The sequence below is a fragment of the Anser cygnoides genome, chromosome 7 (assembly GCF_040182565.1).
Source record: "Anser cygnoides isolate HZ-2024a breed goose chromosome 7, Taihu_goose_T2T_genome, whole genome shotgun sequence".
Lineage (NCBI taxonomy): Eukaryota > Metazoa > Chordata > Aves > Anseriformes > Anatidae > Anser > Anser cygnoides.
This window is the reverse complement of record NC_089879.1, coordinates 37,373,292-37,586,689: the sequence shown is the minus strand read 5'-3', so window position 1 is coordinate 37,586,689 and position 213,398 is coordinate 37,373,292. Positions and strand designations below refer to the sequence as shown.

Sequence of the window (213,398 nt, the reverse complement as noted above, 5' to 3'; positions counted from 1 at the left end):
GAGGAGTTCTCAGGCACTCAGTGTCTCAAGGGGAAGATTCATAACCCTCCACTCAAGCCTCTTTAAGTGCCCCCAATGACCACCTTTCCCAGCTCTAAAATAAATCCATTTCAACCCCAAATAAACAAGCATTCCAGGTGCATTGCTCTGCAGCCCTAAACCTTTCCAATTCTCAGGGAAAAAAAGAAAAAAAAGTCTGTGATGTGTAGCAGCAATACCACCCAGCTGCTGTGCATCACTCTTCATCAGTCTGTTTCATTAGTTTCTAAAGAGGTCAGCCTTGTTATCAGCATGTACAAAGGGAGAGAGTGAAGCACATAGCACACAAGTGGGTTGTCTGCAGTCACCCTGCAGAACTGTAACATAAACCAGAAACAGATCATGCCTTCTGATCGCTAGTGAAACACTCCATCCATTTGTCTACATTATCAGTTGTACATAAGGAAAAAGGTAATAGTTTTCATAATAAAATGGAAAGGATATGAACACTTGAGATCTAATGCTGTTCATGATTCTCCCCAGCTCTTGTACATACTACAGCATTAAAACATCCTGCCAAAATTTGTTCTGCTAACCCATCAAGTGACAGCAGACCAGTCCTGGTTTAAAGGGAAATCAGATTTGGGCACAAATAAAAGCTACCATTAATCCAGTCTCCCAGAGTATAATCAGCCCATGTGTACCAGCATGCACGTGCATATACTAGGAGAGAGAGGCGAACTTGGGAGACCACATTCAGCCACTTCTCTTATGTAGGAAGATGGCAAATGCCATCCAACAGAATGAACAAATTGTAACTAGACAGGCATACTGGAAAGTAAGTCTGTGAAAAAGTTGCAGCTTCAGATCTAATATTAGAGGTATTGAGCTGCAGATCAATGCCATTCCCAATCCCTGCTGCCAGCGAAGACAAAAGAAAACAAGACAAGAGACCTTTCTAGAGAAAATTTATCAAATTTACACATTTCTCAGAGCTCCTGTCCAAGACAGACTAACAGAGCAATTGTGAGTGGTGAAGGCACATAAAGAGCAACTTAAACCAACATCATCTTTTTTCAATTAATGTACTTAAATCTCACAAACACACACATGAACCCTCTGAAAGGCCCCATATATATAGTTCATAAATATTCTTGACATAAGAATTAGCCTGCCTATTGTACTTTCTGTAGCAGCATTTAAATAATTCTGGTTAAATGCGCTGGTTAAAAGAGCTACAACGAACACAGATGACTAGCACTAACTTTATGGGCATCTTTTCCTCATGAATATTGGATCGTACTGCCACATTTCTTCCAAGACCATTAAGGTACGGTTAGCTGCTTCAGCAGAGAGCTTACCAGCTGAATGACGCTGCCTTGAATGCCAGAAGTGGTAGCAGCAGCTCTCTTTGCTGCTGCAATAGCAGGAGCTATCTGCTGGCCATGAACAGATCAACTGAATCAGGCTGTAAAACCCTTACTTTCTCCCTTTAAACTACGGACAATTTTCCTGCTGTTTCATCAGGCGGGAAAAGCAATCGCCTCCTCAAGCAGCACCGACACCTACTTACTAGGGAGCCGCAGGGACAAAGCACACCGAGCTCTCCTCCTGTGACAGGCCAAGCCACCCCTACCCACTGGGCACAGCCAGCGGGGCCAGGCCCAAGCGCAGGCCAGGGAGTGGCACAACCGCACCACAGGCTGGGGAGCAGGAAGGGGTGGCTGTGGCATGGGCCTGCATGCCACTGACAGCCACAGGGCAGTTCTTCGCAGATAGCAGCCGCCCTTTTGTGAGCGGCCTGAGAGGTGTGAGACTGGAAGTGAAAGGAAAATGCACGAGAGGAAAGAAATGAAAGCCTGCCAACAGGTGAAACACAGCCAAACCACAGCCTTCTGGTTTGCAAAGCCATCACGCTGCTAGAGCAGGCAGCTCTGCACGCACTGCTGGACAGATCTGTGCCTCTGCAGGAGCGTCCCCGGCCCATCTAGAACATGAAATAAACACACCAGCTAGCAGACCTAGTGGCTGCCCAACAGCTTGAGTTCAGCACATTTACATCAGGCAAACCTAAAAGCAAGACAGTTTCTTCCACAAAAAAGCTGAAATACTGGTAAAGAAAAAAGACACCAAGCAAGGAGGTAACAGCATAACTAGGCTAGACCACCAGGAACAGAACCAACTATTTTCACAGGTTCTGCTATCCCTTTGTTTTTTATTAATGCCAGTATTTTTTTCCTTTCCATTAATGATACCACTTACCTTTTTCTTTTTAAGAATGTGGCTCTTTTTAATCACATGATATACTGAAATATAAAATAGTTTTGTGGAATGATTTATGTCCCAGAAGTGCCAATTACACATCGTCCCATGGTTTAAATGAAAAGTGTGACACTCAAAACCGTGCACTGTTTAAATGTTATTTTATTAAATATCTTCAGTTCAAGGTTTCATTGTAACAAAGCTATGAAGGTTCTACCAACATTCAGACCAAACAAACAAACACTAGCTAACTTTATTTCTATATCATGCAAAAATTCTGCATCAAATGCCTTCCATTTCCTGTTTAAAATGTGATATTTATAATATATATTATATAGATGCTTATATTAGCCCCATAAGAGAACATTAAGAATGCTAAAGGTGTACAGCTGTGTTTGATAATGGCCATACCAAGCTAAGGTTCTCATTAACTTAAAAAGGAAACAAAACAAACAAACAAAAAAGAGTTTGTCTCCAAGACTGTGCAAAACCAAAGAAACTAACAGTTCTTTTCCTTTTAAATTTTCTCTGAAAGATGCAGGTACTTAATACAGAGGGTTTTCTTTTTACATATTAATCATCATCAGGTAAAGAGACAAGGAAGATCAGACCTAAAGAAGGCATGCATAATATTTTGTATTTATCTTTTTAAAATGGCATAATTGTAATCTCCTGTTTGCTCTCTCTTTGTGGCTTAAAAAAAAAAAACAACTGAATAAAATATCAAGACTTTAGTTTTTCCACTTCACTCACTGGCTTAGTGCTGTCCTTAAAATGTTTTGAAGTAATAACATTTAGTGTTTGCCCCCTACGGGTTCAAGCCCCACAAGTCCTCCCTAGGATGGTGGAGGGAGGAATAAAAGAGTATTTACGCTGACAAACCTGGGGTGTATAGATGTCTTTTCCTTCCTCAGGATTAGATCAGCTAACCTGTGGTGTGGGACAGCACCTCTCTGACAAAGGGAGCAGACAGCTATCCGGGGCAGACAGCCACACTTTGTGCAACAACTTTTACTTTCTGCATTCTGTTAAATAAGGATTAAAATTTCAAATTAGCTTTCTTCTGTTCCGTAGTCTGTAAAAAGGTTGCCTCATATTTTGTATGCTGTCAACACAATCACATTGATTGCCTTGAAAGATCCAAAAAAATAATTAGGGGGTAGACAGAAAATCAGGTAAAAGACCATCCCAGATGCTATAAAGAACGAGTAACTCTGTCCTTCCCCTTGGTCAAGACAAACCCTGTTACTGAAAGGGTCCAGCGGACAGGCAATTTTCTGCTTGGGGCTAGGATCAGTTCTTGGTAAGGTTAACAAAACAATTCCATATTCCCCAACCAATGAATAAAGGAAATGGACTCCCTTTCCAGCAAAGAAAAGAAAGGAAGATGAATTGGCCCAAAGGACAAACATCAGATCACATGTGCTAATTCCCTTTCCCCTCTGCTTCATGAGGTATCCTCTAACACCCAGAGGCAACACCAGGAGGTGGCCTGGAGTCCTACAGCTACGGTTTGAGATTCTGATCTGATAGTTTTCTGTGTTACAACATCACTGTAAAAAATAGAAAAATTACCCAAATAAACACTAGGAAACATGACACTTACAAACATCAGATGGGTTAGTGGTGGGGACAAGCACCTGGCTGGGGCTGCTGGCTCCCACTGCTTTTTTCATTGGAGATCAAACAAATCAAACAGGAGGCCAGGTAACCCCTTTAATTCTATGGTGCATATATTTCAGTATAAAAAACACACACTATTTATGCCTCATATAGGAGTGTATGTGCAAGTCTTCATGAAGAACGTAACACTAAGTTTCTTGTCTGCTTCCTAAGGAACACGTGTTCTGCAGCACTGTGGATCCCAACTATGCTACTAGAAAGAAAAAAAATAGAAAATCCCATACATGTACCCTCTTCCTCTAAAATCTTTGCTCTTAATGCTGTTTTTAGCACTTTTTCTTTTCTTTTCTTTTCTTTTTTTTTTTAATTAAATCAACTGGCTTCAAACATCCATGTTTGGCCAGGTAGTGGCTGTTTGTAAAACCTGTATCTTTGAAGAGCAAGCTTCTATTTAAGTTATATTCACTTAAACCCAGTTTTTGAAATCCTTACTTACACCATTAGTTTTAAATCAACATCCCATTTTGTTTTTTCTTTAAAAAAATAAGTCCGTTTTGGGATCCAGCAGCTGAGCAACCAGCTTTCCATAACGTTCTTGCTGTGCAGAAGTCTAAGAAGAAACTCAGGCTGAAGTCAGTCTGCTGGGCAATAGGAAGAGAAACGCCTCCTCACTCTTGCGCCCCAGTCTTCACACTGGCTCCTCTGGGGTCTCCTCACCACCGCTCACTGATTGAAGTCACAGCACAGCCTGTACGCGATGTTAACTTCCACCATGGCTTTGCAGAGCACAGTTCAGCCATCCGCTGCTCAAGCCGCCTCCTTCTTTTGCTCTCCCTCTCTCTCTCTCTCCTTCACTTTTGCTTTCCCCCTCACTTCATTTCTGAAAGATGTTCCAGCTGCTGCCATTTTCTTAGCCCTGGGGGAGGGGGCATGTTGGATAATCTGTCATTTATTTAGCATTACTCCTGTTTGTTTGGTTTTTTTTATTATTTTGTACAAACAACGTTTTTTTTTTTTTTTCTTTTTTAGATTTAAAAACACCTTCGTACAGCAGAAACAGACACGATGGATCCATGGAAAACAACAGAAAGGCAGCGCCCGGAGCATCAGATGCATGCAGGGTTTCGTGCATTTGGCTGCTGCCTGTTTGTAATTTGTATTTTTTTTTTTTTTTTAATGTCAAAACAGACATGACCGTTGCTGTCACTCAGGCACTCCAGAGCTGCGTGCTAAGAAGATATTGCCCTCCAGCTGAGTATCTCCACAAGTTGCTGCAGTCATGAAGAGGTAGCGTCCACCCAGATAGAAGAGGGGAGAAGAGGACAGAAGATGAAAGGAAATAAAGCCAAATGTTAGCTCCATTAATAAAACAAGTTTTTCTATGGAGTAATTATTTGGTGCAGGGAAAAAGCTTTCCTAAATCAGACTGGAACTCATTAGCAGAGCCCTGAAGACATGAGGAACACACTTTCCCTTCCAGGTGGCTGAGTGTGCCAACAAAAACGAGCTACTTGCTATAACAAATTACTTGCTTGATTGGAGCATATCTGGGTCCACTATCTAATAGCGACATGTGCCAGAAGTTGAAGAAGTTTTCCCAAAGGGGTGATCAAAGAGTCTGGCCTTAAGGAACAATTTCCACCTCACTGCCAATTGGCTTTTGCCTTGAATAGAAAGATCTATAACTATTATTTTAAAGTCTTCAGCATTTTTATACAATTTCTTAGTTTGCCTTTTTTTTTTTCCCAACTCTCTTATTAGTTCTCTCCCTTCTTGGTTACTATTCTCTCCTTACACAGAAGTCCTCTTATTATCCTCAAATTTATTTTATAGCTGTTGCATCTTTTCACGGTGACTTACCCAAAACTGAACTCTGCCTTCCAGGTGAGAGCAAACCACCGACTTCTATTTAAGTATTATTATTCACCTCATTCCTTCTTCATCCTCAACCTTCAATGCACATGGGCCAACACAGCTCACAAACGATTCCATGTGGTTCAATAGGGGCTGACCCCACTCATAACTGCATGTGGTTACACTTCCTTCAGAACCCAGAAATGCATGCAAATACTTAAACTTGATTTTATTTTTTAAAATATTGTTTTAACCAACATTTTGTGGTTTGGAAATGGATCCTATTCTGTATTTTTCAAAAGCTCTCCAGTACATGCTTTTGGAAGAGGTGCAGCGTTTCAGCAGCTGAGTCAAGGAAACATAACTCTTCTGTAGCAGCCAAGACACTTCACTCCTAAGCTTCCTGAGAACTTCTAGGCATAGCCACTGAGCCATACCAGTCATAATTTGTTCTGTATCTTTTTTGAGACTTCACAGTAGATTATATCTAGGACATAAGTCTCCCTCAACACTTCCGTGATGAAGAACAATGAAAAGTTATTTTCTGTTTCCCTCCAAAGGCATCCTTCTCATTGCCTTACTCCCTGCTGAAAAAAATCAGCTGATTGTCCAGCTGTCTTGAAAGCTCCCCTGCTTTTAGGGCATCCTGACTGACTGCTGCATTCCAAATTCCATTTGTGACCTCTGCAATTTGCTTGTGGTAGTTCACATTCCTTTCCATTGCCTTCACTAGGGCTCAATCCCTCACAATCCAAATGAATGCTAACTGCTCTTGGCTTAGTTCTTAGTAGTACACACGGTGCAGTAACTATACTCAAGTGGCTCATTCTCAAATGAATACATTTTAAAAAGCTTGCCTCCCAGGTGTAGAGTGTGTGTTTTTTCTTTTCTTTTGGTTTTAAATAGAAAATTGTGAGTAAGAAGGTTTTAAGATTAGGAAACTTAGATCTTTAAAATGAACTTCGGCATACAATGAAAGGAAGCAGAAAGATTTTGTACATCTAAATAAGAGTAGAGTAATAAAGACACCAAAATGCCTAAAAAGCATACTTCAAAAAGTAAGTGGAACCATACTGCTCTCCTTTAAGAGCAAGAAACAATTGTTGCTTCAAGTCAAATTTTATAAATGAAGTTTCCTCCCATGCTGAATTGTGTCAAGCTAATTGGCAATGTTTTAAAACCTCTGATATTATTATTTGTTTAGATTTCTTTTCCTCTGAGTTTTTCAACATTGTAAGCTAAATAGCTTCTGCTCATCTGCAAATTGGTAGTAAATTTTATAAAAATACATCTTTATTCTTATGGCATAGAAATTGCTCTGTACAGATTTTATAACATACTCTTTAGAGTATGACATTCTCATTAAAAAGTTCTCTGAAATCACCAACGTGTCATTCAAATTCTCCAAACTACCTACCTGCTCTGTCCATTCCCTGATTCATAGACAAGGTATTAAAATAGCCTAAAAAATCAAGTAATTTCACCACGGTTTAGTAGTACATTATATGAAAAGAACCTTTCACTCCAAGTTTTTCCTCCCATGCTTGCCTTTTTCTCTTTGTATACCAACATTTATAGCTTGTGCTCAAGGCTGGATTCACTCCTCAGTCTGACAGTATCTGCCCTTGCTGGTAGTTTTAATCACCTGTGCTGTTGGCATTGCCAGAAGAGGTCTGTTAGATCTAGGCATTATTCAGCACCTGCTAACTGACCTCTTCGCTTTTGTCAAAACTCAAGATTTTACCAGCTTTGTTTGGCAACACTACATCAACCAAACAAGAATCCTTTCTGTAGCGAAGTACAAGAAAGGTAGATCCCTGACAGCTGGGAAACAGCAAGCCTGTGCACGTACACACCATGAGATACTCTCTGCTCTGTATGCTCTGTCTGAGCACAAAGCTGAATATACAGGAGCAAGTACTACAGGTACAAGGGTATCTATGATTGGCAGCAACCATCTGGCACATAGCTTTGGTTTGTCAGGAGTGGCAGATAATCCTCCAGAGACCAGAGGACAAGGCTTCCACAGACCAGTGGAAATTTTTAGCCTGCAGACAACTAAAAATGGTTCTCTCACAGCTAAACGCCCTTAAATAGTCTGGGAGTATGGCACTGAATTCCCACATACAGCAGCCTTTGATGTGTATGATATATTCTTTCCCAGGTAGTCCATACCCATGTATGATCCTCACTGGAGAGGTGCTGCAGGGGCTCCAGAGCAGTGGTAGTGGACGTTCAGCCACTTGCCATCTCGGCGGTGCCAGACGCGAGTCTCTTCAGACTGCGTGGTGCGGGGCCGGCCTTGGCCGTCGATGTACTGTGTCAGGCGGATGTATGCGATGCAGGCAGCATCTTCACCGATGACATGGACGTGGGGGTTCAGGATGGTGGTGTGTATCGGCTTGCTGTTTTTCGACAGTACTGGCAGAACACATAAAACTGTCAGCTTCATTTTACCACTAAGAGAAGAACAGCTCCCCCCACATCCTCCAATTTTTGTAGTCTACTCACCTCCAGCTTGATTCTGGGATACAACAAAAATTGCTCCTGTAATTTTCCAGGCAAAATCCAAGCCTATCCAATTCTTTTCCCTATCACCTGTCTTTCAAAACTTAGCCCATATTATTGCCTAGAACAGCCTGGTTCCTTTGCTCTCAGTTCTGCAAAAGACACTTGCTACTCTATCAACATCAGTACTGCCATTTCCTCAGTTAAAGGAAAAAATGCTTTAATTATCAGAAACGTTGCAAGAGTCAACAGTCAGGAGATCTGTATGCCAGGCCTGCATTAAATACAAACAGGTCTCAGAGAAGTGTAAAACTTACTCCAGAACATGCTTTTTAGAGAGACAAAGTCTCTGCAGAGTTAGAGCACTAGTAATGGCCTATACTAAGGACTCCAAGTTCACGCATGTCAGCAGTTTGTGCATAATAAACTTCACATCTGACAATTCAGTACATCTATCACAAACATACAGGTTGTTTCCACACAAATGTGTTCATTTTTTCCATTTCCATATCAGTAGGAAATCCGGTGCCTCAAACTTTTAAAGCTCCTGTTATCAACACTTACAAAATGCTTGCATCAGGCAAATCATATGTGTACAGTGAAGGGATCTGAGAGTTAGAATTGAACTTGTTGCTGAAAAAGGCTTTTGAGAGAAAGAACGCTGTCTCTTATAAATGCATCACAATCCATGTACAACCAAGTCCTTGCTGGCTATGATAGCCAGTAAAAACAAGAGCAATTTTTCCACAAAATGTGAAATAAATGAAGATTAGAGAAAAGGCTGATGGTGTTACCAAATCTACCCACTCACAGTTCTCAAAGTAAAACTTATGGAAATCCATTCCTTCAACCAGGTTCCCCAGTGCTTCAGGTTCAAAAGAGGTCAAACCAGGATCACAGATTTTTCTGCAAAGAAAAGCAATGCAGCCTTACAGCCTGCATCTAAGTCCAAAGGCTACTTACACAATGAAGTATTGGTATGGCACGTGACTTGCACTGTGTCCACCTAGCCATTTCACTAGTCTGAGGAGTAAGTTCTTGGAGCATGGGGTACTACTGCAACACCACAGGGTTGGTGACAGTTGGCATTTCATGTAAAACAAGCCTCTGTGTTTCTGGTATACAACCTTTTATTCTTTATGCTCATCTTGCTCTCTCTCCCCCTCCCCACAAACACGTACACACAGCTTACAAAGCCAGGGCATTTTCCTTTTGCCACTCCTGTTGCTGTTTGATGCCTTACTTCTACTTGAAGTTCATTTAAACAGCTCTACTATATCCCTGATAACAAATGAGAGAGGCTAAAAAGCACACCAGTATTTACCATACCCAATTGTACAACTCCTACTCATACCCAGGAACCACAACATAACTTGCACATAAACTGGTGACCTATCAGAAGGCATCTATGCACTAACCAACAGTACTTACGTATAAGCCTCAAAGTCTCCATTGTTGATGGCTTCTATCAGCTGCTCTGTTATCTTAATGATCTCTTGCTTACGCACTGCAAACAATAAGAAAGAGCAATTTAACTGCACATAAGACTTCGATAGAAATACGGGGCTAGTGGGTGCCTCCTACAAGCAACTTGCAGAGCACCATTACTGTAGATCTCATAGGATGCTGCTCCCTGCATTTTGGAGATATGCAGTAATGACAGCCATCCATATGAGAGTAGGGGGGCAGTGGTATGGTAGTGGAATGGTGATCCCATAATGCAGGGAGAAATGAAATAAAGATATCATATTCTTTTTTTTTTTTCCTTCTAGAAAGGCCTCTCTCATGCACCAGAGGTGTCTCCTGAATGACAGCTCTAGGTGCTTCCAGGGATTCTGACCAATGAATGTCAGTGAACCTGCCAATGTGAAGCATTTGTCTAGCAGCTTAACTTGCAGAAACCCTTCACCACAGTAGCCATGGGCAAATGGCCACCACACAAACCAAACAAATTGGAAAAAATCTCCCAACAACTTGCCTATCACGATCACCGATACCTCAGCTATTATGAATGCTGCAAACAAGCATCTGGGACATGTAGGGATGACTTCCACAAGCTAGAAAGACAACCGCAGCAGGATGGATGGGTTGGACGAACAGGCCCTAGGTATACACTAGTATGCACTGTCCCTCAGGCAGAGCCCTATGGCAGAGCCCTTATCAGCACTGCCATTAACCCAGCCCCAGCACACTGGACTTCAGGATGAGCAAAGACAGCTGGCTAGCTGTCTGCTGCTGGTTTGACCTTGCTCTGGCCAGCACCCCTGCACTTTCTTCTCTTGGTTTGCCACAGCTGATTGCCCAGGCCCCATCCCCTTTGAGGCCTTCCATCACCCCTACTGATATCTAGTCTCCTTAACACTGACAGAGTTTGGCTCAGCTCTGTTAAGTAACACAACTTGAGTTCTATGACTGCATGCACACCCAACAGCTCTTCAGCCTTCCCCAGTTTCCCTTGAGGTAGTATATTGTACACATCATACAAGGATTTAGGAGGTGCTCTATCATTATCTTCACCACCACTGTTACCAAATAATTTCCAATCCCTACCACCAGAACTGTAATTCATCTGCCCTTAGGCATCTGAAGTGTAGGTGTCTGAAATGGAACTAGTCACTGGTCTTCTCCTTTAGGCCCTGAAAGAAGTAAGCACCTCTGCAAGCCTCACCTGAGGTATCTCAGATGCCTATCATTAGGAGCACAGTCCCGAAACGCAACCTACCATCTTTAGACGTCCAAGTCAGAAAAGCTGAATTCCACTCTAGATGCCAGAAGATGTTAGTCTGAACTCCCCTTCACCTTAAACTTTCATCCACATGTGCATATCACCCCAACACTGGGAAGTACAGCTGAAGAGCAACAAGATGATAATCGCAGTGGCTCAGAAAGATGCCTGAACCCCCTCTGGAAAGCTATTAAGAGGATTATACTACCCAGTTAGCCACAGGAACATCTTGGTTAGGGAACAACTGGATCATGATGGTAAGGGAGTCAGTTCTACCACTCAGCCTGTATAAATTTCCACATACTAAGTGACATATAGAAGGAATGGATCAAAAGGACATAGTGGGCTACGCCTATTATGAAAAACGTCTTTACAAACAAGTCACCTGGAACAGCTTCCCCATGAAGCATGGCTGCACACTGGATGCCCCTCCCAAACGTGTGCCACGCCTGTAAAATGTGATCCATGGGAAAGGCTCCACTTGGGACAAGTGACAAATCTGCAGACCACAGCCACCATGCACTGGCTTATCTCAAGGAGATCTGCACCCATTTCCCAAACGTCACCACATAGCAGTGCTGACCCTATCCCTTCAACGCAAGTCCCTTCCATCAGACTGCGCTTGCCTTCTTGCTTTTCCTACATGCCCTGAGCCAGAAGTAACACACAGAAGGCGACCCACTTTTTCTAGCGGGCAGTGTCCCCCGATTTCAGGCGGGAAGGCATTCACACCAGCTGTGATGAATCCCCAGGGCCTCCTAGCACACTGCAGCGAGGCAGGCACACACACACAAGCACAGACACGAACGCCGGACTCCGGCCGTTCTCCTGCCTTTGCGGAGCACCCTCGCAGGCAGAGGACAGCTCCCCAGCGGCTGGCTATGGCCGCCGCAGCAGGACCTGCAAGGGGGCTGCCTGCGCGCACTGAGGGGACAGCAGCGCCCCGAGGGGAGCCGAGGCCGGGCCAGGCCGTACAACCCGGCCCGGCCCCGGCCACCCCCCACTTCCCCCGGCCCCGGGGCTCCCCCCGGCGGCCTCCGCCGCTCCCCGCAGCCGGCTCCGCCCGGGCGCGGAGGCCGGGAGCGCCGCCTGGGGGCGGCCTGAGGCCCGCCGGGTGCCGGCCACGGTGCGCTCCCAGGGATCGCCATCCCCTCCCGGCCCAGCAAGAGGGTGAGGGCACAGAGGTGGAGAAGGGGAGCCCGGCGTCTAGGGGAGCTAGCGTTAGTTGCACTACTCGGCTACTGCTACCCAGCTGCTAACTTACACGGTGCACTGTTAAGTACAAAGGGAACTACTGGAGTTAGCAAAGGCTCCGACCGAGCACGCTCTAACTCCAATGTCTGCCCTGGGCTGTCCCAGGCAAGAAGCTTCTCTTCACAAGACTGTGTAGCTGCAAAACAAACGTAAGCATTAAAATAATAAACAAACATAAACCAGAAAGCAAAATAAAAACCAACACAGAAATACAAACACACACAAGCCCCAACCGCTGTTGGCACACAGAGACACCCACGTCCCAACAAGCTGTGCCCGCCCTGCTGCCTGTCATGTCAGCTGGGCTGGGTGCTGCTCCAGGAGATCCCTCGGAGCACAGTGCTGCTGGAGGTGGTCTGAGGGCGAGCTAACACTGGCCAGGGTGGTGACAGAGCAGCACGAGGGCAAGTACAAGATGGGAAAGAAGGGGAAAGGAAACAGGGCATCCAAACCACTGCACACCTCAACACGGAGAGGAGCGGGGAAGGAGAACGCTGCCCCCGCACTGCTCACTGAGCAGCGAGCTGGCACTCCTCCGGGCACCAAACAGGGCCTCGCTACGAGAACAAGAGGAACAAGGTAATAAGAAAGCAGTGATGGACACTTCATAGCAAAAAGGACTTGAGAAGAGACCATTTCCCTTCCATTCTGGCTAGGCTAAACACCTTTCCCATTATGCCTCACAAACCAGCAGTTTAACATTCTTAGAACTACTTCAAAATTATTAACAAAGAGGCTCTGACTGCTGCATCATGAGACACTGGTGCTGTGTGCAGGAAACCAGGACAAGACTACAGGAAGAGACAGAAGAGGGCATGCCTGCTCCTCTCTTCCCACTAGACTGACCTGAGTAGAATCAAATACTTCAGATGTTCCCAACTCATATTAAGGATCATTCTGTTGCAGCGTTAAACAGAACAACTAGTACAGACAACTAGTAAGGTATGTGTGTAGGGGGAAGACTGAGACCCCACCTAAATCTTCTCCGACCTGCTAGCCTTTTCACACCCCTTTTCAGTGTTGTTCAGCCACAGACTCCTCTATGGAGACAGCTGGTTCAGGAGGGATCAAGGCACCACAGTTGACAGACTAACCACGGTACCAGCAAATGAGCATGACAGACATGCAAAGTCAAGCACAACAGAGAGAAAGATGCTTCTCAGAGCCAACATTATTCAAGGATTTTCACTAGGCACACCTGATGGGGGATTCAGAAATGCTGGAGGGTCCTCCAGCAGTGACAGCCTCCCTCCAAAGCATCCTCACTAACAACTGCTTTTTATTTGTTCTGTACTTCCCAAGCACCATCCACGTCCAGGGAACCCCTAAGTTCTTGCCAAGTGAGACTGAATTCAGCCTCACACAGGCCCCTCCATTGCAGAACTGCACCACTGACCCCCATTTACAGGAAGGAAACCTAAAGAGATGCAGCAACTTCCCCAGGGAAACCCTAAGAGGCAACATCTCTGCTAAGTCGTCCACACCTCACCCAGATAAAAGCAAAGGAATGAAACTAATCTGGATGAGATTGTCTTTTCAAAAGGGGAAGGAAAAGTTTGGAAGTTTTCAGTGTGCAAAGGAGGGTATTTTGCAGGAAGGGAGATGATTTCTTTTTATTCTGGAGTACTAGAAATGGAAAAAAAATAATCAATATTTTGGAAGGAAGTTGAGGAAAGGAAAAATCTTGGAGAAGGAGAAATGGGAAAGGTAGAGGGAGGAGCTGGAAAAAGATGCCGTGAAGCACTCCACCCCTGGACTTACTGGCTGAGAAACAGAGAGAAAGCTGGGACTGCATGGACTCAGTCTGTGTTTTGCTCTCACTGTGCCTCCGTCCTTCAAGCACTGAGCTGCCGTCCCCGGTGGAGAGAGGGGGAGCTAGCATGGCAGGGAATTAAAACACAAACAAAACACGCAAGATCAGTAAATAAAAAAAGAGAACAGAAATAGGAGAATGTTAAAGAAACCACAATGCTGGGCACAAAACATGCAGAAGTATCCTCCAGGGCAAAGCCAAGTAGACAGCTCAACAACATGGATCTGCTGTGCAATTTATAATGACACGGGGGGCTGCTACCTTCAGCCCCACCACTCTGGAAACAACATAGCCCTGAGGCAACTGTCACTGATGTATCAAGATATCTCCTACAACGCAAAATAAATCTGCATAACCCGTGCCTATTTGAAAAGAAGAGGTCAGAAGCAGAGCTGCACAAGCTCTTCCTTTTTCCCCAGTCATGGCTAACCAGAACACTGAGAACTCCAATACCCCCAAACCCTTGGTCTATTTAACCTTGGCTAAGTGCTTGCTTTACTTAAAACCAGGAGAGCCAGGAGTGGAAAAGAAATAGTTATAAAGCAAAGCACTAAAATTACCAGATAGAGCTGGCCATAGCACAAACCAGTACTGTGCAAGCTCAACAAGTTTTCAAATGATCCCTTCTATTAAAATCATAACAAAATATTTTAACCTCTGAGGAAATCTCAGTTCTGATCTGCAACAGTGCAGCCCTATATAATTCTGCACAGATTTAGTCCTGGCCAGCTGCCCTCCTTCCCCTACCATCTATCCCCGTCCTAGCCTTCCTCTCTTCACAGCATTCGTATTCTTGACTTGCAGGACACCCATTGGCTCTATTGGTTCAAGGCTGGGGCCTCTCCTGAACAAAAGCTGCCAAAGAAGACAAAGTTCTCGACAAATATCTATTCTGGACAGACAGCCAGCAGAGATGAGATAAATCAGTTTCACTACCACTCTACAAAAGTCATCCAGTTCCTTTCCCTCAAAGCTGGGTTCTTAAATCACAGATTACTCTTTGGCAAAAAGGTGAGAGCTGGAATACTATGCTGTAATAAGGTCAGGTCTAATCTAAAACAACCAGTACTGTAGAGAATTTCTGCTCCTTGCAGCTCCATATAAGAGGAGCCAGCAGCTTCTGATAAGCCGCAGGAAAAGCACTAGGAACTAGCCCAGCTGACTGAGGTGACATTGCTGCTACACCATAGAGCCAGCATTGATTCTTCCCTGGCTATGTAACTCTGATTGACTGCAGGGAGAATGAGAATACCTCTGCCTCAAAATGTAAACTATTATCACATTTGCCTCTGAATGCCAACTGCATTCACCCATCCTGGACCTGTTCAGGAAAAAATTCCTGCTTCAAGAAAATTTCTTTCTTCTCTTCCTTCTTTAGGGGGTCAGGAAGAGGACAGCTGCTTGAACAACATGAGCAGACATGGGACTCAGAACTCCTTCACCTAGAGAGTTTTACAAGCACAGAATATTTATGATGTGGTCACTGACAGGCACAAAATCTCTTCTCTTCCTAGTCTCTCCCTCTACCAACTTCTCTGTCAGGGACATGAGAAATCATTTCCAGTGACGGACAACAGGCTGAGAATCATCTGTCTTTGAAACAAAAATAGACCCAAAGGGGAGGGGCAGGGGAGAGAAAGGTGTGTGCACATCACTGAAGAGATTCCCAGAAAGAGTCAAGAAGGGAGACTGCTTCTTTTTCAAGTGAGCAACAACAGAGAGGTTTCAGCTCCCTGTAACCTGCAGAGAACCACAAAAAACACAGCCAGCTTCCAAACCTTGAGGGACTAGTAAAGCTTTTTCCATGTCTAGAAATGGACTGGAGATGAACAGATACTTGCAAGGAAAGAGTTCCAACTCTGAGACAAAAATTAGCTCAGGACAAACAGGGCTTATATACTGCAAAGGCCAAGTCAGCTGGTTCCCCAGCATATCATCCCACTGTGACAGGAATGACAGTGTCATGGCAAATTTATGAACTGAGTCACACACAGAAATCTGGGAGGCTAGATCAGGGCAGTTATCAAATCTTCAGGAACCCCTGCCTGCACTCTAAATGTATTAGAAGTTACAGGCAAAACACCTACCTTTCAGATCCTCATCTTCAGTAGTGGTGTTACAGCTCTCTGTGGAACCCTGCATGGCAGAACAGAGCATTACCAGGCATCAGCAGTCAGGAGTGTTAGTAAGCAGTTTGATTTCTTATTTTATTTTTTTTTGTGAAGGAAGGTAGGGAAAGCACAAACACATGGGCAAGGGTGGCTGAGACAGGAGGACACAAATGAAGATTTGGATGAAAGCAGGCCAAATATTGGCAGAACTTAATTGCGTCGCTGCTAAACTTCTGCATGTACAAGCAGTTCAAACCATCCACACAGCGCTCTTACAAGACCAGAAGTAACCAAACTGTCAAATCAAATCGGAGATCAAATGGGAGTTGCTTCTTTTTGGAAGAAGAATAGCTACAAGAAGCTAAGGAAAGGCTTCTAACCTTTCTCAAAGGAACAAGTTCTCCATTTCCAGAAGAAATAAGTGCACGAGCACCTGTCCTTGTCATCCACCCCACATAAAAGTGGTGATTACACACCACTGTAGAAAAGAGATACTCGAACTGCTGTCCATACTCAGCCTCTTCTAGGGATCAAGATCCATACAACACAGCCCTCCCACTATGCTGCCCACAGTGTTCAGGAACATGCTACAAACCAAACACCAGAAAGGCAGAAACTAAACTCAGACACACAGATGAGAATGATGAGAGAAGCGGAGGTTTCTCTGGCAACACTCCCATCCCTTACCTTTATGCCATCTGTAGCATTATGGACAACAGTTGTTTGAGGCTCCTAGGAAAGGATGGAAGAATCATTAAACTACAGTACCAAAGCATTCCCTCATTTGCTTTCACTCCCCAGCAAGTGGAGAAAAGGTGACTGACATAAAAATCAAACCACAAACTCCAAACAGCACACATGTGCTTGCGTGCGCACCCACACACTTCCCGCACAGGTTTCCTGAAGAGAGAGACTACTAAAAGCTACAGTTACAAGGAGACAAAGCCCCCAGGATCCCTGCAACTGCCCCTATCCCCAGTTTGCCTCCAGAGAAGCAGGCCAGCACAAATGCCAGAAAGCACCACAATAGTCAGCCCCCGCTCTCTACAGCTGTCGATGAAGTAATGACCCCTCAGCAACGTCTTCACTGGAGAATGCTTCGGAAGGGGGAAAAGGATAATCCTGGGCTGAGGCCTTTGTCTCCCAGGTTTTTGGAAAGCTTGCCAGGTGTTTTACCCTTATAACAGGACATTCATAATTTCCTTATTACAAGGGAGATAAGCCAGACCACCTCAATACCTCTCCTGAGGAGTTGCTAAGGGAACTGGGCTGTAAAAAAAAGGCTCATTTTTCTACAGGTCTCTGAAGTGGGATCCAATTTGAATAATAACAATAATAAATAATTTAGAAAGGCTCCTTCAGTATCAAATCCATAATGAATAAAGCTAGCGAAGGGAGAGCAGAAAATTATGAAGCGCCCCAAGAACCCTTCACTCTGCAACAAACACAAGAACAAACTCTCTCCCTTCCACCCCCAAAAAAATGCCAAATCCAACTCTCCAGTGACACAAAGAGCAGCCACCTGGCCTAGGGGTGCTAACTAGTTCCTGCACTCATCCCTTCGTTACCGGGACAAGACTTCAGGATCCTGCACCGTCTCCTCCTGCTGCCATCTCTCTGGCAGGGTGGCTCAGCAAGGCTACCAGGGACCATGACGGTGCTGTGATGTACGCTCACCCACCCACCTCTGTCACCCATTTCACTGCTGCCTGATCTTCCAAGCATCCTGAAGCAGCCTACACCGAGCTGTGCCACTACACGTACTTGGCACAGGGCACCCTATGGAGCCAGCTACACACAGTCTTCAAACAGAAAACGCTAGCCCAGCAAGCCAGCGAGCTGCAGAGGGGCAAGCACACAAGTGAGCAGGCCAAATGGGCCACCTAAGGACTCCTCTGAAAACCCTCTGTCCACCCTTTCTTCTGTGGTGTCCTGAAGTCCATCCTCAGCTTCCCAGGTGTCAGAGAGTGGATGGAGCTGGCCACTCTCTTCTTCCAAACCATCCTCCCCAAAGCCAGCAGGACCAGTTGAATGGGACACACAGAACTATACAGGGATGGCACAAGGGGAAGTTCAGGCAAGCTGCGATCCCCACATCCAACCACAGCTGTGCTCAGCACCCCCACCCCAAAGCCTGTGAGGCTGTGACCAGGCGCACAGCAGCACAGGGACACGGACAGAACGAAGCCAAAACACAAGCTGAAACAGAGCAGCACAAGCAGCACTCAGGGGTGGGGGTAAGGAGAGAAGGGGTGAGGACAGAATCAAAATTAAACCAAACAGGAAAAAAAAACAGCGGTTGGGGAAGATACCATGGACGTCTGCACTGGGGGTGTTTCTTTTGCAGTGCTTACTATACTGGTTTTGTTGTTGCTCTGTGGCTGAGACAGAAAAACATGGTTTTAGTTCCCCTGCTGGGCAGAGGCAGCAAGAAAAAGACAGTATTGCTCCAACCCCAACCATTTCCTCAGACCCACCCCTCCCCACCAGCTCGATCAAGAAGAGGGAGAAAGGAGTGCTGTCCGGGTCGCTGGACATCATCCTTCCCTCAGAGGTAACAGATGTTGTAAGGGATGTAACAAAACCCAAATGTGCATGGACTGCTAGAGCTACAAGGAAGGAAAACAGAGGGGAAAAGGCAGCAGCCCGAAGGGATGGGGGAAAATCCTGGAATGAACACCAGCAAAACTATTTGGTGAAGAAGATTGAGGGATAGCAACAGTCCCAAGAGAAGGAGACTACAGAAGTGAGAGAGAGACAATAGCCGTGGTGCAATCTCAAACAAGGGACAAACGGGACTTGTGACTGAAAAGTCCTGAAGTGCACAGGAACAGTCATAGATACGTGATGATGCTGAGGCTCCTAGAGAATTTACTGATGCAGGAGAACACATGGTCAACCCTAGAGGAGGCAGAGAAAAAGTGAGGCACAGTGTGTCATGTCCCTGCTGTGACCTGAACAGAGCTGGCAGGACCAAAATATGGGAAGAAGAGGGGAGGGTGCCCGCAAGGAAAAGTCTGTGTAGTTCCCAAAGCAGCAAGTCCTCTGGATGGTGCCCAGTAGTTTTTCCATCTTTTCTCTCTTCAGTTTCTTGTAGCTGTGGTTAAGAATAAAATTCCCATTTCCTGCATTCTCAGAGCACAAGTATGAGGCAGTCACCAGCTTGCTGCAAAGAAACGTCCCACTGAGTCACAAGTGTCAGTTTAGTCAGGCATGAGCAAACTCTGTTTGCAGGAAGACAAACCTGAGCACACTAGTACATACGTCCTAACCCACAAATCCAGTCATTCGCTGGGGAAGAAGGCCCATGGTTTACTCTGCTGTATAACACCCCCCCCCCACCAGGTGTACAGCTCCCCTGCTGTGCACCAGCAACAGTGTCAGAATTAGCACTACAGGAGCCTCACTCAGACTCCCTGGTTGATAGATCGGGATGACTGGAGCTGAGCTCACAGCAAGGTGACCTCATTGCAGCTGCTCTTGATTCCACCATTCTTGGTGAGAGCAAACTCACACTGCAAAACATCAGGCCCTCATCACCCAGTAACCAGCACAAAGAATGCAGGAGTCAAATGCTGAGCTGGAAAACATCTGCCAAGTTTTAGTTATGTCAACCAGAGACAGATCCTGTGAGGCTGAAACTTCACACACGCCCACGAATACTTCAGTTCTTCACAAGCAGCATGCCTTGGATTAGCTAACCCTTCTGAAGAGGGAGAGAGGGCAAAGAGAAGAGAAAAATGGGACAGGTGGAGAGGAGAGAAAGTAGGAGAGACAGACAGGAATGAATACTTTAAAAGTCCATTGAAAAGAAAAAAATATATAACACACTCATCCCCAAAGCTACGAAAGAAGAAACTTCTCAAGTTATTGTTTATTGCCTCTTCCTACACATCCTCACTTTGTCCTATGACTTTGGCCTTCCAAGAGCTTTGCTTCCTGCATGTTATTTCCAACCTGATCGCAGAAGAGATAACAGGCTGCTGTGGGTATAATAGGAAGGAGTAAGTTGACATGAAAACATGAATCCCAATCTATTTTGTGGCATACACAACCAGGCTTCTGGCAACGTTTGGATCTACCCATCCACACAGTACAAGGTTCCCATACATCTTCAGAAACAGTGATCCTAATGCAGAGATCTTCCAAATCTCTTCCAGTGAGAAGAGCACAACTCATTTTTTCTTAGTCCACTGGGATAAGATGATGAAGTTACCATGAAAGAAGGCATGCAAAAATGCTTTTGATTTTTTTGAAAGGCATTATAACTTAGGCCAAATGGATAAAACACCCAGGAAACCACTGTTCTGGAAAAAAGTTGACAGAAGCTTTTTAGGTGTGGGATGTTGCCTTACTACGCACAAATGCACGCACACCCAAAACACACAGCCTACCCTCTGAGCTGCACTAAACACCCAGTTCACTCATCATACTCCTGCCCATCCATTAGACAGAAAACTGAGTATCAAGTTTCCCAGTCTAGATTCACGCAGTATTTTACTCCACGACAGAGTCCTAAGGAAACATGAGGTAGACGACTTAGGCTAAACATTTTTCATAGTTCTTTCTCTGATAAAGGTATTTGATGTCCTGAGTTTCCCACACATAGATGTTTGTGTCTTCTGGCCGTCTAACCCATTGCCCTTCGCTGGAAAGGACTGGCGTGCCCATCCCTGAGCCCAGGGGCCACAGCCAGCTCTTACCCCTCCTTCCCCTCCTGCTCCCAGCCAACATCGCAGTCACTGGGCAGGCTGTGATTCACAGCAGTACAGCTCAAGTTAAAAGAGGCCGATTCACCTAAAAATGTGCCAGGCCGTTCTTAAGATCTATGTAGTACGATTAGTTTTGGCACAGCACTTGGCAGTGCTTCCTGAGCTAGACAAGAGACAGACAGACATGCACAAGCAACACAGAGGGTGCAAGAGAAGGAAAACAGACCAGTGATCATATCGCTAGGGATATCCAATTCTAGCCAACTAAAAGAAAGTAAGTACCAACACATGGGCTGTCTCGGGTTATTTAGCCACCTTTGCTGCTCCTCTGTTTTCTGAGCCTGACACTTACATGGTTTACATATCCCAACTGCTTTAAAACAACATGCAGAGGTAATTGGCAGTGGGTAGAAAAGCAAGGCTAGAAAGGCACAAAGAACTCCTGCCCTCGAGTTTCATAAAGGCAAGGCTGGTGAAAAGCGAGTCCCTTGCATCAGATTTTCCAAGCAGTACCTTGGGATTACTTTTTGTGTTTACATAGCTTTATGATGCCACTGAAGGAGGAAGACAAGAACTATCTTCGAGACAGTAACATAGAAACAAATTCTTCTGCTTTCTCAGTACTTATAACGCTCCTGTTCCTACCCGCAGTAGGGAGAAAAATATCCTGTTCTTTTTCTGTCTAAAGGAGAAAATGCAATCACTAATTTTCGTACTTGAGTTACTGTTCATACCTCGGGTCAGAGGGACAGGCATTATCTAATGGGCTGTATATGACTCCTTACAATATGGCACTGGCCAATTTTCTCTTTGCTCCCTTGAGAGTGGATTTGACTCCTTTTCTGACAAATTCTCTAGAAGTCAAACATCTGGATGGATGAAAAAAGGCAATGAATAGGGCGGGGAGGCAGTTACTGGGTATTTGGTCATGCTGGGACACATGAGATCAGGACAAAGGGAAGTTTTGGATTATAAAGGCTCTGACAAACCTTTTCAGTAAGAATGCTAAAAAAAGAGGTGACCGGCAGCTCTGAGCCGCCCGGTGGTGCTATGCCCACACATTTCGTCTGAACAGTGGAGCCCCATCAGCCTCTGCCACATTTGGAGCTACTCCCAGTTTGTTCTACACTGCAGGGCTCCCACCAAGGATGACTGTACCAACACCAGGCAAAGCACCTGCTCCTCTTTTTGGCACCTCTGCAACAGAACGACAAAGCCCCATGTCCAGGCAAGGCACACACCTCCCCTGCTGAGCCCCAGGAGAACAACTGCCTCGTTTGTTTCACACTCAGACCAGGCAACCTGGTAGCAGGCAAGGTCAAACTGCGTTTCCAGCAGCTGATTTTCTGCACAAAATGGGAACTGCTTGGCTGGCCGGGGGCCAGACGATCACAGGGCCCTTTTAGTAAGGACATGGACCTTTCAGTGCACAGTGAGCCCCCCGCACCGCCCCCCTGCAGAGACATGCTATGTAGGGTGATGAGCACAAGCCGAGCGTGCATGGCATGAGAATGGCGGACGCACGAATCGCAGGCAGCTTACGGGAGGTGCTCACCATCAAATGCACACTGGAGCTCGACTTCCTTTTCTGGACACACCATTGAGAGAGGGAAAGAGAAGGGAAGAGGAGATGAGAAGAAAAGCACAGCAACTATTCACACATTAGTGTGCCAGCAAGGGCCCCCCTGCCAATAATGCTCCCCTAGGGCAGGTATACGCAGCAGCAACAGAAATGCACAGACACACGAGAAGGTGCAGACAGGTCACTGTTAAACAGCTCTGCTACCAGGGGACAGGGCAGGGCTGCAGGCTCCCATCCAGTCAAACATGGAGGTCAGAGCATAGGTGCCCCACACACTGATAAAAGAAAGGAGAGGAGAAGAGGGAGGAATGTATATATATATATATGCACAAGACAGAGGATGCAAGGGGGCATCTGTATGTGCTTTTCCCCTTCAGACAACGTTGCAGCTTCCCCAGGCCCACTGAAGAGGTAAGCAGCACACCCCCATGCATGCACACTTGGAGGAAGCACGGGTGTTTTTGCAACTAGACTCAGAGGGTGGGGACGAAGGCACAGCAGGAGGGGCATCTCCAAGGGCTGAAGATAAAAAGAGGGAACTTTTGTGCATAGCATAGGAAGCAGAAAGCCTCCCTTGCACAGAAATTAGAGCTGACTGAAGAGGCAAGATTCACCCATGCTCAGAAACGGAGGGAAGGCAAGGAAGGCAAAAAGGCACTCCACAGCCAGAACACCTTGCGCTCTCAGACACTGGGAGAAGAACAAAAAGGGAGCGATGCTCAAGCACTACCCATCTTTCCAGGAGTTTGTTCTTCCTCAAAGACATCTTCAGTCATCTTCAAGGACACCTTTGCACCAAATTTTACTCTCCAGCAAACCAGGCTCGGCACGCATGCCTCTGTTCTTTCACTGCACTCTCAGTGTCTCACCCTGTCCATGCTGCACCCAGAAGGTTTTCAGCATGACAACAGTACTTCTACACACACACACAACCCTCTGCCCATCATCTCTGCATACTTTTACCACCTGCTCTTCTCCTTTGGTGCTATCTGGGCTCTGAAGCCCACTGATCTTTCTTTTCATAGAGGCAAAATAGGGCTTGCCATTATCTGCTTTACAATCTTCTGATTCCTTTCATCTTCTTTTAAGACAATTTAGCTTTTCCACATGCTTTTCGTTAGGTTAGGGCTAAAATGAGATGAACCACCAGTGCATGAATACAAAGCTCAGACCACCAACAACTCAGAGGAATCCTTGACTGGGAATAGAGGAAATCCACATCAGCTGAGAAACTGCTCCAAAACTTGAGTTATTTTTAATGTATCCTTTAAGTTGTAGCAGAAGGAGACCACACAGATACTGTAGGGAAACTCCTCTCTAAGGAAGACAGAATCATTTGAAGTTTTGATGAGTTATAAAAAAACAAGAGTAGAAAATGTTGAGAGAACCGGAAGTTTGAGAGAAAAGGGAGAGTCAACCAATCCATACAGAAAAAAATACACCCTCCTATTTTTCTCCTTAGAAACTAAAGGCCCAATTAACACTGACAATAATGTTACAAGTGGAAAGAGAACCTTCTGCAGACCAGAATTCAATTAGAGTACAACTTAAATTTTTAATCTTTCAGCTTCATTCTCCTTTCAGCTGTGCTAGCCAGCTTTTACTGGACAAGAAAACTGTGTACATGCAGCAGAGAGACAAGGTAAGAAGTTAATAAAATTTGCAGAGCATTGCAAATGAATTATGTTAAACCTTTTTACATCCCATAGCATTCTACACAAGTTCCTATTTATATCGAGTATTACGCTGGGCCTGAAAAACATGATTAGTATTTTGTATCCTCCAACCAAAGTGCTCAGGGAAAAAAAAAAAAACACGAAAACAAGACGAAACTGACAAAGAGCTTAGAGAAGATCTAATTTTAAAATACTTACATTTATATACTTAACTAAAAATAGCACTTTGTGCATTAATATATTCTGATTACAAAGATGGAACTGACAGACCCTCCTAGAACTAGAAACAAATGCATCCTCTCACACTAGCAGGAAGGGAAATTCCCCTTTAGAAGAAAAAGGAAAACAACTGTTTGAAGTGCTGCCCAGAGACAAAATCAACAGCAGGACTGTGACACCAACTACAGGGAGCCCAGACCTTGACAAGGTCAGAGAAAGGACATTCATCATGAAGCGTCCTTAATCTTCATCCAGTTGTCTGCCACAGCCCATCCCTTAACCCCTCCCTCACCTCACAAGGAATGGCAAATACAGATTACAGACAGAAAGGGAACAAGGAAGCAAGTAGATTTTATATGAAACTAAGTAAAGTAACTTTTAAAATGGAAGCTGCACAATGTTGCTCATAAATTTAGAATCTTGAAAAAATATAATTATATATACCTGGGACCTACAGTGCTGGCCACAAGATAGGTGGTATGTTAGGTGGCTCTGCAATTCGTCACCAAGTATCTTCTAGCCTCACTTTCTGGATTTGAAAGCAGAAAAGCATGTTCCTTGGGTATAAAACCTGGGCCTTCCTCTTGTTTTTACTCCATCAGCTTGGATCCAAATTCTGCCTGAAGAAAGTGAGTGCAGCACTACCAACAAAGGTTTGATGAGCAGGGACAATTTAAGATTCAAGGCAGTTTAAATCATTCATTATTTAAGATAACGGAAAAGTTCTCAAGTGCCAAGCTGATGAAATATCTACCAATTAGCAGAATTAGTACTTTAAATAGAAGCGGCAGAGCAAAATGAAACCCAGGAATGTTTCAAATAGACACACAAGGAATTAAGTAGAAGAGAAGGTCATGCATACAGAGATTCATCAAAATAATCCCACTGTGGGCACACTTATATCGGAATAAAATGTTTCCTTCCTGTCCTCACCTTCTGATTTTAGCCTCCCCCCCACCCCTTCCCAAAACAGTATGAGGCAAGTAAAATGTATGCATCCCCATTGCTTCAGCATCTCAGACTTGCTTAAGCAAAGGATTAAAGTCAGTTCCTACAGAAACAAGTAAAACCTGTGTTTGTTTCTTACAGCTAACATCATATCAACACGCTGCTCTTATCAGCACATGTGGCTGATGTATCACTTCTCATTTATGCTAAACCAGCAACAACCTCCTGCACCTTGCATCATATATTCACTAACACACATTTGCATGAAGTTCTTGGGAATAATACCCAAGAAAGATATCTAGCTCTCACTCAAACTTGGCTAATACTATGCAGCATGAATTCCTACTGTATTTGTGAAATAGGACTCTAGCATAGATACTTCTGAATACCAGCTAAAGACGGGAAAAATTACCTTGAATAAAAAGTAAATTAAGACAAACCAATTGTGCTTTCTTCTCAATAGGCTGAAAGCCATTAATTTTTGCATTAGTATAATCATCACTTCATGGCATAAACACTCTGTCCATTCCATCTGCTGTGTGGATATCTCCAACAACACTCGTGGAGCACAGTCATCCTTGACCAGATAAAATCAATGGAGAAACTGAAACATTTTCTTACAGATCTCCACGATGAATTAATTTCTAAGAAGACTTTTAAAAAAAGAAAAGCAAAAGTCTCCATGTCTAGTGGGAACATGAGAAACAGCCTAGCCACATGGCACATGGTCAGTAGTAGAATACAGTTGGAAATAGAGCAGGCAATGCTTGTTCTAAGTCTGCATCCTATGTAAAATAATTTATATAGGAAGTGGGAAGGAAAAGGATACCACAAAGCTGAAAGTGTATTTGGTGTTCAAGTCATGCTAGGTTCTGCATTATTGCAACAGGCAAAAAAAAAAAGATACTTCACTACAAGCAATGCAAGATCAGATGATCTTAACTGAACCCATCACTAGCACAAGTTTTTTCTCATCCTAGCTAGTTCTGACAAAATCAATGTGGTTAAGATAACATGTTTCCTGCAAGATAAACAATGCTTGAAAAGCAGGCTGGTCACAACAGTGAGGCCACCAACCAGAGACTGGCACAGGGACTGCTTCACAGCAGACAAGTGTGGCAGTGCCGCTCAGATTAGCAAACAGAGTGGTAGAAGGCCGTATTTCCATGGTATGGCTACTGGGAAACACCACCTTACAAGGAGACAGCAAGGCAGAGGAAGGAGACACACTTGTAGTCACAGAAGTCCTTCAATAGAAGTGCACAAGGTACTTACACACAGAGGCCCCTACGTGCTCTGTCCTATCCAGCCTGAGCACTGCAGCAAAGGGACCTGTACTTCTAAAAGGTCTCCATTTTTAAGCAACAGGGTTACTCAAAACACGAGCTTTAGAAGAAAATATATAGTTTCTTTCTGAGTTATAAGGCTCACTGAAATGAGGACTCAAAAGCCCCACCTGAAGATAGATGTCATTTTGGGAAAAGGGGAAGCCCAAGCTGACCATGCGTGGTGCCAGGCGATGCCCTTCCCAGACACCACTCAGGTTCATAAAGCAGGACTGCTCTAACACATAGGAGGAAATTTCTTGCAAACACTTGACTGCAGGTCTCTACTGCCATGCAGAAGTAGAGTGGAGGTTCTCAGAGGACAACCCATTTCACTGTGTACAGAAAATGCTGTGCTCTCTAATCCAGTGTCCAATTCATCACAACTGTTCATTTATGTATAAGGAACAACGCATACCGTGAAGAGTTGAAGAATACTTCAAGTCAGCTGGAAAAGCAAATCCAGTTTTACTCCCTTCACAGAGGAAGATGCTGTGTTCTAGCCAAATCTCACAACACACTCTCTTCTTATGAACTGGAAGCCTCTTCCAATCATACAGGTCTCCTTGTGACTACATGACCAGGAAGCTGTGCCTCAACACCAGCGTGAATATTATCTGTTTCTGGAAGATCTTTACCCAAGTAACACCCCCTGAGAGAATGCTAGAAATCAAGAATTCTGAGAAGACTTTTTTCTAGTTAGGTGACAAAAATTATGTAGATGTGTTATCTGCTGCTTTTCCAGTTGCATCTCGCCTGTTATGTTGGGATTTTGAAGCACTTAGCTGTTGGTTCTTGGTTTACATCATTTGGGATCACCCATTTTTATTCCACTAGGATTTTACTGTAATGTTTTCTGTATTGACATATGTGACAACTGAAACATACTTACTACATTATCGTGCATGTGTTCAATGAGCACCTGTAGAGAAGATGCAGGCATGTGCAAAAAGGCACAAAAACTCACCCTTGGAGACATGTTTCCAAAGATGAGTATGCTAGGGTAAAATTCACATAGCTTTTTGGACAAAAAATCCCCATGACTTGGGCAATATTGGAGTAGAACTTAGCAGAACTGCAGGAATGCAAGCTTTACCAGAATAGTCCCAAAACAACCATCTCATTTTTTCCAGTAGCCTCCCTATAATTGTGAGTCCTTTGGAAATAGAGTCTCATTACAATGGAAACAGGCTCAGAGAGGAGAGAACAAGTGTGCTGGTCAGCCCCCACAGCAGGGGCAGAAGGAAGACAGTGCAAAACCAGGAGATGACCTGTTCCATTTAATAGCTGTGGAGAAAGGTTTTGGCTTCAAATGGAAATGCAAGCAGGGAAAACAAACTAACTCTTACTATGTGGAGGACAGTTATTCTTTCAGGTAAGGGAAGATGGTACTCAAGTCCATGTCTAGTCCACTAACAGATGGTAAAAAGCCACAGCCTACAATAACACACAGCCTTGGGAATAGCCTGTCTGATCTCCAGGAACAAGAGAATGACCACGCACACGAAGTGAAATTTAAGTTGGGAAAAATTAATTCCCCTCAGAAGGGAATGTGAGAGTGCCTGGACCTCAGGGATGCTGGCTGAACTCTAACGCAAGGTTCACGTTCCATTCTGTCCAAACAGGAACGTCTGAAAGCTCTTCCTTCCCCACCCCAACCTTTGGTATCTGTTAAAGGGGAGAGACAAAGATTTCCATAGGGTCAGCTGGGTATCATCAGCCACTGACAACTGCCCTTGGCAATTTTGATACCCAGAAGCATTCTGCACTGAAAAGAACAAGACTAGTCAGAGGCACGTGTCACACTTGAGCAGTCCTTGATCTTTCTAATCCATAGCATCAACCAGCACTCCATACTTCAGAGAAAGGGGGCAAAGAAAATTTTTACCTAGCTGGTTGTGTTATATATATGGTGCATGTAAGGAACATTAAGATCCCACCTGGGGCTCCATAACCATACACTGATCATAGCGATCCAAGCCACAAGACAGGGCTGTGCTTTTACCCTGTAAAGGGATGGGCACCAGAGAAGTGGCTGCCTTCTCTTCAGGTGGTGGGAGGGAGAGTGAAATGGGAAAGCAAGAACTTACCTTCACTCCATCTGATTTCTTGTTCAGAAGGCTTTTGGCAGCTGTGGAGAGAAGCAGAAGGAGGTCAGATTTTGTTTTCAAGACTCTCTCTCTCTCTCTCTCTCTCTCTCTCTCTCTCCCCCTCTTTCCCCACTTTTCGTCAAAACTGCACGAGACTTCAGGAGCTAATCTAATTAGCATTCTGCTAATCCTTCTAACAGATAGAGTGCTGGAAGACCACACAAGTCAACCATGAAATCTATTCTGGTAGCAGAGGGACACCCATCCCATCTATTGCACATCTAATTAGGCAAAAAAGCTCCCACTATCAGAATCTCAGAAAGACCAACTCTGAAATGAGTCTTCAGAGCTCATCTGTTTCAATGCTCTACTCGCAAACTGTGACCCCATCCAGGAGCATCAGCAGTTACAGGAGGAAAATCAAAAAAAAATCTGCCAGATCTCTGCAACAGGATAAACTTTATCCTCAAGTACAGCCATTTACATAACAGACTTAAAGGGTCAAGATGCTCTGAACATCCATTTTAGACCCTGGAGACTTAATGCTCCAGTCCATCCCAAATTCAAGAGCTGATAAAAACCACAAGAGCACCACCCTCACAGCATTACAAAATCTTTTCCTCACAAGCCAAGAAATGAAAAGGTAAAGGGCAAACACAACAAGAGAAGATATTCACAGAATTCTTGTGAACCTCAGGTAGAGGAGAATGGAAGTAAAGGGAATCATTTAAATCCATTTCTGATGATGTAGTACACTCTCAGGCCATAGTGATAAACACTTAAATGCAACATAAAATCCATGTGATTCTGGGAAGTTGCAAAACCTAAGTTTACTTACTGAAGTACATTACTTCAACAGGCCCACGCTGCAGTAGCTGTGCATCACTCTCTGAAATCCCTGACTATTTCTTAAGCAATTTAACAGACAAAGAAGTGACTGAAGACAACTTAATTTTTCATTAAATGTGACCTCATCTTCTGCTTGGGAAATGTAGGTCCCACTGCTCTCGTACTCATTTATTCAAATGTCTCTGGAAATTTCTTGATAAACTGCTCCTCCATCTTTTCATCCTCGGAATTCACACCAAGAGGTTAGTGTTTACACCAGTCAGGTAATATAAATTTCTGGTCCTGAATGCATATTTACACAACTAACACAACACAGCAGAAACTGCAAATATACTACCTGCACAATTTTAAATATACTTTGATTAAAGGAAAGAGACCAAACTTCAATCTGAATATAAATATGTATGTACACACACCAGCAAAAACTTGGCCTTACAAACACTTCTGGTATAACAAGATAGTGAAATATTTCAGTGCCACTTCATTAATTGTATTATTTCCTTCTTCTTGCTCTTTAGTCAGCTCAGAAACATCTCTGCACAGGTTACGCCAATCAGGCACAAGCATTTTCAGCCCTTCTTTCCTTAGGTAGAAAGCACTCTGCTCCCTGCATCTGCCTCCAGCCTCTCTCAACCTCATTCAACTAGTAAAAAACCTAAAACTTCGTATTGAAAAGTCAATAAGGATCTACAGATACATGTAATGAATTTCAGTTATTGTCACAAGCTGCCTCACAAAATTGTCTTCAGCGAGCATTGACAACTCCCAAAAGAAAAAAAAAAAAGAAAGACAAACCTCAGCATCAGTCAGAGGTTTCAGGCATAAGGCTTAATTGCCTTAGGTTTTATTTTGAACATGGGGTAGCACACATGACTTGCACTGGAACACTTGAGACAAGTGAATTTCATGCAGCTTGAAAGTTTGTGGAACAACTCCTCTCTAAATTAACAGTTGCAATCCAGAGTCTGGAAAATAGTGTTAAGAATTTCATGCAGTCCGCCTTAAGTCTTACAGAGAAAAGCCATTTCTCAGTACTTCGTGAAGATGTGTGTTTCTAAGACAAAAACCAAAATTTTCCAACCTTGAACTAAGTTTGGAGTAGGCTCTTACAGAATTTCATCTACATAGATAAATCCAGGCTCCCCCAGAGACTACAGCTATCTGGGATCTCTGAAAACCGTGCCAGTTTTCTCCTAGCAATAAATTTGTTTACTTCTCAGAAGATGATTTAGGAGTTACTTGCCTATGATCTAATCAATTGATTTATCGAGTATACTTTTGTATTCTCTAAGCAAATGCAGATCAGGTCACATCAATACTTGCTTGGATCATCTGAACATCAAAAGTCACAAGTGATCACCCAAATCAGCATGTGCATACCCTGATGTGACTCCAAAGATCCCGTAATTGAAGTTTATCCTGCAACGCTCTCTCAGCAGAGTGAATACCTACCACAGAGCGGACAGGAGTTACAAACCTTATTAGAACCTCAGCTTCCTGACTTACATTGAAAGTAATGCAACTGTATCTGCTTTTAATAAATAGCCTACAGCTGATATGAGACAATGTTTTAAGAACCACAAATAGCCAATATTAATTGTTGAAAATACTGTAACTGGGGAAAGGAGCCAGATCACATTCCTTTACCCTTTAGGAGCTGACCCAACAAAAGGAATCTAGCAAGCAACAGATTACTCACAAAACAAACTTTGTTGTTTTTCAAAAGATATTTTGATGGAAAAAAAGCAGTGCTACAGACCCTTTAAGCACAAGTTAAAACCACACTGTCAAATGAATGAACTCCTTGGCACAAGATGTTTGACAGAGGAGATAGCAATGATAACAGGACTTAAGAGGATTTCTCCTATTTCCTGCAGTTAGTACTACCTCACCTAATTAATCAATACCAGAGTCACATGAGCCTTCATTTTCCTCTTGGCTCAAAACATCTGTGAAGTTTTAGAAGATCTCATCCGCAGACAGGAAAAAGCTTCTCTTCATAGATCCAGGTCCCTGCCTGCTGGGAATGTAGCTTTTAGGAGGCCCACAAAACAATGTCACTCAATTAGAGAAATCAAAACCCCTCAAGATCTTTAGGGAAAGAATTAAGTACTGCTTCAGGGCTTCTCAAGTGCAGTTAGATGACCTGTCATGATTGTAAAAGTCTGAGCTCTACCCCAAGCTCCCACATGGATGTTCTACTTTTGACTTTGAGTTAGTGCCATTACTCTTCAGTTCCATCAGATTTATGTATTTCAACTGCAGCAATTAAGAAATCCAAGCAAATAAAGAAAAAAACAATAATAATCAAGGTTATGTTACACACAGTCATGCAAAGAAAACAAGATGAAGCTGCTCTCTCCATTTCCAAAAGACATCAAGATATTAAGAATAGCTACTACCCACAGATGCTGTGAATGCTTTGCATCGGAATTCATATTTCTTTCTGGACAGTTTTTCAGAGCATCTCATTACCTGGGATCAGAGCTTATACTCAAAGCAGAACTCTGTCATACAGAGAACTCAGCAGAACTCACTACAGAACACCTAGGATTTCCTTTTCTTCAGCTGTTAACTGAAGGGGATCCAACAGCTTCAGCCCTTGAGACAAAAAAATGAGCAAGGCAGAGCAAGCCTTTTCTTCCTTAATACTAGCTCAGGGAATAAGTGGCTGCATAGGTCACACACCATTAAGGAGAACCCTTCTCTCAGGCATTTCACATACTCAAAATCTGGGCCGCAGGAGATTGTCTTACCCAAGCACTTCTGCAGTTACGTTAGAAGTGACATTCGTAGACTAAAAATGAACCTAAAACTGCTGTTTAAAAAATAAACTACTTCAGAATCATTAAGTGAAGTAAAAACTAGCTGTGTGAACAGATCAGATTGGTCATACCAGCAGAAAACCCAAAAGAATGATTTATAAGTTTCTGCTGAAGCCCTGCAATTCTGCATTTCCAGCTGTTCTTTCAAAATCCTTCTCAGAAAACAATGTATAATTTTCATGTCCTGTCATAACGTAGTCCTGGGACAAGTGAATGGAGAAAGTGTTTCGATTGCAAGGACAGAATCAATCAGAAATACAGTGAAGGGGAAATGAATGACTGTAGTCACATGTACTTTTTGCACAGTGTGTCCTAACATATTGGTCAGGTAGGTTCAATTTCACACAGGTTCAATTTCAAGCAAGAAGCAAGGAAAAACAACTCTGAAGTTATTAAAGGCTCTTCCTTAACTGTAGCTTGATTTCACATTCTGTAATTTTATTTGAAAACCACCACTGAAATCACCTGAATCCATATAGGAGGTTAAAAACATAGCCTTGATTTCACAAAAGACTACATGCATAAATGTGCCCTTTGAATGCTGGAATGATGATTTCACAGAGGTTTGCATTCCACTCAGATATTTATTGTAACATCACACAATGTAAGGATTGGTTTCCACCATTAGTAAACAGGCAGATGAAATTAATATGCTTCCTTTTCATTCATCATCACTTAAAATGCATAGAGCAGACTTGCACTTGAAAGTAACTGGATTCAGGTGCAATAAAAATCTGACTCATGGATTCAATAATCATCCTTTTTAAAAGAGAAAGTAATGGCAGTGAGGGCAAAGAAGGCAGACAATCCCATAAACCAAAAGCACTTGCAAATAAAGGTTTTCCACCCAAATGGAAATGAACACAGATAAGAGTGCACCACAAATGTGCTGAGCCAAGACAACCATCTTCCAAAAAGCACTGATTTGCATGTTGAGATTTGCGTCTTCAGTAAGTGCACTACGTAATGCAGTTGGGTGGGAGCCAGACTGCCAGTTATTAAGCTTGAAAGGATGAAAACCACTTCTGAAACTCCAAGAAGGAAAATTCTAATAGTTGGATGCTTCAGACCCATTTTTGTCGAGTCAAAGTAATACAATACTCAAATAGCTCCTGCCCCCTCCAGCAACATTTCTATTTGCGCTGTCTCCACACGTCAGGTCTAAAGAAACCATTGCTACCGAGTCAGAGTTCCTGACTCCTGGTTTCAGACAGGAAAACTAACAAATGCCAGCTAGAATTTTCCCCAAATTACAAAATATCATAACAGCTGACTTTGCTTCTCTCTTGTGCCAGACTACAGCTCCATGTGATGCTCCTCAAAAATAAAACTCTCTTTTTCACACTGATCACCAGCCAAGACAATGTGACCACCATTACTCCATAATGAGTTTTGAGCATGCTTACTCCTCTCCTAGTTGATCCCAGACAGGTTAAAACATCCTACAGCTCACACAAAACAAAACCAGGGAGAGGATGGGAACAGTAAAATCTTACCTGAAAAATTCCGAGACACAAGCATCGTTGTGAGGATTGCGCCCTGTGAGGAAGAGAAAGCAGGGATAACAAACCGTGCCACTCACTGCAGAAAAGGCTAGGCTATCTGTGAAGAACAGAGGGAATTAGGTAACAAAGCAGAGGCATCCCAATGCTGCCCTGGAAAGACCTAGCATATCCAGCTTGTGGCTGTTAGACCTGTCATAGGACCACTCAGAGTCCGGCCTTTCAAGGGGCCCAGAGGCTGGGCAGGATATAGTATAAGATATACTTATACATATAAAATGTCACCAAGAATGGTGTTTAGAAATACCATTGCTTCCTAGTTTTCAAATAACAAATAGCTGCTCCATACACAATCCAGAGGCTTTCCTGTAGCTACATGCATCTGATATACTAAGAGGAAGAGAGTAAGTGATCAGAATTCAAAGTCCCCCAAATTCAAAAGTTGTTCTCCTTCAATTCTCTTGCAGGAAAGCAAGAAAGGTGATTATACAGCAGAAGAGGCAGGGTAAACTTACCACCTCAGAGAAAGAAACTACACAGCTCCTCAATACAGTTCTTTTATACCCTGTACTGGAGTACCACAAATGGTTACCAATAGTACCACTATTGAGTTAATCATAGAAAATATTGTTGCTAGGAATGCATTTAGCTCAAATTCAAATAATTAAGAACAAAAGACACCTATAAACTAACATTCTTACCTTCAGCTTCCTTCTAGCATTGAACTTCCTCAAGCATTCCACAGTCTCCTGCCTGTGCATCATTGAAGCGACAGTGGATCGTTGCTGAAAAACAAGAACAGAAGAAAATCAGCAGCTTACCCTAACCAAATCAGCCAGGGGAGTTCTCTCCACCTGCACATAGCCAAAACACACAAACTGACACGGCTGATCCTCCCACCACTGCATGGCTGCAAAACACTGCAGCTAGTTCTTAACTTACGAATACCACAAAAGAGCAAGAAGTGTTAAAGTCAGGATGGTTATTACAAGTACAGATGAGTATCAGCACTCCCTGTCTCTCTGACACATGAACGGGTCAAAATATTGATATGACAAGTCAAACCAACAGCATACCTAGGAGGGACTGAGGTGGAGGCTCTACAGAAAAAGATGTAGATTGTATTAGTAACAACCTTTAAGGGAAAATTCCAAGCAGTAAGTAAATACTAGTGAGCGGCAGCCATCCTGACAGTTCCCTGAATTTAAGTGCTTGACTAGCAGAGGCCTTAGCATCTTTGCATCAGATTAGCATACACAGATTTTCAGTGTTTAAGAGGAATAACAACATGGATCTATTGCACCAATGCAAAAACCTGAGCACAACCCCTGGCCAGTGATGCACACCTGTCACCCACAGTAGACTGGGATACCATCAGCTGCAAAAAGAGAACTTCCCAGAAGTGTTGACAGTCATTTAGAGCACATGAGAAAACCAGAGACTAATGCCAAAGGAGCTGTTGCTCTTGCACAGAGCTGTAAGCCTGTATTCCCTTTGCAAGGACAGTGGAAGAATGACTAACTTGGCAGATCTGACTGTACAAACCAACCGTTACCTTTCTCCTGCTTGGAAGAAAATCTGCAGTACCCAAAAGAACTGTAAACAACACTCAGATTAGCTAGTTCCATGGGAAATCTCTTCCATCCTGACTTGGAAGCTAGTCAGCTGCTGCAGCATACACCTTAGTGTGGAGGGAGAAGGTAGCTAAACTGTCCTCTTTAACAACTTCAATGGTCACTGTTCATCCAGCCTCCTTTGGAGTGACATAGGTGCCCAGTTGTTCAACTCTGCCTTAAGAGAGTCAGGACACACACTTCAGAAGTTCAGAGATACCAAGAAGCTCGGTGATTCAGATAAAATGTTAAGACTTGCCACCTCCTTTACTTCAGAGGAGCAATACATCTCCAGTAAGAACATCTACGTTGTGTATATGGAAGCTGCAGGGCACACAGAAACAGCAGACTTAACAACAGGCAGTTTGGGTGAGAGACTGGAATGGCTATGAAGTGAATTCAAACTCCCCATAACTCAACAGAAAGAAAGCCTCTCTTAAACCATTATGTATTACGTTACAATCAGGAGTGAGTTATAATACACACAGATTTGGTTACAGGCATTGGGACAAAAGTTAAATATAAAGGAACCACTATTAATTAAAAGCATGCATAGCAGGGAAAAAACCTCAGAGATGCACAAAGTCTCAGCATAAAGTTTTGACTTCCAAGTAACTTGCCACTTGACAGCTCACACTACACTACTGTTACACAGATGTTCATGTAAATAAGGTTAAATTGCTAATGTGTTTTGTGGTGAAAGGAAAAAAAATGCCACAATTTCTCAAGAACAAATGAGTTAAGCAACATAGACACATCCTAGAAAGCAGAAGTATGCTATGGTATTACAAGAGCATCTGGTTAGACTTAGGTGGAACTATTTCCTCCTGCAGAGATAAAAGAGTGCTGCTGCTGCCCTTCCCTACACCTGCTCTCTGCTGCATTCTGGGATTTCCTTGCCAACTTCACAAAAAAAGAAAAATACCCCTGCGTAGGGTCTGGCAATGCAAAGTCTATATGGGAAGAACAGCAAAAGAGGTTTTGCTGCTTTCAGGTTTACAGCCAGTTAAGCTGCATCATGGTGGAAACATTCCAACACTGCAAAGATGCAATGCAATAAGCTGAAGTAGAGATGAAGAAAAGACTCCTAAAATATTCTATCTGCTGCCAAACTCCATCTGATGTTTTAGGATGATATGTATTGGAACAGGAGACGTGGAAAAAAAAAACAAACTGTGGACATTCACCAAACTTTTCAAAGGAGATGGCATTTTTTCTCCCCTACAGTGGCAATAAAAGCACCACAGCATGACAAAGTTGGCTTGCTGAAGGTCAGCCTCTGAAAATCACAATCTGAAAGATTTAAAATATTCTGGGCTCCTCTGCAGCTAAGTCTTCTTGGCATGTCAGTTCAGAGTAAACCACAAATCAATCTGTAATAGAGAAAAACACTTACGCAGACCCATGGATGTTTGAGAGCCTGGTCAGCTGTGATGCGCTTTGCTGGGTTTATCGTCAGCATCTGGTTGATCAAATTCTTTGCTTCAGGAGTCACAGTGTCCCACTCAGGTGATGGGAACTGAAAGAGTAAGAAGGAAGAGATGATGAACTAGAAGTATCTTCTCCTACAGGCAAAAGAAATTCTCCCTCCTACAAAGCTGAACTCCAGCTTTTGCCCTTTTAATATCAGAGCTAACATCTTTGCAGAAAACTATACATTTTTGGGAAAACCCATGTTGAATAAAATTATACAGAATCCAGCAAATGAATGGTACTAGACAGCAGGACACACCCGTACCATTCACCAGAGACAGGCAGGAAAATTAACAGCTTAAAAAGCCTTTTAGGAATCACTCACACCTTTGAACTTCTTTCATACTCAGCAGTCAAGGTAAATTCATAAACCTTTTAAACAGAGTTCTGACATAAACACAAGTACTACCTTTTATACCCCACCTTGCTTTTCCTCCATCGTGCTCAGAAGCTATAACAGCATATGCAAAATCATAAACACAACAGCAAAACCTTGTGAAAAGCAATAACCACTGACACAGGACTCCCATCAGGTATGCCTCCCCTGCCACAAAACACAACATACTGGAACAATACCAGTCACCTAGGTGCAGCAATGCACCAGCAATTTGTTTGCAAGCATCTACTATACCAGAAAACATTACTTGGGGAGCAAGAGAGATGCAATGGGGGAGGAGAGCACAGAAGCATGGAAACAAAGAAAAGAATCTCAAGTATTTCAGCTGCTCATCATCCACAAGGGGTTAACTGCTCTCTCCTGTAATTCCAGTAATGATGAGATACTTATGCCATCCTCCAGATGCTTGCATGTGGTACAGATAGCAGCATGCCAATACTAAATGTAGCGTGTCTTGCTGCTATGAACCAACTGCACAATCACAGGTGAACTTAAGACCACAAAGAAAAATCTGCTGTTGGGTTAATAGTCCCCTGTCTTTACGAGGGGAGAAGACTGATCTACCTTGAGAGTGCTTCCTTATAGTATTACAACATTTAGAAAGAGTTTATCCCATCTTTCTCCTGTATTTTATACTTCATTCCATTGGGTCATGAAAATACAGCCATCATGTTCAGTCATCTCACTCCTGCGTTCTCAGACAGCAGCAAAGCATTATACAATTTGTTCTGCAAACACTGAAGGGGGCTACTGAGAAATGACAATACTGAGCTTTCAGCCACAATACTTTCCCGCACACACACTAACTTGGAAATATTCATAGCAATGCCTTGAAAAATCCCTATCCTACAGCACAAGGTCCAATATACAATTGTCACTTCCTCTATGGGCAAGAGACAACAACAGAAGAGTCCAGTGCTGGGGTAAGGACACCAGGGGCACGGGCACCAGTAAAACTTGAGCTGTTTTCTGACACGCAAACAGGGGAAGAACCTACTGTAGTTTATTCATTATAGGCAAGAATCCAAAAGGTAGATGAAGTATTGGAAGCACAGGGATCCAGCACTTCACTCCTCATGGCTTACAGAAAAAAAAATGGCTATTTAACCCCTGAAGTGCTTTGAAAATCCCCATCAATATCATTAGTGCAAAAACACTTCAAACAAGAACAAGCAACACAGAAAGAACACAGGAACGAGAGGGGCAGGAAGGCAAGAGAAGAACACAAGTTTATTTAAGGCTATCAAATACAAAGACATCACTTTCCTTTCACTCAGGAAGACACTGAGCCAGGACACGGGGTCAGGCAGACCTTTGTTCTCACCAGTACAGCCATTCTCATGGTCTCAGGCAAAGAAGCTGGGAGGTAGTCAAGGTCCAGCAGAACCTCAGCCCCTTCTCCCCACAAACCCCAAGGCAGCCCACAAAATGAACTCCCCAACTTCCGCTTAACACTCACATCTACAGGCTGTAAGCTAAGATTTCCAGGAATTCCTTTTTCCCTCCCAAGCCTCTCTTCACTCAGAAGAACTCACGGCAGACTTTCAAACTGTTGTACCTAGACCATATTGCGCATAACCTTTGCTCCCTAGTACCCATCTCCTTGCTACTCCCCTCATTCAGTCACCTCAGTCTTGCCATTCTCTGAGAATGGTTTCAGGAAGTTGTTTCAGGAAATACTTGGCTTTTGACCAGAGCCTCCAACCCACCACACTGACCCCACCACAGCCATCCCTCCCAAAGGCTCCCACCATGCAAAGCCACCTCACTGGGTTCCACACTTCCCACTGCTGGAATAAGTTCTTCAGAACAGTTCCTTACAATTTTAATCAGGCCTTGATAAAGAGCATTTTTTGTTCCACCTTCCCTCTGTTTCCCTTAAAGTGTTAGCATATGGCTATGTTACTGTGGCTAAACACAGTAGAAGACACCATTGCCCACCATCTGCATTTCAAGCTCTGCATTTCCCTAACGAACAACGTCTCAGTGCCCACTGCGACGCTGTCCACGGACCCTTTCAGTAGTCCCAAACGGGACCATATTCCAGGCAGTGAAGACGAGGTGTGTGAACACGCCAAACATCATTTTGCACAGCAGCTTGGGGCCTGCTGCTGGACGCCAAGACAAGGCCATGTTTTGGATGGCTTCTACACCCATGCAGGTACTCAGCAAGAAAGTGCCCTTACGTCATAGGCTCCGGCTTTGATCTGCTGATAGAGTTTGTGCTGATCTTCATCCCAAAAGGGAGGGTACCCCACTAGTAATATGTACAGAATCACTCCTGCGAGGGAGAGACACAGATACACTATGGTTAGGCTAATATGCCAATTACACCTTCAGCCCATCTACCTTCCCTCTTGACAGTCCCCAAGGCAATCACTGCTCTGTAGCATTTTTTGCCATCATATTTAGTTTTCCGAGGTACTAAAAGACAGTACAAAGCTCTCCTCTGCTGAACCTCATCCCGGCACTACGTGTTTAGTTCTTAACCCCAGCTGCCAGGAGCTAGAACAAGGTACATCGTGTACTTCTACCCTCCTCCCCTGCTACCACGGCTGGTGAGCCACAGCTCCCAGCTGCTCTCAGGATAAATGAAGGCACATCCCCTGGGGTTGCTGTGCAGCAAGGGACTTTTTAGGAAGGAATCAGTTTTTAGACACTTGCTGTGCATGGTCTTGGGACAAATGTCATTGACAAAACTAACACTCCCAGCCTGCAGAGAACCGTTTATTCCATGTCAGGCAACACTGATATCACATCTCTCTAAACTTATCAGTCTCAGATACGTTTACAGCTCTTTTCACTATTTCATTTTCTACACAGTTAGTGTAATAGGAAATTGCTGCAGTGGCCTAAACAACTGACTCTGCAAAGCACAGAACAGTGCTATCTCTTGAGTCTCACACAGCTGATGGATGGCCTGAAGAAAGAATTAGGAGCCAGAATCAAATGAGTGCAGGCTCCAGTATTAACTCCATCTACACAGGGTGCTTATTCTCAAGCATCTTCATCTCTCCACCCAACAAGAAGCAGCACTGCACACCCTCCCAGCAATAGGCTGTAAGGAGTTGCTCCTCTACATGAAAAGGTGTCAATTAAGCGTAAAATGTTTTGACAGAATCTTACCACATGCCCATATATCCACTGGTTTTCCATATGGATCTTTTCTTAAGACTTCAGGGGAGAGGTAGCCTGGAGTGCCAGCAAACCCTGCCAGGAAAGGAATGACATGAAGTACAGCCCTCAAGCAGAAGAGGTATCTTGACATATGACAAAATCCACTAATGGTAACCAACAAATTTTAAAACCCACCATCCCTAACCCACATTTCCTAAAGCTACATCTAGGTAGACCAACAGAAAGGGACAAAAAAGGGGAAAAAATGTAAAGAAAAATAGATGAGGGTGAGTGTCTATGTATTGCAGGAAGAATGGAAAACAAGGAGGAACCATGTCAGCCAGCTGGACACAAACCTGTATGCTATACCTCTCTCATGCTTCGTATCACTGTTACATTTAATGGCTTGGAGTGTGAAAGCGCTACAACACTGATGGAACGCATCCCGTTCCCAAATGGTGCGGGCAGACCAAGAGTAGCCACCATCTCTCCAGAATCTCTATAGCAGTGCAGAGTCTCAGAGCTAACGTTAAGCCTGAGGTGGTCTTGTTTCTAATTGTGTTTTACCTAGACATGGATACAGCCGGATCCAAACGTGCCTGAGAAAGCCAGTTCAAGTGCATTTCTGTAAAATGACCAAACAAAATTCCAGATCTCTACACTCCTAAGTAGCAGGAAAGTTTGGATCAGTGTCTAAACTTAGCAACTGCATTCATCTCTGACACTAATATCTACTGAACACTGACAAGAAAAATGGAGGAATACACAGACCATTTTTTTCTGTCTTTATCATATTCTTTCCTGTATTGCACCGAAGTTCATGCCCAAGGACCTAGAGGCTGGAATGCTGGGAAAAGTAGCAATGCCAAATATCTGCAAGCGTGTTGGAGGAGCTAAGAGAAAACACTTAGGGAGGGTGCGATTCAACCAGCCTCCAGGAAGGGGGAGAGTAGAAGTGGGAAACCTCAAACGTTCTTACCAAACCAGGCCTGCTGCTCTCCCTGCACTTCTATAGCCAGTCCGAAGTCAGCCAGTTTGACAGCAGCACCTTTACATTTACTTGCCAGTAGCAAATTCTCAGGCTGGGGAGAAGAAAGGAAAAAAAAGGGGTAAGAACAAAAGACTGATATCCTCATTAAAGCCTCCTACCTCTGTATTCACATCATTAAAATCAATCTGCTGATAGAAGGCACATACTAAAGCTGTTCAGATGAAGGCAGAACAACAGTAACAAATGGCCTTGACCTAGAGTTGCAGAAAATACTCAAGTCTAACAAAAATCCTCTATAGGAGCCAGAGCCTCTCCCAGCCCAGCCCATGCATTACATGCTGACACCAGAGGGCACTGACAGTACAGTCCCTGCAACACAGGACCCAAAATTTGTTGTTATCATCCTTGCAGAAAGTAATTTGAGGGGAGGAGGGAGAGGAGAGAATGGGATGCAGCAGATACAATCTACAGTGATGTTTCTCCCCATGAATATTACAAAATCCCCAAGGCACTGGAAAAGTAAATATGATGCTAATAAGGCCTGCCAAATACAGAGCTGTAATGTAGAAAGGCATCATCTAGCTAGGCGGTAGCTTTCATCACTTACAGAAAAACACTCAGCTTCAAATTGGCAAAAGGAAAACAGCAGAGTATTCTTGTAAGCTGTTTTTTTCATGCTACAAGTCGTTATTTACAGCAGTGTTAAATATGCTATCTTGCCACTGTCACCTATACTATAGGTGGCCTGACACTTCTCTCATATGCCAGGAATGGGAAACAGACATGGATCCCCCTGCCATGGACCCAACTTGAATCATAATTGTGGAGTTTCAGTGGAAGACTTCAGCAGAAGGCTCACCACATATCCAAAAATTGTACTGCAACAGTAAGCAGCTTGCCCTGAAGCACCAGAGCAGCTAGTTAAAACAGATCTTTTGAAACCCCAAAGCTTTTAAGGTGTTGGCTCTCACAGCTCAACAGGAAACCCAGCTTGTAGACAAAGAAGGACAAATGGGATTTCTGATGCTGTTCCCTTCCGATCATTTGTGCAATTCCTATCAACTTGAGTTTTTAACCTAGCCAGATGGAAGCCCAGAAATCCAGAAACAGGACTCCATGTCAGTTTTACAAATTTGGTGAAGGTCTTTCTTTGCACAGCCTGCTCACTATTGTCATCTCTCTGCAACCCTCCCACCCTGTTCTGCCTGACAGGAACAAGAGGCTATACTCATTTACCTGCCCTAAAGTCCTGGGCATGTGCACTGCTTCTGCTCTGAAGGAAAGGACAGCCTTACCCACCACAGTCCTTGCCATAAGCAGCATGGAAGGAAGGGGAACTGGGTCTCAGTAGATTTTGATGCCACTTGCTTTTCACCATATGGAAAGTGGAAGAGATTGGGTTAAGCAAACTATGTTGATGAAAACCTGCCAGCGAAAACAAGTCCCTAAAGCACAAGGCCAATGAAGTATTCTGAAAATCCCTTCCAACTTAAGATCACACCTGGGCTTGGCCTGAAACACTGCAGTTTAGGTCAGGCTTATGCTAGCTAAGCACTATTTGCTTCTAAAATACAGCTACAAACACCTTAGGCTAAGGGTGCTTATCCATGCACATTTGCCAACATATGGATCGTCTCATGTTTCACACACTTTTTGGTAAGGATGTGAATGCATTCCCCAATTTTTTATGGTCCCCATGGGCAGCTCAATATTTGAAGTTCTTTAAGAGCATGACAGCCAAAAGACTAGCTTATGAGAGGGAGGTGCAAGAGACAACTTCACATGAAGCAAGCTCTGCAGTTATTACATGCTGATCCCAGAGGCCAAGCTTTTGGCAAAGAACTAGAATATTAAATAAAGAGCATGGGATCATTTATTGCTAAAAGGAATGGCTACTCCTCGGGCCTGGATAGCTTCTGTGAATTGGAGCAAGCAACAGAAAGAACATGTTAAGTACGGTGAGGAGTGTCTATCAACTGTTAAGTTTAAACAGGTTCACAACTTTCACACAAACAAAACCTGGGAAGCAAAACAGATAGTGTATCAAAGCAGGATGCAAAGGAAATCTTTTACCAGTCCATAATGAAAACATTACCTATTTTCACAGAGGCCCTAACTTGGGGCAGTAATGCCTCTTGGAGGTTGCCTTTCTCAAAAGCAGGTGTCAGCTATAATTCACAGCAGCCATTTTGCAGTAGATCACTTTCACCTTTTCACAGTGCTCCAAATCAAAAAGCCAACAGTGTTGCATGGGAGTTTGCCAGAACCGCTACAGGTTTACCGCTGTCTACTAGATCAAAATGCTGGGAGTTCTATGGAATGGTTTGGGTTGGAAGGGACCTTAAAGATCACCTCATTCCAACCCTTCTGCCACGGACAGCGACACCTTTCACCAGACCAGGCCATGGGAGAACACTGTCACTGAGCTCACCTTGTTCTGGGCCAAATATTTTTATACTTTTCTGTTATACACTGTGTAACAATCCCAAACCAACACAACTAGCAGGTGTCATCCTGCATTAATTTCACTGGGCCGCCGGTGGTCATCACCATTCCCACTTTGGACAGAGAGGGCTGCAGGGCAGGCAGACCTCCCCACACAAAGCTCTCGTTCTGGAGCCTGCCCAGCTCCCAGTACAGCTGGCACCGTGTGGGAAGGGAGTTTAAGCTACTCCACTGTGGGGACTGTGGGTCTATAAATGTGTCAGAATGTGGCAAGTGGCCGATTCACACAGCCTTTAACTGGCCAGCAGCTTGGGTTTTAGATTAAAAGCTTTTACTGGTGAGAGAAGAAAGATATGACATGAAAAATTCTTGTTGTGCATCTCTGTCCTAGCCCAATGGCATGTGTTTGGCAACAGTGCAGAATAAAAATATACATGCTCTGTGCAGACAAACTCATCCTGGCAGATTGAACTGAGAGTGCCCCAGGTCTCCAGAGATCTCTTCAACAGCCGACTAGGAAGTGTCCTTCATTATAATGAATCCTACCCAAATTTTTCTGAAAGCCTATTGCTTCCCAGAGATGACAACTACCCCGTCCTGCAGATGCCTCAGAAAGGCTGAGAGCTGACAAAGTTCATGAAGACAGAAAACTTCTTTGGGAATTCAGTACACCCTCTAGAAAGATCTGAAGGAATGAAAATTGTACTTGAGGAACTTCTGAGCCCAGTTCTAGTGGAGGGGGGATTAAAAAAAAAAAAAGAAGAGACAAGGCCCTGCCAGTTGGCAACACACTATTCTTGTCTTGCCTCTTCCAATGATCCCCTGGCTGATCTCCTCAGCCTCTGTGGCACGGAGAAAATATTACCTTCAAGTCCCTGTGCACGATATCATGCTGGTGAATGTGATTCACACTCTCCAGTATCTGATGAATACAGTGGCTGCAAAATAAAGGGAGAGACACAGAGTTACACATGCACAGACAAACTTGGCATCTCATCCCAGACCGTTTCCTTAACTTTTATATTCGTACCAGGGAGAGTTCAAGACCCCAGGCTGAACCCCTTCATCATGCCCACTGGCTGCTACAGCTCAGTACTGTCACTGCTGGACACCCCTTGCTCCACTCAGCAACAGGATGCTAAATATCCTAGCTGCAGCAGGACCACTGAGCCTCTCCAAGCCTCTCTCCTACCTCCCGTCATCTCTTTTCTTTCCTCCCCACCACAGTAAGCATCTCGCTTCTTTCTTCAGCCACTAATGCCCACCCCACAGAGGAGCAGTGAGGCACCCGCATATCTGCAAACAGCAGCTGAGACCAGGCAAGCATGGCCCAAGCACTGCAGGGAGCATCCAGCGGGGCCAGGCCAAGCAGAGTAAACTTTGGAAAGCACCAGCCTTCTCCAGCAAGTTCAGGATGAAGACTCCTGGGTGCCTGCCAGCTTGCAAAGCTTTCAGAGCAGCATCTCAAGCACTTTACATACACAATGTGTGCACGCACCTGCTTGCTGGGTGCCTTTTAAGTACAGATCCCACTTAAGGGCTTAGTGATCTGAAAAGCAGACTCGGCCCCCGTTGAGTGCAGTGCGCAGTGCTCCCCTGGCTCACAGCAAACTCATGTCTCCGCTGCTCTTTGCTGTAACCGCAGGGACAAAAGCAACCCGCTAATTTACACCTGTTGCGTTGGAACAGCACAACGCGCCCCTGGGAGAGTTTCTGGGTGAAACCATCCATTCTGCTAAAAATTTACCCAGCTCCTAGGTGAACGTGGAAAGGAGCAAGGGTTGGGGCACCTTGCACGACTAGGCAGTAAGCACCCAGACGTGGGCAACTCAGATGGGTCTGTCCTGGGTTCGTGTCCGCGCTGCAGGACCAGTCCCTCACCGAATTCTGCTCCACTCAGGGGAACCAATTGGAAATATTTCAGGGAAGGGAAACTGGCTACTGGAGAAGATGGGAGGAGGGTGAGGGGAGAAAGAGGAGAGGAGGTGCAGCACTGTGTATTTGCTACCCCCGCCCCTCCAGAGCTGGCAGTCCAACCCTCAGGGTCGGAGTCCATGCATATCTCCCTGCTCCCAAAACAAAAATGTATAATTAGAACAGCTGAGTATGAGCGAGAGAGATTTTCTGGCCAAAAATGGCAGAAGTGTGAGGTGTCCCAGGCGAGCCAAGCACGGCGGATTGGCACAGAGCTCGCTCCCTCGCTCTCCCAGCCTGCTCTGGAATTCAGCTCAGCATGGGGAGAGAAACAGAGGAGTTTCACTCTGTCATCTCGTGGTCACTGCGAGACCTGGCCAGCTGGAAGTCAGAGGGCTGAGCACCCCCAGGAAGGCTCTTAGAGCTACAGACAGTCTTCCTTTTCCCTTAGCCTGGCCAAAATTTTCCTGAGAAGTGTCAGTCTCTGCCAGCTCTTCACCATTTTAGGGAACAGGCACTGGCAAGAGGGGCAAGGGGGAAGGCTGATGATGATAACCTCAGAACTTCCCATCTTCAAGGTGGTACAGGTTGAATGGTTGTCTATCTATTCCAGATGCTGTGCCTACAACACCCCTACACCCCAATGAAGATGTCTACAGGGCTTCCAGACCTCTCTCCCAGAAGCTCCACTGGAGCCGAGCACAGGGGCCTTCACCGTCAGCAGACGGCTCACACAGCAGTGTGCGCGGCACAACCCCTCATTTGAAAGCATTGTGCAATGCCCAGAAGAAAGAGGCCATAAGCAGCCATAGGGAAAGCAAATAAGAACCCCCACACTGCACAGGAGCACCCACACGAACACATCAGGCCATATTCTCTCCTGCCCTGCAGTCAGGAAAGGCGTGCTGTGTTCCCTGCAGCACGGCTCCTACCTGACCTGCCGGGCTAACCACTTCAGGGCGAGCTTCTTCACGGTACTGTCTGCCAAACTCACCCTGCAGCAACACCCACTACCCCCATCCTCTCATGGCTCCCTTAACTCCCACTACAGCAAGGGTTAGCAGGGGATGAGATCATGTCTACAGAATAAGCAGAAGTGAAACAGCAGCAGCAGGCCACTCCCAGGCCCCGCTAGAGCAGAACAGGAGCTGCCTAACCCCCGATCTGTTTCCAGGTGCTCCAACAGACAGATGGGTCAGGGGCACCCTCAGCTGTGCTGCACAAGTCTCTCACTGAATTAATAGCACATGGACAAGCACAGTCCATTTCAGGAAGCTCACACATAGAAGAGAGGGGGAACACTCAGAAAAAGAAGGGCACAGCTTAAAATCTTTTTAATATTGAAAAAGAAAGGCATGTATTATGCCTTTTTTTACTGCAACAATCAGCTTATCGTGAGAGGGCTCTCACAGAGCCATAGCCTTCAAACCTTCTTTCCCCTCCCACCCCATAAACCATTACATCACAGACAAATTAAACGGCTGTGCCCAAAAGCAGTGGCACATCACTGGAAGCTCTGCCATGGGAAGGCAGAGGCCAAGCAGCCACTGCTCTCACACAGCCAGAGGACAGCTCTGCCCTGCATTTGCTCACTAAGGACACACTGTCACCAGCCACCAGAAAGGTCAGAGGCAGACAAAGCCGCTAGCAACAGGTCTCCCAGCAAAGAGCACACCGAGACAGCAGCATCTGCAGGCAGCAAGGGCGAAGGCTGCAGTGAGTCAGGCTGACCGGTGACAATAGTTTATGCTAAGAGCAGAAAGAGGAATTGCTTTTTCCAGACAGGGAGCAAGAGTTTCAGAACAAAGCAATCCACAACAGCAGTCAGGAAATTCATCCCGCTTGCCAACACACATGGCACACACACAGAAGGGTCTGGAAACAGTCTTACCTGGCATCTGCTTCACTGTAGTATTCTCTGGCAACGATATCTTCAAAGAGCTCCCCACCAGTAACCCTGCAGTGTAAAAGAAGGGACGTTACAGAGCCTGGCTGTGGCTGGCTAGGAGGCTGCATGGTTTGTACGCTGCCTCCCTGCCCGTGCCCTTTCCCCAGGAGCCCTGCTGCAGCCAGCCCCGAGCAGCCTCTGCAGCAACCCGTGGCACTGGGGAACCAGAGCAGAGCCCCACAGCCAGCAGTGGCACATCCATGCGACCCCCAGGCCATCATTGCACCAGCAGCGTACCGGGCACTGAGGATGCACTGCACCCAAATTGCCCATGCCCTTCTACAGGGCTCTTAACACCAAGCTGGGGCAGAGGAGTCCTCCTCTGATCCCTGCAGACTGCCTCAGGGTCACAAGTAGCCACCCTGCACAGGATAGCTGCCCTTTGCCATCCCACACTTGCACCTGCTGCCAGGAGCTTTTTTTTTCCCCTGCCACACAGGAAATGGATTTTTGTCAAGTGGACTAGTTATGTGAAGGTTGTGGAAGAGAAAAGGAGAATTATATTAATTCAGGTGCTTTTTATTCCACTCTTAGTCAACCATCTGCATGTCTGTGTCGTTGATGAAGCATCAAAGCCAAAGAAAGACACTTACAGATCAAAGACGAGGTAATGGAAACCTTCTTCTGAAATACTGTCATGGAGCCGAACTGCAAAAACACAACCAAGAAATGGAGATGTACTGAGCAGGTAGCGAATATGACACTTTACAAATCAAACCTAGCCACAGAACTAAGTTCTCCCTCAAGCCAATCAGCCTATTAATCCTCCCTGTCCTTCACTTTGTGTGCTCACTTAGTGACCTATTTCCTTCTGTTATCTCAAAGGAACAGATGGGTGTCCTTCACATACACCCACCCCTTCCCAGCGTCAAAACAAACTCAGAAGAGCGAATGGTCAAAGGCATTTGAACGCTTCAGAGCCCTCCTTTCACATCTACCCACTCTTTCCTCCATGCACGTATTTTGCAGTCTCTCCCCACCCATTCTTATTTCCCCAGCTCCTTTTCAGAATCTCCAAACAGAAAAAATACAAAGAGATACCAGCAGAATCAAAATACATTTCCAACCCTAGCTGCATGTCAGTGCTGTCCATCTCCCTTCTGCCTTTCATCCGCAAAGCTCAATGAATCCAGCACCTTCCCTTTACTTCCTTTTCCTGACTTCATTCTGACTTACACTCCAAACCCTTACCCAAAATTCAGACTGTCTTCCTTCTGTTTTTTTTCGATGCATTTGTTACCACGGACATATCTGATCACAATCCCCTTCTTAAAATGTCAACCCCCCTCAGGTTCCTTACCTGTCCCTTCCTAGTTCTGGCTCCCATTCCCTAAATTAACCTCTATCTTTTCCCCTTGCCTGCCCCTTTCACCACCAGGAAGGAGCTGCCCCTGTGATGCACTGCTGTCCCTGGGTACTGTGACGGAAGGAGGACAGAGCCCAGGAGCCCTCATGTTACAAGCAGGCGATAACAATAATAATTGCACCTATGCAGCCAGCAGAGATGCATTTCTCCTCCAGTGTCATTTCCTCCTGTCTGAATCAAAACCTCACTTTCTTTGATGTTTTTAGACTTATTCTAGCCTAATTCCAGGTACTAATTCCAACCCAAGAGGAAAAACTGAGCTCTTAATCTCATATTGCTAACCCCCCCTCCTTTTTTTTTTCTCCCCTGCTGGAAAACATCACTGTTTGCCCTGCCCATCAGACTCCCGAGCAAGCAATCCTATTTGACTCTATCCCTAAAGCACAACTCCCCACCTAGGACAGGAGTTACTTACATGACTCCATTTACAGGATTTCCCTATCGATTTACACAATTAGCTGAGCCTAGGCTGGGTCTCAGCCCCTGCAACACCCTGTAAGTGACTATTGACAGAAGTATATCACTGTTCTCATCTGTACAAGAAAAAGACAGGTATTGTGCTCTGTCGCTTTGATGGTACCTTGCATCCCTTCCTTGTCTTCCCTTCTTTCCCACATATAACACAGGTGACCTGTCCTGGCTTTCCCTAACACGATGATTATCTCTCTGCCAGCATCAAGAGGTCAGCCTGCACCTCTTACGGCCTGTGACGTTTGCTACCAGCACCATCTTGGGACCATTTCAAACCAGCACTTGGCACAGGCTCCTATCTCATAAGGAAAAGCTTTTGCAACTGTTCTCAGCACTCTCCTTTAATCCTCTTTGCAACTCTCCTTTGCAAAGGCATTCTTCCACATGCACACAAACACACATGAACTGAGCATATCACAGGAGTGCAGAGACCACTTCCAGTACCTTCCCTAAAAGAAGGTCCTGCTTTCCTTATTCTACTTTTCTGTATGCTCCTGTTTTTCCCATCCTTAATCTGCAAAATCTCTACTGGTCCCTTGACCAAGTTCCTCTTCTCAGCATTTCTTTTTCATCTAACCGTAGGGGTTTGAGAGGAGTATTCCACGGGGCATAATGCTGCGAACAAGCACGTACAGTTAGAGAACAGTACAGCAGGTGTTTCAGGTACAACTGCTCCCACAGCATGAAAACAGAGACACAGTACCTTTAAGAATTAAGTTCCTTAAATAATTCTCAGCAAAACAGATAACTAAAATAAACATCTCTACCATATAAGCAGTTTTAGTCTACTTTGTAATAACTTCTTCGCAACTGAGCTTTGTGTTTGCACACAAACTCGCCTCCTGAGCACTTGGCAGAATCTGGCAAAGGCGGCATTACAAAGCTACAGAGTAGTAGGATCCTTCCTAGGAGAAAAGATGGCCATTCAGGACAGGGAACAAGACGGAATGTGGCTGAAACAAGCACTTGGATTTCCAGCGCAGGGTAGGTTTTCACCCCAATGCCATGAGGTTTTCACTGCAATGCACAAGACTATTTGATATGTATGCATGAGACAGCCACATAAGCAAGAGCTAAGGCCCAGGACACAGTCAAAAGTCTGTGAAGGAACACTATGAAAAGGGAGTACGGAACAGATGGTGAAACTTCAAGGAAAGCTGAATGTGCTAATAAGGTCACATCAGGTGATACTTGGCATGCAAGAAAGTGTTTTCCTCCCTCTGGCACCTGAAAGGTCAGCAAAGTGCTGCCAGAAACGGCGAGTCCTGCGGGAGGCAGCACAGACAAAACCCTGACAGAGGAGGAGGGCAGCTGCCAGCGGGTTGAGAGCAGGGGCCAGGAACGAGGAGCAGCAAGCACGTCTGCAGGTAGGAAGGAGAAATAGTGAGCTATCAACTTTGACACAGATGCAGACAGCAAGTTACATCAGAAAATAAAACACAAACGAGCTGATTGGCGCTACTTCTTTGTCCTGAGGAAACTGATTTTGTCAGACACATTCTGAAAAAGGAAGGAAGTAGCAACTCAGCTGGCAAAGACTGGCAGAGGCAGCAGAAAGAACCTTCAAGGTCAGTCAGACGCTGTTTGTGTAGTTAGGCGTGGAACCATGATAGGAGGACAGAGAATTGTATTTATTGGCTCCTCAGTACCAAGGCTGTACATCACCCTAAGGCCGCACCGCAGAAGAAGAGCGCGGGCCTTGGGGCAGGAGACGGCCATTAACTTAACTAGGGAGCTGCTTCCTCACCACTGCCCTGAGCACTGCTGAACAAAATCTGCCAGGATTTAATGTGCTGAGGTAACAAAGCTCGGCGAGTAATGGAAACAAGAAGAGCAATAGGAAAGATGGCAGCGGGCACCACCAACCTGCAGAGGAATAATTAACAGCAGCTCAAAACACCAGGTTTTAAGTGTGGAAGGGGGTGGCAATGAGGGGAGTAGAGAAAGATTAAGACAAGCCTGAACATACTAAAACTCTTGTGACTTTCACTCACAGCCCACACCTACTACACACCAATGCTGATGGGAAGAGACAAAAGCAATACCTGGTGGGGGCACATCAAGAGCACATGGTGCCTTTCCACACTAGCCATGAAAACCAACTATCCATAAGAAAAAATGATTAATCAAAAATAAATAAAACCTAACCCAGCTATCCTTTTCCTCAGAAATATCCTAGACCCCTTCTCTCGCTCTCGTCAGGGAGCAGGGATGTCTATTCCTAGCACAGCAGGCTTGACAAATGCACACTCCACATAAAGCCTTGAGTCCCAGCAACAGGGAAGTTGCACAACAGAAACACGGGGGCTCCCAAAAGGCAACCAAACTACAAAGGAGCCCGGTACTTGCCAAAGGAACCTGACCTCACCCTATTCACCAGAGGATGAAGCAGATTATTTCTATTAGCTGATTCTATTGCCCAGAAACAGCAATTCAAACCTTGCTTCCTTCCCAGCCTAACACTGTTACCACAGGAATTCTTACAGATGTAGAAAATCAGCCCCTGCCAACACCACACACACTCGGGGTCACCTTATGACTGTTCCCATGTCAAAGGTCTCTGGTGGAAGAAAGAGCACTTACTATGCAGGTTAGCAGGCACAAACAAGCAGAAGGTAAGAAAGAAAACAGAAGCAAGTCAGACAACGAGGCTCTAAATCAGTTACAGGATATGGTGAAAGACTTTGCCCAAGGTTTTAGTTAGAGCACAGAAATAAGCCCTATCTGCACCAAGCACAGAGGGCTTGTACAGTCCCCAAGCACATTATTAACTCTGTAAGACTCAAGTCTTACGCATAACTTCAGAAATTATAAATAAAAACCACAGTACTAGAAAGCAATGCCAGGACAGCTGCTAAGCAAAGGAGCAGAATCAGTTACAGACTTAGGTAGAAACATCTTCTGCAACCATCCCAGCAGGGACTAAGGGCCTGTCAGTCAGTAGAAAGCAGCAATCACCACTTGGATAGTATCTCCAAGAAGCACATACATTCTGAGTAAGCAGAGATTTCAGTACGGTATCTTGACAACTCAAGGTTTTTTAGCAGGACACTAAACTTTCTTCAGATACAGTCCTGAGGCTGGTACCAGAGTGGTACTCCACCTGTGTAATGAGAATGCTGCCTAAAACTGCCCCTCCTTTAAACGCACACCTGTAGCTGCACTGTTGAAGAGCTGCCACACATCACTACACGCCTAGCTGACTGGTTTGAGCTTCATTTTGTCTCCTCTCCAGACTCAACACCAGCAAACTACAGCTCTCATCCTACGTGAACTGGTACTACCAGTACAGAAAGTATCACCCACAAAGCTGGCTTCTTGGAAAAAGTAACTAACAACAGAAAAACTGGGAAACCAAGCCATCCCCTTTCTCAGAAACCCACATTTTCAACCCTGCCCAATATAAGCTATGCAAATCATTTTCTCTGCCTTGTGTGTGGGTCTGACGCCCTAATGCAACCCAGAGCATTTCAAAGAGCCTGATACCACAGTGAGTGGCTCAGGGAAACAAGCTACGCTCACTGAACCTCCCTCCCAGCAGCTGGGCACCAGGAGTTCAAGCACTTCCTAAGTGCTTGAATGCTGTGAATATTACTTTTTCTCTGCCCCGTCTTCAGGGTCTCCCTGGAAATCTTGCCTTGAGAACAAAACTTCAAGCTGATACTATAAGGTACTTCAATAGCCTCATGCACGTACACTTAAAAAAAACAACAACACATCAATAAGCAATACTATTAGCTACAGAAAACAAAGCATTTTAGTGAGAAACAGTCATACCATGTTTTGCAGTCCCTTCCTGAATTAAGTGACCCTGTCCAGGCAGCTGCAGCTCCCTGAAGCCCCAGCATGATGCAAAGCACCTGATGATAGGAGGAAAGGCTCCCTGAAAACAAACTGTGCCAGCCTAACAGCCAGCGCAATTCGCTGCTGAGTCACGCAAAGCAAGACAGCGAATGCAAAAGTTGAAGCAAATCATGAAGAAATCAGAAGACAGCTTTCAGTTTTTACAGAGGTTCACCTAAACAACAGGAATATAAGAATACATTGAAAGGCAACTGGCATCTTATTTTTAAAGGGTCACTTTTCAAAGGCCAATTAACATCAGGGTCACAATCAGATTATGGCTAGCCTTCACGTGACCCAGATCTTCCCTTTGCTCTGCCTGGTGTGCTGAATATGATCACCATTTACTTTCCTCTCCAGAACAGCAGGCCAGCTCGGGCCTGCCTCCCCAGCCCCCAGGACGAGCGCTCTCCCATAAGCCACGTTCAGACTCCAGTAAGGGATGCAGTGGGGGGCAGGCTGGCTTTCCTTGGGCACCGTGGTTTCTGGCAACCTGCTGCAAGTAAACTCTGCAAGCAAAGCAGTTACCCAAGTTGCAGCACAAGGCAAAAATACAAAGAGAAAAAGTTTCACAGGGTGATTCCTGTTTTCTTCACAATTGTTCATCTCTGCTTAGGAAAAGGTAATGTGGGCTGAAACACGCTTGCTCCTATACACCAACGGTCTTTGCCTGTTCTTAAGGACAACACTCCTGGATAGGACACCTTGACTTTTGAAGCTAAATCTAGGTTCACTAGTGATCCTAGAGCGTAAAGCATTTCGATGTTATCAGAAAATACAGCACACTATTGACCAACCACCTCTGCACCACCAAAGACTGTGCTGTTATTATTTAACAGCTTGCAAACTAAGGGGCTCTCAAACTAAGTTGCCTTTGTTGCAGTACCTGCAGCAGAGCCAATACAAGGCAACAGAGATATCTGGTTGTCTCCTGGGCCATGGTAATTGCAATGCTCTAACTCTTTCACATGGCCTTAGTGGTGCAAACTTGAAAGTGCTCTGGGATCTTCTGGACTGAAGGATGCTATTAGAAGGTCAGCCACTCATTAGAAACAGCCCCAGCTTCACTTCGCAGCAGTTTCCAGCCAGACATTTGCCCGTATCACAGAGAAAGGGAGGAAGAAAGATACCACAAGGGGCATATTTCAAAAAGACAGAGCATGGCAGTAGCAAAAATCGGAGGCTAAAAGCTGCCTGATGCCCTCTTTCAAACACCTTCTTCCTTGTGCCAGGAGATGCTGCAACTACAGATACAAATCCACACGACCTGGCAGGCTGCAAACCGAGTGCGACCATCTGTGGCAACACAAGTGATGAGCGAGCAGCCGCAGATGGCTGCCACCCACACCCCAGTGCCCCAGCTGCTCACCAGCCGGTGAGCCGGGCTGGGAACTGCCCCACCGCCCCCGAGCCTGGCCGCGCGCTGGTTCACTTCCCGCACAGCTCGCATCACTCCAGACAGCCATCCCGCGAGGAGTCACCGCCAACCTGTGGCTGCCTGGGAGCTGGGTGCTCAGCTCCCACCCCAGCTGTTGCTCTAATTACATTAAACACATGGAATTCAGCTGCAGCTGCTCAGGCTGCTTCCAAAAGGACTCTCCTTTTAATTAAAAATTTGCTATTAAAGAGCATTAAATTGTGTAATGCAAATAATCCTCTAGAAATCATCTGTTCCAGCAGCTAATGACCAGCTTTGTTGCAGCAGTATCTAACAGCAGCAGGACAGTTAGCTAACAGGACGGAGCGTGCTGCTGTTAACCACTCCCTCAGGATCACGGATTCCTTCTTCCTCCCTCCGAATCTACCACAGAGCAGTTAGAGGATGCTGGATATATACCAGCTTGCTGCTAACTCCCCAGGCCCACAGCATTTCACCCCAATTGCAGTTTTAAAGCTTTGGGAAATGGAAGAGAAGAAAGGCTTGTTAACACTGCTCCGTTCAGGCAGAACCAGGCTGCTGAAGACTCTGCGAGGAAAGACAAGGAACAGTCCTGTGGGAGCATGAAATGCCACACGCACTATTTTTTTTTTTCTTTCACACTGAAAGAAAGGTTTCTCGCTGAAACCTTTTTAACACTCTGACCCTAAATAATAAGGTAGAGACAGTGCCCTTCCTGGGGGTGCACAGCAATCCACAGCACGGACAGAAGCTGTAAGGAGAAAAGTATCTTTCCTGCTGAGAAACCCATCCTTCTGCAGAGATAAAAAGTAAAAGTAGAAAAACAGAACACATTCAAAGCGCCTTTAAACATTTCACTGCCAACTAAATGTTTTGTTTTTTTTTTCATTTTGCAATGCCTGTACTGAGAGGCTGAAGTTCAGTACATGATCCGTAACATTCACTATGCCCTACTCAAACATTACATGAGCCAAAGGAGTGTGTTAGCAGGACTATTTCCTACTCTCCCGATAACAGGGCAATCATGGCCATCCAGAGCTGTTGTTATTAATTTCCGATTATCTGCCTACCAGATAAGCAAAGCATTTTGATAACCACAAATACTATATCGGCGCATTTTCTAAAATAAAATCGAGTAACAACAACAAGCCAACTTCAGTGGTATCTCAAAGAAATACACAGAGAACATCCACTTCATTAGAATAAATAAAATGTTTTAAAAAACAAACCACGACAAATTTTAGGTCCATCACAAGGCTCTGCAGCTCTGCTACTCACATTTCCATCATCAGGGACAAACCAGCCTGTGGGGAGCACCTGTTTGGTGCTCGAGCAGGGGCAGCCCCAAGGGAGAGTCCTTCCCTTGCCTTGGTGCTGTTTCAGCCAGGGGAAAAAATGGTAGGAGAATCCTCCTCCTCTGCCTTCTGCAGTATTGTTGAGTTTAAGCCCAATGAGTCTGGCTGTCATCCGACTTGATTTTTTTTTTTTTTTTTTATTAAGGAATTGCTCGAGTACAGCTAAATCTCCCAGTTAGAGAGATGAATAATGCAACCCAAACATCTCACTAGCACAGACCACACAGACATACAGAATAAACACTTCCCCGGCAAGGAAGAAAACGCAAGTGTCACTCCAGCCCCAAACTGAGCAGGATTATGGAGAAACGGTTCTTACAAACTACAGGAAAAACTACAAGCAGATGATACAGAAAGGAGAAAAAGGGTAAATAAGCAATAGCTAGTGAAAATAATAGAAGGAAGGAGGAGAAATAAGAAGCTGGACTGCCTGGAGTTTTGCAGAGCCTCCTCGCAGCCAGGTGGGTAGTAAATGGCAACCTGCAGCTCACAGAAGGAGAGCAACATAAAGGTGCCAAGCCAAGAACACCTTGACTTGACCTATGCTCCTTAGCTCAACAGCTAAGAAAGCCACAAACTGTAACTCCTGCCACAAGGCCTCTTCCCCTCCACCATTCCCACTCTCCACACGGATTTCACCTGAGAAAAGCAGCCCCCAGCAACAGAGATCGCAGGCAGCAGTTTGACACAGCTGGCCAGGTCTGGGAGCATCCCACCTGGAAACCACCGAGCTGCCACAAGGGAGCAAGTGCAGCCAAACCACTGGGGAATGCCCGGCATTTCAGCTACTCTTTGGGCATGGCATCCTTTCTGTACCACTTGCAAAAGCAGCCTGGATGTCTGCAGCCAAATGAAAACAAGGAAATCTGCTGTTTACAGCAAACCACAGCCTACAGTTTTTTTCTTGCTCACTTAGGAAGCAATTCAACTCTCTTGTTAAAAAAAAGGTGATAGGAAAACACCAAGAGGTGGGGAAAAGTGAGGGCCTGCTCAGCAAGAGGAGTTTCTCATGATGAGCAACTGAGGAATGAGGGAACCTTGGTGGTGGCTGACACCACCAGGCCAGCAAAACCGAGGCTGGCGCTTGCTCGGCATGCCATGCACCCCATTTCCTACCCGGGTTAGTTCTGAGTGTTGGGGGATTCTCCAAGGGGCTGCAGACAGAAGTACCAAATCTTTCCTGGTCCTTACAGCAACTTACACCTTGATCATAGCCATCACTTAAGCACACAGGGACTGTAAAACTGGAAGCTTTTTTTTTTTTTTTAAAATAAATATCCGTTAAAATCACTCCCACAAGACACAGGTACTAGGAGGACAGACCACTTGTTAAAGGAAATAAAACTGAACTGGGTCAAAATAGATTCTGCTAATCCACACAAGATTTCTGTGCCATTTTCTCCCTATGTTAAATAAGGAATTATCCAAAATCACAGTTCATTATTTAAGAAGCCAGAAGATAGAAGTTAAAATTACAAGAATTCAACTGCAAGTGTATTTTAGAGAAAAGCTCCGAAGTAGGAAAAACCTGAAAAAGCAATAATTCTGATAGATGCTGAGACAGCGTTTCACTACTGCTATAAATTCCCTCAAAGAAATTAACTCTGAAGCAATTCAGAAAAGGATATGGAGGCAAAAATCAGAAACAGAATTTGGCTCTGCCATTTGGCTACTATCAGCCCCTCTTAGAATATGTTTTTGTTATTCTAGACTTAAGTGCATGCAGTTTCTCACAGCAAAGGCTGCAATAAGCTGGGACACAATAACTGACTTGAAGAAGGTAAAAATAATGAAGTGCTCAGTTTGAGCTATGAACAAAAGATGTTCAAGAGCTACTTCTGTGCAACTGGGTTAAAAATATCCAAGAAAGAGGACAGATCATCTGGTGACAGGTCCAAAGAGGAGGAACATATTTAGACTAGCACAATGAAGAGATTTTAAAAGGAGAAGGGGAACACCTAAAAACACAGTGGACAAACACAGGAATGCTAGAGAAGAGTTTTCAGAACTATGAATAAGATTTATCATAAAATTTTGCATTGTCATTGCTTTGAGAGTCCTAGAACAGGAGAGCACTGCACGCTTCACATCTGGGCAGGAAGATACTGGGGTTCCCAGCTCTGCCGCTGCTCTGGTATTTGATGGGTAACAAGGGAAAAAACTCAATTCTCCACCAGAGAACCCCTAGGTAGTGGCTGCATTACACGACTTAAATCTAACACACAGGCTGATTGAAATAAAGTTTACAACTAAGCAGAAGACCAAAAGTAAGCAAGAGATGATATTCAAAATACTGCAAGCTTAGCTCTACAACAAGAAGAAAGCAATGGCGAAGTTTATTTTATCTTGGCTTTTGCACAAGCTGCAGTGGCACAACTGGGAAAACACCTGCAAATGAAGGGCTATGAGCTATGAGCCTGCTTACAGAAACCTGCTTCTTTCCTGCAAAGTGGGGACCAAGGGCAGAAAGTGCCATATCATTCCCTTCAATTCCGTATGTTCCCAGTTACATCCTTGTCAAATGCCTGCAAGATGTACAGGTACATGAACCACTAAAACACCAAGTTGCTCATGGTGAAGCAGAATTCCCCATGGAGTCACGACTCTTGCTGCTGACTTCCACAAGCATTTTGTCTGCTTATGGACACAGAGGTTTCAGTGCTGCTTTCTGCCTCGTTCTGAGGCTCCCGTATCCTTGGTAACTGGTGCATTCATCTTCCCTTTAAAACAGACTGCTGATCTGTCCAATTTTGCTGTATTTGGTGAGCGTGTCTGGCAAATGGTTTCTCTGAACCTGAACACTAAATACTCTAGGAAGCTGTCAGGCGTATTGAAAACACAAGTTGAAAGTTAGGGAAGTCCTTCCTCTACTGAAACCAAGTCTGATGTGACCACTTGTAATGGCACTTTCAGATAGATGGCTCCCAGTGAGAACACAGTATGGATCCCAAACATCTTTGGAAGTCAGAGAATGGTCTCAGGTCAACTTTCTTCTGTCCAGAGACAGAAACGCTCGCTGGATCAAGGACTAACCATGCTGCAACACTAAGCTCTTTGAAGGATTACTCCACTGTGATTACCTTCACCATAATGTGCATCTAAAGACAAGCAAAACACCCGATTACAGAGCAAGAGCCTATAATTAGGGCTGAGGTTTGATGAAGGCATGCGAGGATAACTCGGAGAGCAGTCATTTCACAAAGAGCAACAACAAATAGAAATACCACTATTACTTTTGCCCAAATAAACCTTTAATTTATCAGAGTAGGGGTGCTACAGCCAGTGTGCTGCAGCCTAGAATCACCACACCAGAATCAACTGTCTTGCAGCAAATGGGTGAGAAACAAATTCAACAGGTTTGCTTTATATCCCATGTGCGGGCAGAATGAGGAGGAAAGGCATCTCACCTTGCAGGGCTGTAACTTGCAATCCTCTGCCCTGGACCCACTACAGGCTCAGGTCACTGCAGAACAGTAGGACGTGCTGCAATGCAGTTTCCAACAAAAACGGTAACAACAAAACTTTATTTCCCCATTAAAGTGAGTGCAAAATCTGCGTAATTCTTCAGCATTGGTGCAGTGTTGCTAGCACAGCTCACACCAAGGCAACACAGCAAGTATTCATCCAGAAGATGTTACAACAGGGAACTGCAGTAACTAGGTGATTACTAACTGCCAATACGAGTCACAGAAAAAACCTACCTCTATATCAGAACAACACAATTTCCTTCTACGACAGCATAACAAGTCCAAGAAACATGGAAGCAACAATGCATGTACTATCTGAACTTCAACAAGGCTTCTGACAGCATCTTACATGCTATTTCCACAAGTGATTTTGAAAAAAATGTGTATATGTGAATCTAAGCTAGCTCTGGATACAAGTCACTGAGAAGACATATTCAAAATTGTTACTGTCAAACTGGAACAACATATCAAGTGAGATCTTGAAAAATTTGTCCAGAGTCCAACAGTATTCAACAGCTTCATTAACCATCTACATGACACAATAGGCAGCATCGTTATTAAAAGTTATTTTACTGTGGGAGTTGCAAGCATATTTTAGTATCAGAAAGTAAGTCAAAATGGTCTTGACAAATGTGGGGAGAACCCACTCAGTGTTTTGTTTGTTTTTTTTTAAACACTTCTTTTATTTTCATATTATAATAAGGACAAATGTAATACCCACTTTGATAGGAATCCTCATCTATAAAAGTGCAAAATGGAAAAATGATTTGCTTGCCAGAAGTTCTGCAGAAAGCAGTCAGAGACAACAATGTGTCAGAAAACAAATGTGCATCAACAATATGCTTAAACATCCATCACCTGTGAAACTTGCCAAAACAAGAATAACTTTGGTCTGACAGGTGAAGCAATTTTTCCCCTATAGCTATTGCTAACATGGCCTTAGACTCCCACGTACAGTTTTGGGCATCCCATTTCAAGATAGATATTAAGTCTCTGGACAGAGTCCAAAGGAGAGAGGGAAAAAAAGACCAGAACTGGAGGTCTAAAAACATGACGTATGAGAGCAGAGTGGAAGAACTGGGTTTGTTTAGTCTGAAGAAAAAAGGCTAAAAGAGAGACATGATAACAGTCTTCAAATATGTAAAAGATAGTTACGCTAAAGAAAAACTACTTTCTACATACACACTGGATAGAAATAGAAACAAGCTAAGACAGCAGCAAAGTATGTTTTTTCTAACATCTGATAGAAGAATTATACATTTGAGAGATTGCCGCTAGAGGCTGTGTTATTATTATATAATTTTAAGAGCAAACATGCCTGTATGAGCTAGGTATAAATTTTTTTCACACAACTGCTGAATGGACCATACAACTTCCTGAGGTCTTTTTCAACACGCTTCAACTCTGTGTTGTAGGCATAAAACACAATTCCGTTACTGTTATTTGCAACCACCCATTGAGTTTAAAATGACTCGTCTCTTTTCTCTTAAAATAAAAACTGTTCTTTCTAGGAAGACAAAAAATGCTCTGCAGAAAACGCAAGAACCACTGACATTCCCCCAAACTCTCTTCCAAACCACAATACAGCAGGAGACAAGCATCACTACTCATTGTAGATGAAGAAACAGCTGTAGAATTAACTAGGAACGTGACATGTTTCTGTTTCCAGTTGGGTTTACTCATAAAAATGGTTATTCTCTTGGGTACAACATTTAATCTGTGAGAGGCCTGACAAGAAAAGATGTAAGAACTGATAGAAGGAAAGATGATGAAAGTTAAGTCCAGGCCAAAATAAAAAGTGACATCACCTACTAAACTAAGGGCAATGAGCCTTATGGGGCAAATGAAGCTCAGTAGCTAGCTAGTAGCATGAGTTTTAGTAATTCTAAACACTGTCAAGAAATAAGTTTACTGGCTGGTATATTCATCACTGCAAATTACTGTAGAAGGTGCTCACTGCTCCTCTCCTCATGCCAGACCTCCACAACTGCACACAGATCCAACAAGCTTTCTGCTGAAAAGCTGCCGCTAAGGTGATTTGCATGTTGGGAAGTCCTACCCTAGTTGAAATTGCTTCTTCATCACATATGGAACAGCCTAAAGATACTTGTCTGTGTGGTATGCTGTAAGCACCTTTCCTCACCCATGTCGTTAGAGGACAGGAGCATACGATTAGGAAGCTGGAAGTGAGGAGACACACAGATGCCCTGAAGAAGTTATCTATGGTGACAGAGATAAGCAAAAGGAAGACCATCCAACTGCACTACAGGTTTCCCACACAGGAACATTTAACAGTGGTTTGGTTGAAGGTGACAACTTGGTATATCTGAATGTTTTCCCCCCAAAATTAAGTTAAATTAGACCTTTGCTACAATCCTACAGGTTTTAATTACAGAGCCTAAAAAAGGGATGATAAATGGTGCAAATATCTTGATCAAGGTAACTTCCAGCAACGTAAAATGTCACTAAAAGAAAACTTTAGGCAAAATATTCTGTAGTGCTTTGGAACAAGATTAAATCCATGCCCTCTCTCTATAGTTCAGTAAAAACTGTATCTTTGGCTTGAAGATGTGTCTTATTTTTTCCTTCTTGTATTTCAAGATAAAACTATTCCCTTGTTTTTTTGTGGTTTTTTTTTTTAACCACATCATGCATCACCTATGGAGAAGGAGCAGCTCTGCATGGGAAGTAGACACACACAGAGCACACTTGGGTGTGCTGCTGGGACTGAATGCTAAGGGAACAGGACAGGGTCATATGTAGAATTTGTCAAAGAGAAACTGAGGTGATGCCAACAGGTACATTTGACAAGCTCTGGTGAACATTTGGAATCCATCTGCTCTCTTACTGCATGCTCCATGAGACGCTCTACTCCTGTCTCAACCCTGACCCTCTGAACCCAGAGAAGTTTACCAATATTTGGATGCTTCAGAAGTCGGCAGATTCGAGCTTCACGTTCAAGTTTCTGGTGATCTGAAAGAGTAAAAAACAAGGTATTCAGCTCCATAACTCTGAACTCGATTCTTATTCATATTCAACAAAGAAAGGAACACCGTGACCCAGCAGACATCTGGAGGCCTGGGTGAGACTGGGAATTCCTGGAACCGTCTCCCAAAACCTCACACCTCTTGCAGACAATGGCGGTGCAGGCACCTGCATTCGAGGCTGCAGAGGCCCTCTGCTCCTGGTACAGAGTTAGTGCTACACTGATAATCCCTGCATGGATTCAAAGTGAGCAGCAGCACAAAGATGCCACTCTTTCATCAGGCACACCAACACGCAAAGCCGCTCCCAGTGAAATCTCTTCAGAGATTTACCCCCTTCTCCAAAGCTGGAGGAGAACAGTCTCTGAAGAACTAACCAACATGAAATGGAAAAGGACCTGCTGCCACCTCAGAGAAACGGTGGGGAAGAAAGGCAGAGCAAGAGGGAGAAATACACAGCTACTGCTTGGGCACGGCTGTCACATGAAGCAGGGACTGCTGCCAGCTCCAACGAGCCGTAAAGGTAACCATGCTGCAGCACCCATGGCCCGCATCACTGGGGAAATGCTGACCCAGCACTTCCAGATCTCCAGGCGAGAAGTCCTGCCTAAATGCTAAACATGCCTGTTCCAGCCCAAAGGCAGTATCAGTTTAAGCAGGACAGTCATCTGGATTAAAGACAAACACATCAAGGAGAGCAGAAAATAGTTTCTCCTCCTAAGAAATGTAATATGCATGATGGCAAGAAAAAGAGAGGGAGCTAAGGCCACTCTGCCCATCCCAGCCAAAGAACAGAGGCTGCTTAGCTGCTGAGGCTCAGACAGGAGATTTTTACTCCATTAAAGCACAGTTTTGCTGAAAGGAGCTGAGGGAGGGAAATATTTGGGGCAGCCCCAGAAGCTGCTGAACTCTTAACCTTTGGGGATGCAGATGTGTAGAAAGAGGCAAGAAAAGAGGACTGCCCTCCCTCCTAGCCCAACCAGATAAAGAGAACAACAAAGTAAGCTGCCTGACCTTGACATTTCTCCTCCAGCAGATCTTCAGCACATAGGGTTGAAAACAGACCTTCTCTGCATCCCCTGGGCCACCCAAGTTTTTCCTCAGGAGGAAGCAGGGCCTTGGCTGCTTGGGCTGCTCAGCAGATCCCTGGTAGAAGCGCAGCATCCTCTGACTTACAGGAACCCCACTGGAGACCCACATCAGCAAGGCCCCACTGCACTGCCCTGCCTGAGAACAGCCTGCACAGCTCCATGGTCTCTGTGTGGTCTTCCCTTCCCTCTGCACAGAAAAGCTTTGAATAACTGTTCTCTTCCCCCTGAGCAGAAGAGAGAGACCAAGGCAGATCGCAGCTCAGAATACCTCTCCCAAGCTGGGAATAGCAGCCCAGGGCACTGCAGGATTTCTGTCTTCTTTCCCACTGCTGAATTGTAGAAAGTGTCCCAATTAATATTTTATATGGGCTGAGATGTGCTTACATCCTCATCTGCTGCTGTTCAGGGAGGGGGGGGAAGGTAAATTACTCCTTTCATCTCTCCTTCCTTCTCAGTTCTGGAAATTATTTTTGTTGTTGCATATATTTTACAGCTCCATGCCAGAATCACTCCAGCAAAGTAGCAGGCGGCAGGAGAGCCTGGAGAGGATCCATGCAGTGCACCAGGGCCTGGGGAGCCAGCGCTTCCTTGCCTGCATTGCTAGGAGGGCCTTGGCTCCCCTTTTAGCAGCATCTTACAACCCAAGTTTCGCAAAACAGTTGCAAGGTAGCAGGCTGCGCTGCGCACTCTGCACCCAGGCCACGCTCTCGGAGCAGGACCCCGGTTGCAGAAGAGCTATTCGTAACCCGCGCGCACGCCTGGCTCTTGCAAATTCCCCGCTTACCCTCCCAGCTCTACTTGGAACCCCTACAGGAGGGGATCCTTCGCCCACCTAGATCACGTTGCCTTCGTGCACAGTTACACTCGCTGGCAATCTGTTCCCAAGCACAAGGACGTGGGGAAGCAGACAGCAAAAACAGCTGAGCAAAAGGGGAAGGAGAGGTAAGACGTTATCACGTGCTCCTCAGCCACCAAGTCCTGACAGCCAGGACGGACAGCTGATGGGAGCGAGGCTCAAACAAAATGACAAAACCATCAAAATGCCACGGGAGATGTAAATCAAGAGCAATTGCTCCCCTGCAATCCTACACCCTCTTGCAGAGGGAGAGGAACGGGCAGGGCAGCTAGCGATCACAGGCAGCAGGCGCAGCACAACTTGTGACAGGAGGTCAGCACCCCGCTCCCTGGCCCTCCAGCACCGCACGGCCTGGCCGCAGACCAGAAGAGGAGTACAGCACTCTGGTCACAAGGTACAGGAAACTATTTCTGGTCAGGGGAAAGCATACCACACTGTTCTGTCTCCAGGGCAACAAAACAGGCCAATTCAAGCACAGCTCGCAGAGAGAAAGCATGCTCCTCGGCGCACGGCCGCGCCAGCCCAGCAGCACCAGCGTGGCAGCGCCAGCCCTGCAGCGAAAGGTCAGCCTGGGCTGGGCTCCTTGCCTGCTTTGCAGGATCACCCCTCCCAGGCAACACCGCATCACACCCCAGCTCGTGACCTGCGAAACAGCCCCCATGCCCCAGGAGAGTCCCTGCATCACCTGGTGAGCCTTTGGCACAGCATGGGCATTGCGCTCCCGTTCCGGGCATCAGTGGCAGAGTCAAGTCAGTGCTTGGGGCAAACAACCCGGTATCTAAATACTTGAGCAATAAGCAGGGAATTGAAGTTTTTTCTTCTCTCTCTCTGCTCTGACAGCAGTTATTCACAATAGGAAACAGAAAAAAAAAAAAAGAAAAAAGAGATTGCCAGTCCAGTAGAGCCGAAGGTTGGGCTTGAGGACATGCTCTGCAGTGGCTCACAGGACCACAGCTCTCCTTGACTGCATCAGGAGAAGGATGAGGAGAAGATCCAGGTTCAGATCCCTGCCTGATCAAAGCTAATAGTTTCTCCTCCCTCTCCCCAAAACACCAAGATGATTTCTGCAATGCACCTGTGGAGTGAAGGCAGAAGCCCGGTGTGTGGCTGGTGAGTGCAGTGGCACACCCCGAGCCACCGCAGGATCCCGTCTGGGGCAATAAGCTCAGCTCCTGCTTCTCACCAACCTCTCACCAACCAAACAACTTCCACCAGTAATCTCCATACCTTGCCTAAAACATCCTTTAGAGAACAGAACAGTTCATGTTCAAGACTTCGAGTGATAAATAAAGCCATATATCCACAGGAGTTACTCCAAGCGTTAGTTACCCTTCCCGTCAAAACTCTGTGCTGCCGTTCCAAGTCTGAATTCACCCATCTCCTGTTTCCAAATATTGGATTTCATTAGGCTCTTTTCCTGCTAAGTTACAGAGCTGTCTAGCCCTGAACAATAGCTGATGCTTAAAACTTAAGTACAGGATATTACAAGCACTCATCTAATATTCATTTCATGTTTTCCAGCCAAAAAAAGAGGCTCCTGCTGTTTAGACAGCCCTTCTATCTGCGATCTGAAGCGGTGACTATCTACCTGGACAGAAGAGCGCAGTTTATGCAGACTACTTGTAGCAAAACTAAAAACATAAATGCTTAAAGAGATGGTGCTAAAAGCAGCAGGACAATACCTTCCCACGTTGGACATGCAAACTAAAGTGTGAATATTTATGCCTAGTTATCAGGCCTTTGTTTGGAAAAGATTTCTGCATTTGTGTTCAACGGCTGGAACTATATTTAGTCAAATGTCTCTCACTTGATTGCTCTGCAAATACTGCTCTAGTATTTGTACCATTACTTTAGCCCCGTTCTAGTAATGCTAATACCACAGTTCTTCAGAACACACCTGATAGGAAACTAACTGCTCACAGAACTGGGATTTCTTTGGTTTGGGTTCCGACCTGTCTGGGAGTTTGCTTGAACAGAAAACAGGAATATTGTTTGCAGCCTTTGTCAAAGTGAAGGACCTGCAAAAGTAAAACTGCATCTTGTGATGTGAACACGCAGCCCCTGGAACTGCACGGCTCACGCGTACCAGATGGACAGAAGTGGCGACGCACAGTTCACGTCCCAGATGTAACCATCACTGAGCTGGATAAATCCAAAACCCAGCCCAAGAGCAGAAGACAACAAACCAAACCCATGATAATTTAGTCTGTATGGTATAAATGCATCAGACTTCAGCAGGAAAATAGGAAGCAATGTAAAACATAGGTGCCCCAAACAGAAATATAAAGCAAAACACGGGTGGCTTTCCCTCACAACAAACTGACAATCTCCAACAGGGCGGGGAGTATGACTAGTTGTGAAACAAAAGAGCGTTTCTGACTCTTCTGTAAGAAAATCCTTTCAGTGTCTGACCACCTCAGTCTGTTACCGCACAGACGCTGTGGCAGAGATGGAAGGAGAACAAAAAAACCAGCTTCTGGGCTCCGTTCTACTCGAGGGAATCAGTTCTCAATTTTCTGCTCTAGCATCTGTCTACAAGCACTGCTGCTTGGCAGGCTTACTCCTCACCAGTTCTTTCTCCTCCAAGGGTAGCAGAAGCCTGGAGAAGAACATTTTCAGCCACACAGACAGGGCACAGGACACCTACAAATTGCCGCAGCCTAGAGCTGTCAAGTGAGAACATTTATATAACACCACCAAAAAAAAGATGAAGAAAAAGGTCACTGCGCTTCATCAGTCTGTTAGGAAGCAGAAGGGCGGAGGGGGGGCTGCAGGGGAAGCAGAGGGAAACGTGCCTGCATGGAGCTGTGAGGTGCTTGCAAAAGGCTAGATCCAGTAAAAGACACCTGCAACCAAGCCAGGAGCAAGACAAGTTCCAGGCAAGTGGGGTTTGGGCTGAATGTGAGCTGGGGAAGGCAGCGAGGTGGCCGGTACTGACGCTGCCACCCTGCACATGCCGCTAGCACAAGCCCTGGCATCACTGGATGAAGCTCTCCAGAGATGCAGAGGGTGATGTGTTTTGGCTGTGATACAAACACAGCACCCAGCCAGCATCCTGCTGTAGGCACCCCAAAGGAGCCGTGACCAGGAGGTTTAAAGAGCCCTGCCTTTTGCACCGCATTCACCCCTCCTGTCCTGGAGCAGGCCAGGGTGTTTGCTCCAGGAGCAAACATCAGCAAAACTCTGCCTGTTTCTGATCGCTCCTTCTCCTGGCAAGCAAAAGACAGCACTGAAAAGTAATTGAAAGAACGGACAAAACAGTTACTGAAATAAAGCCAAACATCATTTTATCAGAGAAAACGACTTCACACCTACCTGAAAACAAGGTGGAAAAAGTGAGCTCTACCATACTTGCTTCAACCAGTGCTACAACCAGCACTGCTCAGCAATGGCCCCACACGCAGAGGAGCACACCCACTGCTGTATTTATTTGCTCACTTTATCCAACTGCAACTATACCGAGGTCATGTGGCTAAAGCTCACCCTTTATTTAGCACACCTGCCTCAAAAAAGCAAGAAAGAAAAAGCATGTTTCTCGAGCTATCTAAAAGTTTAGGCACCCCAATGGGAGGGCAGATTCTTCCCTAAGCACAGGAAAAAGAAGAAACAAAATTCACACTTAGATCTCCCATGTTTAATGAAAAACTTTGCTAGGAAGAAAAAACCCTGCTTCTCTCTTTGCCAGTAGGTAATCTTGCTGCTCCCAACTGGCCCGTATTGCGTGGACTGCTCAGGAACACAGCTCACCTGTCCTCATCCCGCACTAGGACCACGCTTTCCCCCTGCAGCTGAAGGAGGCCTGAAGACAGCATTCCTGGGGGAATACGCTCCAGATTACATTTCTCAGAATGGGAAGAGGCCGGAAGAGGAATCAAACCCAAGACAATAAATTCAGTTTGATTGCTGTCATCATGCCAATTCTGGGAGATAGTCAATTGGTGCCAGCTGCTATGATATCTTCTGAGTTGCTTCAAGACAGAAATCGAATTTGCATCAAATACATTTTGTAGCATGAGACTAGTCTGAGCCTTCAGGTTGCTTCTTTCTTTTGTGTGCTTGTTTAAGTTTATACTTCCCAAGTCATTCCCAGCAGAACGTGCAAGCTCCCTCTTCCTGGAGCTCAGGCCACAGACTTAGCCCATACTCCGTCTTTCCCCAACATCGCTGCGTTACAGAACAGCGGAAAGCACTCAACACTGGGGTCAGGCTGGCACAAGGCAGCGTGCCATGCAGCACCACCTGCTTAAACCCAAATACCAGCAAGTCTCCAGGCACCTCCATCTGCCCTTCTGCAGAAGCTATGAGAAGGAAGAAGATGATACTAGCCCCTAGAAATGACCAGAGGCCTGTGTACATTCAGTGTATTCTTTCTGATAATTGCTAACAGCAGCTGCCTAAAGAAAAATATAAGAAAAGCAAGCATGGAACAACCCTTCCCAAATGCTCGCCCTCCCTCCAGCTCTTTGTGGCTCAGGACTTGTACGTTTCCACTGTGGTACTGCTGTGCTCCCAGCTCAAAGACCAGCTATCCCAAATAGATCCGTACCAGCGTACCGCCCTCCTTCCAGACAACGCTACTGAAAGCCAAATGCTGTTTTTAAGCCCCCCAGTGCAGGAGGACCCCAGCAGCACCATGTCCCAAGGGCAAGGACATCCATCACCTCGCCGCTCCCACCAGAAACCCCTCTGCTGCGGCAGCCGTGCAAGAGCCACGAAATAAGCAGGGCGCAAACACTGCTGGAGCGAGCAAGTGAAAACGAAAGGGCAAAGCCGCCCTTCCTCACCCCGGGAAAGCTGGACAAACAAGACAGTGGTGAAATCCTCATCACTTGCCTTCAGCTACTGGCAAAGCAGGAGGTTCAAGAGCTGACAGGACACAAATACAGGACTTCTTTCACAAAATGCTGGCAAATGCGCTTCCTTGACAAAGTTTCCTCTAGCCAAAGCCTGAAGGTGATTACCTTGTACCAGCATTTTCCCACGCCCTCCTGACCTGCCTGAAACAAACAACTCCCCCCCCACACAAGCAGAATACTAGTCCTAAAAGTACAGACACACGGGCCTTAGGAAGAGCCAGAAAGCTCACACAGCTTGTAATAGGTTGCTTTTCCACACATCAGCAACTGGAACCCCCCAGGAACTGCTGTTCTGGGAAAGCAAAGCAAAAAATGGAAGGAACAAACTGCACGAACTTAGAAGTACTACCACTTCTTTTTGTTCAAATAACACAGAAATCAGATTACCAACAACACATAGCGGAAGACATGATGGTTTAAGTCATCATGTGCATCCCTGACTAGTGCCCTGAAAAGTGGCCAGGTAAATTTATCCTCTTTTCCTGCATTTCTTTACATTGTACTTAGCAAAGAATTTGACTGAAGGCAGATAGGAACATACATACAACAGTGGCAAAAGGAAAAAAAATTAAAAATACTTAAAATAGATGGATCTTTAATAAAAAAGAGTCTCCATCTTTGTCATTGCAATTTCTCTGCTTGTCCTTCAAAGCCTCCTTTCCTTTTCACATGCATGTTTTGCCGTTTATCAGCACAACCCATCCGACACATGCCTTGGGATTAACCAGCAGGCGGACCTGCGGGCAGAGAGGAATTCCTGTCCTCTGCTTTTCAGAGGAATGCTCTCCCTGGGCACAACCTCCTGTCCGCCTCACAGAGCAAAGGCAAAGCAGCCTGATGTGTGCAGCAGGAGGAAGCGGGGAGCTCGGCTCGCATACACACCAGCAACTTTCCAGGAACTTCACGAGCCGCAGGCGGTCCCATCACTGACTCAGCGCTGCGCCTAGAGGCAAGTTGCCCCAGTCACCGCTACTGAGGTGGCACGCTGAGGTTCGGGGTGTTCAGGCCTGCCGTGCCACCCCTGCCTACCAAGGCGCAGATAAAGCCAGAGTGGGTATTTGCTCTCCCTCACTACCGTCTGATCTATATGATTTGTCTCCTCCAGTGATTTTACCGGTTGATCCTTCACACATGCTCTAGCCAAGGGTTTCTGAGCACTTCTGGGGCACTCCACCCCAGATACCTGCAGATGAATGACCCCAGGTGTCCCCTGACTCCTCACCCGCACTGCTCCGAGCCTGCCAAGCAAACCATGAATGCTCCCAGGAGGCAGGCGGCTGCCCACATACACAGGGGGCCTGGACTTGCTGATTCAGCAGCACCCACTGCATACCACGGCACCACAAACAGCTGCCAATGGCCCTCCATCTCCAGGGTGGCAGAGAGGACCTTTGTCTGACACCACCTACGGGCATCTCTAAATGGGGTACACTGGAGACCATGAAAAGGACATCAACAGAGCGAGAACCCCTTGGTGTGCTCTAACTCTCATCATTCAGCTTAAGATCTTGCCTGCAGCAAACTCCATGGCATCACCAAAGCCAGCACTGCAAAGCAATGTGAAGGCTGAACCTATTCGCATGCACCAGCATATAGAAAGGGAAGGGGCAAGCACCCAAGTGATCCAATGTAGGCATAGCTCTGAGATCGACTTAGAACAAAGCAATCTGGGCAAAGGAGCTCATCCTGAGCTTGCTACAGCACTCCGAGCAGCATTTTGGTTCCCAGCATTTCACTGCTGAGGTTACCTTCCTGTGCCAAGTTAACAGCTCTGGCTGCAGAAGTCAGTACCTACAGCCTGTTGCTGTTACCCAGAGTCCTACCACAAATCTACCATCATAGCTCCCCACCAGTTCACCTCCACCTGCTCTGCTGACTACTGCAAGGAGCCGTTTTGTGCTCCTTGCAGAGAGACGTCTCCTTGCTTCCTCCTGCCTCGTCCTCCAGGATGAGACAGGAGAAAGGCCTGCCCTGTAGCAGGGGGCTCCGGGAGCCATCCTACAGCAGGACATCCCAGCACCTCTCCACACCTTCCTCCTGCCTCGCTAGGCCAGAGGTCAGCACCCGCAGACATAGGCAGATAAAAGCTCAACCAAGGGCAGGAATTCTCTTATCTCGTTCTATCTGCTGTGGCCATAAGGCAGTAACTGCACCAGCCTCCGTCCTGACCCAGGAAGCAGGGGCGTGTAGCTGTGCTCCTACCACAAATCCTGAAACTGCCCCTCTGGCCAGCCTGGCTGGGTGCTGCTTGAAGGCCTCCGCAAGTTTGCGATGCACATGACGGGGTTTTAGCTCTGTTCAGACACATTTGGTCAGTGGAGATTCAAAAGCCGAAGAGATCCTGCCTCTCAGAAAAACAAAGACCTGTGGGATATGAACACAACTAGCAAAATAAATGAACTCTTCAAACCAGAAGATGCTGCGCTCTACGGCCAGTTAAACAATTTCCCCTTCTTGCACCAACAGAGCAAAAATTAGTGCGTGGTCACCTCCGACCTCGTATCCCCCAAGACCATCCCACATCCTTCAGCTCAGAGCATGTGTCTAGCCCAGCTTTTGAAACATGCCCCCCTCCATGGCCTGCACCCCAGTGCTGCCCCAGAGCCCTCCCCTTCCCCCCACCCCACACAGCGTGCCGTGGGGCTGCGGTTGAGCCTGTTCCCCTGCGTTTTGCCTCCTGCAGCTCGCGCTTTCCTCTGCGGCCCCACATCCTGCAGCACTCATTCCCCCAAGCCCACATCTCCAAGCACCCCCAGCTTCCCCAAATCCAAGGGGCAGACGTCCACTCCCGGCCCCCAGACCCAGCTGCACACAGGGCAGCCCCAGTCGAGCCCTCCCATCCCTGGGTCCCCATCCGCAATGGCACCAGTTTTTTAAGCTGCATTTTGCAAGTAAATCACGTGCTCGGCTGCTAGTTTGGGTGCAGAGCCAAGAAACACTCCAGTGCATAGGGGAGGGGAGCTGGTGTATTTTTTGTTTCATGTGCCCAGCTCACCAGCAGCTTTGCTGAGAGCGAGAGCAGAACTTGGCCCCCACACTCCCTCCCCCAGATGCTCTTGCTTGGTAGTAGGAAAAAAAATAATACAGTATTAAAGGTAAGACAGAGGGGAGGAACGTGCTCTGCTTCTCCACTGGTGCTGTGGTGGTTCCTCCTACCCAGCTGGAAGCTGGAGAGCCCCATGAAATACTGCAGCACAAACCACGTCTGATGTCCCACCACAGCACCTCTGGGCAAAGGGTCTGGGGCTGTTTGTCACCATGCCACGGCCCTGTGCCCAGCAGAAGGCAGAGATGGGGGCTTGAGGCACGAGGAGGCAGGAGGCTGCAGCTGCAATGCTAACTTGCACAGGCCAAACTATGTTTTTTGGTCAGAAAGCTAGGGAGGCACTGTCTGAGAGCAGACAGGCTGGCTGTACAACACGTGGTTAAGTCGACAGCAACCCAACAGAGTTTTCTGCAGGGTTTAAGAAAAGAAAACTGATTTCTGAAATAAACACACAGACTAGGTTTTCGAGGAGTTCCACACACTTGCCGCACAAGGAGCTGGAGAGACAAACACACACAGCAGCATCTCAGCTCACACAGCGCCAGGTAATGTTTTTCTTAGCTGCCCTTTGCAGCTCTAATTGTCCCTAGTCCTACAGACCACAAGCAGAGATTTGGGGAAACTGAAATTTCAGTGAAGTTCTGGAAGACAGATATTTACATGGGGGAAAAGTGATCTTGGGAAAGAAACGGACAAAAAGATCCCACAGAAGACTAGCTACTTTTGGTCAGAGAACCTCCAGGCATGTACCATTTACTACACAGCCCGACAAGCCCTGCAGCACACGGGTTTTTCCCCTGTCTTTAAAGAGATGGAGGAAACCAAAGCAGAGGTACTGAAGCCAGAGCCCATGTCAGTGACAAATCCGTGAACAAGCTCAGATCTTTGGAATTTCAGGCCCCCACTACCAGATTTTTCACCCTTCTACAGAAAGAGAAATGAGGACAGAAACAACACAGCTTACATCTAATGGATTTTGAATCATTTCTCAAAGCGCTGAGTGACAGGAGCAGCATTACCACTGCTGCAATACCTCATTCTATCTCCCACCAGGAAGCACAAAACCCTACCTCACTGACATACTAGGACCTAGCCAAGTGTTATTACAAGGCCCGGTGCTCAGCAGAAGCGCAAATAATTAAATAAAGCCCAACATTTACCCTGTTCGGGTGGAACTGCCGCCCAACCAAGGCTGCGTCATGCTGGGCAAGAGGACCTTGGTGTGGCGCAGAGCGGGCTAAAAGCCATCACACCGCGCGTCACCATGCCTGCTTGCCCATTTCCAAGGAAAGAGGCTCTTGACGCACCTCTTCTCCAAAAAAGCAGCTGCTGTGCTCCAGTTTTGATTTATTGCCTGGCTAAGTTAATTTCTTGTTTTGCTGAATGTTTAATGCTTCTGGCTAGAAGATTCAGATCTTGTTTGTCTGGGGGCATTTAATGCTGTGACTTTACTGTAATACTAGTTGTAAGGCCACCTACAGCTTTTTCCCCAAAAAGTCTTTTGCTGTTGTTTGGATCTAAATTATGTGGTACGTTTTGGCACCGAATTCCACCGCACCAGACCAAGACAACTGACACTTGCCAAACCTCAAGAGACGGATAAATTCTGCGACTGACAGACAACAGCCCTGGAAGAGCTGTCCCCGCTGATGAAGTCCACCCCGCACACTACCCCAAAAGCAGAGGCTGACTGAGGTCTTGGGGATGGAGCCACAGCTCGTGTGATCCCAAAGCACACGGGTCTTAAGTTGCTGTCTATCCCAACCAAAAAAAAGAGAGGGGAGAAGGAAGGTGTGTCAGGAGGAAAAAAGACAATGCCGTGAAACAATTATTGAAGTGCTAACATCAGTACTACAAAGCAACTTCCTCTCTTGACGGTGAGTTTTCATTTTGGGGGTGGCGGTAGGGAAGAAGTTGAGCCAACATGTCTAAAGACTAAATCCTCCTTTTTCTACAGAACACTCAAATGAGGAATAGCGGAGAGAAAGCTGCTCCCACACTACCCACCAGACAGCCTCAGCTCCGATCCGAAAGGAGTACTTCCGCCGCTCTCAGCATGTTACTTTGACCTGCACAAGCTGAATTTCGAACCAAAAAAAAGCAAACAGGGCATGGTCTCCTACAAGCAGAGCCCAAGCAGCCTTCCACAGCCCCACAGGTGCTGCACGAAGCCAGGATCCAGCCTGCAGAACCCCCTACTAAAAGAGGTGCCCCAGCAGCCACAGCTTCCAGCGAGCAGTAAGGTGAAAGTGGCTCCTCATGCTCCCTTTTTGCCATCTGCACCTGAGCAGACGAGGCCTGGGACCATGCCCATCTTGTCAACAAAACTACCATCTCCCTCCTTCAGCCTCTCCCCTCTTGGTTCTCCTGCCAGGCAGCGTACTTGGCTTCTGCAGTCCGTCAGCACACCCGGCAGCAGACAGCCGCAGCAGCCTGAGTGCTGCGTGTTGTGCCGAGGGAACGCTGCAACCCCAGCACAGAAACACGGAGCGTCTCCTGAGCTGCTTACATCTAACGAGCACGATCCGACAAGACAGCAGCCGAAGGGCAGGGAGGCCTAGAAAGCGTGTCCTTGGGGCACTAGTAAATACCAGCATGAAATGTGCCTCTAAAAGACAAACATAAAGGGCACACCGAGCAAGGAACACAGGCAGGAGACAACGATGAGGACTCAGGAGGTGTCTAAAGGGAAGCCAAAGCTGTGATAGAAAGAACAGAGCATGGGAAGGAGAGAGCAGTGCAAGGAAAACAGAATTACATCGGAAGAGAAAGCCCAGCTCAGATGAGATTTGCCGGCCTCGGCAAAGGGGAGCAGAGGGCAGCACAGTGGCTGCCTGGGGGATGCCTTTCTCCTCCACAGGCCACAGACCCCAGCACCAGCCCCACGCACTGCTGACTGTGTCACCCACCGGCTCCACTGAAAGTGCGCCTGGTAGCCTCTGCTGAGTTTACCAACTGTTGTCACGAAGGGCGATCAGTTTTCCTTTTTAACCACTATTTAAAGGAGTTCCTGTACTGCACGCTGCCCCCACGCTCATCTTCCACCACACCAAGAAACATGTTTCTCTCAGTTCAGCTGGGGCAAAGCCATCAGAGCCGCCAGTCACCATGGCCGAGGTGGTGCCCACAGAGGGAAATTCAGCCTTCGACCATCAGCCAACATCCAGAACAGTGACCGCGGTGTTGGCTGATCAGCTTAGGAAGTTTCTGCCTCCAGCCCATCTGCTTGTTCTCACCTCCTCAGCCGAGTCCAGTGCCAGATCAGCTGCTTGGGTGGCAGCCCTAGGATTAGGGAGGGAAAAAAAGAGGCAGAAAAGACGATTTTAAGTCTACCCTTAAGTCAGCTGAGCTTCGAAGGCAGTTGATAAAATTAACAGCCTTAACAGGAACTGCCCACTGCAAACAGCAACCAAATAAAGCTGCTAGCTCCCAAATGGCTGATGACCAAGCCACAGCTGTGATGGGGGGAGGCGAGGGGGAGAGCACGCATGAATCCTTGAATGAGTCACTCACTCCCTGCATCCCTGCTGACCTAGATAAACACCGCTGCCAGCCGGCAATGGGTGCTGCAAACCAACCCTTAAGCCCACAGCATTCCTGCTGCTCATCCCCTGGCGGGCACAGAGCCTGCCCTGAGCACCGCAATCGCTGTGCAGGTGGGCAAGCAGGAGAGGTGCTCACAGCCAGGAGGGCTCCTGCCTCCCTTCGCGGTGCCAAGATCTCTGTGCCTCTCCTCATCCTTTTGCCTGCTGTCAGATGTCCCCCTCAAGGGCTTGGGGGATCTCTGGCAGGTGAGAATGCACTATAAAGCTCCCTTTTAGAAGGGGAAAAGACTGCAAAAATGTGAAAGCAAAATAAAATAAAATATAGTGATGAAGGCTCTGTGTATGAAGCTGCTGCTCAGCCCCATACCAACACTGGTTTGTTTCCAGCACTGGCTGCCCATTTGCACCACCCGAGGAATGAGTTCTGTCCTGGTTTCAGTTAGGACATAGTTAATTTTCCTCCTAGTAGCTGGTAGGGTGCTATGTTTTGGATTAGGATGAGAAGAGCGCTGATAACATGCTGATCTTTTAATTGTTGCAGAGCAGTGCTTACACCAGGCCAAGGACTTTTCAGCTTCTTGCTCTGTCCTGCCAGCGAGCAGGCTAGGGGTGCAGCAGGAGCTGGGAGGGGACAGACCCAGGACAGCTGACCCAAACTGGCCAAAGGGGGATTCCATACCATCTGACGTCATGCTAAACAATATATAGGGGTGGCTGGCCGGGGTGGGGCGGCCGGCTGCTCGGGAATAGGCTGGGCATCGGTCAGCGGGTGGTGAGCAATTGCATTGTGCATCACTTGTTTTCTTACACATTATTATTATTAATATTATTATCATTATTATTATTATTGTTGTTGTTATTATTTCCCTGTCTTAATAAACTGTCTTTATCTCAACTCACAGGCTTCACTTTCCCATTTCTCTCCCCCATCCCAGAGAGGGAGGGGGGAGGGTGAGCAAACGGCTGTGTGGTGTTTAGCTGCCAGCTGGGTTAAACCACAACAAGCTCTGATGGACCACATCAGGACTGCCTTGCCTCAATGATGTGCTTCAGAAAGAGGGCAGCAGCAAGCCTGCTAACTACCCCAGAGCAGAAAACGCATCAGAATTAAGAGCAAATTACACTGAGTCTAAACTAACGCCTCCCCTACAGATGCACCAAGGACAGGGAACCAGTTTGAAACTGATGCTCCAGCTAGTTACATCTCTACAACACAAAAGAAAGCCTTAAGTGGTGAAATACTGAGGCACCACAGCTGCGAATCCTGCAGTAAAGTCATTCAGTGTTTTAAGAACAGAGGGTTTTAAATAAGTGCATACTGCATTCACCATGGGAAGGCTATTAGAAGTTCACTATCCTCACCTACTGAATATGCGACAGATTTCTTTCCCCCAGTTTCACTGGTGTACAAACGCTATGAGGAACAGGGGAGGGGAAAAGGAAAGGAACCTTGAAAGACCAGGAAGATAGTGTTTGCTGCATCTGCAACACAGGCACACAACTGGATGCTGAGGATTGCAGCAGCAGCAGTTGGCTGTGCCAACGGCACACGGCAAAAAGAAAGGGTCAGGCTACAGCTCAAAGTTCCAAGCTAATGATGTTACACACTAATTTGTAAAGTCTGTCTCCTACACCACACAGGTTTGAAAACTTCCCTCACCCCTTAGTTCCCTTGGCCACAAAGTGACAAAACACAGAGGACCTGTGTAAAACATGGCTGTGCTCACATTCAGTTATAACCACCTGAGACACCTCTAACTTCTCCTCCAAACTGTACGGGAAGTATTTGGGGGAATGCAAAGAACTAAAACAGCAGCTTCTCCTTCGCCTAACCCACCAATCCCTCTAGGACTTTTCTGGGTTGAAGATGTACCTTATGCCCTACCACAAAAAACAAAACTAACAAAAACATCTCCACTTTGTGAATGCAAAGCTTCCTTGGTTACACTTTTTAAGACGTGAGATACACAGACAGATTGCAACATGCTGTCATACACATCTAAAGGCACAGAGCACATACAGAGAAGAGCTGCCCAAGGCAGAAGACGAGGTGCTGCTCAGGGCACCTGTCTCAGCCACCAGAGCGGCGACAGCAAATGCTGCCGAACACCCAGACACGCCATGCAGGGTTCCTGATACGTTCAGTATCAAGGAATATCAACAGTACAAGGGAAGCAGCAGCACTATTAGGAAAGGTCAACAGTTCAATACCACTCGTACACTCTTTCCGCAGCACCTTGGACAGCCAGGTCTGCTTGAATGCTTTGAGACCAGGTTTCCCTAAGGAAACAGCAGCCAAATCAAACACATCTGAACCCATATATCATAATACTAAAATGCAAAGAGAGGAGTGTTTCTGCAGTGTTCAGATCAACATAGCTCCCACCAAGAAACAGACGCCTCTCAAGTCTCCTGGAAAGCCAACGCGAAGGTGTCCTGCCTTACAAAGGCCTGTCTCCTACCCAGCTCCACCAAATGTACAAAGCCCAAAAAAATCACAAGCAAGACACAGCAAATCCCTGCTGTGAAACATGGTCCAGGGACTCAGCGAACTATGGAGAGCCAGAGGGAAAAAGCTGCCGGTTCTGTTGTGCTCCAAAACACCACATGGAAACGCAGCAAGGGACAGCTCAACCACTGGCCTCAGAGACCTGGGAAAATGTCTTTATTTCCCTCGATGTGTCGACTTGGTCAATCCACTACCGCTGCAGTGTAATCTCTGCTTAACTGCTCTGAGCATCTGGCTCCTGAGCACTGAGCGTACATCACACACACCCTGCGTTCATACTTCTGGGTTGGAGGCAGATTTCCATCAACTGGCTCTGGTCCTGCTCAGGCAATCGATCACCAGTTGTCATACCTGAAGCTGGCATTTCTTTAGCCAAATTCTGGGACCTGGGGCAAGACAGTCCTTATCTAACTGCCTGGGAGCACAAGAACTCAAAACCTCAGGGGCTCTGGGAGAAAGAAGTCGCTGCGTTGCAGAGCCTGCAGCACGAGTCTGTTCTCTTCGGAAATCGATGCTGTTCTGCTACCAACAGCTTATGCTAACTTGTAGGTGGTGAATGTTTCCCTTTTGTGACCAGAGCTTGATTTCATGTCTAATTCCAGTGCAGATCTCTTGCCTTTGAGGTCCATTTCCCTCTCACGCTCCTCCCATCTCTACCTACTTGTGGACTTTCTTGCTTCGCATTGTGACTGATAGACATTGTTTCTAAATCAGGATCATTTTGAAGCAGATATAACTAACCAAAAAGGCATATAGAAGAAAATGCGTACTTCAGCTATTTGTAATAAAGTCAGCCAGTAACTTCACACAACTCTATATTCAGAAGGTACCCAGCAGACAGCTGAGAGCCACTGGTGACCACAGAAGCCAGGCGGACACATGACACGGGGCTACCCGCTGTGGCAAGCACCCAGCAGACTTGTGAGGGCAAGCAGAGCAGAAGCCTGCAGCCACCCTGCCAGGGGAGCAGCAGCCAAGGCCAGCTCTGAGCTGGACATCAGGGGGGAGAGGGTGGGGAAGAGCTGGTATCACACGAGGACAGGAGGGAATGTGACTGCAGCGACCAGGTCATGACATGGCTGGGGAGAAGGGCAGGACACGGGCTGCAGAGCTGGAGAGACAATGAGGCACACTCCTGCCAGACAAAGGACTCAAAAAAAAAAATAAGAATTTCTTGAAAACTCCCTTTTGCAGCATCACGATGACATGTAAACTACTGCTCCAGCAGCCACAGAGATGTCAGGTGAATGAGGCAGGTCGGTTTGCACAGAGAGGGAAGGAGGACGATGCACTTGGTGGCATCCCCCAAAGAGGACACAGGGCCCAAGCACTGTCTCTGGAGGTTCCACAAGGCAGAGCTGAAGGACAGCACCCAAGGGCAGGAATGCACCCTTCTCCTGCCCTTGTTACCCTGAAAACAGCAATATTTGAGGGGCAAAACAAGCAGACCAAGCTTGCAAGCAGTGTTCTAGATTTCTTTTCAGTAAAGGTCAATGTAACAAGCTCAGACAGACTTTTAGGGAATCCGCTTGCCAGAGCCAAGACAGCACTCAAGAGCAGTCTTGCTCAAGTCTGCTACAGATCTGTCTCATACGATGATTAACCTTTGGGACCATGGAAACAGTTCATGGAGCAGGGTCCAGAGAACTTCCGGTACAAAGACTCAGTTTGATACACCATTTCCATCCAAAATTTGGCTTCCTATTGAATTACAAGTCCTACTTTGTAATCACACCCTTACCAAATCCACTAGTACCTCCATACACGTCTCAGTGAATACTGTTTCAGGTTCTTTTGGGTGGCTTGTTAACATACTGCCTGCTTTGGTAGGGACAGCCAGCACAGCACCAGAAGCAGTAAGCTTTCTCCAAGAGCTTTTAGCAAGCCCACATGCTTCCTCACCTGCGGTCTGGGAGCTGGCTGTTGGTAGCACCAGGACAAAAATGGGATGCTCCCTCTGCAAGGACCAGACATACAGCCAGTAGAAAGCATCCTAAGCACGGCCCAACATGCAGGACTGTCAGCACGCTGTCAGAAGTTTTACCTATCTCAGTATTCAACAAAAAAAGGTAAAGGAAGGTTTGGTTCTCCTACAGCACCTAGATTTGCAGAAATGACTCAGGTTCCAGTCTTAGAAGGAAATACCAACATATGGAACAGAAGACCTCTTTAAGCGTGCTGTGACCCTAACAAAACAAACACACAAATTACCATCTGGAATTACATTTCACATAAGGAAAAGGGGCACCGCTACGAGTGAAATGAAACGAGGAAAGAGATTCCATCAGCAGCCTTGCTCTGAGCAACAGCTTTTATTTCAGTGAGACAGGAGGGGGTGAGGGAAGGAAAAAAAGCCTTCATTAGTCACTGATAGGATAAGTTGTGTTTACAATGAGTGCATTAGTCATCCCCTGGTTTTGTTCCAGAGGGAGCAGAGGAGGGCTCTGTCTTCCTGGCTTGCACTGGAGATGAGGCCTCCGTGCCCAAAAGCGCAGCCGCTGCTCTCGCACGCGTCGCTACAGAAAATGCAGGGCTGGAGCACAGGCTGGGCGCCCCACAGCCAGGCCCTCCCTGCCTCCTGCTCCCTGACAGCGCTGCTGGAAGCAGGGCCTCCTGCCTCCCGCTACCCCACGCTGCCAAACGCACACTGAGGTGGCACAGCGAGCTGCAGTAGGAGGAAGATGCAGGAAAACACTGAGGCTGCAGCTTTGCTAGTAGCTGTCACTGCCCACATGAAAACTCATCCACAGAGGGAGGTAAGACTGCAAGGCAAGCACTTAGAGGCACTGCAAGGACTGCTGCTCCTCTTGTCCTCCCTGAAGTCGCAGCATGCTGCAGGAAGCCTAAAAATGCACGGAGACCCTACCCTGACCAGGTGGTTTGGTGTGTCTGGACCACACCCTACTTGACCACAGTGGGGCTTCCTTGCATGCCCCAGCCCTCTGAACACACCTTATCCCCAGCACACCTCCTCCCCCATGTGCCAGCTACAGGCATCCTGAAATGGAGAGCTTCTGAGCTGCAGGGCATCTCAGTTCAGCTCACCCGGGAAACTCAAGAAGTTCTCGAAGCCCTGAGGGCTGACAGCTTAATGCAGGTTTTACTGCTACTGTCCTATAAATCTATTCATTCCTGTTCAAAAGAAAATAAGATCAAATCTGTAGCCACACTCACGTCTGCCCTCTTACCAGCGATCCTGCTGCTTGTCCCCGCTCCCAGAGCTGCTCATTCATCTTCACGCAAAACAGCCGAGGGATTACGCAGATGTTGCCTTGCCATCCTGACCTTCTTAACCTCTGCCAGCGCGGCCATCCGGGATGCTGTGCGCTCACCATCCCACCATCCATACGTCAGAGGCTAACTCCCTTCTGGCTGCAGCCTCGTTCAGAAGCCAGGAGGTAATTCTCTTCTCCTGCTGTGCAGCTTCACAGGCACAGAGACAGAACTAAGAGCAGCTTCCCTGCAGGAGTGGGGAGCCAGGTCCCAAGCATGACACCCTGGTTTCACATCCCATCTGAAAAGCAGGATGACAACCCAGGCAGGGACACAATGGGTAACCAAATGCTCAGACAGGAGGTCCCCAGAGGGGACAGGATAGAGCATTTGTAGATGTGCAGCTGTGTAGGAGTAAGGGGGAGAGGGACCTGCACCACGAGGGACAGGACCCAGCGGGAGAAGCAGCTCAAATGTAGCTGATGCTGTAGCAAAGGAACTGCATCAGTGTGCACACAGGCTGATCTCAGCTGCTGCAGAAGGTTCCCTTTAAGCCACAGAGAAAGGCTGCACAAGTCCTGCAAAACAGGTCAGCGAGGACTGTCACTGTCATCACTAGGCCACACTGTGGTGACAGGGCAGTCACATCCACAGAGAGGATAGGCTGCTTTCCCTGCCCAAGCCCTACCTTCAGGGACCCCGAGAACAGAGATGCCAGGGGCAGCCTGGAGAGACCCATGGGGGTATCCAGAGATAGGGAACAAACCCTCGTGGGGTTCAGAACAACTGGGGAAACTGGGCAGCCATCCAGAAGGTAGGTGGTGAGGATTTACTGGGTCACTGAGGACAACTGCTGGAATACCTCCACAGATCTACTCTTGAACTTGCTCCCAAAACCAGAGGATGCAAACTGCAGGCACAGAAGGAGACAGGGGAAGGTTTCTGGCAGGGACAGGAGGTAACCTCTGCATGGACATCACAGCAGCCAGCATTGCTGGGGAGCCCCATGTCAGGATCCGAGCACCAGCAAGGTACAGCTGTCAGCACCTGTCCACCATCACCAGGACACGCCAGGAAGCAGCAGGTATCTGTTACTTGGATTCCAGGAATCAGACCAAAGGCAGTCCCAGGCTTGGCCCTGCTGTCCCCAGTCCTCCCCTAACCTCTGCAGGCTCCAGGGAGATGCAGGGCTGGCCCATGCACAGGGCAGAGCAGTTGCCTTCCCAACAACCACCATTCCAGAGTGTTGGAAAACCAGGACCTCCTCTAACCAACCCCCCAGACAAACCACAAGCCAGCTGCTGGGACTTGGACACTAGCTTTGCTACAGTTCCCCGAGTTTCCTGCAGCGTGTGAAGGCTGTTAGGAACGCACCTGCCCCAGCTGCATTTCTGCTGCTCTGGCAACGAACACACATGGAGGAGCACGGCAAAGCATGCTGCAGCACATATGGGTTACTGGGTTTCTTGGTCTCTTCCCTGCATTTCAGATCCTTTTTCCCCACATTCCAGAAGCCATGAAAGTCCTGGCAACTCCCCATGCACACCACCACCACAGCACTGACTTCCTTGACCCCTGGGGCACTGGGAACACAGGGTTCCTAACACACTGCAGGCCATCAAGACCCCAGGCTTTCCACTGCCCCCTCTCTGCTGCCCTGAAGGGATGCGTGGCTCTCCACAGCATCTTCAGTCCAGCTATTTCCTCACCCATACTAAAAGAGGGGACAGAATTCACCCGTCCCCATGGACCAGTGATGACACATGCAGCACTATGGGCAAGCTGTTGCCTGTAACTACTCAAGAGGTCACAGGTTTTTTTTTTTTTTCCTCCATGGGGTTATGTGCTGGAAAAGTTCCAGGAGGCTCGGCTTCAGTGGACAAGACCCTGTGCAAGGGGATACCACAAGCAGCTGTTCTCTGGGAAGCCAAGACCTCCACTTGAAAAGTGCAGCAGCAGAGACAGAGCTGGAGTAAAAGTGAAGTGATAAGCAAGCTGCCTAACAACTTCCTCTGGAGCTGGCACTCGCAAGCAGGAGACAGACACCCAGCTTCAGGTACTGTTCCTACTGGGCACCTTCTGTCCTTGCAAGAGAGCTTTATGGAGATGTCTACTCGGCAATCAAAGGCCGAATCACAGCATGAACAGACAAATTCATGTTCGCACTGTACTCACTAGCAGGAGCAGTAATAGTGGGATTCAGGGACTCAAATGCAAATGGTACAGACCTGCTGGGGACCTGTATATGTGCCTGAGCTGCTAGCCCACACCAAAACCCACATCGCTGTGACTTCAGTGCTATTATCTCCACACTACTGAGAATAAAGTTAGCGAGGTACAGCCTTCATGCTGCCAGCACACCTGCTGCTGCACTGTCAGCAGAGACACTGAGCTCTCTGTGCATCAGCTTCAGGTGCTCAATGCTTCCACACAGACTGGGAGAAGAGTGGAAAACCAGACACATACATGGAGACATTTCTAATTAAGCTTAGTTTGCCCAGTCCTGTACATTTTCCACTCAAACTCATAACACATCCAGAAACAAGTTCTACAGATGAAAAGTAACCAAACTAAGAGACGTATGAAGAGGGAAAGCCGTATGAAGAGCAGCTCCCGGTACCCACAGCACGTGTGGGTGAGGTGCTAACGCTTCAGATCTCAACTACGCTGCCCGCGGCCAACTCCATTTTCAGTGCACGAGTGAGCAGCATTAAGTACCAATCCCCAGCTCAGCCAGTGCACAGATTTATGAACCTGCATGCAGTGTTTTGCATCACAGCTGTCCCTGCGCATGACTACAGGCATCCACAGGCACCCTGCTCCAGCTCTGTGTTTCAAAACTGGCACTACAGGGGAGGAAGCAAACAACAGCTTTAAAGCCAGTACTCTGGAGAAGAGCCAGGAAAGCTCAGTCACACGCAGGACTAGCTTGTCTGGACCAGACTGATCCCCTATCAGCACGCTGACAGCCACACCAAAAACTGCGGCCACCCCTTCCAGCTGCATGTGTACAACACACCACCAGGCAGACGGGATGATACCGGCAGCCACTGGGATCAGCTTATGGCTCAGCTCTCCACTTCAGCAGAGAGCTAGACAGAGCTAACATTCTCTCAGATCTACCTTTCCGAAGGCTTTAAAATTGTATGAGAAAAGAGATCGTGAAGAAAAACAGGGGGCCTCAAGCACCCAGGACTTCATCAGTTCCCCTCCAAACGCAAGGTATCAGAAAGAGGTTTGCAGAAATCAGTCTCTGAATTTTGTAGAGATTGGGCCACCCTAAAAGATGTGGGAACAAGAATGAGGGCACAGAACTGAAGGATTTCAACCAGGAATGTCAGAAGAATGACCCCAACTCAGCCATAAGCAATGGGACTGAGCTCCATTTGAGTGAAGCATGAGCTTGCTGCACAGCCAGCATACTGCCAAGAGCTCAGGAGCCTGAGCCTCACTCCAACCACAAGCTGTGGCTGGCTGCCTGAGGCCACGGAGCCAAAGCAATGGAGAAGCAGATCAGTCACAATCACGTTGCTACCAGCTTTGAACGTGTGGTTTGAGACTTTGGGAACAATGAGGGCAAACAAGGTTCACGAGGGCTCCAGTGTAATGCTGCCGGAAAAGCAAATCCCCATCATCCCCCAGATTATTAGTCTTTCCTCCACTCCTCTTCCACAAACAAAACCTTCAAAATAAATAACCTCAAAAATAACATCTCTTGTAACAAAAGTAGAGAACAGCTGATCACAATCCCTTGCTCCTTTAAAATTCAGATGGTGTAAATCTGTGCAAAAAATCTCCATGAAATTGCAGATGCACGTGCTAACAGAAACAGCACAGAGCAAAGAGCTGCAATCCTGGGACCTGCAAATAGTTCACTCTCGGGACATGAGGTAGCTGGGAAAAAGGGAATGAGAAGGAAGGGGCAGAAGAAAACATCCTGTTCAGCCTGCACTGCCACCAGCGGGCAAAGAAAAGCACACAGCAGTGCTCCCGTATTCACACCTTTGCCACGCCAGGAAAGCAAAGTAATGAAACCAAGTGTAGGAATGAATGCACAAACTGCTAGTAGAGCCCTGCAGAATCCTTGAGAGAGGCCAGGGATCTTGCCCATGAATTCAACAGGATGCTTTAAAAGCTCAAAGGGGACACACTTTCTCAATTGGTACAGAAAGCTTACAAGAAAAAAAAAAAAAGTTTTTTTTCAGGACTCTTCCTGAGGGAAGAGAGGGAAAGGCAGCATGGTGCTAAGACCTGTGGGAAGATTGGATGCTTCCTGAAAGGTCCCGATGGCAGAGATGCCAGGGTGGGAAGTAGCGGTGTGCCCAGCTTGCCTTCACCACAGGGAAATCACACTGCCCATCTGTGCATGCAAACCCACGTGCACGGAGAGGCATTCCTCCCAGCTCCAGCACTTGGTAGTGGCAAGGTCTGAGTGACATCCTGCCAGGGCACGCAGGGGACACGGCTCTGCCTGATGGCCCACGAAAAGCTGCACCTTGAGATGCACAAAAGCACAGAGGCGGCAGCTGAGGGGGAAGGCCTAGGGAGATTAACGTGTTTATCTTCTTGCTTAAGTCTCTTACTGGCCAATGGCTTCAGCCTGATGGCAGCAACAGGACTAAAAATAAGAACTCAGGCATTACCAGTGACTCACCGTGTGGGCAATGACACCGCCAGGGATCACAGACAAACCCACTCCCACCCCGGGAGCTTAGCTCTTCCTCCAATGGTAGGAAATGACTCCCCAGAAAGACAAGACAAGGGAGACACGCTGCTGAGATCTCTTCATTTAAGCAATAATAGGACCGTAAGACATCCTCTTCAACCATGCCATGGCTTTAAATAGATAATCCGACCAGATTCAGCCCCAAATTTCAGGTTCAGTACCTGTGCCTCACAGGAAAACTGAGGCTTGCATGAGAGGGGCGAGACAATGCCATCACACTGAGTCCACATTTCTAAAACATGAAAATTCCCTGCTAGAGGTGATGCTAACTGCTGCTGGTCCTCATTTCTGCCTGGATCATGCCTGCCAGAAGATACGTTTCACAGGCATAGCAATTCCTGCATGCCTCATTAGAAGAGCTCTTTCAGCAAAGACAAGCACACACCAGCAAAGCCAGCACCATAACAAGACACCACTTAGACTGAAGAACCACCAAAGAGCCATCCTAGCCTTCAGATGACGTTTTAGTAACTTAACCATGCAGAAATGCAGTGGCATCTCCAGTTCTCAAGCCAGGCTACTGGAACTGAGAATTTTAGCAGTGCAGCTGCATGAGCTAAACATCCCCCTGCAATGCCGCTTCCCCTCACCCTCTTCCCCAAAAGGCCAGAGCCAAGACAAAGCCTGTTGTTTGTTTGTTTTTAAATATCTCTAGAGAGAAAGGTCACTCCTCTGGCACTGCCAGTGGTGCAGATCTGTGCTACAGCAGGTAGGTGCAGGAGGTTCCTGTGCTCTAACACTGCCAGGCGCTGCAGTCCCATCCTTCCCCTGCCCTTTTTCCTAATGGCCCTGCATCCTCTTTGCTTCTGATGCTGTCGCAAGCATTTGTGCAGCAGAGCACTGAAGTGGAGAGCTGAACTGATCCATCATTAACCTGGTTCACCATGTAACTATATAAAGAATTTGTGCTAGTGCAAGGAGGGAACAAATAGTCAGAAGAAAGGCGGCTGTTTTCAGCAGCAGCACGCAGCTCACACTGGCTGCAACTGCTCACGCAGCTATGGAGTGTGATTTCACTATCCTCGCTACAATATTCCAGTAATTAGTGCCCACAAGAGGCTTAAGTCAGCCCATATGATGTTCTCGTCTTCTGACTGAATTAACCTACCTCTAATTTCCAATTCATCACAAGAGACAACTGTTCAGAGCTCCCTCAGCTTTCTCCCTTTGTAACTCCTGGCATTCATATAAGAGGTCATCATTTTTATAGGAATAGAATGAAGATGAATCTTCACCTTCCCCTCATCACATACTGAAGAAAAATATTCAAGTTTGCAGCTTTAAAAAAAAGTGAAAATAAAGCCAATTTATTTGAAAATCCCAAGCAGTGAGCATTACAGCCAGGACTGCAACTCGAGCAACCCTAGAGATCCCACACCTAAAAGAAAGAAGAAAAACTCAATAATGTAATACCAGGAGACCTGGATTATAACACAAATATGACATTACTATTGAGACAGCATTGTTTTAGAGACAGGCTGTTCAGTAGCTAGTGAAACATGCCAATTTCTCAAAAAGCGATTATGCAGTTGGCTACGGACAGGCAAAACCAAGAACCTCCCCAATGAGAAAAACAGCCAGTGCCTCATACCTGTCAGGCTGTTTACTGCTCTTTAACAGGCATAGCCAAAACCGGAGTACACTGACTCCCAGACACAGCGAGCAGCACCCCATCCTGTGTCTATGATCACACAGAGCAATTCCCTCTCCTGTTCTAGCTGGCAAGGAAGCCGACAGGCAAGAACACTGAAAAATCTGTGTGATCCGAAGTTAAAAGTGGAGACTGTTAAGGCTCCCAGTTTGCCCTACAAGGACAGAGTGGAGACCACACATTGAGAACTATTTGAGTACTAAAACGATGGTACACTTGACTCCATGACAAAATTAATGGAAGCTTTAAGGGTACCAAAATGTAGTGAGTAGCAGATGTAGAAAAACATATTTCTGTTTGCTTAAGGAAGAAACTTTTTTTCTACAAAGTATATATAATTCCACAAAGAAAAAAAAAATTTGCAGAGATGGCGCCCGAGGAACACAGAAAGCAAATACAGGTCTGGGGAAGGTAATGCTCACACTGCCACAGTAGATATGGGAGGCAAGAGTTTCAGAAAAGAGATCCAGGAGACAAGAGCAAGAACCCAGGCTGGCAGGAAGCACTGTCAGCATTATGCTGGAGGCAACCTGCAGTACCATAGACTAACACAAACCAGGTTTGGCCTCTCTGATCAGTGGCACAGTGAAGACATTGCAAGCACTCGATCCAGAGAGGAAGAGCATCCAGATTATCAGGGAAAGACTTAGCCAGAGTTTTGAGGGGGTGGTTTTATTTTCCAAACAAGCAAGTTCTCCATGTAGAAGGAGCTGGGACAGATCATTCTAGCATGTCATAGGAAGAAGAGGACAGTGCATCTCAGAAAACTCAAGAGCTGCAGCTCTAAGGTATTTTTGCAGTGCTGTCTGCTTCCTGCCAAACTTCAATCTGTTTCACCCTGTCCAAGGCAGCTGTTCTGAGAGAAGCTGTCTTCAGGGACGTGCCTTCGTGATACTAAGATGCATTCTTCAGTCTTAACCACTGGGCAAAATCAGTTAGTAGCTCTGTGGTGATCAAATGCTCTCAGGAACATAATTTGGAAAACAAATAATGAGTCATATTTGGGCAGAAATATAGTCTAGTAGAGACCCCAGATATTTATTTTGCATCTTCCTGTGTTCATCAGTATAAATTAAACCTAGCCGATTCCCTTAGTTTCTCACACTATTAAAAGAAAAACAATAAAACTTTCTTTTTTTCTTATTTCTCCTGATTTTTTGCTGAAGCATCATATTCCCAACACGCTAACTGCCTCTTCATGTCTGAGTTAGTCAATAGAAACACTCAGGCTCAACTCAAACTTGAGAAACACCCTTGGCCCATGATTCCCTACCTCCAGACTGCAATTCAGGGGTCCTTTTAGCGCAGTCACCTCGGGATGTCAGCTTCGAGAACCCTCAGCGTACGAGATCTTATTACACAAATTAAAATATTTGCTCCTGTTTTAGTTCATAAGATTCTGGTTAGTAAAACTCTGAGGGAATCCTTAAACTATTGCTAATCATCTACCTCAGTACAGATTGATAGCTTATTAGCAAATATTTTGTACATGTGTTATAGTAAAGAGCCTTCCACTTAGCCCATAAATTGTTGAAATTACCATTTATCATACAGTATACATACAATAGCACATGGACAAGTCATGACTAAGCATCAAAAAATGATTTGAAATGCTCTTCAAATAACACAGGTCCAGATCACTAGCACAGGCTGCAAAAAGAACACCTAGCATTTCCCACACCTTACAGCACTGCATTTTCAAGTGCTTTTAATGGCAATTAATTTAGCTTAATAGAACCAGTAACACAAAAGGGAGAATACACTGTTTTTCAGAAACACAGTCAGAAGTTCCAAACGGTCCACTTTTTAAGAGATAGAGGCCCAACATTGCTCTGCTTTCCATAGCTGCTACCTGCCCAACAATCTGACACGCTTTGGTTAGATTTCAGCTACCTCTGAAGAGGGAATGGAGAGATGAAAAGGGAAAAAAAAAAAGAAGAGGGTTTTTCTGTTCATATGTAACGCCAAGGCTGAACCAACAGCTGAATGCTATTACTTACTTATTGCCACACAAGCTGTGAACAAGTCAGGATCAAACAACAAGTATCTCACCATCCAACACCCTCTTCTAAGGGAGAGGATAATACTGCCTTAGAGATGCCCATTTGATACAGGCACTTCCAATAAAGGACACTTTTTTCCTATAAATGGTACCTCCTCTTCAACACAAGCTACTCACAAACTAAGGTCTGACATCCACACTTGAAAGGCATCTTGAAGCAGCACCCAGCCATCTATACTCTTATTGACCCATTCTGGTCAAAAGATGTTCCAGGCATCTCCTAAGACAAGACACTGTTTGTCATACCCTGCCATGTCTTCCCCAGGCTTTTCTGCACACTTTTCAAGAGCCACAGTAAGAGAGAAAAAGGAGATTAAGTGGCATCTACTGCAAAAGACATCATCTCTTAGTGAAGGATTCACAGATGTAAAAGCCTTCCTTCTCCACTGGCCAACACAGTCAAGTCAGTAGTGTGAGTAATAAGACTCTGGGCTGCATCACTGAATGAACAGGTAGAGGAAAAAAAACAACATTTACCTAGGCGCTGTAGGCATAACACACATAAAATAAAATCTGAGAAGTAATACTTAAATTCTACGCCCAAAAAATCACTTTACAAAACACTTTGAGAAATAGCAGAATTCGTATTGCCTATGCAAACTGGCAGTGACACCACACCACAGATGTGATTACCAAACGCATGATGCAATATCTGATTCCAAGGGGGTACCCACAGACTTGATGTTCAGCAATACTGTATATGCCAAGATAAATTACACCCGGCAGAAGCATGGATGCTCAGTGCATCCACCTCTATAACAGGAGCTGAGGAGACCAAAGACAGCAAGTGACATTTGCAAGGCCTGAGCTTTAGCACACGCTCACATCACCAGATTCAGTTTTGCGACTGCTTTTTCCCCTCCCTGTGTTAACACTGTATTAGAGTACACTGCAGCCTGGGGAGCCTTCACAAACTTGATTTTGCAATAAAGAACCTTTTCCAACGCAGCAGGCTGAACAAACAGAACACGGCACCTCCTGCAGTTCTGGGTCAAACTTACCAACCTTGGCCTTGCGGCAACCTACAGCAGGAGCAAGACCTGGAAGATAAAACCCAGCCGAACAGCACGCAAGCAAACCTGGCATTGCCAAGTGTTTCTGGCTGCCAGGCCACCAAGGGTTTTGCACCAAGAGCTAACTTCTCTCACCTTGGCAGCAGTGCTCGGACTGCCCCGCCAGTGGCCCGCTCCCCACCGCTGCCAGCCACTTCCTCCGCCAGGCACCAGCCTGCTTCCCGCTGCATGAGCTCACAGCCTCACTGCTCCTCGGGGATGCAGCAGCTTGGCACGCACTGTCCTCAGCTCCGTTCTAGCCCAGGCTGCTCGCCAGCGCTCCTGCACGCCTCCGGTTTCCCATTTCCCTGTGTGAACGGCTTCAGGCAGCAGCTTCCTTTCAAGCAGGTGAGGGTCTCCCGCAGAGGGCTCGGTAGTGCCCAGTAGGGCTGGAGCGCTCCACAGCAAACATGCCAACCCCATCTTCTGCCAAGGGCAAGTGTGCAAGCACTTAACACACCTCAAAAAGTTACATGAGCCCCCCCAGCCCCTCTACCTCCACGTGGAAGATGCAGCTGCTACAGACAAGGGCAAGGTGGTGTGAGATGCTTTCATGACAGCTCAGAAATGGCTGCTTGGGGAGCAGACCCTGCAAAGAGGAGACAGAGGAACCTCCACTGAGCTGCCCAGCGAGGACCACCCACCTCCAGGCACACGGTCCTGCCACAGAGGGCAGTTAAGAGGTGCCTTACGAGAAGAAGAAGTCCAATTAAAACACTGAAGGGCCTGATACCTTTAGAGCAAAGTGGCAGCCAGGGTATAGAGGCAAGAAATCACATTTCCCTCCAACCTTCTCCAGCAAACAATGCTGCCTTCGAAATGGGAGAAGAAACATCCCCTTCATGTGAAACAATCTCTCCTCCGCCATAAAACTCTCCCACTGCATGAAAATGCTCCCAAGATACAGAATCCCTATAAATCCCAAACCTCCTATTTCTTAAGGAGAACACAGCACAAACAGAAGCGTAAGAGAACAAGCGGAGAAATCCTTTTCAATGAGGATGGACAAGCTGGTCCCATATTAGGGGAAGCTATTCCAAGCCTGCAGCGTGGCATGACAGGCTGTCCTATCTCAAAAGGAAATTATTAGCGTGGACGTGTGGCTATAGAACAGAGTGGGAGGATGCTAAGGCAAAGAGATAAAGGGAGCTTCCACTTCTCCAGACTTTCCCTGTAATGTCTATTCATATGAATAAGCAGTAAGGCATCATCCATGCAGTCTTCTCATATCAGTTCCTATGCAGGAATGTGGTGGGGACTTGTTTTGTTTTTTTAATCCAATATAGTCGCTGCCAATCCTCCCATTTCCTTAAGCAGAATTATTCATGCGCTGCAAAGCAATGCACGTCCTTCCCAACTAAAACAGCACATGATGTGGAGGTGGCAACACACTAAAACACAAACACAGCCCGATGAATAATTATGTGAAAACATCACTTTCCTACTCCACACAACGGCTCTGTGGTGCTGAGTCAGATCTGCTCCTTCCTACAGGCAAGAAGCCGGGGTTTGCTGCTACCAGCCCTGCTGGGGCTCGGGAAGGCGAAGGCCAGCCCGCACCAGGCTCAGCCTGGGCAGCTCTCTAGCACAAGGAGCCCCAGCCCCTCAAGTCCCTGGTGGGAGCTGCAGATCGCGGGCACATTTGTAGGAGAATAATTAGTTTCAGAGTCAAGACAGCACACCTCCCCCACCCTCTAAATTAAATAAGCGAAGAAAGAATACGCAGCCATCTCGTCATTCTTGGGCAATCGTTTTTCTGACTAGCTCTGCACTTTAAGGCTGCCATTTTTCATTATTGTTAATAGGCCTCATTAACAAGAAGCTCTTAAGCACAAGACCATTACTAAATGCAGTTTACATCGCACAACAGCAATACCTTTATTGTGGCAAGGGCAGGAGGGAAGGAAACAGTTTGCCTTTCCATCAACACTGATAATTCAAAACCAAGCACTATCTGCCCTTCATTTGGGTTCACAGTTACTCCAAATGAACTGATAGTTTAAGAGAGGGATGGCTTTAAGATCTCCAGTTTGCATTTAAGGTACACTTCAGGACTTAAAAATGAACAACACTTCATTTTAAAACACAACAATTGGAAATATAAAAACAACTCTTTTTTGCTTGAGACAAACTCTAACAGCTACTGGGGGTCAGCAAACACATCGTGGATTTATAAAGATCTTTACCTCTGATATGCAACCACATCCTTAAATTACAGGCACATAGGCAACTAGAAAGAACAAGCAAACCAATAAATATCCCTCTCTCCAAACAGCCAGACTCGGGATAGTGAACTTCAGCGGAAAGCCTGATGTGTGTGCTCCTGGAAGGGAAGGCTGGACGAGCTGCCTTCTACTCCTCCGGAGCTGCAGAGTGGCTAAGCACAGGAGCTGGCACGCTCCTTGCTGGCACTCAGCCTAGACAGAAGTTCAAACCCACCCGCAAAGCCAGAGAAGGCCCTGCCCAATTTGTTCCCATGCTTCAGCTTGCTCCACAAAACCTGCAGAATCACCGAGGCTTTCAGTTCCTTGCACAGTGTGTATTCCTAAGCCTTGTGCACTGAATTGGCTAATAACCTGTAGCATCATTTGCCACAGAGAGGGTATGAAGTTATACTCTCCAAGCACTCGCCACATGCAGCAGCCCACAGGACTGAGCCTGGGAGGACTGTGCTTCACACCCTCCTTCCAAGGGCTAATACTCCTTTTCATATGAGGTACACAACTGAAAAAGCCTGCTTCCTAAGTGCCGTTTGTGTGGATCTGCACCACACAACTTCTAAAACCAGCATCACAGGATGCTGCACAATTGGGTCTTGACTATCTTGTCCTTGTCTTCTTCACCAGAGAAAAAATAAATTAAAAAAAAAAATTAACTACTATCCCACAGAAAAGTTCCTTGTAACCTGGAGGCTAAGAAATTATGTGCAATAGTGCTAGCGTGGGTGCACACCAGCATCAGTCCTCGGTAGCATTCTGTTACACTAGCACACTAAAGATGCAGAAAACTGAGCTAAGATGCAAGCAAAGACAAAAACCATTTCCAAAAGCAGACAAAGTCAAACCACAATGGTCAGCACTGTGAGCTGTTGTATTTAATATGTACTCAGTGCCAGATCACCAACTCATTTTGTCTCACACTCCCTGACTGACAGTGGCTGGAACCTGCTATCTCACATAGAACAGAAACAATTCAACTTAAAACAGGCTGGAGCGTTAGGACAGCCAGATGGCAGAAAAGATCGACTGAAAAAGGCTGCTGCTGACTGGATGTCCTTTTTTATTTTCTTGTTTTCCTATCAAGCTGTGGGAGAGATCCCTGTCAGTGCTGGAGTCAAATCTCCACCCATTCCCTCACCTTACACTCTCCTGCTGCAGTGCCAGAAAAGGGTATGTCTCCAGAGGGAAGCTGGAGACAGGGGAAATCTTGTATTCGTCCCTGAAGCTGGGGACAGAGCAACTGCAAATAACAGAGGCAGGGATCTGTGTTTCAGGACTGTCCCAGTCACCTCATATAAAGGCGAAAAGGGATTAATCTCCCAGTGCCAAACACAAATAACCTGAAGAAATAAGTCCTTAAACCCTTTCCTTCCTAAAAAGGATTCCTCTCCACATATGCTGACTTTAATTACACACAAGATCCTCATCCTTTTTTTCAATCTGTGATGTGTCTCAAGGCAGCAAGTTCGAAATGAATTATTGAAAAGATAAATTTTCAATTTGTTGCATAACCAAATTTGTCTCTTATTACAGAAAGGGCACACACGAATATCTAACTAGTTTTTGCAGCACACTTTAATTAACCTTTATCACATTCCACCCCTCCCTAGGATTTTCCTTTTCTCTCGGCTCCCCCCACATGGATACTCCTCCCCACACCTCTGCAGCACGCTTGCTAACTGCCTTCTGAAGAAAACTCGAATCCTGCTGTTGGAAAAGAGAGCATTATCCCTGACATATACACATTATGAAGTATAGAATGGCTTTCCGGTCACTCCATCCCATTTTTTATTCTCTACCTTGAACCAGTTTTCAATTAATGACAGCTCATCAACTCTGTCCCATAACTTCCAATTATTCCTTCTGACAAGCTAACAGTAATCTTCTTAAACCCATCCAAGATTTTATTCCTCCCTGGGTGGCAAAGGATGTTCCACTCTTGAAGACTTCATACCAGCTTGACATTATCATATGATCAAGAGGGCTTGCAGCAGTATACCTTGTACATCTACAGCTGTTTCTTTTGGAAAGACTTCAAATGCCTTAACCATACATTAGCTCACATGTTTACAAGTTCTCCGGGAGGTAGGAAACCATTGCACAGACTGATTCCTTAGCTAGGGACACGGTGAGTAGGGAAAGGGAACAGCATCCCTTGATCTATGTTTTCGCAACTGACTCAATGACTTAGATCCTGAATCGAAGCCAATTTGAGCATTTATCTGAATTATCATCCTAAGACTGATTTTATTTTCTCTCTCAGGTACAGCTGCTGATTTCAGGTACAAGTTGTACATTCATGGGTAATACAACTCCTTTAGATCCCTGGGCTCTATGTTCTCACTTTTGCCATCTTACTTTTACCCTTTCAGAGAGCAACCCAGTGCAGAAGTTACCGCCCCAGCTCCCACAGCTGGCACCGACAGTCAAAAGGAAACAGCTTTCTACCTAGGTGATTTCCTTGACTTTTCTGATTGGTCTTCGCAAACACGTCTAGTCTACTGTCACCTGTAAAAGAGTCTCCTGTACGAATTGCAATTACCTCTAGTTTTCAAACTGACTCTTCTCACCTGGAAAAATAACAGAGTGGCGGCAAGTCCAAGCCCACCAACATGGCCTGCCTGACACAACGTACATCAGCATGTATTCCATAAACAATAAGCAGATCAGAAGGAAAAGTAGTGCGGGGAACATACCCAAACCTTATTCCAATACCCAGCAAACTGGATGACAATTCCTCTTCACACTGTATGTTTTAGTTCACATTATTTCCTCCCAAATGCCCACAGTCCATTTTCTACCTATGCTCTTTGTATCAATGCTACAGCAAAGTATACGACTTGCACTCTGTTCCTAACTCATCACGGCTCATTGTCAAGTGTTCTGGAAAGCACCTTAAATTCTGTGTCTCCCTCAGTTTTTCCAAGTGTAACCCAGTGCTAATACTTGCCTGCTCAACAGCGGTACGGGGAGGACAGAGGATGTCAGATGCCAAATTGCTCAATGAAAGCTATTGATTCATGAGGTAGATGGCGAGGGGAACAGCAAAGCAAGACAGAGGGCACATGGTTAAAGAAACAAAAAAGCTTCAAGAACACTTTCCTAGTGGTGCAGAGGAGCACGTCTGCATGCTCCTACCATAAGTATTAAGCAGAAAGCCTTTCCCCACTGCACGAGACACAGTGGGGCCCATGTCTGCAGGACTGCAAGCCGGTACCCGTTGCTTCCCTTTTAGCCGTTCCAATCAGTGGAGAGAGGGAGGAACGCTGGAAATGTTGCCTGGTTCTGGTACTTGAGGGACAGGAACTAGAGGAGCCAACTAAACACAAAACCTTCTTGAAGGCATAGGTGAATGGCTCCGCACCCACGTGCTGAATGACTCCTCTCCAGAAGAGAGAATACCTGTCCAACAGGCTCTTCTGACAACAAGAAGTAAAACCACATCTCAGCAGATTAGAATAATTAAAGAAAAACGCCAAACCATCTATTTTAATACTAAGTTCCCTTCCCAAAACTAGGATAATTTTAAATTAAGCAGAGAAAGCTGTAAATACAGAACAGGCTACCAAGAAACCTGAGCGAGAGAGGACTTAAAACGCACCTATGTGCCACATCAATATCACGCATAGCTGAACCTCCAAACACTTGTACAAAAGGGCAAAATGCCCGCTCAGCAGTCAAGAACGTAGAGGGGGGATAAAAAGAAAGCTGCCTGTGGCTCCTGAGGAGTCCAAAAACCTGTCCCTGCACACAAAACATGCACAGGTACTTTTAGCTATTGCCCAGAAATGGGATAGCAGGGAGACTTTTTAACAGAAAAAGTTGCCACTGGGTAAAACAAGTTTAAACGTAAGGATCACCTAAAAAAACCCACACAATCCTGTTTCTAAGCTCTATTAACTTGACAGGCGCTACCTTGTCGGGGAGCAGCATCCCCCAGCCCTTGTGCAGCCATGGCACAGTTGTCAGCTCAGGGCTGGGCACTGTGACATGCCTGTACCATGTTCATGCTTCGCCAGATGGTGATAGCTGCCATAAAGACCGACTGACTTCAAGTGTTCAAGCAGCAGACCTGGGACAGGAGGTGGGAGAGGTGTTTGAGAAGAAAAAGCACACACCTTCTCCTCTGGTCTGGGCCAGGCATTTGGCAGTGACCCAGTGCAACCTAATACAGCTAGTACAGGGAGCACATTGCCTGTTAGGGTCAGCCCTGTGCAGCCACACACAGCTCTGCAGCACTGACATCCCTATGTCAAAAAAAAAAAAAAAAGGCAGAAAAACTCCAGTGCATCCAAGGCAAGCCTTTTTGTGCTCTTTTTATCTCCCCCCCTTTTTTTTTTCCCCTGGGCCAATTCAGTTGCAACACAACCCTCTTACCGTGGGAGCTCAGTGTGCTTTTCACAGGGAGTCGTGCTGCACAGCCATCAGGGCTGTCCCCTAATCACAGGTGATGCGGTGCTGAGGGACTCCTCTCCCCCACGAGCACCGTTACAACAGAAAGATCAGGCATGCCAGCAATAAGTTGGGAGTCCTTCATGCGTCTCAGTGACATTTTCATCACCATAACTGGCCATGGGTAGAATATCCCAGGAAGCAAACCCTAAAAATAACTTCTTACAACAACTCAGCCAGTACCCCGGCAAAAGGGGAGGGAACATTGCTTATGCATGGTTAGCACAATTCAGTTATTACAACAGGGACAGTGAATGTCCAAACAGGAGAGAGAGGAAACAAAGAGGAGAAAAAGCAGGTGGCGAGTTATACAGCTATTTCTCCTGCATCACCAACGGCTGGAGCTGCTTTCCCAGGTGGAAATAAAGAAACCCAAGCAGAAAGCCATAGCAAAATCCACCCAGATTTTAAGTGCAGCAAAGGACGGAGTCCTTGGCTGTGAAGCACTGGCAGTAGAAGCAGCAGGGATCTCCTGCAGCTGCTGCTGCCTTCGAGAATGGGGCCAGTGGCACCCCCCAGCTCTGGCCCATGGGTCTCCAGGGATGTTGCTGTGAAGATACCCTGCTTCCTCGCCACGTCGCTGCAGAAACCACAGAGGACTTAATTCACAAGAACATACTCAGAAATTCATGGCCAGGGAGCCACAGGCAACTCCACAACCATTCCCCAGGCTCTCTGTAATGCGCCTTTGCACGCTGGGGAAGCCCAGGGGCAGGGGAGGAGCAGAAGAGCAAGCCCCGCCCCCTCGCCCCCCCCCCGCTCCTTGCCATGTGCTCAAAGCCCTGCGGAGAGCCTGAGGGGCTGCAACCCCCAACACACAGCTGACCCTCTTGCAGCAGGGCTACTGCAGCACTTGGCCCTGCTCTTCCTCCTCCTCATGCCAGGTCACTCAGCCTGCCAGGGGCAGCAGCTCAGCTTCGCCAGGCACCGCAGCATTCCCACAGGTCGGCGGCAAGTGGAGGAGAGCACAGCAGCGCAGCCGTGGCTGCCAGGCCTCTGTGCCTTTTGGAGTCACATGCAGAACTCACCAGCTCTGAACTGTAACAGGACATCCTGTGTGAGAAGGGAGTGTGCAATAAAGCCCTCCCGACAGGATTGGCCCTAAGCAAACACCTGGTTAGACTCTGTGGCAAGGGAGCAAGGAGGCAAAAGTCACGACAGGATTTTCCAGTTCCCAGGGCTGCTGCCCATTGTGCTTTTTCATGTTTTCCAGCCCCTCAACAAGCAGAGACATGAAGAGGAGGGACCCCTACATCTGCACTGTGCTGCTGCCGCCCCTTCCTCCTCCTGCAAGCCTTTCTCAGCAAGTTTCCCTGGGCTGCGACGAGGACCCAGCCACAACTGCAGGCAGCGGGCTCACTTGCACTCACTACCTCTTGATTTACAAAACTTCCCCGCTAACAGCTGCATTGCAGGTGAACCCTCTTGAAGTGGACATGCAGTGAGAGAGACGGGGCACAGAGCCGCTCCGGCCACACAGGTGCCCTCTCCGATGCACAGAGGGTGACTACAACCCGCGTAGGAGCTCCAGCTCCTCTGCTTCAACCCTGCCACGCACAGAGGGTCTGAAAGCACACAGCTTAGCAAAGGGAAACCCCACTGAGGAAGTTCAGTTCTAGCCAGGAGCTCTTTTCTTCTCCCACCAACTGACCACATCGGGTCCCAGTGCCTTCGGATGGACCAGCTCAGTAAGTATCAGTCAGACTGCAGCTGGTTAGCAGGTCTCAGCAGCGCCAAGTTACTGCAATGCAGGATCCAGGAATTCAGGGATGCAGGAGGAAGAATATAAATTCCTCGGGCTTAATGGAGCTGCATACTTCCTTGTTCCCATTTCATCCCCCGCTGCCCCTTCAGATAAGCTAACTTCATGGGTGAGACCCGAGTTTTGTTTCCAATACTGGGAAGGAGTTTCAGGTGTTTTTAATGAGAAAAACTTTCACTGTTAACACTTCATATTTCACCAGGGAGTTGAGCAGGCTGAAAAGCCTGTGAAAGCCAAGGAACTTCTTGATCATTTGTAGGGTGGAGAGAGAGAAAGCTTTTATAGCTCAGTTTCAGGATTCCTGAAGAAGCTACGCATACACAGCGGCAGAGTTAACGAGGCACAATGCGCATGCTTAAAGCTGGGTAACCAGCTCTGCAGGAACACAAACTGCTAGCAGCAGCCGGAGTCACCTGCACTTGTCAGCAGTATTTGATAATGGTTATCAAAAAAGCAAAATACCTCGTTCCCCTTTTTTCACATCTCTGATGCTGAACTCGACTGTCTGGAGAAGACAAGTGTGCCAAGAGAGAGCTCAGCGCTCAGGCTGCTGCTGCGGGAGTGCTTCCACACACAGATGAGCTGACCAATGCTTCACTGCTCTTCCTCATCCGTGTTAAGTGCAAGACTAATTCAGACACAGGGAGGGGGTGGATCATTGCTCAGCACTGATCAGGCAACACTGAAAATTGTAAGCTGGGCAACTTCCTACCAAGCAGTAGGCACAACGCAATATCCTAATCTGCAGAGTTGTCAAAATCCATCCCAGATGACAGTCAAATCAGACAAAGATTGGCAAAGCTGGAAGCCACTTTTCAATACTGCAGTCCAAAAATCAGGAATATTTAAAGTAACACAAGATCTATGAATCACTACTTGGACTTGCACTGAAGAAGCACATCCATCACGCACCAGCTCTCTCTGCACTGGCACTAGTTCTAAACCAAAGCTGTGCAGCTTTAACACTTGTAATCTCTCCGACACAATAGCAACAGAGGACATTTGATACCCAAAGCTTACATGGAGAGGCCCCGAGGCAGGAAAAATAAAACTTAACAGCATACCACCTCTTTGGGCAAAGAGCAGGAAGAAGCCCTGCTTGGCATCACCAGGCTGTACTCGGCATCAGCCTCCAAGAGCCTTCCAGCAAGTCCCTCTGAGTTATGGGACACTAAAGACAACTTCCTTCTTCCACATCTGTTTTTTCTCCAGCCATCCTGGGTGATTTCTTGGCCCATCACCCATGACATGTTATACACTTTGATACAAGGGGAGCGGAAAAAAAAAAAGAGACACATACACATTTTCAGAATGGCAGCTGCACCACTACAGTAGAAATGCTAAGTATATTTGGCAAGCACTGGAGACCAATACAAGAAGAGGTTTAACAGGCTGTTTTCCCTGCAAAAGCTTCCAGGGCACCCATGCTATTTCAAATGTACATCTAATGAGGGCGGCCCAGAGAAAGGGACTGTCCCCTGTGAAGTCACATTTCAAGGCAGGTGTATGACATCAGGCCTCTAGCAACAAGCACACCAGCTGGTCCAACACACCTCCCAGAGCAGCAGGAGCTTCACATGCTGGCTGTATTCTGCTGCCCAGATAAGGAGACCCCTCACCCAGAAGCAAGACCAACTGCACACTCCTCTGGGACACCCAGCACATTTGGAGTGAAGCAACAGTTTCAAGCAATTATCTCTTTTTTTTGAGAGAAGTCACAGTAAAACTCACCCTCTGAGCTACCTTATGCGCCGTCCCACCTGGAGAAAGAGGAGGGCGCAGAGGAAGGAAAACAGGGTGCACTTGAATGTAAAGACTTCTAGCTCTTCTCCCTCCCTTTTTCACCTCAGACTTCAGGCTGTAGCACCAGACCGTTTCTCCTTCTCTCACTGCTCCCCTGGCACTGAGAAATGCCCATCCTCCAAAGGAGCACTGTCTTCATCACCAAGAAATGACAGCTCTCTCTTCACGGCTGTCACTTACCAACTGGCCTGCTGGAGGTGGCACGGGAATGGCAGAAGATAAAGCGCCTCCAGATGCTGAGTTACAGCACCAGGCAAGCTGCAGCCTACCCCAGCTAACTCGCACGCCTGCAAGAGAAGTGCAAGTGAGGGAAGGGAAAAACATCCCTTCCACAGGCTTTTGACAACTGCCTTCAGAGCCTTAACATCCTTGCTCTCACTCACAGCCCTAATTGACAAGGGCTTAAAAAAACCCATTCCCACTTGGGCTACTGGGAAAGACCTGTACAATTAATTTTGATATATATTAATTGCTCATTTCATAAATAAATATTTTAGGTAAGCTGAAAAAGCCTTTCTGGAGAGAAACTACCTTTAATTACTGCAATTCTGCAGGCAAACATTTTAGGCTCATAAGTGTATTGTTGACCAGAGGTTCATGGGGCAAGGCCACGTCAGTCTCTCCCAAGGCAGACTGCAGCAAGGCACCCTGCTAATTTGCAGTACTGCCAACTACCACGTGGCACCACCTTGAGCTACAGGGCAATGAGATTTTGAGAGCCGTGGGCAGACAGCCCCATCACCAGCTCCTTGCTCCCCAGCCAACCCCAGGTCACTGACATGGCCAGGACCAGTCCATACAGCAGTCACACAGTGCGGACAAAGCAGCATGTAGGGCCTTTTGCATCAGACACTTTCAGTGACAGCAGCCTTGCATTTCCAATACCACTCGTGCAGGCTTCACGTTCAATAGCCTGAAACCTGCAGGCAACAACAAAACTTGATGACTTGCACCAACCCTGATGTGGAAAAGCTCTGGGCACAAGGTAGGCAAACAGAGCTATTTGTTAGTATAAGGGAACACTAAAAGGGGCTGATTAAAAAAAAAAAAAAGACTTCTCACACTTCTAACCTTTCATCTGCCAAAATGATGCAAATACTGCCAACTCATCCAGTAAAGCAGGATGCGTTCACGCCCGCTTCAACAAGGGAATCTGTCTGAGTAGTGTTACCCAGAGTTTAATTTGACGCTTATGGGCACGGACTGCAGGAGGAATGTCAGTGCTCGTCTCCTCCCTGCCATCCCAGCGACTCAAGGGTAGCGAGCCTGTTATTTCTCACTAGGATGCTGTCCTTTGTTAATACTTCATCACCCACCCTCCTCCCCTCTCTCCACTCCTATGAGAAAGTTTAATCCTTTGGCTCACATGCATCTGGTAAATTTTTCAGTCCCTGTTTGCCACTGTCATCATGGCAACAGCCCCCAGAGATAAGGCAGCAGCTCTGCCACAGCAGGCGCGCTGCCGCTCCCAGGCCTGCCTGCCATTGAGCGCCCAGCTCCGCGGGCCTGCCAAGGGCTCTGCCCGCTCCCAGGCTCATCTTTGTGGGCACCTTCCTTCCCCAGAGATGCATTTGCATTGTTTTTGTTTTTCTTTCAAATTAACTTCGTCTTCGTTCCCACAATGCCTGCTCCCTCTCAGCTCAATTTCTGGGACTCTGACAGATTCCTGTTAACAATAGCATTTCTAAAGGAGAAGCTACCTCGGCAAAAAGGATCGTGTGTTTAGCAGCCAAAGCACCTCTGGCTTCTAGCAAAGAGAAGAGGTTGGCTAGCCCCTTTCTCAGGAGCACAACACAAACCCGGCCTCGTCCCAGCGTCTCCAGCCACAGGACACATAAGACAGCCCAGAGCAGTGGTACCTGGAAGACAGCGAACTCAAGATGGGAACTTGGGACTGAAGCAGCAGAGCAGCGGGTCACCACTTCCGAGAGCTATGTAACTCATGCGCTCAAGAACATAACGCAAAAGTGCTGAGAGTACAGTATCACATCTACACACACATGCGCGTTCTCTGAAAGGTCATTGTATTTACTCAACTCATCTCACAGATGGGGAATTCGCCTCCTGCCTCTGCCAGAACAGAGCGAGACAGACTCTGACACACGGAGCAAAGGCACACTTATCTCCTCCTTTCTTGACCCCATCGTAAATAGGCAAGGTGTAGCAACCAGCCCTCCTGACACCCCTAAGCTATCCTCAGACGTGTCAGGAACTCGCCACTTGCACCAACAACCAGCTTCCCCAGTCCACTCTTCTAAAAGGTGAGAGCAACAGGGATTCTGCAATATTCGCCGGGAGGGAAGGACGAGGATAAAGCAGCAACACTGAAGGTAGGTCTTCAATCAAAGCCTCATGGATTACTAGAACTACTATTAATTGATCCATGTCAGAAAACTGAACAGTCAAAATAAGCACAAAACTGAAACAGAAATGAAAAGAGAACTGGAGAAAACCGGTGGAAAAAGTTACAGGGAGTCAAAATCTTAAAACTCATTTTCCCCAGAAGGCTAAACCTATGTCCCACTGATCTTCAGCTACCCTCAGTGGTGAGAATGCTGATTTCTAAGACGCTGCCAGCCCATTTCTTCAGTAGCATTCTGCCACTCTTCTCCAGAAATCCTGTAGGCAGCCACACCACAACACTTGGGCAGCCGTAGCAGCAGCATGTAGTGACATTTAAATAGACAGTAAATGTAAGAAGGTAAATAAAAGGAACCTGCAGTCAGCCTCGCTCGCAGGACCTCATGTTTTGGAGCATTAAGCTTATTGTCCTAAGGGTCAGCAGCAACAACAGCTTTTGAAGTTACGGTTTGACATTTCCTCCATACATTAAAAAGTCCTGTGAGCACCTCAAAATTAAGTACATATTAGCTCACCAGAAAGCAATCACCATGCCTGCACCCACCTCTGCTTTCCCCAAAATTGCTGCTCTAAGGAGTATTGCAGGTAAACATGGCAAGGTGAAATACTCCCAATTTCTTTTTACAACATGCACGGCTTATTTCCTCCACTAAGGATCCTGGCTGCCAGCTGACATCACCCTCTCCCCCCAGCCAAGCCAACAGCAAGAGTTCACTCTGCAGTCAAACACTGGCAAATTAACATGGGATTTGGTAAAGCCTGTCGTCTTGGTGAAAACTTGGAGGTTTCAAGAACAGAAGAAAGTCAGGAAAAAGAATCTACCACATCTGGAACTCCAAAACAGGTGACATGAAGGTATTAATGAAAGGGGGGGCGATGCCTTGGTTTTAAGGGTAGCAAGGCAAATAGATGGTGCTCAAAGGTGGCAGAGTGAAGAGAGATTTCATGTTCTATTAGCATGCCTCCCTTTTAAAAGTGGTCCTCACCCAATTTACAGGGTCAAAAATAATTATTCAAGGGACTGGAATGGGACACGGTTGCCATAGTCTTCTCTTGAAAACAGTTGTGTAAATAACCTGCCATTTTTTGGAGACTTAGGGGGTAAAAAAGCAGCAATTTCTTTATGATCCATGGACAGGTCCTCGCTGGCAGCGATGGTTTTAGCACTGCCCAGAGAAGGATTCAGGGAGGCTGTGACATTTCCATGCTACACTCCAAAGGCAGTAACAACAACCACCACCACCATCTCTTGCACTGGACCCTGCTTACAAGGGATTCAGGCAGCTCTCCCTGCCCCAAATATCTCCAGTGTTTCACCATCCTGCTCTTCGCTTGCAGGACACCTGGAAATATGTCCATCACGGCTCGCTGATCAGGGTAAATGCTCTAGAGCCGAGGGCTTCGGGACACGTGCAGGAATTAGTCTAATCACTTCTCTGCCTCACGTAAATCCAGGTTATACTGGGAAAACAAGAAACCTGACTCTCTCGCCAAGCCCCTTTCCCCAACCTCACTGCTGCTCTAGGAGCTCCTGCCCAATCTGGGTGCCCACTGCCCCCCCTCCTCATTGTTAATGCTGGAAATTTAATACTCAATGTGACCACACAGAAGACAGACACGAGCTGAAATCCTGTCTGTTCTGTTCCAGCTCCTTTATAAAATATACAGCGTAAACTGAGAGGCAACCTGGGTTAACCCCACCTATCACTGAAATCCACAGAGGGAGGAAGCCAGCTTCTGGCCACAGCGAGCCCCAACAAAAGCCCAGGTGCTCTGCCACACCATTTGCCACACTGGGGCAAGCGAGGAGCCAAGCAGACCCTCAGCATCCCCCCGCTTCCACCCCACTTCCAGCCCAAGGTCAGGGTCCCTCCTGTTCTCCAAGCACGCCTCAAGGGAAACGTCCTCCAGTGCCTGCTGCCTGAGCCCCTCTCCCAGGCAGTGCTGCTTGCTGCAGGGGGAGGTGCAGGGCTGCAGCTTACAACAGCACGGCAGCCCCCTCCTCCCTGCTCCCACCCTGCCGCCCCACACATATGTACTGCGGCTCAGAGCAGAGCAGTTTGACCACTTGCTCTCCATGCATCCACCCGACGCAGCGATTACCCCTCGGCACCCCTCTCAGCAGTGCTCTGCCCCTTGCCCCCAGCCTCGCACAGCCCCCACCACCAAGGGGGACCTCCACAAAAATCCCCATCCATCACGGCAGCTCCTCAGCTCCCCTGCTACGTGCTCCCCAAGCACAGCATCTCCCAGCCTGCTCGCAGGCAGGAGAGGGCAGGAGGAAGAGGAGGAGGAGCGGGGGCACAGCAAAGCACTCTGTGCTGGGTCTAAGGCCCCCCAGTAGGAAGGGCAGCTCCCTTCCCCCACCAAATGACCAGACCTGATTTGGCTGCTCAGCAAGTACGGCCAAGAGGACACAGCTTGATTTGCTGCCCTCTGCAAGAAAGGACGTTTGTCCCCAGCCTACAAATACGCACAGCCAGAGGACACCTCTCACAGGACACTTCCACCCGAGTTGGGATTTGTGCTCAGGCTGCCTGCAAGCAGCGTGCAGGGCTCCCCGCGCTGCTGCACGGAGCCGGCATGCCAGGCTGCAGTGCAGCACTGCTGTGTGCCGCTCCTTCAGCCGGGTAGGCTGTGACTCACAGTGGACTTGAAAGCTGCCAGTCACAGGAGCAGCCCGAGAGTCCTAACCTGAACACAGGCAAGAGCATAGACAGAGCATATCAAAGCAGAGGTTGGCGACTGATGCTGCTCAACTTTCTTTGCAGCACACAACCTCAGTGTTTCAGCGGCCAGGGAAGCTACCACTGACATCTCCAACAAAACACACTAGAAAACCCAGGTCAACAACCACTCTGGATCTGAAAGCCCAGGACAAGAGAGCTGTGTGGAAAAAAAAAAAAGGCTGAATTAAAACTGTAAAGAGCGCTTTTTCCTGGTGAGATTTGATACACAAAAGTAATTCCCTGCTCTTCCCACAGTCCACATAATCTCCTAGAGGAACAACAAAAAATAACTGAGTAGACTGCAAATTTTGATCTCACTTACAAATTTGTAAAGATTTTAAGCAGGGAGAGATTCCACCCCTTTATTCCACAGGCAAGAGCAAAGACACAGCAGGGAGAAAGAAGGGAAGAGGTCTAACTTCCAGAACAGCTGCTTTTAAGTTTTTCTTCAAAAGATATCACTTACAAGAGTTGAAAGACACAGATTTTTAGCAGTAAAGAAAATTTAACAATTGAGGTAACACACAAAGAATTCTCCCCCCACTCCCCACAAAAAGGGGCCACAAATGCTGTCGCCCTACACCTGCTGGTAGGCTCACTACGTGCAGTTTGGTATAAACAACGTCCTATGAATTATCACAGGAGAGAACTCTGCCTACTTATTTCCAGTGCAGGACAATCGCATAAAATACATTCAGGATGCTTGCTCTCAAAACAAGTGATAACTGGGGTTTCCGTCACCAACCCAAGGAAACTTACTCCATACCAAAGGCGCTAATACTGGAGAGTCAGATCCCAGACATTTCCCAGCTGCTACTGAAGCTACTGCTCCTCTCTTGATCCTTTTGACCACTGCAAGTTATTTTAGTTGATCTGAAATTCATTGCTGCCCACAATCTGAAGCTTCATTTGCTACAGATTTTCATTCTCAAAACTTCCAAAAAATTACCGATATTACTTCTGTCTGCCCATAGCTCTGGTAAAAGCCTGGGCGTTCAGTCCCATAGGAATTCCAGATGACTGAGGAAATACGCATTGTATTTCCCCCATGTGTAATAACCACTGCTCTTATACATCAATTGAATGCTGACTAAGGTAAAGTCTGCTTCCTCTCCCTTTTCTGCAAGCATTTGGCCCCTATTTACTGTTAAAGTTCTTGGCATATTCTTCACCAGACAGTCTTAAGCATCAACACAGTATCAACACAATAATACCAAATACTTCATTAAAGCCCAAGTATGAATTTTAATCTAGACCAGCTCTGATTAACATGATTTAATAAAAGAGAGAACAGACTTCAGAAAATCATTGACGAAAAAGAAACAAGATATTCTCCTCTCAACATCTGACTTCGTCTTTTCCTATCTTACAAAACATTTTACTAGACTGAAGTTGTTACGACCACTCTTCACAGAGAGTGGCACCGCATTCATCCTCCTTGCTTTCAGGCACAAGCCCTGTAACAACACCAAACCTCTTCAACTCCTCACTGCTTTGAGAGAACAGTTTGACAAACATGCCAGGTAATACAGAACCCTCTAAATGCACACAATTCGTCCTCAAGTGTTCCTCTTCCTCCTTTTCAGCTACATGCACCAAGCTATTCAGCATTTCCCAGTCCGCTATTATTTCTTCACCAAGAGCCTTGAAAAATAAAGGTAACAAGTACTGTGAAAGGAGATTGAGGCTTTGTTACCATTGCCCTGGACAATCAAAGGAAGCACTGCAGTAGCAAAACCTCCACAAGGCCGCAACGGGCCATAATCCTCACCAGCAGCAAGGCTCTGGCTCTTGGAGCAGCAGTTACTACGTCAGGTAGGTTCAGATTCTGCTAGAGAAGGCACAAAATCTTAGATCTAGCAATGCTTAAGTTGGAGAGGGGCAGCGCCCCCCCACATGAGGAAATACTCTGGCGCTGTGACCAAGCCCAGAAGAAAACCCTTCTGCGGCAGGCTGGTCGGGAGGGTGGGTTAAGGCCCGCAGCAGACCAGCTGGGCACGCAGGGAGCCCCGTGCGTGTGTCCTGCCAGGCAGAGACGTGGCCTCCCCAGGGAGAGGTGCCAGCTCTGGGAAAGAAAGCATCAGGCAACGTATAGCCAGGGTACTGCAGATTTAACGCCGTAATTCTCCCCATGGCAGACAGCTTTCTAAAATGCCATTCCCCGAGACTTTCATTTTCAGGCTGCTGAATCAAATCTCTAATCACTGATTTACAGCTGCAACGTCCAAACAGCATGCATTTTTCCTTCAATCCTTTAAAGCCCTGCTCCAAGGTGAATTCACTAAGTTGCTATCAAGGCATTTGGTTTCTTCTTGTACTAACCTCTCGTGGCATCGGTGAACACAGCTGGAGTAACTGAGGAAACCATATATTCACCCGAAGTCACCGGCCACTTTTAACTGTAAACAGATTCTTTACTCCTCACTTAGACTTGAAGAAAACCTGATCAATTACTACTTCTTTCTGACACTCTTCTGTATTACCAGAAACATACAGTTCATTTCTTGGCTCACCCCACACCTTCACTCCAACTAACCAATACTTTCATAAGGAAATCATTGCCAACTGCCCCAAGTTAAGAAGCTGAGGACCAGATTAGCATCCTCAATGTATTTCATTTACAGGAAGGTATGAGATATAGAAAGCAAGTAGTAGATCAGAACATGGTCTGTATTCATCCACATTTACTTTTCCTACTTCCTGGATCATAAAACTGTCATCACCTTACCACAAAAAAAAATTAGGATCTATATATTGCTCCCTCTGTAACTCATTAGGTGCTCAAACACAAACTGTCTCAATCAGTTCTGCTACTTTGGGGTTTGTGCTAGTATGTTTCTGAATTGTTTCAATTCTATTAATCCCACAGTTTTCCACAGTTCTCTTATCTCCAGAGTTAATTTCAACATCACCTCCTTTGTACGAAAACAGCTTCTCCTTTGCAATCAGTTTATCAAGCCACCCTCTCCTCTCTCAGCAGGCTTGTGCCCACTAACACTGAGAAGATGGCTCTCCTGAACTTTAGCCCTCACTACAGGATGGTCAGAGAACACGGCAAGGAGAACACGGCATTAGCAGATGTCAACAAAGCAAAACCACCCTCCAAACCTCCCCCAGACCAAGTTGAATTAATTCTAGGTTCAAAAGATTGGATATCCCACCTGCATCGGTAGTGACTTCACCTGACCAGGAAGGGAACACCAATTCACAAGGGATCTGCTGCTACTTCCTAAATGATCCACGGCTACACTGGTTGGTTCCCAACATGACTTCACTCAGGCGACACACTGATGATTGTCACGTATTTGTACCTCCGCAAGTCACAGGGATGAGGGGTGGGGAAAAATCAGCCTTCTCATCACAGCACCCTCTACTTCTGATACTGTTTCTCCACGTAAATAGAGTAAACAAAAGTTCTTTACTGTTCTTTAAGCAATCTTATACTCTTATAATCACATTTCATATTCTGGCACGAGGGAGAAGGCATATCCTATTTTTCCTCTTTTGTAGGGATCGAGCAAAATATTCTCCACTTCTAAATCATTTATAAAGATCACTTGCCTCCTCCTCCTGCCTTATTTTCATTTCTCAGCCAACCCCCCTGATAATCCATCTATTCAGCTAGCAAGGCACACAAGGCCTAACACATCTATTTTGTCAAATCTGAAAGGCCTCTAAGGACCAAAACCTTCTAGAAACAGTCTCTTCTGGCATCTCAACTTGTTGCACTCTGTTTTCAGCATCTTTTACTGCAATTCGATTTCTCTCATTCTCTCCAATAGGCTCCCTATCCCCAAAGCAACTTTAACCCCTGCAAAGGATTCCCTCCACACTCGAAGATACACACTCCCTACATACTAGAATATACAGTACCCTTTGCACATACGCACATCCCCAGAAATCAGAAGTCCAACAGCTTGGGGAAAAACTTAAGTTTTTTTCTCTCTTCTTAAAAATACAGTCAGCTTTTTCAGCTTTAGGAAACCCTGGCATTGAGGAAAGCAAACATTACTTGTTTTACTTCACTGAGAAGTCAAATTTGCAAGGGTTACCTAGCCAGCCAAATTCTGCCTTTGAAGGCAAACTCGTTAATTCCCAAACCCACCACATTTAACTACAACATGACAGGAGCAAGGTACATAGCATTCATACTTAAAGAAAAAAACAACAAAAACAACAACAACACATATCTGTTCAGGTAAGACAGATCTCCTAGGCAGAAAAAGCATTCAGCAAAATCACTCCAGAACACTTTTCTCTATCTTGAGTGATCTGAACACACACACCAAGATAAGCTTTCTATAAACCTACCTCTAGCTCAGCTTGCAGGAGAAAGATCCCCAAAAGAAAAGACAACGTAACTTCACAAAGTACCCACTTCCAGACACAGGAATTTTTCTATCCTCCCATGCTAACCTCCTTTTAATCTGGTATTTGCCACATAACTCAATTACTTTGTAAGAAACAAATAGTGACCCAGACAAACAACTCCAGATCCCTTAAACTTATTACAGCTCCAACTGCAGTGAAGTATTTTCTATTAATAAAAGGAACAAGAGTAGATTTAGACACTAACCTCTGGCTGACAGTTTTTTGGTGTTGATGATTTTTGCAGCATATTCCTGTGACGAATTTTTCTTTACACATCTGCGGACCACAGAGAAGGCTCCCCTAAAAGAAAAATAAAGAGGATAGGCGCTATGAAACTGAAAATAAGAATGCAACACCAGCAGTTTCTATCCCCAGAGTGGACTAGATTACGGATAGCACAGAAGACATACAGAGGAGGGAATCCGATGGACAGTGCATGCTGTCTGTTCAGCAAATAAACCCTAGTATATACAGTACTCCAACACCCACCTGAAGCCCCCTCAAGCCCCCTCACAGACAGACCAGCGAGAACAGGGAGGGGGATCATACGGGCACAGAGACAGAACACGAGGGGACTGATGAACGGAAGACAAGCAGCCCAGAACGACGCCGCAAACACCAGCCGTGAGTCCATCTCCCAAAGACAGCATCCCTCATGGGTACATCAGACAACTTGGACTCATTTCGCCCATGTTCAAGCGCTAGCTCTGCCACAAAATCCCTGCAACACTTGGCAGAAGTTACTGCTCTTACAGCTGTCTACCCACTTGCAAAATGGGGATAAGCATGTACCTAGTAATGAAGTGAGTAGGAAGCTACGAGGCTTCGTACATTTTCTCAAGCTGGAACTATTGATATTATTACAACTACTCCAAAGAGCCACTCGGAGAAGAGGTCTGAGAGAGAGGGAAGAAGGATTTCTGTGAGGAAAAAAAGAGATAATACAACAGAGACCAAGGTGAAAAGATAGGGACTCAAAATCTACAGGATTAAACAGATAAGCGCTTAAAAGAGGTCCCTTCTGTAAAAAGAACAACAACAAAAAAAAAGAAAACAGGGTGGGAAAAAGAGAAACAACTGGCTTTACAGGATAGGTTCGGAATGGGGAAAAGGACAAATAAGAGAAAGCTGGCAGAAAACTCCAAGTTCTTTTAGAACAGGAACGTGAGCCCACGTCCATGGACAAATGTACGTATTGACACTATAAGGAACGGGCACTGAAGCTGCACAAGGGCCCCAGAAGACAGCTAGCCCTACAGACCGCCTGCAATAGCTCGAGTCCTCCCGACACTGCAGAGTCCTGCCTTTCTCTCCCCTTCCTCAACCTCTGCCTACAAACCAACAAGCAGCGCCGAGAGCACGGGGCCCGGGGTTGGCGACACACAGCTGCGGCAGCGTGGGGACGGATGGGGACACCGGGGAGCGGAGATGCAGCAGAGCCCGGCAGTTGGTGCAGGAAGGGGGGGGAGCAGCAGCAGCACCCAGGGAGGCACCGTCCCCATAATCCCACCCTGCCGGCCGCTGCGCTGCTCTGCTGCCCCTCGGGGTCCCCCTGCAGAGCCCCGTCCTAGGGCGCAGCGGCTCTGCCAATGCAGAGACAAGTGCGGAGGGAGGAAGGAAGGGAGGAGAGGGAGGGAAAAGCGCTGTGCAGCAGCACCTGGTCCTTTCACAGGGACGAGGAAGTGGGGACTAAAGCATCGCGGAGCGGCAGCCGAGGCGCCGCGTCCCAGCTGAAGGGAAAGGCACCGTGCGGCAGCAGGGGAGAGGCGGTGCGGGGAGGAGAAGGGGCAGCCGCTCCTGGGGAGGACGAGGGGGAAGAGAGGAAGTCCCGGGCTGCAACAGGAGCGCGCAGCCCGGGGCAGACTGCGGGGACACCTTCTCCTGCAGCCGGGGGGCTCGGGGAGCAGGATCAGAGCTCGGCGGCTCATCCTCCTCCTCGTCGTCCTCCTCCAGCCGGGACGCGGCCCCGGGGCTGGGCGGGTGGCGGGGCGCGCAGCGGGCTCCGTACTTGCCGAGCTCCTCGTAGAGCTGGTACTCGTCGGTGAAGCGGGTGCACGTTGCCGTGGTGGCCATGTTCAGGCTGCGGGAGGCTCAGCGCCGCTGGGGCATGGGGCAGGGCGGCCGAGACGAGCCGTGCCGAGCCGTGCCGTGCCCGCTGCTCGGCGGCCCCCTCTCCCTGCCGGCTGTGCGGGGCGCCGCGGGCTCCCCCCGCCGCCGGCTGGGCGCTCCCCGCTCCGCCGTGCACAGTCACCGCTCGCCGGGGAGGGGAAGGAGGCTGAGCCTGGCCAGCACCGCGAGAACTCGCTCGGAGACACCCCGCGCCGGCCCCCTCCTTCCCTCCCTTCCCTTCTCTCCGCCGGCCGCGGCCCCGGGGTGTGGCCGCCGGGGGCGCTCCGGGGCGGCACCGCCCGGCCGGGGGAAGCGGGGCTGCAGGGGGGCGCCCCGGGAGGAGCCCCTCCTCGCCCGGCCCCGGGGATTCGCGGCCGGGAAACTTCCTGCATGCGGCGGGAGGGAAGGGGGTGCTGTCCCCGCTGCAGGGAGGAGGAGAAGGAGAGGAAGGAAGGCAGCGGCGGGCAGCCCCAGGCCGCCCTTGCCCCTGGAGGGAGGGAGAAGCCAGAGGCCGAGTCCCGAGGGGCCGCCGGGGGGCGGCCGGAGCGGGGTGGGGATGGCAGCGGGACACGTGGGGCAACTCCAGCCCAGAGCTGCGGGAGGGAACCGAGCCGCCCCCGGTGCGCCCCGCAGAGCGCACTGCCTGGCAGTGCTGCCCGCAGCGCCTTTCTGAGCAAGTTTGTTTTCGCCTCTTGTTCGAGTGAGCCTGGCTCGGTCTGAACGCTCGCCAAATCTGCTTAATGTGCAGGTTTATATAGGGCAGCCGCTGATCCAGGCGCGAGGGAAGGACGGCTCCGGCCTCTGCTGCGCCCCGGAGCGCAGGCTCTTTTCCGAGCAGAGACAGATGATCGTGCTGTAAGCCAGGAGCAGCATTAAACTGATCTGCAGATGAAAAGTACTGTGTAAGTACCATGCATTACCGCTCTATAACTGGACTGGGAAAGCGTCGTGTTATTCAATCACAAAAAGCAGCGACGGCATCCATCAGCATCCCCCCCTTGCCCTCCACCTCCAGGTTAAAGGCAGCCGGCCCGGTGCTGCAAAGCCTGCACCTAAGTGATGCGGCGGGTAAAAACTCAAGCAGCCTATGCAGAAAGTAGATAGCAAAAGTAGGGCAATACAACAGTAATGCTACAACAAAGCACTTCCAGAAAGTGATTATGAAACAACAGCGTTCTGTGTCTTACACCATACCGGCACTTAAACCTGGAAACCTGCTGACCCAGTAGGATAAGTCAGGGAACCAACAAATGACCTAACCAACAGGTGCCAACCTCTGGGTGTAATTAGCGCTGAGCTAAAGCTGCTCTGACAGCCTCATTCAGTGGCCCATCAGTTTCTCAGAGAAGAGCTGCAGATGAGGAAGAAGGCAGTCTGACTAAGCCATGGGAGCAATCAGCTAGAAGCACAAACCCCAAGTGGGAGATCCTAGAGGAGGTGGTGGTGGCCAGCATCACTGATGCACAACCTGCAGTGCGCCTCCACTGTCCACAATTAAATTCTCTTTGTTGGGCAGGAAAGGCGAGCTGTTAAGTTTGTGATGTGGTTGCACCAAGCGATGCAGTCAGATAGGCAACCAAGTCCCCGATGTAAAATTGCATGGATGCACCTGACACAGGACTGTACTCCACTCTTTGGCTATTCCTACCCACAAAAATTGAGGGGCGGACATTTAAGACCAGATTTTAGCACAGTGAGCAGCCAGAGGGAGAGAATGTAAGCTTTTGTGTATTTGGCCTGTGTTCCTACAAAGTAAGGAAAGATGACGAAGATGGGAGGTTGTGCAAGGCACCACAAAGAAGTACAGCAACAGGAGAAGTTTACCTAAAGATACGCGTGAACACAAGTGAGACTCTGCCAGTCCGAGCATATGCTCCCAACAGTGCGGGCAGTAGGCAGGGAAGAAGACATTCACCACCAGAAAAGGCCGCACGTTTCTTGTTGACTCATGAAGAAAGAAATGCATAGAAGTGGGAAGATTTGTAATTCTTAGGATTTAACTGGGACCTGGTAAAACAAATAGCAGATGAGACAGTTACAGTACGAGACAAGAAAGGATGCATAACAGAAAAAATAAAAACCCAGGGTGGGACATGTAGAAACAGAAATAAAAAAGTGTTAGATGCTTAAGTTCCTTCAAAATGTGTTTCAATGCCACCCACTGAAAGACTCTAAAGAAGTCTGACGACGTTATTATCTATGCACTTTACCAGACGCTCAACTAAAGGCAGCTCCTGCCCTAGAGGACTCCTTGGATATGTTTTTGTTTTTAAACTTGAAAACTGTTTAACTGGACCCAAAGACTGTTCTGGGGAAAAGGCACCCCATGGTATTTAAGAAGCCCCGAATGCAGAGGTCTCATAAAAACATGTAAAACATAAAAAGAGGGAGACAGAAGAGGAAGTTTCTAATCTTGAAGTGTTACAAGGAAAAGTAAAGTCTGGAGATAAGAAAGACAGAGAAGCAAGAGTGGAAAGAAAAGCTAACCATGTGTTATGCATAGCAAGCGCTATAGGAACAGATTGCTAACCGAGAAACTTGTGTGAAGTGAGAAGTGGGATATAAATTGAGTGACAGACTTGATTAAACCAAGTATTGAGTGGGAGACTAAATTACAGGAGTAGAGTTTTCAAAAGGAATGTAGACAAAATGAAGCAGGAGGAGGGGTGGCAATATGGATGAGAGAGTATTGTGTCAACAGGAAGAAATATTGATGTTCTGGCTGACATAGCAGTCTACTCATAGTGAGAATAAAACTGCAAACGGGTGAATCTTAAATGGTGCCAGGGCAGAGCAATGTTGTAGAGACCAGAAAATATATATTTGAACAGCAAGAAACATTTTTAAGAGAGCCTCTGCGCTAGTAATAGGAGATTCAGCTAATGAATAGTAAGAGAGATTCTGACCTCAGTTATGCAGGAATGAAATCTGGAAGTAATGCCTTACTTTTAGTGGGCCAGCTTCAGATTTCACATTAGTGGAATAGCGGTTTTGGTCTCTATCTTTTGAAGTAGCACTGCCTTGCTTATACAGTACACTGAACTGTCAGCGATGTCAGATGTCAGATATGTCAGAGATTAATCTGATTTTAATAACTGGAGCTGAGTAAGAGGCACTAAAGAAAGTAAGTAAAATACAAAGGATTTAATGCAAAGCTGATGGGCATAAATGGACATTTCCTCTGATGTTAATGGATTTTGGATCAGGCCCCATCTGTCCACGGAGCCGAAGGTCAGCTTTGGCATGTTAAAGACTGTCCGTGGGAAGGCAACAACACAAAAGCCTTGGTCTTCAGGGAAGCAGAGTGAAGGGCTACAAAATGAGTTCACAGAAGCTAACTGGAATTCAGCCTGCTGTGGAAAATGGGAAGTACAACGTCAACCTGCTGGAGAAGCTGCATGATAGTGCCTTTCCAGCAACGCTAAATGAGCCAAAGGGCAGCTTGTATCAGTGAGCCAAGCAGAGCAGTGCTGACTGGTGCCAGATATGAAGAGAGGGCGTTAGCAAAAATAAAGGACCTGGAAAGGGTAAGAATGGGTGGAGTTAGAAGGCAGTTTGGGAGGCTGAAAGCAAGAAAACAACAACAACAACAAATGGAATGAGCAGGCATATTTTTAAACATGCGTCCTCTGGTTTTCTGTCATTAACTGAGGGTCCCTCAAGGAATCAAGTCATTTTTATTCCCTCTGCCTCTGCTGTCCGTTGAGAGCAAGTAATTCCAGGGTAGGTTTTATCGCTCACAAGGCACCTACAGGACATGCAACTCAACCTGCCCTGCTCTTACATGGGCTTCCTGGCACTACTACAATGTGGTAACAACTGAAAATACAAAACACTGACACCCCAAGAATTTTATAAAATATTGTATCATCTTAAAATAAGCCTTTTTTGGCAGGTGGAAGGGAAGACAGTGCTAAAATTCCTAACAACTATTTTGCTTCTGACTCTACAGAATGCAGAGTGTTACCTAAATGAAACATAATTTTACCGTGACTGACAATGGACTCACTGTCGTGTATACAGAAAAAAATAACTTATTTTTGTAGGTGATTATTAATGTTGGCTATACAAGATCTCTCTCAAAATAAGCCCCGTCTTAAGCATTTGCTGAATATCTACCATAAAAATCAGGTTCCTTTAATGTGTCTGGTTGTTCTGTTCCTTCCTTTAAAATCAGTTTCATTTGCTACCTCTGAAAAATCATGAATCAAATGAGTCCAAGTGGATTTGTAGGTGTAGTTGACAAAAAGTAGCACACATAGAAGGAAGGATGAAAAGAGATGAACTTTTTTGCCAATGAATATAAAATTTATATTTGAAATAAACAGATTCTAGAGTTCTGGAAAGATACAAACATTAAATTAGCCTATTAGTACAGACTATTCAGCCATTCATCTAGTTTAATGTCTTGTCTTCAGCAGTGACCTATTCCAGATGATAAATGTGAGGGCGAGAGAACAGGAGGGGATGAGAGGAAGACAGAGAAGGAGAAGGGAAAGGAATCAAAACAAGCCAATAAAGAGATCCGTGTAACCCACCTGCATACTGCGCACTACTCAGAGCACGGCTCTCCTCCTGACCCCAACCTGATGATCAAAATATGCCCTGAAGCTCAAGGATTGGTAGCCCTTGTAATTTTGATCCTAGCTTGTGTCAGTACATATGCTATTCTGTTTCATGTCAATGCCTAATCCTTTTTGATTCTTACTAAGCTATTTAAGTCAATAATATCCCATGGCACTGAGTGTCACACGTTAATTACATGGCTCATAAAACATATAACCTGATAGCACTGCAAATTTGTTCTATTTTAATGCCACAGAGTGCTCTCTCCTGTTACGAGGCAGGGTCAGTAGGTATGTCCAAATGGCCACTGTGTTCTGCACATCTCCGCTCCTCAGTGCCACAGGCCTCTGCCTCCAGGGGGTTCAGGCAAAGGAGGGGGCAGCAGTGGGCTGGCAGGCTCTGTGGGCAGTGGGCAACAGCAGCCTCATTTTACGTTTCTCATGAAAGTCCAAGTCCATCCAATACTATCCTGAGCTCTAGGTTAGAAAGTGTGAGCTACACAAGAGATGCCTTTCCAGCCTCCTCTTTAAAACTCTCTTTGCTAGAGAAACACCATAAAACAATGTCTGAATTCTGAGCTGCCGTGTCCACTGGCTGCTCTCATAACTGATCACTTTTACAAAATATGCTTTTATCATTTTTAACTATCCTTTGAAATGTATGAATAGAACTTTGTAAAAAACTCTAGCGAGGATTACAGGTATTACACAAATGTTCTGAGCAACAAGAATGATTTCCTCTACCTCTATCTACAGCAACATTAATAATACCACATTGAAAGAATTTCACGTTTTCGTCCCTATCTTCTTTAAACTGGCCAATGCCAATTGTTAATCAGGTGAAGAGCAGGATTCCTCACCATTTATATGGCAACATGGTCATGTTCTGTGAATTCCCCTAATAATTATCAGTAACTGTAATGGTTAAAATCACCCTCAGATGGCCTTAGCCTCAAAATGTTCCATGTCTGCTATCTCCCTTGGTGAGTGGACGACAGAGAAGCAGATTTTGCTGCTTTATCAGAGCAAATGAACAGATCTGTGTTTCCAGTGCTCAGTGTAGCTTAATACTGTCTAGAAGGCTCTGCTGTCACTGAAGGGTTACAGTGTTGGTATACGATAGTGGGGAAACATCTTGAACATTCATTTGAATATGGCCATCGCCATGGAATGTCCAGGGGCTATTTTAAGATTCACACTGTTTGTTTAAACAGGATTGCGTGACTCTTACGTAAAGGATGAACACAGATTCTCCCTATATCCCAGATATCTCCCCCAACTTAAAATACTGTATGGCATTATACATACGACATACTGAATGGCACTGATTACTGAATGAATACTGGATACTAATGCCCTGTCCTGGGGTGGGGTCTCCCTCTTTTTTTAAATAGTTATCTATTTAAAAATAGATATAGATAGATAGGGGGAAGCGTAATCCTGCAAAAAAGATGATGGATGGACAGTCCTGATGAGCTGAATGCTGTCTTTCAGAGTGTTGAGGAGAATATGCACAAGCAACTCCCTCATTGCTGTGGGTCACCCATAACCAAAAGGAATGAGAAATGAGCAGTGTGGTTTCTGTGGATCAGTCCATCATTGCCTTCTATTGCTACTGCTAAAAAGGGTTCCATTCAGTGCCAGCTACAACAAATTTTGTTTCTTTGCTTTTTAAAATGGAGAGCAGATCACTGTGAAAACTTTCCATTTAACTCTCACCAGGAAAGTCATCATCCCACTTGGCCATTACTAGCTGTTTGAATTCAACTCAAAGATAAACTGCATATATCTCATACTATCAATCTTGTAATTCCTTCCTCTTGTCATCTCAGTTGTATTTATGGCACAGTCCTTGGGGAGATTCTAAATTTTTTCCATGATATTCTCCATTAGGTCTGGATTTAAATGGCTCTAGTTTATTGTCCTGGAATAAGAGTACTAGGAGAGACCTCACAAGCAACTTTTAATCATCCGAGCCTCCTCAACCACTGTGAAGAACAAAGTAGTATACATCCACATCACAAACGTCACTGCCAAAATCAGCATGAACTGGCCCCTCCTGGCTGTCTCAGGAAGTCAACATTTAGAGAGTCTGCACTTTCCTCTCATCACCAGGCAGAAGTCCTTTCAACTCAGGACTAAGGCAGGAAGGGTGTATGTTCATTAGCAATGTCTATGGTGTAAGCACAAATGAAGAGATGCAGAAGCAGTCAGCCTCCAAAGTATTTCACCATCACTTTCACGAGCACTAAACTCTCAAGTAACACCTGTTAACATAAAATACTGGTTTTCGTTTTTTTATTTCTGAATCCTCTTGGTCCAGTGCTTCATCTCCTCAGTTTAAACAGTAACTGTTTAAACATGACCTTGACATTTTTAAAGGAGCCTGTAAAGCCTCTCTGCTGTAAAACAGCCAGATTAGCATTTATGCATAGTTAAAAAAAATAAACGCTTTAACCAAAATTGCCTGAATGTTTATGTGAGGGGAGAGATGGCTCACAGGACTCTTCAAAGAACATTGGCAGAAATTTCCTACCCTGAGTAAAGTAAATTAATTAACACACACATCCTGTTTAACATTAAAAGAAAATCTGGCTCCAAAGAACAATCCAAACGAGAGGGCCTGTGCGTGTTTACAAACACAGCCGGAGCCAACAAATGCAGCAAAAGGGTATCTGGGAACTGCAGCAAAGCCTCCACCTAGTAGCTGGCCTCTCCATTTTCTCCGAGGTTCAGATCTCCCTGTATGTGAGAAAGCATGTAGTGAGAAAGATGGGCCTGAGGTCCCAGCCAGAGCAACAGTAAAGCGGTGATTTACACTCCCCACTAACAGCCACAAAACCTGTGGGAATAAGTGAAGTAAATCACGTTTCACAAAGGGTGAAATGAGGCAGAGAGGGACAGTGCCTCTCGCATGACCCCACAGGCATGCAGTGGCCGAGGGCAGGGCAGAACCCAGGGTGCTCCTCCAGCACGGACAGACACAGGCACTTCCCCACTGATATCGATTTTGGGCACCACTCTGAATTAAATGTGCAGCTCTTGCCAGATTTCTCCCCCAAACTATGCCTTCAGCATGGAGTGCCACTTACAATTAAAAACTCACTAAGCCTTTGTTATGCTCCTGCGACACTTTTATATGGAGTGGCTGCAAATTTTATTGCTGCTCCTTCTGAGTGTATTTTGCTCTTTGTATCTTGTTAATAAAAGCAAAGTGAAAAAGAAAAAAAAGATGGTTCTTGACAGGTTAAAAAAATACATCCACTATCCGTCAGTTTGGGTTGGGATCCCCATTAAGAATCCACCACTGCGAGGCTGCAGTGACACAGACTTCCTGCCTTTGAATGGCAGAAGGCAAATACACCTGACTTTGTGGAAACACAAATATTTGCACATTCACAAGTCCTCAAAAACTTTAAGGAATGTCTATACTGCAGAGGAGGGGTTTATTCCTGTGTTTAATGTCCTCATGTTACACTGCAAACGTACAAGCAAAAATCCATCAAGGCAGCAGAATAAGATTCTGGTTTGTGGCTGTTTGTTTCCTGAATACTTGCAAATCACAGCAGTGTGTGTGAATGCAGGAGGCAGAGCTGCGTTTCCAGCCATGATGATGTGGACAAGGTGACTCATGCTCAAGGTGTGCATGTGTACATGCAGCTGGATGGTGCACAGCCCATGTGTACACATGCACTACAGCCCCTTAGCTGTTACCCCAAGCAAAGAGTGACTGTAAACTGTGCAAGGACAGATGAAAGGCATTTTTACGTACATATTCCAACATGAAAAAAATGTCAGAATGTGTGAAGGGCAGGGATCCAGAGACAACAGGAGTGAGCAGAGTGAGCTCCCTACAGCAAAGATAGACTGGTGAGTGGGTCAGAGAAAGAGTAACAAAGCATTATTTTATGTTCATGTGAAAAGGTGACCAACTAGAGCACCGGTCAGTGGGGCACACGTGACTGTCCAATACCTCTGACAACAGACCTGCTGGTAACATCTGTTCTGTAGAGGAAACACTGTGATAGACACAGTTTTGAGCTATGACTCCCATACAGCTGATTTAGAGATGTAGACTTCTTATAGAAACCATGAAGTAAACTCATCTGTGCCCGTTTGTCTCAGTCCCTTTGCTAACAGGCAAACCTTGCAGGAAGTTACCTGACTGCCTGAGATGAGGGTCTGGCCTTCTGCACCTCGGACACCTTTCTCCCAGCCAAAACTTTGTTAGCTACAAGGCTTATAGACACAATAGTAGCAAGTGAGGTAAGAAGTGAAAAGAACACTTATTCCCCATGGCTTCTGGTTGCCAGGCGTCTACCACCCCACCATCTCAGCATAAGAGGAAGACATATGAGGAGCGGCTGAGGTCACTGGGCCTGTTCAGCCTGGAGAAGAGGAGGCTGAGGGGGGACCTCATCGCAGTCTACAACTTCCTCGCGAGGGGGAGTGGAGAGGCAGGTGACCTATTCTCTGTTATCACCAGTGACAGGACCCGCGAGAACGGTGTTAAGCTGAGGCAGGGGAAGTTTAGGCTGGACATCAGGAAGAGGTTCTTCATCGAGAGGGTGGTTGCACACTGGAACAGGCTCCCCAGTGAAGTAGTCACTGCACCAAGCCTGTCTGAATTTAAGAAGCGATTGGACTGTGCACTTAGTCACATGGTCTAAACTTTTGGGCAGACCTGTGCAGTGCCAGGAGTTGGACTTGATGATCCTTATGGGTCCCTTCCAACTCGGGATATTCTATGATTCTATGATAATGTTTATACCCAGTGCACAGCACAGGGTACTCAGGCCTTAGACTAATGGCTACACCAGTACAAGTGCAAGGCCCAGCAACAGCAACATGCAGAATTCACGTTTCCAGTGTAACTTCTCCAAGTTGCCAGCACAGGCTGACTGTCAACAACGTCCCCCCCCCCCCCCACTGGACTTGTGTACCACCCTGCCCACACAACCTGATTCTGGAACTGAGGAGCCGAGGACAGCCAACCTTCAGGACTTGCCTGCACCTTTCAGCAGTGCTTGGAAGCTGGGGTTGTTTGGGAAGGATTTAAGAAGTAACACTAAAAAATATACAAGCTATCTACAGTTAAAACAGACTGGTAACATCTGAGTGGAAGGTGGGGGAAGTGAAATAGTCAGTGAGTACAGGAACTGTCCTGCTACCACTGACTCAAACAAAGAGGCCAGTAGGAGAAGCTGCAATTCACTGTCAATGAAATTTAGCATTTACAAAACAAGCATCAGCATGGCATGCTCTCAAGTCCTACAGACAGCAGTAAAAACGGATCATCATTGGAAGATCATAGTATGCAAAACTACGAAAGATGGTCCATCTGTTCCTTATGTCAAGGAAGAAAAAAATCAGACAAAAAATTAGTGCAAACGAGGATTGCTGTGGCTAAATTGCATACTGCCCTGGCAGAGTTTGGGTCACCAGCTGAGCATCTGAGATGCTCAGCAGAGCTCAAGAAAGCGTCACCGAGAGTCATCTAGCGGCAGCAGCAAACCTTGCTGCAGAACCACTGCAGAGCTTGAAAGCGAACGCCTATGGCAAATACTCACTGCAATATTTAGCTGATGTGCAACTCCGGCTAAAGTTGAATAACTGCACACATAAATCATTCTCAGGTGTAAAGACCCTGGCTGCCAAGATCTCTAGACTGCTAGAGGATTCAAACCACATCCACAATGATTATTTTACAGTATTTAACTCTGGGGTTTAATTAGCTAAGTAAACGCTTCCACTTCAAGGGTTTATGAATTACCCACATTGCAGAACTATATTCCTTTCAGTCAGCTTCAACGATGTGTGTGTCCTGCTCTTGACATTACAACTTCTATGTTTATTGTCCTCTCCACTTGTAAAAAACTTCTTTGTGCTCATTTGCTTGCATGCCCTTGTTTAAATCTAACCTTACAATAGGAATTTGAAGCAGATGACCCTGCCTTCTTATCATAAATCATTTCCTCTACTGACCTGCTATCATGTCTTCTTTTAGGTCAACAGAGCTCTTTAGAGATGGGCTACTTATTTACACAAACCAGCAAGAATTTACAGTGATGTATAACAATAAAAGGAGAGGAAAAAGAGTTGCAATAATAAGTCATGTCCAGACATCACTACATAAGCAGAACTAATCAAATTAAAAAATACATTTTTGGAGAAAAAAATGAGAAGAAATTGATCTTGCTCTCTTCTGTGTCATTTACTCCAATGAAGAAATCACAAATCATCATTTACATTCAATTTTCTAAGCTTAAAGAGATTTTTGGCAGTTAAGAAATGATCTCAGCAGCTCAGTATTTTTCAATTATTTGAAGGGAAATTGTCAGCTGGCAATGAAATGTTTGAGGAAAACACCAAATTTATACAAGACAGCTAAATGCATATATTAAAATTAATTTCTAATAACCTATTTAAAGCATTCTTTTAATACTGCATATAAAAAGGATGGGGAAAAGTACAAAAGAAAAATGTTGAAATATATCCCATGATCCTATCGGAATTCATTTAAGGCATTTTTTTAAAAATTAATGCAGGTCTAACATCAGGATGGGCCAGCTATGAGGTAATCATTCTTTTTCTGTGCATTTCAGAAACCTCCTGCTGCAAAAAAAATCTAAGCATTAGTATGTACTACAACAACTAAGCAGCTTATCTCAATTATTAATTGCTTGTGTTTTACAGAAAATAATGATGCTGTTCTCTGTTTGTATGTACGCTGTAACAGGGCAGAAATCAAAGATCAGAAAGCATATCTTTTAGCTCCCAGGAGAACTCTACTGTGAATTAAGGTTTTCCAGGCTAAAGGTGCCACTTGCTTCTGCCGTGTGTCACACTACAGGCAAGAGAACCTCTAACCACTGTTTTTAATAGTTTGCCTAGACAACTTTTGCTGAAAGCCTAACCTTCACTAAGAACATCTCTACAGGGTCTCTTTGAATAGTTCTCTACTAGCAGGGGTAACAAGGGAGAAGTAAGCACGCTTATATATTGAGACAAAAGAAAAATAGAAGACTCACGAGAAATCTACAGTAAAGAGAGACAACTCTAGGAACTGGAGACGGTGAGAGAAGCATTTACTTAATTGCCTGAAGTAATGGCCCCACTGTTAATGAGTACAGGATGTGTAAGGAACCAGATCACATCTGACCGGGAGGTAGTTCCTGTGTAAGAATTCTTGAAGCAACAAACACACAGTCTGTGCTTGAGAAATAGTTTGATATTTTAATTACACAAGTGCATGCTGCCCCCAAAAGGCAGCATCTCACTCTTTTCTGCTCTCATGGTTGCTTTTTTCTGCTGGTCTATTTGCCTGCACTAACTTTTATTGCGGATGTCAAGTGATGCTCATCAGGAAAAAAATCCCATCTTCGTGTACAAAAGGATGGAATCTGAGCAGACCGTTACTATTCACAAGTAAGAAGAGCAACAAGGATGACCAAAGTTAAGTAATGCTGCTGTACAAGAGAAGGCTCTTCAGACTTGAAAGAAGACAACTGAAAAGTGGTGTGATGCTTTCACAGAAAATAACAAGAGGCCTCAAAAGAAGAAAGAACAGAAAGAAATTGTGATAAATGCCATAAACATATACTTTCCATTAAGAAGCTACTCCTGATATCTTCCCCTGGAATTCAGCAAGGCAGGTAGCTTTATACTCACTAGATGAATATCGGGCTAAAAGGTCCCAGAACAGGGTGTCATGGTCCTTCAGAGTTCCTTAGATCCCATCAGCCTGGGGTATGCAGGCAGTGTGGACTGTCCAGAACTGGGCTGGGGCTTCTGGAGGGGCTGGGTAAGATCTCATGTCCCTAGCAGGGCTCTGAATGCTCCCTCCAGACACCAGCCGGGCCTGCACAAATTGATCACAACCCCCCAGCAGCGGGATGCAGCCCCTGGAAACAAAGGGATAAGGTATCAAGCTGGCTGCTGCCTTCAGAGCAATTTTTGCATGATCTTCTCCCTTGGTTTATATTTATGGATATATTCTTTTCTTCAGAAGCCTGAAAGAGTCTTAAAGTCTTTTCCAACCTTCCCCTCTGCAGAACACACACATATCTACAGTAATGCAACTCCCTTTGCCATTTCCTAACAGGCTTAACATTTTAAATCCTTGTCCCAAAAGACACTTTGCTGTAAGCAGACCTCACCTCTTTCCAAAATGTGCAGTTCAGTAGCAGCACACACATTGCAATCAGAGGAGCGAAGAGGAGTGACCCAGGAGGAGGCCAGGTGCATAAATGGGGTGCAATCCACACAGGAGAAGAGCCCAAGAACTGACAGCAGTGAAATGCCATGCCTCTGTGCCTCTGCTCTGCGGGAACACTGACTAGTACCAGAGAGCAGGCACGTGCCTGTGAGGGAGGCAAACACGGGGCTGCGGGCTCGAGGTGCTCTCCACCATTACCTGAGAGGAAGGTGTTGGGAGCTGGGGGTCGGCCTCTTCTCACAGATAACTAGCAATAGGACTAGAGGCAATGCCCTCAAGTTACACCAGGGGAGGTTCAGGTTGGAAATTAGGAGACATTTCTTCTCAGAAGGAGTGGTCAGACACTGGGTTGCTCAGGGAGGTGGTGGCATCACCGTCCGTGGAGGTGTTTAAGGAAAGGTGCTTAGGGACGTGGTTTAGTGGGTGACATTGGTGGTAGGGGGACAGTCGTACTAGGCGATCCTGGCAGTCTTTTCCAGCCTTAGCGATCCTGTGGTTCCAGGCTCTACCCGCCCCGGGCCGGGGAAGCGGCAGCCGGCGGCCGCCAGGAGGAGCCCTCGGGCCGGGCCGGGCCGCAGGCCGCAGGCCCCGCCGCGGGAAGGGGCGGCTCCGCGGGGGGAGCCCGGCTGCTGCTCGGGGCGCGGAGCCCCCGCCCGAGCTTCTCCTGCGGCGGAGGTGCTCCGAGTTTTTCAAGGGCAGAGCATTTTTTCTAGTTCTACGGCATGTGCTTGTCGGTTTATAAAATGTTGCTCAAAGCACTGTGAATTTCAAGACACAAGTCGTTTCAACTTGTTCGAAAGCTTACACCGACTTCCATTTTACAGATGACTACTGGATTTACGCACGTTACACTGGTTTTGCGTTTTCTGCCACTCGGAGCAGCCCTAAGAGCAGCTCAAGCTTCCCATATTTCCGAAATCCAAGCGGTACCCAGTTCGGCCCCAAGCACCCGCCCCGGTGCAGAGGTGAGGGACCCCTGCCGTAGGGCCTGGGGATGCCCCGAGTGCGTGAGGTGACACCCGGGCGAGCTGCGTGCCTTCCCCTGACACATCGCACTCTGCACAGGCTAATTCCTGCAGTGCCTCTGCAAATAATAAATCCAGTCAGAGCTGGGAATCTTCTGCAAGGCACTTAATTGCAGATTCGAGTGAGAAGGAAGAATTGTTTAACAAGTATAATGCAACAATGTGGCATGGCACATTTCTGTGACAATGTCCAGTTCAAACATAACAGCCTGTGAGAGCTTACCATTCTTGAAAGGTCCTTTTCAAATAAAGCATCTATTTGTGAGCTAACGCACTTTGCAAGAGTTATTTCAATACAACAAGACTGACACCATCAAGCAATTTACATTTGTAAATAAAGTTCTGCAACTGTCAGATGTTTAGTTGCTGGTTTTATAGTGGCCTCAGACAAGCCCTACACCTCTTGCTTCTATCTCTTAATTTGCAAGATGATGATAGCACGTCTATGCCCTATAAATCACGGACAGAGCTATGACTGGCAACTGGTCCATAAAGAATGAAGACTTGTTAACAGTCAGTGAAGGTATGCCAACTAACATCCCCCGCAAAATTGTTCTGTTCTTGCTGTGGGTGTATTCATTTAGGCAATGAATATCAGTGTGTGGGATTAACCAGACAAACCTGTAGCCAGTGAGAAATGAATACTATGTAGGGTGTGCATCACTCTCAGCAATCCATGATTAATACTTGTTTCTATCAAACTTTATGCTTTTCATAAATTCCAGAATACCAAGCCCTGGTTTGCTCAGGTGTCTTTCTTTTTCTAACTTCAACACTCTGGAGGTTGTGGCTCCCCAGGTGACTTGCAAAGAACAAACAACAAAAACAAGGGGGAGAGGGAATTACTTTTTGTGTTGAACTTTAACGTGCATCCCCATTGCAAACAGAAGGAAGGGCTGCTGTTTGTGGTTCAAAGTCCCTAGGGCAGTTTGCCACGGCCAAGGAAAATGTTTACTACAGCTGTGAGATGTTACGTGCTGTTGATTTTAATTGCTTTTCAAAATGTGAAGACAACTGTGATATTTGGAAGAGATGGGTGCGCTGCACTAATAAGCTCTGTTTTGAAGCAGATCTAGTTCACACTGTGCCATTCAGGCTTCTCCACAAAACCTTGCCAGTACCCTGGGGAGTTGGGAAGGAAAGGAAGGATCTTAGGCGTGCCCGACCCGGCAAAGAAGTGAACCTGATTAACAGTTTATTTGGAGCTGTTTCAACAAAGGCCTGTGTCCTTTCTTGCAAGATTCTACAGTAAAAGCAGCAAGTGTTAACCACAGAGCTATGGAGATACTGCATTAACCCCCCTATTTTGAGTAAAAGCAATGCTGAACATCAGATTTAGCAAAAGTTATTTGGTTCAAGTGAGAGCTGTCTTGGGAATTAGCAATTTGCTACTTATAGGAGAAATAGGGAGCCAGAAATGCACCTTGGTTGAAGGCTTTGAAGGGCTCCTCAGATCTTTGGGAACACTCCAGTTCCAGACTAATGTCCATCTGGAGGCTGTTCCCAAAAGATTTTAGACCCCGTTTCCGGCTGGTGATGAATGAAGCAAATTAATTACTTTCTTCTGCTGGACAATCGGTATTCTGGGATTTTGACTCACCTAGAAGTGGGTCGGATGTGCAGGGGGGGTGCTGATGACAGCTGGGTGGTCTCGAGTGATGGGAAGTGGTGCAACTGTCTTCATCCAGCCCCTGGTAATCCAAGTGCGTAGGCTTCTTCCAGGGACTTGTGTAGAGTTTCATCCCCAAATATAGAGTGCTTTTCTCACTAGCATGAGATAAGCCAAACAAGAGTGACTTGTCAGATGGTCAGGAAGATTTGCTTCAGCAAAGCTGTACTCTGCAGACCCCACAGCCAGTTTTTTGTTTTGTTCTGTTTTTGTTTTTTTCAGCTGTGAGCAAACCTAGCAATAAAGTCAGACAAGACGTAATCAAAGGAAACGAGTGGAAACTGGCAGATTCAAAAAGAATAGCTGGAGCAAAGCTACTGCTATCATCCTGTCGTTCCCAGATAACCAGCTGCTTTACAATAAAACAGGATGTAAATAGGATTTTTGATTGTGGCTCCCAGTTTCTATTCCTCCATGACAGCTAGGTGTGACTTTTTGTATGCAAGTTGCTTAGCTCAAACTGGAGCACCTGGAGTTAAATACCTACTTAGAAATACAAGATATTCAGAAATGCCTAAGTAATTTCGAAGTAAGCTCTGGGTGTTCAGCATCTCTGGGGAAAAATATTAAAATAAAAATAGTCTGCTTTTATGTGCCAAATATTTCTTCTTGGATGGCTGAACTCACACGTTCTGGCTCACCTCTCATTTGACCTCTCTGAGACCTATTTTCCTTCTCTAGATTATGAAAATAGTTATATCTTTCTCTGTAATTTGGCTTAACAATACTATGCAAATACTAGATACGATTAATTGTCATCGTTCTCACACAACAGGAGTAGGCAAATCATTAATTTCACCATTTCTAAAGATTTTGGCTTTCAAGCTGTTTTAATGACAGGCTATAAGAAAAAAAACAACCACTTGCACATACCTACCTTGCAGAAATTACAGCCAAAGCCATAGTCTTACTAACACGGGCATTATCTGTTAATCAACAGGCATTTAGGATTTCTTTGCATAAACAATTACACGCAGGTCTGAGCAAACAGAGACAAGTCCATTCCAGCCGACTTCACTGCCCAGCCCCAGGTGCCCATGAACAAGGGACTGTTGGCAAATTCTACCTGCCCTGAGCGTACCTCCCCTGCCCCGGGGTTTGGCTGCCTGTGTACGAGGTCCAGGCTCGGCAGTAACCTGGCTCAGACTGCTGTGAGAAGGAGCTGAGAAACCAGGGCCTGCCCTGCTTTTGCTTGGGAAGCACTGCAGCTGAAGCCCTCAGCCTCGGTCTTTGCCCAGCCTACACTGAGGTGTGCCTGGTCTCGCATCAGCCTCACCATCCTCCTGGTCTGACCTCAGCCGTACCTGGCCACAACAGGGCACCAGGCCAGCAGGACATGAGGATGATGCTGGTGACGGTCACCGTGCCTGCTGGGCAGGCTGTGGCCCTGCCGGTGTGGGCACAGCCCCACCTGCCTCGCAGTGACTGGATCTGAGATGCAAGAAAAAGGATCCCTAATTGTTTATCTTGGACAAACACATTTAGCTGACTACTTCGGGTGAGCAGAGGTAACATCATACTTATATGCCTGTGATGGCTTACCTTAAAGCTTTATTGTGAATCTGTGCACACATTTGTGCTTAGATGGATGGGTCTCCCAGAAACTCTACGCCTACAAGACAGCTGCCTAGCTGATCCTCACAGGTGAACTGTCCAGGTCTGGAAAATACACACAGCCACTTCCTGTAATCTAAAATGGGGAATGCAGAGTGCTTTCAGCACATATATGCGACTCCAGCTCCTTGCCATAGCGCTAAGCTGGGAGGCTGCAAGGTCCACGGAGGTGAAGTGACTTCAACTCCCAACCCACTGAGTCCAAAACAAATTGGCCTTACCCATTACACAGTGACAGCTCAGCATAATAAACATACACCTTGGCATTTTGGCCATATTCTCACCTTTGAATATTGGCCTATCTTTACTTTATAGATGGAGCGATGCTAACTAATACCAACCAGCTTTCACCTTCTGTCATCCAACCACAGTTAAAGACACTCAGGAGAGAAAGCAAAGTATTAACTCCCTGTTGTGGGCAATACATTATATACTAAAGAAGCAAAAGACAGGTAGAAAAATCCTCTGTACCATCTCAATAACAAGACACTTGCCGTTATACTGCATGGAGGTAAGACCCAAAATAATCTAACAACATCTAATAATTCAGATGTAGACACTTGGAAATGTTACTTCACTTACCTTGTACTTTCTGAGGGAGGGCAGGCCCTCCTTTTGTCTTATATTTGTACAGTAAATAACACAGTGGGGCTTTGATCTATTAGCAATGCTTCTACTCCCTACAGCTATTCAATAGTTAAGAGGTACCAGAAAATTGTTAAATGCAACTGGCAGACAACCTCACTGGTTGTCACAGGGCATGCTAAGGACTGTATAGGAAAATATGAAAAGAGTGAAAGAAAGAAAGGTAGAGGTACAATGGTAGGACAGTTTTGTGCTCTGCCTACACCCTATGTAAGCTGAATAAAAAAGAAAGCTTGTGAATAGTTGCTCTGTTTTAAAAGCCAGACATGAATTACCACGTTAACTTCTGTTTTACCACGTAGTTGAACTTAAAAAACAAGAAACAAACAAACAAAAAACAACAACACACACAACAACATAAAACTAGTCTTCCTTTTGGGTAAATACAGTAATCCAGAATCACAACTTTACTATATTAATGGTATAACCCGAAGCAAAATATAAGTTATTTCAGGTCCATGAAATATACTGAGATCATCTCAGCTAGTGCACGGTGATTCATTGCTGAGATTTTCAATATCATTAGTTTTACTCCGATTTACTCATTTTCTCTATGCATACTTTTATAACACATTTTGGTGTTTCTGAGGCCAAACATTTTATTTCCAGTTTCTTCTCTAACTAGTCATAGTTGAACGATGTGACCATTAAAAATGGATTATGCTGCGTGGGGTTATTTCCGTTATGTCTTCAGCCTGTGCCTAATAGTACTGTTTTTCTTACTACAAAATATTTTGGTTTCCTTGAAGAAGTCCAGTGACAGAGATGAAAACAAAGATTAAATTATCCAAACACAGATGCTCAAAAGCAAACATACGAGAAGTTCAATGTAAGGATCCTTGGAAAAGTAATGCCTTAATCTGACGGTGAACAAATATTAAGAATATCAGATTAAAGGGACAGTCTGCACCTCAGATTTTGTCCCTGGTAACTGAAGGAAGCCGCTTCATAAAATCCTGTTTCTAAAATGATTAATTTTCACTCTGAAACAGTGACATGCTTTTTGTTTCATTTCGTCATTTGGAAAGGTGCTCCAGACCATTAGCTATGACCGTCAGAGAATGCCCTTCATTTCCAGCCCAAACACACAACCAGGATACAGGCTGTACAAACTGTTCCAGGGGTTCTCCTAAGTGACATTTCTTGCATAAATAGCACCTACCACGCAATGCAAATGGACCACGTACATCTTTTCCATCCAGTCATCTTTGTGAACTAAATGGTTCTTCAAATCTCTTAAAACTGCAATTTACCCTCCACTCCCTCAGCGCCCAGATCCCTAGAAACTCACCTGTACATACTCTCGTTTACTATCTTTTATTTCCAGGGATCCTCTAGTTCTGTCTCTGCTTGTATTTTTAGCTTTTTGCCTGAGAAAGCAGTCATCCCCCATACAGTGTTAGCAGACTGACCAACTGTTTTCAAAGGAAGAAAGCCTCCTTCTAGCCTTTAGACGTGCACTGGGCCTCCATCCTCCTCTCTCACAGAGGAGTCTGCAGACAGCACAGCATGTGAACAGAGTTCAGCTGGGGGAGAGATCTTCAGCTCCAGACTGACACTTATTGAGCCTGACAAAAAGGGGAATTCATCACTTACACTTCTGATTAACAGAATTTGCATTTACCTGCATTAAAAGATCCTGTTAAAAATATGATTCAGGAAGTTAATTTGAATAAATTTGGTTGTCACTGAAAGTAATGAATGTCTCTACAAAACATTGCAAGTATCTTAGGGACAGGCAAACCTTAAATTAGTGAGCCAGGAGTTTTAAATAATCTGACTGTAATAATGGTGCGAACAGCCAACGTGTGAGTCAGTGGCAGAGACGACAGTAAAATTGAGCTTTGCAACTCATGAATCAAGGGTCTCTCCAAGGCATAAAACAGGCTTCTACAGTAAAGTAGTTTGTGTGTGTTAGCATGGTTGGAGAAGATATGGGAAACCGTGATGATGACCTTTTGGTTACCTGTCAGGTCAAAAAGCAGGATGCCAAACTGGACAGATCAAATACTTTCATCTACAATAATGTTCCTATAAGCACATGAAATATATAGCTGCCTTAACAGATTCTGTAACAGACTAGACCTCTCATTACCTGGGCAACTCACGTAGATGTGATGCTCATAACTAGGTATCTGTGAATTTGCCAGCTGATCAAAAGCAATCTTTTTTTTTATTATTAGTTCCTTAGTGTTCCCTTATTCTTGTCTTAACCTGAATTAAAGGAAAACCCCACTGACACATGAGAGAGCAGGAAAACAGGCATAACAGAAATCACAACATTGCTTAATGAATTGGGAAAGGAATGAGAATACCCTGTCTTGTAGTTTGCTGTTTACAAGGTCCTTCCTTCAACACTACTTAGGGATGTGTACTTGCCCTGCTTTTCCAATTATCAGGCAAAAAGTAACCAGGGGGTAGATTCAAGCAGGAAGCTGATGACAGTAATGTTAATGCCCACTGTGTGTATCTGAATAGAATCTGTGTCCCCCTGGTTTGTCTAACTATATCTTACATCGTCACTTATAGGTTATGTAAACCAGATTTAAAGTGACTGAATGTGTTTGCACTTGAAATTGCAGCAGCTTCACTAAACAGGTTCAGCATTCAGCTAAGGCAACGCTTGCTTATTTTCTCCAGTGCAGATGTCCCACAATAAAGTAAAGCACCATAAATGTAAAATGATTGAACACACTGAATATGTTCTTCGCATACCCACCTCCTAAGGCACTTTCTGCCTTAGGAAGAGAACTGAAAAATACCCTCACATTCCATTACATAGTAAAGAATTTCAGTGACTCACTAGTTTTAAGAGCATGAGCCACAGGTGGTTGGACAAATGGCATGGTTGTTGGCATTCCTTCTCAAAGGCTGATATGGCATGAAAAATTACTTACACTGTAGTGGCTTCTGAATGCAAAGCATGTTTCAGCAGCCTGTAACGTGTCATTGGCTGTAAAGGAAGATCCTAACCCGCACCACAAATACAAGGTCTGAGGACAGGTGTAAGGATAAATTAGTTAAGTAAATAACATTTTAAGTTAGCTGATCAGTTGAGCACAGTGATTGTGGTTTCTCTAGTCACTTACGCAAGCCACTGTCAGTAACAAAACCGGAATGCAAAATCACGTGGCATGTGAATCAGCACAGTCAAACACATTCACCTTCACACTGACAGTTGTGTGGAAAGGTGTAAGCCTGCAGCCACAGTTTCTAGTTCTCTGCAGAAGAAAAGGAATCATCCATTACATTTCTTATGAGATATCCTTCCCCTGTAACATTCAGGCCCAAATCTCAATTTCAGACACAAAGCACAAAGAGCATTGATGTAGTTGAGTCCCATTCCCTTACAATTCCATTAACAGTTTTCACAAACAGATTTGGATCAGATTATCTGCAGCACCAACTTCCTTTCCTGCAGAGCAGGAGTGGGAGCAGACCTGGTCTCCTGGTTGGCTTCCATCCACACAACAGATCAGAAGCTCCTAATATAGCCGGCATGTTACCAAATGTTCAGCATATTATGATACAGTGCTATCTCTGTGTTCATGAAGCCCCAAACAAAATGCACTTGCAATATGCCTGCCTGTCCACCTGCAGCAAACTAGCTCCTTGAAGGTTAAATACTAGCTAGGGGAGGAAGGAGATAAGTCATCCTATAAAGGCTTCCTTTATAGGATGAGCAATAATTATAATGAAAGAAAGATCATCCTGCTGAAAAGCAGTGTGAAAGGAAACATGGAACTATTTCCTCCTACCACCACACACTCATCACGCTATTCATTCCCTGGGCAAGTATTTGGCTGCAGCTGCTAGGAGGATACCATCAGTTACATGAAAAGGGGTGATCAGCTTCTACTTTTCTATGGAAATCATGCAAAAACTTGATAGGAACCAAACTGAAGGCAACGAAAGATGTTTGCTAAGTCTGGACAGAGTTTCCAAAGATGTACCTGTGTGTTGGTGCTTTTTTTCCCAGCTCATGCCATAGGTATTAATGCCATAGACAGCAGAAACATATACAAGCAAGGTATGGCCAGTTTTGCCTATTATTTCTGTGAGCAGGGCCAGAGAATTGAGCAGGAAATGTACTGAGAACTAGCTGGAGGAAAGGCCATCTTCACGATTAAAGCAAATGCTGCCCACCCCAAACATTTTGTTCAAGAGCCTCATGGCTGCAGAGGTCAACTTGCCTCAGAGAGGGAAGGACATCGAGTAACTCACAGTTTGGAAAATTTACCTCCTGAATGTTGTTGGTTGCCAAGAAAAATCATTCTGAGTCAGACACAGCCACATGTATTGTTCTATGAAAAGATATAAATGGGTGGCCCTTAGAATCAGTTACAATTTTCCTGCAGTTTAGATTTCTATCCAGCCCTGAATAATTGTTCCTGTTTGCAGAGGACACCTCCTTAGGCTCTCTGAATGCCTCTTGACCAAAAAGCAATGTTGGGTGTCCTATCTGGGAAAAAAAGCAGCAGAAGCACAGAAGCGGAGGTGACCTGGTAATGTGTCAGCAAGGAGTGGCAGGCCTGAAAAAGACAGTACATAGCCAAAATGGGATACCGGCATATAATCAATGGCTAGCTTGCTAAATCAGTTCTGCCCTGCAGAGCTCTTTTTTACATCCTGTGCAGCAGGAGCCCTGAGGAAACACCACTTGACCTTCCTGCTGCTGATGCTCTGTGATTGACAATGCTGTTGATAAAACTGTCAGGTTACTTCATCAGAAGATCTGGTTACTCAATTGCTAATTTAGTTCTTATTTATTTCAGAAAATGGCTGACTGAAGATCTCCACAGGTCAAAAGAATTTACAAAAGGAACAAAAACAAGCCTTAGAAGTGTGGACATCCAGACTGTTAAAAACATCTTCAACTTTGCACATCTAAAAAATCTTCAGTCTTGGACAGCCACATACTTTTAATGCAGCCATTAGTCAAACTACACAGCATGCCTAGGTAAGTAAGCTAAATAAGTAAGTTTTACTTATTTATATGCCCACTAAATGGATATGAGCAGTGAGAAATCAAAAATTTCTGGCTTACCTGAAGCAACCAACAAGATAGTAGCAAACAATTGGAGTCTAGACGATAACGCTTTGTTACTTTGCTTGGAGACACTCTTTTAAGTTAACTAGAGGAACTCTTCAACTCTGTCTCCAAATCCCTTCGTGCCACCTGTGTGTGACCTTCCCATTCTACACTGGCCAGCCTGGAAATCAGGGGCTTCTTGCCACTGAAAAAATCAAACTCTGCTACATTTCAAGAGTTATCTGCATGTCACAAGTTTCTGTTTTCATTAGCTTCATGCTTCAAATAAAATTTTAAAAATCACATCCAGTGAGGATAGGTCCCTTATATCTAATAACTTATCACTTCCCCTGGAGTCCACACTCCAGCTGTTGGCATCTGTCTAGAGAAGGGCTTGAGCGTGCTGACTGCATTTAAAAGGCAAAGGAGAGAAATGGCCAAGACACACCATATTCCTAGGAGACAAGACTGCAGCCCTGACTGCAAGCTAGTGGATAGCAGACATCAAAGAGGTATCTGCAAAAGCTGGATCGGAGAAGAGATCTAGAGCCCTTCTCTCTTACTGGCATGGGCACCAGGGCAGGACTGCCCAGATTTGGAGCCCAGCACCATTACTGCTCTTTACAAGCAAAAGCACTCAGACAAGTTTTTTTGCTGAGAATTTGCAGCTTGTTTTAATGTCCCCACAAACTATTTGGCAGCAGCACAAAGGTTTCTTCAGACAGCTGTGGGATATTACTGAGCACTTCATATTCCTAGCAATGCAGTAATTCCCTAACCACTATTTAATTATGGGCTTTATTGAGGTCCAGTGACATTTGTGTATTTGAAGTGCTGCACCTTGTTTCTTAGATCCAACTGACACGCACCAAGAAAAAAACAACTTCTAGCCAAGGTTTTTATCTGCAAAGGCAGATTCTTTAACAGTGCCTCATACTTCATGAGGCTGTAGTCCACTCCCAGCCTGTTCATTTGCCTGCCCTTGGAACATCCCCGTTCCCTAAATCTGCTTTTAGCTACTATTACAGCCCCAGCACTCAGTAAACTGACTTGGCGCTCTCAGAAGCAGAGCAGCTAAACATTAAGTCTTTTGTTCTCATCACCCAGTGAAAAGAGAATGAAATTCCTGAGCGGATGATGTGATCTTATTTGATCATCGTTTATAATTTCTTCCTTTGTTTCCTGTCATGGATTTCCCTGGGAAAGAAACAAAGAAGCTTTCCCTGCCCGTTGTGTGATTTCCCTGCCCTTCTGCTGACAGGCCAGATTGTTGGTGCTGACTGGTGATAATATTACACTCCAAGCAAGAGGGAAAGGGGAAATGACCTCTCAGCACTCAAATAATAAAATTTGTGATGGCCACATTTCACTACCGATGACTTCTTTGTATTTCTGTCTTTACAAAGCCATTTTCACCCTGGAAAATCCTACTGAAATTTTAAAATACATACAGGAATTAAAGGGTCTACCAACTTTTTGTTATGCAGGTGCTTCATGAAAGTATGTACTAAAATCATGGGATGACTCAGAGATGTCTGCAGAGACAAGCCCGGTTATTCTCTTCTAAGTAGTAAGCACATTTACTGAGTACACCTTATGCATTAGCTGCAAGATAGGAGCTCTTCTATAAAACAGTTGTCAAGAGAACTGATAACGTTTTAAATAACTTGAGTGGCAAACATAGGTAGCTTTCAAATGCCCAGTTTTTTGTTGCAAGTACTATTTCATGTCCCAGCAATGCAAAGATACAAGAACTACTTGAGAAGCTGTCCGCAGTTTTCTGGTTCATCACTATCTGTCCCTTCATGTACAGGTATTTTAGAAGATTTCAGGAATTCTGCTCAAGTTTTGATATATGCAGACAGAAAGATGAAATATTGTCTAAAAGGATTCCAGGAATTTTCCCAAAATCTCCACATAGATAAAAAGCAGGAAAAAGGAGAAATATTTTGTTATCAGACACCAGCATGTTAAGTAAAACTCGCAGTGCAGTATGTAACAGCAAAGTGATATTCTGGGCAAGTATGGGCATTACAACCTGCTGGTATAGTAGAAACTACAGACTGACTTTTCTACAGTGACTAAAACCCCTTGAGGCCTAATGTAACTTAACCTGCTTTTCTTAAGGAAGTATGTTCAACAGAGGTTTGGGCAATATTTTATTTTTCACACACGATGAATTAACCAGCAAAACATCCTGCCCTTTCTTACACAGATAAAATAAACTGTATGATTTTCCATGTGAGATCTTCCTCTCAACAGAAGATTAAAAAAAATAAATAAAAAAGAAAACAGAGCAAAACCCAATATAATCTCAGCTGAAAACATGATGTTTGGTAGAACACTCATCCTTACGGGAATTGAAATGAGATACCAACTTCTATCATTTTGGGGGAAGTAAGACTTTGCATATCTATTGTATCTGCAATTTATTTATTTTTTCATAACCATAAATTCCGCAACTGACTAGGATGACTTAAAAAGTCACTCATGACTCCTTGTCTTTCTGGCCTATAAAGGACTTTGGATAAGAAAGACACATATCTGAGACTCATAGCGTTCCTGGAAAACAGATGCCCTGCAGGACATCAGGCACTACCAGTGTCAACACACTGGAAAATCTAACTCTGGACTGGGTCTATGCCTCACCTTTCTGTCCATGAAATTAAGACTTTTTAGAACAGAAAGCCTTCAAGGCAGGGATGGTGACTTAGCAAGTATGCATAAATTTCCAGGCAGATTGGAAGCTTGATTTTGGCACTGGCCTCCAGGCAAAATCTTGAAGGGTAATGCAAGAGATGATAAACTTCACGGCAGCTTTCCTGTAAAGAAGGATATGGGTGATGTCAGATCATTATCTGACTCTCTTGGCTGCTTGATGGCTACTGCACTGCCTGCAAAGTGTTGAGTTAAATCTAATGATGGTACCTTCATATACCCACATCAAAAAAAAAGGAAAATATTTCAGATAACTGATTGTACAACAGGTGTCAAAGGCCTCTAGGCAAACCCATCTCTATCAGGACAGTGCCACAGGATATGCATTTGTTAACAGAATTTTCAAAGATCTGTCCAACAGAACAGAAAAGGAGATGCAAGAGCTGAAATTGTGCTTGGGCCTGCTTCAGTATAAAGGAAAATGCTAAGCACCAGGAATAACCTGCATACTGGCCTTTCATTGGTTTTGTTTGGTTGGTTGGTTTGTTTTGTTTCTTCTATGACTCCCGTTCTCTAGATGCTTAAGTATTATTTAGTTTTCTGGGTCCTAGTATCATCAAAAAATCACAGCTCCCTTCCAAACAAGTAGTTTAGAAGTGGTCAGGAAGAGTGAAGCTAGAAGAACAATGATTGCTTAAACTATAGGCTGAAGACTCCTTTGAAACACAGTTGCACCCAGAAAGAAGAAATGACTGGCAGACTGTCATTCAAATAACTAGATCTGGATAGGTCCAAAAGAAAGGGCCAGTCCTGAGTAACAACTATTCTAAAATGCGTATCTTTCATACAGAAGGATTTCCTTTTATTTTCTATGACGGTAATATTGCTTCTTCTAAACACCCAAATGAGCAGGTGGAGTGATTCTGGTGTAAGACAATGTATGCAAACTATTTTGGTGTTCCACTTAAAAATAAATGTGCTATATTATTTTTAACTCCATGGATGTAAATAAAGCCTTCAAATTCTCACCTTCAAAACAGATACGGCACATCCTCTTAAACACAAAGAATCAAGAACTGTTAAGCAGATAATGATCTGAACATGAATGTGCTCATAGCAGCAAAACCAGTTTCTACAGGGAGATGGACATCTGTGGGTGCTGCCTTTGAATATTCTAACTTTCATGCAATTGCTAATATGGGAGCCTCCTCACCCTCTGGTAGCTCCCTGAAAACAGATGTCACTAATACTCAGATACTTGGCTGATTTTTCATTTCTAGTTTAAGATATCTCCCCTTGTTCAAGTCTGGGCTGAAAGATGATAGAAGCCTTGCACTGGGAGACTTCATTTTGACTGGGTATCATATCCACATACATGCCTCTGTTGCTGTTTCTGTTTCTTCTTAAGCTTTGAAAGTATTAATGAGAAGATGAAGTGCTGTGCCCTAGCCAAGTGTATGTAAATCCCAAAGAGTTCACATTCTGAATAAGAAAAAAAAAGTAAAGTAAGTACTTTAAAAAAGTAAAGCAAAAGGAAGGACTGGCAGCTCAATTTGATAGATGAGAATCACGTAGAAGAGAGACTAAAGGTCAGAGTATTTTCTTAATAACACCTTTTTGGTGCATATGCACAGCAAGATTTTCAGAGGTAGCTGGATTAGTTAAATTCCTGAAGTTCTCAATGAAGGAGGATTATCTGCAGGTAGGGTCACATTCCAAAACAGTTCCTCTACATCCAGAACTGGAGGCCAGTTGTGTACCTGTGTATTAGGTGAGACAGCCACACCTACCTTAACATAACTGCTTGTTTGTGCCTTTTTCAACCAAACAGCCAATAACACTCCAATAACCAGAAAAAAAGGAATAGATGCACTCAGAGCTGCAATACTCCATACTGCAAGGAGGGAGTGGATTGTAAGGCCATTTCTTTAGTTATACCTCTGGACACAGGGCATACAGCCTAAAAGTCAGAATCAATTTCACATTACTAGGGTCCTTCCACAGACAGCCAGAGCTGGAAGAAGAGCTGCAATCCCAACACATTGCCATGATACATTAGGAGAGAAGCTGAGATTCCTGTCTGGTTTCCGTTACGTTACCATGGTCTTCTCTCCCCACAGCCCTGTAATCTCAGAAGATCAGGTGTAAAACACTAAGACATTACACAGAAGTGCAGAAAGGTGGACTTCCTCTTCTCTCCTGGATGTGGATCCCATCCCATTTGTCTTTTTTGCTGTACTGTACTTTACTTGTTTATGTGATTAAGAGGGAGGGGGGTTCACAAAAGGCAGAGTACATGGTGTGCAGTAGACTGGAGAAGTCCAATGAGGTATCTGTGGGCCAAGATGAAGGATAAGACCATTTCCCTCCGTGATGGATCATTGCCTCCTGCAACCTAGCTCCAGATAGTCCACAGGAAGCTGGCTGGTGTGTCTATATCCAAAATGAACTCTACAAAAGACAGATTGAGTAGCTTTTTGCGAACCACTGTCTTGTTTCATGAATGTGTCAGTAAGCTCTGCTTTCATCGAAGCCCACTTTCAGTCTTTCCAAAGATCTCTCAGTCCCTCCAGTCCCAAGAGAAGATGAAGGTGCACCCTCCTTTGCTCAAGTTCTGGGGATGCCTCCAGATTCACAAGCCTCTTCAGTGCACAAAGAGCCTTTGAGGAATCCTTCCTCAAAGCTCGCACTAACTACCCAGTCATTAACTCTTCTCACCTGGATGTGGGGCATATCTGCATTAACATGTGTTCATTATTTAATATCCTTTCCTGTTTTACTCATAACTTTCAAAACCATTTCTGAAAGCTTCAGCATCTCCTTTCCCTGTCTACCTTAATGGAGACTGATGTGCGATGCTCAAACAGGCAAAAATCCCCTCCTAAGACCAAGGCATGTTTTCACAATCACTGTCTGCCTGACGGGGCTGTTGGGAAACATCTCAGCTAGAGTGTGCGCAATTGCTCTGTAAGACCTATCTAAGCCCCTGCTTTCTCTAACGTGTTAATAAGTCTGCCATAACTGTAAAAGGGAAAAAGCTGAACAGGAAAGGCAGACATGACCAGTTCCTTCCTCAGACAGTCTCATCAACTTCAGTTCTGCCACTCTGAGCCACCAATGGCAACAGGAAAGGGAACCGTGGGGAAGTAAGTCGGGGCAATGAGCTGTTTACTTACAGCATACATGTTGCAGAACAAGACATAGGCCCAGGCAAGTCAGAGCATCACTCAAGCCCATGAACAGCAACTGGGTGTTACCAAAGCCCCAAAGCAGCAGCAGGCAGGTGACCACAGAATCACCTGCACAATGTGGAGTGAGATCTCAGATCACTTCCTAGCTCACACAACTTACCAAAACAGCCTATGCAGGCTGATTAGGACCATCTTCCGCTTCTCTTCTGTTGCTGCTTTTCATTACCTCATTTGTCAGTAAGTGTAACAACAAGAAATCTTTCAAGTCCACTTTTATACTCTTTTTTTTTTTCAAACTAGAAAAAAGTGTCTCATCTTTAACATACCATGTCTCACTCTCTAGCAAAAATTAGAATGAGTCTAGAAAGCCACAGATTAGCTACAAAATTCAGCCCATCTATTGTTCCTCCTACCGATAGACAATGGATGTGTTTCTGTAACTTTGTGTTGTTTTTTACCCAGCTGCAAGAAAACAGTTCTATCCTCAGTAGCTCACTACTGGACACACACACTAACAGCATTCTGAGTGCCTGAACTGATTCACTGTTAAAGAACGTCTAAACCATAATTTATAGCTTATACTATTACAGGACTGTAAGCCATATTTTCCATAGGCCATAATCTTAGAGTCATGGGACAACTGGGGAATTGTGCTGTATATGCCTGAATTACTTGATACAGCTTTTCTTGCAAGTGTCCTCCAGCTTCCTTAGCATCCTCCATTAAGAGTCTGGAATTAAAACACTCAGTCCCTGATTTTAGTTTTGCTTCCCTGTCTACCAGCATACTTCAGCACTTCCTGCACTTACCACATCAGGAAGAGAATTAGCTATGCAACGTGTGATGGCACATGTTATCAAGAGGATGAAGCAAACCTCTGTTCACATCAAAACCTAGAGTTCTCAGCTCAGACACATCCCTAGTCCAACTGCCTAAGATGACATACATCTCAGTACCTTTAGGGAGGGACCAAAGCAGCAGGACAAGAAGATACAGAGCATGTGGTTATGAGAAGTTCAGCTTTTCTCATCTGATTCTTTCATCTCCAGCAGAAGCCACAGCCATGGCTACAACGAACTTTTTTACTGGCAAAAGAAACAGCAATAATAACCTCAGCCATCACCTCCCCAACTTGATGGCAGCATAAGAAATACCTCTATCAATGGTTCTGCTACCTTGACAGGGAGTCAAAGCAGCTTCAGTACTGGGATGCTTTTCTGTTAGCTACAGTAAGAGATGCTGTTTGTTCTGGTAAAAAAAAAAAAACCTACCAGGTGAATTAACACACAAGGCAGCATTTCTATTTTTTTTTAATTTTTTCACACACATCACCTAACTTTGAAATAATCCATAGATACTTTATAGAATGTTTCTACTAAGCAGGTCTATGTTAAGCTAAAATAAACCAGACTGAACTTGGAAATCCATTTATTGCTTCTATTTCCTGCCTTCTATTTGCTTGTTCACAGGAAGGAAAATATGAACAGGACTCCAGTGGTATCTGATGTGCTTCTGAAACCACTTGGTGATGACCACAAGTAGTCCTGTTGGTAACTCACAGAGTTCCCCTCCATTTCAAAGGACCTGAGTTTTAATGAATCAAAACACAAAGACTGAGACTTGGATCTTGCCTTGACATACTCATATGTACAATGCATCTACCTATAAAGGAAATAAATTTCATCCATATGTGTAAGCCCGGAAGAAAGCACTCTGCATAGTTCACTTTGTTAGTTAATCCAGCCAAGGGAAAAACTTGCCTGGAGGACCATGCCAGCAGTTTGCTGAACAAAGACTGTGTTCCAGATAAATCCCCAGCATGTTTCTGGTTAAACCCCTGACAAATACTCCACAGGGTAACTTCAATTTGTAAAATATGTTCTGACTACGATGGTTCATCATGAATCCAGTTCTTTGCTTGATTCCCAGCTCCATGTCAGAGCTGAGAACATCCAGTGCGTAACTGGACTTTCCTCTTCCAAAAGTTTGGTGTATTTTGGACCAGAAAACAGTCATTAAAGGTCACTTTCATAAGCATGAGGAAAAACGCTTGAACCCTGTATAACTCTGGGTTATAAAACAGTTTTGTGGCTTGAAATCATAATGGTGATTTTCTATTTTTGTTGCCACATGACAGATGCCAATCCAGCTGGCCTGCTCTCCATTCAGACACAGCCTCCCTTCCCTCAGTGCCATCAGGGGGAGATGAGACATACAGAGGAGCAGAATATTGTAGGAAAACAATCTGCTGTGAGCTGGATACTTTGGTCCCCCAAGTCTGCACAGTACTGTGTGAATGAGAGAGAACTAGATGTTGCCTTTATGCAAGAGAACATGAGCAATGCAAAGTTGCAGAAGCAGCTCTGACCTCTCTTGCACTGGAATAATTTCTTTCTGTATATAAAAAGAAACAGCGAATGAGTCAGAAATGGGGAGAGAGAATATGGGAAAAAGGAGAGTCATGTTTCAGAGCAGGAAAAGGATAGGGAAGGAGCACCATGTAGACCCGAACAGTTAGTCCAGCTGTCCCTGTCACACTACTGTACAAGCAGCACAATTTGAAATGGTTTCCTGCAGCACACAGCTACCCCAGCCAGCTGAAAGCCAGAAGGGCAGCCTGAAAGCATTTGAGTGAACAGCAAAATCACAGCCCCAAACTTCTTGTAAAAAGGAGCAAATCCTTGATCACTGCTTGTGAGTTATCCTAGCCTGCCTCACCGTTCATTGTTTCATGTGGCCTCGAGATTCTGGCAAGGAAATTCCAAAAATGAAAATCACATTTCCCATCCTAACAAGTATTGATTGTAGCATACCAAAAGCCCAGGTATGACCTTTTGCACATTGTTCTGTAGATAAGAGCATTTACTTATAAATGAGAATCTGTTTCTACTCACCCCTTGCAAACTTGAAAATGAAATCTTTGTCTAAGTGTTTTTCTTCTGTCATCCATTTACAGTAGCTTATTATTGCAGAACTGCAGGCAAGTGCTGAGCTGTGAACATTGGTTTGCCATTGTCTAAATGGTCACAAAGTGCTGAGTTTTGTGCAGAAAAGATTTTTACTTCAAAGTTTCTCAGAAAGATTCAAGTTGTTTGCACAGGTTTGCTATTCTGGAGTTGCTTACAAGTGCTGAGCTGTAGAAGATGTACTTGTTACGGCATGAAAGATCTTAAGTACTAGAGGGTTTTTGTTTTTTCTCAAGATACCAAAAATCAATTGTACTGGAAAAAACAAAACAATTAACAATTAACCATATCCCCAAAACAAACTAATGCCTTATTTGTTTCATTCCCCACTTTCTTTTGGCTAACATAGGAGGAACTGCAAAACATTCCATTTAAGCTGCCAGGCAGGGTAAAAGATTGGGATTATAAATAGTAATTACATGTTAAGTCTTCAGTGAAGAATTTCTTAACCTACCTACAATTCCTACAGAATAAGAATCTAATCTAATTATCTCTTATAAATTTTATTTCTTTAGTATTACTTCGGTTATCTTATTACTTCATGAAAAGGTTCCCATTTAAAACAAAAAAAAAAGTAAGGTTCAGCACCCCTCGTAAACTATGTATATCAACAAGCACAGACTCCGACTTCCTCATTTTTAACATCCTCCAGATAAAACGTGAAACAGAATAGGAATAGACAGATGAGAAGCTACATTTTGGATCTTATGAACAAAGGAGATATTAATAGAGACAACAATTTTTACAGGAACTATGTGCTCTGCCTTAAGGCATTTGAATTCAATTTCAATATTTAAATCCCCAATACGCACGTCAATCTCCCCTTTAAATAAGAAGAAAACAGCCTAAGAATCATTTATCTCAAGTGTAACTACATTAAGCAACAAAATTAAAACTGAAAAGGAGCAGAGCATCCCCATGGCAAAGTTCTTAGAATTTCTTTAAAATTTTTCAAATATTTTATTAAAGAGGGTTTGAACTTATTGCTTCATAACGTACAGATGCCTGCCTGTGTCGTGCCTTAGACACGGACACATGCTCTCAAAGGGATATTTTAGAATTATGGATGCTGAACATCCTGATATACACAAAAACCATAGTCACAGCTCACCAGTAAACCTTCTTAGAAGCTAGAATTTTACTCTTTTCTTTAGCAGAAGTTGGTTGTTCTGTATTTCCCTGCACTATATAACCTGAGGATTTTCCATCTAAAGATGTCATAATGTTGTTAACAAGAAATTGCTGCCTCTGTCCTGTTTTCAATTACTGCACAGTTGGAATCAATTATTATGACATCTGGTTGCACCAATCTGTGTGATTCACTGAGTTCACTGTCTAGCAATTTGGTGGTCAAGCACTGAACAGCTAGTGTGTAAATGGGCACCACACCATAACATTCACCCTTCAGCTGTTTCTGCAGCTATACGCCTTTTCTACTGCTTCTTCTTTTCTGCAAGCTGCTTCTTCCAAGTGGACAGTCTCATTTCTTTTCCCTCTCTCATACAAATTGCTGTGCAGCTTCTGGTATGCTGCCTGTTCAGTGGATACATCTTCACTATACATTTTCGCATAGTTCCATGAACATGTGAAAAAACAAAAGCAAGCAATGTTGAGAACGCTAGTCTTGCCATAGTATCTGTGTAACACAATTTATCCAGTTCCTAGTGAGATGTGAGCTTGGATATGAGTAAATTGATGTAACCAACACTTCAGACCAACCTCCTACTTTACATAAAATTTATGCTGAGTCCGAACATACTTCTGCAACTGAAAAATATTTTTGCATCACTTTAGAAATACTTACAAGAGGAAATTATAGGTAAACGGAAACTGAGCTAGATGAGGGTCTTCTTGGATAAGACTACCATTTAAATAGCTGGCCTAGGATGCTCCCTCCCTCACTGTATAGCTGGTTGACTTGCAACATTACCAACTCCCTGACAGCCTCATCTGGCTGTGCCTGTAACTGTCCATACCTTGGAAAATGGACAGATAACACTGGCTACTGCCAGTAGCGATACAGCACTGGTCAGTATCATGAGGACTGTAAAGATTCTGTGGCTGCTGGCAGTAGTCTCTGCTTTTAGGTTCACATAGCATCTCATTTAACTTCAGCCTGTGGAGCAACTCGCAGGGACAGACTGTGTGCTCCCACCACTGCCAACCACCCAGGGCCACATCCCTCATTGTGGTGTAGTGAAGCTGACCATCAGAGCATACCCTCTCCCTGCATACTGGCAGAGGAAAATCTGGCCTTGCTTTTACAATCCCGTGCACTACAACTAGGTCAGTGAATCATATTGGTGACTCACTGTGGTGTCTGTTGATTTTAAGTGCCTTGTTGGATGCCTGCTCTTCAGAAACTTTGATGCAGAGCCCGGACTTCAGGAAACATATTTATGGGAATGTTGGGAGGGTTGAATTTGAATTTTGATTTACACGAAATTCATCAAAATCCATGGAAAAGCAGACTCATCCCCGTCAATTCATTCTGTCGCTACTGACCAATGCCCAAGGGAGGAAGCCAGGTCACCAGTTCAAGCCCGTAATTTTCAGTTGGCAAGAGTTTGCATCATTACTTTATCATGACATGGCATGACCCTGCTGTAATGTATCACATGCTGCACCAATCAGGAGCACACCTCCCCACCCCCCCATGACCATAGGGAGCAAAATTCTCACCCCAAATGCTTTGAAAAAAAGATTTTGCTGGATGACATTTGAAAAACACAAGAAATCTTAAGACCCACAAAATATTACCTGAATCTATGCTTCAAGCCTTTTTCCAATAATCAGTAACGTACGAAAAATATGATTCCTCACTGGCCAATACACCAAGAAACCTTGAAGTAATATATCAACCTCAAGCTTTTCCATCAAATTGTGAAATTTGGCAATGGTGACAAAGTGGAGGGTGGCTTGCTGCACCCTCATAGTTAGCTCATAGCAGTATCCAGCCAGGAGAGGAGGTTGAATTACTACACAGACTCCTTTGGGCCCACTTTGTGACAGGCTGTCTACATATCAACTCAAATGTTTCCATGGTTTTATTAAACACGGCCAAACTTCAAGCCTCTGAGCCAGCATGAACTCAAACTTTTTTTTTTTTTCCTGTTCCTTTCTTCATTTAAACTTTCATAATTGCTGAAATTATTTTTTTCTTTTTCCCTCCCTTCGATTGTTCCCTGGGTCTGTGTTTCTGTGATGGGGGTGGAGGGGCATAGTGGGCAATACTGCTGGGCAGCTACTTTGGGGGATTCTTCAAATGCTATGTGCTCAGCCTCAGGAGAAATGAGTAGCTTGCATGACACAATAATGACATTTAATTGCATCGGCTCCTCTCCCAGGAGTATAGTGCCGTGTAACAGGGTTTGGGAGCAGAAGGTGGAGGGGGGATTTCTTTCAGGCTTCAGCTAGGGCCAGGAAGAAATTTGTCTGCATCATTACTTCAGGAAAGTGAGCATGTGCTCAAATGATGCATAAGGGAGCCCCTTCACCTTATGTTCTCATGCAAGTAAGAACTGTGACATGTTGTGAAGGTAACAACAGAAAAGGCGATCTATGAGCAACATGATGAATTAGAAACCAAATTTTGCCAGGAAGAGAACAGTTCTGATCTGCCAGCTGCAGTCCTGACTGCTGTCCTCAAACTCTGCTAGTCGAACTTGTGACAGACACATCACTTCCTCTACAGACCACTTCCACTTATTAACAACAGGAAATTGTCTCTGAAAGACATGTGCGTGTGCTCGGTGAGCCAGCTCTGGCGGACTGTAGGAAGGCTCACTTCTTCTTAGAGCTCAGAGCTCTTCTCTTAGTGCTCTGCTGTGCTAGTTCGTTTGGTTTGACCGCTGTGTCTCATTCCCACTGCAAATAACCAGCACTAAGGCAGGCCCGTCACTGCAACATTCACTTGCAGAAAGAATAAAAAGCCCTCCAAACAATTAAAATGCAACCTATATAACTATGCTCCTTTGGAGCTAAACTGAATTTACCTGAATTAGTAACAGGTTCTCTCTGTGTGCCCCCGTGGCACTGTTACTAAGGGGCTAACACGACATTAACACATCCGTGCAACAGGTCTGAGGCAATGTCTGCAGAACATGGATTCTTCTCAGGAACACACTGATGTCACAACTAATGACCAGTAGTGCCTGGATGATGGCTGGGATGACAAGACTTAGGTCAAGCAAATTTGGTACGTTCTCTTGATAAATCTAACAGACGTGTATATGGGAGGAGACACGGTCCCTTAAAGGGTGTGTTCCCTAAACCTTAGCCCAAAGCTATTTACTAGCAGTGAAATAATGAAGCAATTACTTAGAAGACCAACCACCACCTACAGCACAACTCACAGCCTAACATTGCATCTGACAGCTGCATTTCTATTACAATAGCTTGCTTTTACTGGCTGGATTATCTTGGCCAAGGTCTGATTCAAGCCACAGAGAAAAATTTTAAAAATTTTGTAATGCTACTAGCGCATTCTTAAAAAATGCTCTCAGGGAATAGGGAGGGGGCTCAGATATGAACTGACACCTTCTCCCCATTTCTGTGGAAAGAATTGTTACCCTGTAAGGAGATCAATCACACAATGGTAATAGCAAGAAATAGAGAATCTCTATTGTGAGAAGATGTTGGGGCAATATACAGAAACAAGGCAGCAATGATCCCACGTCTGTTCTCAAAAGGAAGCTCAGAGAAGGGTAATATGAATGATAAATCAACTAGAAAAGGAAAGGTTGAAGAAATTTGAATAACACTGCTATATTAAGGAAGAACCTCTGAAAGAAGTTAGCTGGGGAAGTTTTAAGTCCCATTCACTAGAATTTGAACACAAATGTGTCTCAGGGATTTTTAACAATTTATATCTGTTTAGAACTAATCCTACTTCAGTGAGGAGACCACATGACCTGTCAAGTTCTCTTTCATTTTCATATTTCTGGGATCTCTTCAGTCATAAAGGAATATATAAGCACATAACTATGACTTGCTTAACTGAGGTAGATAGGCTAGACTGAAGCAGGAGAGAACACAGGTCAGGAGATTTTAAATTCTCTGCTTTAAGCAACACCTCTTCTCTCTATGTACACAACACAAAGCAAATTGATACCCATTCCTGAAACTCTTGGGGAAATTCCAAGCTTCCTCATCCTTTTTAAACACTATACATGAAGTGCTAAGATGGGTAACGTAATGTAAGCAAACATCAACTGAGCCATGCAACAGTTATGACAGCAACTCTAAGTAGTCTCACATTTTTATGGGGTTTATGGGAATGTGAGGCTGCCTTTGTCTGCAAAGGATACCTCTTCCTTTGTGGTAGGCGTAAACCTGTGAATGAATACATGTGAGTGCTCTTTGTCCTGCTTCAATCAACATTTATGACAGCCATGTCAGCAGTGACAGCACAGACCATACCTGAATTACACTTGGTCATGGAGGCAGCTCTTTAGACTCTCAGTCACCTGCAGCACAGCCTCTGCAGGCTGGCCTGCATGATAGAGAAGGAGTATTTTTCTCAGCACACTAAACGTTCTCCAGCACAAACCTGAGAAACCTGTTTTTTAAATGCCATAGATTTCATATGGGTCACGGTTGCATTGGCTGGTGGCTTAAAACTAGTTTGCCTTTGACCCAGGACTGTTCCATGCTTACAAAACAACAAGAACAGTGGAATAGAAATTATCATTATTTAACATGCAGGACTGCAATACTGGTCAAGGTCAGTTAAGAACTCAAGGCAATTTTGGCAAACTAAAAAAAAAAAATCAGAAAAAAAAATTAAATCTTTTGGGAAATCCAAGAAAAAAGGCTTAAATGAGAAAATGGCACTGGCTAAGGTACTACTGTGCAGGCAGCAGTTCCCCAGGAATGGATCCCAGGTTTATCGTCACTCACTGGCTGAAGATGAGCCAACAACATCATGCTGCTGTGAAAAGTGCAGGCATTGTCCTCAAGTGTCTGCACTGGAGCATGGCCTGCACTACACATGAAATCATCCTTCTTCTCTATGTAGTTAAGCACAAGTAAGGCTTCTGCTGAAATACTGGCTGCAGTTCTAGGTGCCAAGGACATGGGCCACTGAGAGACAGAAGATCAACCAAAGCACTCAGAGGTTCAGGAAACTCTGTAAGTGGAGATCAGACAAACTGCATCATTCAGAAAAAGGCAAGAGAGGGGATGCAACAGCAGTCTAAGTACACAAGGAGTGTAGAACTAAAATGCTTGCATGGAAGACAGGAAAAGCAGTAATGGATTTCATTTGCAGCAGTTGCCATAGAAGTTATCATTAGAATAAATTGATGAGGAGCACACAGACTAGATTTTATTTTTTTAGAGCAGGTGAAACAATGTCAGTTAGAGTGACCTTGCTTTTGGACGGAGAAAAGAATCAGAAGTTCCTCTGAGTACGATTCGGCTTATATTTTAATGAAAGAAAGAGTAACCCAGAGCATTGTATTTTACATAGATCAGCCCTGAGCTTAAGAAGACTAAAAATGAAAACAAATCTAGAAAAGTCACATACAACCTCCTGCCTCTGAGACAACTTCCTTCTCACAAGACCATGCGGATGTGAATGTTGTCAATTCCTGTTACGATATGCTGAAACAAAAATACTAACATGGCAAAAAAAAACCTCAAGCAAATCATTCTCTTCCTCTTTAATCTTTGGCATGAGCTCCTTCTGTCCAACAACAAAAATAATTCTGTTTTATGCCTCTTATGGAAATGCAGAAGTGTTTGGCACATTAACTGCATATCTTTCTAAGAAACATCACTCCTTCCAGAAATTAATTCTTTGCCTCTCACTAAACCATTATGTTGCCTGTGGGCTCTGCGAGACACACGGCTTGCAGATACCCAGGAAACAGTTAATCTTTTAAATTTGCTGTGACTGCACAGGTTTATGTAATTTCCCCATGCCTCACACCTGGGACTACTGCAAAGTCAAAGTCATGGCCAGCAAAGAAAAGTCTCTAAACAGATAGATTACAATATATTCAAAGCAGTCTTTTCCTTGCCAATACATCAAAAAATAGGGAATGGGCTACACAGTGTTTTGGCTGCAATGCATGGCAGCTACTCCTATTACACACAGCTTTTTAAACTAAAAATACTACAGCAGTGTTTTAACTTGGTTTTATTGGGATAATAGTTCCAGTTGTCATGTCATCTCAAAAGGGTCTGAAAACCAGGACGAGCACCACTCCTCACTTTCTCTCATTTAGTAAAAATGCATTAATGCATTAAGGGGTTGAACCTCATGCCAGTTATAATTCTGCAAAGAGCAGACTGCAGAAAAGAAGGAAGCAGACACTCACACCAACCGCCAAGCAGCCAGCTGCACGCAGGTCAGGCATTGCAAGGAGTGGAAGAACTGAGATGCAGAGAGGGAAATTGGGCTAGAATCCTGCAGCTGGGGAGCTGTCGGGCACACAGCCTGGCAACAGAGACCACCAGCACAGATGGGTTTTCTACCACCTAGAAACATCTGTCTGAAAAGACAGTTATCCTTCATTTAATTTGATGAAGACAGTTGCAAGACATGAAATGCTGGTGCAGTGACATGATGCCTTTCCATGCCTTTCTACATCTGAAATAAACACTCTGAAAAGACTTTCCTATCTGCCTCTCTAGTGCAATTCAGGCTCGTGAATATACAAGAAGTTTCAAACATAAGCTATGCTCTTAAATGTAAGGATATTACAAAACTAATTGCTGAAGAGGAATGGCTTCCTAAACAAGGCCTCCAAAGTAATAAAACACAGAAAACCAGAGATGGTTACACAGGACGGGCCCAGAAACCTCAGTTCTGAAAACGGCGCCAAGAACAATGCTGGGGATGTTGACTCATGGAGAGCTGTTTAAATTGCAGAGTAAACTACTGCACATCTGCATTACATCCTGGAAAAACGCCAGGCTCTGAGATTTCTCTCCTCTTTTATGAAACTCTTTTAAATGGCTCTTGAGCAAACTCAAACAAAACCTGAACAGAGTTCACGAAACAGGACTGCATTGGCTGACCTGCATGAAATAAGCTGAAGGCAGGTAACTGCTTGTAAGCTTGCCAGCTTCAGCACAGTAGGTCTTTTGGCATTTTGTGCCTTCTGAGCTTCACTTGAACCCAAGTTCATTTGACAAGGCAGGAAAAAGTTGCTTTACCCCTACAGAAGTCCAAGTAGTAAAAGTCAGATTTGTCTCAGACTTAAGAGCATACCTTAACACTTTTCAGAGCATACTCCCAAATAGCTCTGTCAAAACAAAAGCCTTTCTAAGCAGACTTAGCCTGAAACATCTCTGACCAGTACATGACTAGTATGTGAGAACAGCTTTACAAGGTGGTTTATAATATTCATTGTAAGAATGGCTACCAGGAAGATTCCATGACTTGCATACAGCAAGAAGTCTATTACAGCTCAGCTGAAGATGGACTCCACTGAAACTAGGTCTTGTTGGCGTAGTGATTACACAACAGGCTTTTTTGGTTGGCATATATTTGAGTCAATTCTGATCTCTTCGAATGTAGTCATTGGTTGTATGGACACATCACATTATTTTCACAAACACCTGAAAACTATCTGAATGTAATCTTGCAAGCAATTGTGCTTTTGTGTTAAAGTATTTGCAATGCCAAATCACTCTTCAACTCCATTTGTCCTCTTCAACATATTTTTCTCTAGCATTCACATTGTTATAATAATAAATTTACACTAAGCAATACCAGAATCACATTCAAGATGCTTCAAATTATCGTTCTATATTTAATGTACAAAAGAGAAAGAGATGTATAATCAGTACTGACCTTTTAAAATCAGTGAAGACGACAGCTTTACAGCCTTCTCCATATACTCATAATTTATGGGAGAATTACTTCCTTCCCTAGATTAGGTTGTCTCTGAACATGTGCCTAGAATATTCTGCTTGGCCATGAATTCCATAAACAATTAAAGAAAAAACAGCAGCTGTAGCCCAGTCTGAGCTGAAGGTTATTTCAATGACAGAATAAACCAGCACCATCATGAATTAGGGAATTAGGTCTACATCAGTGCCTATAAAGGTACCAGTGTGGAGGAAGACAGACAGGGAGTCTGAAGAGCCATTAATTTCTTTGATTCCAAATATGTTTGGGCTCTTACCATGTTTATTTAACCTATTTCGGATATTAAAGTGTTGTGGAACCAGGACATAAAGTCAAAATTTTAACAAATTAAACTACATCATCTGGCTCATATTCATTTCACATTCTACTGAAACATCCAAGGAATTCTCAGATCAGTAAGATTTTCCCTTGTAAATACTGTATTCTTCGATCCTCTCAGAACACCATCTTCCAGTCTTCAGTCTTTTCAGTTCTAGCTACAGCTTCAAATAATTCTTGGGAATAGAGATAAGGTTTTTTTGGTATAAAATACTCTGTGATAACCTTAGAATATTTTTCAACACAGGAGCAACAATTACTAATTCTGATCCTCTTCAGCAGCAGCAGTTTTATTTGAGAAACAATCATTCCCGTACTTGGCATTAAAGTTCATTCTAAAGCTTCAGACCCTGCTCACCTTCTAACAGCTGCACTTCTTTCTGAACTATTAGCTTGCTCATGCACCACTCTTTCTGACACCTCATTTTTCACATATATTACAGGTAGAAAGAAGCTCCAGCACAGGTCTCTCTCCAAAATTAATACAGAAGACAGACACAAAGAGTTAGCTTGCAATCACAGCAGTTGTCTAAGTCTCCTATTTTCTAACACCTTGTGATCCACTAGGCTAACCAAATCCGTCACAGACTTGCCTCTTCCAATAAGTTTAAGGTGACACATGATTCTCTTGGATTTTACATCAAACATTCTCCTAAATTATTTGTAATGATCTCTTCCCACTTAACTCCTGTGGAAATTTTGTTCCAGTTAACTGATATCACTTCTTAAAGAATTCTGTGTGGCTTTCCTGGTTTTTCAAACCTTACCAAAGTAATTCTCGGGAACGGCACAGGACAAATGTTTTTGAAACTTCAGTAATTTTTTTAAGCAATCACTGCAATTCTTTTTAAAAGGAACTTAAATCAACTGAAATCAAGAAAGCATGGATACAGGATCTAATAAGACTGTCATGCCAATGCAATGTCTCCTCAAAACAGCACAGCTGTAAAATAAACCAAACTTCAATGTCATAGATGTGGGTGACTAAAAAGGCAGGCCAGATAGGAAAAACCTGAAACAAAATCCCGAAGTTCATAAATGAGTATGGAAATAAGACAAAGTCTGAGGTGTAAATTCAAAGAAAAGACAAAATGCAATTGGCTGGCAGTGGTTAACGTTAATTTTTGGACTGCAAATAATGGAAGGAGACCTGCAATGTAAGGTATGCAGTATCTATGCAGAGGAAATGAATAAAGATGACCCAACAAGGTTGCTAATCAGTCTTAAAAGCTTCTGAAGTCACATCCGACTTTGGAAATGCAGCCCACAGTTATGTAAAGCAACTTAGATTTAGCGTCAAGTCCCAATTGCATAAACTTATTTAGAATAGCATAAATAAAGGAAGCAGCGTGAAAAAAACATTGTAGATCTGACTGAGGATAGGCAGTCCTCTCAGTCACACCATTGCAATCATTTCTCTGCTGTGGCAATCAGTAAACTTGCATAGGGACAGAGATGCCTAAAAATGTTCCTTGTCATCAAAAATGTTCCTTGTCATCAAAAATACTGAATATGCAAACAGTGTTGTTTATGTTAGATCTGAGGAATGAATCACATAGCTCATGAGAGACTGCTAATACAGCTGCAAGCATCTGAGCTATCCTCTTTTGTAGATTCAAGTTGAGATAAGGTGTCCCCTGAGAAGAGGAACTAGAGTACATCCTCCTAGGGAGGTACACCAGCACGCTTCACGAAAGCTGTGCTGTGTCCTATATATTTGAAGTGTTTAGCAGCACAGTGAAGGGGAACCTTACTCTTCAGATCCTAAGTCTGGTACCAATAAAACAATTAACATTTCACTCATGCAATATTTCATGCATGAAAACTTTTTTGTGTGTGTGTGTTTTGAATTCTTTTAGAATTGGACTGAAAATTGCCAGTTGGTTCTTTCTCTGACACCACTACCACCAAGAGAAGCACACCTCTATGCACCTCGATGATTTTATCATCACTGGGCCCAAAAACATGGGGCAAGACTGCTTACAAAGCTGTACTTACATGGTATTATAACCAATTTTCTTAGACAGATATGGCATGTCATGAAGTCTACTTGTAAATTAGTTGCACTTGAAGATCCAATGAATAGAAACACTGCTACTAAAAGATACTGCACAGCAGACCTTCATCATACATTGAAACATCTATGAAAAATCAGATGACATTCATGCAATGACATGTTCTGAGTACTTTTTTTTCCTTCTTTCCCCCATTTTTATTACTGAACTTCAGAAATTAATTCTGCATAAAATTCTGAATATAAAAAAATCATGTCAAGATTTTAATGCATATACTTCAGAAAAAAATGTGCCCCTTGAAAGTTTTGGAGTAGGTAAACCTCATATAGCTATATGACTAAGCGTCGAAATCTATTTGTGCATTTCAGCAACAAAATAACCTTAGAGATTAGCTCCTGATAAGGACAGCAAAGCAATCAGGCTTTCAATATTGTTAAAGAGAAGAGACGGGTCTGTTGCATGTGCTGAACACAGAGCTCCAAGCAAGAGGAATACATGATGCCTACCTGTCAGTAAGACCCTTCCTAGGTTGTCAAATATGTTGCAAGTTCAGTTAGCATCTATGATTCTCAGAAAGCAAGGGCTTCTAATATATATAAAATCCTGTGCTCTTCTCAGTGAAGAAAAGCTAATGAAGTACTCCAGAGCAGGAGCACCTGTTCACTACTCTTCACTGTGAGCTGCAAGAGAATCAGTATTGTGTGCAACTCAGAAATACATACGTAAGATCTACAGATTTTAACTTGGCAAAAATTCAGATGAAAATAAATTTTCAGGCTGTGTTAGAAAGCCTTAGGAATATACTCATCAAGCAGGATTTTTTAATGACATTTCTCTACTAGCAGAAGCCTCTGTGCAGGTACTACTATGCTAGAGTAAAAGAAGGTCAAGAATACTAGTATATTTTATTTAGCTGACAGAACTATCGTGCTAAATCTGCAAAGCATCCCAACTACAAATTCCTGTAATAAACTAGGCCAGAAGTGATATTTTGTGATAAGAAAATTGTATGAAACATCCCAGTGACTTCCAGCTCATTCAGGAGCTCACATGAAAAAAGCATAAAGGTTAATGCAAGAAGTGCGACAATTTTATCTTCTGAACCTCTAGCTGTAAAATTTGCATAAATGTTAAACAGTCTTTTGTTTGAAATATGTGGGATCCGATATAAATGACAGGGAAAAAAATAAAATTATGAGCATTAAATGATTCTACTTCAAAAAACACTTAGTCTAGATTTTTATTTGGTAGAGATAGTAATCACAGGAAGGAAATCCTTATCACTGTTGGAAGGAAGGTATCTTTATCAGCAAAGCAGCAAACAATATCCTATTCTTTTCTCTTCCTTATTAAAATCAATGTCTCCAGAGAAGTGGAAGTCTGATTCAGAATTTCTACAGATTTTTAATTAAAAAAAAAAAAGGTCAGGAAATGGGAGCAGTGATACAAAAAGTATTAACTTTTCATCTTCCTAGGGATGAATTCAACTCTGCATGTGAGTGAGCTCAGTACTTCTCTGCAGAACAATGCATACAACGTGTGTCAGTGGTTTGTTTCTACTCCTGCTGTTGCTCTCCCCTCACTAAATGGGGGTTACTCCAGAAAATACAGAACCACATGGGAACTTAAATCCACTCCTATTCTAGTTTAGCTACAATAGTCTTCAATATTGAAAATAATATTTCTTAGATAGAGTGATGGACATCAAAACAGTGAAAGAAATGGGAAATGGGTTTTAATGAGTGATACCAGAACCAAGCAATTCTTTGTGGGAGGGGAGGAAGCACTGTTTCAATCAGTGAAGAAAGCAATAGCTTTCAAACTGTTTGGCCTAATTCTGACAAAATCAAAGATTATAAAAGTTAGCACTCAACTTCCATGGGCCAAAGCATCTGAATGTTTATCCAGACTTGAAAACAATGCTTGTTTTTTGTTGTTGTTTTTGTTGTTGTTCTTGTTAATGAAAATTGCACTACTCTTCTCCCTTCCAAGAGGCCCCAAACATACCTCTTTATTTTTTCTAGCATGCACTAGCATCCCCATTGTACCCTCCACTGTCCAACTAGGACACTATCTGCTTGCTTCCAACATGTCCCTCTTACTGACTTCGAGGACTCTTTACGCTTGCACAGCAGAAGGAAACTACTTGGTTTGTATCTCCTAATTATCTCTGTATTATCCTTGCTAGGTGCCTGGAGAACTACCTTTCTCTTCCCTGAAAGCAAAACATCCTGGACTTCCTTTAATATTCCCTATTAGCACTCCACCTATGTCCTTCAGGCCTGAAAAAATTTTTCAGTCAAACGAACTTGCTTCAAAGCCTACACTTTGACGGTGAGAGAATATCAAGCCCATGGCCTTCTCTCCCTTCCTTGCAAAACATGACAAAATGGAAATGACTGACTGATAGCAGAATTGTTGAAGTTCTTCTGTCTTTTTGGGTACTTGGCACGTGAGACTTGCTTGCTACATGAACTCTTTAGAGGCATAATGATAAGCATTCATGTGCAGGAAAAAGTTCTTTACAGAATCACAGAATCACCTAGGTTGGAAGAGACCTCCAAGATCACCCAGTCCAACCTCTGATCTAACACTAACAAATCCTCCACTAAACCATATCACTAAGCTCTACATCTAAACGTCTTTTCAAGACCTCCAGGGATGGTGACTCAACCACTTCCCTGGGCAGCCCATCCCTAACAACCCTTTCGGTAAAGAAGTTCTTCCTAATATCCAACTTAAACCTCCCCTGGCACAACTTTAGCCCATTCCCTTCCCCCCACAAAAAAGAAGCACTCACACACACCCTGAGAATCGGCAAGAGCTGTTTATTGCCAAGACATCTTGCAGGCAAGCCTGCAGGATGTCCGTGGTGTTTGGTGGCTCCAAGCTAATGCTTGCGATGGAGCCTGAGCAACGAGTAGGGGGCTTGCCAGGCACTCCTGCGATGCTGTTGGTGCTCTCGGATATCAGAGCACAAAGACATGCCGCAGTAGTCCCAGGCCTGTCCTGGCAGAGGTGGATCCACTTCCATCCGTTCCTCAGTATCTGGTGGATCCAGCTCCATGGGCTCCACGGTGTTGGGCAGAAGGCTAAGCCAGTCTTTGCCCGGGACTGCCCAAACAGGATGTCTCTCCAATGTTCTCAGGCCAGGGTGCCAAACCAGGGGGTCGTCCAGTCCCACGCCTCGGTCCCATGCCACTGTCAGCTTGATTTTCATGCATGGGTCCAACACTGCCGTCTGGTTTACGGCCACGGCTGGGTCCTGCACTGTGCTCCGGACTATGGGCACACCTCTGCTCCCTGCGGCTCTCTGCCTGATGCTCCTGCCTTTGCCCTACGTCACTGTTGCTCATATGGTAAGGCCCAGGCCCCCTATCGCTGGGTGTTTGAGGCGCCGGCCTGTTCCCTGCATTGTTGCGGTGCCAATGGTACCACCTGCATGTGTTTGTGGGCTGGGCGCCAGAGGTCCCTTGGGCACTGGTCTCTTTTGTGCCACCAGCACTATCCCTCCGCCCATGACACATCTCCTTCTGGTCAGGTGCATTCCTTCTTGGTGCTTCACTGGACTGCATCGTTGTCCTCACACACCAAGGAGGCCTGCTGCTCGCCTTGCTCTTCTAGTCGTCTTCCTGCCGCACAAGCTGGCAGTCAGAGGGCCTAGATGCTCAGCGAATGCTGGGCCAGCTGCAGAGGGCCTGTTTTATAGGGCCCGCAGCAAAGGCAAGGCACTGGTGGCCACTGCGACCTCAGCAAGCCTCTGTGATTGAGTGGCCCACACGTGGCCAAAGGCGGCTGTGTTGGGAGCGGCCTGGAAGATGCCCTCACGTGGACAAGGAGGAGGGTTGGGGGGGCTGAGGGCCCCTTTTCTGGGGCTGGCTCCCCCGGGCCATTTGGCTTGCCAGAGAGAAAGGCTGCCCCTCGGCCACAGGGACTGCCCTGCACCTCCCATCCTGTGCCCTGGGTTTATTTTTAACACTGTTTTTTAGGTCATTTCATTCTATTCTTTATGGAAAAGAACAGAAGCAAGGTGCATCTTCAGCCCTAATTCCCATGTGTGCTTTGTGCTCCGAGTGAAGAATTTCTTCCTCATGTCACATCTAATCTAAATCTCCTCTGCATTTGTTCAAAACCATTATTCCTGGTTCCATGGCTACACTCCCTGATAGAGTCCCTCTCCAGCTTTATTCTAGGCCACTTTTAAGGGTAAGGTTAGGTGGCAAAACTGCACATCTTTCCAGCTCAGGAACAGGAATTCTGAAAGAGTTCTTTTTTTTTTTTTTTTTCCTGCTGACTCACATCTACCATCATAAACCAGAATGTGCCTTAGTTACCTTAACATCTGTATTCTTTGGCAGTCCTTATTATGAACAGTTAAAATTACAGATTGTGTTCGTCATTTCAGAGCAATTAGAGATGCACTGTCGCATTACCAGCTGCTGAACTTTCCCTACCACGTGTGGAGGGCTAACAGGGCTTTTTTTTTTTTTTTGAATACTTCAACATTTTGCTTGAAAGATATGGGATCTTGGGATCTGTGAAATATCTCATGCATAAATGTAAAATTAACAGTACTGACTGATCTGATTTCAAACAACATTACACCAGCTTTTCATCTGGTAGAAATATTAAATATAGGAACTGACAGATAATGGCAGATAATACTGCTGAATCTGGGAAGCAGCAGCAGGTGGGATTGCTACTTACGCATCTTATTTTTTTTTACAAAGCTTAAAGCTTCATTTCTCACGTATTGTGCTCTCCAAACAACTAGCATATATTTATATCTTTGGCAGTCGGTAAACATTCCAGCTAGAAAACCAATGCCATGTATCAGTGGAAAGAAAACATCTCCTGATTTACTCTAACATCTCAAATGGACAAACTGAGTTAATATATCAGACAATCAAATGCAAACTGCTGAACTCCACAGAAATTAATACCATATCATGCCATAGCAAAGAGTATTTCTGATAGACATGTCATCTTTAAGATTGAAGAAGTCAATCTTATCAATTTCCAATATACATCTGAAATCCACTAGCTGGACAGAAGTAACTATGTGATACTTTCATTTCAACAGAGCAGAAATATATAGGAGTTGATGTTGCAGCTGAGCAATCCATACAGTAAGGATTTGGGAGAATATTTAGGAATCTTCCTGGTACTGCCACAGATTTCTCTTTCCAGATTTCAGTTTCATGACTGCTCTAGCTAGCTGAACTTTCCATGCCTCAGTTTCTCACTTGCCCTCCTGCCAAATAATGGTGTATTAGTTCAATTGTGTTTTTTTTTTTGAAAGCATGATTTTCTGTGCATTTTTAAAATGCTTAAAACAACTAAATCCTATTTTACTGGTGCCTTTTGAAGGATGTAAACTAGTAAATATGTAATAGATTGCAACAGCTTCCAAAAATGACCTAAAAAATTGATATGTTTTCTGGCGGTCAGCTTAAGATACTTAAAGTCCAACGTTTCTTCAAACTTGAATGTGAATCAACAGTCTTGAAAAGGGGTGAACTGAAGTACCCCCACTGAAAACAAAAATTATCACCTGTAATATACTCAAGGTAATTCCATAAATATCACAGGCTCAGTCATCTTTCAGCACGACCCATGAGTTTCACTCGTTTTGTTTCACTGTTTCTTTTTTTTTTTAACTTGTCAATATAGACCACACATATTGAGGTCCCTTATTTAATCTTAAAAGTATACTCCACGCACAAACTAGTCTATCACGAATGACGGAGAACTCCTTTGACTCCATTAAAGACAGTAGCATGTGAGGGAATGCAATGTACTCGGTGCTGTGGGAGAACTGTATACTTTGGACTGACAAGCCACTTTATTTTTAACTTCACGAAGAAAAATATTTTGCCAATTAATAAGTATTAAGCATTCCTGTAGCAGCTCGTATTTACAAAATGAGCACAAATGCAGTGAAAGAATGTGGAGTATGCAACAACAAGAACACAAGTAGTTATCATTTACATTAAATCACAAGCCCAGAGTATCCGAGAAAAGGCTGATACGGAATTCAGAGAAATACAACCATCTAGAAAGGTCTTAATTTCAAGGGGGTTTATTGTTCTTTATATTTTATTTCAAAACTACTCTGTAGTCTGTAGCAAAGAAGGCCATTTCTCTTCATATTCTCCAAAAGAAACTAAGAGCTGAGGTGATTTATTCCCATGCAGCCATTAAACCAGAAATAATTAAACCTAACACATCATGAATAGTCACAAATACCATCCTCCATGCATTTCCATGTTCTTGTGATTTCATTGAAGATAACCGCAAGGAGAGCACTCAACTGGAATTCAAAAGACTTGCAACTTACATCCTGTTTTCCCACTGACCTATCAGCAGTATCACTGAAACTTCTGGTGCCTCCTGCTGCAGCTGAACCATTTATTCATAGTGTTCACACAATACGGAATACAGGCAGCCCTGCTTACAAAGGTAGTGAGAACTGTAAGGGAGTAACAGCCTGGAGTATCCTGAGCTGGTCACTGCCTCACACACCTACCTTCACTCTTTATCACAGTGGTGTCAGACAGGTGTTTAAATCAGTACACATATAGGATAGGTACAACATACAGGAATGTTAAAGCCATAAGGAATATACATCAGGTATCCCACACAAATGGTAATATGCTTATTGTGATTTTTAGCCTAGACATAAATGATTTACTATTCAAGAGAACTTTTAAGACTTGGTCTGGAGACCTTTTCTTTCATTTCTGAGTAGGGCTAGTTTTGATATAGATGATCTGTTGGCAGGTACCTAGAGCAGCTGATTACTTGTGTACAGCTGGACATGAGTCATGACCAGAGTTGCAGATAATCAGATGTGAGTGCTCTGGTGGTTGCCTCTAAAGGAAGCATCAGGGTAAGATGACAGCTGCAGTTGGCAGCAAGGGAAAGATACCCACTTAACTACACCAATCCCTGCCATTGGCTTTCCTTCCATCCTTCACATGCACCTGGGAGCAACAACAGCAGCAAGTTGTTTTCTTCCCCAGTTTAAACTGTGCATGCCAGTTTTATGGCCATGGGTTTCATAGAATCATCAAATGGTTCGGGTCGGAAGGGACATTAAAGACCATATAGTTCCAACCTTCCTGCCATGGGCAGGGATGCCACCCACTAGATCAGGTTGCCCAGGGCCTCATCCAACCTGGTCTTGAACACCTCCAGGGATGGGGCATCCACAACCTCTCTGAGCAACCTGTTCCATTGCCTCACTGCCCCCTGAGTGAAGAATTTCTTGTTTCATTTTGTCTTTTCTTAGAAGGGCAAAACAACAGCTGATGTGCTAGCTAGGAAGCATTTAAAAACTTCAATTTTTCCTTAAAGAGAATGACAAAAGTGATACTTCGAAAGCAATTTCTAGTAGGTTTACTGGAAACTGGGATGTCCTTCTTTCCAGTAAATCTCAAGGGACTGATCATTCTTGGCCATCTTCACTACTGAAAAAATAAATAAATGAAGCCCCTGTTGATCAAATGCACCACAGAAGCCTATTTGGCAACTGCAACTATTACCGATGCTTCCTCCCACTAATTGTATTCTCATAATCAGAGCTCTTAGTAGTACAGCTAATGATTCTACAAGGGACACAATGCCACCATCTTTACATTTCCTATTTGTCTCGTGTAGCTAGCTATAAACGCAACTGTTCGAAGGTCACAAATTGTGACGTCAGTGGAGCTGAGAGGGTGTAGCTAGGGACAAGTTTTGACTCACAATTCGTAATGACCAGATCAATCCAATGACCAGTCAGATACTGAGCTACTTCGTCACAGCAGAAAGTGTTTACCATTTTTCTAGAAATTCTTCAAATTATTTAAGTAATGTTCATAGATTGGTAACATAAATGAAGTGCTGGTCTCTTCCTATAATACACTAGATAGTTATAAAACGTAGTGCAACAAACACAGTATATGGTAATGCCACAGTACATTTTCAAACTTACTGTTAGCTGTCAAGATTACACAGCCCTGGGCTACGTCTTTTGTCCATGGGAAACAATAAACAGGAACTTACAGCCATAACCAGTTGAGTTGTTTTTGCAACACCTAAAAATCAAAAAGGCAAGCCATTTATATACTTTTAATCACATATTTTGGTTGATTTTATTATACAATTAAAGACTGGGCAATACAACAGTTTCTTCAGTCCTTCTGTGCATAGCAGCTTCTAACTGAAGAGAAGTATGTTTTTGGGGCACACAAAAACTTTGGTGTGCTTCTCAGCCCAGCTGGCAACACGAGCCATTTCTGAGCTCTACCTCTACTTCAGCTGTTATAAAATAGCAGTAAGATTCCTCGCAATACCTATTTTACAGAACTGCCCTGTTTGTCTGCAGAATTTACATCAAATAAAAATGCTCAGACAGGCAAAAACAAAGATGCACATGAAACCTTAACTGCTCCAAACTTTCACACTTTTTTTTTTTTTATCTGCAGTTCTTCTATGATTTGGTATGAGAGAAAAATTTAGCCTTACAAAGCAAGGTGAAAGGTGCCTACTAGGCTTGCAAATTTTGATCCCCTTACTCTTGTACTAAGTTTTTACTGTGAATAAATTTGTAGCTCACCCCTCTAGTCAGCAGCACTTAACATACAGCTGGGACAGAAGCAGAGATACCCTTCCTTTTTGCCCCATTCTTGTGGAGTGTCATAACATGACACTCGCAGCTCCCCGTAGCTGTCTGACTAGAAAAGTATATAAACAACCACTTGATTGCCACAATTACCAAAACCTGAGGAGACAAGGGAAGCAGGCAAGGAAAAAACATGCAAGATGGGGGGCTGATGAAAGGGGAGTTAACAGGTTAATGGTCTTTGCTGGATGTGCCTCTGACAATGCAAAGGTATCTTTGAGGGCAAATATCATAAGCTGTTCAGAGGATTGGCCACACAGATAGTTGAGTACCAAGACAACTGTCCCTAGGAAGGAACTGTCCATGTAGAAGGAAATGAACAAGTCATCAGCACCTTTCACACAGTTCACAGGGAACAGCATCCACAGACACCTATCTTAGGAATACGTCCTATTGTAAATATGACATCTTACAGTAAATATGACTAATTCATAGTCCTCCAGTCAGGTACTTTTTTTATGCTACCCTGCTTTTCTGCTTCCAGGTGACTGGTTCAATGAACAGCTTCCTGCAATACAAAGTCAACAAGCAATGCTATGACATATCTCACAAACAGTGTCACACGCGCCTCAGCACACAGAATGGCAGAGGCAGGTACAGCTTGACTAATTGCAAGACTGAGATACAGAAGTTACATAGGACAAGGCAACACGTGCTTTAGGTGAGCACTTAGCTCATTCCACTACCTTTATGCCTGGATGTTGGATTAGGGCATCACTGGGTGAGCAGTTCACTAGGCAGCAGGGCAGTGCTGCTCAGAGTGTGCATTAGCTAGCCTTGGTATAAGAGATGTGCTGGAGAACCAGAGATCAAGACCACCAGCTCCACAGACTTCAAATAGCGGTGCAGGTCCCCCATACCACTTGTAAATGGTTGTAACTTGGATGCCTGTGAACCCTACCCAAACCTCTATTCTATGCTTTTGAATCAGTTTACAGGGCCACCCACTAGCAGAACTGCAGATGTGTAGATGTTTCCCAAGGAGCTTTAAATACGAACCGTTGGTGTCGCCAGGAACATCGCTGTGGCAGCTTTACCTCTACACGTCCAAAAGGGACTCCAGGCCTACCTGTGAAAACTACATGCTGCTGCAGCTTCACTGTAGTTTTGTTACCAAATGTAAGACTACCTTAGAAGTACCTACCCCAACTGTGCTACCCATATGGATAACCACAAACAGGAAGTTTCAGATCTAGTTTCATGGAGACATTGAGACACATAAATCAGTAACATACTGTGAAATTAACATTTACTGCTAGTCAGCTCTTTTCAGGTTTTGCCCTCAATAGCCATGTCTCCTAACATAAGCCAAACCTAGCAAGAACTGAATGTGGTACATGAGATGTACATATCTTTCCTTCAAAGCCTGCTTGTCTTAAAATTTTCACACAAATGAAGATGTCTCCTACCTCATCCTTCCCATATTTGAGCTGCCATTTTAGTTATTCAGCCACTCAAAGAATTATAATAGTTTTGTTTTCTATTTTATTTCTAAAGGATATAAAAATATCAGCCCAAACCTTTTTTTTTTTTTTTTTAAATTATTTTTTTAAACTAAGATAGCTTAATTTCAGCTGTGTTTACATTCAAACTTTTTGTCTGTTGAAGTTCTGCACTACAAGATAAGCCAACAACGATTTTGAACTCCACAGGGAATTCCCAATTCACTGGAGTATTCTTATCATACTTCAAAAATCTTTAAAAACTAAACAAAACCAAACAGCCCCCCATGTTTACACAGAAGAAGTTCAAATCTGATGTGACTAAATGCCTGTGAAATGTCATGCAGCAAGATGTGCTGGTCATTTCTGAGATGTTACAGATTAGCAGTAAGAACAGGCAGGATATTTTATTGATAGATTCAGCCTGCTACAATTCCCTGAACTGTATCCCTTTGCAAGTTTAGCCTCATTTAGAAGCGTTAAAATAAACAGTTTCCATGACAGAATAATAAAGTATCTTGTGCACCTTGCTTTTTAATGCAACACCAGCTAATTAAGTTTGAAAAAAATTATTCTATTATCAGAGGACTTGTAAATCCATTACAGAAAACCTTCTCTCCACACGTTCCTGGAGTAAACTTCTTTCTTCCCTGTGTGAACGTGATGTCATTTCAACCCATGACCTTGAATGCCAGATAATTTATCTAATGAATAAGGGAGAGATAAAATTCATTTGTTTTTGCTTGTGTGGCAATACCCAGCCATACTGTACTTTCAGGTGAGAGTTATTTTATTAATCTCTCTGAAACTCAAAACCAATAATAAATTAAAAAACCACGCCTTTCTTCTAACAGATCATTCTGGCAATAGGTTTAGTTCCTCTCTTACTGGCCCAGTGGAGAAAAGAGCCCTAACCTACCTCTGTGGACCTACTTCTCATTATTCCTGGGTGTGGCAGAATAATACTTTTGGGAACACGCTGCTACTTTTCCAGGCAAGCAGCAGCAAAAAAAATCATTGTTTCTTAGAAAGCCTTCCTGAAATTACTTCTGTGAAAGGAGTATTTTTTCTTGAAAGCAATCAAATGTACTTACTGTGCAGAAACAATATTTCACTTTAGTAGTAGACAATTGGAGTGAACTAAAATCTCACAATGTGGAAACTCAGTCCTGCCTGCCTACCTCCAAAACTGAACAGATTTCTGGATGTCTGGCACCTTCTAGTTCTTGTAAATTCAAAAAAAAATAATTATTTGTTCTCATATTTGGAATCCAGATGTTCATGAGGATCCAAAAATGGAACCTAGAAGTTGAACTCAATTCTGCTAAGCTGAAGAAAGTCAAAATTGGACATGCATTGTTAAAATTTGGTTTTGAAACAAGGACAACAAAAAGGAAATAAATTGTATGAGACAATATATATTAGAAGCAATCAACTTGTTTAACTTTTAATATCCTCCCTTCTCAATTATTTTACTTAATATCCATGAAACAGACCATCACAAGATAATGAACTCTTCAGGAATATCTTGAGTGAATCATACCTGAATACAAAGCTTGCCCCTCCACTTACTTGCTTTCCTAGCTGCCATCATATGCCTACTTCTCATTCACATTCACACCTTCCTAGCAACCTACGGCAATTCAAAAAAAGCAATAGGCAAGTGCAGCATGTTATGTGAATAAATGACTGTAATGCTACAGATAAGGTTCTTTCCAGAAGCTTACGGAAAATCAATGTTCCCCGTCTTGGCTATTTGCAGTATTCCTGTTGACAGCTGACAGACCCAGTGGGCCTGAAAATGACTTTTCATCCCCCCTGAAGTCTGAGGAAGAGGAGCAAGGGAGATGGCTGAGCTCTTCTAGTTTTTTAGCTGCTCTGTGTGTTTTCACACTGCTTGATGTCAAAAGGTTTGAGTTTCTTTGAGAGAGATGGAAGTAACAGAATGAGGATGCTGCACTAAGTTATAAACCCTGCAGTGAGTAATAAACCCATGCAGCAGTTTAGGAAACCTCTGGCTTAGAAGTCAAGTACTGGAATACGAAGTAGGTCTCTCTCCTACTCTCCACCCTGACTGCTTGTGACCTTGCAAAACTGAATTTCTCCTGCATTTCCAGATAAGGCAAACGTGTAAAGCAGACTCAGGTAAAATGCTCCTATACGAGCACCTTTAGCTACATGACAAGTACTATGGATAACAGATCTACATCTGGTGGCTATGGCTATTACCTCAGAAAACATCTCATGGCTAGAAAAGGAAGTGTAAAAATATGTTAGCCTGCACCCACAAACAACAACTAGCTGATTTCAGAGAATGAGATCACACTTATATCTCACCAGGATTTTCTCACTGGGGAAGAATCTGCTAGCAGAGCTTTGTTCGCTAAAGTAAAGAAATAATGAACAAAATTAGTGTCCCAAGAAGTGAAAGAAAAACTTCCTGCTGCCACTAAGTGTGGTGTTCTTGTTTATATATCTGAAGGAAATGGGGAAATTACCCCAATATACCTATAAAGACTTTTGGGTAGGATACATGCTGCTCCTCAGTATTTGACTTTCAGTCTCTCTTAATCTTCATCCCATGGAGCTGTGTGTATAGCAGCTAAAGCTCTTCCAGTTAGGTGAAAGAGCATCTACTTTTTTGCATGCCTGATCAGGCTGCATAAAGAAAAAAGGTTCACTGTAACCAAGTGAGTTGTAATAAGAGCAATGCACGTAGATATCAAGGAGCGGTCCCTGCTACTCACCCCCTTGCAAAACTCATTGAATGCTCACAAGCAATAACCACTGACACGTTTGAATTCTCAAACAGTAAAAAAAGTATTAGCCGCTTTATCTTCAAAATGCAGTTCCCAAGAGAGAATAAAAGTAAGCCCACCCTTTCAATTCTTAATCAGAAACGAAACAGTTCTGCCTGTTCACCATCCTATGAGGCTCAGCAATGGCAGTGTGCAGGAAGTATGAACAAATACTACTCATGAACCAGATTTAGCACAGGAAGGGACAATGCCCTTCGCTTGCTTGATTTTTCACTGATACCACGTTAAAAAAAATAATCTGATACCCTGTAAAAAGACTTCCTGAAGCTAAAGTTAGAAGGGATTTGAGCTGCCTAGTCATTTGGAAATTTAAAACTTTTCCACCAGGTCTTCAACTACTAACCCTTCTGTACAACCTGAAACGAGTAACTGCTTCAGCACGGTATCTGTATCTCAAGTTCTTCAAAGGTTAGGAAAGTTACAATCAACTCAAAATCTTAAAATAACAAGGCTGGGTTTTGTTCTCCCCCCCCCCCCCCCCCCCCCAGTTCTCTTTTGAAAACTTCTGAGAACTTGCCCTTAAGAGCAGAATTTAACAGGAAGCCAGAGTGCTTCCTAAGGGACTACACTATCTGTGGAGCTCTTCCCAGCTCTTGCCAACTAGCCCAACATGCAAACTCTGACCTTACACATTACTGCAATATGGGCATAAAATACCATTTCAGACTGAACAGCGTTTAAAAGTTGTTAACTTTCTGTACTGTGTCCTTTTATCATTACAAATTGAGAGCAGTATCCTAAAATGCTCACAGGTGGATTGTATGGCTTCTATAGCTGCTCACAGAACTGCAGGCAGAAAATGTGCTAGTTAAAGAAATATCCTAAAAGCAACACTTAGAACAAGCAAAATTTGACAAGTTGAATGAAAAACTGCTTAAGTTAGGATGGACTAAAAGGAAATACATTAGCTTGTTTGCATAATACAAAGACCAACAACTATTTACTTTTTTGTTTGTTTGTTCTCAACTCTTGCCAGCTACAGATGCAATGTATACCAATATGGCTACTGGATATAACCCAATCCACTTCTTCTGTTATATGTTTTTTGAACTGTTAAAATGTGGACAGCATAAATCATCATATCTGAGGGAGAGAGAAAAGCCACAAAGAAAGGGGCTGCAACAGCCAGGATATGACAGATGAAGCCATCATTTTGATCAAAATGGAGTTATGGTCAACCAGTAAGCTTCCGGATGGGCAGGCTGCTATGTGGGTGGACTGCAGGGAGGAGGGATACAAGGAATTTCATAATGAATGGCATTTCTGGTTCAATACACAGAGATAAATGGTGCTCTATGTTACATTGCTGGCAGTTGGTCTCACACAGGGCCACAGACTTGAAGAACAGTTAATAATTGCATCTGGTTAAATTGCTTTGCCTATATCATTCCCATTCCTCATTTCTTTAGAAGTCCTTCTAGCCCAAAGCACTGTATTTAGAACCTTATTTTTCACTGATCATTTCCTTCTCCTCCCTTATACTTGACTAAGAGACCCAGCCCTTCCTCTAGCTTTCTCTCCTGGGGTAACATCCAGGCTCCCTCACTTCCTTCATGATCAAGTGGAAAACTTGAAGGGTGGAGGAAAGATCAAGGAAGGGGAAGGGGAGAGACCAGGATTAACTGGTGTGCTGTGTGTGATCAGTACATTCTTCAACACACCAAGAGAATTTCTTGATCACGAGGATAATGTTTCTGAGTGAAACCTTACCACTGTTCCTCATATTGAGTAATAGCTTATTTACACCTCACTCTGATGGAATGATTTACTCCTTCAAGAACAAAGGGACTTGAACCTGCAAGCCCAGTTCCAGGAGGTATTTACTGTCTGTACTATTGTGCCCAAGGGATTGAATTTTGCACGCTTATGTCCTGTTCTATACTACAGCAGCTATAGCATCTCCCTTGACGAACTACATCTTGCTAAATTGATACATCTAATGTGAAAGATATTCTTAACATTAATGGAGGTACTGACATGTTCACAAACTCCAACTACATCCATTGGCTAAGAGAGCTACCTAACATAGTAAGTCCCATAACTCCAGGAGTCAGTGAGGTAGTACATACAGATTACAGTGGTTTAATTAAATGCTCCAAAACACATCTTCCTTCTACAAAATTCAAGCCATGTATTTGTAGCTAGTCATGATTATAACAATGCCAGAAGGCTTAGAAAAAGCTTTACAATGTTTCTTACTAAAAATTCTCTGAAGTTCAGTGAAATGCAGGTTGATAATTCCTAATTACAAAAAATGAAAATCAGAAAAGGATTTAAATATTGCTTTAAACACTTAAACATGAAAGACTCAAAATACTAAACACTACACCATCAACTACATGCAGGAGCACAGCACCTGCGCTGCTTTTTGGACAATTTCAAATTTGAAACTGTGATCTTTCACTGCAGCTTTTTGTAAGTCCAAGTACCAAAAATTTGCTGCCACAACCCTTTACATAAATTACTATTTAGATGAAAGATATCAGACATCTGTTTAGAGTATGTATTTTTCTTGAATTGTAAAGTTGGGAATTTTTTCTTATATATAACAATGAGATATAAACAACTAATCTTATTGTAGAGAGAACATTCTGTACTGGACAAACGGCAATATGACAGAGCCAGTAGGAAAGATCACACATACAGAGCATCTTCAGTGTAAACTTTGCTGGGGTTTGTTCAAGTCCTCTCCATAAATAAAGATGTCGTTTAGAGAAGGCTGTTCTGAGTCACTGTGCACATCTACTGGATCACAAGTTCTGACAGGAAGCGCATTGCAAATGCCTTGGTGCATCCCTCCAGTTGGTAAACGTGAACCAGCTGAAAGGCTCAGACAAGTTACAGGGATGGTTTCTCTCTAAAAAACGTCTCCAAGTGGGATAAGTCATTGGACTGCAAACTGCAGGTGCAAAGCCTGGCACTGCCAGCAGTGCCCACAGAAAGACAGTCTGCAGGTCTGAGCTGAGGCACTCATCCTTCTGTCATGACTTAGACCTACTTTAGGTTGTGACACCTTCCAACGTGTCTAGAGGATGGTGACAAGCTAACTATGGGAAAAAGGTACAAGCTCAGAAGGAAGGAGGAGAGGAGTAATTCTCCCAGTGAAGTAAGTGGGGGAAAAGCTGCAGTTATCCCTGTCTGGAATCTGGGATGTTGTGGTTAATAACCCTGTTCTCGTCAATAGTTAAATGAGTTTCTCAATGGTCACACGTGGTCAGGACTTCAGTTTTATGTTCCACACTCCAGAAATGCATTCGGACACTGGCTCAACACTGACTCAGTGGGCAAGGTGCCGTTCACTGAATCACAATTACCACTTCCTGCAGCGCTGTTTCTGCTTGTAGTATTTCGAAGGAGTGAGAGGCTGGTTAGCTGAGAATTAACCTCACAACTTAAGCCAACAAAACTGCAGAACATACACAGTTTGTGTAGACTTAGGAAAACCTTTTGACGGGAAAACACTATTCCATACAAAGATTTTGAATGAAATTGTGCAAATGCAGTAATGTTTCATGTGTGATATATAATATTTACTTTTCTTACAAAGATAAACTAAATTTTCTCAAAAGAAAAAAACAGTGTGCTCATCTTTATGATCTTCTAGCACCGTGTTCTTCTACGGCACTGCAAAGAACCCCTTTAGAACAGAACGAACATCTTATTGAATAGGAGTATTTTTTCCATACCAGGAGGTCAAGATAGCTAAAAGTTTGTGAGTTGGATTTTTTTCTGTGTTGTAGGCTGTACAATACTTTTAGAATCAGACAGAAACAAAATAAACAACTCTTACATCACTGTAACATTACACACTTGAAACACTAACGGGGGAATTTTACCCGGTACTATTTCAAAAAATTACAAGTAACTTAATTTGCACGCGCGCACACATGCAACCATGCCAGCTCATCAATTTATTGATGAGTCTCTGGAAAATAATGCTGATAAGTACTTGTCTTATGATAAGCAAAAGAAAGATAGCAGTCTCTTCCTCTCAGTAATAGACTGTTGTCTGCAAGCTTTTAAATGGTTAATTCCTAATGAGAATCAGTGAGTTTATCATGAGGTCATGCTTGCATGCTGTACCATTTCAGCTGTACACAGGACATCAGAGCTGCTTCTGCAACCCACCTCAGCCTACACACTCTCCTACAGTTTCGTGACTCTTCCTGCTAAGATTTCCATCAGCAAACGTTTTGGCAGGTTATGCTTATAAAAAGGTTTGTCAAGTACTAGGAACATGCATGCAAAAGCCGTAAACAGAAGTAATGGATGCTTCTGTTTAGATTTCGCATTGCTAGCCCAGCAGTAACTAATCTCATTTGAGAACTTATTTACAATATGTTTGACTACTTGCATATCTGACAAAGATGCCAATATTTCATACCAGTTTTCTAGTTTAATTGACAGTAGTAAGTCACTCTTAGTTCTAAAAGTGACCAAAAGCTTAATTAGCCTGTAGGCTCAATCAACCAGGTTTCTGAGGAAGATTGTCCAAAGGGAGAATAGTAGTATGTGCAGACAATGTCATAAACCGACTCCTTCAACTTCTAACACATTCATACTTCCTTCTTAAGTTCAGTGCTCAACAAGGTGGGTCATGGTTTTTTGGCAGATTAAGAGCACTAACCTCTCATCCTGTGCCTGAACAATGCAGACAAGAACCACCAGCAAACTTGGAAATTCAAATCAAATTCAGACGACAGAGAACATGAGCTTTCTGTGTGCCAGGCAATATGATCTGGGTCACATTTTTTTCAGTGGGTATCATTTTTAGCTTATACAGGGAGCCCAAGTAGATCCGCAGCATTCATAGCATTCCTATAGACCCTAAACTTTTGCTTCTACTGATGTTATCACGGAATTTCCCATAGCTACAGTGCTAATGTGCAAGAATCTCAACCACCTACCACAATGCCACAGAAGATTGCCTTGCTGTGGAATACAGGTTTTAGCAAAAGTGAGAAAGCAATATTACTATAAAAAAAACAATCACTTATGAGTTCACTGTTGCCTTTGCTCATTATATAAGAAAAGGCACTGTTACAGTTACAAGCCAGCCTCACTAGTGAACATAAAGTATTTGCTATGCCTTCATATTCTTCTCTGATCTACTGTTCAGAGGCTCTGGGACAGAGTATCAGATTAGGACACACTCACATTGTTAAACATTTGCTTATAAGCAGGGTCTATAAGCAATAAACTCCTACTTTGTCAAGAAATAAAAAGAAAAAAAATATGATATTGACCTCAAACCACTGACCTTTCCTACTCCTTTTCTTTCTAGGAAGACTTCAAAATAAATGTTACTATTGCTTCACAAGGTAAGTCTCATGTCAGGCTTCAGAGAACCACCTGTCACATCAAAGGTGCCTCGGAGCTCCTGATGAGTCATGGCTCATGGGACTCTACCAGCCCTAACAGCATTCCGTCTAAAAACCAAAAGAAAACCTCTCACAACATGAAAGTTCCACCAGGTATTCAGGTATCTATTCTTATTTTCACTTGTATTACATTTATGGAAAATGTTCATGTCATTAAATAACCAAAACTTCTTTTTTACCTTTAAAGTGCGTGTACTACAAAGATATACAGTAGGCAAAGCTTTATGGAACCCTTATATTTTTGACAGCGTTTTTGAAGATATGTAAGACTACATTTGCTTGTATATCTAGTTTGAAGTTACCACACACTGTTTCAAGTTGTAATACTTTATGTATGCTCACACAGACTTGAATGTCACATGCTGAAACTGTGGTTTCCTCATGTTCCTTAAATGATGCCATCTTTCCTCTTTCTACGTATTCGCACTCTTTTTTGAGGAATCAGTCTTGTCAGAACTTATCACAGCTAGGGAAAAAAACGTCAAACATGCCCATACAGAGCATACAGAAAAACAGAGACCCCAGTGTGCAAGGTTATCTTGGTCTAGAACTGAGAGCTGTGGAACTATAACTGTGCAGCACTGTGTCAGTGTAAGGAACCTTACTGCCAGGAATTCTCACATTAATGTAGTGATATTCTTTGAGAATCAAACCAAACACCTCCGCCTGGCACTGAATAGCATTTGGGAATCACCTATTAATAATAAGTCACCAGACTGCCAAAACCAAGATAAATTCCTTTTTTAATATGAATCACACAGTGGGAAGAATGAAAGGCTGAGGAATAGCGTTGATCACCTAAAACTATCTGAAGCAAGCAAGTTGCCTAGTAGCCTACAACGCATTTATTGGAGTTTAGCTTATGAACTTAATTTCCCACATGCATCCATTTCAGACTTAGGATATCAAGTTCTCTTCTACAAAGCAAGAGCTTGACAAAAGAGGCAGCGAGTAGTAAGACCCACTTTCTGGGGTAACCCCGAAGGAGAGATTGGCATCCCAGGCTCTTTCAACCTAAGCGATCAGTTTATGACTCTTATTGTACAGCGGGTGGCCTAAGGCAGGAGTCATTCTCCACCTTTTCCTGATGAGAATAAGGCCTTGCAGAGAGAGAAATGGGAGATCTATTTGGCTCAAGACAATGAATACTAGGTAGATTTCCAGGAAGAGCCATTCCACAGTAACATGTTCTAGCAGGGCCTTTTTAGATCATTTTGTGTATACAAGAAAACAGAGTTATAAGTGATGAGCTATTACGAGCCAGATGCTGATCCTTGTTAGATCAATATAAACGCATTATGGAACAACTGAGCTAATGGCCTTGGAGAAGTGGGTTTGGATCTTATTTATCTGGTGTTTTGGTACCTAGACCTATGCCATTGAAATGAACACAAGACAAGGATCTCCCTAAGCTAGTTTTCTTTTAAGTAATATTCAATGCAGCGTAATATTGCTAGCTAGGATCTATCCTGACATTCCTTACTCCCACTGAGTAATGCTTATTTATGGAAGTAGTTCCATTTAATGAACTGTGTTACACAGACCATATTACAAATTTCCATTTATCTCAGGGGAATTTACATAGCCTGGCACAAGCTTTCCTCCTGGACAACAGATGAATGTTCACCAAGTGTGGAGAGGGAAAATGCAATTCTTTCCTATAGTCTGTCCTACCTTAACAATATCTAGTCTTTACAGTACTTGCAGTTGATTATGCATGGATCATTTTTGAACTCCCCGAATACAAACTTAACAATAGAATTTCTACTCCATTTCTACTTAAGGCTTTTTCCAATCTTTCTCTGTCCTGTGCACGAAATGGAAATTACCCCACTAGAACACATCTGAGCTAGAGCTCTCTCCTCATTCTCCTGGGCTTGGCAGCTCCCTTTACAGATCACCAGCCATCTTCCACAGCTCTCTGATCCACTGTCTCTTTGTATGCTTCTGACTCATTGGAACTTGCCTTGAAACAGCTCTATTTTGGTTCTCTTTTTGTCCCCCTCTTCATTTTGTATCTGACTTGGAGTGAATAAATCTGCACATTTCTTCAGTATCACTTTCTGTAAGGTCTTTCATAAGATCAAACTCATTTACAACCAAACTCCATCTCTGCTGATCCTTTTGGGTCCAAAACCACTGTCCTCCACCTCCTTTCTCTTTCACTGAAAGGAAAGACACTTTCCTGCCTCCCAGAAACCTGGACAAATGCAATTCTGCTTCTCTCATCAGCACTTAGAAAAGCTCCTGCAAAAGCTTCTCATATAGAATTGTCCTTCATTAAGTCATCCTTTATCCTGTTCTTCACTGAGTGAACCATTCAGAATTTGTTTTCACTCTCAGAGCACCTCATAACCTATGCCCTCTAGGCCTGTCGTCCCACATTCATCCTTTGGATGTTGACTCCTACTCCTGAACAACCTGGGGGGCCAACCTCCACAGTCCATTTAACACCTGGGAAAAAAAATAAGTAAATAAAGCATAGAAAAGTGGTTTTCAATCTCTTCCAGCACAAGCATCTTCCAGCACAGGGGCATTTGTTATTGTGTTATCATTCCATTTCTGACAACTACTTAATATTTTTCTAATCCCTCTTCTGACTAAATCCCAGCAATTTCTGAAAGACACACAATGCTTAGCACTGCCTTTTTGCCTTTTTTCCCCTCCCTGCAGCTTCCACTCTGCCTGTCTGACCATGACTACAACATTACCATGCTGCTGAGTCTTACAGATTTATTAGCATGGAATTTGTTCCACACTGCGCCGTCTTCTTCCCTTTAAACACTCACCGCTTGCTCCGAAGAGACAAGGGAGCATACTTGTGACACCTCTTGGTGAATAAAAGGAAGATGCACTCCAATTCAGTTGACACAAATCGATCATTCAATGCCAATTTAAGGTATTTTCCTCAAAAAACACATACATTTCAGAAGAAATAAAGTGGTGCCATCTTCAGCAGTTCTAACCAAAATCACAGAATGGCACAAGCTGTCAGCATTGCCATGAAAAGGCCATGGAGAAAGAGGAGGGAGAAAAAGCAAGGATTTCTGCTTTCTGGCAGAAATACCTTGATAGTACTGATACTATATGCCAGCACTCCACCTGGAAGACTTGGAATAACAATGAGGAAAAACCCTATTTGGCAAACACAAAGTGGTTTTGAAAGCTTTTCTCTGTTATGTTTATCACTTACAGAAGGCTCTGTCATCTTTTTTTTTTTGTCCTCCTTGTCCATCAATAAAAGCTGCTACTGCTGTATGCAGGACAGGTGCTAAAATTCCTCAGTAACAGCTAGCGGAGCTTTTTTTTAAAGATATATTTACTTAAACCCTACAAACTCTAAACCACATTCAGCAAACAGAGATTAGGTAAAGCAGCACAGTAGCTATATTAGAAATAAGTTATGGGAAGCTTACTTGAAAGAAAATGGAAGACTATAGCCAAAACATCCAAAAGGAGTGGGAGGGAAAGAAGAGATATGCACTATTATTAGCATGCCTGAGATATACGCTATTATTAGAGCACCCATTAAATTCTGTTTCCCTTTTCTTCTCAGCACAGAGCTTTTAGGAGTTTATGTAGGAAGAATGATGTTGCTCAACAGCACCCAGGAAACAATTTTTCGCCTTAAAACTCTTTCCTCTAAATTGTTCAACAGCAACTTAACTTGCAACTGTACTGAGACCGTTCTGACACACGAGGCACTACTGCCCTAGGGGCCCTGCATTCCATCTTTCTTCAGCTGTAAACTCATTAAACTGTCTGTTTTTCTTCAGAGCTTTTTCACTGCTTCATAGCATAATCCACAACTAACATTGCTAATGCTGTGATTACAGAGTTGCTTTTCCATATATTGTAGCTTAGATACTTAATACTTCAGGAATTTATACTGCTACCTACCATTATGGTACCTGGGCATTTACAAGCAAAACAATTCTGTATTTAAGTATTGTAGTACAATCATCTGCCAGGGCTGCAGAAAAGGTGCATATTAAGTGAACAGAAAGAGATACATTCAACTCCATTGCAAACTACTAAGCATCCAGGGCTTGCTGTAACTAAACCCCTGGAGCCTGCCTAGGAGATATGAGACTTCCACAGCATGCTTTTTAACCCTGCTAGAGGCCAAACTGTTAAGGGTAGGGAGTGCCACACCCTACTGAAAGCAGGAACTATTAATTATCTCTTATCTAAGACACCTGTTATAGTCTTAGTGTTCCTTGACAGAACAGTCTGTAACATCACAGCTTCCTTAACAGTAGATAGGAACTGTCCATACTAGCTTAGGCATTTATCTTCCTCCATTAGTAGGAATGCCAAAGGCAGAGGAGGAAGGGATGGAATCCCAAATGAGCTCCCCATGCAAGCCTCTTGCTGAGAAGAGCAGTGCCAAGTTTCTCATCTGGTCTGTATTACATGGCAGGTTATGGGTTTGTTGCTTCCCTGGATACACCATCACTGGAATTCAGCTTACAGGACTCATCCCCCAGAATTTGCTCCCTTTCCCATTTTTAGTAAGTTGTTTTTTTCCTCCGGAAGTCTGCCAACTGGCTTGCTCTTGGTTTGTTGGTTTTCCTCTGGAATGTAAATATGATTTACTGACACACTGCATAAACAATAGTCCAAGTCAGCTGTTTCTGTAAATTTCTGATGTTAGATTTCAATGTGCTATTCCAGATCAGTATATGGCAAGCAGACATATCATTCCCTTAAGAAGTATTTTATTTCAGAACTTGAGACCACCACAGCAAGCATAGCTTTATACCTAAAACACTCTATATTTGCTTTCTGTCTTCTAGCTTCAGACTTAAGTATCTCCTCTTTCTCTTCCCCAGTGCTACCAGCTAACTAGAAACTAAAGATACGCCTAGAGCTAAATGCAAACAGAATCGTGACATCTGTAGTTCAGACTAATCTTTGCTTTAGATATTAGCTGTCTCAACTAAGCAACTTCAACAAATCTCAGACATTGGCTACTTTCCTAATCTACGGATTTTTACAAATGCTAAATGAGATTCAATCTACACAAAACATGGTTTAAAAACAGGTTGCACTTAAAGCTGATGAAGAAATCCTCAGATGTGATCATTCCTGTTAAAAACAAAAAATCAAAATGGTATCCTGACAGCTCACCGGAACAACAAACATTGTATACAAAGATGAATAGTCTTAGTCAAATAGTCGCTGTCTACTCTTCACATGAGTGAAGTGGGCATAATGACAGGGGATTTCACAGGTGCTCAATCTGTGTTTGTTACTAAGAAGCCAATTTCTAGCATCCAGTCCCTTTGAAAAGCACAGCTGCAGCATCCAGGAAAACTATGCTTGCGAGAGGTTATATTGCTTTAAAGCTTCAACCGCTTTCTCTCCTAGTGTAATAAAATAGCTGAGCTCACAGCACGCAATTTATTGTTGTGATTGAAGCAAGTTTGTAAGTTCTTGATTAAACTGGCTTAGTTCAGAGATAAAAGGCTGGCTACTCCTGCTGCTCAGAGGACAACAAGTACTACAACAAGCATCTGGAAAGAGTCCAGTGCCCCTAAGCTGATACACTCAGCTACATCTACCCACATAGATAACAAAGATAAGGGAGATACAGTAGGCAGCAAGGAAAAGGAACAGAATTTTAAATAAACAAAGAAACCTGAGTAGCTGAATTATACCTAAAGGAAATGAGATCACCATTTGCTCCAGATTCTAACCACAAAAAACTGACAAGTAATCAAGAGTCATTAAAGAACAAGAATTTTTTATGAATCACATTTGACTTTAAAATCAACTACTCTGGAAATTCCTGGGACTCAGACGAGCTGTATTTTAAGAGAATACAATTAAAGAAAGAACTGTATTTCTTTTTATTTTTAAAACTTTATGGTGATAACATAACATTTAACATCTATTGGTGTACATTTAAAACCTATTGGTTTACTCAGTCATACCTGTGATCATCTGAAGAGCTAGAAGTAAGCTGATTTTAAAAATGAACTTGGCTGATAAAATGTTTTACTGGAAAGTATTCAAGCTTTTGAAGCCGGAGCTAGAATATCTGAAAACAACCTAAAATATTCCTTAACCTTGTAAAATATTTTATCGCTGCCTTGAAAACCTTTCTGCCGTAATCCAAAACCAAAACAACTACTGTAACCCAATACTGTTTAGTTTTGAAGCACCACTCTGATACACAAAGCAGATGTAAAAATAGCTATGTTCTTTATATCCCTATATGCACAGCTAGAGCTACTTAATTCAGTGACAAGCTATTTTCTTTCAAAGAAAACTATTACCATTACAGACATGACAAGTCCCATTAAAATGATCTATAGGTGCTTTCTTGGCTTTTGCGTTCTTAACCACAAACTAAACACTGAACGTAAGGTTTAACCCTGCTCTTTTATACGACATGACAGAGGTTCAGGTACATGACTTCTCATATGCAAATTTAGACCTCTCCATTCCTGATGCACCATGAGTAGAGAGGACTTGCAAATGATTTTTCATGGGAAGCTGTGCTGGCAAGCCAGATAATTACTAGACAGAGGAGTAACTCTGATATTACTTATATGTGATATAAACCAGAACGTGCTCCTCACGAACACCAGACTTAGGCTGATAGAAAGCCTCAGGCATATCCGAGCCCTGATTCTGAAAGTGCCTTGAACAGGAGACTGCTCCCCCTGCACTGAACCCCAGTAGCTTTAGAGGAGCTTGGAGAAGCATCTGCTCACAGTGCTAGGACTTCAGGATTAGGGCAGGTATCTAAGCACTGCCATAATTCTAAGCATGTGAAGATTCCGATTAGGATAGTGGGTGTCCCTGACAGAGAAAATCAGTGTGGAGTATCAGGGTAGCACTAGAAGGGCATTTTTTCCTTATAGAATGGCACTTCTATGGTCTTTGTACTAACATTTACACAGTTATTTAAACTCTGAGTTCAATCCTTTTGGTGTTTACTGATGGACTACCAGTAACCATGTGTGGCAGATGGTATTTTGCCCTAGATTTAATATTTTGTTATCAACAGCTGTGAAAAAGAACACTGGAACTAATAATACCTCCAGTCCAGCAACTCCCACAAAACAATGCAAACCTCATAATCTTTCAGCTAACCACTTTAAGATAAGAAAAATCTATTTCTTTAGAAGGGTCAGTGTCCTCATCTAGATGGAATGAAAAGTTATCTCTTCTAAATTTGCTAAGTCAGGCTGGCAGACTAGTCTGAAACATTCAAGCTACTTCAACAATAAATTAAAAGAATCAGCAAGATTTTTATCAGCAATTGAAATCTAAATCACAGAATCATAGTATAGCAGGAATTGTCTGACTATGCGTCTGATCCTACTGGCCCTTCACGGTTGGATCCACTGCATCTGAACTATTGGAGAGTAGTGTACAAATGCAAGGTATTTAGATTTGGATCAAATGAGCAGCTCATAACTGGCACATGCAATTTCTTCACTCTGTGCTATAATCCAGTTACAGACAAAAGAAATCTATAAACACTTATTATCAACAGCCTTGACTGCGTAAATGACAGAATGACTTAAAACTTTGTAAATAGCTTTTTTCTTGTTCAGATGCTGTCTTTATTCAGGAGAGTAAATTGCCTACTACAAGATCAACCCTGACATATCTTGTAGCTCCCCTACCACCCTGAAAGGAAGTTGTTGTGAGCTGGGAGTCGGCCTCTTCTCGCAGATAACTAGTGAAAGGACTAGAGGGAATGCCCTCAAGTTGCACCAGGGGAGGTTTAGGTTGGAAATTAGGAGACATTTCTTCTCAGAAAGAGCAGTCAGGCATTGGAACGGGTTACCCAGGGAGCTGGTGGCATCACCGTCCCTGGGGGTGTTTAAGGAGAGGTTGGACGTGGTGCTTAGGGACATGGTTTAGTGGGTGACATTGGTGTTAGGGGGGTGGTTGGACCAGATGATCTTGGAGGTCTCTTCCAACCCTAATGATTCTATGATCCTGCCCACATCTCTCCTAAATTCAGATAACAGATCAAAGTGATGAAACCACAGATATGAAAAAGGAAAAAAGAACTAGACAGTGGAAAGCCAAAAGCAGCTGGCAAAGTATAATCATGCTTACAGGTCTGTACAACAATTTCTCTCTTAAGTCACATGGCTTGTCATCTATTGATATTTACTGTGCATATAAGTTCCATTGAGAGACTTTCAGAAGGCATTTCATTTTGCTAACTGTTTTTTCCCAAAAAAGTTCAATTTTGAGTGAAAGACCTTCCTTTTCCTCTGGCCTGTCACAATCTTGATCAGGAGAGATATCATGGCTTGTAACAGGGCCCTTCTAAATTCATGAAACATGGAGTAATGCACAAATTTTGACCCTGAAGCTACCAAAAGTTCTTTGGTAGCAGAACTGGCCCTGTTCCACCCCTCCACTCACTTGGTCTATGCATTTCGTATTTGTGCAGGCAGGTCCAGCAATGAGGTCTTGCCAGAACTGCCAGGCTACAGGTTTTCCATGGCTTCTGCCTGTAGGCAGGGCACATGACAAATCCAAGGATTTATTTGAGTTGCAATCTCACCTCAGATCTTGTTGTACCAGCCAACAGCCAGGTAGCTCAGTGAACTTAGGCACTGGAAATTATCTGACCCATTTCTGCTTCCCTAAGAGTCACTTAGTACTTATGGAGATCATGCAACCTTGTTTGTTTTGAGATTGCCTGCAGTACCAAGGCAAACTCATTTACAGCAAGTTTGGATATCTCTGCTAAACTGTATTTTGAGTTCAATCCCTTTACTATCATATGTTCACCTACCTAGGCGCAAATATTCAAGCCAAAGGAATTAGATGACACGAAAGAGGCAATGCAAACCCAACAGACTGTTTCTGATCAGTAACTTACCAGTCTTATTGAAACAAAGAAACACCACAGACCAGGCCACTTGCCATTAAGGATAAAGTAACACAGTATTTCAGTAAAAACCTAAGTTTGTGAGGAAGGGTAGAAAAAGGGAATTTTGATTCTTGCCATGTCTTTTGCCACAGTGAAAACAACAAAAGTTTCTGTCTCTTTGACCTGGGAAACAAGAATGAATCTTTGTGTTTTAAGAAAAAGAAGATGAACAGGTGACATTATTCTGCTTGGTCAGAAGTTCAGGGGAAAGGTCATTACTCACTTCTACAGCACTCCTTGGGGAGCAAGTGTGAAAGAGGAAATCCTGATGCTCCTGTTGACTCCTTTTCCAGAAAGTTTGAGGAAGCTGCCAAGGCCTGGCACCTCTTCCTTGGGAGGGGTGGAGGAGGAAGAAGAGGAGCTGTTCAGACCCGGAGGAGCCCTCCTCTTCCTGGCAGCTTGTCCCTTCCCTTCCCCCATGATGAACCAAAGCATGACCCATTTCTTCACTTATTATATAAGGCTTGTGTATTAATTTTTTTTAAGTGAATAACAGTTACAGAGTGATTTTAAAATCTACATTATTTCTCCTGGAATTTATTCCGTAGAATAAGTTTAGTCTACAGCCGCTCCTCTAGAGTGAAGAATGTGCAACAGAGATCCTACCTTCATATTATCTGCCCTATTTCTTAAAGGATCAGTTTGCTTGTGATATTCACTCTCCACAGAGAGAGTGAGGAAAAATTACCCTTCTGAGATGCAGAAAGATTTGTTCCTTACCTATGTTCACTTTGACTTCCAACTTGATCTGTTTCTCTAGACGTGGTTCCTTCCATCCAGTGAATGTGAATTCAGCATGCTTTCAGCAGAGGTGAGGACTGTTCTGACATGAGCCCGAAGAGCTGATAACAAAGAGGTATGGAGAATGTAAGCACCTAGTACCTGAATAAATGAATGCTTATACCACAGACTCAACTGAAAGAAAGCGGGGGAGAAGAAAGCTACACCGTTCTCTTACCAGTGAAGTTACATGCCAAACACATAAAGGTGGCCTCCTTAAGCTGTGAATAGTCCAGCTATGAAAAACATTCTGAGGGAAATTCACATCAATCCCTGCTCCAAAGCGGTCCCTGAAGAAACTGCTTTTTATCTGCCACACAGCCCACGGAGACCTGCCTCAGCTTAGTCACCTGCAGTACCTGAAGCCAAATACCACGGCTGTGCCCATTTTGTTTTTCACTACATCGCTATGAGGTCACAGCATAATGAGAAAACGCACTGGCTGGGCACAGAGAAGGCTGTTTTTTGGGGCATGCATTTTTTGAACATCTGACAGCTGACATTGCCAATTCCATCTTACAAAATGGCTGTGCTTCAAGTATTTCTTTGGAAGAGAGAAACCACTCTGCTGAAACCACGATAGATTTCTGAGGAGCAGGGACAGCGAAGCTCCCAGCACACAAGGCTGTGGCCACCCCAGTGCCCCCGGCAGCAGCTGAGCCTGGCCTCAGGTAGGGCCTCCATGAGGTGCCGGCAAATCCTGCCTTCGGCCGCCCTTAACCCATATAATCCCCTTCATGGCTAGGGTCCTAGGGCTTCTTTCACTGTGGATAACCCCACAAAAATCTGAATAAAACACACCATGCTCGTTAATGTCTCCAGGGGTGTTTCAACACTAGCCGTTCTTCTCACGGCCGCCACTCACGTTTCTCTTTTGTTCTTAAACCCCTCGTAAAAACTGCCGGAGGCCACGGGGAGGCCAAAGGCAGCCTCCCTGCCCCACGTGTACCTCACCCCGGCTGCCGCTGCCCCCCGAAACCGAAAACCCCCGCCCTGAGTCACCCCGCGGCGAGGTGAGCCCGGGGGGCGGCCCGGCCCGGGGCGGGCGGGGAGCGACGGCGGCACCGCCCCGGCCGGGCCTTTATAGCGCCCGCCCCGGGCTGCTGCTGCCACAGCTCCGGCCGTACTGCGCCCGGCCTCCTGCCCAGCTCCTGGGCTGGTAAGTATCGCTCCGCGCCGCCTCGGCGCGGAGAAGCCATCGCTGCTCGCGGTGGGGGGACGGGACAGAGTGGTGCTGCCCCGGGGTAGCGAGGGGAAAGGCCGCTCCTGCACGCCGCGCTGTACTGGCGTGGTTTTCAGCAGAAATCGGCTCGCTGAGGGTTGGGCCTGAGAAAATAATTAATTAGGGGACTGAATGATTCGCATAGCTGCTAAACGCGTTTAAAAGTAGCTGTCTTAATGTGAATTGTGCTGAAGGGAAAGTCCGTCTGCAGAAGCGTGAGCTGCATCTGAACAGTGTGTGTGTCCAGGTGTCTGAGGCATGGTTTGCGTTCTTGCATTCTAAAATCTGCTTATAAAGCAGAGGGTGTATCTGCATTAGTAGTTTGCTTGGGATCTTGTCTGTGTTTTTTAAATGAATGCACTGATCCTCTCCCATGCTTCTGTTTGTGCCCCAGTTTGGCCTGTACTTGTGCTTCAGTGGTTTGAATTAACCTGGAAGATGCACTCAGATGCCAGTGGGCACTCAGTTTGGGGATGAAATGACAACTAGTGCAACCTGAAAACCTCAGGAGCAGAAAGAATATGGGGCACCAAGTCTAGTCTGCAAAACCTGTTAATATAGCTAGAAGCAAAATTCCTGTGGAGTCTCCTAATGATTCCTTACAGTTCTTTCAGTGCTTTTTTGAACTGAGGGTGCTTCCTTCCAAAAAAAAAAAGTATAAAAAAAATCCCATGACTTGCACTGCATTTTTTAAAATAAATGACTACTTTGTAGCTCCTTCCTGCATCACTTTTCCAAACTAGTCTTTTTAACAGTCACTTAGAAAGACTGATATATGAGCTTGGTGACAAGAAGTAACTGCCTGTAAGAAGTCAAGGCAGAACACATTCTAAGCCTCTCTAATACTTAAGTGAGGTAACTGCAAGACCAGACTTGCAAGAGTTTGTGGTGGGCAGAGGCACTCAGGGAGGCAGGCAGGGTTATGCAAGTGCCCGGCATCAACAAGATGCAGCTGACAGTGATGGAGGTACTGAAAACATGAGCTTTCCCTTCCAGGTCTTAGATGGAGGTACTGAAAATGCAAGCTTTCCCTTCCAGGTTTTAAATAGGGATGTTCAGTGCTCTTATGAGTCTTGCTACAAGGTAGTAATGATCAGTTAAATAGGTACAAACTGCTGGACTGTGACTAAATCAATCTGCCACTTTCCGACTGCTAGTCTATGCTGCAGTAACTAAGAGTATGGATTTTTCCTATTGCCCTGTCTCAATCATTTGAATGTCACAATCTGGTTATATTTCTAAATGTACAAAAAAGCTTCAAGCAATGAAACAATAACCTTTTATTGAATTTATGGCAATAATATGCAGATCTTCCACAGTAAGGCAATTTGTAATTCTTATCAATTGTATTCTGACTTACACTGAAACCAAGTAAGACAACAGAAAGCTGACACTGCAAGCTACAACATGCTACTAAGTTTTTTCCTTTTCAGAATCAAAACAAAAGAAGAGGAACAAAGTGAGAAGCTAACTAACACCATGAAGCTATTTATCTTCCTCTCAGTAACCCTTGGCACTCTTGTCACGGGACTAGATTCTGTAAGTTTTGAAATAAATGAGGGGGGTTGTAGTTGGAACCACTTCTGTTTCTTTGATTATACTTGTGCTTTGGACAGGGTACTAGGATTTCAACTGGAATTTTCCTTTCTGCTGCCTTTGCATGTACACGTACATTTGCTGCACATATACCTCCAAGAAACATTTTTGAATCCTTTGGTTTTCTTCTGATTTTGTTCTACCTTAAGGTATCTTCTAGAGCACAAATAGTGAAGACACCATGCAATGACCAAGAAATCTAGCTTTTATATCTTCTCAATGCAATTTAGATCTGGACATCAAGTACCAAGACTTTGATAGCCTTTCATGCAGATGGATATTAGACCTTAAGTAAATTTCCACCTTACCCTACTTGAGTGCAAAGCTTAAAAAAAAAGTCAACAGACTTGAAGTTGGAGTATTTTTGACTCACAACTTATGTGACAGTTCATATCTATTAGTAGAGCCATTCCCTGATATTATGGAACTATATTGCTACTGTGACACTCTAGCTCAGACAAGCCCACATGACCTTTGTGAAAAGACTAGTTTTATCTCTTTATCCATGGGAGTAAATATCCAGCCTGAAAAGTGGAGGCAGGACCTAGAGTACAGGGCAAGAATCTATTGTGTAAATCTACTGGCTGTTATCCCATGGCACAAACATGAAGCACCAAGGTCACTAAAAGGACAGGTAGCTGGAGGATATTCCATCTTTGTACTGCTTAGGAACTGAGAGGTGGGGAGGGAGAAACCTGATTCCACGGGGACCCTTGAGAGCTGCTCAGGTCCTCACAGCAGAAATAACTCACAATGTTGACCTCCAGTGATGGACTGGGTTGGTAGAGTTTTTCAGACTGTTTGTTTTGTTGTTTTTCCTTTTTTGGTATGGCATCTTCTTGTCTGCTTTGCTAAAATGAAGTTCCACTTCTCATTTGCATGCAGACTCTGTAGAGCAAGTTGAGCTGGTAACTATGAGCAAAAAAACTTTAAAGTGTTGGGGAAAGCATGCAATAGGGAACACAGTTTAGGCCTGTAACGGGTAACAGAACCACATAAGTTTCCTTAAATATCTCTTTTCCTCCCTGTAGGCTTATGGCAAGCAGCACTACAGACCATCACATAAACACAGGGGTAAGTATCTGCCTGTTAACTTAAAAAGAGCTTGTTAACCTTGATAGAGACTTTTAATGACACTTAAACAAAACTTTGTTTGCAACTACACTTCACTTTACTTCACCAATCAAATGTTTTGCCTTTAATTAATTAGTGATGACTTCTACTTGCAGAATGTCACTGTCTGAATGGAGGAACATGCATTACCTATTACCTCTTTAGCCGAATAAATCGTTGCCTGTGCCCAGAAGGATATGGTGGGCTTCACTGTGAAATAGGTAGAGTATCAATCTTCCTTGATAATAACTGAAGTAATTGGAGAGATGGGCACTTGATAAATATGAAGTGCTAAGTGAAAACAGTACCTATAAAACATGACTGGATATCCTGCAGCACCTTATACTAATAGATTATTTGAGGAGAAATGGCTAAATATTGGAGCAAAACTGGGATCTCAAGTTCTCTTGTCCCTGCTTCCTCACAAATGTTCCTGATTTCCTCATCCATGTTTTAGTTTGTAAAATTAAGTGAACTTGCTTGGGAGTGTCCAGAAGAGGAAAAGATTATATTCTGAAGTGCACTGAAATTGTTAAAAAAGCAGTATGCATGCTTTAAAGCATAAGATACTTGATGTGCAAAATTCAAATAGAAAACATTAAATAAGAACATATAATCAGTCATCTGTTTTCACTTGTAATGCATGCTTTATCATAAAAATGATTCAGACACTATTGTATCTGTTCTGAGATACAAATAAAGTGTTTTTTTTTCCTCAGATGATGACAGTATATGCTATGCTGGAAATGGGGAGAACTACAGAGGAACAGCAACTGAACGAGACTGTTTACTATGGGATCTTCCTTCAGTAATCAAGAGAGGTGCTTACCATGCTGACATGAAGAATGCTCTGCAGCTTGGACTGGGCAAACACAACTACTGCAGGTAAGATGATACATCTGTCTTCCTGTGATGGCATTCCTAGAAATGTCTTGAAGGATGGTACATGTTTAAAGGAATAACAGCTATGACAAAAGCTACCAATTCTGTGTTCAAACAGTTAATCACTTTCTCTGGCATATCTTGCAACAGAACACCTATGGCCTTTCCAGGACTGTTACAAATCTAAGATAACAATTTTCTAAACTGTGTTCATGAAAAATATACTTCCTGTATCTTCCAGAAACCCAAATGGAAGGAGCAGGCCCTGGTGTTACACCCGGAGGGGATTCTCCCTTCAAGAAACACCCTGCAACATAGATAAGTGTGGTAAGTAACACTACTTTCAAGACAACTGTTTCTAGCAGAGTAGATGCTTGTCTGTCATGTGAACATCAGAATGAAATCCAGATCGAATGATATCTTCCTCACAGAGCGCACATGTGGTCAAAGAAGCATCAGCAAGTACTTCAAGATCGTTGGTGGAAGCCAGGCTGAGGTTGAGTCTCAGCCTTGGATAGCTGGCATCTTCCAAAACATCAAGGGCGTTGATCGCTTTCTGTGTGGTGGCAGCCTCATTGACCCTTGCTGGGTGCTTACAGCAGCACACTGCTTTTATGATCCGTAAGTGTGTACAGTTCTGCATCCTTCCATTTGCAGCTTTCTTCAGCTGACTTTTTTCCCCCTCACTAAGCAAAGATGAAAATCTACTAGTTAGCTTGTTCTTTTAATTTGGCAGAACAAGAAGAGCAGCCATAAACATCATGCCTTTGGAAGCTCAAGTTCAGCAGACTGAGCTAACAGATTGCAAACATTGTGATGGATTATGCAATTCAAACAAATTTACCTTAACTTGGTTCCAAGACTTCATTCTACCTTAGCTGTTCACAAAACCTAACAGTTGTACTGAAAGGTGATGAGCTGCTGAACAACTCAATTAGGGTGTCTCTTTTCCTGTGGAAAGCTGATCCTCCTTATGTTCTGCTGGGGAGTCTGATTGCTGATGCCTGGCATTAGTAGCAGTTAGCCAGACATGCATTTTGCAGTGCCTGGACATCTGGCTTATTCACTCTAAATAGTGAATCAGGAGTCCTTTTAGTGTGCTGGATCAACTTTCACAGCTGAGTCAACTTTGCTTTTTCTTGTCAGCACTAAAGAAAACATGAAACAGAACTGGGACTCGATTTAAATTGTTGACCTCTGTCAGAAACCAGTAGCCTTCATGGATCTTCTTACTTTCACTCAGGTCAAAAAGAAAACCAAGTACACCTGTATACAAAGTCTTCCTTGGAAAGTCCATACTGAATGTTACTGATGAAAACGAACAAGTGTTCATGGTGGATGAAATCATCTCTCACCCTGACTTCACAGATGAAACTGGTGGCAATGAGAATGACATTGGTAAGTGTCATCTTAATATGAGCCTTTAAAACACTGAGGATAGCTGGAGGCTATGTAATTACAGTGTATGTCGAGTATAAAAAGTAGAACCAGAGAAGAGATGAACAGGAACAGGAGCCAGGTGCTTCTGAGAACTAGGCCTGAAAGAACACTTTCATAAACCCTTCTGGTGAGTAGTGCAGTATAAACTGCCCTCTTTTGAGTGTGGTGACTGCCACCCTCTAGAGACAGTCAGTAAACTGGTATTTTTATGTAGTTGAAGATAAATCAGTGAGGAGATATCCTCTGAAAGGTTATCACACCCTATCCTTTCAGGAAAGTAGTTCAAGTTGGAATGTTTACCAGTTTCAATATTGGAAAATTAATTTTGTCACTAAATTACTATAGCCATTCTAAAAGCAATGAGAGGACATATAGTAACCAGAATCCCCATATTCTGTACAGGATACTTCTAACTTCTAGTTTCAAGGAATGTGAAGGGAACTTGCTTTACAAGTTCAAATGTATTTTCTCTGACTTTTCTTAGCTTTGGTAAGAATACGAACAGCTTCTGGACAGTGTGCAGTAGAATCCAAGTATGTCAGAACAGTTTGCTTGCCGGAGAGGAACCTTAACCTATACGACAATACCCGGTGTGAAATAGCTGGCTATGGAAAACAGGATTTTTGTAAGTGAATAACTTCCTTTTCTAAAGTTTTGCTTAAACTGTATGGAAGCAGGTTATTTTCTATACCATAATCCCCAAAAGACTGGGAGAGAAAAAAGCATTGCTGCTATTCCATATATTCTATGTGCTTATGAGGTTCTTCTTGCTATAACTTTCTCTAGAATTTTTGTTAAGTTTTTCTAGTTGCCAATAGTATTTATCTGATTTTTCTCACACTTGTCAACAATGCCCAGTAAGCCAAGATGTAAAAAATAGCAATTTTTTTCAATCCTTATGTAGCGAGAACTAAAAGACAAAGCTGTGCTAGATTAAGTGAGGATAGCATCTATGGAGAATTTTGTCCAAAAAAAGATCAACTTTTTCTAAAAAAAAAAAAAGCTTCATAGCAGTTGGAATGCTTTTCCTTCTCTTAAAAGCTTACATAGTCACTAACAGTAAAAGTAAAATAATGCCATATAAGCTGGAAGTAAGAGCCTCAAATCAGAATTGGAATGGTTAGGGTGGTGTTGGCTTTCTCGTTTCATTGCTTTAATGAGTACCAGAAACAGTTTAGCTTGCTTGTTTTTTCCTCTTAGAGGGTGAAAATAGTTAAAGACTTTTATTTACTATCCAGATGATATTTACTATGCCCAAAGACTGATGTCAGCCAGTGTTAACTTAATATCACAGAAGAAATGCACAACTGAATACTACGACAGTATCAGAGTTACTGACAACATGGTCTGTGCTGGAGACTCCATGTGGGCAACTGATGCATGCAAGGTAAAACTAGGTTTTGTTTGCTTGTTTCAAAACACTTTATATGCATGTATACCATCTGGATCAAATGGTAGCATCTTCTCATTCTAAGATCCAGGAGAGTCTCTCTTTCTATAGAGGCTCCCCGGTACAGCTAGTGGAGTTGACCCTGTACTGTGACCGAACACAGGGAAGCAGGTGGGGATCTAGTTAGGTGTTAACCTCTCTAGACCAGCCTTTGGAGGAGCAGCAGCTGCAGTGTCTTAGCCATTGCTGCTCCTCAGAACTTTATTTACAACCTGTTCCAGCAATGGCCAGTAGATATGTACATCAGAGGAATGCAGCAGCTGTGCCAGTCTCAGCCTGTACTTTTCTAACTTGAACTATAGTTTTGTGGAGGGACAAAAGGTAGATTACAGGAGGATGATGAGCCCTTAGACAGATTCCTCAAAACTGGATTTGTTTGGCTGCACCTTGCTAGGCAGTAAGGGTGTGCCATGTGTGCCACTAAATAAACAGGGGTTACCCTTAGGTGTACAAGTACCTTGTGTGTAGGGGGATGATTAATTCTGTGATAAAGAATTGGATGTGCTGACTTTGATCTTATATAACTAGCCTAACAGCTGTCATTATGACTTCCATAAGTGCTGTGTCCACAATAATTGTCTGTGCAAGCTAGGGGTGACCAGAGAACTTGTTACCATACAGACTGTGCTATAGCTGCAGCAGATGCTGAGCATTCTGTTCCACCTATACAGTGTTCTCAAAAATAAGAACTAGCTCATGGGTATTGACTGCTTCTTCCATTTCAGAAGAACAGCACTAACAGGTTGCCTGTTATAAAGGCTCTATCTGTAGAAAACAGCTCAATTTACTCTTTCCCTTGTCAGGGAGATTCTGGCGGCCCCATGGTCTGTGAGCACGATGGCAGGATGACGCTTTACGGGATTGTCAGCTGGGGAGATGGCTGTGCAAAGAAAAACAAGCCAGGTGTTTACACCAGAGTTACTAAATACCTTAACTGGATTGACTCCAATATGAATGCAGTGTTCACCAAAAGTCGTTCTTTCGCTGAACCCAAGTGATCTTTTTTCTACATCTGGACTGAAATGAACAGGATTAAGTCTGTGCTGATGCCAGGACCCAGAAGTACTGACTGTCATAAGAGTCTTTACTTTTAACTGCTCCTGTGATGTGCTAGTAACATCAGTTTCTGGTGCAGAAAGACAGTTAGTATTAACTCAGTACTATGAATTACCAAGAACCACTCTATGGGAAGCTAAAGTATTTAACATTTAAATGAGTATTCCCATGCACAGTACTATGCATATCAAGTTATCTGTCCACTTAATTTATGGACTGGCATTTGGTCTGGTAGTATTGGTCAAGCTTTAACTCAGTTTACTTGTGTGCATTTCGTACACGGCTTCAGTCTAAAATCTTTCCCCATCACCCTGAGCAGTGCTGAGTCAGAGACCTAATGTGTGAACAGCAGTACTGAGAGGGTGACCATGCTTTGCATCAGAATATGCAAGAAATTGTATCACCACTACTTATCACTTACTGTATGAAGAAGGACCAAAGTCAACTCAGGCTGAAGCAACAGGCGGTATACAAGGCTCACTTCTGTAAACTTAACACTAAAATCTTCAGATGACAACTGCAGCTGTGTTGGAAGAAGAGAACTTTGACAACATGACTGGACTTCTTCTTCTACCTTCTATGTCCCTTTAGAAATCTGGCTAAGCTCCCTCTTTCCATGTATGTACACAACACTGAGAAGATATATGGATTCAGTACTCACTGAGTGCTACAGGTGTCAAAAGTCAGCAAATTATTTCCATTCACTTTACTGATAGGATATGGAAATTACTTCCTTCTCCTAAGACTTATGCTGGTTTTATTTTAAAACTTGTTTTTGTTTTATAGACTGAATTATTCATATGAGGGCTGGAACCTCCTGTTTTATTTAATTATTTTTATTATGTTTTAACTTATTTGTATTATATATGTAAATCAATAAAACTATTATTCTTATGGGGCTGTTCTTTCTCTCTTGGAAAGGCTAGGATTTCAAAACAGGACTGCTCTTAGTATTCTAACCCTAATCCCTGTCTCTCTACATAGATCTCTGAACTTCCTCTTTACTAAAGCATTTCACACAAAAATTGACTGCCTTGAACTCTGAGCTACAGTACTAAAAGACAACCTGTAAATGAGTAAGTCAAGCAGCATAGGCTGAAAAATATGACCCAATATCTGTATTGTAGGTGGTTCTCCTGCATTCCTGTGGACTAGACATTCCCAGTAATTGCGACACACTAGGCAAACTCTCAAAGCAAAATGTCTCATTTAGGTGTCTCCTTTTGGTTTCACCTGAAAGAAACAGTATGCTCCTTGACTGCTCTGCAATAAGCTTCCAACCACTCAGCAGGGGAGGTGGGAAATCAGGAGATAAGGAGCACTCTTGTGAAACCTATCTTGACTGAGGTGTGAGTGCAGGTGTAAGAACACAGTATGCTCCCTTTGCCAAAGCATTACATCAATATCATAGAAAGGTGTTATAAAGGAAGTGATCATGTCAGTTTTTCTCAATACTTTGTGGATATTATTTTTATAAAAGAAATACATTTGACATTGGTCTCAAGCACTTTAAAGCAAAATCTTAGGTAGCGGAAATTATACCTCAACAACAAGCTTTACTCATACTTCAGTTCACTTTCTTTTTTCAGGAAAAGTTTATCCTGACTAGAATTCATAGAAGAGTGCTAAGAACAAAGCCCTACTTAAAGCCAACTGAATTTCCAATACTGGACAAAATGTCACTATTATAAACATGAAGTAAATCCTTGTTGAAGATATGTTTTGTTGTTTAGGTAGACATTAAAGACAGCAAATGTTCTCAAGGTCTTCTCTTCTGGGTGGTTAAGGGAACCCTGTGAGGTCCTAGCATCACTCCGACATCTGAAAGAGCATGCTTTGTATGCTGTAGTTTTGTTTCTTTTAAAGAAGCTACAAGAAATGGACAGACAGGAGCCACTGCTATAAGCAGTGTTTATAGCAAATTTACAGGTAAGAGTTTGTATCACAGCACCATACATGAATGTGTCACCTCTGATACTTGGAAATCTTAAAGCAAAAGGCCTGCACATATTATAACAATATCCTGCCAAGCATCTAACACTGTTAAAAATGACTTCCCATGCCAAAGTGGCTATCATGGAACTAATCAGCAGGCTAATTTCTGATATCAGCAATCCTATCTATCCTAAAAGAATGACACAGTAGGCCAGTAAGACTCTTGTAGTTATAGATCAAAAGATCACAGGCCAGCAATTTGGTTTGCCATTTTTGACCTACTTTTTAAAAAGTTAATACGCAAATGTTTTTGGTTTGGGCACTAAGTACTTATTCATTTTCTCCCAGAAATGCAGAATTTGAGTATTACTGGAGTCACATTACAGGACTGTTAGCAACATTTAAATGATCGTTGCAGATCAGATGATACTAATATTTACTTGCTTATTATAGATAAGAAAATCTCAAATATGTATGTGCAAGCCTTTGGGGCTCTCATAGAAACCGTTTCATCTCAGATGCTAGCTGCTTAATCATGAATGTCTCCAGATTTCAGAAACATTTTGGAAAAGTCTTGATCAAGATAATTGTGACCTGAAAGCTGTGTTCTGAGTGCAAATGAGCAATATCTGGGAAAGAATGGACTCTTTTTAAAAAAGTACAGTAATATTTTGGTCATATGCTTTTTTTTTTTAATATGCTTTTTTTTTTTCAGGTTATAGACATCAAAGAATGTAAAAAACCTCTGAAGAGAGAAAAACATTTTTCCTTTATTTTTTCTTTTTGATAAAGTAGAGATGAGGTAGATAAACTCAGCTCAATGTTAGACTGACTACTTTCATTTCATAGCAATGTAACTGTGTGTGTGAATTCAGAGTTGCTCAGGTACAAACAATACAGCAATCTTTTAAAAAATTATCAGAAAATGCATCAGCTAAACTCCCTCCATCCAGTAAACCCACTGGCCTTCTGAGAAGCATGCTACATCTTGTAGCTTATTTTAGTTTGGGTACATGAAGTTTGCTTATTTGTGATGGAACAATGGGAACAGGAATCTCAATGAAATCTTGTCCTTTAGACTCAAGCCTGAAGCATGTAACATCTGAACTATTTCCAGTTCTGTTATTGTTAATCACAATGTCTTTATACTTCAAGTTCCCATCTATAAAGAGAGTGGGACAGCATTTCCCTTCTCCCACAGATCTGCCTTGGTAAGATTTCTCTGGTGGAAGGAGAGTTGACAGCCATGTGAATGTCCTGTGAGTAACATGCCAACACCCCAGTCTTGTACAGGGACAGCAAGCACCACTTAAAACACAGAATGATTAGCAACAATACTGGGTCATGAACACTTTTGCAGTACATTTTGTGGTTGGGATCTACAAACAGAAGTTTACGAGCAGAGGTCAACAGTGTTTGCGGTAGAGTTATTTGGTGAAAGCGTGCTGTTTGTAGACTGCTGTTTAAAGTTTGTGCAAAGAGTTAAAATCGCATTGATTCCAGAGAACAGATTGGAGATCTCCTGCAAGAGACCGTGCAATTAGAGACTGCCCAAGAAGAGGAGGAAGGCATTCTACTGTGGTTTTCTAAACAGCAACTAACAGCCCAGTGTTAGCAGAAAATACTTTGAGCCCAAAGTAAGCAATGGTAACATAGTTCTAGACAAAAATCTACCATGTTTTAATCATATCTTTCATGATGCTATAGATTTCTTACTTCACTGTTTCTTTATTTTAAACATTTATCAAAGTATGAAAGTCAACAGATTTGCAACAGGTGGAGATACAAAAATATCTTCAGGGTTATTGTGTATTATTATCACCGTAATGAACTGTATATTTCTCATTGGCCTCTGTGGGCTTTTTGTATGAACCAAGTCAAGTCCATACAATACAAATTTCAGATTGCTCCCATCATTAATGAATACCAATAAGAATGAAGAAGATGTGATAAACAAAGCTTGCACGTAGGTCTCTCTTATTCTGAAATGTAGGAAGCTCTGGAGGAATCATGAATAAAGAGAGAGCCTCGAGACCAGAGGAGATTTAGATGCACTCACCAGAGATGAGATGCACACACCAGAGGAGACTTAGTGCACTTTTGGGTAGTGCACTCCCAGAGCCAAGCGTCAGGTTTTTAGGCTCTGACTGATGGCTGCTTGTGTGTGCAATCATATCTGTTCTTTATCTTATGTTAGAGAAACTGCCCCAACACAAAAAATTAAATATTTAAATAAACACAGTGTACATACATCTCTGCTTTGGCAGCTATAATATTTATGTATATACTTAATATATATAACAGAAGCCACAGGAAGCATTTCCTTTCTCTCTTTCCAGAGGGTGAGCAGAAGATGATCCAGGCTGTGGTGCTGGGGAGGAGAAATAGAAACAGCCTTGAGAGCTGTGCATGGAGCATGGCAAGCACCACTGCAGAATGGCAACAGAAACACTAGAGGGAGGACCTTTTTGGAAGATACTGGGTATCTGCTAGCTACTAACATACATGCAGGACAAATCCTGATATCATAAATCTGCTCTTACTTAAGCATATATTTCCTTCATTTCAGATATGTGGCAGGCAATGGGAGTGAACAAGGGTCCAAAAGGCATTTAGAAACAGCTCTGATACAGGCACTAGCCAAAGGGAAGAGATCAAACTCTCAGAAATGTTTGGAGCATGACTACTAAGAACTCAATTCCCTTTTATCTTCAATACTTCCACAAAAGAAACACAATTAAGCAATGAGGATAAAGCCGTATCTGATGTGTCCAAGACATAGGAAGCCAGTTTAACCTGTCAGCTCTTAAAAAAGGAAGTGATGCATTCTGCATGAACAGACCACTTTGCCTTATACAGCTGAAGCTGTCTTAATGGAAGTGGAACTGAAAATGACTCAAAGCACTTAAAATGTGTTTTAAATAAACTAAGTTATGGTGAAACATGATACAGAGTCACCTATTTGTTGCATATGTTACTTCACTTCCATGAGGAATTGTATATGTGGGAGAACTTTGTGCATATTGAAAACTGAACTAATCCAGAGCAGTATGACTGTTTTGTCACCAAGCCTTCGTCTCCCATCTGACACTTATCAGAGTGCTTGCTTTGAAGCAAATGGGAACAGAGCTTATCCATAAAAACAGAATCAAACCTTTCTGCATTCATCAAACTTGTAATCTGAAGTTTTAGATACCTCCAGCTCAAGCCAAAGTAAAAAATGTAAATGGCATACTTGAAACAATGCCTATTTGTTAATGAGCAAATCTGGGTTAAACTTGGCATACCCCTTCCAAATCCATTGCACCCCGTGCAGTTATACAAAAAGACAATCTGAGCAGAATCAGGGGTGTGTTGTTTAACCTTCTGGCAAGTGAAAAAAGTGAAACTCAAAGAAGTGAAAATACAAGCAATTTATGGAACAAGTACCTCTTGGACAATAAAATGAGATGTACACCCGCAAGTCATGCACATACGGGCAGACCCGTGAGAGCAGTATGTTCAACTCCTGTGTCCTGTTCCGTAGCTACAACCAATTGACTCTTTCAGACTTAGGCTGCCTCTGCCTGGTAGGATACACTACAGATGTTTGAAGCTGTTTGAAGCTGTGAAGGACTGCAAGTATACTGGTTGCTAAACAGAATTCAGAATGAGCTTAGTTTTTGGAAATGAGCAAGATGCAAGTTAATAAAGACGAACAGGAATAAACAAACACACAGATGCAGATGAGGGATGACTGGTATGAAAGCAGATCCAGAAGGCACAGCAAACCACAAGCTGTATTTAAATCAACAGTATTGAGTTAAAAACCATAAGCGTACTGACACATTCACTTGCGTACAGTCTGTAAGCCTAGGGACTATGCTGACACTCAACTGTGCCTTGTTCTGGCATCGTTCTTCTTGACAACACAACAAAAAAGATCAATGGTCTAGAGCACGTTAAGGAGAAAAGGCTGAAAATAAATAACTTGTTTTATCTAAAGAAGCAAAATCTAAACGAGATTTTATTCAAAGCGGAAAAGGCTGCTGCACAGAAGGGAATAAACTGTCCTCAGCATCTACAGGAGACAGACTGAGAAACAATAAGCCTGACTGCAGGAGGAGAAACTGAATCAAGGTACTATGAAAACTTTTCTAATGGTAAGAGTAACGAAGTGCTAAAATAAATGTCACTGACTCTCTTCCTCTCTTAGAGGGAGATAAATCTGATTATACTGTTTTGGGATCCCGAAATGAAACTGGAAGAGATTTTGAAAATCATCTAACCTCAGGTTCCATGTTCTATTATGAAACAGATGATGCTCAGTGACTGAGATGACTACATGAAAATACAGACACCACAGAGAAGTTTAGAAATAGTATTACACAACTGCAAATTGAAATACCTCGTTAAAAATTGGCTTTAAGATGTGGGTCCTATGAGAGACAACAGTAACAGTAAAGTATTGAGCAAATGTTTCTGTGACTCTTAACAAAACAATATTCCAGATAGAATTAGAATCAAATGAAATGCTTCCATGACCCTACAGGGTCACATTTTCAATGAATTACATGTGCAACTGGCAAGTGAGTAAAACAAACGTCCCTCACTGGATAGTGGAAATGTTATTTCTCCTTTGAATAACTGGAAAGTGTTTTGTACGTAATGCTATGCCTTGGCATCATAAACACGAATTACATCAGTATGTTTCAAGCTGAAGGCCTCTGGTTGTGATGCAAACCTTCCAAAGCTCAGTATTATCATAAGGAGGCTATCAGGAAACAAGTTGAAAATCACTGGCAACCACCAACCGCTGCCAGTCACAGGTGTACAAATTTTAGGATCTGATGCCTGTTTAGTGACACAGTATAATTCCTGAAAAACAGGTGGACAGATTTACAAATACATACATGCACAGGTATCAGAAATGAAGCAAAGTGTCTCAGTTAGTCATAGCTCTGATTTTCTAAATCCAATAAATTCATAACTTCAGCAGCAGTCATTAAGAAGCATCGCTTACTAAATCTTCCTTAAATTTTCTCTAGTGTTGTGGCACAAAACATTAGCCTAAGTTAAAAAAAGCATCCCCAAATGACATAAATCAGAACATCACTGCAGCTGTTGTTGAAACTGCAGCTGTTCCATGAAGATCACTGTGTGTACTTGGGATTACTACAGCACATCAGGACACACGATAAAAAAATCTTAACTACCGTTCCAACTCCTCCATCTTCAAGTGCACTTGCAAAGTCTGACACATTGCAAATTGATGTGATTGCATAACTTCTTGATTTTTAAACACATCCCCATGCTATTTCAATAGCAGCCCCCGCCACATAAGCACTGCCTTGAACAGGTACCCTTGACAGCCTCAGCTGTATGTTGTTCTACAATTTGCTGGGCAGCAAGCAGCTTTAAGTAGCTGTCATTCCAAAATTAACCCATTTGTCTCAAAAATGATTCTAACTAATAATCTTTTAGAAAAAGGAGAAACACTATCACTTAAATCAGTAAAAGAATTCAGTAAAAGAATTCAAGTTCCATCATTCAAGTAGCAAGAAGATATTTTTAGTTCCTTAGATGGTTAACAGCTTTTGATCCTTTTCTGGAACGACCTTAGCTGTCATTTTACAGTTGTGATTCTTCACAGAATAAGTTTTAGGCATTCTTTTCTGTGTGTTTGATCTGGCTGTGAATGCCTTCCTGTTGGACTAAAGCCATCTGAATAACTTGAATCTATGTGTGAGTGAACTAAAATATTTTGTATATGGACCTACATTCTATAGGAGAGCATAAGCTTTCATGGTTGTATGAGACAGTAGGGATGATTTTCTTTACAATAACTGCTGCCTTATTCAAAGGTGAAGCAAATGCAGCCAAGTTATTCCTGCCAGTACTTTTGTATATGACATCCTTCAAATGTTTGATTTGTTGTTGAAGATTTCCTTAAAAACATGGGGTAGAAATTCCCATTCCTTCTATCATCTGAAGACCTGCTGAAGACAGAAATATTTTAAGTTTCCAGTTTTATAGAGGTTCACAGGATCACAGCATAAACTGAATCTAGACTTGGGTGGTTCATTTCCCCTGTCCATCCTACACTTGGGATCAAATATATTTGCTGAGAGACACCACATTTTATATATCATCTTTAAGAACAAGTGATTGCTAATTTCATTATAAACTAGATGTAAAGGGATATATTTTTTTTTTTCCAGAACAAATCAAGTTCATTTAAAATAACTGCAGTGAGGTTGGTTCTACATATTACATCATCTGGCATCTAAAGACACCTCTGTCTTATATTAACTGCATTCTTTAAAGGCTTATTTAAAGACACACACAGTATCAAGAGCTCTTGTCTTTATTGCTTGGGAAGGCAAATCAAAGCAGTTGATCATATCCTGCAGCTGAAACCAGGCAGGCTATGGAAATATTTTTAGACAGTCAATTCAACTCAGCCCTAAAACTACATTAAATGGACTTTTACAGCATTTAGGGGAAAAATGATATTAGTTACTTTCTTTGCTCTAAAAATTTGGGAACAATTCTTGTTTTTAAAGTCACTTTCTAGTCCTAAAATACACACACGTCCTCCTGAAGCATGAAAACAATCACACATTCAAAGGCAAGTGAGCTGTCAAATGTGTAAACTAACAAATGTTGGCAAAATGACGGGACAGCCTTCCGGGGATGCTAGCTTATGATTGCTATGAATTGTGTAGCTTAAAAACTAAAGTTGGCCCCGCGAATATGACCTGGTTTTAATTCAGTAGAGAGCAAAAAGAATCGTTATTAATTCCAACATCGAAGATGTCAGGAGGCAGCGACGTTTCAGGACACTTCGGTCCCTCACCGAGCGCCCCCGGCGCTGCCAGCCCCGTTCTCAGTGCGCACCGGGGGCTCGGGGCTTCTCACCGCCACCGCAGGGCACGGAGCGGCCGCCAGGGGGAGCGGCAGCCCCAGGAACCGGCCGGCAGCGGAAGGGAAGCGGCGGTGCGGCGGGGCTGCTGGCGGCCGGGCCTTGTCCCCCTCCACCGGGCGGCGCCCGCGCCTCGCGGCCGGGCCGGGCCTGGCCGGGCCGTGACGACATGCCGCTGCAGGCCGGCGTGCCCCGGGCCGAGTGTCGGGGGAGCCCGCCGTCAGGTCTCGGTGCCCGGCTTTGGGCCGGTGTGTTCACGGAGCTGCGCCACCCTGACAGAACAAGTGGCATCACGGTACCAACACAGCTCTAACGGAGAGGTTAACGGCACAGCCAGAAAGCACCCGTGGGTGCCAGCAGCCCCCCGGTGTCAGGGTCCCGTCCACACTGCCGTGTGTCACCCGTGACTGGAAAACGTAACTTGTAAAGCCAAGAAGCTTTTTTCAGGCTCTAATTTACGAAATTTACACCAATAATTCTTTTGAGTACATAGCTATAAGAAAAATGTGAAAAACATGGCAAAGATAGAAAAAAATCCTACTTCACAATTCCATTAAGGAGCACTTTAAAGATTATTTTTTCCCTGACATACAAACAGAAATCAGCATTGCTTAAAGAAGCAAATGCTCCTTTTTCAGATCAAACCTGAGCACACACTTCCTCCCATTCTGCAGACACCAAACACGCGACAACCAGATGCCTGCGGTACTCACTATTTCTCCCAAACTAACCATCCCATTAGGAACTGGTCTCATATATTTTGAGGCTTGCTACATACTGTCAGACAATTACGTGAGCACTGCATGCAATCCCCCAGTTTCTGTTACTATTGATCTTGATGGCAGCCCAGTTACATTCTAAACTAAGGTCAAATCACCCCTTCCTTTGTGGTCCCTTCTGCCACAAGTACATGACGCACCGTATTTTGAAAGCAGATGATACTAGGCTAGGGAAATCAGCATTGAATCAGAAATTAAGGGAGAAGGTAGAAAGTTTTCAGTGATCTTTAAAATTATTTATAGTGTTGATATTGTTTGCAAAAATTGGTGGTTCAGATGTGCAGGGTAAGTAAGTAGTTTTTTTTTTTTTTCTCCTGAAAGGGTAAATTCTGTATGACAGTGCGAAGACAACCTAATGCATAAGAAAATATTCTAAAGCATTCAGTTACAAATTAAACAAAGGGTAACAGCGAGTTCATTTTCTCAACAAGATGCACATGACCCATTAGCCCCGCAGAACCCGTGGGACAGTTACTGCGAAGCCAGAGCCAGGCTGCTGGCTGTGGTACATGGCAGCAGGGCAAGTGACAACAGGTGAAAATGGCAATGGGAGGTTCCGACTGGATAGCAGTGAAACTTTTTCCCCCAAAAGAGACCTGCTGAGTTCACTTCCAGCCTGAGTTATCCTCTGACTCTATGATGAAGACTTCCATCGTCCCATACATTTTGGATGGAGCCACCAAATGCTCCCTGAAGGAAACTGTGATAAAATTCATACAGTACATTACACAGTATTATTCAAGCTTTAAAAAATACATTTCCTTCAGAATAACCACAAGTCTAAGGTTGTGTCACTGAATATTAAAGAAGACAATTTTAGAATCCATCTTCTGACATAAATGCTTGTCGGTCAATACCAAAGTTGCTGTGACAGTTACTTGCGATATTTGAGTCGTGTCATAAAATCACAGTATTGAGTAGCTACACACGCTGCAAAGGCCGGGGATGAATTTCCTGTACCCTTTGGATGTATTCCTACTCTCTTCAGCAAGGAACCTACACTGATTTGTGTGTCTCTCTCCTGCTTCTGTGTTTGTCCATCTTTAAAAATAGTTTTTACAGTTGCACCATTTCACTATGCACTCAATAAGTATTTCTGCCTTTACACAAAAAAGCATGTTGTGCAAATATATTAGACAATAGATTTTCTTCCTGTAAGTGCAGGATTCCATTAGAAGAAAAGGTATGGTGATGAAGAAAAGAAGAAAAGATTTTTAAAAAATAAACCTGGTTCTTCAGTCTTTGCTTTCATAAAACAAACAAACAAACAAAAAGTATCTTCATATCATGATCATTCCTCAAGTAATCAGAGAATCATAACAACTAATTTAATTCCTCAGTCGTGAACTGACATTGATAAAAACATCAACTTGCTGGAAAAGAGACAAGTCAGTTCAGCATTTTTTTGTTTGTTTAAATACTCATCAAATCAACAGAACCAACATTAGTTAAGTCTGACTTAAAAGCATTAGTCAATTTATCTCAGGTCTTAAATTCTAATTTCCAGTTTATTGTTATTTTTATTGTTCATTTTATTCCAGAATTTTCAGTTATTGTTTCCTTAGAATCATCTCCTTGGTCAGCATGGAATTTTGTGAGCTGCTGTAGTCATGCATACAAACTGCTATTGCCCCCAGTTAAAAGACAGGGTAAGTGAAGCTAAACTGCAGGTCTGCAAACAGCCTTCAAGGAGAACAGAAAGTGTCTATTGCTCATTTTGGATACAAGTCAAATGTGTCAACACACCAGTGTTTTGTCTGACCGACAGTTCAAGAAGTAAAGCGATGAAATGGTTGAAATGGACCCTGTCATTCCTCCCAGACAGCAGGCTACTAGGGGAAGACACCTGAGGTACCAAAGCCACTTTGTAAAATAACTGGACAGACAATACAAGAAGAAGGAGGGAGCACTGAGAGGCAGCAAATCAGGCTACCACTACAATCTGACACAAACCCTTCAAGAATGGATGCAAACTTTTCTCTGCCAATGACCTGTGGAACACTGATGTGCTCCAAATGGCATCCTTCATAGGCAGGATGTGATACACAAAGCTGGACTTCTGACCAAGAGTTACAGACAAGCTTTTTAATTAATGACTTCTATGAGATAAGCGTAGGTAATTTTTATGTGTCAGAAGGAATCTATCATCTATGGATGTTTCTTTTCTTTTCCTGATGCTCCAGGAGGTAGGGCACAAGAGCATGACTTCTGAAAAGTTTAGTTTGGAACTCTAAAGAGTTGGGTAGTTGGAGGGGACCCTGCATCTGTAGCAGGTATGAACTGGTGGAAACTGACTTCTGATATTGGACTGCAGTATTTACAAGTCATACCATATCGATTAGCTAAGGAAGAAGATGGTTTGGGGGACAGAATTTAATATTCCAAGCTATGAATATAACTGATATAGCATAGTGGCAGAATATTTACAATGCACAGACCGAGTTCGCCAAAGATTAACATTTATTAATTGAAAGAGAAGTTTTTACATAAGCCGCAAAGAAAATAAAACCAGTGTGTTCACAGCTCACTAACAGGAAAAATGGTGGGTTTTTTTGGTCATATTTGACTTTTGATGCAAGTTATTCCCACTGTTTCAAGAAGGTGTAGACTTATGTCTGAAACAAGTGTTTACCACACTATAGAACATTTTCACAATAGGTCCATAAACAATATAGCTATGTCAGTTAAAAAAGCAAATAGAATACACTTGTGTTTTGGCATGAAACATGTCACAATCTTATTTTAGCAGTTGTAAAGGGGTTAAACTCTGCTAAATGCCTCAGCAAATGAACCTGATTTCCCTGCATAACTATACAAACTGTTGCATACATTTTCCCCTTTAGCAATCTCATTTTCATTGTTTCACACTACCACTCTGAATAGTAATTTGGTTTTGAATAATTGCCCTCATCATAATGCAGATGTCAACACCAAACTATACTGACAGAGGCTACAGTGAATGCAATGCTGTGGTTTAAAATGTAGGCTCTTGTATGCAGAACCAGTGAAGCATGTGTTTTTTATTTTTCAGCTGTTTCCCACAGATTGAAAATTCCACAGGCTACAGAGTTTTGAATAATTTAGAATGCTGCTTAGAATATTCTTTAGCTAGAAAAATATTTTAAAAGGGGGGGGGGGAATTACTTGATTTTGCTTTGCTGGATAGATTTGATTCCTCAATAAGCAGAGTCTTCCTAAGCAGCAGAGACTAACAACATATAAGGGTAAGAGACATAAAACATGCCAGTGCAGGAGAAAAGATTGATTCTTTAATGAAACTCAAGAGCAATTTCATCACTGAACAAGATTACACCAGCAAGGTTATTTCTCTGTTTCGGTGACAGGAGAGTAATTAAACTAAGCTGTAGGACTTGCTTGACTACTCAGAACAGACAGACCTCAGGTAGGTGTAGAGCAGAATAGATTAGCCTGGGATTGCTTTAATGGCAGGGTAGGGTGTTGGGGAACCAAACACCTTGACACTTGTTACTCAGAAAGAAATGGCTAAACATATTTATTCTAACTCACTGGTGATATTTAGGATGGTTTAAGTTCAATGTTTAAAATAATCTATTACTTCTCTCATGTAAAGGAATGTGTACCCAGCAAGGGAGTAAGTTAAGGTCAGCTTCCTCATTGCGCATCTTTTTCCACCTCCTCTGCACATCCTCTCTCACCTGGAGCCAAATTCAGAAATGGTATTTATATTGCACACCATTTTTTATAAATACCTATTTTATTCAAAATAAAATACCTGCTAAAGAGTCTCCCATTAAAAAAAAAAAAAAAAAACACCTCTGCAAGTCTTGTTTATCTAGATTATGTTCTCCTAATGAATAAAACATCAGAGCTAAAGCATCTTTTACAGGATCAATCCCAAACGTTCAGCCCTGCCCTCCTCAGTGCCAGCAGCTCCCCTTGCATCTCACAGGCACCAGGTACACATGCCAGAGGTAGAATCTGGCAGCTTTCTCACCCTAAAGTCCAGATTGTCATGAATTAGAAATACACTTCAGTGAGATTGAATGCCTGCAAGGATAACTCTCACTCAGGACAGTCAGGACACTACAAAATATACAAGTATGAACTTCCTATGCAGTTTATGTTTTTCAAACATTTGCAAGTCATAGTTCTGAGTCTGGGCTGCGGCTCTAGCAGAAGGCTGAGAATGAACTGATCTGCAGCAACAGTGCTCTGTCTGTGAAGAGTGCCTCTGGGGCTTCCCTCACTTAGATCTGTCAAGTCTCATTGCTCACAACATACGACTCATTCAGTTACACCTCAGGTAGTGCAGATTCCCACTTCTGCCACAGTTTGTGTTTCATGTATTTGCAGTGCCACGATCTTCCTCTAGCTCTTTGCTGCGCCTTAGCTCCTGGGGTTGCAGAAGGAGAAGACCGTGGCAGCAGTGCTTGGTCTGGGCACCAGCACCTCTGAGCCTAGCAGCTCTGCACTTTCCCACAGATGTGACTCCATGGTGTGACCTTGGCCACGCCGGATGCACAACTTTCTGCCTCATCAAATACAGTCCCATGAGCAAGCACTAGTATCTGTTAAAAGATTCAAGCTCTGAGAATAGACTGAGTGAGTAAATATAAATCAACAAATGTCTGCATGGCTGATTAGATAGTATTTGCACTTGAGTGAAACCTTTAAGAAGCAAGCAGCCAACGCTGTCAGCTTCACGTGGCCTCGAAACCAGTCACCAAATTGATTGCAACAAGTGGCCAACGGAGATGAATCACTGCCCCTGGGAGGAATGCCCGCGGTACCAGCTTTGCTTCTAAAACATAGGTGCACTGACAGTGCAAGCCCTGTGCGTCCTGCCAAAGCCAGAAAGTTTGTTTCCTGCATTTCTCAAATCCATTATGGAAGCAAAGGGCTACATTTTGTGTAGGCCCTTGGTTTTAGTTGTGACTCTCATTTCAAGGTACTGTGGAAGACTATTCACTAAGCATAGCTGCAAAAACATGTCCTCTGTTGATTGCAATTAGACAACCAAAGCATGAACCTTTTGCATTACTTTCACGCTTTTAGTAGTTTTGCTTCATTTTGTGACTCATTCCTGGAACCAATGAAAATAAGAAATAAAAAAAGCTGAAAACCTTAAACTTGGGGAAGCCACATTACTTTATGTGTGAATCTGATAAGCACTGCTATTCTTTCTTGCATAGTACTTAGCAGAAGATAGCACTGTATTATCTATGGCCTAGACCACATAATTGCTTCTTTAGCACTTATACTGATTAATTAAAACGACACATGAAAACCATCAAAGCAAAGCTTCTATTATGTGAAGAATTTATTATCACCAGTGCAGCATAAAGTTGATGCTTTAATTGAATTTGCTGCAAAAGCTGCACTACCAAGCCAGGTGAACAACACTGCAATGTCATGTATTCTGTACCTAGATGGTTGCTTGTATGTCTGCAAGGAAAATAAGCTTAGTGGTGTATGAAAACGTAAAGTCTTTGGGCATTTAGACTAATTTAAACAGGTAATTCTGACACAAAGGAATGTGCATGGAGGTGAGCTTCCATTTGGAATTGGTAGGGGCAGTTATTAAATAATTAAATAATTAAAAAATGTCATATTGGTTGTGAAGACAGATGTTCGTATAAAAATGTTCTGATGCTCTGAGTTAGCCATTGCCAATATTTTTTCAAAATTAAGCAACAAGCTGAAAGCTGTATAAGCCAAAAGGAATGAGGAATTAGATTTCATGAGTGTTCGTTCCCATGTAGGACTAAAGCTTTTAGTACACTGCTTGATGGCTGTTTGCAAATACCACGAATCATAACAATTTCCCATTGTGAAAGCTACCTTCAGTTCTTCTTTTCATCTGACATTGATCTCAGTGGAATTAGAAAAAGGATAATGACAGCTTTGAGATAAATGGCTACGATGCAAGCCTGCATACTTACAGAATAGGTAAGTGTTGATATCAGAAGATGATTTGCAGCAAAAGGATTTTTTTCTATTATCTATGTGCAAAGAGTCCAGAAGGTGCTTTGGCTTCCTTAACACTGACAAATAAAATCATGGAGTGCTTCCTAAGAGAACTTTATCCTCGTGTCACCAAGTAGCTAAACATTTATTACAAAACTGGGAAAGATCATGGCACAGTAGTTCCATGCAATCTTGTTTTCTCAGCTGGGGCTGTTGTGTCAAGTACAGAAAGTAACTTTAAAGTTAGCTCCCTGTTTCACTTACCATTCACTGGATGCAAAGATATGAGGCTTGGCCTTGCAAAGTTTTTGTCTTCTTTGCCTCAGCAACTCTCATATTTACAGATAACACTTGTTTTAAAACTAGCAGCCTAGTCAACGAGAATCCAGTAGATCAAACAAGCAAAATAGTTTTATTTCAGTTTCTAGCAAGAAAGGAACCACCAATGATATTCGACAGTGTGTTTACTTAAAAATAATACCATTCATCCTAAAGTGGGATAAGAGAAGATACAGGAACTTATATCTGTTGTGATAATTGGTGTTTTGCTTAAAGCCTCTGCTCCCAGACTCAGGGGATTTAAGTTCTGATTCACAAGAAAAAATGTAGCCCTCATGGTTACAGAGAAAAAAAGTAAACTGTGACTCAGGTGTTTCCTTACACAAAACAAAACAAAAAAAGAAAAAAGAAAAAGAAAAAATCCCTTGAATCTCAAAAAAAAGCCCATGACCTTACAGGAGGATGGGAGAGGGGAGAGAAGAGAAGAAATATATACATCTGCAAACTACTCATACACTTGAACTTTGTATGCCAATATTTGTGATGTAAAGATCATCCACAGCAAAGCCTAAGGAAACAGAAGACAAATCTGAGTGGTTATAATATTGCAAAGATTTGTATTTCACCTTCACATGCTGTACCACAATAACTTTTGCATCTGTAGCCAGCCAGCAGTCTCTAACTCAGTCTTCAAATATCTCATTCTGCCTATTTTTCAGAATTTTCACAGTACCCAATAATTTTTCCATAAATCTAGTTTCCATAAACTAGCTCTACATAGTACCCAGCAACACCCCTGCTGTATCTTAAGAATCTTTTTTCTTCATATGCAAACAACTTTTGTCTGAGAAGAAAAGCTTGTTTTCTAGGCCTGAGTGCAGCAGGAAGGATGTGGCAGATTTCCACATCACTGGTTCCTCTTTGAAGATCTATCACCAGAATCCAGACATTGCCAGAATAATGCATCAAAATAATGCATCAAAGAGTAAGGTGGTTTTTCCTCCTGTTGGCCAGGCAGCATTTCACTCTGTTGACACTTTATTCAGCATGACCAAGCTAAATGTGAAGCTAAGAATTTCAGCCTAGGTGAAGCCACAGACAATTGTCCGACTGTAGTGCTTCCAGTACCCGCACTAAATTGCCCAGACCTAGCACGGCACCTCCGTGCTGTGTTGCACAATACTGGGTATGCATTGACTAACTAGCAGTGCAGAGGGAAGAAAGACACTTTGACAAATTATCCTCCTAAAACAACCTCACTTGCTCAGAAGTGAGTGACTGAAATAGCCTTTGAAGTCAGATATGGCAGGATGAACGTCTTTGGTGGTTTTGGCACATATTCAAAGTGTTCTGAGAATGCAACAAACATGAAAGGTTACCTTGAAAACAAACAGAAGGAGCCAGTCTACTACTAAGCCTCAAAAGCACAGCCATTAAAGATCTTGTAATGTCTTACTTGGGAAAGCTGCTAAGTGCCAGATCAATGAAGAGATAATTTTGCATCGTTGGTTTCTAAGGAAGAAAGCATCTAAAATATTCCGCTTGTTTTTGAAAAACAGATTGACTCACAAAAGTAGGAAATGTGGACCATTTGCTGTTATATACCAAGGCACCACTTTTTGATTAAACTCCAGCATCAGGTTACAGAGGATTTCACAGTTCCGCAGTGCAGGTGGAGGACAAGGTACAAGCATGGAAATCAGGAACAACCGCATGTCACAGCACAGATGTAATATGCATGAGGGGTCCTTCCTCCTTCGTTAACCTGCTGAAGAAAGCAGGAACACAATATCACCAGCATCCAAAAGCTCCCCTCAGAGATGAGAACCCCAAGGGGCTTCACAGGACCACCATCTGCCCTTGCTCTTTTCCTCAAGCTAGAAGACAGTTCTCAGCTAAGGTGAAAACAGAGCAGCTCCTCTGGCACAACTGAAATGACTGAGCTAGATCTCTGTTGTTTCCTGACCTAAGTCCTGATTTCCCCATCATCAGATGGAACGACTTTTTCTGACTGGAATTATTTGAGAAAGTCCCAAATGGTTTCCACAGCTTCCAGATAAGCTCTTTGCCTTATTCTGGCACAGCCATTGTGCCAGTATCTGAAAAAGCTGTGATGTAGGGCTGACTGTTGTTTTTGCAGCAACAACATTTGCCAATATTTAGTCAAGGAAGAGGAGTGGCAGACGGTTACAAATGAGTCACTGGTAAATAATGCAAGAGAATTCTTTAGCTAACCCTGATGTAATCTTCTGGGATTGCTGAAGATTCCCAGGAGACACATGACATCAACTCCATGGACTTAACTTTAAGGAGAGTCTAGTTACAAACTTGGAGGCAGAATGCCGATTTGAAGTATATTTTATAGTGCTCCCTTGTCTCATCTCCATCTATGCTTGCCAGACGTATTGCATTAATTATGTTAGCAAATGTCGGTAGTTCTTGAAATCAGAGGTCACTTCTGGAAGCTCAAATCAGGCTCCATAGCACCATTAGCTCATAAATCACTTCCTATACATAAGTGGATGTTATGTTTTGTTTTGTTTTGTTTTCCCTAAAAATAGACATTGAAAGATATCCATACTCAAAATCAGACATAATAGGAGCTGAACAATTGAGATGAGCAAATAACTTGTGTCAATGTGATGTGACTCATTCCTTAAAAAAGAAAATTCTCATAGTTTTGAGTATTAAGAGGCCAGCATTCTTATCTATTGAAGTACACTCATTTGCCCTCCTCCACTGCCATCGTGTAGCTATTGCTTATGAATCCAGGCTTAAGACAGCATAAGCGAAAAACAGAAAGTCTAAAGCAAATACATATGAGTCAACATTTGGGGAGTGGATTTTACTGGGAGTCCCCTTTGTAACAGAAAGATTTCAAACTGAAGGCAAGAGCAGACAAATGAAATGTCAAACATGATTCCTTTTTGGAGATAAAATGTATCTCATGGACATCCCTTCATTCTTTTTCCTTCAGCATATTAACACATATTGTCCTCCTTGACTGGTAAGCCCCAACCACAACGGGCTCAACAATATGCTATATGTTTGTAAATTCACATCCACCCGCTACCATTCTTAAACACAGCAAACAACTAGCCACAATCTGGCTTAGTCATTTCCTCACAACTTTATGCCTCAGCAGCAGCACAGAGCCACAGAACAGAAGCCTACGTAGAAATGTTCAGAATCAACACAAACACAATTTTATCTAATAGCCTATTTAAGGAACCAGTGAAAGTTTCTCAGAAAGTGAAATATTCTCCTTCTCAGACTTCCTCTCCTCCCTTGTTCTTTGATCAGCGCAGGTTTGGAGATGAACGTGGGCGGCGCTGCTGCCTGGCAGCATGTACACAGGACAGCAACAAAAAGGAGTTCCCCCAGTGCCCAGAAAGCCCCAGCAGTGCAAGGCTCAGCGTAAAGTCATTGTAAACTGAGCTAAATGAGATAGCAGTGCTCATCAGTCAGCCAGAGTTAGTATTACACTGCTGAGTGGCTGAAGAACACAATGGCCCATTACCAGACAAAATATAAAATCAGAGCTGAATTTTAGAGCATCACTTTTCTCCTACAACCACAAGTGACAGCATTACATTCTGTGGGTGAAAATGTTCCCCGGTACCCTAAGAACATTCGACAAATAGAGATCTGACCCTCCTTTGTAATAACTAACACCTCACACAGCCAGAAATCTTTAGCATTAGTGGACAACAAAAATCATGAGGAAGAAAACACAAACTACAGCCCTCTTTCACTGTTGTTTTTTGTTGTTGTTGTTGTCAGCTTTCTTTCCTGTCATTCACCACCTACTTTGACATCTATATGTACACACACATCTCCCGTGTGTGTTTGCCAACACAGTCACTGCCTGTATGAAATGGAAGCAGAGATTCTTCTACAAGCTGCAGGTGCCTGTGTGGAGAAAGAGCACAGCACAACTTGAATCTGAGGACCTGGAAGCTAATGCCACTTGTTAGATGTCACTACTGTGCCATCCCACAAATAGAAAGCAGAAAGTCTCCAAATCAAGTTAACAGTATATCTCCTGTAGCTAAACTACAAACATTATTTCACAATTTTTCAGCTTGCAGTGTCCAGGTGCAGGCAGATCTCTCCCCCCAGAATCACTCTCCTTATTAGTAATTGTATCTTCCTCCGGATGACTAGGAAATTACAGCTTAGTGTGTGCAGAAGTAAATTACCATACAGATAGTGCTCTGCTTGAAAAGACAGAAATAGTGATGCATTCACTTTATAATTGGCTGGCACTTGCTGTCGACCATATAAATCCTTCACCATGATATGGTGATTACCATGCACTGTAATTTAACAGCCAGCCGTTCCAGTCTGGAATCCTGTCCTTTCTAATCCACACTATAAAAATGCTCTGTTTGGTGGCTTAAAGTGTAGAAAGCTCCCACATCATCAAGAGCAAGAAAAGAAGATATAATTTAATGATATTTAAAAATACATCCCTAAAGAGTGAAATGTAGTCAGAGGGACTGCTAAAACTGCCTCATAATGTAATGACAGATCATAAAGGCATGTATGATACCCCTTCTTGTGGAGACTCCTGCAACAGATGCTCTTTACTGAGTGTCCCTTACAGCTCAGCAGCATTATCCCTACTATTACAGTGGCATTAGATTAGAAAAGGCTACAGTTTTTGCCAAGGAAGTGTAACAGAATGAAGCCAGCTCCACAGCACTGCAGTAAACATGATTTCAGCAGTGCTTGTAAAAAGAAGGTTCCTGAATATGCCTTTGAAGAGAGACCTAAGAAATTTAGGCTAATCTGTACCCTGCCCCTTCTCTTTTCCCGTTTATTTTATTGGTTCTGAAATGGAAACAAGCAGCAATGCTGTAGCCTGCAATAATAACTAGTGCAAGACTTTGCACTTCTAACACAAGTAATTTTACAGTAAGATGAGAAT

The 213,398-nt window shown here is 44.1% G+C and overlaps 2 protein-coding genes and 1 long non-coding RNA gene across 15 annotated transcripts; 2 read left to right on the top strand and 1 right to left on the bottom strand.

Annotated features, from left to right (window-relative positions):
• Positions 1-2,385: 2,385 nt before the first annotated feature.
• Positions 2,386-113,194, bottom strand: CAMK2G (calcium/calmodulin dependent protein kinase II gamma). 13 transcript variants are annotated; one of them, XM_013176458.3, is made up of 23 exons: positions 112,953-113,192; positions 111,150-111,244; positions 62,570-62,629; positions 48,349-48,403; positions 47,699-47,764; positions 44,759-44,831; positions 41,437-41,539; positions 40,467-40,550; positions 39,527-39,621; positions 36,867-36,989; positions 34,559-34,642; positions 33,852-33,894; positions 28,682-28,722; positions 22,397-22,429; positions 18,442-18,510; positions 16,817-16,861; positions 16,106-16,154; positions 13,967-14,080; positions 12,216-12,341; positions 9,658-9,733; positions 9,038-9,132; positions 7,894-8,139; positions 2,386-5,135 (listed from the first exon to the last, which is right to left on the bottom strand). In XM_013176458.3, exons 1-22 carry the CDS (start codon positions 113,015-113,017, stop codon positions 7,907-7,909), a joined length of 1,827 nt encoding a protein of 608 aa, XP_013031912.1. In that variant the 5' UTR covers positions 113,018-113,192; the 3' UTR covers positions 2,386-5,135; positions 7,894-7,906. The 13 variants fall into 13 exon arrangements, with proteins under 13 accessions (XP_013031912.1, XP_047915965.1, XP_047915966.1 ...); XM_048060008.2 differs by lacking the exon at positions 62,570-62,629 and having other exon boundaries at positions 112,953-113,194; XM_048060009.2 differs by lacking the exon at positions 18,442-18,510 and having other exon boundaries at positions 112,953-113,191.
• Positions 13,009-15,523, top strand: LOC136791233 (uncharacterized). The gene is made up of 3 exons (XR_010832765.1): positions 13,009-13,147; positions 14,823-15,029; positions 15,397-15,523. It is a non-coding gene; the product is annotated as an uncharacterized lncRNA (long non-coding RNA).
• A 71,718-nt stretch (positions 113,195-184,912) lies between the features above and the next one.
• PLAU (plasminogen activator, urokinase) lies at positions 184,913-193,513 on the top strand. The gene is made up of 11 exons (XM_013176484.3): positions 184,913-185,019; positions 186,516-186,621; positions 187,710-187,752; positions 187,908-188,012; positions 188,511-188,676; positions 188,915-189,000; positions 189,105-189,294; positions 189,917-190,071; positions 190,598-190,738; positions 191,352-191,500; positions 192,367-193,513. The coding sequence occupies exons 2-11, from the start codon at positions 186,562-186,564 to the stop codon at positions 192,559-192,561; spliced, it is 1,290 nt and encodes a 429-aa protein (XP_013031938.3). The 5' UTR covers positions 184,913-185,019; positions 186,516-186,561; the 3' UTR covers positions 192,562-193,513.
• The last annotated feature ends 19,885 nt before the right edge of the window (positions 193,514-213,398 follow it).

Coding starts and splice junctions, on each gene's coding strand:
- PLAU (XM_013176484.3), top strand. CDS start 186,562: ATGAAGCTATTTATCTTCCTCTCAGTAACCCTTGGCACTCTTGTCACG. Junction 189,295..189,916: donor GCACACTGCTTTTATGATCC/GTAAGTGTGTAC, acceptor ACTTTCACTCAG/GTCAAAAAGAAAACCAAGTA. Junction 190,072..190,597: donor TGGCAATGAGAATGACATTG/GTAAGTGTCATC, acceptor GACTTTTCTTAG/CTTTGGTAAGAATACGAACA.
- CAMK2G (XM_013176458.3), bottom strand. CDS start 113,017: ATGGCCACCACGGCAACGTGCACCCGCTTCACCGACGAGTACCAGCTC. Junction 44,832..47,698: donor TACAGTGAAGCAGATGCCAG/GTAAGACTGTTT, acceptor TTTATTTTGCAG/CCACTGTATTCATCAGATAC. Junction 12,342..13,966: donor TTCTCTCTGTTTCTCAGCCA/GTAAGTCCAGGG, acceptor TTTGTTTTGCAG/CTACACAGTCTTGTGAAGAG.